Below are 270,493 nucleotides of genomic sequence, written 5' to 3' on the forward strand. Positions count from 1 at the left end.
AAATACACAGTTAACTAACACAATAAGAAAATGATAAAATAATAAAAAACATGATTTTTTTTAAACTGATTTATCTCATTTTGGAACCAAACTCTTCTTATCTTGATTATAGTATTGCACCTCGCATTTTTTAGCAAGATATCACGTTTTTCTTCAATATCATGAAGACCTACTGGTCAACCAACACAAACCATCATAAACTAGCCTGAACCAGGAAAGTAAATGCTGGAATTTTTGGCAGATATGTGTGTATCTGAGCTAGTTCACACGTGACAACTAGGGCGTTGGTATGTGGTTGCTAAGGTGTTTTGCTAAGCCGCTGGAAGAGTGTTGTGAGCGTGTGCTTACTAAGGGCCCCCGGGTCTCTATGATTCCGGTTCCACTTCCCTCCTTTGATGTAACTGTGTTCAAATTAATGTAAGGTCAATCATAAACCACACTGCAACACAATTCAAGGTTTCAGTTAGCACCACAAATGAACAAAGAATAAAATGTAGGAAAACTGTGTGTGTGTGTGTGTGTGTGTGAGGGGTCTGAAGGGGGATAAGGATTCTTGAAGTGTGTGTGTGTGTGTGGTGGGGGTCTTTTCTACAAACACATAGCAGGGGTTTCAAGTTCCACCTCCGGAACCAAGTCCTAAGAAAGCTCTCTCTCTCTCTCTCTCTCTCTCTCTCTCTAACACACACACACACACCTTCAACCTTTTGGCTTTTTAAAAATTTTAAACATCTCTGATTTCAATCATTTACAAATCTCACAAAAAGTATATCAAAGTGTGCACATTATTTTCTTCTTCTGTAAAGTAACATTCGGTAGAAAAATTACTAATCCAAGCGAACCTAAAAAAGTCATTTCATGGTGACTTTAAGAGCTAAACACATGAATGAAAGACAGAGGCATTCCTCTAGTTTTAATGGTGGATAAGGATCCATCAAATGGTTTGACCCCAGTTGACCCCTTGACCCTTTAACAGGCGCACATCCCATTCAGCGCCTCAACAAGCCCCGCCCACAGCTTTATGACCACTTACACTGTAGTGAACACACATTCAATGAATCTAAATGCGTGTGTGTGTGTGTGAAGCCAATTAACTGAGATAAAACACAGCACACACACAAAGGCACGAGGTTCCTCTAGAACAGATGTACAGGCCGTTGCTGAGCAACAGATGCTTCGTATCTATCGACAACTGCTGTCAGTCTCTTCAAGCATCTGTCAATCAAGCAGACATTCTAAAGGCTCTCAGCTCGGGACACCTCCGGTCCGGTCGTGGTCTGAACCAGCAGAGGTTTTTTTATGAAAGACTTCGGTGTGTTTCTGCCTTTTAGGTAATATTTCTTTTTTAAGGACGGAGTGAATGTCTTTGATCCTGACTGAAGCAGGTTATACCTTGTCCCATGAAGGATCAAAAGAAACTACATTGGGCTACAAGAAAACAAAGGGTGTTTTTGATCCATTATGAAGTTGTGAATTATTTTCCACACCTGTTCACCGCAGGCTTCATAACTTTTCTTAAACTCTTTTGAAATGTGATGTTTTGTGAAAAGCTCTATACGTGGATTACTTTAATCTGCTATAAATATATTCATCTACAACTCATGGCTAAAGCAATAAAAGCCTCCTGGTGGTGGTCCAAAGAACAAAAGTCTTTTTTTTCCTCTAAAGAGCATTTGAGTTAATTAGAAGAAACACATGCAGGCACCACAATCCCCCACACAGATGAGATATAACTCAGAATGACAACTATTTCTGATTAAAACACAACATGACAACACTCATGACAAAAAAGTTTCATTTCTGATTTGTAACCTCGTCTTTATCAAACCTCCATCACAACCCTGTTTCTTTTCCACACGAATATAAACAATTTGTGTCCATAAAACCAGTGCTCTCACGCTCTCGTGTATTCTATTTGCTCATATAAATCATTTTGTGAGATGTGTGTGATCAAGATAATACCCAGTGAGCGCGCGCACACATTACTCCTTTGATCGCGTCGGTCACGGAAGTTCCCGCGAAACGATCTGTTACAATGTTTCACATTCACTCAAATCCGCGCAAAAACAAGAGAACAAACAACGCGTGAAATCTATAAGATCTTATAACCCGCGTTTGAAACATCATTAAAGTGAAATGATCACAGTACAAACTGGTCATATGAACTAAGCGTGCAGGAACTTGAGAACATTTAAAAGGCAAAAACATGCGTTTGTATCATTCCATACAGTATAACTATTACATGCATGAATAAAGGTGATGGTGATGCTCAAGTACCTGAGAACTCCTGAGAACTCTTGGTGAACACAGCCAGACACGATATTCCCAATAACAGCAGTGAATATGAAACATCAGGGGAAAACATCATTAAATCTGTCATCCGATCAACAGTCCGATGAGTCCCGAGGTGATCAGACTGAAAGAGTCGCTGCGGGCCATAAATAAATGTCTGATTCCATGACTACAGTCTGGAGAAACTCAGACTGAGCCAAACCAGAGAATACCTGCTAAAAGAAACATCAGAGAGAGAGAGAGAGAGAGAGAGAGAGAGAGAGAGAGAGAGAGCGTGAGGTAGATTTCCCCCTGGTCCCAGAGTCCCTGAATTTGGTTTTCACTGCTGAGAATGTCATTCCATTCAACTTCAGTTTACTTGTAAAGAGGCAATTCACAATGTCGCATTCATGTAACCAATAATAACAGATAAAAACGAAACATTTCAGTCTTAAAATGGATGTGATTTACCCTCATGTCACAGTCCAGTAGAAAGAGAAAAAACAATCATATGGTTAAAAATTAAAAGAGTTAGATAGATCAGTTTTAAACTTTAGTAATGTTGAAGCTGATTTAGGTGTTTGTTGATATCCTAAATAATTTCAATATACAAACAATTTGTTTAATCTTGAGTTTTTATTACTTAGAATATAATTTCCACTGTTTAAACTCATTAAGGCAACTAGATATCATTCATTTATGATTGGCATTTTAATATACAGTATTAAGAAAACACCTATTTGAAAAAACAAAAATCACCACATAGTGTCTATAGGACGAACAGCTGTGGGTGTGTCACAGTATTACTGTCATTTAGAAGATAAACCATTTTACACAATGGAAACATTTAGTTTTGAGTGAAAAATGTAGCAGAATGAATAGGTTGTATGTAAAGAAAAAAGCCTTCCAATTGTTGTGCCGCTTATGACAATTAAGAGAGATTTTCTACCACCAAATTGTCAATAAGTTCATGCAAGTATTTAACAAACACATTAATAGGCCTAATAGTAATTCTCCAAAAAATTCTAACTTTATAAACATTTCGCACTTGAGTTTCTCTGTAATTCTCACTACTGATATTAAAGTAGTTTCTGTAACAGTTGTTTTAAATTGAAATCAACGTACATTAAACGCTGTATAAAATGTACCCCAATGTACAAATCGTGAACAATAAAAAAATATTTCTTTAAGTAATCATTTTGTCTCCATCATAATGTGTCAATCAATGGATGTGGACGTATATAGCTGGTTATTGTGGATCAGTAACCTCATGACATCAGAGCTGCTTATATCTGCTGCTACGTCACAGAAAACTTTAAACAGACTTTTAAAGGGAAGGATGTCAAAGCATCAACTGTGTAAAGAGAGCGCCTCCTTATGGTCACAGGAAGATGACGCAGAAGTGCATTCAAAGAATAAATATTATTAGTATTTATCACATATTTAAAATCTCACACTTAAGATAATAAACACTTTTTGGTGACTAGTGCATAGGGATAAGCCCTTTCGAAGGGAAAGCATGGTAACACAATAAAAAAATAACAGAATAAACATACCAAAGTAATTAAAAAGGGTAAACTATGTTATATCATAATTTAAAAAGTATATTATTAGAAAACATTACATAAAGAGTTAATAGATGATAATTAATGTTCAACTCATTGCTCAGCAAAAAGGAGAACTGTATAGAAGTAAAATAACTTAATCAATCTTAACAAAAAGTTTTTTTCTCAAACGAAATGTGAGCAAAACTGGATAGTTATTAAGCTTCTTATTACCCCTCTAATGCAACACTCCATAAAGACAATACACGAAGAGTTTAAAGAAAAACATTTCCTTTAATATTCTATAAATAAGTGCTTCTGGTTCGCTGTCATTTTTGCAATTTTTATCTGCTTCAAGCGCGTGAGCAGATCGGTTGCAGTACTTACTAAACACATGCAGGTGGCAGTATTTCACTCACGAGTTCCACTTCATCCAATCTCTGATTGATTGGATTTACAAACTCACAGCCTCTGCTAGTTCATGCAACACGTTCTTCAACCATCTTTAAAACAAAGACCAAACTTCAGGGTTTGAATTTTGTTCAAATGACCTCTTATCATGTTTTCTTACAATAGTTTTGCAAGTGAGGCAGTAAAGTGTTTCATCATTTCAAAGTGAGAAAAACTGCTTTCTAAGAGCATGAGAAAATGAAGATGTTTTTGAAAGACACACAGATAAAGAGGGGAGACGTTACGCTGGCACAATCACAACTTCTCACCCGTCTCCGATCATCTTCACGGCGCCAAACCAGCAGGAGGAGAGACAAGCGGCCAACAGCGGGCCTAGGGAGACTGGACAACATGAGAGAAAGAATGGAACATACATGAACACATGTGATTCAAACAGGATTGAGATGTGAAATTGTCAATGTGGTATTTATATAATACTATTTTAATTATAAATGAAGAAAAACAATGTGAAGACGATGAAAGACACACAAGCTTGACATGAAATGAGAAAACAAGTATAGGAGAGGGACTTTCTCGGCTCTGTTTATATTAAGGTTGAGCCAACCAACCATATTCTTCAGTACCATAAGCATTTTACAGCCTGACCATTGAGCTGTCACTCAAAGAAAGAGAGATAGAGAGAGAGATAGAGAGAGAGAGAGAGAGAGAGAATCACATTACAAGCAGCATCTCTTCACCTCCCCTACACTTATACAAATATCCTTCTGTGATGGGGGTGGGGTCATGGTGTGTAGTGGGGGGATCGAGGTGGACCGTCTGGATCGCTTTACAGCCGATGGACCCTCGCCCCCCTCCCTGTCTACCAAACAATGAGGATTAAACTCCTCTTGTTCTCAAACTGTTTGTGTATTTCTCCCATCGAGCTGCTTTAGACATCACAGATGTATGGACGCTATGGGCTGAAATGTTACAGACATTATAAAACATATTGTTAAATAGTGAATCTGATAGAGTTCCTCCACACCAGATTAACTGCATTAGTGTCTTTAAAGTTTCCTTGGGGAAATATTGTTTCAATCACTCGCACAAACACTCACAAAGAGAAGACATCCCACAACAGGAACAAAGCACTGAATCTTCAGCACTTGCACTTCTTGTCATATTTATGATGAGCTCTAACATATTTAATTTCACATGGACGAGATATCACAGAAGCTCGAGGCCCAGATGAAAAGTTTTGCAGTTTAGTCTTTTTGTGTTTGTGTATTGTAGCAAAACAACTACACAGTGCTGAAGTCTCAAGGAGTCATCTGAACACTCAAATAACCCAAAACCAAAATCATTCTGCAATTCAGTAGCACCGTGTGCTTGCAGTTTGTTTGCTTAAAATAACAACAAACACCCAAAAACTGTGGCATTAAGACTCCGCACACACAGACACACACTATTTGGGGATGCAGGTAAACTCCTGTCTCTCCTCCCACCAGCAAACACACACCAGGTGTCTCAGAGAGGGGTTAATCTGGCTTTAGGACCACCTGCTGCTCTGCATTGATATACATACAGAAATGTTGATTTTCATTTACCACACACATGGCAAACTCACTGACACACAACTATTTGTGTATGCAAATGCAAATAAATAATGAGGTAATTCTGCAATAATAGTAATGCTGGTAAACCATTCCTTACGTGTTTCGATTTAGAGAATTAGATATCAAACGAATTAATGCATTGACAGAAAGCAAATACACTATTAATGAATATGACAGATGATGTAAATATGTCAGTCAAAATGCTCCCCTTTTACTGACCTATTTATTATTCAGAAAAATAAATGGTCACACTGAAAAGTATTTTAAAAGATTTACCCTTTAGATAAATCGAATGGCATTTTTATTGTTTTAACAGAGAAACCGTTTCATTTGTAAAACGGATGTTGTGTCATTAAGGACTCATTGTGTTTGTAGTGTACTCTCTTTGTCTTAATCACACACATGTAACACATTTGTCAAGAACAATAAAGAAGAATATAAATAAAACCATTTGAATGCGAATGTGAATTGTGTACATCAACATTCTGAGTCTGGGGATTACCGTGTTTTTTCAATGACAACAAACAATTTTCATTACGCAACTATAAAATTTATATGCGATTCAGTTGAGAAACGAAATTATGATCAATGTCACAATCAAGATTATGAACAGTTGTTTTGTCGTTTGTATAGTTTAATTCCTGAATTATTATTATTATATTATTCATCATAATTACATTATAGGCCTATTATATTATATTAGTTAGCCTATATTATATATTATATTATATATTTTCATTTTTTTATATTATATTATTTATATCATATCATATATCATGTCATGTCATGTCATTTCATTTCTTTTTATTTCTTTTTATTTCATTTCATTTCATTTCATATATTATATTACATACCCTTTTATGTTATATTATTTCATATTACATTATATTATAATATACTGCAAGTAATCAGTATGCACAGATTGCTGAGGGTAAGTCTAGAAAAGTCTGATGAGTCTGTTAAACACGACGCGCGTGACGCAGAAAATTAATCAGCCGGAAGGAGTCGCGCGCTGGAGCGTCACCAGAGCGCGTGCCGTCCGCATCATTCATGGATTAATGAACGTATGTGAGGCGATCAGTAATAACTCTGTTTCGGTGACAGATTGAGACGGTGGCCGTTATTTCAGGCACACGTCACACACACAAAAAAGACGCCGAACTGTCTGAAAGTAATTAATCTCATTAGAGATGTCCTTGTATTTTCCAAACGATTTGGTATTTTAATATAAATTAAATAAAAGTTCGATTAATTTCCATACTGCATTAAACAGTGTAGCCAACGCTTAACATTTATGATGTTTTTTATTCTTTGTGTTTTTCAGTAGTTCCCCATTTAATTGGTTTTATTGTTCTACATTAAGCCTTCGTTTCTTGCTGCAAAATAAATATTTAATGGTTGCGTGATAGGCTAACTGTGTATGTTTAAATAAAACTAAATAAATGAAGAATCTAAAATTTAGATGATGAGAATTACAACTGCTCTATAACCTGTTGATTTAAATAAGTGCAACCTTTTATTATGCATATTAACTTTATTACGCAAGCATCTTAACTTCATGTGCTTTTTTGCACTGCATCGGAAAGAGCAACTTTGTAACAAATTGATACTTGACACATTACTCGCTCTATGTAAACAGCTAATCGACACTTTTTTAGGCTCACCGCGTCAATCTAATTACCGGCTACAATCAATTACGCACAATAGCCGCAGGAGTGTCAATAATGTCAAGCTGAAATTAAAATTTGCCTTAAATTGAATTGTTTCTCGCTAAGCTGCTCTTCGCATTTTAATGGCAAGCTCATTAAAATGGACAAGTCGAGGCCCATTAATACAAAGAACGGAGAAGTTTACAGGTCTGCGTCATTGTTTTTCGCCAAAGGGCCCTTTGTTATCAGCAGTATTTATCTTGTCCACAGTGGCCTTTGTCTTTGCAAATGACCCCCAACGAGGCTGTCTACTTCGGAGACAATTAGCTTGTCTTGAAATGTGTTGGCTGCTATGTGAGCGCTGCGCCTCGTTGCGTCTCTACAAATGACTGGTGGGTTTTGTTTTAGGAGGCGTTCCAATTATGGTGTTGAGAAGACCCCCCCTATCGCCCTAGCCAACGAACTAGTTTAACAACTAGCTCAGCCAGTCATCTGCTGTCATCGCTCGATATATAGAAGAGACTGCAGCGCAGGCGAGTAAACGGGTTTGCGCACTTGGCGACCAGAGTCTGTCTACAACGATTTTCTTAACCAAAACGCGAATATGATGTCTTACCTTCATCAAGCGCCTTATCATGTCAACGGGCTGAGTTTAACTACCACAGGAATAGACCTGCTGCACCAGTCCGCGGGTTATCCAGGTAAAGACAAATGCGTCTTAACATTTGGATACATGCATTGACTTAGATAAACATGTGTTACAAGAACACGGGTCTTGAATATTTTGAATTAAAATGTAAATGCAATAGGAAACATTTTTTTAAAACACTCTGAACACAATATTTATCCCACAGCAACTCCGCGTAAACAGAGACGAGAGCGCACCACATTCACTCGAGCGCAGCTGGATATACTGGAGACCCTGTTTACAAAGACGCGCTATCCAGACATCTTTATGCGGGAAGAAGTGGCCTTAAAAATCAATTTATCTGAATCTAGAGTACAGGTAAGCAAAAAAGTTCACAAGGCATAAAATATGTTAGGCCATTTAAAGTGTATTATATACTAAAACATACAAGGTTCATTTAACTGTCAATTTATATTTGCGATTGTAGTCCATTTTTCATGATTAAACTTTTGGGCACTAAATGTCTTCATGCCAAAAAAATATTCAAACAACTAAAGTCGTTTAATGAACTGTTCCTTCTTAACTGTATCAGAGAGCAATTTCGTTTCAAGTTGATATTTAATAGGCTACGAAAAAATATATAATTGTGCATGTACACTCACATTGACATTTCTATGCAGGTTTGGTTCAAAAACCGAAGAGCAAAGTGTCGCCAACAGCAGCAGCAAAACGATACCAGCGTGCATACTTGTAACAAACCAGCAAAGAACAAAAACCCTCCAGTCACAGAAATGACTTCAAGCCCTTCCAGCACCTCATTACCGGTCACATCCAGTCCGACCGCCGCAGTGTCCATATGGAGCCCTGCATCCACCTCTCCAGTCTCGGAAACACTTTCTTCCTCCTCATCCGCCAACTTACAAAGATCCTACCCCATGACATACACCCAGGCGTCGGGATACAACCAGGGCTCGATGTCTTACTTCAGTGGAATGGACTGTGGCTCTTATCTCGGGTCTGCGCATCATTATCCACTCGCCTGTTCTGCGCAGGGTTACGCGCCCACGGGTCTCGGGTTCAACGCATCCTCGGACTGCTTGGATTACAAGGAGCAAAACGCTTCGTGGAAGTTCGGTTTCAACTCAGACTGTTTGGATTACAAAGATCCCACGTCGTCCTGGAAATTCCAGGTGTTGTAAAATGCACAGAAGGACAAAGAAAGTGAACTATCTTCCGGTGCCGACAATTTTATATTTAAGTCAAAGTTTGTTATAAGAACAATTGCTCACCGTTTTGCAGTCTGTTGAACTCTTTCCATCGCAAATAACCTTTTTCGTAAGAAAAAAGTTAATGTTGTGGACGTTGAATGTTCTTTTAGTAAAATTAATTATGAGAAAAATTGTGCAGAATGTGTTTGCACAAAGAAAACATCACTTAACGTGAGCGCACAGAACTGACCAGAATTCAATGAAAACCCCTTTAATCAATGCAGAGTTGTCAAACGCACTATTCTATTTATTTATATTTTGTAAAAATTGTGTAGTTTTTGTTGCGTATTAGTTTTGTTTTTATTTTTCTTCTGTATAATGTTGTCTGTTGTGGGCTGATTAAATGTTCTCTTGAGTAAACCTATTATATGTTCTGATTACCATAAATTTGTTATTAACAGACTTGTAAAGTGAACTTTTTGAGGTTCAAATAGTTTTAATTAGTTTGAAAACTGCATCCTACTTATTACAAATTAATCTAAATTAATATCTGAATTTGATTCATCTGCAAACAACACACACATACGGGCTGACCATACAATACTTATTTTAGGACGAAATACATGAACGTTTTCAAATCAACATGTATTATGAATCACCAAGACATGTATAATTTGGATCATAAACCATTATAGGAAATTCAAATTTCACAACAAAAGTGAAGCATATAAAGCGATTCGTAAAAAACAGTTACATTTATTCCACAATTAAATGAATTGTTATTACAACTTTCATATTATTTAACTCATGTATTCAGTTTCCAAACATAGCAAACTGAAACTCACAATTATAAAATATTTAATCATATAAAAATACGGTGATTGTATTTTGAGATACTTTGAGATACTAGGCGTGGGTGCAACAAACACAGTTTTAATCCTGAAACAAATAGATTTAATCTGAATCCTCTTACTCTGTTTCCTGAAGGATGTTCAAGTCAAACTTATAGAAACTTGAATAAAAGCAAAACGTTAACATGTACGAATTCAAAACAAAAAAAGAAATCATATGGTAAAAGAATAATACAAGGCTCAAAAAAGACTCGAGTTCCTACATTTAAGGTGGAAATTCGGGCGGACTGGTCCAATGACTCAATAGGAAAAGTGGATGTTTAATGTCTTTGCTGCTGGTTGTGATGCCAGGACTCAACAACTGTCCTACTCTGAGGATCGTGTTATCATTCGTGTGCTAATAAACATTTACAAACATGTATATGGAGTATTTTAATACACTGCAATTCGATGTCACTTAAAAATTTAAACAAATTGCTGGTATGGCATTATTTCTGCATTTGTGTTTCTTTAGATCAATCGGATCTAGGCATGGGTTTGATCACCAAAACAACTTAGATTTAATGCACTGTATACACTTTTGTCTACTAAATGTAATATGAATTCAACTCACTTAAGAATCACAAGAGCAGCTTGACTCGACCTAACATAATGGACTTAGTTAAGATGATGTTAGCCACAACATTCAACTGAAAGAGTTTTAACTGCGGTTAGGGTGCTTTATGTGCTATTAGTCCTCAATAAAAAAACAACAACCTGTTTACAAGTTGCAACAACATGTAAATTAAAAGTATGAAACTGTTATTAGCAGCATGTGGACAGAAAACCTGCGGTACACCGTCCACCTGGACACACAAACACACCTTCTGTTCAGTCTATGTTTAGCCATTCTCTGCATGAGGAAACATGTTGTTCCTTAAAACGTGACTAAATGTGGGTAAGTTATCACAGAAATGAAGAACCTCATCTAGAGCAAACAGATGCAGTGTGAGAACACATGAGCAGACGGAGAACAAAAGGAGCTGGAGATAGTTTTTGGGCATCAACAGATTTGCCCACGTGTCTGTGGTGTGTGTGTTTGGATGTAGGGTTTATAAATGCTGGCACGTGTGTTGAGATGTTTTCTGCTGATGCATGGAGACCTCATTATGTGGGGATAATAAACTTGTGTTTGTATGTGTGTGTTTGTACGAGTGCAACAAGCGTGCTCATGCAGGCAGAATGAATCAAGCACAGACACACGTATGACCACCTGCTCCGGGATTAGTGTGCACGCGGATTACATGCCACACAATGGTAACACACTACTGAAATTATGCCGTAAAGACAACAAAAAGAGTCTGAATGCTGGCCTATATTACAACCTGATTAAAATAAACATTAAAAAAGCAACATGTTGCAACCACACATGCATCCTCAACAACTACCAGGAATTATTGATCAGTTACGACAAAGTGATTAAAGAACACGAGAAACCTTTTTAAATCACACATATTATCTGTGGGCGTGAAATGATAGCAGTCAAGATATTATAAAAACCTAGAAAATATCTTAATCATATTGTACCTAAATTTTCATGACACTTAAACAGTTATTAAAAGGAAATAAGGATTATATATGCAAGCATTCATACTTTCGACTTAATGATAACACAAGGAATTTAGCATCAACAACAAAAAGCAGTAAAAAAGTACAGTAAACATATTTAGAGAATATGAATAAATGTTCAAAATTTGAGGGGGTAAATCTTTATGCTCCTTAAACTTTCACATCTTTATATATACAATGGAATTTCGCCTTTTGATTATGGGATCAAATATGATCCGGGCATGAAATTTACACTTAGAAAAGATCTCCTGTGTCCAATCTAAAATGTGTGTTGGGGATGGGAGGGGCTTTAATGGCCTATTTTCAGACACAAACACTCCTGATGAGAAATGCACGAAGAACAGGGTTGAATGAAGAAATGGTCTGAATGACAGGGTGAGGATTACAGGCATTCATTTTGACCTCAATAACAATATTATAAGTGCAAAACATGACCCACTGTGGCAGATTAACTACAGAAAAAATCTAATAGGTCCTGGTCTCACAGACAAATCTTAAAACTAGTCCCAGATTAAAATGCTAATTTGAGTTGTTTTAACAGAAAATAATTAGTAAAGATCTTAAACTATATGCACAACAGTAATGTCTCCAATTATACTATATTAAAAAAATCACTTAAGTAGAAATGTGTTATTTAATCAAGAAGCTTATTGAGATCGAAGAATTATTTTCATACACTTGTATGTATAATGCATTATAAAGTATTGTAATGCACCTTTTAATGCATTGTAATGTCTTATAAATAAATGTTTTTACAGTTTATATATTATAACACTTAGCAATTAATTATAACACTACACATTTTATATTGGTTATAATTCTTTACAACTACATATAATGCATCACAACACACATTATAAAAAATTATAATGCATTTTAGCCTTTAGTAACTCTTTACAATGCATCATACATACATGGTTCAAGGAAAGTCTTAACAAGTTTAGTTTTGAAATGAAAATGCGATGTTTGCACAATTATATTTTTGTCTACAAGACTAATTTACTAATAAACTTTAACGTTTTTGATATTTTAGAGGCACTGAGAGAATCATTTTCAACTTTTTCACATCTTTTTATGCAGATTTACTCCCATGTAAGATTACTATGACGTAAAATTTTATTGGAGCAACTGCGTCCTCTACTGGTTGGTATTTGTACCAGTTTTAAGGACCTTAAAGTGGCACCCAATTCTTGTGGTATATGAAAAACACTGCTCTGCATGTATTTTGAAAAGAAAACTTTTATTCATGGTATGCGATTGTCAGTGCACCTTGGGTTTGGGCATTAGTTTGGCCGGTCTGCTTTGTGAAGGAGCAGCTGTACAGGTTTATGTGCGGTGTGGCAGTGCTTAAAGTCTCCATTCTTATCTGAGAAAGATGTGATTTATTCAACGGGTCAAACACAAGGTGCAGTATTTTGACATCTCATTCATATAGAAAACAAAATCTGACAACACTCAAACCGTTTAATGACAGCAGACCAATCACATTTCAATCATTAATTCCAACCAAGAGTTTTTCTTTAATTATAAGAGATTCAAAGCATCCAGTGTGGGACTATATCCAGAAGAATATACAGAAGTCCTACAAAGAAACACAGACTCTCAGGATGAAGACAACAGATCCAGTGTGTCATTTCTCAGGTCCGGTAAAGACCAGCGAGACAAATCTTTCCCAACCGGTCGATACTGAACATACAGCTTTACATAAGTTTTGAATTTGCACTGGAAACGCCTCTCCTGCTGGCGATACAGGCACATGCACGACACTCGGCTAACAGACCCTGGAACTTGTGTAAACTTTGACTAGTGTAAACCTGAGCTGACCTGTTCCCAGGTCAAGAATGGGACAAGAACAGCATTCTCTGGAGGTTGTTTGGAAGACTACAAACCGTCCTTCACTAACACAAGAGCTGAATTTGCCGCTACACCCCTTGAAGCATAGATTCTACGTAACGCACACTTTCAATTCTATTACACGTTCACCCAGAAATGAAAATTCTCTCACCTCGTGTTTTTCCAAAACCTGTTTGCCGTTATTTCTCCCTGGAACACAAAAGTCTCGGTTTGAAGATTTTGGAGGTAACAGATGTAGTTTCCATTAACCGGAAAAGACGCACATGAACTGAACGTCTGCCCTTCACTGGGAATTTAAAGCATACAGGTTTGAAACGGGATAAGTGAACGGAATTCTCATTTATATTAAACTTTTCATTTACTGTAGGACTTGAGAAAAGAAACGGGGCCACTGCAGCTAAGTCCTGTTGTATGCCTTGAAAATGTTTTAAGAATGGCACAAACAAGCACCCTCCGAATCAAGTGCACACTAAAAAAAGTGTGTGCATTGAATGAAGCGTGCACACTGAAACAGGTGCCCACTGAATCTCTGAATCGAGCGAGCACTGGATCGAATGTGCACTCTGATTCAAGAACACACTGAATCAGAACACACTAAATCAAACATGCATTGAATCAAGCATGCATCTGATCAAGAGCACACTGAATCGAGAGCTTACTGAATCTTTCAATCAAGCGCATACTGAATCAAACGAGCACTGGATCTAATATGCGCTGTGAATTAAGCACATACTGAATCAGGAATCACTTAATCAAGCATATTGAATCAAGAGCCCACTGAATCTTTGAATCTATTGCAAACTGAATCGAGCGAGCACTGGATCGAATGTGGACTCTGAATCAAGCATGCACTAAATCATTTGCGCATTGAATCAAGTGCCCACTGAATCTTTCAACAAGCTTACACTACGCACAATGAATCGAGTGAGCAGTGGATCGAACTTGCACTCGTAATAAAGCATACAGAATCAAGCATGCGTTAAATCAAGAGGGCAATGAATCTAAGAGTCAAGCGCAAATTGATTAAGAGTTCACTGGATCTACAAATCAAGCCCACACTGATTAAGTGCAATGAATAAAGTATGCATGAATCAAGAGAGCACCGAGTCAAGTATGCATTGAATCAAGAGGGCAATGAATAAAGTATGCACAAATCAAGAGTGCACCAAATCCATGAATCAAAGCGCACACTAAAATGAAGCGAGCACTGAATCAAGATCTCGATGAATCAAGAGCGTTCTGAATCAAGTAAGCACTAAATCTATAGATCAAGCACACACTGAAATTAAGCGAGCACCGAATCAGAGCGTATGGAAACTTTGAATCAAGTAAGCAAAGAATCAAGTGTGCACCGAATCCAGCTCTCAGCGAATCTTTTTAATAAAGAGTGGATTCCGAATCGTGCAAACGCAACGTTAAGGGCACAGCACATACTTTTAAAAAGGTAAAAAATAATCCCAACTGCCCATGGTCGTCGTTCCCGTGGATAAAAAAATAGGGTCTTAAACTGAGGTCTCTGCTAAAGCTTGTGAGGTAAAGTCGAGCGTTTCTATATCTAAACCCTGCGATATAAAGCTTAGTCAAGTGCTTAGTTAATAATGTTCAGAGGTGCACAGTGCAGGCGCGTGTGACAGTGAAGCCAAATATATTAACGTAACACAATCACTTTCATCAATAACACCGTCAGCAACTTGACCGACATCAGAGGTTAAACGTTATGCACTTATTGAAGAAAGCTTTTATCGAGCGTTAGGTTTTTTTTTTAGAGTGAAAGAAGGAGTGCAGTGAAGTTCGCCGGAGAGCCAACTGAACGATAGCACCAGGGAGATCAGAGAAAGTAACCACTGGAATTGTACATTCATCATCTTAGTCAACAGATGGAGTACTGGGTATCTTCTCTGACTGAACACAGAGTCATTGTGTCATCATTATCAGCAAGCTCTCCTGGACTCAAATCATATCATGTACATAAAATAATCGATATATATTTATAGAATCTATATACTGCTATATGTGAAACACCGTATATAAAACAATCTGACCCTGGGTCAAAAGTTAAGTAACACAGTCATGTAGAAAAATAAGACATCTCGACGACTACGATACATACGCCGACTTCATTTAAACGCTAAAACCATCTATAAAGGAAAGAACGATATAAAACAAAACCACGAGGGCTAGACTTCTCGTGAGGTGTGAAACACATCACGCGAAGGCCGGATTCAGCCATGTTCAAGGTATAAGCTATAGGAAGCACATGGCTCGAACCGTTTGCATCTCTCTGTGTAATCTAGTAGCTTCTATACTGTTTATTGCTAAAAAAAGAAATCAAGTGTCATAAAGGAGTTGTGCTGTCTAGCGTGTTGTGTGAGATCGGTCACGTACTGTGAAGGAGGCCGTAGGAGGGAGAAAGAAGTTTAGTTTCACCATAGCATAACTGCGATCTTGCCATTAAAAGCCATTGACGATGTGAAGGCCGTCACACTATAATACTGCGTTTCTTTGGACTCAAGGAGACGACTTAAGATTGTATGAAAAATCAATGCTGCCTTCAAGTCCTTCTGGGAAGTTTGCATTCGTAATCACGTGATTATTTGTCTCTGTTTCCGCTTCGCAAAAACTAACGTCATTTTAACTAGTCAAGCTACTGGTTAGTCAATCGGGGAAACTTATCAACAATACAACATTGTATATTTTCATTGTAGGCTATTTAGTTATGTAGTCATTTAGTGGTGACAGCAGGTGACAGGATACACTTCAAAAGACGTCACACTAAATCTAATTAAAAAGAGAGAATTCAAAATCAAAATTGTAGAAATAAATAAAGCAAAAAGAAGCTATGGATGATTTTTGTCGGGAAATCATCTTTTTAAACTAAACTGTATGCACAAACAAATATAAAATATAAAATAAGTGAGTTTGGCTTAAATCAAATCAGGCTCACCAACAGAGAGAGAGATTGACAAAGAAAGGAGAATAGAGACAGAAAGAGAGGGAGAGAGAGAAAGAGTTAAAGATCAAACACAAGAAAATGGGACATAAAAATATGATCAAATTTGATAACAACTGAAGTAAAAAATGTACTTAAGGTAGTCACTTTTTTTAGTGAGCTGGGCCCAATTCATAAAACTGTCCTTAATGGCTGCAATACACTACAAGACATTTTAAATCTGAACAGATTTTATGTTTAAACTAGACATCATACACACAGATAGAAACACACTAACTGATCAAATCTGCAGTCTGGCACAGACTTTCTGCGACAAGTCCAGACTAAAAATCTGGGCAAAATCTGAGCAAGTCTTGTAGTGTGTTTTAGCCTTAAGACAAAATATAGGATTTTTCTTAAGATAAATTATACGAAGTTCAAAATGAATGTTTGTATGATTCACACACATTTCTCAAGAAGCTAGATCTATAAACATCAGTTTTTTTGTGAGAATATGCCTGCTTGTGAGGTAACTATTCATCTATACAATAAATATAAACAAGCACCTCACATTATTATGTGACGTGTCCTACGACGTTTACGATCTTTCAGCATGTTAGCAAGCGTTACAATATTATATTTTTTATAATAATGTTTGTGTTACGACTCGAAAATATTTGTGACCCTCTCCGTTTCGAGTCACTTCATGTAAAAAGCACTCTGTTTTTAATGATGAAAGACTCATTATTATATCAGTATAAAAACTCCTCATTGGCAAGTAAAAATAAAATAAAATGGGATTCTGGCTTAATGCGATACATGTTGTCACATGTGAAACAACCAAATATAGTATAAAATATACTTGATTTAAGACTTTACTTTAAGTGGACATTTACGTTTAGAAAATTTGGATTCTTCTAAAAACCCAAGTACAAGAATGTTAAGAACAGTCTTAGGAAGTTGGGAATACATAACATTCCGACATGTCTTAGGATATATGGCAGTTACGAAGAATTTTCTTCTTAAGAATGCTTTGCAAATCCGGTCCCGGTTTCCCACATTTTAAAAACATGCGTTGATCAATATATTGGTATGCGAATTTGCGTCTATCGCGGTTTCTCAATTAACACTGAAAACCTTTCTTTCTGGTACATACAATCGTCTCATCCATCATTCTGACTTGAAGGCAGCATAACTCACCAATGCCGAGCGATCTGTGCGCTTAAACAAAAATACATAATGCGAATTCACATTAACAATATAAAACATTGGCACAGGCATCACGGTCAGAATACAGCCTCTAGTGTAACTAACGCCCCCTCCTCCCCTCCTTCGGCCACCTTATCAATCAATGGGACCCTGGAAGATGAGGCGCGTGTAACCGGCGCTGCCCGACAGCGGGGCCGAGCAGAATGGGCACGTGGGTCGAAAGGCGTGGGTCCCGTGTGGCAGCGGCGTCTCCGCCCAATACCTGGCCGTCTTCTCCGAGCACACGTGACCGCAGGGCACAAAGGCGTGTGTGGGGGCACCTGCGTCCACGTAGAAGGCGGGCTCGCAACCCAACCACAGGGGAACGTAAGGCCCGACCGTCCGACAGAGAGGGCACTCCCGACGTCCCCCGGTGCCTCCGCAGGACCCTTCCTCACGTTCCCGGTGGCGTTCGGGTCGCTGCCCCCAGTCGTGTCTGCCGTGAACGTGGCCACAGGCTAGGTAAGCCCATGGCTGACGTTCCTCCAGACTGTGGCTGCGGGGGAGGCTGGGGAAGGCAAGCGTGCTCAGACCCACGGGGCACTGCGGGCGAGCGGCGTTCAGCTCTAGACGCAGGGCGTCCAGGTGTCGCAGGGTGGGCGCTTTTAACAGGCCTTCAGCCGTGCGCCACAGCAGCGTGGCACCACAGAGATCCACCAGAGAACCGTCCTGCAGAGCGCTGCTTTCGCCTTGAGCCTGTGGTGACATGAAAACACTGATGACCAAGACTCATCCGTCAGGAGAGGTGACGTCTAGTGGTTAAAGATCTGGGTTGGTAACGAGCCGCTCATAAATTCCCAGCAAATGTTTGGTTACCCGAAATCTTTAACCACCAGGTTAAAGCAAAACAATGACCTTAAAGGGAGAGTTTACCCCAAAAAAACAACGATATTTGGAACAATGTCAGTAACCAAAAAGATATCCCCTATTGACTTCCTAATATTTATTTGGCAGTAAAAGGGGGGATAGGAACTGACATTCTTCAAAATATATATATTTTTTGTCAAAGACCTTTATACAGGTTTGGAGCAACCCGGCGGTGAGCAAATGATAACTGAATTTTCTTTTTCAGGTGAACTATCCCTTTAAGATTATGTACAAAAAGAAAATATTGGATATAAACATTAATGAAATCAAATTAGCTTTCTGAATAAAGATCGGAGAGACTTTACTAATCAGTTCTTGATCACCATTGACTACCATAGTAGGAAGAAAAATGCTTTATACATTTCTTTGTGCTGTTAAACAAAAAAGAAGATACTTTGAAGAATGTACGACAGCAGATAGTTCTGGGGGAATTTTGACCACCGTTGTCATTTTTCCTAACATGGCGTCCAAGAACTCAAATCTCAACATTCTTCTTGACAGACTGCTATGTAAAGATCATGTTTATCACATTTACCAGCTGTCCGCGCATAGGACCGGATCTGGTCTCTCGGAGGGCGTAGACGTCCCCGCAGACCGATATCTCTCTCCACAGACCCTGAGTAGGATCTTCTGGAAAACCCTGAGGGTGCATCACAAGCACCCCATTGGTCGTCAGTCCATCCATGTGACCATCCGGATTCTTCCATTTTGTAGCTTTTTCCTATATGGTAGAAACAGACCGTAAAAAGTGAACTACATTATGACTCGTTTGACAAAACAAGAGGTCTAGCTCTCAGCGCTAGTGGTTCTCAGATGACAAAATATAAACTGTGAATTATTCCAGATTAAATACCAACCCCGAGGAAGATGTTTTTGGAGGAATCAAAGCCAGCAGCGTAGATTCGGGCGGTGTAAGGTGGGTTCCGGTCACACACCACCCTGCAGGCGAAGCGAGAGATGGTACTGGGTGCAGACGAAGATTCTTCGCTCTCTTTTGAGCCGCCGGGTGTATCGGTCACCACAAAGTCTATAGGACTCTCAGTGGAGCGGCCGATCTGAAGAAGATAAATATTTCACCGTCTCACAGACTGTTTATACCAAGGATGATCATTTTATCAATCGTTGTTAACTTAAGAGGTTATAAAAGATAGTTATCGTCCTTATCTAAACATACTAGAAAAAAACTGTAAGTCACTATGATATAGTTGAGTCATTAATGACAGATGAAAACCATTTCTTCACCGCAAAAAATCAAATACTTACGACGTGTCTTCGTCTTGTTTTGTATAACAAATATCGAAACATTCTTAAATCATGATACAATTCCTTTACTAGAAAAGTGATCTAAGATATTTGCTCTTGTTTTATGAAAAATTATATAAGAATAAGGTAAGTTTAAGGTAAAAACAAGCAAAAAAATCTGTCCATGTGGTGAGAAAAATAAACTTGAATTACATACTTGAGAAAAAGGGCAAACTAAGTTTATTTTTTCTTTGAGTTTTTTTTGCTTGTTTTTACCATAAACTTACTTAATTCTTAAGTTCTTTTTCATAAAACAAGACCAAATATCTCCGGTCACTTAGGTCTTGTCTAGTAATTGTATTGATTTAAGAAGTTTTAGATATTTTCACTAAAAACAAGAAAAAATGCTTACTAAGAATGTCATTTTTTGTAGTGTTCTTATTACACGGCTCGTTGAAATGCTTGATTCCGATTGGCCAGTCGTGACATTTGCAGATCCTTATTCCCACATAGCAACCTCTCAAAGATCATTTTAAAAGTTTTTCGGACAAATTAAATATAAATATGTCTTTTAATAACATAAATGACATTATATTTACAAATGATTAAACCAAATTGCATGTTCATGACATGTGAACAGCTTTTCCTCGCGGAAGGTCTGCAATCGGTAAAAATGAGCTAATAACATATTTAATGTCCAGATTTTTCTCATGTGGCAAGTAGCCGTGTAATAAGTGGGATAGTATACAAGCAGCATCTGTTAACTCAAAATAAGCCCCTTCAGTGTGATACAAGACAAGACCACCCGGTCGGGCCTTATTTCTGCGATTACAATCGGCTTGCCTGAACATGATCCCTTACAAAACGTACGCCCTATAAAGTAGGACGATGCTTTCAAGAAAAGACGGTCAGTTCACATTTCAATCGATATTCAATCTTCCGGCTCACCTGGAACATGTCGGTGTTGTTGTCATGGCAGTATTCCACAACCACTGTCTGATTCCTGGAGAGAGTGAAGGAGATGCTGTGCTGACCCCTGCTGTTAACCGCCTGAAACAAAAGGTCACACAAGTTTTTCAAACGGCACATAGAGAACCTCAAGAGCTTAAACGGTGACGGTTAAGACATCTTCCTTTTAAATACGCACCTTGCTGTCGTGTGGGTTGCTGAGGATGTGCACAGCGCTCGGCTTGACGCCGTTGGCTTTTGCCCTCCTGAAAAGAGCAAAGCGGCTCCTCTTCCGACCGTGATCTCCGCCTGGCAGAGAGCCATTATACCTGAACGAGAGAGAGAAGAACGTTGGTTTGTCTTGTTAAACCTAACAATACATTTTTTGGGGATTTTGGTGTTGGGGACGCCATGAGCCTTAAGACTGTAGTGTACAGCTATGCTTAAATATGTGATAGAAATCAATATTGCTCATAAACTACTGTCGAGTCTCACTTAAAACGAGTAAAGGCTTGAAGAAGAAATTGCGTTCCTTACGTCACAATTTAATAATATCTAAAATTTCAATTGATAATAACCGGTGGTTCTCAATAGCTTCTCCGCAGATTCTAACAAGTTTTCTGACACTCACAAACAAACATCTGCCGCTTCCGCCGAAAAGTCAACATTATTCTCAAGCATCTGTTTCTTCTCAAAGATGAACAGCGATGTGATTCATACATGAACGGTTTCTGTGGAATTCTCTCGTTACACCAAACAGATGGTAAAAATATCCCATTTCCTCACATAGAACAAATGTGCTGCTCATTGACAAATTACATCACCGAAAAAAACAGAGATTTCTATCATCGTTAACTCGTCATTGAATTCTGTCAAAGAACGTTCGTGTTGATCTTTAAAACAAGAAAAAGTGGGAAGTTCACCCCCCCCAAAAAAAATCACTTTACCCGAACTGTTTGACTTACTTTCTTTAGCAGAAAATAAAGACGATATTTTGAAGAACATTGGTAACCAACCAAGTTTATAAACCGTTGAAACCACTGAGACATTTCTCAAAATATCTTCTCTCATGTTACACTGAAGAACGAGTCAGATCCCCTTAACACACAACAGAGATTCACAGTTACTAACATCTTTCGGTTGAGTCTGTTCCTCATACAAACAATAGTCTACAAGTTCTGTCTTTTCGTCACAAGGAAATCCAGTCACACAGGTTTTGGGTTGTTCATCTTCCTACTTGGGAAAACAACACCTAAGAGAAATTCCCTTGCGATTCTCAAGCAAACATTTGCCCCTCAAAAAGCATCTCCCATCCATGACTAAACCTTATTCTTACCAAGGTGCAAAATTAAGCAGAAGCGAGTGCAGACATAAAAATAAACATCATTTGCATACGACGAGACACAAGACCTCAGTATGTGACAGAAAGACTCTTTTGTTTTCGCGGCAGCTATCAGTAATACGACTAGACCTGCAGCTGCATTCATGCCCAAAAACTTTCGGTTTCAAATGCAAGAGGACGCAGCTGCACGAAGAGAACATAAAACTCCTGTGCTACTGATATCACAGCCTTATTATTATGGGATATAATCAGGCCTCCATGTGCAGATTTATTGCAGAGATGGTGCACTGTCCTGAACACTCACAGCCTGTAAAATTCTGGAACTCAGAAACGCATCGACTGTCGACAGCGGTCAAAGTGCCAGTTCAGCATTGAGACAGGCTGCAGCAGAGCGAGGGATCGCATAAGCGCGCACACACAGACAGAATGAAATATTCAAACACATTTACCTTTAAATAGTCTCATGCTGACCTGTCAGTGGCAGATGTGTCGCTAGGACAGAAATGGGCTGTATAATGATCTACTGAACTTGGTTAGCTGAATGGTGCAACACTTGACGCATTGACACCGTGGGTGTTTTGGCTGACAGAGAATGCATTGCTACTTGCGATTTATAGCGTAAATCGTCTTAACTTATTTGCTGGCTTCTTGGCCAGGTCACTATTGTAAGAGATTTCTTGGATCTCAATGAGTTTTTAACCTGGTTAAATAAATGAAATCATAAATGGAAGAGATTTGTATTATCCGCAAGTTCAAAATGGCTTTGAAAAGCAAAAGCACGCCTCTCCTCAACAATCCTTCTTGTTTAATTAACACTTGGAGATTTCTTTAAATGTTACCCGACGCACAAGCAACATTAATGGTGACGCTTGACTCAGCAAACACAAGTAATGATACTCCAGCGAGACCGCCAGAACGACAGGAAAAAAAATGTAATAAAGATGGTCTTGTAGACTGTGGGCTAGATTCGCGTTCTCCAGAGGCGTTATGAATACGAGAGCAAAGAATAACACAATATAAAGTTCCAAAAAAATCCATCACGCAGACAACAGGAAGTAGGCCAAGGCGGCATTACAGAGTCACTGGAGTTTTCCTTCTCCTACGGATCCAAATCTGAAGCCCCAAAATGCAGATTTGGGTGTGATTAACGCCGAATCCGGTCAGATCAGCATGCACGGTCACCGCTAACATTTGGCCGTGCCAGCGAGGGTTGGGGGGCACATGAGGAGAGATGCACCCCGGGAGCAGGTGGGAGATTAACATCATTTAAATTCACTCCGGGACACAAGCATCCCAACAGTCTCTCTCACATCTAATGGAACGTGCGGACATTTAAAGATTAATTCAGAAACATTTCCTCATGTGAAAGCATGTGACTGGAAACATTTTATGACTTCATTTCCTGAACGGGTTTGTCTCACGCTCACAGCTTTCTAAAACGATACTCAAAATAGTTTTGTGCCCAGTTTAACAATTTGACCGCTTGACTTGTCAACACAACGCTGTGTAGGAACACTGTTTAGGGGCAGATTGAGTACTATTAATATTACCATAGTTTTACTACAGATAAAAAAAACAAGTTTTAACTTCGACAATTATGGTGAGACCATCAATTTGTGGTTATTATTTCACTCCAATTAATATGTTTTACCACAGCTTTACTGCAGACATCATGATTAAACTATTGTTATTGGGTGAGACTATAGTGAATTTATGGTGCCTATAAATGTGACCTACTACAAATTAAAAGCACGCCTAGGCTATTATAGATATTTTGTCCATTCACATATTTTTAACTACTGCGTAAAATAGCCACCCCGTACGAAAACTGGCCATTATTGATAACCATTTGTATAACCACACGTTTACCGAAAATATCATCTTTAATTTGAGTTTACTGTGGTTTAACAATGTGTTTTTCATTTGTAGTACAACCATGGTTAGTTTTCCTACGCGATTATTTGCAGCAATTAAATTGTAAACGACATTACATTAAGCAACAAATCTACAGCACATCTGTCAAGCACTAGTTCACAACTTCCTCCTGTCACTTCAAACCAAACCCCGGCCTAAAAACAATACCCTTCAGTGGCGCTGATAACAACAAGGCTAATAATGTCACTTTAACTATGAAAAAAAACGCAGCTGGTGTGAGTAACACATGCGGATCAACGGTACAAGCGCGCACACGCCTTCGCAAACTCGCGCGTAATGTTGCAACATTGTTACAGATGCGCGGAGATGAAAGCTGCACGCGATTATTGTAGCGAGTGTGTGTGTTTCTCACCCGAGGATCACCAGTTCACCGTATTTCACCGGATCTTTTGAGCGGGCATGTTCGTCCTGGTTCGGCTGCAACATGGGACTGGACACACCGTCACTCTGGTCCGCGATCGGCGATACACGACCTGATCAAGTAGCGTTAGAAGTATCTCAAACTATTAAAAGCGACTGAACACGCGTGGAAATCCGCAATGCATGACTCTTCCGCGGGTCCGAAGCGTAAATATTCGAAACGGTTTCGTTCATCGGGTCCAAACGGCGGTGGCGGAGGAACAAGCAGCTCACGGCGGAGTGGAGCGAACCATCCGCGCGGCGGGGGCGGGGCCTCCGATATCGCGCAAATGTGTAACTGCTCTAAACGTCGTTTCGTGTTGGCTATAGTTTATTTGTGTCTTTTAGATTTTTATTGTTCAGTCTCCTGAATTTACGACCGTGCAGGATCTTGGTGACGCGCGCGTGTTTTCATTCATAAAGTCGTCCCCCTCTGATCTGAGCTGGATGACGTGTGCCAGATCGCCTTGAAGCATTACGTCACTGTACAATAGTGTCTGCTGTCTCACATAATTTGATCATCTGAAAATGTAATAAAGAGGAAACTAAATATAGTTTAAAAACTGGGTGGAGCTGATGTATTGATATATTTAAGTGGTCGCGAGCAGGATTTTCCTAGCTTATATTTATTTGTATTTGATTAATTATAAATCTTTAATTAATATTAATACATATATGTTTTATGTGCATTTGCTTTTATGTAAAGCGACTTGCAGAGCATTTGTGTTTCCTGGGGATCGACCCCTGACATTTCAGTTGGACTGCATCATATTAACATTTCACAGCAAGTTGAACATGTTCACAAAGTGTATGTGACAAATAAAAATCTTGAATCGTTGAATCGTTTTTCCTCTTGTAAATGTGACCCTTCTGTATTCTAATGGGTGTTTGAAAGATTTCTCAAAATGAATGTTTTGATCATTTAACTTTATTTCCTTATCCGGTTATACATCAGAGATTCTGCTCACATTATGAGCATATGGACTACATTATGTTTGCCGTCTGTGTGGCTTCGGATTTATTAAATAATGTAAAAGAGTAAACAAAGTGACTTTTTCTCATAGCCCTATAGGCATAAACACATGCAAATATTCATGTTTTACTTCTTTGTTATCACATGCAAATATTCACGTTTTACTTCTTTGTTAACACATGATCACTGTGTAAACAAATATTCAAACACGGATCAGTCACTCTTGAATCATAAACCGAGGCTGCTTTTGATTTTACCTTCTGTTATTCCTAAAAGGAGTTATAGTCATTTCACTGTAAAAATTTCAGAGCCAAACTCACAATCTTCTAGTGATGAATGACGGCCCACCACATGCCCTTTTAATATACCTCAAAATATGATTACAAAAAAGTTTACTTTCCGTCTTAAGGGGATATTTTGCCCAAAAATGAAAATGTTGTCATCATTTAATCACCCTTAGATTGTTTTAAACCTGTACACATTTCTTTGTTCTGGTGAACACACAGGTAAGTATATCTGGAAGATTGTCAAATCTCTCCCCCCTCAAAGGACCTCCATAGTATTTATTTTCCCTATGGCAAATACATGTTGGGTGAGATCTGACATTTTCCCAATTGTATACAGGTTTGGAACAATCTAAGGGTGAGTAGTAGAGGACAGAAATTTCATTTTTGGTTGAAGTGTCCCTTTAAGTGTAATGGTGACTTGATATTCCTATCAAAACATTTAAATATATAAATATTGTTTTACATTCAACATTACTTTGTATTACACATTAAGCAAATCAATTTTTTTTCTCTGGTAATATTGTGAATAAATAAATATTATTTAACAAACAACGTGGTTAATTGAAACGTTTTGTATTTTATTTGTAATAAGATAGGAACATGCTTAAAGTTTTCACTTGCAGGTTTACTCCAGACATTACAGCAAATTTTTATGTTTTTTTTAAAACGCTCAAAGCTGAACACACTACACCGTCATCGGTGACTTTCTTTCTATAGGAAGGAAGGAAATACAGCTGACGCTCATTTGTTCTCTTTCCCTGGATTGTTTTCTGTCTTCGTGAGAACAGAATACTCACCGCACAGACTCCAGTCGGTCACCACGGAAACCAGAGACATTTCCAGCTCAGTAAAGCTATCTGGTCTGCTCACCCGCTTGTGAGGAACCCCTTAGAAACCAGAGACAATGCAGTCATGCTTCTCATTGAAGGTTCGGCGTAAGAACATACAAAATATTAAAATAAAAGTTCATATACTGCAGCTTCTGTGAACGTGTGAAGTCCCACACTAAATATTAAACTGCATCAAACCATTATACTTATTTTGATTTGAGTATTCTTTTGTTTTATTCAGATTTTGAATTAGCTTTCATATTTAGATTTTTTGTTTTTATGTTAATTTTAAGTTTTATCCATTTTGGTTTGTGCTCGTGTCATTTCATAATTTATTTATTTATTATGTTGCTACATGAAACAGACACATTTTTATTTTAGTTTTTTATTTTAGTTTTTGTTCATTATTATAATTTTACTGCTTTATGCTTATTTGTGACCCTGGACGACAAAACAAGTCTTAAGGGTAAATTTTTGGAAAATTTAGATTTTAACATCATCTGAAATCTGAAGAAATAAGCTTTCTATTGATGTATGGTTTGCTAGGATAGGTCATTATCTGGTGGAACAACAACTGTTCACAAAGCTGGAATCTGAGGGTGCAAAAATAACTTAATATTGAGACAATCGCCTTTGAAGTTGTTAATCTGAGGCACTGTAGGCCATCCATTCACAAAAGAAAGTTTTATTACATTAACGGTAGGAAATGTATTAAATATCTTCATGGAACATGATCTTTACTTAATATCCTAATGATTTTTGGCGAAAAGAAAAATCGGTAATTTTCACACAAACAATGTATTTTTGTCTTTTACTAAAAACATTCCTGTGTCTTGTTGTCAAGGGTCACATTTCACTTTTTATTTAAGGCAACATTTCAATTTTTTTAGCTCAGTATTTTAGCTCAATTTCAATGAACATAAACATTTTCAAAGTTTTAATCTTGGTAAAATAAAAAAACCTTGCGACAAACTCTTACTTAGTACTTAGTTCTGTTACGAAAACACAACCAGTGTTGGGCAAATTACTCTGAAAAAGTAATTCAATAGTTACTAATTACAAATTCAATAATTAGATGTATATTAATAATTAGATGTATATGTAATAATTACTGTAATTAGATTAGTGTACAAATGACACTCTCCAAAAAGTATTGAATTTCTTATTTATATTACTTTCTATGTTTTTTATTAAGCTTGATTAGTTTAGTGATTCAAGGATAGACATGAAGGGGCTCTTAATTCATTCAATAAATCGTATAAAACCACATTAAGTAGTATAACTAACTAACCGTAGTATTACAAATGTGAAAATGACTCTAGACTTAGACTTTTGATGTTAATTCCTCTATTGCACATACACATACACAGTATTTAGTTTAATTACATCAGAAGTAACTAATTAAATTACAGGAAAAATAAGAGTAATCTCTTACATTACTTTTCAAGGGGAAAGTAATTAAATTACAGTAAATAATTACTTGGTAACTAGTTACACCCAACACTGAACAAAACACATTATACTGTAGTTCAGAAAATGTACAAATTTAGTTCATGCACACATCATTTATACTCGTTCACAGGAATATTGATTAAAAGCTCAAGAATTACAAGACAGTGAGTGACTCGAGAGTTATAGGATCAACCTCATTGTGTCACAAAGGAACTTGAAACCCGGTCCTTTTCCTCAGCTTGCAACAAGTGTATTCTGTTACTACAACAAGTCATACCTCATAAAAACATCACACAACTCGCAGATCAACACATTAAAAGTGGTTTGTCCAAAATGTAAACCAATGCAAATCTGTTTCACTGAATCTAACGACATCTTCAATCGTGTTGACTACAATAATGAGATCAGACGGTTGCACGAAAGAGAATACAACACGATAATAAAGAGACCCTGTGGATATTTCTGTTGAAAAACAGCACCGATCGTCTTACATCAGGCACTGACATCACTTCCTGTGTCTGCAGAAGTCACGAACGAGTAGACAAAGATACAGTTGATACCGAAGTGATGACTTCATGATAGTTTGCGTGCATGTAAAGTTGTGCTTTGAAATACACTTAACGCATTAGATTTGTAAAACATTTAATTTTCACTTTTGTTTACTCTCATGTCATTCTTTCATCAGTGAAACATAAAAGAAGATATTTTGAGAAATGGTTTTATGTTCGTACAGTGGAAGTCAATGAGGTTTCATGTTGTGGGGTCACCGACGTTCTTCAAAATATCTTCATTTGTCTTTTGAAGAAGAGAGATAGTCATACAGGTTTGGAATGACATGAGGGTGAATAAATGAAAAATAAGAATGTAGATGTAAAGAGCACTGGCTGTAACGGGTGGATCATGTCCTCAGTATCTGTGATGACATCTCAGAGTTTCTGGTCTGACTCAGCAGGTTAACATCTTCCTCTAATGATGATACACAAGAGTAAAGGTTCGCCAAGTACATTCTCCGGTGACAAACCTGTTGTCTTCTACTTCATCACATGACATTTGCAACACGACTTTTCCAGGCCTTTAAAGATTTCCCAATATATAAAGAGAAGAAGTTTGTTTCATAGATCTAGTGCTCTGTCTAAACACTCAGCGTGTGAAGTTTTACTCATGTTAAAAACATGTTGCTTTATTGAGGGAGTTGAGTAAGTTGTCTCATGTTGTTGCTGAATGTATTTGAAATGTTAATCTTCTGTGTGTCAGGTCAAACTCCACTGAAACTCGCTGAACAAACAACAGTGTTTCAATGGTAAACTGAAGGATTACTGTATCGCAAGAGAGATCGAGCTAATGCAAAAAACCTCAGCACCTCCCTCGTGTTGCTCTTGTTGTCTGGATGAAATTTCACACTCTTTGACTGTAAGATGATGACAACACACTCGTGAGAATATTCCTGTTTTTTTTTATACATAATTGGAATTCCCTGAAAAACACTGCAAACAAATCTGAGAACTCACAAAAATGTCTATATCGTTCAGGAAGTTAAAGAATCTTAATGGTCCGACGAAAGGCTTATTTTAATAATCCAAACTACCATTTCTTTTTAACTTTTTGAGGTTAACTGTTCGCAATTTAGCAACTTTATCAATCATTTCATACTTGTTTCTTTGTCCGACAATAGAACATATGTAAATGATAACTTATTTTTTTAGATATTATGCTGTGATGAATACAGTACAGAGTAGGAGAGAAGCATAGATGTAAAGTGCCAAAAATAGACAGAACGCAAATATGGCGTGACGGCATCATGTACATGTTAATAATTAAATAATGTCACCTGACCTTTCATTTAAAATAGTTGGCAATGGTGAAATGTGACCTGGAGATGTTTTCTTGAGATTCACACAGATATGTAAATATTCAAGTACAAGCTTTGAGATCCTCGGCGATGCACGCCAGGAGAGAGAACAACTCGAAATGTCTGTTATTCAAACAAGTTGCAAAACTTCTCCGTAGCATTTTTCTGCCAAGTATCACTTAAAAAGATGTGATATCAAAAACACAAAGATCAACAAAAAATTATTGAAAGATTGTTGAGGTTTTAGGTTCTGCAAGACACTGATGCGCTGCATCAAGAAGATACAATCACATTGTTGGATGTATATAGATTTTATTTTCATGAGCATAACAAATATGTCAAAATAATAAAACAAAGCATTTATCAATAATTACGAGAATTTCACGTGAAAAGGAAGGCTTGGTTTGATTTGTGTGGTTTATGGTTTAGGTTTGAGGAGAATAGGTACCAGTTACATATCACAAATTGGTTAAGATGCTCAAATTAGTTTAGATTCCAAAAGTCGCCCAGTCAAAGGGCCTTTAAACACCAAATGATTTCCAGGATTATACATTTTTTTATTTTTTGGTCCGTCTCGCTCAAGAAAAGGCCAAAACAGAGTAAATACTTGTTGCAATGAAAAGCTACCCAAAACAATAACAACCTTGAAGTAGAGTTGTCGTGGAAAACAATGAATTCTTTGAGCAACTTCTGCTTGGATTTATTTATTTGAATGCTCCATACTGTAAATATTCTCCATACATTCGTTACATAAGATGGCACAGAGGTAAACATACAAGCTGCCATTTTGTGGGCTAACAACTGGATCTTCAGATAAAAAAAAACTCAGCCAAGCGCTACCTGGACTGAAAGGAAGAACTTCGAAAGTAATACTTTACACCGCAAATAAAAATCTTTTTCTTAATCAGTATTGACTTTGACTATTTTTTTAGTTCAAACAAAACAACATAAATCAAGCAAATTTTTGGACAGATATTAAGACTTGTTTTCTGAGCATATATTTTTTATTAATTTGTCTCAACATAGTGACAAATAGCTATTTCCTTTAAGCATTAAATAAGGAACAATTATAATTGGGAACAGTAAGACCACATGTTCTGAGAACATGTCATCTGGTTTTAAGAATAAGTTGATGTTTTGATAATGACAAAGACAAAAATAATTGTGAAGAAATGAAATATTCAGAGACTGTCAAACAAACGCAACAGAGATTATAGTGCTAAAAGGAACGTAAGCGCGTGCCAAAGCGAAAAGGCGTTGAAAAAAAAAAGATGTTCAACGGAATCTAAAATAAAAATCAAACTTTACAGACAGATCTGAAGCCAAAGTTAATGTTAATTGCTTCTGGATTTTCTTTGCCGTTGCTCACTCTTTTCTGCTCAATGGGGTGGATGCATTACGATTTGTAATTCGACGTGAGCCAGGTGAGCCCTTCATAGAGTCCATCGCCCGTCGTAGCGCAGGACGGCTGAACGTACCAATTTCGATCTCTGATCCGGGTCAAGCCGAGCTTCTCTTGGATCTCGTGCGGTTTCATTGCATCCGGCAGGTCTTGTTTATTGGCGAAGATCAGAATGATGGCATCCCTCATTTCACGGTCGTTGATGATGCGATGCAGCTCCTGTCTGGCCTCGTCTATCCGATCTCTATCCGCACAGTCCACAACGAAGATCAGTCCCTGGGTGCCGGTGTAGTAGTGCCGCCAAAGGGGTCGGATCTTGTCCTGACCACCGACGTCCCAAACGTTGAACTTGACGTTTTTATAGGTGACGGTCTCCACGTTGAAGCCGACGGTGGGAATGGTGGTCACAGACTGTCCCAGTTTAAGTTTGTAAAGGATGGTTGTCTTTCCGGCAGCATCAAGTCCAAGCATCAATATTCTCATCTCCTTGTTGCCAAAGATCTTCGAAAGCATCTTCCCCATCTTGTTGGCTGTTCATATATCACAATGGTTGCGAAGAAGGAAAATAACACAGGGGTGTCTGGCTTTGCACCTTTGGCAAGAAATAAGTGACTTCACACAAAATATTGCTGCGAGATGAGCGACTCAAACCGAACTAGACTTGTGTCCAAACCTTGTGAGGCGTTAGTTGCAAAATCCCTATATAGTGCGCATAACCAATGACTCACTTCTGATACAGTGTGCACAAGGGGAAACAGAAACCACTATCCAAGCAACTTGTGAACTAGTGAGGGCGCAGAGACCCTCAAACTCTCAAACTCCAGTAAAATACAGCTCCTCGCCTCCGAAACAAGATCTTTTAGGGTGTGTACTTAAAAAAGTAAAGCTGTATTGATCTACAACGGGCCTTTCTGTTCAGTTCCTACTTCACCCTCGAACTCGATCGGTCTGACTTCTGTTCGAGACTTCCGACGTTCGGGTCCTTCTCTCAGTCAGGTAGAATCAGATGAAGACCTCCAGAGGTCAGCGGTTCATGCCGACTCTCTCTCTTATTTCCCTGAAACGCCGGAGAAAAGGGAGGGATGTCAAACACAACTTTAATCGGCCACTCTTATTCTTACTTTCCCGTCGCGTGCTACTCGTACCAAACCCCAAAATGCGGCTACACGAGCGCTCCAGCGAGCGCCATTTACCTTCATATGACGGCAGCCCTTCTCTCTCACCCCGGGTGGGTTCTCGCCCCTCTTTCCTCTCCGGTCGCTCCTTCGGTCCCGGTCGAGCTGCTGCTGTCGGTGTTACCGGAAAAGGTGCGGACCTGCCTCAGCCGCCACTTCCTCTCTTTTTCGCTCAGGCGCACTGCGCCATTTGCCATTGGGCTCTCGAATCGTACTACGGCGAGGGCTCTTTGTTAATATTCATGCGGGTCGCTACGCTATTGGACAGATGGCGCGTGCGTCATCGCGTCTTCGTTGTTAGTCAAGGAGAGAAGGGGAGGTTCACCGAAAGGGTGGGCGTGACCTTGTTAATATTCACAAGAAAAAAATCAAAACGTTAAATTTATTAACGCATTTACGTACATTTAGCGTCGTTTTTTTTGCAACGGGGCTCACAAATTAAAAACGCACGACATTTGTGCGAAAAGCGACGTCCGCATGAAGAGATTAATATTCAGGAGTTCAGCGTTCGCCATATCATAGTAGGATTTGTAATGCGAGTCGAGCTCGAGCTGAATGAAATGGATGCCATTCAGACTCGGAAGAGTGCGCTCGCGCTGCTTTTGTAGCACGTGATCTGTTTAAACGGTATAAATGTGACATTTGCAATGTGGTGAAAGAAAGGTTCAAACAGATCAATCTAAAGCAGTTTTGCATAAAGTACATTTGTACATTCAAATTCAGACAAACTGCTCAGTGGCATCATTTTACGTCGTAGGGGCGTAACTCATGACGTGTCGCATGTTCAAAAAATGCCCAATTTTTAAATACAAAACAATGCAATCTTTTCGAGCCTTTATCGAGATGTTTTTAACTGATGGGGTTGTTGTTTCATTTTCTTGTTTTAACATAAAGTGAAGTAAAATAACTTTCTACGTATGTTAGAATGTTTATGTAACAGTTATCTATTATATATCGAAGAATAATTTTTAAAGTATTCCATTTAATATTACATTATAATATAAAAACAACAAATACTTCTACAGGGCATGTAAGCAACAAAATAACTCTTGCAGAAATATAAGAATCACATTTAAAAGAGAGGAGTGTCTTCCGTGACACAGCGACGCTCCCCCTATCGGTCACAGAGTGCCATGCCGTCATTAAAGTCTTTTGTGGCGCATGCGCAGGAGATTTTCGTTCATTTCGTTGCAGCGCGGCCGTCTGACCGCATGTTATCAACCGATAATATTTGATATACGTTGTTAAAGTATTCCCCATTTCAACCCAGTTTCATGGAAGATTCTGGTAAGTATTAATTATATTGTTGGTTTCCATCAACCGATACGTGGTTTGTGTGTTTTTGTTTTTAAAAACTGAGGTAAATTAGCGTCGTCGAGTGTTTAGCAGTTTAGCTAGCGCGTGAAGAGGCCAGGCCGAAACCAGATGGACCGAAGCCAACCGAGCCGAAAGAGTTTAAAATGTTTATGTCTGTGTTCAAAGGATAATTTATTTATACACGCTGGATTTGAACCTAACGTTACCGCGTTGTTAACGGCAGGTTTGAGTTACTAGGGAAAGAAACCAGCTAACGTTAGCTCGTGTTAGCAAACTAACTTCGACGCTTGATCGATTTTCTTGAGCAGGAAGCGCGAGGAATTGATGCTCGTAACGAAATACAATAAACTGATTTACAATACGTAACCTTACAGAAAAACGCAAATAACAACAAGTACAAGAAAATGAATGTAAAAGAAAACACACAAAACATTGCAACGTGACAAAATTTGAGAACAACACGTCACTAACGTAAGAAGACAAATTGCCCAGAGATCATATTTGCAAATCTTTATTCATAATTTTTATAGTTTTATGTAATGGCTTGCAGAGTATGACCTCTTTTTACTTGACTTTGACATCGATGTGTGAAGTTCATGTCAGAGAGTTTTGGGCTTTGATCGTGTTTACACATGGGTCACGCAGACCCTGAACAACACAAACTGGGCACTCCGATCAATCAGACAGACAAATATTTCACAATAACCAGTAGAGGAAATTTAAATATGTTTACTGTGATTCTTAACGGTTCTCATAAGTATTTCCAGTGTATTTTAAGATACAATAGGCCTATATACTCTACAGGCCTGTTTAACAAGTATAAAATTCCCCTGCTGCGTCAATGTACATGTGACAGTGTTATATAAGGATAGCCTCATTAAAACTAATGATATTTACATAACTAAATCTAATAGCCGATTAGCAAGAATCTAAAAATCTTTGTGATATTCTCTTCATTTAATAGTTTTTGGCCAACACCAATACATTGAAACGCATACAATCTCACACCATTTTCATGTGAATTCTTTTGCTCTTGCTGTTTCAGGTACACCCATGACGGGGATGTTAGACACAAATGCCCCCGACAATGGGGACGCGCCTGCTATGGAGGTTGCAGGAAACGAAAATGCCACAGACCCAACCGCCACCGACTGGACTGCGGGACAGGTTCCTCTCTCAGACCAGGAAACCGACCAGATGCAACAGGCCCCCGGTGTGGAGCAGTACCAGCTGTACTCGAAGGAGCAATTGAAGTCTGCGGCACAGAACTTTGAGCAGGCGGATCCTATCCAAGCAAACTCCGGGGAGGTTGTTGAACAGGCTCCCGAATCAAACGGCCAGCATACAGACCAATCAACAGAGAAACCGGCAGGAGAGGGCGACTCAGAGAGCCCTTCCAACATGGAGCTTGAGGATGCGCCCAAAGAGGAGGCAGAAGAAGCAACAGATGCTGCTGTGGAACAAGAACCCGTGCTTCCATCTGAATACGAGAGGCTCTCTAAGGTTGTGGAAGATAATCCTGAAGATTTCAACGGCTGGGTTTATCTTCTGCAGTATGTTGAACAAGAGGTAAGTGCTCTGACTTCATAATGCGGAATCATAATCGCTGTATTCATTCTTCAGTGCTTTAAATATTTCCTTCCGTTATAGAACCACCTGGTTTCTTCGAGGAAAGCATTTGATGCGTTTTTCCTGCACTATCCCTACTGTTATGGGTACTGGAAGAAATATGCCGACATTGAGAAGAAACATGGCTGTATACAGATGGCAGATGAGGTAAATAAGTGCTGATGGAGCTGTTTGCTTTGTATGATCACTAACTCAGGGTTGTTTTCCATCCCAAAATAAATATTATAGAAATTATTGTTTTGCACAAAAAAATTAACATTTCTTACACAGATGCTAGAATGTCCCAGTGTCATAAAATGCCACAATATATAAAGTCATTAAAAACAGGCTTAATTTTTTCAAAATAATAATTAATTTGGGGTGACATATTACATGTTTTTGTGTTCTACAGTTGCTTTGTGATGCTGTGTATTGTAAAAACAACATGATACCAATGTATGAATGTTATTTCTTTCGCAGGTTTATCGGCGTGGCCTACAGGCCATCCCACTCAGTGTGGACCTGTGGCTTCATTACATTACGTTCCTGAGAGAGAACCAAGACAACAGTGATGGAGAGGCTGAAAACCGCATAAGAGCGTGAGTACACCCACCCAGTCTCAACTGAACTAATAGAGTTACACAAGTTTTCTAGGAGTGGTTTAAGTCGAAGTGTTCTATTGTTTAGGTCATACGAGCACGCAGTACTCGCCTGTGGGACAGACTTCCGCTCTGACCGTCTGTGGGAAGCTTACATCAACTGGGAGACGGAGCAGAACAAACTGGCCAATGTCACGGCTGTATACGACCGCATCCTCTGCATTCCTACTCAGCTCTACTCCCAGCACTTTCAGAAGTGAGTACTTCTGTTTGAGCTGAACAAATTCCTTTTGAGTTTTGAGATGCCTTTGGTCATTTAATATGAATATCGCACCATCTTCAGGTTCAAAGAACATGTTCAGGACAACAACCCCAAGTACTTTTTGTCTGAGGAAGAGTTTGTGCAGCTTCGAGTGGAACTGGCCAACGCTAACAGACCCGATGGGGACGACGCGCCCGGCGAAGAACTTCCTCCTGGCGTAGAGGACCTCCCAGATCCAGCTAAGGTAAGAGCGTCACTTGTTTGAAGTTTTATAAAACATTGCAGAGGTCGAGGGGCCCTTCCTGATCCTGGACACAAGCAAAACTTGTACAGGTTTGAAGGTGTCTTTCCGTTAGCAGCCCAGCTGAGGGTCCGGGTTGGCATCCAATAAGGGACATGGGCTTAAAGTGGGACGGGATCGTGACGAATGACACCGTCCCCTGACCCCTCCCAGCACCAGGGCTCGGTCCACAGCTGATTCACTGGGTGTGCATTCCGTACTGTTCTACTCACCACAACCTGCTTGTTTCTGTCAAAGTCATGGTGACGTAAACCCTTTGTGTAGCTGGACATCAGACGAGATAAGTTATTTCCTTCTTTATGATGTGATTGATCAGGACGGTGTGTTTCTCCCTTCAGAGAGTGACGGAGATCGAGAACATGAGGCACAAAGTCACCGAGACTCGGCAGGAGATATTCAACCATAACGAGCATGAAGTCAGCAAGCGCTGGGCATTCGAAGAGGGGGTGAGTTAGCATGACCGTTCAAGCAACGCTGTTGCTTATAGTTAATGATTTATAGAAACATCTAAATTTTCAACTTTGTGCTGCAGACATGAATGATCCTCAAACATGCAGCTTGTTGAGGAGAGAGATAAATTTTGTAATCAGACTTTTCACCAACATTTTTCTTCTGCCTTTGGTAATCTTGAGGATAATTACATTTCTTAACCTAAATCAAATTGTTGTTTATTAAGATGAAGTGCCCATCGTTCTCACTCAGTCATTTTGTTCCTCTAGATAAAGCGTCCGTACTTCCATGTCAAAGCCCTGGAGAAGACCCAATTGAACAACTGGAGAGAGTACCTGGACTTTGAGCTGGAGAACGGCACGCCAGAGCGAGTCGTGGTTCTGTTCGAGCGCTGCCTGATCGCCTGTGCGCTGTATGAGGAGTTTTGGATCAAGGTAGTTAGATGGACCTTCCGCTCCCGCGTCATTCCCTCTGTCCACCCCTTTGCTTCCCCATCAACGATTTCATCACTTCCACAGTAAAACTACCTGCCCTCTTTGCGTGTAACGTTGATATTTGACTGTATCTGTTATATTAGGAGATGGCCTGCTTGCCACAAGATTTGACTGCAGCATTTGCCAACTCCGTTGCACCTCTCCGTCTTCTTCTACCTTACAGAAACTTATCTTATTGGTTCCATGAAGGTGCTGATGGGTTTAAAACAGAAATTCTCAAAACGATCTTGTCAATGGAAATTCACCAGTGCGGGAATGTGAAATGAAAGCTCAATTTTTATGTGTTTTTTTCCCTGTTCTTCTGTTATTTCTTCTCTGTCTCTCCTGTCCTGCTTTTCCTCTGAAGTACGCCAAGTATCTCGAGAGCTACAGCGTTGAAGGAGTGAGGCATATCTACAAGAAGGCCTGCACCATTCACATGCCCAAGAAACCCACGGTTCACCTGCTCTGGGCGGCTTTTGAGGAACAACAAGGTAAAGATGAGCATCATGTTCTTGACCTTATGCCTTCGTACGTCTTCAAACATCATTTGTAACTGACAATTAGTTTTGAGGGCTAATAATTATGTCGCTGTTGGGCTGGGTTGGAGGATTGTATGTCTCTAACCCAGCCCACTTTTAATCTCACACCAAATAAAAGACCAACATGTTAAATACAGCCTGATAACAAAACTGCTCCTTATGATTGTCTTTTAGGATTGGTTTTACATTAATCTGATTGTTACACATTTTAAATATTTGAAAAATGGAACTAAGGATTGCAGTTTGTAGCGCAGACTAATCAGATTACGCGTTTATGTGTCATTACGGTAAAAACAGGTATGAGAGTGTGTGGTGCTTGTCACTGTATCAACACCGAGCGAAGCTGTGCTATAAGAGCTTTTTATCAAGTTGCCAAGCATTTCATGTTTTCAGGTTATTTTAAATGGATTACAGGTGATAATTCTATAAAACCCCCTTCAGCAGTCTGTAGATGTCAGGCAAATTGATAAATCTTTCTAAAGATCCTTAATTACAAGTGTCACCTTATGAATTTCTTTTACTGTAGATATATTTCATATATAAATTACTTCAATACATTAATGCTTTTCAGGAAGTTAAACTTTTGCATTTAAAGTAAAACTTAAAAAAATGGAAATTGTATTTCTTTATAGTTACTGTAAGGTAATTTTGAAGCAAAGTCCTAAATATTATAGAAAAATATTTTCAGAACCTCGAGTAAATGATGTATTAGTTTTCGTCGTAATTCAGTATCGTAGAAGAATTTGAAACAAAAGAATTGTGACTCAATTTATCTAGAATTGTGCAGCTCTACTTATCTATAAGCCCTTGATTTTTAACGTGTTTTTGTTTACAGGAAACATTGATGAGGCAAGGAGAATTTTGAAAGAGGTAGAGGAGGGTGTTCCGGGTTTGGCCATGGTGAGGCTACGCAGGGTGAGTCTGGAGCGTCGTCATGGGAACATGGATGAATCTGAGGCCTTGTTGCGGGATGCCATCGCAAACGGGAGGAACAGCGGCGAGTCGTCGTTCTACGCTGTTAAACTGGCACGACAACTGGTGAAAGTGCAGAAGAGCATTGACAAAGCCAAGACCGTGCTGCTGGAGGCTGTGGAGAAAGATGAGGTATGGATGATTTCATACGTGATTCATGTTACTATGTGTATTACACACTTCATCTCTTTTTGTTCTCTGAGAATGCCATCATCCTGCAACTTCATGTTTGCTGCCAACATTGTTGCTAAAATCTGATTCTTTTGAACTTTTAACAATTGCCCATTAAAAAGCGCACTAAAATCAGCTCTACTGGGGAGAGCAGTTTTATGTTTGAAGATGTACAAAAGTTGTCTTCATATTTTTTCAAGACGAATCCAAAGCTGTACCTGAACCTGCTGGAGATGGAGTACAGCAGTGACATTCAGCAGAATGAAGCCAACATCATTGCCTGCTTTGATCGAGCGTTGGGCAGCTCGATGTCTCTGGAATCACGCATCACATTTGCCCAGCGCAAAGTTGAGTTTCTGGAAGACTTCGGCAGTGATATCAATGTGTAAGTACAGTTCTCATTTCACAAGACTAGTAGTACTAGAAGGATTCTCTTTCTTTATAATTGATTTCTTTGAGAGGTAATCCGTGTTTTTTTGTTCACAGACTTGTAGCTGCGTATGAAGAGCATCAGAAGCTTATTAAGGAGAGTGACTCTTTGAAGAGGAAATCGGAGGACGGGTAAGCTAAAGCCACAAAGATGACACACTGAGCTCAGTAATAGCTGCTGAATATATGTAATGTATGGGTTATGACATGTTGTTTTGCTTTGTTTAACATAACAATATTATTAATATATATATTTATCATATAGATACATGGTCTGTTAAATGACATTATTAATAATAAATGCAAGCACATTAATTAATTCTTGTTTATTGCAGCTCGGAGGAACCAGACTCCAAGAGACAACGAACAGATGACCAATCAGCAGCCTCGGGTCAGATGATGCAGGACATGCAAGCTAATAACGCAGGATACAACTACAACAACTGGTATCAGGTGAGCTGCTGCTCTAACATTACATTTTTAATGTATACTTTTAAATCACAGTATAAACCAGATTGTTTGTTATGGTTATATTGCGTGTTTGAATTTAATGTTCTGCTGTTTTTTTTTCTTTCTTTGCCAGCAGTATAATTCCTGGGGACCACAGAATTCCTGGGGTCAATACGGCCAGTATGGGCAATATAACCAGTACTACCCACCCCCCCCCACATAACGAACTACTACTGCGCCCGTGTGACCTCCATCCAGGAGGACTGCAATCTTTTTACCTACAGCTTCATGTTCTCATCAACATTCAAACTGTCACTCAAAACAGACTAGTGTGTTTTTTTTTTTCTGGCACGCGTTGAAAGTTTAAACGAGCATTCTTCCTTCTGTACAAGTACAAGTGAGTTTTTAATGAAAGGTGCTTGGTTTAGTGAGCCGTCTGTTGCTGGATTAGTTATGTTAGGTGAAACATTTACATTTGTATGGAAGTTGAAGAAGTAACACTTTAACCTCATCCATGCTCTCCTAAATGTGATCTTGTTTTCAGAGATAAACATGACATGAATACTTTTTTATTTTGACTTGATTTCATAATAAAGAGATTGACATGCTATACTTAACTGTGGTTCATTTATCTTTGAGTCATATTTAAATATGACTGATGAAAATGAGAAGTAACCTGAAGACTATTCTGTGTGAAATTGTAATTTCAATGTGTAAAAGCTTGGACAAAAGTATTTTAGGGGTGTATCAGCAGTTACACAAACAGGCCTTTTGAAACAAATTTAGTCGCTTCAAATTGGGAATTGAACTGTTCTTGAGAACACCAGGTAATGTAGCCACAAATCAAGTCTGTCATTTGTGAACTGTAAGGAGGTTTGATTAAGTTCTGCTCTAAAAGCAAATCGTCTTACTACAGTTCTATAAGAGGCGTTTGTGTTTAAGGGTTTCTTAATTACTTGATCTTAAAATGTAAAATAAATTATAAATTGACTCCTAATTTTCCATACGACCATTCCAGACCCTTTTAATAATTGTTTTGATAAGGTTAATGAGACTCAAGGTTGAGTAGTAATGCTGAGTTAACCTTTGAAGTAGTTATTGTGTAACAGTCTTCGAAAAAAGGTTTAATGAACAAATAAGCTCTAATCGTAACACACAAGTGCATTAAAACATCTGAGAGTAATTTCATCCTAAAATAAACTTATTTAACTTGAATAGTTAAATAACTTAAACGTTAAACTTTTAAAAGCGTTTATTTTTTACGTTCGTCATCATGCACGGGCGTGGCCTGTACGTGACGCGTCTCTTCCCATAGTTCTTTGCTGCGCGCATGCGCACATTCCTTTTCTCGAGCAGTTGTGGTTCGACGAGCATCACTCGACGTAAGGCCTTATCTTCGAATAACAAAATGATCGTTCTAAGGTCCTTAATAAACGTTTTAAATTTCTGGTTTGAATATATACGCATTATGTGTATTTTCGGTCGACATTCTAGCCACAAATTGTGCCATATTGGTCGTTTATGACCATTTATTTAAACCGCGTGTGCTCGTGCCCGAGCCTTACAGTCGTGTGTTTCGCGCACGCGTGAGAGACTCGCTATTAAAACTCTCAAAAGTAACGATAAACCGGCTTGTTTCGATAACTGGATCAATAAGTATGGGCTGAGTAAATGTCTTTATGTTTGGGTTAGTTAAATCATACTTCGGTTGACTGGTTACAGCAGCAGCTTCCTTATCAACGTTACAGTAGAAACATGAACGGACGTGTTAGAGACCATTTGTAGCACCCTTAAGATATTTGTTGTAATGTTCTCCAATATAGGCCTTAATGATTGTTTTAATGTTGTTGCTATGATAGGATGTGTCATTTAAACAGGTTCCTTTGCGTTTCAGTGATCAACATGCAGCTTTTCCTGCGCGCACAGAGTCTTCACACCGTTGAGGTGTCCGGACATGAGACTGTCCAGGAGATCAAGGTGAGACATACGTCAGCATTGGGCATGTTAAATGTGTTTTTGGAGAGCTGTTTTTTATTGTGATGTGTTTCTGGATGTTTTAGGCCCGTGTCCAGCTTCTGGAGGGAGTGTGTGTAGAAGATCAGGTTCTTCTGCTGTCTGGTACCCCGCTGGAGAGTGATGCCAGTCTGCTGGATTGTGGCATTACTGAACATTGTACCCTTGAAGTAGCTGCCAGGCTTCTGGGAGGTAAATTTATTAAGAATTCTGTTGTTTCAGAATACAAAAATGTGTAAAGGGTAAAATCATGACGTTTTGTTTAGTGTGATGGAGTGTAATCTGTAAATTATAACATCTGTTTGTGATGTTCAGGTAAAGTTCACGGTTCTCTGGCTCGTGCTGGTAAAGTAAGAGGACAGACACCCAAAGTAAGTGAAATATTTCCATTTCAATTCTAGCATGTTAGTTGGTTTTATACGTTTACGTTTGATTTTGACCGTCATTCTCTGCTGTCTATAGGTGGACAAACAGGAGAAGAAGAAAAAGAAGACTGGCCGCGCCAAGCGTCGTATCCAGTACAACCGACGCTTCGTGAATGTGGTGCCCACCTTCGGCAAGAAGAAGGGTCCCAACGCAAACTCCTAAATGTTTCCTTTGATTTGTTTGGAGAAATTACATTAATAATAAAGGAGGTTCTTGAACTCAAACTTTGTCTGATTTTAAGTTCATTCATATTTTGCTTTCAGATTAAGCGGCCTATGCTGTCAGGCAAAATATTCGGGTTTACACACATATAGTGATGTAAGAATTTAAACATGTTTTCAAATTTTTCTTTATCAAGTCTTTATGCAGACTGTTTAATATCAATCTGGTGCCTTGAGGGTACGTTACTTGTGTTTATATGATCGTGATGTTTGTACAACCACAATTTCCAGTGTTGCATTGATGACTATTTAACCCGTTTATGTATAGAGGTCAGAGGTGGATACCTCTAACATGTTTCACCTCAACTTTATTTATATAGCGCTTTATACAATTTTCATTGTTACAAAGCAGCTGTACATGAGACATATTGACTACAAGTAAAACAACTAAAGTCATTTACCTGTAAAATCAAGAAAAAGGTGAAAACACAAAGGACAAACATACAAATGCTCCACACACACAATATGCATACATGCTTACACACACGCACAGTGGAAGCACACATTTAAGATAAAGGAGAAAGTACCACAGGTCAAATATTAAACAGACTATAAATTCCTATATACAATATTATGTAAAACTTCCGAATTCTATAGCAGCCCCCCGGCCAGGCAAATAGTGCAAAACAATATGCAAACGGTGGCGAGGAACCCAAAACTCCAATTGAGAAAAAAAAAAACATACTGTTCTAGTGAACAGTTAAAATCTTGTTCAAAGATCCCTGAGTTATAAAAACAACCTGGTTGAGATAAAATCATTGTCATAAAACTCCTGCATGAAAGTATTGTCTTGTGATGTCGGTGGCAAAGTCTGACCTCAGAATCACTGAACTGCTGTAAGACCACAAATGTTTGAAAACCAAAGAATTTACAGGTTATCTTTCTCAAAACAAATGTAGTATAGCTATGTTAAAATGATCCTAAATATATTACCTGAATAACCTTGAATAAATGGGAACTTCAAAGAGCTTCCCATAATCTGAATGATGAAATGGCAACAGAACGAGTTTGCAAATTCTAGTCAACTTTGAAGACACTAATATATAACATAACTTGATTTATTTTCTGTGGGTTTATTTGCAAAATTCCCAGTTACAGTTGTGTTGATCTATAGGTTTGTGGAGTTTACTTTTGTAAACAGCAAAAAATTGCGAATTAGGTGTTTCCATTTATCAACTCAATACTTGAAGTTCAGTTTTGTAGTTCATACTGTAAAATATTTTCAATTTTAACCATTGTACAGATTAGCAATTTTTTTTATTCTTTCCTATGATCTTATATGTCAAGTATCACGGAAGGTTCTTGCCAGAACTATACAAAGCTTCACTGCAGATAAAACCATGAACTTTCATTAAGGGGTTTACAGTAGTTTTTACAGTTAGAATAGCAAACTATATAGAAGTTAAAGACCTGCTCTAAATTTATTACCAGAACTAACATCGCTCATATGAAGACAATAAAATCTGTTTTATATACCCAAAACATCAATGGCTGACATGAAATACATTAGATAAGAAAACCAGCACACCGTATTGTTCAGTGTTTCATTTTATTGTAACATTACAATCATGCAAAAATAGCTTTTGAAGAACTCAGTGTCATATGACTGAGATGAAACCTGGCATTCCAACATAAAAAGAGAAACAAAATAACATTTGAGTGATACTGAAGTGCTTCTGTGTTTCGGAAGGAATCATTAATCAATAGACACCAGCTCGACCTCAAATATCAGCTTTGCATTGGGTGGAATTCTGGGTTAAAATGGTTAAGGCAGTTGATTTGATACATGTATGTTTAGATTTAAATATCTAGATAAAAATCAGATAAAGAAAGCAAAGGATCAATTATAAAGGATACTTTGAGTCAGGCACTCCCTTTCTCCCATACGCCCATTCAGGCTCGATCTCTAACCGAGCTGTTTCGCCTTTACTCATCGTCATCACACCTTCATCCCACTGCAAGCAAACAGGATTTCAAGACTTACTGACACACACACACTCATGTGAAGTTAATAAGTGATATGTTTTATTTACCCCTCTGATGACTTTTCCCAATCCGACTTTGAAAATCAGAGGTTTTGTCTGCTTCTTTTTCTTTGCAGCTGTGAAAGCAGAAGTAAATCAAATGAACCAAAACACTTAAACTAAATCGCACTGAAAGATTTGAGGTTCTGAAAAACAAAACAGATCAGTGTCGTACTCAACATGAACTGAATGATGCGAATGGGTTGCAAATGTTGACTAAAGGGCTCGGCACAGTCCAGGCGAATTGCACTTTCGTTCTGCGTTTTGGGGAAAACAAAGCTCCAGTAGTGACACAAATTGTCGTTTGAACCAGATTTTGTTCGAAATCAGGTCACAGACGGTCGTTTTTCGATTTCGAATGTAGTATGCTGAGCCCTTTATGGTGCATTAGAGAGAATTACATGCGGGTATGTTGGTATCAAAAACAGTTCCGTCTTCAAGAGATCCCGTGTACCAGCAGCCCACTGACTCTCCTTTCTTGGGGAAAGTCGCCTTATCGCCTTTCTTAAGGATTGACTTGATGTATTTAGGAGGACCCTAAAAACACATGAGAATAAACATGAAATTCAGCAATACATGTGAAGTAAACACCGCTAGGCTGAGGAAAAAATAAATGCTGTTTTAGACCTGCAATCATTACAGATCACTGAAAATTAATGTTTACATCAGTGGTCACCAGCTCCTGGAGATCGAGCATCCTGCAGACTGTATCTCCAACCGTGCTTCAGCACACCTGTCTGTAATCATCAAGCAAACCTGAACACCTTTATTAGATAGTTCAGGTGTGTTTGATTGGGGTAGAGCTGAAATCTTCAGGACTGTCGATCTCAAGGATCAGGGCTGGTGACCACTGGTTTACATACAATGCGCGAAATATCTAAAAGCAAACGCGAAATCAATAAATGCCAGAAGATCTGAAAACATGTACGCCATGCTTGCATTTTTTAATGCTATGGCTAGTTGCTCAAACTTTAATCTAAGATAATAAAACATCAGCACGCAATGCATTGGTGGTACCTCATCTACAGGTTCTGTCTTGACTTCTTTAGGCGTGTCATCCACTTTTACAACCTTGACCTCTTCTGTGACTTCAATTTCTGTGCCTTTAAACCTCTGAAATTACACACAATAATCAACATTTACAAACTGCACAGACTGTGTCACACCTCTCTCTTCATTATTGTGTGATATTCACTCACATTCAAATGTATTTGTTGAATTTATTTTAAACACGTGGTTGTTACCTTGCTCAAAAAGAGTTGGTTGTAGGCTTCAACGAGCTTCTCTTTTGTTGCCGTCTTTGCCACATTCTTGATATTTCCAAGAAGTTTGTGTTCAGCTAGAAACTGGAAACATCGTGTATAATAACACATACGTCACATGTAATTTTTTTGTACTTTGCGCTCCACGCATGTCCAACGTCGATGCTTTTGAATAGTATTTGACCAAACATTTTATGACAAATCTGCATTTATCAGTTCCACCTTTTCCAGAATGCATGAATAATAAATATAACACTGCGTACTGTATCTCACGTCACTCACAGTGTGCCAGTGCGCAGGTATAATGTGTGCAATAACGAGTGAGGATTAAATGAGTTCTTTCAGGACTGTATGTCGTTTCAATCATATGTATTAGTGTGCAGATGTGGTGTGTATACTACCGAGTGCGCTCCGTTATCCCTGAGAAATGTTATGATCTCTCTTTTCGGTACTTCTTCACCTTTTAGCTGCTCATCGCTCCAGTCGCGTGTTGGTTCCGCCGCCATGATGATCAGCAAGACTTACCACGTGTGTGTAAACATCCAATCACGCGTCTCGTTCTTAAAGCGACAGCGTCATTTTAGAGGCGCAACATATATTTGGGCTTTGAAAAGATTAATCGCGAATAATCGCATCCAGAATAAAAGTTTGTTCGAATTTATAAATACAAACACATACACATGGATAGGTATTCAGGAAATATTTACATGTATTTATGTATATTTACCAAGAATTTAAATTAAATATATATTTTTTTTCATTTTTAGCTTTTTCTTAAATATGTGCATGGATGTGTGTGTTAATAAATACAAAATTATTATGCGCAGTACACAGATATATATTTTGCAAACACAAACTTTTATTCTGGATGCGATTAATCGCGATTGAACTTTTGACAGCCCTAATATATATGTATATGTAAATTGATTTATTAAATAATTATTGTTATTAAAAATAACAAATAATGTGAACATTGGAGCAAATGTCAAGTGGAGTTTAGTTCAAATGAAAGTGTATATAAGGAAATAATGTATACAGGCGTGTGTGGTAAATAATGAGGTTTAAAATATATATACATTTCCTATACTTATTTATATATATATTGCACATGTTCAGAAACAAAATGTATAACACAATGCAATGTGAGTCGCTTCGGATAAAAGCGTCTGCCAAATGCATGAAAGTAAATGTAAATAATACATAAGAAGGTTCAAAAACAAAAGATTCAAATTCAAGTGAATTGTACAATAAAAAACAGGGACTAGTATAGGATGAAGATTATGTTTAATGTATCCCAAGATTATATGACTAAATAACATAATAAAATACATTACGAACAAAATCCTTTTTGTCCAATCCAAAAATGTGTTCTATCCTCTTTAAAAACATATTCAAAGACTCAGGTTTTTGTTCATATGAATTTTTTTAGTCATGTAATCCTTAACAACAATCTATAGTATTTAGCTTTACCTCTATGGAATTCATTCATCCCAAACTGACTTTTGTTTTTATGGTTAGCTGGCTAATTTTGCATTGTGTAACACTTTAGGGGGGGCTTATGTAATTCTGTCAGAGTTAACAAGTTTTGGTGTGCGTGACCCATATGCATAAATCACAGCCTCTGCTCTGAGGGGCGAGAGACACACACACACACACACACACACATCATTGGATGCTCTGTCTTTGAAGAACTGAGGCCCACACTCAGCCTGTTTCATTCTGAACGTGGGCGCATCTCAGAGATTCACCTTTTGAAAATTTGATACAACTTTCAATGAGAATTTCGTGGATGATTGAAAACAGAAAATCCTCGGCATGACTGAAAATGCAGACAGAAAATATCTATATAAGCGGATGAGATTTCATGCAACATTTGACACCAGGGTAAATTTAATTCTAGTGATTAATAAAACACACAAGACTGAGAAATCACTGTCACCAAATATTCGACTTATCACAGCAGTAATGACTGTTTTCAAGGGGTGTTGAGAGCAAACACACACATGGGGGCAGTAGATTCACACACACCCACTTTGCCGTCAGACCCATTTCTCACACAGCGTTCATTAGGCTCTAATATTTTCATTTATGATTAAATGAGGAGAAAAGTCTCATCTTCGTCTCAGATATTTCTCCTATAAGTAAAGAGACAGAAATCTCACAAATGTCTCTATCTTAGAGTTTAATAAGGGATCTCAACAATGTCTTAAACTGAGCTCAGATTTGTCAAATCTGATGTCAAAGGTGAATATTATTGAAGATCTTAAATTAAATTTCTCATCAAAATGACCCAAATCTACAATCTACATTATTGCACAGCTCCATACTACATTCATGGATGTCAACCAATCTCTCATTTGTTTTTCTTTTATTTCTTCTAAGCTATTTCTTTCTCTGAGAATCAGAAGTGGAAAAGAAAAATCACATTAAGCTCTCAAATGCTCCTCACAAACAGCAATAAAATGAAAGATAAGAAGGACAACATTCACTAGACGTTTGTCAGAACAGTCTTTTTGTGTGGATCTCTGGAGTGTAATATATATTCTTGTATGTTTTTGATAAAGTGCATAACAGTTTAGTGATTCTCTTTAATAGCTGTTCTTTGAAAGAAGATTCAATGGTTTCTGTCAGAGAGAAGTTCAAAAGTGCGGTCTAACGCTTCAGGCAGCATATTCACAGAATAACAGAGAGTTTGTGTCTGGACTACAGAGGAAGGGTCAGTTTGTCTACACATGGCTACATAACTCTCTACATAGTAATTAGTTTTCTCATGGTCAAACATCCAAAGAAAAGTACATTTAACTGAAGAATTTAAAACACTTAAACCTCCAACGCATTCTGATCTAGAGCACAAGGTCTACAAAACAGTGAGACTTTTGTGTAGACTCAACGTCTATTATTTAGTCAAAGTAATGATACTTTGTTTAGCCAACTTAAATTAGTTTGTTTATGTAATGCTGATTGTCTTATTTTTCTAATAAAGATATTATTGTCACACCAAGTACTGTTCTTCAGGCAATTCATATATTTCTGTGGTGTGGATGAAAAATGTTAAATTAGCGTAATGAAATGGTCCTAGTACTCTTTAAGTACTGTTAAATATAAAAATAAACAAGTATATTTGTGCTTTACTATAATTGTAAATGTTTTCTGATCCGAAGAGACCAAAATTTTGATCAAGTAATTGTTTTAACAGTTTGTGTTGAGTGTTTATGTAACAGATTTGTCATTATGTCACGAACTTACACGTCAACATTGAACACACAAATCACAATCATGGTAACAATCAAAAACCTAACTATAACGATAACTAACAGTAACAACGATATTAAAGCATAAATTAATCCAGCCAGAACTAAAACACTAATCTTTAAAAGAAAAACTAATAAGAAACACAGAATTGAACGTGCTGCAATGCATCTTGGGAACTTTCAAACTCTTTTAATATTGTTTTTTCAGAATACTCTGTTTTGTAAGTTGGGCAAACTTTCTGACACATTTTGGCCAAAAGCTTGAGAAACTAAGTAATCTTTGTTAGAAATAGGTTTATGCTTAATTTGTTCAGTATATGCCAAACAATCATTTGAATCCTTTAACTAAAAATGCTATGTTCAAGTTACTTAATTATCTTTGTAGGGAGAACATTTTGCAAGTTGGATTCAATTCAATTCAATTCAAGTTTATTTATATAGCGCTTTTCACAATGTGTATTGTTTCAAAGCAGCTTTACAGGGGCAAACGGGAAAAACGGAAAAAGAGAAATTTAGACGTCCATCAGACAGACCCTTTATCTCACGACAAACTCATCAGAAGCTTCATTTTGACTTGGATTACTCACACATAGTTAAAACCTCTGAGATTCTTTTATAAGCTTTCAGTAAATCAGACAACTTTACAAAGATACACTTGTTACACAAATTTATGTTTTATAATTGTGTCAGTTGAATGTAACAATAATTTCTATATAAACACACACTTATTTTTTATTCTCCACAGAGATGATAAAGTATTGCAAGACCGTATGTGCTTTTACACCAATTGTTTGTTTTTCTTTTTCTGTATAGTTTCTTAAAGCTTTCCCTCTGTATTAACAATATAATCAATAAACCATCCACGAAAGCTTCTGTCTGCTAAAGTAAAAACTACATCTGTTGTCATGAGAGACGGCTTACCGCATAACCCTCCTAAAGGTTGAAATGTCTCATATGAGACACTGAAATCCTGATGTGTCAAAATAAAAAGTTATATATGAAGGATTCAAATAATAGAAATCGAACACACCTGTGTGTAAAATGTATTTTAATTGTTCAGTAATAAATAGCGATCATGGATGTTTTGAGGTTCTGCAAAGCATCTTTCCTTGCCTTCTGTAATTCTCCACATGATCTGGGTTTTACACTTCTGAAAAGGTTTGTTTTGAATTCCCTGAAACTGAAGCACAGTGACATCTCAGAGGAAAAGTTTAGTGCTCAAAGGTTGATGAGAAATTTGTGAGTTTATACCGTTACGTTAGATATCACCGACTGCTGATTGAAGATTTGACAAATCTGAGCTCAGTTTGAGACATTGTTGATAAACTGAGACGCAGATGAGAGATGTCATTGATGTCTTGGAGAAATAGTTGTGATATAAAAATGCTCACATTTGTTATTTTTCTTTCTTTTATGATGACTATCTCATCCCGAGGCACTGATGGAGAAGAGCAACAGCATCATCATCACTTGACTGATAGCGTTTACTGTAGTTCTATTACATGTGAGGAACTGAGGGGGCCAATGTTGCTAAGAGGAGTTGACCTTTGACCTCACCCAGCAGCAGTATTCAGTCAGACAGGCCTCTAGAGCGCTGTTAATTATTTCTTACTGATGGCATAATCCATCAAGTGAAAGCCAAGGACAGGAAATAAACGGGGAAGCGAGGAGAGGAGAATTTCATTAAGTGTCTGTGTGTTGACTTCCCGTGAACCCCCGAGGCTCCGGAGAGAGACGACGCGACCTCTGCGACTCGCCTTCGGGCTACGTGTCCCACCGCAGAGAGTTTGTCTGGTGAAGTCGGAAAATAAAAATACCACCGTTTTTCTGAATCTTAGAAGAAAATAACAATCGGTTAAACTAAAAGTGAGCATTGTGTCATTTTCTCATCCTCGTGTTGTTCCAAATGTGCGTGACTTTGTCTGTGGAGATGCTGAGAGCCGATGATGAAAGATGAGAGCAAACGGTGTTGCGCTGCACAGGTAAGCCATTAAATAACCACAGAACCGTCATCAAAGTTGTACGTACGAATTATGCGCTTGATTCCAGGACTTGGTTAACGTCATTTTTAGAATCGTAGACGTAGATTAAAAGGTGTTATTTCACTTCACAAGGCAGCTGCTCATTTAGGGAGTATATAACAACTCACCAGGTTTTGAGACCAAGCCAGAGAAAGAGAACAAGAGTCTATAGCCGCGTTATATTCAACACAGTGAGATTAGCAAACAGTGTTAGATAAGAGAGCCGGACGTTCATCTGTATTCGCAACACGCCCGGCACAATGCAGAAATGCATCAGCACGCTGGAACTGCGGCCTGTGATCCCAGCTGAGGTTAAAATGAAGATTACGCTCCATTCCAGCACGCCTCTTTCAATGAACCTTATCTGTTTCACCTTTTCACGCACTCTATAAACTATTTTTCGCCCATTTTTACAGAAGTTACAGAAAGCTATAGTGACTTTTGTTCACGTTTGCAACCCGCAGTCCAGTCAAAACTGAAAACTGAAGTATTTTTGGCTGTTCTTCTCTGCTGCTCTATTTTAACAAGTCAGCTAAACACTGAGCTCTGATTTAGTGTTTAAAGTTCTCAAACTTCGTTTATAATGAAATTCAGAGAAAAGCAAATATAACAGTTTTGGTCTTGCAGATCCACAGACTACACAAAAATAAGTTTATTCAAGTGTATGAGAATAAAGTAAAGTAGGGCCTACACGTTTCATGTACATCTCAGAAAGACATTTGAAAAATTAAATGACACTTAAATACATAACTCAACTCAACTCAACTTTATTTATATAGCGCTTTTTACAATTTTCATTGTTACAGAGCAGCTGCACACGAGACACATTGAATACAAGTAAGAATTCTAAAGCAGCCCCCCCGGCCAGGCAGTTTTTTCATTTCCAGCAAATTTGGACATACAAGGTTTCAGAAGGACAGCAACGATATCTTTTAAAAAATTACACTTAAGTAGGCTGTACTTGAGTTATACTGACAGAAATGTATATTTGTTTTAAAATAATATGTTTTGATCAAAATATACTTAAAGCCCCAGTGAAATCAATATGAATGAATTTTTGTTCCTTTTATTAAAAAAAGATAGCCTTAAGGACGTCAATAATCTGATATGCTCCTAGGCGCTGACAAAATTCCCATTTAGAAGATATAAATTCAAAACTCACAGTCTGGCATGTGCGCTCAAAAAAATCTAGAAACTTGATAACATCAAGCTTCAAAGTTCTCGTTCAATCCAATCCGCTTTAGAATAGAAGGAGTCCCGCCCCCTTTACTATGACAGCTACAGACGCGGCAGCTCAAATCAGCCATTTCTCTGCACATTTGTTAACAAATTAACCAACATATCCTCCAACCCATTCGACATATGTGTTTCATTTGTCCCTTCCTCAAATACCACAAACCTGAGCGTATAAATTAGCACCTCTCCTAGCTGTACGCAAAACTATCGCTACCATCATTATAAATGTATATTTTTGGGTATTATTTAGCAATAATAGCATGTGTTGTGGTTTGATTTTCATGTCAAAATATAGTGATATAACTGTACTTACATACAAATACACACATATTCAGGCGATTTTCAAATCTGGCGCAAACTTACGTCAGCCTTAGTGAAATATCATTGGCTCATCTGTCTTGTGACAGACAGCATCATTGCGTCAGATTTGAGTGTGAAATGCTATTGGCTTGCATTAGCGATCATATCATATCACCGGTTTGTTAAACGTAGTCGATGTCCGTTCCTGGAGTTCTTTGTTTAAAGTTATCGTATGCCTTCAGTTCAGAAGGTTTCCAACGCGCCTTGTTTGCAATACGTTTATACTGTTTTGTTAATTTAATTTGAATAAATACATGTGACTGTTCTTTCACTCGTGTGTTGTGTTTAATGATTTGAGTGGTAAGGTTTAGGATAAGGGGTGGGATTGGGGTTAGGTGCTTAAAATATCCTTGAATCCATAAACAGTTGTTAAACCATTAATACTTTTACAAATGCAAAAATAAATGCGTCTTTTTCAAACATCGCTAGAGGAAGCTAAAAATTTAAACGTGAACTGTTGTCGCAATAAGCTACGTGCACAAATGACCTACTCAGTCATTTATACTTGAAGAACAGGCTGAATGTAATTATTGTTTTATTTAATAAAACAAAATAAAAAAAATATTTACAATAATATATTATAAATATTAATGTTAACAGAAATGAAATCAAATATAAATAGTTATATATTATATATTATTAACACAGAGCGGAAGTTAACTGCTGTCCCGGCGTGCACGTCCGATCAAACGTTCTGTAGTGTGAATGAAAATCGCTGCGACAAAGCGTCTCATGAGCAAACTCGAGGAGGGTCTGGCTGCAGACCAGATGCACTCTCAGACCAGATGCACTGTCAGCGGCGCATGCGCACTCCGACACATGCAGTCTCAGCCGCGCATGCGCACTCAAACAAACGCACTGTCAGACACGTTTGTGAATTAAATGCACCTACAGGCCAATTATAAGTGTATTTATTAAATATTCAATTTATTTATTTATTTATTCTCATACAAGATTAAGTCGAAGTAAAAGTGTTATTATGAATTATTTGACAAATATAATCGAAAACGTTCTTTAACATTATCAGACGAATGTTGTAAGTATATTGATTTCATTCATACAGTATTAGATAGATGTAAAGTATCGTTTCAATATATAAGATAAAGTTTTCGAAACCTAACTTAATCCTTATAATCAATGGTAGATATATCGCATCTATGATACTAGATTAACGATACATGTTATTCATACAGTAATTTATTGAAGAACTAACGTTATCTAAATTAATTTTGTAGCGTTGCTTGAAAACTCACAGGAAAGTTTGTAGGTGACCTGCACTAAATAGTTATTTTTTAATGTGTTTCTCAAAATTATTTAATATGACGTTGAAATCTATCAAATATAGTGATGTAACGATTCACTCAGCTCACGATGCGATTTATTCAAGATTTATTTTTACAAAATGAACAACTTCCCTTGTATTATTTCTAAAATGCTTCACGTTTCTTTGTATAATAAATTATGTTTTATTTCATACAACAAAACTAACCTGCAATTTTAAAACAAATGAATATTAGAACAATTATTTTTATATAAACAAAGGTTTTATTTAGTCATGTATTTTCATTATTAGTGTAGATGCTCATTAATGTATTTCAGCTATAATTATAATAAATACCTGGCCTTGAACCGAACCACCAGTATTCACGGTACTCTTAAAAAGCAGTAACCTTAAAAATAATTAATAGAATCTTACAGTTCACTTCGTGAAATACGTTAGAGCGTGCATGTGACGAGTGCGCATGCGCGGCTGAGAGTGCATGTGACGAGTGCGCATCCGCGTCTGACAGTGCATGTGACGAGTACGCATGCGCGGCTGACAGTGCATGTGTCTGACAGTGCATCTCGTCTGCAGCCAGATGCTATTGGCAAACTCTACACCGCAACACGGCTGCTCGTGATGAATTTTCATTAGCTGCGGATTCCCGACAATTGAGTCCCTTGGGAAACGTGGTAAGGAAAGTTTAGGGAACTATGGTACTTAATTGCGCAGCATTTACATGCAGCATCCAGAGATTCTCCCCAAAGAAATTAAGAGGCTGCGTGGGTGTGAAATATGCTAATGAAGTTTCTCACCGTTAACATTCACTCCGCGCTCACGGGCACGAACCCTCGCTCCCTCCTAGGAACTTCAGTCGCAGAGGTCTTATGGCGGCAACCCATCAGTCGGCAGACCGGCACCAGAGCATCACGGGAAATGATTTATTCAGTAGCGCATGCCACAGTGTCCCTTTATCAACACTTAGTCCACTTCATCTACTCTGCCCATTTATTGATTCATTCATGGCCCTTATTAAAGTTTCACAGACGAGCCAATTGTCCTTCGCCATCCCGAACTCTCCCGTTGATCTTTATCCGGCGAGGCCAGACGGCGCTCTCGTAAAATGTGCTGCATGGGATGGAAAAGTTCTCGAAACATCTCTGTGCGCTATGACGCTGACATGCTCGAGTGGGGATCATCATTAGCTGCTCGGAAGTCTCACAGACACAAGGTTATCACGGTCTCAACTGGAAGAGTTAATGAGGGTCCAGACAGACATAATAACCGTCGTCATGGAGAAAATACTGTTAATGTTCGCCTGTCACGCGCAATATATAATCACCTTGCGACACTGGAGGCGTGAAGCTTCACATGACTCTCGAGATCCTTTTTTTTCTGTTCCGTTACTGTGTTGCTTTATGTAATCGATGTAGCCTACACTAAATGATATATAACCATGAGCATCTTTTGTTTGACTTCCGTTCACAGTTGAGGAATTTTGTTAATGTCCACCAGAACATGTCAACGTATGTATTAGTTCTGAGTTTCTATAAAATAGGCTTATATGCTTAACTTAACTAACTATGCTTAATATTACAGGTTTTGACAACTGTCCTTAGTATACTTTCTGTGTTAAAAACTACTCAACTTTCTTGATTACAGCATGGCGCTAGAAACGGCAAGGTCATGGGTTTGATCACGGAATGCAGTGCACATACTCAACAACAAATGTATAGTGCAATGCACGGCAGGACTGGGAAGAAAAATCTGCCTTGGTTTTTCTACCCACATCGGCCCTCCACCATTTCATACTTGTGTTCTGCATTCACGTTGCGTGCATTCACATTTATATTACATCTGTCTGAGCGGCACAAGCATCTGTTTCAGCCCCATACATTAGCGGCCAACAGGGTAAAACTCTCGGAATGCCAGATTGTCAGTCCGCCCCTGGTACAATGGAATGTAAGTCACTTTGAATAAAACCATCTGTGAAATGAGTAAATCTGTAGTAAACTTGAAATGTAGTTGACTTTCATGAACTACAAAATGTGCTACAACACTATAAAAAAATAGTTTAGTCAACCTAAAATAATAAAGTAACCTATCACAAGCATGTTTTGAGTTAACTTAACAAACAGACTGAAGTCATAACTTGTCACAAAATAGTCAAGTTTACATAATGAAAAACAGAACAAAATATTTTTTGTTGGATGAGCAAAAATAGAGAATATAGATTGGTTACTTATTCTAAAGGTAACAGCACAGATTTTAACATTTGGTGGTTCAAATACCCATGTGAGATCTCTATTCAAATTTGTTTAGCATTTGATTTATTTTTAGTGTATGATTTTTCATAGAGAGGTAAGAGCCATTTTCAGGATTGTCACATCCATAACGCTACATATTCCTCATAAATGGACACATTCAAATATATAAAGTAACTATTTCATGTTCTATAAAGAGTCATCCCTTCTTCATTCATTGGGTATTTTTGATGCAGGATTGTGCATTTTATTTCACAGATATCCTACAAAGTTTATCGTCTCCCAAAAACCGCATCCTTTTTTGTCACATCCATAACGCATGTTTATTTCTCTTTTTAAAATAGATTTTTTTTCATAGACTGACATTTTTGGATGTTTAGACTCTATCAACAAGGGTTCAGTCAAATACAAACAGATGCTTCAATGTAATCGAAACAAATTCATTCTGTGAGCATTTTTATGCCACGTTCATTATGCTGGAATTGCCCAACTGCGGACATACAAACAAGTAACAGCCACAAAAGTCACAATCCATTATTTTACCTTTACATCACCTCACTTACTGTTAAATGTCTAGCTGGAATAAACTGTTTAATATCCTGTTTTTGGTTTCCAAAGATGACACTTGCTTTCATTTGTGCTATATGAGCGACATTTAGGAGTGACATTTAGTAAATGTCCAAATACTTGTATAAACTATCATTTTAATCACAAGAAAACGGCAAAAAGTCACTATGTTTCTGTGTAACGCAATGCAGAAGCGAAAACAAAAACAAAAACTACAAGCTTCTCTGAGTAAGAAATATCACTTTCATTTGCGTGCAATAATAGAAGTAACACGCAACATTAGATGTCAGCGAGCTCTGATGTTTCGTACACAAACGCTGTGTGTTTCCCTGCGGGACCTGCTTCATTTTACTCTCAAAAATCTATTCCAGAAATTAGAACAGTGTGTCTGGGTTTGTCTGAACTTTCAAAGCCGATGCAACCATTAGGAGCTCGATAACACTTCCAACACAACATTTCTCCTGTGAAAAAGAACCAAAAATCTGACAAATGTCTCTGTCATTATAGAGTTTCAGAAGAGATATCAACAATGTCTCAAACTGAGCTCAGATTTGTCTACAATCAAAAGTCAATATGAGTTCAAACGTTTCTCATCAAATTGACCCGAATCCAGATTATTTTACTTCTACAATCCACATTCATTCATCACTCTTCAAGTATTTGAACATTTTTCTCTCTTTCTCTCCAATTTTAGGAGAAATATGAGATTACGTTGAAATCTAAATGAAACACAACAGAGCATCTCCTGAGCTCAAGACGATCATCCTCGAGCAATAACATTTTCCTCTTGGACGTTTTGAAGCTGTGTGAGTTTCTTCTGTTTAACACAAACAGATCGTGCTGCTTTGAGCTCCTGCTGAAGAAAGTAAATCAAAGAGATTTAAAGCGACACGAGGGAGAGGCAATGATGGTTGTGGTTGAACTCTACCTTTAATCTCCATGTTGATAACAGTCTTTACCCGCCGTCTGTCATTTCCACAACATCAGCACTCACATACGCTCACACCGTAAGCATTATCAAATAAACCGTGAATCAAACCAACAGCTTTCCATCATGCATCAATGAGATCTAGATCATCAGATTCTTGGTTCTTGGCACGTCATTGGTCATATGCATCACATGTGAACAATATGCATATATTAGACCTTCTCCATGGGGACATGTCCATCCAGGACAGAGACGAGAGTTTCTGAAGGTCCTGGTGGAAGTGATGTGGGAGTTTCATCACCTGCGGGCGTCACACAGCGTGTAGCGCTCATCACTTATCTGGTTAAATGATTTTTTTCATTCTGATGATTTTTTCCTCCTGCCGGCTGTGTGGAGGACGGAGTCGGCTCTCAGATGTGGGATTAGCTCCAAGTTCATGCTGCCCCGAGGCTGTTAGAGACTCTCGGTGGATGAAAGCGGCATCTTCTCTGCTGAGATTACAAACACGCTAAGAAGTAGACGTTTGACTAGCACATTGCAAGCGTGCGTTCTCATTACACACAATAAACATGTTTTGCACCGTAGAAGCAACACACCTCAGGACTCAAGGGGGCGCTAGAATTACTTCTAGATGTCTGTGACCTTAAACCTGATGTTATGCTATTCAGATAACTAAACATGTGGATGATTTAAACTAGATATGCCCCATCTGTCAATGGTGTTGACATATTGGGATGGGCACTGGGGAGGGAGCTGCTGTTTTTTTCTTTTTCTGGAAAAAAGTTTTTATAACACACGTTTATGGTGCGTTTCCACTGGTGCGGAGCAGAGTGGACGTTTTCACTTCATGTGTATGAGAGCTGCACTTTACGCTCACGTGTGGCAGTATGGGACCTACATAAAGGCGGAAAAGGCGTTTCTGGGATTTTTGAGTGTCAGCTAAGCGTTGCATCTCTTACGGCTCTCGTCCTGCCTTGCTCGTCACAGTCTGTTTAGTCGCAGCTCATGCGTTACTGGTCACTTCCAACCAGTTACTGGTTACTGGTCAATCAAGAAGAAGAGAGTTGGCGAGGACGCTCATGACTGTGAGATGGCAAACATAACAAAGCCAAAGGTTTTACAATAAAAATGATAAATGGTAAGATTTTGGAGATGCAAATGATATATCTATTGTGAATTCTGCTGTTTTAAATGAAAACTTAGGTGCTTTGTCTCATTTAAATAAGCGTTTTGGCAAATGGTTCCTTTAGTAAATAAAAATGTTGTATCAGCAAAGTCCAAATAAAAATATTTATTTAATCTAAAAATTTCAAATGTGGTAATAATTTGAATATGGCAACGTGCACATAGAGTACCAGAACCTTTTTTCCCCGCTTCAAGCACTGAAAAAAGTAATGGAACAAACAAACGGTTTATTTATCTACTTTAATAAGCTTTTACAAAAGTGAAGAATAAAATGAACAAAACCTGTCCAATATTTCCTAAAACACAACATGCTGTAAAAACATGACTTGAGATCAGTCACTAGTGTGAACATTTATAAATCACTATGGCAGGTTTTAATATGCTTACGTAATTGCTACATCAAGCTATGAATATAATTTTAATTGCGTGACCTATTAAGATGCCGGACTGTTTCAATTATGTCCAGTAGAGACATTGGTAAAAGCCTGGGAGGAATATGAGCTACACTGCAGTTAATAGCATTTCATTATTGTAAAACGAATCGTAATTGTTACACTGACTCCTTAAATGAATGAATTCATATTTCATCCTCCACATCCATGCAGGTACATTACAAACATTACTTTATTACAGTTTATTACAGTCTATAAAAGACAATAAGACCAAAAAACTAGACCTGACCTATAGAACAGTAGATGACATTTGACATTTTTTTTAGTTTGAAGATTTTATCAATTTTGTTATGTGCTTTTGTCAAATTTTTCTGTCATGTTTATATTTTATAAATGTATATTTTATTTATTTATAGTATAGCCATATGTATGGACCATTTCGGAAAAAGTTTGCAATGCTGGTCCAGAATAACTTTTTGTTTTAGTTTTTTAACACTGCACAAATGTTTGAACAGATTACAACCAACAGAACATTTATAACCAAATCGAATTTATAATCAGATTTAATTATATATGTAAGATTTGAAAACCCCCCCCCCCCAAAAAACAGGAAGTGCTTTTGAACTAGTGTTTACATCTTCCAAAGTGGTCCATGCGATTAATTTATGATAAATTCTGCTTAGTGTTTTTTTCAGTGCCTTAGCCTTTCCAGTGTATTAATAATAGGCAATATTAAACTTCATATTTTGAATGTAAAATTAATAATAGGTATATTTTCATTATGCTACGTTTATAAAAACAACCAAACATTTCTAAAGGTGCGAAAAGTTTGAGACAAATCTTTCAGACCGCTAATGTGAATCAGTTCCAATGAATCATTTAAATGATCCAACTCAAATTATTCATTTATATTGCATATTGTGATTCCTCTCTGTTTCTCTTCATTCCCATGTCCCACCGTTCACTCGTATTTATGCTTGATGTTAAATTAATATGCAGGAAATAGAAATCCATGAAATGAGTCTGTGAAAAGAAGATCGTCCTTTTAACACGTAAGTCTGAGATCATGATTTTGCAGATCTCCATCAGTCCAGGTCAGACTTCAGTTAGCTGTATTTCTCATCGCACGTGCCAAACACTGCCCCTGTTTTCTCACCCCTCACGCTTGATTTAATCTCATGATGGGTTCAATTGAACATCACCCATCAATGCTGCTTCATGCCTCCCTGAGTCTTCAATCGTCCGGTTGTATTGTGTGAAGATTAACTTTCTCTTTTCTCGCTCAGGAGATGTGATGCCTTCATAATTAGGTTTGCTTTGCATTCAGTCTCATCAATTCCTGCCTTCTCTCTCGAGCCTCATAGAGGTTTTATCGTCTCGTTTTGCACATTGGCGGTCAAATCATCGTTCGAAGCAATTTGAAGCTCATTTCCAAACCGGAGATGGACATCAACTGTTCACACCAAATGGTATTTCAGAGCTTCCCTTCATGTTTCAGTTTCGTGTTTTAATGTTTAGGGGGTTGTCCTGTCTTCTGTGTTTTGGAAAAGTAAAAATGACTTCATCAAAAGGTTTACCTCTCATCCCCCTTCAAACAACATCATTTATTATCATTACAGAAGCTGATCCAACCAGACGCACATCACAATTTAGTAGAAAACACCATCACAAACCACCATTTATGCCGTTTTAAGCAATATCACATTTCTGTTGGCATTTCGAAATAGACTGGAGGTGACGGTAAGGACTTTTAAATATGAGGCATAAAAACTAAAGAAACGCTCAAGGCCAAAGACACAGATTCTATTTCCATACACTTCTGTTCAGCTGGATGCAGGTTTGGCATTAAATGAAGACAAGACCATCTGGACACAAATTTCACATCCCTATCAAAGTCTGTCTCCTTTCTTTTTTAGTAGAAAACCGTCAATTGCGAGACAGAGAAATAACAGAGCTTTGGGGTCAACACTCATTCAAATACTCTATTCAATGTTTAATAAACATAGAAAGCAACATCACGGCAGAAAGTTAAACTTAAGAACATTGAAAAAATCGACCAGCTGAAACAGAAGAGTACATTAAGTCTGAATCTTCTCTACATGAACACACTAATCTCACCGGTCAAATGTCCAGATCTTCCAGATCAACCAAATCTCATTTGTTAAACACATTGCTCGAATGACTGACGCTTCCGCATGTTAAGTTTATAAAGCGTGTCTCATTTGAGTGTGGAATGAAGCAAACTGTGTTTGTGTTGCTTGTACACAGATGCTTCAGCTCAGATGAGCTTGCATTGAAGCGTGGTGGTTTGGCTCACAGAAACGCAGACTGCTGCTCCCCCTTCTAAAGGACATCTAAGCAATGAAATCGAGCAGAAAGCGACAGTGATAAAGCAGTGAAACGACTCACTGGATGAAGACGTTTCAGTTGGACTCGAGAAGAACCTTGGAGTCAAGAAGAGTTTGTTATGAGAAATATACTGTCCAAATGATTGCTTTGCATATACTGAACAAAATGAGCCTAAACATGTTTCTAACAAAGATTATTTTGTTGACTGGACTTAGTTTGCCCGACTTACAAAACAGAGTATTCCGAACAAGCAATATTGCAAGAGTTTGAAAGTTCCCAAGATGCATTGCAGCATGTTCTTCTCCAAATCCACAAAACACATGTGGATTGGTTGGGCAAACTCCCATGAACCCTCCAGCACCCTGGAGAGGGTATAGAGCTGGTCCAGTGTTCCATGACCGGGACGAAAACCACACTGTTCCTCCTGAATCCGAGGTTCTACCATCGGCCGGATTCTCCTCTCCAGTACCCTGGCATAGACTTTCCCGGGGAGGCTGAGAAGTGTGATCCCCGATAGTTGGAGCACACCCTCCGGTCCCCCTTCTTAAAAAGAGGGACCACCACCCCAGTCAGCCAGTCCAAAGGCACTGTCCCCGACCGCCACGCAGTGCTGCAGAGGCGTGTCAGCCAAGACAGCCCCACAACATCCAGAGAGTTGAGGTACTCAGGGCGGATCTCATCCACCCCCGATGCCCTGCCACTGAGGAGTTTCTTGACTACCTCGGTGACTTCAGCCCGGGTGATGGACGAGTTCGCCTCCGAGCCCTCAGCCTCTGCTTCCTCAATGGAAGACGTGACGGCGGGATTGAGGAGATCCTCGAAGTAATCCTTCCACCGCCCCATGATATCCCCGGTCGAAATCAACAGCTGTCCCCCTCCACTGTAAACAGCGTTGGTAGGGCAGTGCTTCCCCCGCCTGAGGCGGTTTGCCAGAATCTTTTCGAGGCCGACCAATGGTCCTTCTCCATGGCCTCACCGATCACCTCCTGAGTTTTTGCCTCCTCAACCACCTGGGCTGAAGTCTGCTTGGCCTGTCAGTATCCATCAGCTGCCTCGGGAGTCCCACAAGCCAGCTAGGCCCGATAGGACTCCTTCTACAGCTTGACGGCATCCCTTACTTGCGGTGTCCACCACTGGGTTCGGGGATTGCAGAATGACGGAGTCCCCAGTCGGAGCACTTTCCAGCACCCCTCCCAGAGTCTCCAAGAAGGCTGGGTACTCTACACTGCTGTTTGGCCCATAGGCGTGATGTTGTAAGCTATTGTGAACTGACCACTGACTCTTCATACTAAACAACAGCCTTTTATCCTGATATTAATTGATAGATGACTGTCCATCCATCCATGTAACTTTCCTATTTTAAAACCATGGAAAATACATTTTTTTTACAGATTACTTTGTATCCTTATGGATACTGTAGTAGGAAGGGTAAAAATAAGACACAGTAAAAAACACATTTAGACTATGGTTACCGTGGTAAAACGATGTTTTTCATAAGGGCAATAAGCAAGCCAAACACATTTGTGGGCAATAAAACATATCTGAAATCAAAGCCTTTTGCAAAATAGGTATTATTATAAGCTAAACTTCACAAATTCTTTATAAATTGAAGAAAAATGGCACCAAGTTCACCGGTTCATTAATTTTTATATTTTTATTACACACTAGAATATAATGGTCTGTTTACATCCTCCAGACAACTATTATCAGTTATTTCTCTCAATGTACATCTCAAAACTACAATAAACAATAAAATCATGCAGCATAGAAATAAATCTGAACTGAATTTGTGAGAATTCATCATTCATTAGGATTCATTCACGCTTCTCTGAATAAGATATTATGTGTCAGACACATCTGTACAATCCATATAAAACCTCTGTGTGATCGTCTTCAAGTAACCTCCAGGAAGGGCAAACAGTGCCTTGTTTTTTGAGCGGCTATTTTGTTTGTCTGTAGGTTGACAGATCTGCCGAGCATCAGTGATGTGTGCTGAAAATGAAATCCTCAGGCGTTGTCAGACCTCATCAGATGTAAACTAGAAGCCGGTGATGTCCACGGGGCTTCGCCTGAAGACTCCTGTATGTCGGATGTGATCTTTTCATGTTCTCACAGTCAAAATTAAACCTTTGGAAACTCCTTCTGAGGAGCAAAATAAACCACCGAGGTACCAAACATTTAAAATAGTGATATTCTCTGTGGAAAATATGATGATCAATTGATCATAAATGCCCATGAAATGAACAAACCTGAGCTCAGTTTGAGACACTGTTGAGATCTCTTCTGAAAAAAACATCTCATCAGTGATTTTTCTTAAAATTTAAGTCCTTTTATAATCTGTAAAAATCAGTCTCAATATTAAAACGTGGTTCATATTTAAGTCATTTTATTGTTCACACACATGAATGAATAATGTAGTATAAAGTTTAACTTTGCAGCCGTGACCTCTGACCTTTGGAGAGTGCATTAATTGTGCCGCTGTGACCTCACATGTGACCCCTGAGCGCCGGCTCTTTTAAACATCGTTCTCATTACCTCCCGGGTCTCTGACACCAGCTCTATTAACAATCCGTCACGCTCTCGCTTTCTATCATCATCATTCCTGCTCGTTCTACGGCTTTGGTTTCCTCAGTCATTTTGTCTAAAGGGGTTTAAAGTCGTTCTTAAAAAAAGTTCTCACCCATGAACTAAAGCAACCCGCTCTGAGATGAAACACAACTATACAAGTTTCATTTAAAGCACAAATTGCACAAAGATTCTGCAAGACAACATAAAATCAACCTGCATGATGCAACGAGGCTGATGTAATCGACTTATAAAAAATGAAACTAATAACTATAAGCTGTTAAGTTTAAAATTTCAATAAATCACAATATTACACAGTATCACGATATGAATACAGTTGCTATCACAAAATATCTTCAAGTAACTTGACACACACAATTCAATTTTATTTATATAGCACTTTTAACTTTTTGACATTGTTGCAAAGCAGTTTTACATATATTTAAAAATGTAAACGTTTGTAATAATATTGCATATTCAATAATATAAAGAATAACAGAATTTTTCTTTTGACTATACATTTTCAAGTACAGTTTATGTATTTTTCTGCCTAGCAATTTTAAACAGTTTTGCTTAAAAAAATGTAATGCAGTTAATTGCAACAATGCAAAATTATGAAAAGTGCAAAAGAAACAAATTAAACCAAACATTTATTTTGCATATTCAGATTAATTTTATTAAAGGCTTGTTGAAGTTTGATTCGCAGAGCTTTATGGGACTAAACAACCGCTGCTGAGTTGGCCAAGATTCTTGTTTCCATAGTAACAATAACTTCTCCGATTGGTGGATCTTTCCTCAGCATTCATGGGAGAATTCAGCAATTAAACACGATTGTATAGAATTAAATGTGAAATCACAGAGATCTCATCATTTAACCTCACATCAGGTCTGGTTTCAAAGCTTAATGAACATTATCGTCAGAATCTATATTTCTCTCGGGAGAATATGAAAGGATTTTTATTATCCGCTTGTTGGCTCTAATCTGTTTGGCTCTCGTGCTTGTTTTTGGACGTGTTTCTCATCCCATCAGGCCCGGAGTTCTGTGTTTTGCCCGGGTTCAAAGGTCGAGGATGTTCTGGCTCAGAAAACAAGCCAATGCTCAGGCTGTCTGGAGAATGACCTCAGTAAACAGGTGCGGAAAACCCCGGAAGACAAGCGCATAAATCAAGCGTTATGACTATCAGAGGAGCTATAAAAAAACCCATGAGAAGATAATGGAATAATACACACAAGCGCTGGAGAAAGTGAGATGAATGCGTTGCTTGTTCAGCGCGTGTGTGTTGTTCTGCGACTACCAGCAAACATAAATCATTTTACATGCATATAAATGACAGCGAGCTGCAGTTCTGCATTAAATGCAACGTCCACATGCAGACGACCCGAAAAAGTATAATTATTAGTGCAACTAATACAAAAACTATTGATTTACTGTAAAAGCATTTTTCAATGACTGATATTGATGTCAATTAAATTAAATTCACACGCCAGCTGAACAAAAGACATTAAGATAAATGTTATCAAGCTTATTGCTTTAAGGGTTTTATTTCTCTCTAGCAACCTTAAAGTCATTCATGATTCGGATGTAAATAATTGTACTCAATTAATCTTATAATTCTATACAAATTATATTACCAAAGCTCCAACTACAGAATATAGCAAGATCCAGATCTACATCATCATATGAAGCTTAGAATAAAAAAACGTAAGGTTCTTTGGGTATATTAAACACTGACCTTGGATAGAAACCATCTACGGTTAACAGATCCATCGACTTTCACCCGGACGAGACTCAGCAGGGCCTGTCCCGTGACACAGATGTGCTGATGGATGACTTCAGGTGTAAATAAAGAATAAAGGACACATCTGGACGGACGTGCCAACGCTGGTCTCGCAGGGGATGGACTCATATCGCCATCTGGATCAGACTCTCGGTTCTGAACACACATGTGACTCGTCTCGACACGCTCAAATAGAAATCCACTTCAGCAGCCCGTCAATGAATAAAATAAAATATAATGTAAACCTAAACGTTCAGTCATTCACAGGTGCACTATTTATTAAAGCTAGAAAAGTGATCACGCAAAACTACCCATACTTTTGTATGAGTGATGTTAAACGAGTCTTTATTCCAGCACAATAGCGGCTCATTGTAATCAGTCAGAGGATAATTCACCGAAATTAAGGCCGTATTTTACAGACAAAGCCTTTTGTTGGTATTTTAAGTGGAATTTCATGGCAGAACACTTAAGGTCGTAGACAATCACTGAGGCTGGGAAAACTTGCCAAATTTAGGAAAAGTCTTACCTTTATCAAGCTGAAAAAGTTTTTACCTTAAACCAACAGTATTAGGGTTTGGAACAAGATGTCAGGGGTTAATACGTTGTTCATTAATAGGTACACTTTTACAGTTCATTTACATTCAGTCATTTAGCTGATGCTTTTATCAAATCCACTTACAAATGAGATGAACAATGGAAGCGATTAGCACAACACAAGGACAACACAACACATGTGCAATAAAACATGGTCTCAAACAGTGTTGGGTAAGTTACTCTTAAAACGTAATGAAGTACTAGTTACTTACTACATATTCAATTGTAATTCAATTACTTAACAAAATACTCTCTCCCAAAAGAATGTAATTACTTATTATTAATGACTTTCTATATCCTACATCAACTGTGTTTAGAATTGATTCAACCATAGACATGAAACGGCTTATTTAATTCATTCAGATAAAGAATAAATTATAATTCATTCAGATATCTACATAAATTATTCTTATTAACTGGCCAGAGTATACAAATGTGAGAAAGATACTTTAAAATATACGTTTTAAAGTTAGACTTATCATTATGATGTCATTTCCACCAGAAAACTGAAACGGACAGAAAACTATTCAAGTACTTATCCTAGCACCTTCGCTAACACAAAAAGAAAACAAAACACTGACTTTTATAATCAAACAGGAACCGTTCAACAAAAAATTAGTTTCCATTTCAAGCTTTGATCTTGTTGTAAGCGAAAATTTGTCTGCAAGATGTTGTACATCATCTATCCGTATTTCTAGCAGCAGTGCAAGGGACTTTGGGAAGTAACGATACACTGCTTCACGGCAGAAAGGATGATGCGTGACGTCATGTGAAAAGGGCCTATTGAGGAAGTTCAACCAACCACAGGTTCTACTCAGTTTACTCACTATCATAACCTGAACTTCAATAATTGTTTGGTATGACTCGGCCACCAAATCAGTACTACGAAGACTACAACGGACAGTTCGTAGTGTTTAGACGATTATTATACCATGTTCTGTTACTGGAATCTGATTGGCTGGAAGGTGTGCATTAAAAGCCTTTAACGCATGGGTAACTCCAGTCAGTTTGATTACATTAAAAATGAACTCAAGAAAATAACCGCCGTTTTCACCCGTTTGATCTAAAATGAGACTGTAAACATCGATAAAAGCTTGAACTTTAGAAAGAACCATGGTATAAGCGGCATAATCCAAGGCTAGCCGTGAATTAAAGGATTTGAATGCACTTCGCGAAGGCTAGCCGTGGATTATCCCTTACTTGGTGCTTCTTTGCCCACACTTCAGGCCCTTTACGATTCCAGAGTGAAAAATAGGGCAAGAGAAATCATCATTGACTCCACACACCCCGCACATAAACTTTTTGAACTGTTGCCCTCTGGCCGGCGCTTCAGAGGACCAAACACCAGGACTTCCAGACACAGAAGCAGAAGCAGCTTCTACCCCCAGGCAATCTCCCTCCTAAACAGATAACTGTGATGTGTAAGGCAGCTGGAAAAGTGCTAAGAACTGAGTTTGTTTGTGATGCTGGGACGCAAAACAATAAAACCCCATTTGTTGCAAGATCCTGAGGAGTGATATCCTGCCCTATCCCCTTTCTTATCACACCTCTCCCCTCCCCTTCATCTCTTCAGGTCATGACCCCCGGAAATGTGCTTACACATTTCATACTGTGTATATAATTTATTGTCATGTAAGAAAGATTTGATCATCGTGTTTTGTATTGTTTTAAAGGTCATGCATTGTAAAAAAAATGAGCCAACGTAAAAAACAGAGGCAGCCTGACTTTTGTGTTGACTCAACGTATGTTATTTAATTCTATAAAGTAATGATACTTAGTTTAGCCAACTTAAATTAGTTTTTTATGTAATGCTGATTGTCTTATTTTTCTAATAAAGATATTATTGTCACGCCAATTACTGTTGTTCAGGCAATTAATATATTTCTGTTATGTGGATGAAAAATGTTAAATTAGCTAAATTACTTTTTGTTGCTAAATATAAAAATAAACAAATGTATTGTCTTTTACTACAATTTAAAATATTTTCTGCCTCAAACAGACCCAAACTTTGATCATAAAAACGTTTAAACAGTTTGTGTTGAGTCTTTATATATTGGCTTGCCGTTGTGTCATGCATTTACACGTCAACATTGAACACACCAATCTTAACTATCAAAAACCATAATTCATTAAAAGAACTCTAAACTCAACAGATAACAAACAGTAACAACCATATTAAAGCGTAAATGAAGCCAGCAAAAACTAAAACACTAATCTTTAAAAGAAAACAAATAAGAAACACAGAATTGAATGAGCTGCAATGCATCTTGGGAACTTTCAAAGTCTAACAATATTGCTTGTTCAGAATACTCTTTTTTTTAAGTTGGGCAGACATTCTGATGCATAGAAGCTTCAAACACCAAAGAAAATTCCCTATGTGTGCAAGCACACTTGACAATAAAGCTCTTCTGAGTAAACGCCCAGAACAAATGATTAACAGTAAGTAATCTGTCGGCTATCTATCATCGACTGGAACTATTTTCTGACTTCACAGTGTTTTATCTCACTTTGGATGACCTGCTCGACAAGATACCCAAACAACAGAAGCAAAATGACGAGAGCAATAGAGACATATAGGAGAATCGACTCGGTCCAAGATCTCCTTTCTTCACCAGTCTCAGATCGGCTAAGCAAAGATATCGTCCTCGAGAGAAAAGCATTTTGAAAAAAGTAATGCATGCATGCTTTAAAATGATGATTTATGGAACAGAATACATGTGTGCATGTACATTTTCAATTTCAACACATCGGGGACCTTCACACAAATACAGTAAGAGTCCATGAGTGAAAGAAATTAAATAATCTAAAGCTGAGCTCAGATTTGTCGAGTCTGCAGTCAATATTATTGAAGATCTCAATATGAACTCAAACATCCGTCCTCTAATTGACCCAAATCCAGATTCTTTTACCACCACAATCTACATTCATTATACACCTCTATGCTTTTCTGTTTGTTTCTGTGAACGTGAGGCCTTGGGCTCCAGCGCTCCGGAGGTTTAGGAAAGATTCATACTTCACATCATTAGATCAATAAACCTGCCACTGAAAACATCACCGCTCGAGCCCGATCCATATGAGATAACATCTGTGTTCAGAATGAAAGCGTGTACCGACGTTGCCTATTAACATTTTACCAGCCAGTCTATGACTTTATCTGTCTCTGATCATTGTCTTATCATCATCTAACACAATATCCCCATCTCGTGTTATTATCAGAAAGATCTATGGCTTTCATAAAGTTTCCATCTGCGTGTGTCCACACGAAAACCTCAATGACTGTAAATCTGTGAAAATTTGTCGTTTAGGTTCCAGAGATCTCCTCCGGGGCAGAAAACTCTGCAGCCGTTGAACGCGTGATCAATGGAGAGATGTGTGTGGCACGGATCCATTCAAGGAGGAACACAAAGCCACGGCCGGCGGGAGTCGCTGAAATATGAACGAGTCGCTGCTGTAATTTCATTCTGGCCCTGATTTCAGCGAGACATTAAATAGAGTTAATGATGATCGATACAAGAGTTTTGCTGCACAAGCTTCACGGCCAGTTATTTTTCACTTAGATTCAATTAAGCTCGAGTGCAGAACAAAATGCGACATTGATGCGATCTTCTTCTGAGAGTGTTGCTGAAGGAATATGCACAGATTTGCTTTTCTCCAAAAAATGTGATGCGCCGCTGAGAAATTCTCATTCTCCTCAACAGTCTCATCGATGGTTCAGCCCACGTAACTCCAAAACCATGATGATCGATAATAAAACATGGTCGTGACATGAGCAAAAATTCCAACATTTGACAGATGCTTCCAAAGCGACTGTATGTGTGTTCCCTGAGAATCTCGCAACATTTGCATCGCTCTATATGAACACATATCTAAAATATACGTCCACATTTAAAAGGAATAAAGGACGAAGAGCAGTTCTCCATGAATGGTGCTGTCTTTGTCATCTTTCTCTTGATCACCACACCTGATCCAGTCCTCCTGTATTTCCCATTAACATCAACACATCATTGTAAATGGAGAAAGTAATCCACAATCCTCTTAGAAAGACTGAAGTGCCCCAGTGTGATAAACAGCACATTAGAAGCTCTGCCAACTCAAAAGCACTTCAGCCGGCATTTATACGCGATCTGGTAAAGCAGATAACAACAGAAGATCTGCTGCTGGAGTCCTGTTGACCCAAAACCACAAACCTGCCAAGAGTCCTTTATTAAATTACAGCCGCATCTTTTTAAGCAGAAAGCACCTGAATCTCAGAATAAAATCTCAAACAGAGCAGCAGTTCACTTTAAAAATGACAATTCTGTCCTTGAGAGCAGTTTTTGGGTCAACTTTGGAGCAAGGCAGCTAATGCTCGGCCAAAGTCTTGTGTGCATAATGTATGTTCAGTTTCTGTGTGCATGTAACACGGATAAAAAACTGAATCTAGCAACACAGAACCACTGCCGGACCTTCAGTTTCCATGTGTTGAATTACGAGAAAGACTTTTATACAGGGTTATTATAAAACTGTAACACAGATTCTTATATTAAATTATATTATATTATACAGTTCTTAAAAAGTCTTAAAATTATACAATCTAAGACTAAAACTATAAACTTTTCATTTAAATAAAATATAGGCCTTGATGTTATTTGAGAAACTTAAACTAAATTAAACATAAAAATGTAAGAAGTACCTCGAAATAAGATGAGACACTAAAACGATTAACTGTAAATAAATTTGAACTATACTAAAACTAAAAGTGAAATAAAAACCTATATATCCAAATAAATTATAGATATACTAAAATTGTAAAAAAAAAAGCAGAAACATGAATTTGAACTATACTAAAACTAAAAGTGAAATAAAACCTATATATCTGAATCAATTATAGATATGCTACAATCGCTGCAAAACATGAATCAAAACTAACATAAAAATATAAAAATAACAGCTATTTCAAAATACAAAAAAACAACAAAATAACTTTTTATCTACAAAAATAAACTGTGCTCATTGTGCATGTAAAGTATACTTTACGACCGATCACTCACACTGTGAAAAAAAGAATCCAAAACTTGCAGAAGTCATAGTGTACTGTAACACCAGAAGTAAAGTTACATTGTAAAAAAAAACACAATTATAAATGTACAGGAATTATTTATCATTGCCAGAATTTATAATAGAAACATTAACGCACCCTACTATTTATGTGTCATGTTTTTTGAACGCATTAAAAAACAATTACTTAAAAAGTGGTGTGCCAAGTTATGTATTTCAGTGCCGTACTGCCAACAGTTTATTGTATAATGTATCAATATTTCTTGTTACCTTGTTGACACTAGAGCAGATGTTATCAAAATAGACAGATGCAATAGCAAGAGGTCAATATAACAAACATGCTCACACGCACACACGCACATCGATATTTATATAAAAGGGAGGCAGCATATAGCAGATAGGTTGCAATATATACTTTCCTGACAGCAAGTCCACAGTCTCTCTCTCTCTCCACTCTGTCCAAGCAACACGAGTACCAGACAAGTGTGAAATGTAATTGGGCGGCTGCACATGGGAAGGGCTCAGAATAACTCTGTGTACGGCTGTCCGACTGCCACGACCTGCTGTATCATGATCCATCTGAACATCTCTCAAGGTTACCGGATGTGAACGTTAACAATCTGTGAAATATCTTTGAAGTATTTCAGAATTAGTGCAAATGTCAGCCCATTGATCTAACGCCTAATGGCATTTTAAAATGAATATTATTATGCATGTAGATAGCAGTAATGTTTTTTCCCCACTTCACTATAATGAGAATTTTAGTTCAAATACAATTGCAATGCAAACATATCTTAATAGTTCATGTATCATTTCTAAGCAAAACATAAACCTCATCTGTGCTGGTTTTTCTGAAGGGCAGTCATGAAGCGCCTCCCTCTCCGTTCTCTTTCTCTCCAGTGTTAGTGGAACAGACGCCTTCAAGTCTTGACACCATAATTATACACTTTTCATATCGATTGTCTACAAGCCTCTCAACCCGATCCATATTTTCAGCGTCACGCGGCGTGAAGCTCCAGGTCATCCACACACGCAATTAAAAATTCGCGCTTCACTGTTCAAGCACGTCGATACGGTAAAGAATGCTTTAAAAGAAACTATTTGCTACAAGCTATGGGGTCAAACGTGAGCTAATCCATTGACCTTGTGCATCACAATTATTTCGCTGCGCAGATGTAAACAAAAAAGTAAACATGTTTTTCAGAACTTTCTCTGGGGTCACTGGAATGAACAGGACGTAGGCTTACGATGAAGTATAGCCGCAAGCAGCATTTCCAGGGTCAAACACAGCACATGAACGGTCTATGAGTCAAGCTGGAAAAATACTTAAATGCTCATTAAACTATTTAATGGCGTTCTCAGTTGTAGTATCAATTTAACATCATTCAAGAACTCATTTAAGAACTTCTAATATTTCATTTTTTCTGTCATCACCGAAGTCAATTTCAGCTACATGCATGTGTTATAGTCACTAGAAGTACATGCAAAGATCATGTCCACACTAGATGAGATCACTCGTGATGTCGTGATGCAGTGAAATGAGACATAAACAGTAACGCGTGACTGGAGAACCTATTATGAGAATCAGTCGCAGGGAACAAGATGCAGGACAGCAGAACCTCACGTCTGTGCCGTCTGACTCATCACACAGTCGATGTTTACACATGACTGAATGTCAACTCGCTGTAAGTGCAATGCAAAAGAAAAAAGATAATGACCATCGCACCGTAGAACTGCATGAACTAATGAGAGTCGGCTGTGTGGATGCCATTAGTTTAAAGAGGAAGTTTCATTTATAATCTATAACATAACATTTCAAGTCCACCATCATTCAACTGGAAACATTTTAACCAGGGAATATGAACAAGGAATGTAACTAAGAACAATGATGAAATTGCACATAAAACATAATATAAATGAAGCTCAAAATAAAGAAGAAGGGAGAGGTGAAAATCACATCACAGACTGACACAATCTCAGTCTGTGTTACACACACAGAGTCTCTCTTTAGGGGCTTTCGGGCCGCAGGAACAATTTTGCAGTTCCGGAACGATTTGCTGGAAGTATCCACTTTTTGTTGTGTTTGCACCACAGGCCGGAGGATAGGAATGACCTGTGACGTAAGCAAGCGCTGATTGTTTGAACTTCTTTTTTACTTTATTTAATTTTATTGAACATATTGGACATAATACACAGTACATCTACAATGTTACAGCTAAATGAACATAACAATTATTAATCAGGCACATATTGATAATTCATTTGCATTTGAGAAGAAATATTTTTTCTAGAATCAAGATTTTATTTTCAAAAAATCATTCATTTTATCATTCAGTACTATGTCGAATATAAAGTACAAAAAAGGAAGAGATTAATCTGATTATGTGTTGTGTGCTGTCCCCTATAGTCCCACTTCCAACAGCTCTTGTTTTTCTGGAAGTAATCCAACAGCTGCATCTCTCTTTTATAAATTAGATCAAACTAAATACTCTTCGAAGAAACGACGTATGCAATACTACTGTACAGGCGCTCAAGATTAACATTAGACTGGCGGAAACTGTCAGTGATACGCGATCTTTAAGTATTTTCATGGGACAGATTTTCAACTACCGATTATAAAAACAGGCCTTTTTATAGATAAACTAGCATGGTGTCATTGTTTTGTTATGGTTTAATTCTGTGTTGCGTTTTGTCTGTTCCCTCATTAGTTTCCTTGGTTGGTTATTGCCCCACATCTGTTTCTGTTTCCCTTGATTATGTTTCCCTTGTATTTAAACCCTGTATCCTCAGTTTATTTTCAGCTAGTCTTGTACTCTCCTATGGATTTATTAAAGATACCCTTTTTGGATTCTACTGTTGTTGTGCGCTTTCTATACGCCATGCGGGACACATAGATGCTACAGATTTGAAGTTTAGAAGTTAGTCTATAAAAACGTAACACGGTGTTCAATACATAATTTCTCATCAGATTAAAAATACAAAAGTCGTGTATTGTTTTGTCTCCAAGTTCATGTCATGGACGATTGTTTTTCTCATGTCGAAGTCAAAACTCTTTAAACACACCGTACTGAGATAACAAAACACAACAGAAAACTTTGGAACATTTCTAATGGATTGAATGCTCATTATGGGAATTTTACTGTTTTTAATGGAAACTATAATGATCTCTACTGGTGAGGTGTTGGGTTCTTGCGGTGGGATGTGAACACTATTAAATCATACTTCAATAAAACCAATACAGACTACATAAAGGGTATTTTGTAATGGTTCCTAATGTTTTTTTCTAATGGAAACTATTACAATTTGTATTGTTTGTTTTACTAGGACGATGACTTGATGTGCTCGTTTTAATTGATGAGCAAAATTCAGATCACAGTGGAAGTGGATGTACCAAATATTCAGGAATCTATGTAAGATCTCATTCACATCTCACTCGCTCCGCAAGACTGCAAGACTGCAATGAAATCACTTGAAGAATTGTCATTGTCCTGTTTGTTTCCCTTGACAGAAAAACACTATTATTCAAGAAGTGAGAGATCTCAATACACTCGTCTGTAAATATGTTGGGTTATTTCAACCCACTGTTGGGTCAAAATGAACAAACCCAACTGCTGGGTTGATTTAAGACAGAGAATGTTTATATTTAACCAAAAATGGTTCCATTTTTCCATTTTTTAACCCAACGATGGGTTGACATAAGTGTGAACTCCACATTTCTGCACAAATTTGTCCATAAATTGATCATAACAATGCCACAAACTGTCATTGTATACGTTGACAAAGAGTTAACTCTAAACCACCTCTCGTTTTTACTTCACCCAAGGATCAGCATGAGAAACCACAGAGACAAATTTGATCATTCTAGCACTAAATACTATATTAATGACAGCGTTTTTGTTATTAACAGATGAAGTTTTTATCAATTATTACAAGTCAGTTGAATCAATTGCTCAAGGATACAGAGATGCAGTAGCGCTCCAGTGAAAGAGTTTAAAATACATCTACAGAAACGCTTCTAAAAACGTAACCATCCATTTCAACTTATTTAATCCCATTTATGAAACAAAACCTATGCAAGAACTTTAAAATAAAAATTAAAACGACGAGAGCCATCAATCCTCATGTTATTATAATGGACTGGAAGTGAGTGTATGAACAAATCTGTGACATTTGCTAAACACAGAGCAGAGAGAGAGAGAGAGAGAGAGAGAGAGAGTGAGAGAGAGAGAGAGAGAGAGAAATGCGATACATAAAGTTCAACGAGACTATAGAGCAGAGGTCAAATTCAGTACAGATAAGAGATATTTACATTGAGTATTAAGGTAAAGTCCTCCAGAGTTAAAGTGAGATTATGTGAGAGAGAGGAGCAAACGAGACCTGCGACAAAACATTTCAAGGTTACAATTTCACAAACATGAGAGACATTAGAGAGTATGATGTTACCCAATATCATTCTGTTTTTGAAATAAATGTATCCCACAAACATAATAAACAGCATATGATTAATATTTCTCATTACCTGTGTCGCATACATGAAATCATATGCAGTCAAAATGTATTATGGTCTTTTGTTGAATATGAATATATATAAATGTCATAAATAGATTTTTTTTTAATATGATCGTCTTTTTAAGTAAACATTGAAAACGGGTCCCACAGATCCAAACACCTTACAAGAGTTCATGAGTTACAGACAGACAGCAAAATAGGATATCATGTTGTGAAACTGTATCTTAATATTTCTTTTGAATCTCTCTCTCTCTCTCACACGGCTGGACCGGCCTGCAGGCAGCAATAGTCAGAAAACAAGGGTGTGCATGTCATAAAACAATGAAATCTCACCGTATCTGCATGCAGGACACAAAAAATCATCACAAACAACATACAGAAGAACATTCTCTGTGTTTAAATCACAATCTTCCTTCTCATCTCTGTGTATCTGTGTTTCACTAAAATATTAAAAACTTCAACAGGATTTAATGTCAAAGCTTTTCTATGACTGGTGTCACAGTACCTTGACATCAGCTGATTGAAACCGACGGCACATGCTTTGTCATTTTTTTTGCCTGACTTAAGCATACGTTGGGCCGCTGTACATAATTCATCCAGTAACACAGAAAGACTTTGAAGCCAGACAAATGTAAAATAGCTTTCTTTATTTTTCATCATTAGTTGCAAGAATGACACAAAATGGAGGATAAATCCAAAGAAATACAGTGATAAGAAACATTATTGGATATGAGCTCAAATCAGAGTAGAATGACTGTACGAACGACACAGAATTGTCTTCTGACACACACATAAGTGCGGTTTTGCTGAATAGATAGAACACACAGCGATTATGTAAAATTAATTTTCACGAGAGTGTTTTGAGAGGTTGACCACTGCTGATGTGACAAAGTTCAGCTTATTGAAAATGTGCTGCGACACAATGTGGCGTTTACAACATCCTCTACTGCATACTGCAAAGCAAAAACACACAATCATTTAATCAATGTCAGGAGGCCAGAACACAAGCGCACAAACATCAGCATTCCCCGTCATGAACTGAAAGAGAAAACTGCAGAAATTTTAACTAATGTTCAGCTGTAAAGTCTCTAATGCAACACTGAGAATATAACACTTGTGTTGCATTATGAAATAAATTCTGCTTGAGTTTGTGTGCACTTGAGTATGTTTGAATCCTTTACTGTGTTTATGTTGTTACATTTGAGCCTCTGAACTTCCTTTAAGTTTCTTAAGTGTGCAGCAGACATATATGTCTCCGAAGATGATAATGTGCTTATAAAATATACAGCCGGGGAAAAAATTAAGAAACCATTACGAATTTCATTAAATCTCAGATTCTAGATGTATTGTGGTCATTCCAGTCCAGTGTCTGTTGAATTTCGTCTAGATCAAACCTCAGGAGAGACATAAAGTCATCAAACAGCAAAGTGAAAGACTGACAGCGTGACAAGACACATGAAAACTGAGAAAAATCAAGGTTATCACATAAAGAAATATTTTGTAAAACTTTTCATGTTGAAATATGACTTTTGTATTGCTTAAGAGTGAATCTGAACTTTTTTTTTTACTATAGAAATATTTGTTGTTTTTTGCTGGTTCAACTTAAAAAAATAAGTAAAAAAAACCTGGTTGCCTTAACATTTTTAATTAATTAAACTTAAAGATATTTGTTATTTCAACAAATTTCTAGTTGACTTGACTAAACTCGTTGAATTGACAAATATTTTTAAGTTGAATTAACTCAAATTTTTAGTCTTTTCTCCTGTTTTCATTTTCTGCAAATAATTGAAGATAGAAACTATATTTGTATTTGAAATTTGGTAGAAAATAATTTCACAGAATGAAAAAAAATGATAATTTTATCTAAACGCATACCTATAAATAGTCAATTCAGAAAAAAATACAGCTGTATTTGTGAAATTCTGGGTTGAGCAGAAGGTTGATTTCTTTACTGATCTGAGTCACAGCATAATTTCGTCGGTGATTGCTGAAGTTCAGAGGTTTGTGTACGCTGTGATGTGACTGATTTCAGAATCACATCAGCATGTGGCTTAAACTAAACGTGAATGTCCACCACCCAAAAAGTGGGCGCCACACAACACTGCATTTAAGATCAGTTCAACAGACTTTCTCAGCATTTTATAAGCACATCAGGGCTGGGCAATATGACAAAAAAATCCTGATATTTGTCAGCCATTGACCATTAAATGTCTGAATCTTTGAAATTAAAATAAATCATATAAAAACACTAGCAATCTACTTAAAAAATAAACCAGCTACAATTTCCACAGTTTGACTAAATAACTGCAAGGAAGACAAATGAAAAAAGGTTTCTTAACAATATACCAAAACCTTTCATAAATAGCAATATTAAGCAGATATATGTTTTTAAAGATCGGGTAAAATGCTATTTCATGCATTCTGACTTCTTTACACTGTTGAACATGCTGGCTTCTCATGCTTAACATGGTCAACTTGTTAAAAAACGAGTTGGACGTATGGCATAGTATTTTTTTGCTTGATACACTCGTCCAGGACTCCAACTTGTTTCGGAAAGTTTGTTATAAGTCTGGATCGCTGTTTCTATGCAAGGTTCCTATTCCTTTAGTTGGGCAAATCTTACGGAAAAGCATGCCCACAGCAATACGAAAGAAAGAGCCCGTCCACGGGCCAACCAACGAGCGATAGAAAGACCTGCTTATCAAGATTGGCTGCGCTGTGGGCCTGCAGCTCCAGCTCAATACTCTTGCGATAGTGAGATGTGTGTGTTTGTTTGTTCAAGGCATTTCAGTGATGGATGTAATAAAAACGGTAGATGTAACTCTAGATTTGGAGATCGTTTGAACTGATAGATGGCGCGTTCCCAGTGCTAAAAGATGGCGGACATGAACCGCACGCGGTAAGTCAAAAACGAAGTCATTTGTCGGCATTCGGCGTGTACGTGCATAATGTAAAAAACACGAAAGGATTAATGCGATGGTATATTGTGTGCTCCTAATGTAGTTCCTGCCTGCCTCCAGTAGCATTACTACTATATGCAATAATACTATGCAATACTACTTTATGGGTACTCAAGATTTGTATAAGATATGTAGAGACTTTGTTTGTTACCCGATATTTAAAGATAAGTTCTCCTCAAAATCAAAATCTTTTACTCACCGACATGACGTTTAGCATGTTTTAAGACTCTCAGCATCTTTTATATTTTAGGGACATCCGAGACATTTCAAGGCCTCCTCTTAGACATTATGGTTCTAGTGGCTGTCAAGGTCCAGAAAAGTACAAAAGACTAAATATGGTCCATCTGCTCATAGTGGCTCAACTGAACAGACCAAAATAAGATCTTTAATCGATTTATTCTCCTCTGTCATGCGCCACGGGGCATATGGTGCACAAACCGAATGCGAAAATATATTGATTAAAGATGTTATTTTGGTTTGTTTTTCTCAACGCTTCAAAACTGTTCAGTTGAGCCACTATGACCGGATGGACCAATTTAACAATGTCTTTAGTACTTTTCTGGACCTTGAAAACAACTAGAACCATGATGTCTATGAGGAGGCCTTGAAATCTCTCGGATGTCCATAAAATATCTTTATTTGTGTTCCGAAGACTCGGAAGGTCTTAAAACATGTTGTGGGTGAGTAAAAAATAACAAAATTATGAGGTGAACTTTGCCTTTGAGTTAAAGACAAGGGACGTTAGAAATGTGAAGTAACTGGAGTTAAATTACAGAAAAAATTGAGTACTCCCTTACTTTACTTGTTCAATGAAAAAGCAATTCAATTACAGTAACCAATTACTTAGTTAAATTACTTGTAATTACACCTATACTGTCATCATCATAATATTAAAAAAGGGATAAAGCCAAAGGTTGGTTTGTTTCAACCCAAAAGGGCAGGTTGTTTTAATCCATACTGAGTTGAAAACAATCCTTCATTTTTAGAAGCTATGGAAACACTGACATTATGATATATTGCCCAGCCCTGAATGACAAAATGAATTGTACATAGGTTCATGGTTAATATAATGAACCACTTATGTAATGAATGTCAACACTCAACAGAACAAGCGCTGAAACATGATGATTTGTGAGGTTTGTCAGGATGCATTGTGGATTATTTTAAGAGAAGCATTTTTATCGTTGTCACATCGTCCAAAGACATAGACATCATGTGCGTCAATCATTCTACTCTGATTTAACATGTTTTTGTCACCGTGTGCTGACCTATAGTACACTGCATATACCTGCACACATATACGTGACCTGTTCCAGTGAAAGCCATACTATAATAATCATCAGTGGGAAATTGCCTGCATGCTGCATCATTCAGCGTCCTGTAGCTTTAACCTCCCGCTGCTTCACTGAGAGTTCACAAATTGAAAGTTATTTTTTTGGCCACCTGGAAGGAAATTGTACATTATGATCAGACACTTCATGACCGGCGGTTCTTAACCTCTCGCGTTCGGTCACCGATGAGAGAATAATACATGTTTATGAAACCACCACTGAGGTACAAACACGTTTAGTTGCAATTCGGTAAAAAGAGGGTCAAATAGAGTCTTCAGACCGTGTCTACATTAGCATAACATAAAACTGGACAACTCTCTATATAATAAACACTTTTGTGCACGCTGAAGACATTTCTGTTGTGTTATGATCTCAGTATACAGACGATCTGTTTCTGCAGATAATCTGCTCACTTTTATTTCCTAGACAGCATGAAATGATTTCATATGCTGCAGAAAGGAATTTCCTCCTTAGTACCCTCGGCCTGTTTTCCAGTACAAATATAAAAAAAGACTTAAATGAAGATAAAAAATCTATAATTAAGTTTTACTGCATTTATACCTTTTTAGTATTTTTGTCTTGTTTGACAGTATATATTTCAAAATATTCTGGAATCAAGATACATTTAGATAATATATACTTTATACTTAAAGAGTAGTTTTCTGAAAAAGTCATGAAAATTAAGTGAGTTTATGCAAAAAAAAACATGCACAAATATTTGCCAACAGGGTAATAAAAATAAACTTGAAGCTAGTCTCAACTCGCATTTAATTCAAGATTATTTTTCCCACTCTGTTTGCAAATATTTGTGCATGTTTTAAGCATAATCTTACATAATATTCATTACTTTTTTAAAACTAATTTTTTCAGAGACCAAGAGTTAGCTCATTTTTCTTCTCAAGTAAACATACAAGAATTTGGTAGAAAACAAGACAAAAATACAAATAATTTGATTTTGTATGTAATGAGTGCTACGTTTTATTCGTTCTATAGATAAACAAACAAATAGTCTCATCGTTATAATAAATGATGTTATTTATACGAAAATGTCAATTTTAAAGCTACAATCTGTAACTTTTGCATCACTAAAACAAAACTGCAGGTTACTCCTACAAATAAAAACTAAATTTATAAAATATCATAAGCCGTTGTGAATCGGTGTAAAGTAAGAGGTTATTTTTGTTTATTGTAAACAATTATTTACACAGTGCAGCCATGATATTAATAAAATTAAAATCCTGTTTGTTTTAAGTGTGACCTCAGCTGATTGGTTCACGTTAGCGGATGCTGAGATGCTACACACCCGTTATAACTCCAGCGTGCACAACCTCATGATGATGTCATGAATTTCATTTACCCGGCTTCACAGAGGAACGGTCACATACATGATTTGTAAAAGAAAATCTGCATTTGAAACGCTTGAATCCTTGTTGTGCTTCCTTAAATCATCCGGAAAACATGTCATATAAATGTCAATGAACAGAGCCGCTTCACATACACAAGTTGTACAATTACAAACCGTATTTCTGCCTGTTTTTGATATTTCAGCAATGCAAGGAACACGACGAGAGATCGGTCGAACATTTCAACGTAAATAAGAAATAACGCGACACAGCTTGTCAAAACATTTTCAGAACACAACGTACGTAAATCTTTCCTTTCCGTTTGTTTTTTCACAACACCGCTAATAAAAACCGTCTGGTCGAGCGCTCCGGTAGACGACACCACAGTTTGTGTGTAAAAGCTGAAACACATTCTGGATAGAGTAATAAAATAGTCTCATAATTATGAATATTTGTTTTCTTCTCTCTCTCTGCATTGTTCAGTATCGTATATAAATGACAGGTGACTTTATGAACTGCAGTTCCGGGTCGATCTCATCTCTTACTTTCAAAGCCTATTTGCTTTCCCTTATGGATTATCACTTGATTTTCTTTACAGAAGCGCCGAGATGGATTGCAGGCTCGGTGACGCTCGGCAGCCATTGACTCCTACGGCAGAAACCAGCCGGCATCACGCAGGTCCCAACATCGTCGTTACGAGCCACTGGTTCGCACGCGACCATCACGGTTGCGTCTTATGTGTCCCAGCACTTGAGGGGCAATACAAACGCATATAAAATAGCCCATAGATGATGTTAGAAACATGGATGTTCGATGGTCAGGTTCACAGATGGGTTTATAACCTGAAGGCACTTTTTATAATGGCAGAAACTCTGGGACGGAAGGTGAACATTGATGCAGTCGCGGTCTGCTGCTGGGGAACGTGCGCACAGTGTGGTGAATACAGGCTGCTACTCGATCGGGGTAAAAAGCAAAGTTTCACCAGCGTTTTATTTGCGATTTGAATCACCCAGCCAAATAACAAGAATAAACGAAAGCAGACGTCGGTGTAAAAGTATAAGAGAAGGAGAAGGGTGTGAAATCCTTTTGTCGCCCGAAAAAGAAAACTGAATCCAAACAAAAGATCCGACAACAGCGAAACTCAGGAAATCTTTACAGTCGCATGTTGAAGTGGTCATTGTGCTTTTCAGACTGTCCTCGGTCCGTGCCGAAACACTAGACACGTTAGAGCGGCGTCGTTTCATTAGAGAGACGTTGGCAAATCTTTTCCGTGTTGGCTTGTTCTCGTGTCGTGAATTTATTCCACGTCGATCCGGCGCTGCAGCTCTCAGCAGTCTGAATGCATGAATCTTTGGTGATCAAATATTTAAGGGACGTGTCTCCAGTCTTTCCCATGTGGAACGTCACCTTTGACGAAAGAACAGGGTAAAAAATAGCGTGACGCACAATGGCCATATAGCAAAGACTCTGTGCGGAGCTCTTCCTCTGATAGCTGTTAAAAAAAGAGAGAGAAGTAAGATTCAACACAGCTAGATGACAGTATTTGTGGTATAGCTTTACAATTTTTAGGATGCACACGTCTCCATATTTGTGAAGTCAGTGAGTCTCTGGGAGACCAAAGGAACGAGATCAATACTCAACATCACTAACACATAAGAATGATGAAAAGCCCTGCAGTGTTACTGCTTAATGATGATAGTAATTAAAAATGACTTCATGTCATGATTCCAATGCTAATTTTGATTTGGAACGAAATAGATTTTACACTGAACACACACACTGAAAAAAATCTTTTAAAATAAAAGTGTGTTTCTCTGTCACCATCACCCCTGTCAATTCCAGACAATTACACGCCTTCATTTCTGTTTTCTGGCTGTTTGTCGGTGTTATTACGGAGCTTTCCTGGACAAAATTGCGCTTGTTGGTGCGCACGCAATTATGGGCCGGTTACCACGGAGACACATGTTTAATACATACGATTGGACGGAGGGTCGGGACACTCCCCCTCCACGAGAGAGACGTCGTCCATGGCAATGTCACCCTCGATTCCTGGACCACGAATCCCCTCGAAAATGATCTGAGTCCAAACAGACAGAATATAAATATAAAAAAAACTGTCAATATCATCATAAAGTCTTTACTTATTTATGCAAAACGATTATTGAATATTTAACAGATGTGATATGAACGGGTTTGCTTTTGTTTAGGAAGCTGTTCCTTTAAGAACAAAAACATAACGTAAATTAATTAAAGGGATAGTTCAGGAAACACTGAAAAGTCAAACTTTCTTTCTTCTTAAGAACACAAAAAAAGATATTTTGAACAATGTTTTTAACCAAACAACACTGAACCCCCTTGACTTGAACTGTATATACACAAAATCTCAGAGACATTTCTCGAAATATCTTCTTTTGTGTGCACTGAAGAAAGAGTCAAATACAGTTTTTAAATGGCATGAACATTAATAAATGAGAGAAAATTCGTTAGATAAGTTAGATAAGTTAGATAAGTTACCAGTTAAAAGTTTGGAGAAAAAAATCATAAGAGACTGCAAATCAACCATAGTATTTGTAGTAAAACTATGATATACAAATGGAAGGCTTTTAATAAGAAATAAATGTTGGGACAGTGTGGAACTCATGGGGGACAAGGTGGGACATATGGCACAGTAAGGTGAACAGGTGTTTCTAAAACATGGACCACAGTTACTTACCAAAGAGCATTTAGAAGCTGTTTTATTCTAAACATAAGAATATCAGTACAACAAATGATTGTGTTGAACTGTGTAAACACAGAAGCGTGAGTGACACACCTGGAAAGTGGAAACTGGATGTATAGTAATTTTGGCTTGTCTCCAGCGCTCTCCCTGATTCCCGCTGAGGGACCACACTGGCCCCGCGTCTGAGGTCGACTGACCTTTCTGCTTCACAAAAGCATTCAGTGTACCTGTGAGACAAAAAAACTCAATCCATTCATTTACCAGTTAACCTCCAGAAAAACTCTCCTCCAAGAGCGACTTTAAAGGGACGGTTCACCCAAAAAGGAAAATGTGGTCATTTACTTGTCTTTGTTCTGATGAACATGGAGAAAGATATTTGGAAGAATTTTTGTAACCAAACAGTTCTTGGCCACCATTGACAAACAAACAAAAAATGGCAATGGTAGTCAAAAGTGCCCCAGAAGTGTTTGCTTTAGTACATTCTTCAAAATATCTTAATTTTGTCTTCAAAGCCATTTTTCCGACTATGGTGGTCAATGGTGGCCAAGAACTGTTTGGTTACAAGCAACGTTCCAAATATCAGAACAAAGAAATGTATACAGATTTTGAACAACTTGAGAGTGAGTAAATGATGACAGCATTAAAACTTTTGGGCTGTGAACCTATTAGCAAACATTAACTCAATCTGCTGTTTCTATCATAATGCTCAAGAAACAGCTTAAAATCCATCTGTTCCACAACATATTTTATGCACACTGTATTAATGTATTTATTTAAAGCGTGCATTGCCCTAAACTACTTTTGCAACTTCGTAAAACTTTTACAAGCTCATAAAAGTCAACATAAACAAGTCTCTGTAACACAAGGACAGTCATTTCGTGGCGAAAGAAAACACTACCACCAGAGATGCTGAAGCGTTCGATGCCGACCGTAGGCTCTCCAAACACCAACACATTACTAAACATGCTCTCATTCTTCTTACATTCCGTCCAGACCACCCATGGGGATAAAGAGTCTCATTAAGAGGTGTTGTCAGACTTGAAGGGGTCTATTGCCTACAGAACAGGATTATTCCTCACGGGTTGAGGAGATGACATGCGCTAGTGTCTGAGATCGAAGCCGGTAAACAAACTCAAAGAGAAAGAACCCCTAAGATGAACTTTGAGGAGGGTCGCATTAATGAACTCTGACCTCATGACAGGTGATGTGATATAAACCAGTGGTTCTCAACTGGTGTGGCCATGGGAAACCCATTTTCCCACGGTCATCAGGCCACGACCCACTTTTTCAGATATATGACATCATATGCAGTTCATACGAGTGACTAATACTAAATTACCAACACAAATAAGTAACACATAAGATTAATACTGATAAATAAACAGCCTATACGTTAAGGTTAAGGCTATTTAATGGCAGTCCCAAACTAATATTTTAATTATTTGAGCCGCCAACGCATATAAACATATAGAAAAATAACACTATTGTATTCTATTGTAACCAATGAAAGTGAATGGGAGGCTGTTAACAACATTCTTCAAAATATCTTCTTTTGTGTTCTGTGGAAGGGGGGTTGGGTTTTGGGATGGCGGAAAGTTGTAAAAGAACAAAAAACCTTGCATTAGAAGTATTCTGATTGTCAAAAACTTAATTTTAGGTGAACTGTCCCTTTAAAATTTGAGCACAGACCAGACAAGAGCTGCATCTCCAGTCCAGGTCACATTTGTCTTCCACATACATCATCGAGGTTGACTCATTTTAGATAAGGTAACATTATAAAATGAACATTTGTCTCTCTTAAGACTTAATCCGTGTCATTTCATTCTTACCGTGAAATGTAACAGTTGTGTTTCTGAAATAAAACCTAAAATAATGATGTACGTGCCCAACAAACAGCCTTTGAATTGAGACGCAGCTATGGATTTATCTTATAAAGTCTGAGGACACTTGTCATGGGAGATCTTGTCAAAGGAATAAAGAAAAATAACAAAATGTCTCGTCATAATTGCAAATTACATTACACAAATCACGTAAATTATATATGTTACATTTAAAACAGCGTTTTGTAGTTTGCATCAGTAGATACTATCGCTCAACATTTCTAATGTTCATTTTTTTTTAAATATTGAATGTTTAGCTACTAAGGTTGTGCGTTGCATCTTGAATCTATCTTTAGCTTTCTTCTTTGATTTGATTGGTCACCACAACGGCTCTGTAAACAGTAAGTCCCGCCTTCTTTCATTTGATTGGCCACTTTGCAAAAGCTTCTGTTGATTAAAATTTAGTAATTATTTTGCCCCAAAAATGATTGGAAAAACTAAAGGGAAAATGTAAATGTCACCTGAATAAGTTTAAGGCACTGAAATTGTAATAATAAACAAAAAAATAATAATATGTGACAGGCATATAACAAAATTGCCAAAACTAATAAAAAAATAAAGCTGTTGTTTGTCATCAATAATTCTAAAACTTCTTTTCATAAACACATGAAATGCTTCACAGTAAATGTTTTTATCTTTTATATTAATATATTTTGCTTTAGTAGGATGGCAAATATAAAAAACATGTATTGTGTATAAGTCTTTTTACTAGGTGGTTTTCTATCATTTTAAAAGCCTGTTTTAGGCATTTGACCAAAAAGAAAAACTGGTATCTGGATGGAAAAGTACTGAAGTGAAGTCTCACCGATGTGTTTGCCATACATGTGATAGTAGAATGTGAAGCAGTACACCGGCGGGTTGGTGATGCCGTGGGGGTTTTTGGGGGCGACATTGAACGTTGGGCTCAAGAGACGTGCCGTGTCGCCCTCTTTACGGGGTCTGGATGTCTCGATGTACATGTAGAAACCTGTGAAGGAGACTAAAATGTAATACACGCCAGGGTAATAAACGGCGAGAGAGCATGTTTAACGTCATTTAAAAGAACAGCAAAGTGATATCCTACATCCGGCGGTGCATCAATAGTGCAAAAAATGGCACATTACTGAATGAAGATAAGTGTTATAAAAATACAAAATGTTATAAAAAAATCAAAGATACGGAGAGTGATGCCATTAGAAAAGGAAAGTTACTACATTTTACTTTTCCTATAACCACCCATCAATCCCAAACATTCTGAAAGATCTTAAGATAAAGGCGTCATTTTTTCCTTTTGATTTGGGCTGCACCACATGAATTCTCTCCTGAAAGAAAGCAAATCTGGGCACATGTATGACTCTTCTGTGGAGCGTGAGCTCATTGAAAGGTTGCATGTGAAAAGCCTCCAGCCGGATTCCTCCTCTTGAATTTGATCACGGATAATTAAACTCTCCGTAGGACTCTTGACGGTAATGAAACGGCCGACAGTCGGACGGCATTAGGATGATTAAAGCCACTGTATTATTTACACCAGCGGCTCTCCCACAGAGGACAAGATAACCGGCCTTCCGTCCCTCCTGAGTTTCTCCTTGCCATCAAAGCTTCTTTGTCCACGTGTCAATGAAACGAAGGCCGTGCAGCACATCCTGGTTCTCCACACGCGCCATCGCCTGCTGGGGGGGTATTGTCTCAATTTGGGAACAGACAAGCTCATTTGCCAAACTTCATCCGAACGAAATTGCTTAGAGCGGTAATTGGAACCCGGGCGGATGTGAATGCAATTTAAGATACGCTTGGAAATCAACATGAGGATTAGGAGTTGCTCGGTGGGAAAATTCCAGAACTTTCCATCCTGGAACGGTGCGGAGATAAACCTCTTATGACAAAATGAGGATTTTATAATGGGGTGGGGTTGACGGGCTGATGGGTACCAGACACCTACCCTGCTTAGATCCGCTGCGGTCTCCGCTGGGCCCCGTGTTCGGAGTGTATTTAGTGTCACGGGTGGCTGCGCTGTGTCTCATCCAATCAAAGTCGTCGTTCTTGTCCTGGGTGAACATGCAGATGGGATCCTCTTCAAAACTACAAAGAAACTCCCCTGAGAGGAACAAGAGAGACCATCATTTCAGGAATTAAAGAAACTAAGCACCCCAAAATTATTTCTGTCGTCATTTGCTCTCACAACACAAAAGATGTTAAAGTCTCCATATGACAAAACTGAAAGCTGACGAAACCTTTCAAGCTGAAAAATGACAAAAATCTACATGTCGGGACGTTTCTAATTATGTAAAACAGTGACATAAGTCAATCAGATTCAAAACAACACGAACAAATAATGGCAGAATATTCATGATTCCATCAACGAAACCAATGACAAACAAAATCTCGTGTCAGATTTTTGAACCCTCTTCTGATGACTGATACGGTGTAAAGCCATTAACATTCAGCAGGTGTTGTTTGTTGATAAATATTCATTGATTTTATTAAAATCTGAAGAAGGCGAGCGCCGTGACCTTCGCATCACGAGCCTCTCAAGTGTTTGGAGTAAGCAGGATTTATGGGCGTCAGAGGGCCGCTGCCTCTCGACTCCTGAACTCGCTGCACGAATGAGAATTTAAATGGAGGTTTTACCCCGGCGGCCAAGCTAATGCCACTTCAACCGCGAGAGCTACGGAGCTCATCGTGAGACGAGATGAGCGAGACAGTGATGATGGGACAGAGAGGAAAGACAGAAAAGGCATCTGCGCTGCCACAACATCTCGCGATACCAAACAACAGGATGTTTTTTAAAAGGCTTATAAATGTCAAATTGATAGCTTTCAATTCTATTTCAATGTTGAATGTTTACACAATGGTTACAAGCTCTCTAATCCAGTGGTTCTCAAACTTTTCGTCATAAGGCCCCCTTTGTGTGGAGTGCATCGCATTGCGGCCCCCCAAATAAAAACATATAATCTTAAACTATAAAATTCAATGAAACCCTAAACATATTCAGTTATACAATGCTAGAACATCAATTATTCGTTTGGTGGTCTTATTTATTTGATGTTTTATTGCTTAAAATTATAAATTTCATTAAATGTCAAAATATCTGTGGCCCCCTCTTGATTCATCTTGGGGGGCACGACCGCCAGTTTGAGAATCAATGCTCTAATCTTTACACTTGTAATTTGCTGGCCAATAAAAGTAGAATACAGTAAATAAACTAAATTAAAGATGACTTTGAAAATAGTTATCGTGATTTAAAACAGTGACAAAAGTCAATCAGATTCGAAACAACATGAGCAAGTAACGACAGAATATTCATGATTCCACAAACCATTTTGAAAACACAAACCAATGAAAAACTAAATCTCGTGTCAGATTTTCTTTAATCGAATCTTTCTTTAAGATTAATTTTAACACTTGTTATTTGTTGACCAATAAAAGTAGAAAACACAAAATAAACTAAATTGACGATGACTTTGAAAATAGATATGTGTGAATTCTTTTGGTCACGATAACCATAAAGTAAAGTGAGCTGAGAGAGAGAGAGAGAGAGAGAGAGAATAGAGTAGAGGTAAATAAATACTTACTCAGATGTGGGTTGATAGGAGCTGTAATGAGAAAAGATAAAAACATTAATTAAACACAGAAACAGGTCAAATTTACATTTTTATTTGTTAGTAAACAATCAAGTTCAAATCCATTTAGAGAAAGTTGAACTGGTTTTGTTACTGTACCTTTAAAACTTCTAGACATAATTTGTGATTGGCTATTTTGAGCAACACTGTGTGTAAAGAAAAAAAACTGCCCGTAGGGGCAGATGTGAATGCTTTATATCTTTATTGTAACTTTTATAGTCTCGTTCTCAATGAAGTCGGGTGTCCGGCTGTGTCACGTTATACATCAAAAGAAGATCCTGATTTCCATCATCAGATCCGTTTAACATCAAAAATCAGATTTATCCAGTCTGACAGACGCATCTTTAACTGTGATCAGAAGAAAACGACAAAACACAAACGACATAAGGAACATGAACAAAAATGCTTTTAGTCTCCGCAAATCCCAGCGCTTCAATCCCCCGAAGCTCAAATTAACCGTCGCGATTATATTCTGAAACAGAACTGACTGCCACCTTTGAGTGGAACACCAACTCATTACAGTCAACACGAGGATGTGATGTAATTTCAAGAAATGTTGCTTTTCACATCAATGTGTCTTAGAAACGGATGTAAAGAGAGATGATCTGGCTGATCGTAAACATTTATTTAAAAAGCCAATTTTGTATCCAAATGTGAAATACCGAAATGTAAACAACTCTTCTCATTCCATCACAGGTTCATATTGCTCAACATACCGTCACAAGCGAGAAAACAAGAACACTCCATCCATAGACAACACGGTGAAGGTCGAGGGAAAGTAACAGCGCTATTCCTCATTTTCTCACGTGGAATAAAAACATTCTCAACTGCCGGGAAGATCCATGAGCATTTCGATCATTGATTTCTGTCACGCTGAATAGATTCTGCACATCCGCTTAACCACCAAACTGAGTTACTGCAGAGTGATTCACGTAACGCTGTGTGTTCTGAAAGAATTGATTTTAACACACTCCATTTACTCCACTAATCTCCAATCAGCTCGAAGCAATGTGTCCAACAACACTGGATCAGAAACTAGCTTTATTTGCCATTTCGACATGCTTGTTTAAGCACATGTGACCATATACTGTATTAGGACACTTGCTGTACTTCATAAAAATGTTTTGAATTTAAATCAAATTTTTGGGAAAATCTGCAAAAATACCATTATCACACGTTTTCATGTTTAAAATATGTTTTCTTTTTTCTAATTTCTATATGGTTCTACAGTTACGCTTTACAAATCAGTTAATGCATTAGCATGAACTAACAATACAATACTAAAACATAATACTTTTACAGCATTTATTCATTTTGGTTCATGTTTATTTACAAATAAACTTAAAATCAAAAGTTATAACGTAACATTAGCTAATCTTAATTATAAAACGCTCATTTCTGGTCCTTGATTCTGATTGGCTGAGCCGAGTTCTAAGCCGTTAAAAAAAAATACTCTGATATATAAAACTGACGCATTGCATAGCCTAAATATAATTTTATTTACGTTATTTTATGAAACCATGCTACGCACATGGATAAACTGTTTTATAAAAGCAATAAGCCCCACAAAATAGTGTGTTACAGTGCATTTTATAACGGCTAAGGGGGTTTTAGACACTCTGCTTCACGAAAAAATAAATAAACTGATGGCTTTACCGTTATCGTTGAAAACAGTTGAAAAAACACGCCGGCCGCAGGCATAAATGCCTCGGTGGACACACGGCTTTAGCCGTTATAAAATGCACTGTAACACACTAAAGCAATAAGCTTTAATGTACAACCAATTGTATTGACATGTATTGAAATGTACAGTATCTATGTATCTTTGTTTTGTCAATGTAAATGTCATTATTAATGAAATCATTTGCATTTTTGGTTGAACTATCCCTTTAAGACACTTTTTAAACACATTTATATTATAGTGTGATAGACGTATAGCTGAAACTCTTTACAACTGACCATTAAAGCTCTGTGTTTAGTTTCATTATTTGCGGATGAATATTGTGGTATCACAATAAGACTGTCTGATGGAAAACCTGATTTCCTTCGTGGCAAAGGGCAGATTTCAATCAGATTACATCACATTGACAGCTAAAAGCTTTCATATAAAGAACAAACAGAGGGCTGGAACTTATCGTGAAGGTGGATTTAGTCGTCATTTAAAAGGCTCATGCTGTGTACATGTGTGAGAAAGCTTTAGTGTTTGGTGACACAAATCCAACCGTTAGACAATCAAGTGCTATCAAACTATATTCATCCAAACATTTCTGACAGCTCAAACAATAAACGGCACGAGTCACTTCACAGAGAGCAAGTATTTGAGCCTTTCAGACAAATGAGAAATGATGTGTTGACTTATACAATCATTTCCCTAATTCTGAAATTCACAAATCAAAGAGAGAAAGTGAGAGAGGTTTGTGTCGTCTCTGTTTTCGAGTTGGGTTTGTGCAGATTGTTTGGTAGCAGATAAGAAGGAAAAATTTAACGGGTGACAGAAAATCTTCATTGTAAAACACGAAAATAAAATCTAGGACAACAGTTTATCAGATAAACATCTTTGGTAAAGCTGGATTTCATCACTGCGACCGGCACAAATGCTGTAAAATAAAGTTACGGGTCGCGTAAGCTTGATTTTCTCTGTGAGATCCGACTCAATTAAACAATATCCTTTCCAATTCAATATATATATTCACTCACATCACTTCAACCGCATAGATCTATCATAATGAAACATACACTGAATCCTGCTTAATATTACACCGTCTGTCATAGACTTTGTTTTTCATTATCTCATGATACTTCAGTGTTGTGATCCATTAGTTCAGGATTTGTGAGTTCTTCTGTTTGTTTGGATTATTAGTTGAATTGTTTATATAATCATTAATAATTCAGCTGTTTTGTTGCTCACAAAGAATAAAGAGATTTTATGATGCAATGCGCAAGTTCATTTCAGCAAACGTTGTGAATGATGATGTAATATTTCCCATGTAAATGGGTTAGACAGTCATTTATACACAGAAGTCTTAAAGTCACAGAACTGACAGACATTTGCAGGAGTCTGCTTTTTCATTTTCTTTAAAGTTTGACAGCGTTGTGAGTGGTTATTCAACAAAGTCAAATACACTTTGACTGTAATGTGACCAAAAATGTGATCGAGATTTGAATGATTTGGAGCAAAATCTTTTTTCATTGACAATGTTTGCAAATATTTATGAAAAGTGATTTTATGGAATTTATTAAAAAGTAAATAAAGAACCTGTCTATAATAGAATGAATTTCATGGGTGTTAATATAAATAACAGTTCTGAAGTAAGATTTAATTTAATTTAATTTAATTTAATTTAATTTAATTTAATTTAATTTAATTTAATTTAATTTAATTTAATTTAATTTAATTTAATTTAATTTAATTTAATTTAATTTAATTTAATTTAATTTAATTTAATTTAATTTAATTTAATTTAATTTAATCATCACACAAATATTACTTGAAATATCTTACAACGTGTGTACACCAGACGCTACCAGCGTGATGAGACACAAGATATGGCTTGTTCAAATGGGATTGTCGCGTCACACCACATCCAGTGTGGACACAATTTTAAATTATAATGGGTTCTATTGCGTTTCTAGTGTCTTTTGTGACGTCGCATCGTAAGATATTTGTTGAGCATTTTTAAATGGTTATAAATATTCTGTTGGTTTTATTTCTTTCAAACGTTTTTGCAGTGTCTTCCAAAATTGTGTCTATTCCTAAGCCTAAATGTATGGAAAGCTTTTTGCAGAAAAAAATTAGAAAATAAAATAAAGAGAGAAATAAATGGAACATAAAAAATGTCATGTTGGGGACAATTGGTTCATTACAAAATGTCTCCACAACTTCGATCATTTTTACATTGTTGGGTCATTTTTTGGTTCACTCTTACCATACACACACACACATACACAAACACAACCCGCACACATTGTGTTTCCATGTCTAATGGGAACTTTATACCCATTAATCTGCTAACTCCCAAACCTTTCAGAAAACTTTCAGCACTTTTAATTATAACAAATATTTTATATAAATTATAAGCGGTTTTCCCAAATGTCTCAAAATCTTTGTCGGTCCCAACAATGTAGGGTTACCACATACCACACACACACACACCCACACACATATTGTGTGCAAAATGACAAAAGTGTTGCACTTACCACTATAGGTAACAACCCTGATGGCAGAGTCTCCCTCTCCGAACCGTGTGATGGGCGTCAGTCGAACCAAGTACGTCTCAGGTCTGATGAGCTCGGTCAGATTGTGAGTGATCAGTTCTCCCTTCTGCATGTTTCCATCCACAGGAATCTCCTGTTCCCACCACCTCTGCTGTCCTGTCTGAAGGAGAGAAATGATGGTCACAGCAGCTGTCAGGACCCCTGCCACCTGTCGCTGTGGATTCAAAGGTGTCTGTCGGCCAATTTAATGAGACAAAGTGGCCAAATCAGTGCCAGGAGAGCGACCTTGCGCCCTGACATTTTTACCGCAGTCGGGGTTGACGGCACAGACAAGAAAGTCGATGGCACGGACCTTCTGGTCTTCGGAAAAACTAAACGGCTTTGGTTTCCTGTCAGAACGCAAAGGCGGTGTGATGTTAAGCATGCAGATGGGCGGAGATTCTCTGTCAACGGAGGGATGCCTTACGCAAACAACAAAGTGTGGAAGAAAAACACAAGAGCTGATTTGATCACGTTCTCATTCATTCCTGTCCGTCAACACCCTCGACTCCGCTAAATGGGAAAGTGCTGTTTTGTTATTGGTAACGGTTGGCATTACTCAGTGAACGCTGTCTGTTTTACCAACAAGATGCCAAATCCTGCTGACCTGATCAGAATAAAGTCGTTCAGATTCTGCTGAAGAGTCACGGGCATCATAATTTGTTGTGGGCAGGTGTTTCTATTAATTGACAAACTTTCTTTTAAAAAATACCAATTTTATAGTTTTGTCATTCAAGGCTGCTGTTTTAACACCACTTAAGGTGGAATTTTACTTCTGCGTCGGACCTAACCTCTACGTCACAGGCAACGTGCCGTTTTTTGTGTATACTTGTGAGTTGTTGTCTGCGTCGACCTGCAATGGCCACTAGGGGTCTGTGTCCACAGGTGTGTTGTGTAACCGAGACAAAAGCCGAAGAAGAAGCGGTACTTTTTGTAAGCTGTCTGAAACATTTAGCAGTGACAGCGGCAAGTAAACAGTCACTTTTGCAGCTTGAGTTGTTAGATACGGAAGAACACGTAATTTATTTTGATATTTTGTTTGAAAATGCGTTTGAGTAAACCCGACGGTATCACAGAGTTTTTAACCCAAAGCAAACCAATCATTGTGCTTAGGTCCGAGTAGCCTTGAGGCGCTGATATATTTTTGGAGAGTACGTTGCACATCATGCTACGGTGTAGGGTATGAGGCTCTACATAGGCTATGTAGTAGGTCCGACGCAGAAGTAAAAATCCATCTTTAGTCTGTTCCCTTAAAAGCGTATAACTTTCATCACATCTGCACTTTATCTTTCTTAAAATGAAAGACTCTACTTGTCATCTCCACAGCAGATATCTCAAGATCTGATCAAAAGAGAACAGAAAACTACTGGTTCTTTAGTAGCAGATGTGTGGTATCAGTCTGTTGGGTATAGTATTGATCGTGGACCCTATAACGTGATCTACAGCGGACTCACAGATCAATCGAGCAAGCAGGAGACGGCGCCTTGGAGAAGAGAACGAGGAAGAAACAAGAATACAGATAACTAATGTGTTCCTGAGTTAGCATCATATAACTCACGGGTTTGATTCCCAGGGAACATACATCAACATATTGAGATAAAATGGGAATGCAAATGAACAATTGTGACCCCGCGGCACGAAACCAGTCATCATGAGTAGCACAGGTATATTTGTAGCAATAGCCATACATAGTATGGGTCAAAATTATAAATTTTTCTTGTATGCCAAAGTCATTTGGATATTAAGTAAAGATAATGTTCTATGAAGATATTTTGTAGATTTCCAACCCGCCATTAATATATCAAAACTTTATTTTTGTGTGTGGTTGCAGCAAAATCGCAAACAAAATGACCGTAAACCCGTCTGCAAAGTTCACTCGCTGCTGCTCTTCTCTCTGAGAATTACCCACTCAAGTTTGGTATCTATATTAATTTAGAATTTCTGTTTTTGAGGTCATCTACTCTCCACAACGCCATTACAGCTGAAAGCCAAAAGAGAGTGTAAATGTTGATAACTGGCCCCCATTCGCTTCTATTGTATGGACACAAAACCAAGTGAATGCGGTCCAGTAAACAACATTTTTCAAAATATCTTTTTTTGTGTTCTGCGAAAGTAAGAAAGTCATACAGGTTTGAAGTGTTTGGGTGAACTATCACTTTAAAACAAACCTGTTTCTTTCTTAGCAACGGCCTGCTACAGCGCCTCTGATTAACAACTTCAAAGGCCATTTTCTCAATATTTAGATTTTTTGCACCCTCAGATTCCAGATTTCAAAGTTGTTTTATCTCGGCCAAATATTGTCCTGTCCTAACAAATCATACATTTATTCAGCTTTCAGATTATGTATAAATCTCAATTTCAGAAAGTTGACCGTCATGTCTGGTCTTGTGGTCCAGGGTCACAAATGTAATGAAGACAAATGCATAAATGATGTCCCAGCGACAACAACTTCCAATTCAAGTTGAATTGAAAAGTCTAAACTATCTGTATTTAATGCACTGGATTATGCCATACAGACATGAGTTATTGAATTCACAAGCATATTGGATACATTGCCACAGTTCTTTTGGATTGAAGTCTGAGTTTTTTTAATCTTTTTTTGTGTAATAATAAAAAGATTCAATGGTTAGACCAGATCTCCGTGTGGATCATACAGGCTATTGTCAGACTCACTGTTCATAAAAAATCCTCACCGGATTATTACAAAGAACAGCATAAGAAATGTCTGGAAATGTGAACTGGTTTCTCATTGATACTACAGCAAAATAAATAAAAAATGGCTTGATGTGTCGAAGACTTGCACAGTACTGTATGTATATACTGTATATATATATATATATATATATATATATATATGAAGAGTTTGGTTCAAAAATGAAATAACTGTATAATATGTTTTTTATTGTGCATTCCAATTAATCAAACCACAGTTGTTTTGTTTGGATTTAGACCTAAAAAATACACCATAATAAAAAAATATATGAAACAATAAAAAACATGAATTTATTATCTCATTTTGGAATGAACTCTTCGTGTGTATATATATACATACAGTATCCAAATTTATATATGATATAATTTTTTACTAAACTACTATAAATGTGTCCTATGGTGTGGCATGAATTTTCACCTTTTGTGATGACAACCTGACAGATTCTGATCTGTCTAATATCATCTTTTTCTGTTGATCATAAACACCTTAGTATGAAGTATAGAGAGCAAATCACACATCACACAGAAGAACCTACATGCAGTATTATAATATATGAAACAGCGATCTAAATCTTATTAATCTCTCTTGGATCTTTGTGAAAATGTATTCAGTAGATGCGAGTGAATCGTCTACGAGGACTGTAACCTGTTTGATGGTGATTCTTACGTTTCACTCGAGGTTTTAGAGAATTTCTTTTCCAGCTGCCTCTCAAAAGAGCCAGAGAAAATCGTCCCTCAAGCTGCCGCGAAACGCAGAGACTTCAGTATTAATTCAAAGGCAGAGCTGTGGGGAAATGATAATGATTCTGGGGAACGGCGAGGAGTCCACGGTACTGGGCTAAAAATAACCTCACATCTCTGACTTCTGCTCGTAGATGTGTTGCGGCAAAATCCCCGGCATCCGGGTGTCCGCTTATTTATTTATTCTCTTTCCTGACCTTGTTCAAACACGTTCTGCCAAACCAGTTCACCGGGGGGCGCGAAACACTTCGCACATCTTTTACCTGCAGCTTGCCACAACGCTGACACTCCAAATCAATGCTTAAATGAATAAAACATGCTTTAAGCACATTACAAAAAACACACATTAAACATGTTGTTATAATCTTAAAGTCCTAGTGAAATAAAAAATTACGATGCCTTTTTTTTCATGGAAAATCGCAGCGTTCGATGTAAATAGTTTATCAATGTGGGTCATGTTCTTTTTAAAATTAATCTTCAGGTAAAATCTGAAAATGCACTTCCTTACTTCAGAGACTATCCATCTTAAATGACGTATGTTAGAGGGCACGGGCGGAGCATCCGTTAACTCCTCCCCTTCAACTGTCAGTCTGCTGCCAGTCCCATTTACAAAATGCAACGGCTGTTTTATACATCCAATCAAATCACAGAGAAAACCGAGAGCCACGCCCACTATTTTTATCATTCGAAATTACATTTTACTCAGAAATGCGTCAAAATACGGAAATAAAAATGATTGCAACTTCCGGTTCACGGGACTTTATAAAGTGATTACATGTTACGCTGGGTTTGGATGTTTACTACATTTTAAATAAATAAACGCATATCTGATCATTATTTCGTGATTGTAATTTCTACACAAATAGCCAGCACACAAATCTCTGTAACTCTGAGATAAATTGATAAACTGCATTAACGTCTCATTACAACAGCATCAGAATGCCTGAGATCCATCATTCATCAAGTGTGTCAAGATTGTCTTAATCCTGTGTATTTCCATCAGAATTGCTGGATTAAGAGAGAAACGCACATCTTTTACAATAATTCAACAGCACTTTCGAATCATATATGAAATAAATGTTTTACCTGTCGTATTCCCAGGCGATATGCCATGATCCGGTCCACAGCGTTAGGATTCATCTGTGTCCACTGCAGCTTGAAGCCGTAAACGCGCGGTCTGTTCTGCCACAGCGGACTGTACGTGTCATAGTAAAACTCAGGAGCGTATGCTTTTCCTGCAAAAAGATTGAAAACATCAGATGATCATCTCTACAACATTCATTCAGTATTCACAAACTCACAAAATAAAAACAATATTTCTAACAGCATAAAGTAAAAAACTCACTTTATACATTCTGACTAGTTTCATTTATTAGTGTTTGAACAATGTGTTAGCTCTGGAGTATATGTGCAGAAGTTTATCGCTCTTCAAGTGGATTTTAAACTTAAAATGCTTTTTTTTTAAATGCTGCAAGAAATCAGATTATTTTGATTGTTTAACACCAAATGCGAACAATCGCGTTCCACACTTTTTATTACTCTCAGGAAAAGTTCATTATTTTCACTTGAGTGACGTGATCTGACAAATATTTTAAGCCTGAAGACGAGACTGACAGGCGTTTGCGGTAATCACGCCACCTGATTCGCGTCATTCCCACCGCCAGCTTGCGTCTATACACGTCTTTGAATTGACTTTCTATATTTTACTTGCGCAAAACGCTTAATTCGCGTTTGGTGTGAACCCAGTGTTAGATAGTCTATTACATCCATCCATTTTCATTTATATTAATGCATTTGGCAGATGCTTGTTCACAAACTTACAAAACAACATTAATATTCGTAAATATAAAAAGGAAAATGATATTACAGTCTGAATTCGCACACTCGTTCACTCATTCACTATTCTGTGAATGCTAAATAGTCCACTATATGGTGAAGAAGTGAATGAAAATGAGTGCATGATTTTGGACACTGTTGTAATATATCCTGCGTCTGATAATACTGTCGTGGACATTCTTTGTATGAACGAATCTTACTTTCCTCCAGTTGATTCTAATCAAGCGGTTGATTCGCACTGTATGAAGGGAAATAGTGAGTCATACTGCATCCTGATTCGCCTACTTATACTTTTAACTAAAAGTTTGTACTGTTTTTCATGAAAAGTATATACATTCTAGTGTGTAGCAAAACAATATGCACGCACTGGGACATAATAACAGGAAATGCAATTTGTGCATCCCAAATCGCCTACTCCCATACTTTATAGTAGGCGAAAATGAGTATGAGTCATGAGTAGTATGTCCGAAAACCTCAGTGTGCAGAAAAAGTAGGTGAGAAACACCCGGATGATCTATTGCTTGCGCCGAGATTTGTGAGTATGCATCAGATGGACACTTCTCAATCCCATGATGCAACTTGAGCTGAGCAAATATTACAATGTAATCAATTTAAAATGCGGAAAACTTCAAAGAGGCTGTTCATTTTTAAATGTAAGTACAGATTAATGAATATCTAGGGAATAATTTAAGTTTGTACAGACGCCTAGGTCACAGGTTGATGTTAGTACGTCATAGGTCAACGAGCATGTGAGTCACATGACAATAAAACATGGCGGCTTCAGTACGTCCGACACATACTATATAGAACGTGCTGTTTTAACGGTTGTTAGGTGGATACTTTATTTAAATCAGTACGAACGGTATGCGGTTTCGGACGCAGCGTATGCTTTTCTGGGTGTATTGATTGGAGTTGTCAATACCATGATTTTACAAAACATGGTACAACCGTGGTAACTGTATCAAAACAATGGTATATTTGTGGTTTCCATGATTTAACAAGAAACTAGTGTTCGGTTTTATTTAAAGTAAAACATTGTTCCTTTTCATAAGAAGTGTAAGAGTGATTCTCAACAGCTTCACAGTTAACAAACACTTTCAAAACAGTTTCATTCTGGGAGTAGAAACAACAGAAAACATTTCTCTCTCAGCTGGTGGTTGAGTGTCTCTCTCTCTCACTCTCTTTCTCTCTCTCTCTCTCTCTCTCTCTCTCTCTCTCTCTCTCTCTCTCTCTCTCTCTCACTCTCTTTCTCTCTCTCTCTCTCTTTCTCTCTCTCTCTCTCTCTCTCTCTCTCGCTCGCTCACACTCTCTCTCTCTGAATCTCTCTCAGCTGGCAGTAAAGTGTGTGTGTGTCGGCTGTGATGAGACAGAGATGTAGCCGTATTGACGCTGGGGAATGAGAAGTTAGTGATCTCAGTCAGACACCTCATAAACCTGCCGCTGCTGTGTGCGCGTCGCTCGTGACTTATTACCCCACTGCGGTGGGCCGGCCACGTTAATGATGTACAGATTTAACCTCGCGGGCTGAGAACCGGGCCATCTTTATCCCACCGGGGGTCTGTTTGTGCGCTTCATGAGCCAATTCGCCGGCAGATATATGAGGGACAACAAAAACACTGAAGATAAAGCCAGCGGTGCTGGAAAAGCCCTCAGTGATACGGATGGATCATGGGTAAAATTAAGAGTGTCCCTGCTGCGTCTGGCTGTTTTATTGAGACCTGCTGGACGTTAAATACACGATTAAGGACGTAACCTTTAATAATGTTTTTTAAAGATGTTTTCTTAGTTATCTAGCATCAATTATTCACCAACAAGTTGATCAAAAGAAGATATTTTGAGAAATTTAGAGTGGTTTTGTATTCATATAATGGAAGTCAAATGGGGTTCATTGTTGTTCAGCTATCGACATTCTTCAAAATATCTTCCTTTGTGTTCTGCAGAACAAAGAAAGCCATACCGGTTTGGAATGAATAAATATAGAGAAGAGTTTTCATTTTCGCAAGAACTGTCTATCTAATTTTGAATAATTCAAATGTGATATTACTCATGGGAGATGAAGGGAGATGGAAAGTCTGTGAAAGTCTGTGTTTTTGAATCAAATCTCGAGCGAAAGATTTCGTCTTCGTGAGCACGGCACAAGCTTTCTAAACTGCTCGACCTCCTCGAGCCTGCCGCAGAAAATAACATGTTATTGTAGCAGCAGATTTACTGGCTCAATGCTCAATTCTTAGCAAAGCTTAGAGAGAAAATTGCAACTGTAAACCTTGTTGAACAGCGTGATGTCAACGTAGAAATGAACGAATGAGAACTTGTTCAGCTCTGGAGTACGTGTTCAGTACATCATCGCTTTTCAAAGGCGATTTAAACCTCAAATGCTGCAAGAAATCAAATTTTTAGACAATCTATTCCATCCATCTGGATATATTTTAATGCATTTCTCAGATACTTTTATTACTTAAAGATTTACATCTAAGAAACAGAAAAACCTGCATTCAAATCTACATTCACCCTCTGAGCTGAATTCTGTCTGAACGTGAATCTTGATAAAACACGCACAGAAAGAGTAAAGACAAAACAAGGACATTCGTATGTAGGCGACGAAGCGTGTTTTGGACAGAAGGATGCTTTTTTCCAGGACAGAGCTTGTCAGCATCACGTCGTTCTGAGAGCTCTATTGACTCATTGTTGTATAATCTAGCTATGAACATTCAGCCGCGCATGTCTCTCATTATCAGCAATTCACCTTAAAATGGAAACTACTCTAGCGTTAAATTAAACTCACTCCAATAAAACAAAAGCTAACAAAGCGAAGCAGACGAAAGCATTTCTGGCTTTCTGTTCACACGCTCTTTTAGACTTTGCAAAAGAATTCTTCATTAACAAAGCAGCGTATGGATTTTTTCGAGGTCAAATTCTGACATGTTTGACTGGTGTAACTGGAATCTGTGGGTGATGTTGGACAGGCTTCTCATGAGGGCAGAACCAGCAGATGTCCACCCAGTCTGGTGTCGAGATCTGATCTCTTCTGTGATGGTTCGGTGCCCAAATGACCTGAAGGTGCGCTGTTTGAGAAAACCTTTTTTAAGTAAATCCGGCTAAATCACATCTGTCAATTTATTTAAATGGATAGTTCAACCAATACTGTAAGTCAAGATCGCTGGTCGGTGATTTTTAAACATCAACATTTCTCTCATTCAGTAATTTACTCACCACCATGCAGTCCCAAACATATGACGTCATCTAAACACAATAATTTAAATAAACGTTTTATTTAAAATGGATCAATTAAAAATTATTCACTTTATTAAAGTTTTATTTTATTTTACAAAGTTATAATACTAATCCAAATGACCAGTACGAGTGAAACTTTGTTTGTGAAGAAAGTATGTTTATAACATCTGGGATAGCACGAGATTAAAATATAAAATAATTTGTGTGAACATTCTCTTAAATTCAGTTAATTATGAAAAATAGCCAATAGCCATGATTACATAATACTGTGTATTCAAGTTAGAGTAAAGCATTCTTTTTGACTTTTGTTTTCTAAAAAGTACCAAAATGGAACGAAAAAAAATCACATTATATAAATAAATTATTACAGGAACTGTAAATAAATACATTTTGACAAAAATGTCAGATTATAATTCAAAGGCGACGATATTGCACAATAACGTTTAGGGAGCATGGTTCATTCCTGTCAAATAAAAAGCTGAATGGTAAAAATAAAAGAATATTGGTCAAACCGTTCACCCCTACATCAAACAACTTCTTTTAACTTCACCAAGTGTTGTTTGAAACTGAAGATCAAATCTTATAGGATCTGCATGTAAATTGAAAAGAGAAATGAGCTCTTTACTTCGTTCCCTGCGAGTACAATCCCAGACCTATTATCCCTACAAAGACCAGCAGATTTTGGGAGAAACGCGAGCCAGATTTCAAGGGTTATCAGACAATGAACATCTGATTCTCTCTGGAGAACAGAGACCTGGTGACTCTGGCAGGATTCTACACGACCAGATGGCAGAAATGGTAGCACTTTGGGAAAGAGATGAGTTCTGAACGACTGGCACATTAACCATTAGACTGACCGCCACAAAGCACATAGCTGGAGGCCAAAGAGCTCAGTTCCACCCGACCCGCTTTATAACAATCCACCAAAACCACCAAAGCCAAATCCACTAGAAAAAAGGATCAAAAAGGCCAAACGGCCCAAAGTCTCACCACCGTCCCATTCAGACGACCACAAACCCTGAGGACGGAGCCAAGATTTTCATCCCATCATATGATTCTGTCATGATATTCACACATCGGACGACCTGCCAAGAGTATACAGGAACAATTCACCCCAAATCAAAAATTCAATTCATTATTCACTCGCCCTCACGTCACAAATTTGGAAACCATTCCAAATGTTCATGTTATCATCATTTCTAGATGTATTGTGGTCATTCCAGTCCGGTGTCTGTTGAATTTCAACAAAATCAAACCTCTGGTCTTTCAACCGCAATGATAAAGACACATGAAAACTGTGATGTAAATAAATAAATGTAAGAACATTACTGTTGTTTTGCTTAAAAGCGAATCTGAACTTGTTTTCTTTGCACTATTTGAGGTCTGAAAAAGTACAGAGCATCTTTTCTTATATTCTGACATTTCTCCAGTTTTCCTTTTCTGCAAATGAATGCAAATAGAAACAATATTTTTATTTGACATTTGGGAGAACTATTGTTAGTTGTTTACAGAATAAAACAAAAATGACTATTTGATCCAAAGCCATAAATAGTAGGCCTACATTTTGAAATCAAGAAACTGATCTCTTTCGTTGGCTGTAAATATTCACTGTGTCTCATGATCTGATAAAACTGTGATTATGTATAATTCAAACCTGTATAATATAATTCTCTTGATTCTGCACTGATTGACAGCGCTGTTATTTTCTCAGTTTCTTTGCAGAATTTGCAGAAATAACCGAGTGTGTGTATTGATCTTGAAGTTTCACCCTCACAAATATTTGAGTGACGTTCAGTCGTTCCTCAGAAATATTCATGTGATAAAAGTTAAAACAGAAGTGAAATTACAAATATTGATTCTTGAAGAGAGATTATCCACCCAGTACGGCAAGGAGAAATATCACAGCCATGCAAGATTAACAAACCACAGTACAAAGATTTCTTAAAGGGACAGTTCATTCAAAAAAACAATGAATTTAACATTTATTCACCCTCATGTCATTACAAACCTGTATGAGTTTCTTTTCTCTGAAGAACGTAGATGATATTTTTAAGAACATGGATAACCAAACAACACTGAACCCCATTGACTTCCATTGTATGAACACAAAACCACAGACACATTTCTCAAAATATGTCTTTCAATGACTTGATCGGGATAACAACAGATGTACTCAATAACTGAAACAAGATAAAAATAATTACTATTTTAAGCAAAAGTGTGAAATATTCAGCAAAGCATCTGTTCTGTTACCAAACTTATCCCAAAAAGAGACACATTAAAATTAGGGATGCTCCGATACACCTTTTTTGCTTCCGATACCGATTCCGATACCTGAGATTCGGTATTGGCCGATACCGAGTACCGATCCGATACTAAGGTAACATTTTTAAAGTGCACAATTACTTAATAAACTGTGTGCATTGCTGTGCAAGACATCAAGCTCAACTTAACATTCATTTCCTGACCCCGTAAAACAAAATAACAAACAAATGATTCACAAATTTTGTGAATTATTTATTAAACCAGCAAAATAAAACAAAATGTTCACTATCTTAAACTTGAAATTCAAAATTAAAGTGCAAATTAAGCAGCTGAATAAAACAACAGCTTCACTAGCTTGATAGACAAGTATTAATAAATGGAAACAAAATCTCTTCATAACTGTTATGTGCAAATATAATTAAAAAAAATCAATGCACAATAAACAATAAAGCAGCTGAAATTGAGCAAAAAAGCAATAGCTTCACTGCTTTAGATATTCAAACAGGAATCAGTTCTTTTTAATGCTTTAGTCATTAAAGCAAAGTCCACTAAACTAAGCTAAAGTTTAGTGGAAATCAAATTTAACATCCAACACCGAAAGATAAACAAAACACTAGCTTCCCTAGCTTGTGCTGCACATGTAAAAATAAACGGAAAAAGATATAATAGTTTAGTCGGTGCAAATAGAAATTCAAAGTCAAATTATCCACAAAACTCAGCGCATTGACATCTTTATTTTTTTCGTATACATGTTTGCAGACTTTTTGGTACAGTTCAGGTCTCACAAGTTCAGTTACGCTTCACAATGTCGTACCGCGGCTCCAGGTGGTTTATAAGGAGTCTGAAGCCATTGTTCGCAACGACGGACAGCGGTTGCAAATCCATTACCATGAAATTCAAAATGCTTTCAATGATTTTCGCTGCTTTCACACTACTAGATGGAAATTTCTGAATTATTTTCGTTGTCTCCTCCAAAGTTAGCTGCTTCGTACCGTCTCGTTTTAGTTTCTTCAGCTTATTGAACTCGGTGTGCTTAAATTAGTAGTATTATAATGAACAGCTTTATCACAACCCCTCGGAACATTTACTTCTCATGTATTGCAAACAGCGGTGTAACTTGTTGGCGTAGCTGTTCTAAAGTAAATCTAAATGGCAGATATTTTTTGTCGCTCCATGCTGTTCGCTGCTCAATGTAAGCTATGTTCGCTTGTTCACGCACACTACGTAAAGAGCACGTTGCTAGCGTATGATGTCACACGCTTCGCAAAGCACAGCCACGAGAGAGTTTAAGCGCCGGTGTCTCCAGGAACTTTTACATCGCCTAGCAGAAATTTTATGTAAGCTAGATCGGGAATCGGTGCAATTTTTTCACCGATACCCGATCTAGAATTTTATTCAGTATCGACGCCGATTTCCGATACGAATATCGGATCGGAGCATCCCTAATTAAAATGCACTCTTTTTTTCAAGTAGAGCAAAATAAAGTTTTTATTTGAAATCAACAGATTGTCAACAGACTGTTTTGAGTAATGAATCAAGAATCTTCATCATAACTCACTCGGTTCTGTTATGTCCCTACAATATTATTGTGGCGATATAGACAGCATCTTAAGTACGCACTTGAAGCAAAAGCTGTTCCATAGAAAACAACAAAAGACAGTTAATTTGACCCAGACACCTCAAGCGGCAGCATCACGTGTGCCCTTCACCCAAAACACTCAGAATACATTGAACGAGGTCAGAGAAAAAAAACGATTCAATCAATCTATTCGGTTTGAACGGAAGTCTTGCAAGTAGTGTTGCTGTCGTCAACGAAAATTTTGACGAAAAATGGTCGACAATGAACCTTTATCACCTGACGAAAACGAGACGAGACGCAAAGTAAATGCTGGTCATGTGACGATGACTATAATTAAATGTAGAATGCAATATTGTTAAGGAATAAAAACGACACTAAATGTGGTTTACAAAATAAAAACTATGCTAAAATGTCTCTTCATTTTCGTTGACCAAATCGAGACGAGATGTTATAACGTTATTTCGTCTGATGCTTCAACCTAGATGTGATTAAATGTGATCTGGCTGTTCTACGTGTCTGAGTGAATTATGTGCACAGTTTAACATACTACACGAGTGATGGTCGAGGATTTATCAGGGTCTGAACTGTATGAGGAGAACAAATGAACTTCATCTCCAAACTTGCTCTGAGAGTTTATTTTAACAGCATTTACTGTTTGAGTGAATCTATCGGCAAACACAAAAACTAAACCCATAACTAAAAAAACTAAAAACTTCCCATAGACCCGTCAAAATAAAAGTCCCGAAAAGTTTCTGAACACTAGAAATACTTAAGTGAACTATAGTATTTGCTATTGAAAATTGTAGTGCCCTTGTAGTAATTTGATAAACACTGTGTACTATAGTAAAGTTAAAAAAACAATATACTATCTAAGAATTTTACTTCAGTTTACTATAGTTAATGCAATTTAATTATATGGCCCTAATGTAACTGTATGTAACATTAATGTCTTTTGTTATGACATTACCTTCCTTTTCATGATGAACTGCACCTGCATCATTTTTTTTTAATGATGACCACCGACTTACAATTTATACTTGTGCTCCTACTGTTTGGCCTGTGCTAACAAACTTTAAACCTCTCTAGCTCCAGCTATGTGTAAAAAAAGTCTGCATTCATGGGTTTGGCTAAAAGAACATATTGGTTTCGTCTATACTACTAGGTACTACAGTATACTGACTAGGTTAATAGAATTGCATTACTAAAAAGAGACAAAAATAAAATTTTCATCAGTTTTCGTCGACTAAGACTAGACGAAAACAGTCATGGATAATTCTTTCAAAAATAAGAAAAAAATGCTTTTCGTCGACTGAAACTTGACTGGACTAAGCGTATGAACGTGACACGTAAAACTAATAAAAACTAAAATGACAGCTTGACACAAAGAATAGACTAAAACTAAAATTAAAACAGTCCGCCGAAAAACAACACTAACGTTACTTACCAGTTACCAGGAAGGTACAGCGACCTGGCCCCGCCTCGTTGAAAACATCACAGGTGTACTCGCCGTAGCCATCTCGAGCGAGGCTGTGTATGGTGTATTCGGTCTCGTCTCGCGAGTCAAAATGTCCGGCGTGCAGCAGTCGAGAGCTCAGCCTCCACTCGTAACGCAACACGCGTGACGGATGCGCCCGCAACACGCGACAGGTCATTGCTACCGGACGTCCCAAACCCTGCCGGACCTCCTGCCAAACCGGCTCCACAGCGGGCGAATCTGTGTGAGAGAGAAATTCAAACAAACCAAAAATGTAGATATTTTGAACCCTCCAGCTCGACTCAGAGAGACAAGAATGAGATCGAATTCCAGGGCTAACTAAACTTTTTAGGGCATCTACAAATAGGGACGTACACAAAACAAGACGTGCCAAACAGCAAATTTCAAAAACACAAATAAAATAAACAAACCACAAATTTTATTTTTGATGCAATAAGAAAACAGAGACATCAGAAGTGCAGCAAGATCTCAGTTTCTTCGTCTAGTCTCTAATGGCGCTTTGAGTCGCTGTTAAAAAGTGAAAACCGTCTGCTGCCCGCAGGGCTTTGGCACCGCATATGCAGAATGACGCCCAAGAAGACCGGAGGATGATCATCCATATGCCAACAATAAAACACACAACACATGTCCAGAAGAGTCGATATAACAGGAAAAATGTGATCCAGACAGAGACTGAAGGTGTGTTCACGTCAAAGATCCATTCTGATGAACATCTTCACACTTACGGGAGAAATCAGGGCGTATGAATGACAGCGAGTGATGTGATGGTGAAGCTGTAGAACATGTTAAACTCTTCATATTTACAAATGTAAATAGTACATCAAACTATTATTATTAAATAGGAAAATGTGATTTTTTCTGTGACGCAACACAAGAATTAGTCTCGTTGAAATAAGTATCCTTAAATTCCCAGGACTGTCTAGTGCACACAGACAGATGTTACCAACCTGATCTCACAGGGAATTCCTAACTATTTTATGAGGTGGCTTATTCGTATGAATTGGCACGTTGTGAATCTGTGTTGTGTAAAAAGCAATACTGAAGCATTATTCTAACCCTAACGCCACTGGCGTGAAAGAAAATCGTACAAATGTACAAATGAGATTGTATAAATTCGTACGAATTTAGCCAAATTAGCCACAACGTAAAATAGTTACGTTTTTGCAATCAAATAAGTGTTGATTGACTAAAACAAAGTAAATAAGCTATAAAGTCCATTATACAAACTGTAAAGAATTGCGTGTTCATTATAACAAAATTCATTTCATAACTTCGCTGAACGGGTCGCAAAAGGATAACAAAAATCTTAGACCCTCTTTATAAAAAAGAAATAATTACTCTCCCTACATGAATTATTACAAAACAAACAAAGAAAGAAATCTGTATTTTAGAGTCTTACACCTTTCCAATGATATATAGTTTGTCATTATTTGATTAGAAATTACATGCACAATATTGGCGCAAACTTAGGTGTCCTGTATACGGAACAGGCGACAGTTACCAAGCCGGCAACGTTTGGTTACAAACAGCGGCCGGACGCCATTACTTCATCGTCAGCGTCTGTGCATGAAGGTAGTCCAGAGAAACTGATAGGCAGCATAACGGAAGTCTATTTGAATTACAAACAGAGAGCGTCTTTGCAATAACTAATCACATATTTAAAAACTACAAAACAAATTTCTCAATAGAAATTTCACTAGAGGTTGTTGAAAGAGAAAATTAAACTTACATTTACACAAAACTATGCTCCAACGGGCGTTTCGGCAGCCATTTTATTTTTTCTAACTGGAGACTTCTCGACCAATTGTGTTCATCGCAATGTTGTTGTGGAAATGACAGGATCCTGTCATTGGTTAGCTGGGGAAAAGAAGCTTGTTTTTTCTGAAAAGTTTAACTTTTTTCAACCTCAGAAGATGCTCTGACCTGCAGAAAAAGACACCGGAGATGGCCTTCAAAACAGCGCTCTGCTAAGGCCCTGATCACACTTGACTTCTTTTTCGAAGCTGCTAGCGTCTGTTTTTCATTAGAATCCTATGGAATAAACCGTATTTTCAAAAAACGTATTTTTTAAACGCCAGCGCCGGAATCTTTTTCTGCAGCTTAGGGCGATTTTTTAAGTACTTTTCTGAAAAAAACGCCCTACGTCAAGCTCCTTTTCACAGCTAACCAATGTAAAGCGAGCAGTGTGTCGTTTTTATAACAATATGCGAGTGAGGTGATTGGTCAAACAAGATCAAGCTCGAAAAAATAAAATGGCGGCCGTAACGCCGGTTTGGCTGCCTTTGTGCACAACCGCTGATTGTGAGGTCATGGCGTTCGGCTGCTGCTTGTAACCAAACTCTGCCAGCATTTTGTTTTTTCTTGTCAAAAAAGATGTCAAGTGTGTTCATGGCCTTACTCCATTAGATTATAAAGTAAAACAGCGACTAGCAGCTTCGAAAAAGAAGTCAAATGTGAACAAGGGCTAGGTATGTTTTGATGCTGGTTTGACCATCTTAAACCAGAAAAGGACCAGCAAATGACAAGCTTAAACCAGCACAAACCAGCAAACCAGCATCAAAACATACCAAACTAGCATATGCGTTTTTTTTTTCAACAGGGCAATATCATTTCAATTCAAGTGACTTGAAAAGCCACTTTGATTTTATTTATACCTAATTTAATGTAGAATTTAGTGTTTTTTATTTAATGTGCGTCCGATAAAAGCGTGCATATGAAATCCCTGAAAACAAAGTGCACAAAAAATACACAAAACACCATAGCACCATCGTCATTGGCAGCTTATGAAAATAACACAGGTGCATTTGGGTGCAAGAGCTGCAGAAAATCCTCAATTCCTGCGAGGCTGATAGAACCGGAAAAAGAATAATATACAGCTTGAAAACATTAGCACATTTCATACGGCTGAAAAAAAAGCCTTCTGTTTGTGTTCACACCGTCACTGGCTCTCAGGAGACTCTTGAGCTCAGTGTGATATTTCGCTCCTTAAACATAACACTCACACGTGTTACGCTTCTATCCTGAACATTTCGCTGGTTTTTAAACCTTCACGCCTCTGTTAATGAGGTGATACATGTTTATGTTTTTACATGACACCTGCGCAAATGTAGATTCAGCATCTCTCTGATAAGCACACGTGACCGGAGCCGGCCTGCTGTTTCAACAACGGGAGCGATTCTTATTCAAGATGTAATAATGACGTCTGAAGTGGAGCTCGGTTCGCCGCTCTTGAGTTACAGAGGCTTTCAGAAACTACACTACTTTAGAAGATTCTCGAAACATGCTCGCTCGTCTGCTTCACCAAACACTTATTGATATTCAGAGAAAATAGACGGAACCACAACGGGAGCGATGACATGCGGCATCTTGAGATTTGTGCCAGACAATTTAAAATGGAACGCAGTTAAAAACACGCTGAAGTGTTTACATGAACACAGAAGAGTCGCCAGAGACGCTTCTTTAAATCCTGCTGAGCCAGAGCATTAAAACTAAAATAATTTATCGAGAATATTTGACTTACACAAAGAACAAAGCACCTGCAATTTTATATTTCAAACAGAGGTGGCGATCACACAGCACATGCAAACAAAACTTACACTGCACTGTCAGCTCAACGACGGCCTCCCGCGGCTTCACATTGAAGCCGTTGTATTGGCTGGTCTGACAGCGGTACGATCCGGTCATCTCCCGCGACACGTTCACGATCCGTAGCACCCCGTCGTAGCTCTCCATCTGCATACTGCCGTCCGGCATGGGCGCATCCTTATCGGCCCGGGACCACAGGATGATGGGTTTGGGTTTCCCTGAAACAAGGCACTCCAATTCCACAGTGGTGCTCTCCCGCGCCACCAGCGGGGACTTCCCCTGTGGCACGCTCAGGTTCGGAGGAACTAAGAAAGAGAAAAACAGAGGAGGGACTGATACGGGGCTCTAGAAAGGAAGCAGACGGGGTCGCTGACCGTGGTCAACGGGGTCGCGTGTGAATCGGCGTGAGGTGGTGTCCATTACGAAGGGACCTGGACATCACGGTTGTTAGGAAAAATTGGCCTATATGATGATTCTAACGTAAACACTGAAGTGAGTCAATCATCTAAATCTAATTTCCACTTGATTCAACATTAACGAAACATTCATTTCACTTAAAATCTCATTAAACCTTATTTGTTATGCAGTTGATTCTGCGGAATAAACATGATACAATATCGAAAGCTGCAATCCATAATTTTTTAATAAACAAACAAAAAAATAGTTACTGAGCAAGAACATAAAATTCTGTTTTCAAAACTATCTCCTAATATTACACCAATTCACAACAACAAGCTTAAAACAAACCTGTAAAAATGATTTCCTGAATGTAATTTTGCAGGAAATGTTACTTTGACGTCATTAAATGTTCCAAACAGAGATGGCAAAGGTTACGGATTGCATCTCTAAATATAACGCAAAAAATGCTCTCTCAATGAATGCTATAAAAAAATCGTAAAGCCACATTACAGAATGCAAAACAGCAGCTCTTCGGTTAAACTCATATCGATAACACATCAATGAGAATACAGCAAATCAACCAAAATAGAAACAATTCAAGCCAAGCTACAGTACCACATCAAACACTCGATTCTATTAAATATAAAAAAATATGTTTCCAATCAACGATAACCCAGAACCAGCAGTCAGACACAACACGCATTATAATAACTTTACTGTGGACTTTTATGACTCGGGTTGACTTCCTAAATATCAGGGTGTGTAATAATAATAGATGTTATCTCATGGAACGATCAGAAAGAGGAACAAGCTTTAATGAATAGCTGTTTTGATAATGGGGAAACCTGCAGCAAGCAGCGGCGTATTAGACACCAGCTGTCTGTGTCATAAACAGCGTGCAAATGCATCTCAGGGCGACACTTCACCAAAGGTGCCGCTATTACTGGAATGAAATTCAGCTCTATAACCTCAACGGTCGAACATGAACCTGTCAATGATAGTCGACGGTAACTCTTGAGTACATCTCTGAACCCAAGTCCTAGTTCTGCCAGGAAGACTCTAATGCTACGTCACTCATTACCTGTAGTTCTAGTCGATCATCATCCAACACTTGGAGTCCATAAGATCCATACTTACTCAACGCATGCCTTCGCAGATACTTCATCTTCAGGCAGGAAATTCAAGAATCTACGGCCCTCTGGATTCGAGCTAATTTTGCTTTCTTAGCTGGTCAGCTGTTACATAAATGTCTTTCTGGCAGAAATATCGATTGCAACGGTAATACGTGTCTGAAGGAAATGATTTCACTTCATGCCACTATCTTTTTGGCTAATCCACGGACTGGCTAGTGTCCACAATATCAACAAGAAAACTTAAAAGGTTTAGTTCAAAATGATCATCATTTGGTCATCGTCATGTCATTCAAAACCTGTACATGGCTTTTTCACAAGAACATATTTTGGTGGTTTGAGGTCCAACGTTTTCGTTTACCAACATTCTTCAAAATATCTTCTTTTGTGCAGAAGAAAGTTCATGAATTGATTAAATGATGAAACAATAGTCGTGTTTGGTTAAGCTATCCTTTTAAAGGGATAGTTCAGCCAAAAACTCCAATTTGCCGTTTATTTACTCAGCCTCAGGCCATCCATTTTTCTTGAGTAGAACCATAAAGTAGATTGTTTGGTAAATCTGCAGCCCTCTTTGCTTCATATTGTGGGAGTCAATGGGGTCCGCCTAATGCACATAATTCCAAAAAGAGCTTCCTGGCGACATGTTGACGTTTCGTGAAGTGGCTCGCTTGATATTTTCATAAATTTGAACGTAATTTTTTATAATATTAGCCATACTGTACAGCCTCAACACTCCCTTTCTGCAGGTGGCGCTAAACGTAGCAGACGCTGGTATGCCATCCACCACCAAATACTACAAGAAGAAGATTGCAATTCTGTGAAGAGGCTGCACATTATGGCTAAATGATTGAAAATGAAGTTCAGTTTTATGAAAATATCAAAACGTTGACATGTCGCCAGGAGTCGCTTTTTGGAATTTTGTGCTTTAGGAACTTTTAGACAGGTGGACCCCATAGACTCCCATTATATGAAGCACAGAGGGCAGAGGATTTACCAAACATCTTCTTAATGATTCTACTCAAGAAAAAATGTCACCTACATCTCGGATGGCCTGAGGGTGAGATAATAAACGGCAAATTGGAGTTTTTGGCTGAACTTTCCCTTTAAGGCCCGAAATAAAACTCGATCAGAATGAGGCCTCCAAACATTCCATCTGGAGCTCAAACTGGCTTTTTTCTAACTTGAAGGTCTCTGCTGCAAACAAATAATGTTGTACAAGCAAACTGTTTGAAGGTTTCACATTAAATAATCTACCTACATCCTGTCATGCTTTCATTTCTATGCATTCAGAACACTTGATCGTAAATGAATTCAGCTGTCGGCTTGTGGAGATAAAAGAGATTTGCACTAGATTCACCCTGAACTCAAGAGAAGAGTGTGTGAAAGGACAAACACACAGACGTGCTACAGTCCTGTGAGACGAGAGCAATGACATCACATCAGCATCGCCATGGAAACAACAGGCCATCAATGTCACTCTACGACTGTTCGTGTTGTTCTTCACATTCTGTGTTTCCGATATTTGTGACCCTGGATCACAAAAGTCTAAAGTAGCACAGGAGCTTTCTTTGTAAAAGACAAAAATACATTGTATGGGTCATATTTAGCGACTTGTCTTTTATGCCAAAAATCATTAGGATATTAAGTAAAGATCATGTTCCATGAAAATATTTTGTACATTTCCTACCTTTAATATATAAAAACTTGATTTTTTGTGAGTGAATGGCCTGCCAAAGTGCCTCAGATTAACAACTTCAAAGGCAGTTTTCTCTATATTTAACTTTTTTTCACTCTCAGATTCCTGAGTTTTAAACGGTTTTATCTCAGCCAGATATTGTCCTATTCTAACAACTCATAATAGAAATCTTATCTATTCAGCTTTAAATTATGTAAAAATCTCAATTTCGAAAAATTTACAGTGAAAACATTTCAGCTCAAAATCAAAGAAATTAGATAAAAAGGTCTTTAAATACATATTTACATAAGGTAGTACTATAGTCACTGTAGCTGTAGGGTGTTTAAAATTGCCACTACACATGCTGTCCCTGTAGCCGATTATAATAACCCTGACAACAAAACAACTAACCAAAGACTTTTATTTTATTTTTTATTTACAAATGAATTTCTTAGTATTTTTTTCTTGTTTCCCAGTACAGATGTCTTACATTCTTAATTCCAGATACAATTACTTGACAAGTAAAGTGTGACAAGTTTTATATTTTCTTTCAGTAAACAAGTTTTTAAAACTTAAGTTAATTTCTGATTAAAACACGCAAAAATATCTGTAGGGGTAAGAAAAAAACCTGCTTTACCTCTTCACTGAGTATTTAAATCTTGCTAATTTCTTACCTTTGTTGTTTTAAACTTAACTCTAAAGATTAAAGTGATAGTTCACCCAAAAATGAAAACACAGTCATCGTTACCCTCATGTTGTTTCGTACCTGTATAAATTACGTCGTTCCGATGAACACAGAGAAAGATATTTGGAAGAATGTTAGGCATTTTCAGTTCCAGGACATCATTGACTACCATAGTAGGAAGAATTAAATGGCAGTCAAAGGTGCCTTCTTAATTTCTTAAAAATATCTCATAAATATAACAATATTTTTTCCTACTATGGTAGTGGATGATGTCACAGAACTGAAAATTGCTTAAATTCTTCTCAATATCTTTCTCTGTGTTCATTGGAACAAAGAAATGTATACAAGTTTGACAGATTTTTCATTTTGGATGAACTATCCCTTTAATTTTCATGCTTTCTTTCAGTAAACAATATTTAATTTATTAGGACACTTTCCTTGTCAAGTAAATGTATCGTGATTTAACATTTTTTATATGTTTGTACAGCAAAAGAGGACAAAAATACAAAGTTAAAAATGTAGGAATTAAGTTAGTGTATGTGTAAAACAAGCAAAACATCTGCAAATATAGCGTGAGAAAAATAAACTTGAATAAGGTTGCAGATGGTTTTGCTTGTTTCAAACATAAACTTTCCTCAAACAAGACTGAATATCTTACAGTAGGCCAGTTTTCCTGTCAAATAAATGAATCACGATTTTTAGATAATTGTACTGGAAAACAAGAAAAGGGAAGGAAGGAAGAAACTCAGATTTCTGCAGTAAAAACACCAGAACCCGAACCTTAACCTTATTTCTTTTTATGCCAGATTTTTCAGAGATAAATGAAGTTCAGTTCAGCATACAGAAGTAGTTTGGATGAACTCAGATAAGTGCAGGAGTCACTGTGAAGGACGAAGCGACCGTAAGGGTGATGAAAAGCGCACCGGCGCGCTATCTCAAGCGCTCTCATTATCACGGTGCATTTAAATGTAACGACTAATTCAAAGATTAATTGCTTTTCAGCAGACAGAAGTGTCCAGCTCACATACAGCTTCATTAAATCCAGCCAGCACAATGAAGATTGATTTTGTTTTACTCTTGGAATGAGATCTGAGGATCCGCGGCATCCATGCGCTCTCTGATCCGCTCGCTATCGTTGGAAAAAATCTCAGCGTTCGCCGGCACGTTTCATGAATAAATCATCAACTGCGCATTTTCAAACTAAGAACGCAATCTAGCGTCTAATGAGCGAGCGATGACGGAGACATTAGATCTGTTTGTATGAAGATCTCTGTGCGCTTTAGTTTGCGCAGAGCTCATAATCGCAGGCGGTCCAAACGGTCGGCGCTGGACTCAAGTTTGAGTACGACTAGACTCTGCTGTGTTCAAACAGTGTATTCTGGACTCAATCTCAGTCCAAACATTTCCACAGCGTGAATTCTTGGCAAACGTGCCGCATATAATCTCTTCTAAATGCTTTTATTAAGAGCTTTAATTGGTCCTTTAGAAGCGCCGCAGCCGGTCCAAAACAACTAATCCTGAGAGCGGCTCGCAGGTGCATTATGAGCTCGAGGCGCGCTGCCGGCAGGACACCTGCTCTCCAACTCCAGAGAGAAAGAAAGAGATGTGTGAATCTCACCAAAACATGTGCAGGACATAATACAGCCGGAAGAAAAACAGACTTAGCATTAAGAAACAACCTCATTTTATGACTATTAAGGGGATAGTTCATCCTAAAAAATGTATTATTTTAACATTTATTCGTCCTCATGTCATCTCAAACCTTTTTGACTTTCCTTCCGCTGCAGAACACAAAAGAAAATATTTTGAAGGACGTTGGAAACCAAACAACACTGAATCCATTGACTGAGTGAAACCTTTCTCAAAAAATCTTCTTTTGTGCTCCACAGACCTTTTAAATGGCACGAGAGTGAACACTGTGCACAATTTTGTATTTCTTATTTATTAACCGAAACCGAATCTTCTGCAGAACGTTCTGTAATACACGCATGCTTCAAAACACATAAAACCATCAAAAACCGTACAAGTCGAACAGACCCTCGTCTGAATCCAGTGGAAAACTATTTTCCATTACGTCTGCTTTTCATACAACCCTCAACATCCATTCCACATCATCCCTTTCATTTTTAAAAGCACATACTTTACAGTCCTGTGCACTCTTAATCTTATTCAGACCGATCTGAGATGTGAAACTTAAGGAGATAATGAGACAGCAAGCGCTGCGCGATGCTCGCAGGATTATCTGACCTCACCGCCGAATCTTTTATTATGTAGGGAAGCAGATAAAACGGCTGTGTGGTTAATGCGGGGAGCCGCAGTCCAGAACGAAACTGCAGTGAAGAAACATCTCATAACAATCAAGATGATCTTCAGTTTCCTTGAGCTAAAACACCGGTAAACACCGTTTCAAATCGAGCTGAATGTTCCTGTCAAATCTGATCCTGACCTCACTGTTTCGGATCACACGTTCAAGAAAAACGAAGCATTCAAATGTTTACAGAAACAAAAGTCAAAGGAAATGCTGGGAAACAGCAATATTCAACAACAACCTAATATTCATCCTGACACGCTGCACCACGGTGTACAGACATTGACCTCTTCAGCTCATCACACCTGCTTAAGACAGTTCACAACCTTGAGCCAAACACTCAACAGCCAACATAAAACTCCCAAAACATTCAAACCAAATGTTTAAAACACATCTGACTCTTGCGTTCTGGAGATACCGCAGTCAAATCACCGGTCGTCAGAGGGTGGACGTCCCGGCGTGCGAAGACAGGCTGATGCGCTGGTGCTCCCTCGACCCGTGTATCGATCCGGCTCATTCGATGGTGGAATGGTAATAAAAAATGACACAAGACAGCAGGACGGAGTGTATCGATGAGTCCTGTGACTCAGAACTGATCTGTCAGCGTTAAACTACACACGTCTTAGTGTACCCTTCAAAGTGTACTACTCCTGTCGCCTGACATTATCTGGAACTCAGTAGTGCACTAAGCCAATATAATGTGTCTGAATCTTCATTTGACTCAAATTTAAACACTGCTTTAAAGATATAGGTTGAAATATCATTAACACTGTTTAGTTTACTGAAAAATGTAAGCTCTCTCATAATTTTATTTACACACATATATGTCTCATTATATTTATCCACATGACTGCAGTGGGTTTTAAAAACATCTGAAGCAAAACGATAGCAGTGTGTGAGAAAACCTTTTATATTTTGATGCACATTACAAAAAAATTAAATCATGATATGTCAATAAATTCAATTCTCATTGGGTCATTTGTGAATTGTGTAAAATATTATATAACTTGTCACAAAACATGTGAGGACCAATGAGATTTGTAGTCGTCGACGCATCACCATATTTGATTTGAGCAGTCTTGTGTTTATCATTCATATGCCAAGTAAGCTCAAAATAGTGATCGTTTATTTGATAAATGCCTAATTTTGTTTCAGAAGACTTTTATTTTGTTATCGATCAATGTATGTGCTTGTTAGAGCTTCAAAATATTCGGCTTAAGGCATGTGTAAAAAATAAAACTTTACATTTTTCATGTTTTCATATGTTTAAAAAAACTGTATGAAAGCGCTTTACTTAAAGCATATATGTATAATGCATTATAAAAGTAGTTTGAATGTGTTATCTGTGCCTTGTAATGCATCTTATAATGCAATGTTATGCCTATAACTACACTTAATGCATTATAACACTTATCAATTCATTGTTACACTTTGCATTTAAATCGCTTATAATTCTTTACAAACACATTAAAAGTATTACAACACACATTATGAACAATTATAATGGATCATACACTATAAAAACCCTCTATAATGCATTATAAATAGAAGCGTGAATAATGAAATATTCCTTTCAGATAACAGCAAATGCAGCAAATAACAACCGATCAAAGTCTAATTTTCAAAAATAAACGATTGAAATACAAAGAAGAACCTTCTGGAGGGTGAGACTGACATTCAGCCTCCATGTTCTGGTTGAGAAGTCTTAAAATCCCAAAGTCTTAATCTCACACTATCTTGTCTTCTCAAACAGATCTGTGAAAACGTCTACACATATAAACCTGCTAACCTCTGCTCAATGTCATTCGGATGATGTCATGTGTTGTAAACACACTACACTAGCACACGCTTGTCCTGAATAAAACGTCATCCGTGTGATATGTGTGTGAGACTCACCAGTAGTGGACGAGATGTTGACGTCTATGCTGATCTCGGGAATCCCGCCGCCCCTCAGCGACGCGACACAGGTGTAGGTGCCAAAGTCGGTGAACTTGAGGTCGATGATGTCCAGGTTGGTGGTTCCGGGGGAGATGTCGGGGTCGGTCTGGGTGATGACCATGCGTTCTGAACTTCGCAGGGCCCGACCATTCTTCAACCAGCTGAACACCAGCTCCTCAGGGGGCGTGGCCTCCACCTGGCAGGAGATCTTCACCTCGCGGCCGATCTGGATGTTGTCGTCGTTGTGATAGGGGTCCGGAGTGATCCAGAAACGGCCCTTCTTCAACGCTGAAATGACACAAGACGAAGGCCAAACAAATGTAAATTAACTTCAGAGCCTTCACAAGACATTGAAGGAATAGTTCACTTAAAAAATTAAATTTAATGATCTTGCACTCACACACATGCCATACAAATGATTTCTTCTGTCGAAAACAAATCGAGACTTTCCAGGGTTCTTATCCATCTAATGGACTTAAATGGGGGACTATTGGTTAAGGTCCAAATTTATTTATGTGTAGGGATGTAACGGGGGATGTAACGATTCTCTTAGCTCACGATGCGATTCACGTTACTGATCTCACGATACGATTTATTCAAGGTTTATTTTTACAAAATGAGTAGAAATGAACAACTGCCCTTTTATTATTTCTAATATGTTGCACATTTCTTTGTAAAATAAATATATATTTTATGTCAAATAACAAAACTAAACTGCAGTTTTAAAACAAATTCCACATCAAATAAAAAAATAATAATACAAACGTCTCTTTGAAATAAGCAAATTTTGTTGTATTTTAAAAAAACAGAAGAAAATCCATGTTTTCCAAGTTTGCAGTGAACATTGCGGACTCTGCTGTTCAAAACCATATACAATATATATATATATATATATATATATATATACAGTATATAAAATATCTCAAATGGCTTGAATAATCGCATATTATAATCGATTTTCAACCTTTAAATCTCTAGTATTTATGTTAAAAAAGTATGTAACTTTTTAGTTTTTTTGGAAAATGACTTCCATTGGTTCCCTATACACCGGCTGGTGTCATGTAGAGGCTTTTGAAGCTGTGATGAAACTGAAATTTGGACCTTAACCAACTTTCCACAAAAGCAACAAATTGTTTTCAACAGAAGAAATAAACGCACGGATGGCTCGCATGACCTTTAAATCATATTCAGAATAGTTTAACTTCTTCAAGATATACAGTCTGATTGCAATGCTAAAATGCTATATCTTTTAATCGAATGGAAAAAATGTACTAAAACCATGATCTTAGTCCACATAAATAATAATTATAATGTTCTTACATCATTAAATTTCCTTATTTCTAAATTTTTTTTCTTATATTGCTACTAAAAAAAGTACACAACAATGCAAAATGTTAGAAATAAAAAAATGAAACACTATGACGTCATGCTTTCCTGTAGCTCAGTGGTTAGAGCATGGCACAAGCAGGTCGTGGGCTCGATCCCAGGGATTGCACATACTTATAAACAAATGTAAAGCATATTGCTAAATCGCTTTGGATAAAAGCGTCGGCCAAATGCATAAATGTAATTGTGAGACTTTAGAAAATAATCACACAACGCTACAAGATACGACTCGTTTCACATGCTACTAACCGTAAATAAATAATGAATTGTTAATTCACAACATTGCGGCAGAAATTACAACTATAGTGTTGGTTTCAGATATCATCTCCATTCATCTGACATGCAAAACTGTTTCTGTATCAGATGAATTTCATCTCCGTACGAGCCGTGGAAACTCTTTATCTTTCCCTGCGACATTATAAGGAACAAGATGGGAAATAAACAATCAACAAAAGCCCCCGTCTGACTGAAACACAGGAAATTGAACGAGCGGGGAAATGGATTTACAGATGATCGGTTTTATAAGATCACCTGGCGATGCATCGTAACGCATGATGCATGTCTTCATCATGTCAATACAGTCACCCTGCAGTCTTCTACTGTACAACATGATAAACCGCTGATGTAAGTCTGCATTTATATTTACATGCTCATCAGTGGACTGCCCTCCTTTATACAAGATACATGTGCAGCATGTTTATCCATTATTCTTCAACAAGAAAATAAGCATCACGTGATGAAAGAGACTAAACCATAAAGACTTTCCTGCTGAATTTAATAGAGAATACCATTATGATTCATCCGCGATTTACCATTAACACCAGTTCAATTCATTTATGTTGTGTGTTTTGGATCTTTTCCCAGTAGGATTAATAGTGTTTTATTGGCCAGAGAACATCCAACCACTAGAAACCGATAAATGTCCGGTTGAGACCCACAGAGAGCATTATATTTCCCATTATAACCATTAAATCCAGTCGAATTTCTCTGGTGGTTTCTACGGATTCTTTCAGCAGGAATTTTGTGCTGATGGTGGTCATATTGTATATCAAAAATAACCGTTTAGTCAATTCTGTTTGATTTGCTGGCTCTGAATTATTCCAGGAACTTGCTGTCTTTACAGTTTTTCAATAAAAAAACACCATAATGCTAAAGCTAATGAACTATAATGAAATATCCGAAAGGGGGAAAAAAAGCGTGTTTCTCTCGGGAGGTAAAACAAATGTAATTTGGAGTAAAACCGCTGACTTAATGTTTTGTGCCTTAAGTCTCTCTATGCGTCATATTTATACTGTCACAAATAATCCAGCTCAAACACACTGAAGCATGAAATATTAAAAATAATATCTGCAACCGCATCGAACCTCCAGACCAGATACTGTGACTCAGTCCAGTACACCTGCTCACCCCCTTATAACAAAACCAGAAAACTACTTTCACCACAATCTTGGCGCTGTGAAAGTGCTCACATGTGGATATTTAAAGTTTGTGGTTTGTAAAGCTCACGGTTACAGAAGTCTAGAGGGCAAACAGACAAGAATCTTCACTTCTGCATCGTCTTGCACATGAACGGCGACGTCTGCTGCTGTACAGCTGAACGACACAGAGTCGCCGAATGCGACATCCATCATCCAAACCTTGTTAAACTTCCATGAGAACACAGAGCCGAAACAGAACTTTTCCATTTACCTGCTCTGCCTGCATGTTCCCCCATCGCCCCGTACAGACCTTATATATATCCCATGAGCTCGTGTCGTGTTGGAGGAGGATTCTGACACGGACAAATGAAAATACAGTTCAGAGCAAATCGACACGAGCAGCTTAAGCAAAGAGATAGAAAATCCCCTGCAAAGCAAGACCTGCAGAATCTGCAGTTAAAGTCCACTGCAAACAGCGTCTGTCTTTAAAAGAGCCGGCACACAGCTCCAGAGTCAACAACAAACACACGCAATATTGATGCTGCCGACGCTTCTTCAAAATCCTCTGATCCCTTCGCGTGACTGAATCGACTAAAAGTCACACTTTCACACAGAACAAATGATTATCAAAGCAATAAGACCTGCAGTGGGTTACAATGCATTTTATAACAGCTAAGGGGCTTTTTTAGACACAAAGTGAAGCGGTTATAAATGCACTTGTAACCCACTCCTTTGCAGGAGTTATTGCTTTTATAACATGATTATACCATATGCGTAGCAAGGCCAAGAAACAAAGATGCAACAATAGTTGCACACTGATACCTAGTAGTGGTCAGCAGTTACAAATCAGGTATTTTGTAACGGTTTGTTACACGACTCGTTGTAAGTCTTGACTCTGATTGGTCAGTCGTGACATTTGCAGGTTTGTTATTCACAGATTACAATTTATTTAAGATTACAACCAGGGTTGGACTTTTTCTTACCAGTCCCGGCCTGATAACAACCTTTCAAAAAATAACACACGATAACTCGGATGCAGCAATTCATTTTGACAGGGATTTTTTTTTGACAAATTATATATAAATATGTGTTTTAATAACATATATGAGATTATATTTACAAATTATTGAACCAAATTGCCTGTTCGTGACATTTGAAGGTCGTTTCTTAGCTTAGACCCAAAGTAAACAGTCTGCTTTCTGTAAAAATGAGCAAACAAAATATATCAAATTCACAATTCATGTCCAGTTTTTTTCTCATGTGGCAAGTAGCCGCTTCGCTTCGGGTCCTGATCACACAGTCGGGGCTTATTACTGCAATAACAAACGGCTACTCGTACATTATCTCTTAATTAGAATGCGGCTTGACCAATCAGAATCAAGGAGCAAAACGTTTTATAATAAATAAATAATACACTTACAATGCAAAAAACTCGAGCTTTGATAACGATGCTTGTCAAAGCCAATGACAAGAACTGATCTCTTACTCAACGTTCAGTTTTCAACACAATAACAAAGTTATCATAAACCCAGCTCCACTGCCCAATTATTTTTCAAATAGACACACACACACTCACAAACAAACAAACACATAGATGCAAAATTCTAGATGCATAATACATAAGACAAACTTTCCATGAAATAGATTCGTGAGTCTACATTATTCCACCATGTGTTAGGACAAATAACTGATATCAAATACTCAGGGTTAAATTTCTTTCTACAGCATTAGAGCAGGATGTGCATTAACACAGAGGAACTTTACAGTCGTCGCCTGAGGCCCGGTCAGTCTAATAAACATCTCTCAGCGGAAAAATACAAACAACACACAACAGATATACAATCTATTAAATATTCACTCACAATTTTTTGTACTCTGGTCTTCAAAAGTCATTTCTTAAATGGCGGTGTGTATACGACGAGGGTGTTTCTAACGTGACCTCACGCGTCACATGATTCACAAACAGATGGTGAAGCTCCACCTAACCGCATTCTCGACCAGTCAAGGAGAAGAGAAACGACTAAGAAGGACAGACACGCTGTTTACATATGTGATCGCATTCATACACACACCGTACACAACAGTCAGTGCACCCAAAAATAAAAGGTCATATTTACTCGTCTTGAATTGCCGGTTAAACACATGTGATTAGTTATAAAACATGACAAATCAGACATATACATGTTGACTTACAAGCAGAACACAAATCATAGTAAGCAGAAGACGTGTTTGAGACACAACCTCACCTATAAATAACATCAGCGCTCTCTTCTGAAGGGTGACTGATCTGATCTCGGTGACTGATGGCGTCGTCTACAGCGTTTCTACACCGCCAGCATCACAAAAGGCTGATTCTGTCATTTATTTACCCAAACCGAAATCTGAACATTTCATCACCCTATTAAACTCATGACAACACAAACTCGATCGGTCAAGGGTCTGATTGTGAAGGACGCCGAAGGTCACATCAGCAGGGCTCTACAGCATCATCAAAACACTGATTCATACCGTCAATCCACGACTGACAGATGTTCTTGTCCATTAGTTAATCATTGATTACCGCTGCCGAGATGAATAGCAAATGTTCACAAACGCCTCTTTGAAATAAAATTCAATGTATCTCCTTCGGTCTGCGGATAGAAACAGAATAACTTTAAATAACGTTAAGGCATATCAGCTTGTCTTCCGTGCTTTACGTTCAATAGAAAGAAGCCTTGTTTGAGTAGAAATATACAGGTTTAGTTTTTAAAAAAGCATTCCACTAAACTTTACCACAACAAATAGCAAGTTTTTGATGTTTTCTGTTAAAACACAAAATCACTGTTTGATACAAGCAGGATTTCCTCACAACAGACAAAACAAGTTCAGCAACAGAAAAAAATTATGAAAAAATAAAGCAATTAAATTTAACAACTGATACATTGTACAAGCCATCAATAAGAAAAAAACATTTAATATTATATAAATAAATGAGCCAACGACTCACAACAAAATATTATGTTTAGCTATTCAGTAAAAATATCTAAACATGTTTGAAACCAAGGCAATTATCTGTTAAGCAAAATCGTGATGGGAATAGAAAACAATGCCGTCCGGATGAAAAATATCCCATTCCAGCTTTTCGTGTCACTGCCGTGCTGTGAAAAAAAAAAAACTTAATTTAAAGGAGCATTCCACTTTTTGGGAAATATGCTAATTTTCCAACTCCCCAAGAGTTAATAAGTTGAGTTTTACCGTTTTGAAATGTATTCTGTCGATCTCCGGGTCTGGCAATGGCACTTTTAGCAGTGCTTAGCAAAGATCATTCAATCCAATAAGACCAGTAGCATCGCGTTCAAAAATGACCAAAGAGTTTCGATCTTTTTACTATTTAAAACTTGACTCTTCTGTAGTTATATCGTGTGGTAAGACAGGCAGAAAAAAAAAAGTTGCGAATTTCTAGGTCGATTTGATTAGGAACTACACTCCTATTCCGGCGTGATAATCAAGGTCATTTTTCAACGCGATGCTATTGGTCTAATTGGATTCAATGATCTATGCTAAGCTATGCTACAAGTGCTATCGCCAGATCTGGAGATCGGCAGAATACAGTCCAAAACGGTGAAACTCAATTTATTATGTTGGAAAGCATATTTCCAAAAAAAGTGGAATGTTCCTTTAATTAGGTGAAATGGACACCTGAAGCTCAGGATGAAGTGTCTGTCGAGGCACTGAGTGGAAAATAGAAGCTCTCCAAAAAAACCTCCAGGAGCCGTAAACAAACTCTCTGGACGCCGTGGTAAAAACAAGAGCGTTGAAAATTGAACTGTATTTGGAGAAGAGACAAGATCCTTTAATCCACGGGAAGGATCATGATGGAGGGCTTTTGGTGTGCCAAGAGCATGCTGGGATACTGGAGGAGCAGGCCAAACTGAAAGTCATCCCAGGCTACTGGGAAGCGTGCGGAGAAAAGCCGCCATCTGCTGAGGCGAGATCTAACTGAACGCTGGAGCGCAGTCTGGCAGAGCGGAGCTACGAGGGCTTTTCAAGGACTAGTGCGACAAACACACATAAACACACACATGCGTACACTCATTAGGGGACAATGACACTGAATGCTTGGCATTCTTAGCTTACTTAGCGGGAGACTGGACATAAATCTACAGTTTACCAAACTGACAGATGTTAACAGGTTTAAACACACATTACTGACTTGAGCTATTAGATGAATCTTATGAAAAACGGTGTCCAGTTCGTTTTATATCATAATATCATCAAAGAAAAGAGAAAAGAATATATTATACACAGGAATGATGATAAAGATGATGATTAAGATACAGACAATTACGATTTTCACATTGTGACATTACGTATATTAAAATGAAGCATAATCAGATTGGGTTTTGTTTAATATAATAGCCCTAATAAATCTCTTTAAAGATGTCATAATAGTAATAACATTTCTAATATTAATGAAAAAAAAATAATAATATATATATTTTATACCAATTTTCTAAAAAAGTTAATCATATTAAAGGATAAATTAAAGAGATTAGGGTTATAAATGGAAATTCTGTCATCATTTACTCATAATCCTCGTGTCATTTCAAACCTGTATGATTTTCCTTTTCCGCAGAACATGGTTACGAAACCAATGCAAGTTAATGAGTGCCAGTTAACAACATTCTTAAAAATATATTATTTTGTTTTCTGCGAAGGAAAGGAAAGTCACGAAGGCAAGCAAATGATGACAAAATTTTCATTTTGGGGTTAATCACTTTGAGCCTTATTGTGCTAAATATATGTATCTATATGTTAGTAATTATAGAAGTGCGGAAAACATAAACTGCCACAAAATGTAAAAAATATATATTTATATCTATATGTACCTATGCGTAACATTGAAAACTTAATAAATAGTGCCCCAATAATGTAAAAAAATATAATAAACATATCTATACGTAGCTGAATTATAGAAGTGTATGAACGTATTAAAGAACGTATGAATATATTGAAAAAATAATGTTTTAAAATATAAAAATCTTTTCATGTAGCTAAATTAAATAAGTGATGAAAATATTTTAATATCTATATTGTCACAATAATGTTTTGTCAAAGTGCTGAAAATGTATTTTTTTTTAAATGAATATAATATAAAATAAAAATCCAACAAATTTTCAGGAGATTCCATACAAAGACATGAGATTCACACAATTTACATCAACGTAATGGGTCTATTAATAAAACGCCAAAGGTCTCACTCCTTTAAAAACAAAAACATCTATCATCTGTACACAAAATAGTGTCTCAACATGCATCATTTTCCATTTTTATGACAATATTTTAAACTCAACAATGCACAATTGTAGAAAGCGCTAAAGATGGTTTCATCTTAACAACATAAACAAACGTTACTGAGCACTTTTGTGACCCCAAACACAAACCGGAAGTTAACTGGGGTCAGGCGCACACGCATCCGATGAAACAGTCCATGAAAATAATCAATCAACTAACCAATAATTCAAACAATGTGAGGATCATTGCCTCTTAACACGCCGAGAAACAACACCACAGGTCATTCTAATAGAAGATTCAGTGCAGTCCCTGACATGTTAACTACGACAGAATGCTGTTCTGCATTTCAAATAATGATCTGCGACCTATAGAGCACCGGCACCTCCAGCGACCCGAGATCAGTACTCAGCTCAAGGTCCTTTTCCTATCTTCAACCCTTCTCTTCGGTCTGTACTTTCCTATTCAATCCATACAGTATATACCATCCTATCTTATACAAGCAGAAAAAGCCTGTTGGCATCTACCTGGATGTTAAAATGATCCTGCCTAAGTTGGGAAAAAATTCACAATACAAAAATGCAGAAGCTGCACTAAACAGTATTCACGTATTTACCTCGCACGATGATGGTTGTGGATTTTTTGGCCGGGTTGCCCACATTATTGGTGGCCAAACAGCTATAGATTCCAGCGTCCTCTGAGGAGATGGCCGGCAGGGTGAGAGTGCCGTCCTTCACCAGACTCTCTCAGGTAGAGCACCCGAGCTGCTGGTCCACATCAGGACTGGTGTGGGTTCTCCTCCCGTGGTGATACACACCAGAGATACCGTCTGTCCAGGGTTCACCACGATAGGATCCTCCACCAGCAGCTTGATGGAAGGAGACGCTGTAGAACGGAAAACAAGAGGTTGTGTTATTGTCTCTAGTCGTTGTTGCTGGGATTCCTGTTCCCAACAAAGAATCAAACCTGTTTTATTGGTCAGTTTGAAGACGACTCGGCGGTCAGCGATGCCGCACACGTTCCTGACGGAGGCGATACAGCTGTAGTTGGCGTAGTCCTTGGGTCTCAGGTTCTTCAACTTCAGGATTTTCGTTTCCCCCTGCTGCTCAGAGCAAAAGACAGAAAGCGACATGAGATGTGTGCTAACATTCAGATTCAGATTCACTACTGTTAAAAGATGCATTGGGCAGTGGAGCTGGGTTTATGAACACAAGATGCTTTACTTTTAAACATGTCTTTGTGCGTCAGAGTTGTAAAGTTCAACACGAATGCAAGTCGACCCGCTTGAATGCGCCGGCGATTGAGAGCGACCCAATTTCTCAAGAGGAAAACTGTGATTTCATCTCTTCAGATATCAAGTACCATTTCCAGCGTCGGAGTTTCACAGCTGCGTTGTGATCAAATGACCCATTTCCCATCGGACCCAAACTCAAGGAGAATGTGACCGGGTTATAAACACATGATCACGAGCGACACAAAGAGATGATTCGGATGTTTCAACAAAACATTTGTTCTCGTTCAGTTACAGGCTTTTTGAAATTAAAACGGACACTTATGTCTTTAATAAAGTTAAAAATTCTATGAACACATTTTCTTCGTAGAGTCTGTAGGGTTTTCCATAGACTGATTTTTTGAAAGATGTAAATAAGCTTTCAAAACATTTCTACTCCTCGCTGACAAAAAGTATGAACATTAGAAATTCTATTGGATTTACTGGTTATAATGGGAATTGTATTGATTTTAAAGGAAACTATAATAAGGTGATTACTGGAAATGTGGTTCTATTAATTAAATCACCATTTCATTCTGGAATAAGACAAAACAATGGTTTTAATTTGAGACACACCGATATATCGGAATCAGCCAGTATTGTGAAAAATTGCCTTTATCGGCTGATATGTCGGTGCACCTCTAATTAAAACCACCACACTGCAAAAATGACTTTCTTCCTTAATGTGTGTTCCCACCAAACACAAATAAATCATGAAGCGCAAGTGATTTACATATTAATTCAATGAAAAGACGCGATAGGACATCCTGCCGCATGATTCGCCCAAATGAGGTGGCGAAATGAGGGTTTCAGCCGTTTGACGTGGTTAACGTGCAAATTGCGACCCAAACTCAAAATTGCGTGTAAAATTGGAACTTTGTCGAAAATTTGTGCCACGTTAACCAATCAGGAGCTTGCTCTAGTGGTGATTATTATGACGTAGCGAGTGGAGGCAGAAATCAGAAACAACATGGAGGATAAAATCATCGTTGCTGTATGGACTTGTACAATACATCTTACTTTTATCGAAACAGGAATAAAAAGAATCTTGCTTGGAAGAAAGTGAGTGAGGAGGTTGGTAAATCTGCAAAATAATGCTCTTTACTCAATTTGAGCTATATATATATATATATATACATAAGACTGGAGCCGTCTGGCAGAAGCCCCTCTTATGAGGCGGATTCGAGTCTGTTGTGAGGCGAATTTAACACGCGAAAATAAAAAATGCACGCGCCAATGATGGGAGTAAACTCAAAATGTTGAAGCGTCCAACTACGCCCGAATAGTGCGATTTATTCGCGCAAGTCGCGTTTGGTGGGAATGCTCTATTAATAATTTTTTCTTGTTTCCAGTACAAATGTCTAAAGGAATTCTTGAATCAAGATGTATTTGCTCGATGAGAAAATGAGTCTTGCTGTAAGAGAAGTGCCTTAAAATAAGCAAACAAAATCTTCCAATTGGGTAAGAAAAACAATCATGAATTTAGTGACTAAGAAAAAGGAAAACCTTAATTCTTTTAACATTTTTTTACCCCATTTGGCAGATTTTTGCTTGTTTTAAGCAAATATTCGCTGACATTTCATACGTATTGTCTAAAAACAAGACTTATTTTCTTATGGTCCTTATGCTCATCAAGAAAATGCATCTTGATTCAAGACTTTTTTTGGACAATTGTGGAAAACAAGACAAAAATACCAAGCAAGAAAGTCCATTTTTGCAGTGTAGAAAGATAAGTAGTGTGTTTTGTGTTATTCCAGTAGGATGTAGTGATGCTTTTATAAAAAAAAAACACATTACCAGTACAGACTGTTCAAAAACTGGCGATGATCAGGAATTTATATCCTGTCAATCAAAAGAGAACAGAAAAATGCAATATATATGAAAAGTTATGAAATATGAATTAAATCTTCAGCATCAATTGCGGCAGATATCACTCTGAATAATCGGGATATGGATAATTAGTTTTTCTTTCACGATCAAGTCATGTTAATGTTACAAATCTGAGCTTGTAATAAAAAAGATCGATTAAATTTGAATGTTTTCACCGTATGAGTCAGGCAACAGATACAAACTCAACAACAGGTGGATTTGTGGGCATGTGCATCTGGGGTCCGTGAGTTCATCATTGATCTCTATTTTAGTATTCAAATCCATTTCCTACGAACCGACTGAGCTGCGTTCCTCATTCAAAGCCGACCTTTAGAATTTTAATTTGTGGGACTGATAACTGCTCTCAGGACGCCGTCGCCTGTGTCTTATCATATTCTGACGCCACATTAGGGCCAAACGAGGCAGGGGTCTTTAGACTGTTGTGTTTGAAAGCTGGCACAGAATCTTCAAGCCCTGAGCCGACCTCACGGTGATGTAACGTCTCATCACAACACATTACAAATCAGACAGATCACACCACGTCAGAACCAAGAGCTTCCCTCGCTTTCATATTCGGATGATCATTCAAATTTAATTTTATTAGCCGTCCGTCTCCATCTGCGTGATATCGGTTTGTTCATGCAGCTCCTGGCGTTCGACTGTCAAGCCTCTGATGGGAAACCAATTTCAACAGAAATGCACTTATTACGAGATCGGCAAATGAAAAGACACGTGCGCTGAAAACGGTAAATTTGATGATTAGTGGGGATGTGACCATTCAACGTGAGCCGGTCGAAAATGGATTATGATATGTGACGATTCAAGCCGTTATTTGAATCGCAATACATGTTTTGAACAGCAGGGGTTGGAGTGTTTACTGCAAACTTGAAAATCAAAGACAAATTCTTAGTATGTTTATTTAAAAGAGACTTTTGTATTATTTATTAATGATTTGATTTGTGTGCTCTAGTGACACTAATAAACTACTTCAGCTACCGTCTACACCCTTAACCTTTAGCTACTATGACAAATTTAACTCACTTCAGCTACTTATGCCTGAATGAATTGACATTATAAAACAGTTTACGATTTTTATTTATTTAGATATTATTATAATTAGAAATATAAATTAAGTGTTTGGCTAATCAAGCGAAGAGAAACAAGAGTCAATACAATGATTTATTTTAAAGAGACTTTTGTATTATTTATTATTTATTTGATTTGGAATTTGTACTTTTTGTATTTGAAGATACTTTTATTTTACAAAGAAATGTGCAGAATTTAAGAAATAATGAAAGTGCAGTTGTTCATTTCTAATTTGTCTCATTTTATAAAAATAAATCGTAAATGAATCGTATCGTGAGATCGGCACACACAAACATGTGAAAAACTGAGATCAGGCTGAGAAACTGTGAGATTTACAGACGACGGCGTGAGAAGGAGATTAAGAGTGGTCTAGCTCTTCTCACGATGACTAAAGCAGAGCAGACAGACGACACGTGAGGCGGACGTTAGCATGTCTCCTCTCGCTGGCCTGAAGCGTGTGAAATGGTAAGTTGACATTTAGTGGCACGACGGATGTGAAAAGTCTCAGAACCGTGGCGATGTGCATGTGTGCTCTCTGTGGGGAGTACAGGAGGAATATTCATCACATGTGTGCTAATTACAAGCGTCACCCTCATGCTGAGTTTCAAAGACGCCTACGAGTTGTTAGTGAGAGCGATGTCAAAAACACTGAGATTTGTCTGCTCTAGTTACACTTCTCGCTTAAAATAAACTACTTCAGCCACTGTCTACACCGTTAACCTTTACGACAAATTCAACTCACTAAAGCTACTTAAAAACTGCACTATTGTACCCAAATGTATCGATATTATAAAACAGTTTACGATTTTTATTTATTTAAATATTATCAGAGCCGGCCCTCCCTATAAGCGAACGAAGCAGCTTAGGGCCTCGCCAACGTTAGGGGGCCCCCAAGAGCACATGAAATAACAGCTTTTTTGTGATATGTTCACGACACACATCCATTTTGTCACGCAACACATTCAAAATGACACTAAATACACTAAATAAAATATATTAAATCATCGGCAAGGGCTGTGTGGCTTTAAAAGGGGTTTTATAGGTTGTTGTTAAAATAAAATGTCTGGAGCTAGCGCGGTTTGATTCTTACCTGGGTGAAAAAGGGTTCATAGATCTCCACACCCTTATCGGAGCCTTGAGAGAGAACATCTCGTCCTCTGTGCCAGCTGTAGCGGACGGGTGGGTTGGAGTTGGCCACGCAGCGCAGGAATACTGTTCTCTCGTAGTAGAACTGTTCTTTAGCTTCGCCGATGCTCTGATGAACCGTCACGATCGGATCGTCCAGATCTGAGATCAGACACAAGAAACAGCAATTCACTTTGTGACTGTTCAAGGGGTCATATGGCGCGATTACGTGTTTTTCTGTGTCTTTGGTGTGTTATAAGTTGCCTGTGCATGTATCAAACAAGTAAAATAACAATAGTGTGGGAACAAAAGATGCATTCTATCTAAAAGCGAATGTTCACTCAGACCTGCCTGAAACGCCTCGTGTAACAACACCCCCACAAATCTACGTCGATTCATGGTACGATTTGACCAAGACCGCCCAACCGTAAACGCAACTAAGGTGGTGTACCTGTCAGTAAAAATGAAGAGGAACCTGATGTTCCAAATATGGTAAGAGGCGTTACATTTCCGTCACACGCTTGCAGTATTCCACCAATCATCACGCACTGGTTAACTGGCCAATCATAGCACACCTTGCTTTTCAGAGCGTTTCAGAGAGGCGGGGCAAAGAGGAGATACAAACATGCACGGTATGTGGAAAATACAGCGTTTTTGAACCTTAAATCGTGTATACGCACATTGCATTACATCTAAAACAAACAATAATATTTGACCACTTTAACATTAAACTAAAGGTGTTTCCAAACTGTCTGGATAAATGATAAGACCTCATAACAAACCTATACAAAAGAGAATATTGCTTTCAGAAGAAATACATATTAGGGAAAGGATGACAAAAAAACGTTTAAAAAGAGAACAGCTTGTGTGACATAGAGTTACTCTGCTGTCAGACAGACGACCGTATTTAACATGTGAAACTGAAACATTGAGACGGATTTAATCACTCAACACCTTCATCTGAGAAAAAAAATCATTTCAAGTCATGCCAGATTCATTCAACACAAACTTTCCTCTATACGACATATTGACGTTCTTGATCAATGACCCGGTAGGACGATCTCTCACGCAAGAAGCAGTAAAACCACACCTGCGGACCCTCACAATGGACCACCAAAGTCCTCTACCAACACTCATATTGTTCCCATCAGCCTTTGGAAAAATATTGAGCCGACCTTTATTCCCCTTGGAGAGATCGACTGTGTTTGTGAATACCCATGGAAGGTTGTTTTTCATTTCTATGGAAAGTTATGTTATATCGTATCAACATTGACCCTGATGAGGGAGAGTTTAGAGACGCTCTCAATCTCATTGCTGTCTGAAAGAAAACACGAAGACATCCCATTTTGTGAATTTTCTTTCTCAGGGTTGTGTCATGTGGATTGAACAGATTTACCCGGATTACCAGGGTGTCCTTCTCTTAAGCCTTTCCAAACGGATCTGGTCATAAATTCGATGTCGTCCCGCGTGCTAATATTTACTTCACACTAATCATACTTTAAAGATTGATCCGTTGGCCCGCAGAGTGACATGTGAGGCGTGAAATGCGATGAATTCATCATGAACTCTAACACTCTTTAAAGCCCATAATGACGGCAATAACATCCTCTACATACACCATTAAGATTTCAAGAGGAAAAGTAAAACACGTTGAAAATGTTTATCGGCAAAGCTGCTTTAATTTAGCGTCTCCTCCACCGCCCCGGAACCGACCGAGATCCAAAGTTAATCAGAGAGTGCGAGGGGCCACGTTGAATACTGATTCCTCACTTTCATTAAGACGTGTTCTGCCCCGCAGGTCCTTAATCAAAATCTAGAGGCGGTCAATACTTCATCCAGGATCCATTATAGCCACGCAGGTAGGAGCAATTACCTTTACTGAGACGTTGGACGCGCAAAACGCTGCGATTGAGTCGGGCTGTTTTGGCAGAGCACGCTACTTTAAATAAATACACTGATGCACGGTGACGTGGTGAGCTTTCAAACTTCATCTGCGATCTTTGCTTGCTTCATCTCTGTCACGGTCAGTTTGGGTATCGAGAAGTGTGTCATTTAGACCTTATCGCTTTGGGTTTTGAGTTTTTTTGTGCTGTTGCATTTCGAAGCCATTCAAATTAACATTGTTTGCCAGGACACAAAACCGAGACGCGTCGGCATTAAATTTATATATCGTGACAATTGCTTGGACATTTGTTGTGGAATACTGTATTATCACATCATTAAAATTATAAAGTAACCGATCATTAAAACTTCAGTGATGTCCTATTAAAGGGATAGTTCACCCATTTACTCATCCTCATGTCATTTCAAACCTGTATGACTTTCTTTTGCAGAACACAGAAGAAGATATTTTGAAGAACGTTGGTAACCAAAGAACACCGAATGCCGTTGATTTCCACTGTGTTCACATTTCACGAAATACCTTCTTTTGTTCCACTGAAGAAAGAGTCTTTACAGTTTTAACAGTTTATTTTCCTTTTTTTTGGTGAACTGTGCCTTAAACAACATGTTTTACTCCATTAAATGTAAATATATTTTTAAATTTAATGTATTAATAAAGAACACAACATTTTTAAACCAAAATAAAAAAATCTGAACTTTTTCAACCAATGTCTAAAAATAATACATTTTCAACGCAGACACGACAGCTCTAAATGCAAAATATTTGATATCTGTTTCATAATACATTTCTTGCCCAAAACTTCTTAATTTGCTTTCGGATTTTGCATAACGACTGACACAATCTAAACAATTGTTTTGAAGTGTTCACAACAATAACAATACAGTGCATGTTTATTACCACAAAATATTATATAGTTGAATAAGGACACATGCAAAACAAGCTCAGCACCATTCAAACACCCTAGCAAAAAGTAAGAATAGTCCTAGTGACGTGCTTAAACTAAACATTTACTTTTGAAGTATACTTTTAATTTAAAGCATTTTTTTCTTATAAATTGCCATAGAGTCTCATTTGCTTCACATCTGCTTGATGGTAATTCGTCTCTATTCATCATGTTTCCCTAATGCAAGCACACGACAGATCTTTTCCAAACAACGTGACTATTTAAAAGCAGAAAACGACCATGCAAATGTCACCCGGGTCACGTGTAATCCAGTCAGGATGCTGATTAGTGGCGCCCAGTCGGGGTGCGTTTAATTCTGGCCCTGGAACACCCACAACTGACAGACTGAAGTGTCTGACGGCTGTTTTTCCATTACGACCGGTATAGATTACAGCGGGAGATCACGGCGTGTTTCATTAAACTCTCAGTCTGAGCCTTCACTGTTCTGATGAGATCTAATGGAGACACACACAGGACAGAAAACCCACCCGGCTCACATCGCTATTTAATTTTTTATTGGATTATTTATTCAATGCTCAGGGAGAGACTTTTCTCAACCTGCACTGACACACTGGTCGCACAGTTTTATGAGTTAAATCTCCACGATAGTTTTGAGAACAAAGACAGATCTCTATAAAGTTTGAAAGGAAGCGCTGCGGATCATAATCAACAGTCTAAAGGCCATTGCACAACTTTCGACCGAAATATCTGCACATCATTTTATTTACACGACCTCACGTTGTGTCAATCACATTAACATACTGCCTCCGATATTTCCGTAGGTCTTAAAAAATATTCAGAATGGGTTAAATTTTCTGCGTTTTTCACATCTGTAGCGAACAGAGGTGTTTTTACAATTCAGAGACACTGTACAAACAAGCGCCAAATACAAAAACATTTCGGACTTTTCAAAGACCTTAACAGTTCAGCAACTCTGACAGAGGTTGTGCGACATGCTACAAAAACAACTTTCTCACTTGCAGCCTTTGATAACCAGCACAAAAATCTGTCATTGGCAATTCCTTAAATACCTTTTGCCTCCCTATTGCCATCTCTCTCTGAAACAAATTTACATTAATATGTATGATTTTTTATCATGGATTAAAGCCAACGAACGTCAAACCGACAGTTCCTGTGACTGTCACACCCAATAGCTCAAATAAAATATGAGCATATCACTTCATGGGAATTGGGGTAATATAATATCATGTTTTTAATATTTTGAAAAAAAGGATCCATGATTCAGAAAACAGAACTGATAAAAAGTAGCTTTTTGATGAAATAAAAGACCAGACCATCTCCACCTACGTGCCACTAAACCCCGCTGATCAACATCTTTGTCATTAGCCTGTCGAATGGTTACATCTAAAAGCAGCCGGTGGCCACAGCTGAACGCCGCACGGGAAAAGAAATTGAGAGGAGAACCTTTGGCCCGCTGTGCCGCAAACATCATTTCTCCTCACGCTAGATGGATGATCTCGCACATTACGACTGGCTGCTGAAAATGTGACCCTGGCAAGAGCCACATGAAGTGTCGCCAGACTCGATGCAGGTACCAGATTTCAATTTCAACCCGCTGTTGAAAACAGACATCAACACAGAAAGTGTACATTATTAAATTATGCTGCTGACTTTTAAGACTTTCCATCCATTTCATGAGAGACTTTATTATCTGGCAAATGAATAAATGTAGGTTTTTCAAATGATGCTTAATGGGCTACTATCCCTACATCCCAATTCGCATACATTCTGTACTATTCTAAATTACAGCTAAGGTGCACCCCAAATCATGTTGTCCAATTTGATTTTCATTGACCACCATTGTGTAATACATTTGATGTCACTTGCCCATATAAGGAAAATACTTCTGGCTAGTTAAATGTGATATTTCCTTTTGAAAATATACTCACAAGATGGTAAAGTACACAGTGCATAGTGTAGTATGTCACTTGTGATGCAACTGTAGCATATTCTAAATTGTAATACTTTAAAATAAGCATTCTTAAAATAAACAAGTCAAAGTGCAGATTCATGAACTCACTATCCACTGCACACGGGACTATTTAGTAGGGATGTAACAATATTATCGATATGGTGTTAACCCAACAGCAAAAGTGTCGTAATATTTTCGGCCTTACATAGAGAATGTTAGAAATAATTATAGATGTAACCTTTGTCAAGGTCTATCTTGTGCAATTATTTTATTTTGTAAAAGGGACTTTTGGTCATTTGACCCATCTCATACTATAACTCATATCTCAAAGCAACAGATATGATTGGAGGATATAGAAAAGAGGATGATTATGATTTTTCCAAGTCATTATTTGTCACTTTAAATACAGCAATGAATACCGTAAAGTGGACGTTAAACCAAGATATTTTCGTACAATGAGACATTGATATCATAACATCCCTACTTTTTAGTGATTAATAGATCAAATTCAGATAGGTCAGATTAAATAAGTCAGATACCTAGGTGAGGAATAATAAATAAATAAATTCAACTATATCATAAACAACACAAAAGCTCACGATATCTCTTTAATCACAGTAGCGCGCAACGACGTACCAGTACCTGCATATTTTGCTTGCTCGAAACACAAAAGAATTTACTTTTTCATTAAAAAACGTATATGTTAAGTGCATAGTGTCATGATTCTGCCTTTTCTGGTCATAGTTTCTGAGTCTTGTGGCAGAATCATGACAGACCCACACGTTTAGTGTGAGAGAGACGTGGTATTGCTTTCTATGGCGTACCACGCGCTCTCTCTGGTCTCGTCTATGTCCCCACTCTCTCGTTTCCTTATTAGTGATTCTTAATTAGTTTATGCCCGCACCTGTTCCCCTCTCGATTAGTTTCCCTTTATTATGCCCTTGTGTTTTCTGTCCTGCGGATTCGTTTTGTTCCGTCTCTGTTAAAGACCTCACGTCCTGAACCTGCGACGTGTTATGTGAGGTATTGTCTAGTTTAGTCAGTGTAAGTTTTGTCAGGTGTTGTATTAGTCTAGTCTAGTTTAGCTAGTCTTCGTTCCTGTTTTGTCTCTAATATTATTCCCTCTGTCCTCGTTGTTTTACCCCCTCATGGGTTTTTGTTTTGTGTAATTTCAAATAAATCAGTGTTTTGTGTCAAGCCTGACTGCACTTAGGTTCTCTCCTTGTCCAATTCCTGACAGCACAGTATGAGTACTGTATGTGAAAGAGGTATTCAGACCTCACTGATGTTTTAAAATCTCCCACAATGCCACACCAAACCCTTGAAAGGGATTCTTACAATACGCCTGTCAAAAAAGTTTTTGCCTTTTTAAAAAAGAAACTCTATGCAGTGAAACCAAAGAAGTCTAGAAGCTAAAGGACTGTGTGTGTGTGTGTGTGTGTGTGTGCATTTATGTGTGTGTTGGCTCCAGAAGGGCACTGTGATACGCTATCTTTCCGGATCCTGAGCTTTCCTGTAGCTCAGTGGTTAGAGCAAGGCGCTAGCAATGCCAGGGTCATGAGTTCGATCCCAGGGATTGCACATTCTCACATACAAATGTATAGTATAATGAAGTAAGTCGCTTTGGATAAAAGCGTCTGCCAAATGCACAAATGTAAATGATCCTGTTTGACATGCTGTTCTGCCGTGCCACACAACAAGCAGTGAATAATTCAGCAGAACTCTTCACCTGAAAGGATTCATTCTGCCCTGGACTCAAGACGCACCGCCTCTTACATTCAATTTTACATCAAGACTGCAAAAATGTCTCTATGCCTTGAACTCTCGGAGTTAAGCACTAAACTTACTTATAAAAGTTAAACAAATCGTTGCACTGCTGCAAAACACTTTCCTGTTTCATGATGCGGGTTTGGATATTTTAATATCAGCGAGGGGTGCAAGGTGCATTATAAATCCTCGTAAACTAAACTCGCGTTCTGAAAAAATATTGAATCAAACTGAAAACATGTCTAATGGTGCGAACTTTGATATTATTGTGGATGCTGCGTGGTCTGGTTGTGGAGCGGTCCATTGGCTCACATCTTCAATGTCACATGAATGGAAACACGCATATGGAAATGATGCATTATGCATAGTTAACCTAGTTATAAGCTGCATGTATAGTTATATCGGGGAGGGAATAGGGTCGAGATACTTGTACGCACAGTCTACTGTCAGGGATTTATTTTGCGCGGGTTCTGGCATACGATGGTTTACAAATCCGAATCCTTTTGTGCGTGCACACTCTCTAATCTTCGCAAACCATTAATAATGAGACCCCTGAAACGTGACTTTTGGGATCTGTTGTGCCACTACTGGCGACCACTTAGAACAGCAGGAGGGCAAAGAGACTCCACCTCTCCGCTCGCATCACTCCCACACCTTCATCTTCATTGGTGACAGGTGCTGCTCTCTTTGGATTGGCCGGCCAGTCGGGTCACCGCTCGAGGGCTGATGGACGCTTCTCAGAGACAGATCTTACTCTCTCTCCCAGAGATGAAGATCGAAGATCAAACAGTGACCTGCGGTTCTCTACTGTAGACGAAATCCCAGACGTACAAAACAGTGGCATGGCAGAAAATTAAAGAGAAAATAAAGCTGAAAGGCAAGTTTAGGGAGTCGGAAACAAATTCCTAAAATCGTATTTACAACGCAGTCCAGCTCGAAAAACAACCACTGCACAACGGATATTTTACAATCACAGACAGAATGAACAGCAGGGTTCGACTACATCTCTCTGTCTGAATCAACCGTGGACGTCTGATGTCTGGCAAGACGAATGACTCAGTCTGATCTCTGACTAACACAACAGACACATTTACAGTCTGCACAGATGCTGGCGACCGGCACGGCCTCCTCAGATGTTCACAGAGAGAGATTTCACACAATTTATACAGCAGGTCAGAGCGCCTCGGTTGCGCTCACAACACGCATGCATTTCAAATCTGATTTTGAGATCAAACTCTTTATTCCAGTGTTCTGTAGACCTGTCCTATTCTCTCTAAAAGGCACAGTTCACCCAAAAATGAAATATTCTGTCATCGTTTTTTTTATCCTTATGCCTGTATGTGACTCCTTCTTCAGTGGAACACAAAAGAAGATATTTTGATAAATGGATTTGTGTTCAAACAATGGAAGTCAATGGGGTTCGATGTTAAAATACCTTCTTCTACCTTCAGGAGAAAAAAACGTCATTGAGGTTTGAAATGACATGAAGGCAAGCAAATGATGCAAGATTTTTTTTCTTGAACTCAATGACCATGGCTCGAGTCAAGCCGAGAACATGAAGTAATAGAGATCGATGATTAAAATTCCTTGCAGAGTCGACCACAGAGTGAGTTATTTCATTCTCATTAACTGCAGCGAGCATAAAACAACTAGTACAAAGCAGCACGGATGGAGATTAAAGGCCAACTGGCCGAAGCGTCATGGGAAATCCTCTCCTAAAGCTCTCAATCTGTACCCCACCCGCAGGTCTGAAGGGGGACGCGGGCATCCGTTGTTCAGAAACTAAAACAGATTCGCTTTCATCTCATTCTGTTTTAAGATAATGAGAAGGGCAATAGGGCTGAAGTACAAACCTTCAAAGTGCGTCTTCTGAGATCACATGAAATTAAATTTAATCATATGCACATAAATCTCAAGTGCTTGTGATTTGCTCTGATACAGTGACATATGAAAGTCCTGAAGTCAGCTCTCTTAAGGTCGACTGGAACTGTCCATCCAAGACAACGAAGGCGAAAACGCGGAACGCAATTTTTCACGTTGCCATGCTGAAGGTGTTTAGAGCGGGGCAGCAATTTCAATGCTAAGTAACAATCAAGGCTACGGCGCGCTGAAAATACCCACGCTGGCATCAGCCCATCAATCGTGCTCGGCCCGCGGGGACAGCTTTAACATTTCTCGAGAGAAACGCCGCAGCGCACGGCTAATGAAAAACACATCGCAGGTACAGCAAGGCCGGGGCGATGTTTAAAACAACAGACGCCAACAAACTCCTCATACAGCGTTTATGCATTTATCATGTACATCATTCCGATAGACTAGTTTCTGTCTATAAACGTATGAAGTCAAACCCTCAGACGTTAAAAGGTTCTCAGACGTTTTTTCAAAAATCTCACAACCGCTAGAAGAGATCTAAATGTGCTCACGTCTGCCACAAAATAAAGAGTTGATAAGATATGAAATCAAAACTCCTCATCAAGTTCATTCAAGACTAAATAACTCGAAAACCTCACGAGCAATAAAAGAGCAATCTCCTCAATGACCTTTTTCTCGGACCAATGAAAGCATTCATTTATCTGATGTGAAGATCTATCAAGTGTTAATGTGAAGAACTTCTAATTGGAATTGAATTCGACCCAAAAACGTATCGGGAGTGACTTACAGTAGACATCCACTCTAATGGACTTAATGGCCGGTGAACCCAGTCCGTTCTCTGCCTTGCAGTAATATCGTCCACCCTGATGTCTCTGGATTTTAGCAATGTGAAGAGTTTCGTTGAATACGCTGGAGTCCTGGAAGCGATCAGAAACGCTGCCTGCTGTCTTGGTCCATCGGATCTGCGTAAAAAAAGCAAGACGAGAAATATCACGTTAAAGTCTCATGAAGTTCTCAGATCAAATAAGCAAAAAAAGTTAGCATGGATCTATTAATGGCCTGAGTTATGAGGTAACGTTAAACACATGGTAACTTTTTGTAGTGTGTTTTGGATCCTACTCTATAAGAACCTAACACATTACCAGTAGAGAGCCACAGATACCATCAAAGTTTCTAATGATCCTAAAAACCATTCATCATATTGTTTCGATGTTTGAAATGACTTTTGTAGAGCAAAATATATTTGTGTCGACTTATTAATTTCTTTTATTAGCAAACAACATTTTTATTTAAAATCAACGGACTACGCAGACCAAATAATGAGTAAAGAGCAGTGAAGATGGAAATTCATTCATAATGTTTAAAAAGCTTTTCAGGCTAAGACTTAAAAAGCTGGATGATAAATGTCAAGTGTACAATTTAGCAAATTCAAGACAAAGTGTGAAAATGAAGAGACCATTTCAAAACCCATTTTCATCGTTTCTGAATTTACTATTTATAGTTATGTAATTAGGGTAAAATAGTTCTTATTGTTTTCTGTGAACTACAAACAATATTTACAGGAAATGAAAACTGGAGAAACAAGTGAAAATAACAGAAAAGATGCTATTTTTTCAAGACCTCAAATACTGCAAGTTTATATTCATATAGAAGGTTCATATGCCTCGTAAACAATCCAACAGCAATATTTCTACATGTATTTAGGAATAGCATTTGGATGCATTTCCGCAGTCTGCAGTGTTTTTCTATGGTTTAAATGGGTTTACTATTATTGTAAATGTGGAAATATATGATTAAGAATGAGTAAATGATCCTTAACTTTAAATGAGCAGTGAGCAAAAAAGAGTTAACAAAACAATTGAATTATGTTGTGATGAAATCATTCCAAAAACATATCAACCTTTTGATTTTCTTCAGAATATGTCTTAAATTCACAGAAATGTTCACTTTTCATTTATCAAGTAGCTTGAGGTGATGAATCAACCGTACTGAAGACGTTTGTACATCTATTCTGAGCTCTTATCTGCCTTTTTTTCATCAATATTGACTCAATCACATCCATTTCCATAACATGTTATTAAATGACTTTAGTTTTGTAATGAAAGAAACAATTTATATTTCTGTCTGGTCATACATTTAAGCATCTTCGGATCAGATCTGAAAGGTCAAGAGAAAGATTTTACAAAAGGGTAATGTGCATATGTAGTACATGATTTACATTCAGTGGCGGCGTGACATTTTGATCCCGGTCGCATGTTTCTGCTGCATGCAGCATGCAGAAGATGCAGTTTGGCACTCTGTCACAAACACTCCAGTGGTGAAGACGGCAGCGCTGCTCATTTGTCAAACAAATGCCACGGCACGTCCTCTGGGAACCCGCTGCCATTCTGTCGCAGCTACGCCAATGTCAATTTAGCCAGCATGCTAAAACACGCTGCAACTGTTCTGCGTTCAACAGAGCGGAGGGTTTAAACTGCCACGCTCTGTGTTACCTCATGCTGCCTAAATACTGTTCTCTTTATTTTACTGCATATCCACTCGAGAGGATTAACTGTCGTGTTCCACTAGAACCGAGGGGAGGATCTGAGGAGGATGAGGGTCCCAGTCAGGGGGCACTGGGAAATCCAAAACACGGGGAGGGAGGATCGGCTTTGTCAGGCCGCCCAAGTAGTCACAAATTTGTCTATGAGTGTTTGTCTATAGGGGATTTTGAATTGGAACGGATTAAGGGGCGTCACAAATATACCATTCATAAAAGTCAACAGTTTTAGGAGATAAATAAATGTTGGGTCTACCTGATTCTAGACTTCTCTACTTTCTACACAAAATATTTACTATTTGAATCCATTCAAAAGTATCAGACCGTAATTTGCAATACATGAGGTTTTCTCATTTTACACTTCACTACTTGCTTCAAGAGGATCTTCAATGCCATAGTAGAACCTTTAACATCCGAAGAATCTTTCTGTTTCAGAAATTGTTATTCGTGGTGATAACGGTTCTTCAAATCATGAAAAAGTAAGAAAGAAATGTTTGTTCAAAGAACCTTTGGCTTAATTGTTCTTTGTGGAACCAAAACTGGTTCTTATATGGAACCGCTGTGAAAAACCTTTTAAGCACCTTTATATTTAAGAGTTCACGTTTAGAATAAAGGTGCTTGTCAAACCAAATAAATAAATTGAAATTCTTTTTTTTTACTTAATTTATTTAGTAGCTTAAACTTTTCAAACCTGTTTTAAATAATGATAAATTAGAATACAACAATGGTGAATAAACTTTTTCACTAGTGAACCTTGCAGAAAAGCAGTATCCTTAAAAAATAAACATAAAGAACATATTAAAATATAAAAAATATCAATACAATTTCTGCCATATTTGTGATCCGTATATAAAATAATGTATAAAATCATAACACATGTAACCACAGTCCGAAATATTAAAATGCAAACCATATACAGAAGACTCTTGAGGACAGCATCGACTGCACAAGTTTAATAAGATCTCGAAATAAATCAGGCTGAAAATCAAGCTTTGGAGACTTCCAGAAAGCGGTCCATCCTCATTAAAACACACCGTTCCTGTACGCACGCTCAGCAGAATTCACACTTCCTTCATTTCTCATTGAAACCCTTGCAGCTTTACTGCATCAACAACGTGCATTTTCGATCTTAATGTTTACTGCACGCAGAAGCAGCAGTTTTAACCTGGATAAATACCTTCACACTGGCCCAGTTTCTTCCTCTCTGGGGTGAAGAACAAGGATTCAAATCATTCATAAATCAGAAACTTCCTACAGTTACCTGAACTCATCACCATGGCAATGCGGAGGAAAATGACTCGCTGTAATTTACACCAACTCGAATCTCATGTTAATTTGAGCCCGTGGGCTCTTTTGCTCTTCAAAACGGTAGGGAAGCGTAACACACTTAACTGAATTATTATGCAATTATTCCCCAGACATGAAGAAGATCCGTTCTCTGGTTTATTAGTAAACACACCGCCCTGTCACACCGGAGAAAATCATTTCCAAAGAAATCCCCAGAATGCACTGCACCCTACTACCCATCATCCTGAAGAGAGATTCACGAAGCGGAGAAGTCGTTACCATGGAAACGTAAATCATGCCAAAAGAGCATAACGGGGATGGCCCACTCTCACGAAGCGTTGAGAACGACATTTTTGGGTCGCTCTATACTTTACATATTAGTGAAGTCAAAATACTATAGTATACTAAAGTAAATTGTAGCATACTAAAGTAAAATTTCTTATAGTATTGTGAGGTATTAAATAGAAAAAAACTTAGTAATACAGTAGTTTATATTTATAAGTGATACATCTGTATACATAGTGAACAGCAGGCGAAGGTGTAGACATGCCATCAGCCCTGGAACCATATTTATCAAGCTTCTCAAAGTGCCATTTTAGTCTTAAGTGCGGATACATTTACTTTAACTTCCAAACTTAAGTATAAAAGCAAGTTATCACATTTCTTAAAGGTAATAATCACTCTTGCTCTCCCAATGATTTAAGACAGCTGGAGAGGACTCTCAAGTGCTTAGGAGATGCCACTAGGGGCTTGTGATGGCGCTGTGGAGACATAGACATTTGTTTGGACAGAGGGATTGAACAATTGAACCATAGATTCCGCATTACCCTAGTAAAAAATAAATATACTAAAATGTATTTGAAATACATTTATTTCACGCCAAGTACACTGCAAATCCGTTTACATCTTATGTACTTAATGAAAATGCACTGCAATGTATTTGTGGTATACTAAATTTGTATACTTAGTCTGCTAAATTAGAACAACTAATTGATTCTTAATATTGTAGAAATAGTGCTGAAGTTCAACTAAAGATACATTTAAGTGCATGTGATTGTGCTTAAGTGGAACTATTGTAAGTTTGCTTCAGATACACTTTAAATATCTCGCATTGAAAGTTTGATATAAAAATCAAAAATCCTTATCAAAAGTGAATTATGTTTTAAACACAGGCTTAATATGAAGAAACGTGCATTGTGTATAAATAGTACTCTAAATAAAGTTTAATAATCATTTTATATCAGTAAGTCATGTCAGTAAATCTGTTAGTTAGTTTTTTACTTCACGCATGAATTCGGTACTCCTTTGCATAGGCGTAATTGCTGGAGGGACAGGAAGTTGATCGTGTCCCCATCCCCACCACTTTTTATTAAAGTAGGACTTTGTGAAAGGCATTATTAATGAAATAACGTCAATGCATCATTTTTCATAATCTAACTGACATTTAATAAACTTATTTTTCTGCTATAAAAGGGACTCAGTCCGTACATGTCATCAATGCTGCGCGCATTTGAGTTGTTTGAGATCTTAGGATCTTCAGTAGTGTTGTGCGTTCTCGTTACGCTGTTTTTTATGGATCGTCGTCTTGTTATTCTCTCTTGCTATGGATTTGCTATATTTTTGCGCATTCTTGTTATGCTGTATTGTATCTCAATGGTACGTGTGAGTTTACATGCAAGAAAAGATTTAGAGAGTTCTTGTGAGTAATTCTCAGAAGCTTGATAAATACGGTCCCTGGCCTCTAATTCACACGGCGAGCACAGCTGTCGTGATTCTGACAATACATGCTAACACACGCATGGTGAGCGACTCGCTCTCTCGACCTGCTGAAATTACTCCTCTCCGAACTTTACCTCCTAATTGCTAGTCTGAATTGTGGCCAAAGCCCTGCGTTCTCTGACAGAGCCTCCAGCTAACACCTGAGGAATATAAAACATATCAATTACTGACATCTTAAGTGATGACACAGGAGTGTGTATATAAATAAAGGTCGGAGATGTGAAATCACATCATAGAAATATGCGATGAGACGCAACAAGACTTTGGCCAGATATACTAAACAGGGCAAAATAGCACAATTAAAAAAAAGAATTGTGTAGGTGTTTTACTAACATTAAACATAAGAAAACAGGCGCAATATCTCATTCCCATATTAACCATCGCAACCTACCAAGAGCAGGACAAATGAACGCAGAGTTTAAGACATGCTTTTATTGGACATTCAATAAAGTTGCAAATATCGGTACAATGACGAGCGCAAACATTAGTAAATCGCGTTGCATGATTCATTGAAATGCTCTCCTCCCCATAAAGTTTGCTACTGAAGAGGAAAATCCAACAAATGCATATAGTCGGTTGCAAAATCAGCGCAAAATTTTTAAGTAAATACCGTTTTTACGTATAAAGAGGCATTTGTGCTGCCACAAGCGTCTCCAAGTGGTACACTACATGCTTTAACACATTTCAGTAAATGCACACATTAAAAATGTATTTCTATGTACTTATTTTTATTGTTTTTGGTTACAATAATTTCAATATTTTTTTAATGTAATTTTTGATCAATTTAATTAAATGTGCTGGCTCAAATTTGGGTACATAAATGTACATAAAAACTATTCAGTAGAGATGCACAGATACTAATTTTCTCCACAAATACCTATGGCCGACTAGTTTCTGCCGATACCAAATCTGAAGATTAAATGATTGTTTCTTAACTTTCTGAATGTTATCAATTCAAATACTGACTATTAATGTTGAACATCAAACTGGTGATGTCTATTACCTTTTTTATATACAGAGCAGAAATCCATTGCATTTTTCCTTGACGGGATAAATCGGCCCTCATCGCTTGACTGATTTTTAACTATCAGCTAGTAAAAATTGCTTTTATCAACCGATTCCGATTATTTGGTTTATGTCGGTGCATCTCTACTATTTAGTTGTATAAGTTTGCTTTTTAAATGACAAAAAAAGTTTAGGTTTTAAACAACTTGTCTTACTTATTCTAAAATATGTGCTTTTACGCTTCATTATGACAGGTCATCTAACAAACATCTTATGTCTTTGTCTCTATTTCTATAATGTTTTTTCTTATGTCTCCACTGTGTTGTTATCTGCTTTGCAATGTAACAATATCAAAATCTCACTGTAAGAGAATTTTGCTCTTGCGATCACATGAAATTTTGTAATTGTGAAAAGCACCATGAATATCTTGATTTAAAAAAAGCTTTTGTTTTCAAGGGTCAACAATACACTCCTCTATGACATCTATGAAAGTCTAATGACTGAGAACGATCCCAGAGGAAATCTCCATCACTGAGAAGTCAGCCTTCAGGGTTCAGTGTCAGCAGTTCGGCTCACACTAATTCTCACCCGCTGACCCCCAGCACTTGAACTCAACCCGGCCCGATAATTGAAACAAAGGAGGAGCATGTTATCCCAGAATACCAGAGTGGGCCCTTCCAGTCGGAAAGAGCTAAACTTCGGTCACAGGCCTGAGCTGATCGGACAAGGTCCATAAGCTCCATTTGAAGGCAGTGCCCTGTGGGATTCTGGGTAAAATAAACCACGTGCATACCGGAAGACACTGAAGGAATTAAACATTGTTGAAACTGGCAACCGTGTCCCCATTGAGGACACAAATGGCCTCGGAGCCAGAAGTGCCTCTGATATCATTAAACAGAGAGAGATCTGTGTAAATCTTCTGACCGCGGGGATGATCGCTCGGGATGAAGCCATAATCACACAACGATGAGGGTGAAATGAACGATTATAAACTCTAATACCAACAAGGAATGGAGGTTATTAATACCAGATTTCCTTAAAGCAATTTGAGATTTGTGATGTTGTGAAATGAAGCCGTAAATCAAACCTTCTTCTCAGACGGACCGCCCACCGTTTATTTACTTCACTCAAGATATATTCGCCCTCGCATCTTAAGTAAATTTATCTCGCTGTAAAGATGTAAGAAAACAACACACTGTGACAGCCCTAATGCATAATATGTTACCATATTGTGGAATTAAATTGATGAAACATCGAAAGCTTAATTTTCCACCACACTGCCAGGAAAAACTTTACATCAAACTAGATGAAGTGCTCCAACTCTCGACACAACTCGCTGTTCATACACACTGCATGTCTTAACATCTCATTAATGTCTTGACTTAAGGCTAAAACACACTACAAGACCTTTGCTCAGATTTTGCCCAGATTTTCAGTCTGGACTGGTTGCAGAAAGTCTGTGCCAGTCTGCAGACTGGTTCAGTTAGTTTGTTTCTATCTGAAACTTTCTAAAAGTCGGCAAGTGTATGATGTCTAGTTTCAAATAAATCTCTTCAGATTTTAAAAGTCTTGTAGTGTTTTCCAGCCTTTAATAAAAACTTTGCACTTAGGTCTCGGAGAATCTTCTTTTCCAGATCAGGAGTGACAGGCCAGAAGCTTCCCAGTGGCTGAACCTGAGCCGGTATCTTAATGACTGGATTTCAATGGAGTTACGAGGAAACTTTGATCTCTTGTTTTAAAATTTTAATTAAGCGGCGTGTCGCGCATGCAAGATAAATCGCAGCCGGAGCGTCTCGATAATTCAGGGGGCTTCACCTTTTCAATTGAAATATAGGAATCAATAGCTGCTGTGCGTGAACATAGCGGGCAGGAGTCTACAAATGAATGGGATGTATATTGATCAAAGGGGAATTAAATATTAATAAGACTAAATTGGTAGAGTCAATCACCAAGACACCATCAAATCTCATTTCATTTAGCCCATCCTGCAAGATTACGGACAAGGCTGGATCTGATTTCTTTGGCTTTTACAGCTTTAAAAAAGTGTCATGTAAATAAACGGGCCAGAATTTCTCACAGATTCATCCCTGCCTGTTTTCATATATTGGAAGTACTGTACGTATACAGTCCTGCTCACCATTATTGGCACCCTTGGTAAATATGAGCAAAGAAGGCTGTAAGAATAAATCTGCATTGTTTCTCTTATGATCTTTTATTTAAAAAATAAACAAAAATTAAAAAATATGAGTTAATTGAAAAATAGTACATAGTAGACCTAAAGAAATATGTACTTGTAAGATACTGGTTTATTATTCCCTATTTTAACAGATTTTCTTCTTGTATGGTTCGAGGTATTTAATGTAGGTTTTTTATCATAATTTCAAAGTGAATATATTGTATACTTAAGCATTTTTTCATTTGGGCAAATAAAGTATATTACTGTTGTTTAGTAAAAGACGGAAACACAGAATCCAGAGAAAATAAAACGGAAACAATTTAATTTGATTTCATTTAAAACAGATTTCATAGGGCCCTATATAAAAAGGTTAAAAACATAAATGGTTCTTTTATAACCATTGAATGCAAGATTATTTGGGAAACCAAAAGTGGTTCTTCTGTGAGTGAAGAAGTTTTTCTAGCACCTTAACATTTAAAAGAATACTTATTTCTTTATGGGAATAAAGTGTCTGTCCTCACTGATGTCACAAGCCATTCAAATTAAAGACATCAAAAGGGTCTATTAAAAAACAATGCCGGTCTCTCAGAACGTTCACTTTGCTAGAAGCTTTACCATCTGAAACGTACATGAAAGAAACTCACAGGAAGGCGAACAAGTTTTTGTGAGATTTTGGTGTTACTCAAAAAACGACATTAAAAGAAACACTAATCTTGCATTTTGAATGCCTGAAAACAAAAGCATCAGGTCTCCTGTGTCTGAGGAGCATATTTGTCAACCGAGCCCCTAAAAAAGTCTTCCGCTTGATTTAGGCCCCTGCGAATGGATTTATTCTGGGTAAGTGCTGTTTATCCGGTCGTCTGTGCGGCCATATCCAGCTGGGAAATATGTGAGGAGCAAACCCACCGCACAAAAATGGATTACGGCACGGAATCATTTCTCTTCGGTGGCTCTGCGGGCGTCTCCTGGGGAAAGTGGGACAGACTGAACGCTATAAGCGCGGCAGACTAAATTAAGACATTAATAAATAAGTTTGACACCATCATTTTCCCTAATGTCTTAACTGAAGAGATTTAGTAGAGGAGGTGGGTTACGAACTGAGCTATTGTGATAGGATTTTATCCACGTTTAAAGTTTGGCTGCGGTGATCCATGATGGTCAGCCAACAATCTGAAGCCCTGAACACATCATGTGGTGCCTTCCACCAACAGGGTGCAAAATGTGTGTTTTCTATTTCATCACATGCTCAGCGAAATGAAGTCCTTAACTTAAAGAGTACCTAGCATATGTTTTTTAAGGCCCTACTTTGGTTTATGGAGTGTCCAGCAACAAGTTTATGTGCATACAATGTGTTTAAACACTATACTGTCGTAATTATAGGCAGTTATTCGTACCTTACTTCTTGACTGACTCTCAAATGATTCGTTCCGCGATTCATCCGTCTAGGCCCCGCCTACCCACAAACCTTGTGTCATGTGATTGGTCAGATGGTGTAGTCTTTTGTTATTGGTCAAACGCGTTCATCATTTGTCGCAAATGGAACGCCTACCATCATTACAGGATTACGGTTTACATGTGGTTTGATGTCATGGATATTATATGTGTAGCTAGAGATGGCGGCGATTTTACCGAACCAATTTGAGCCACGTCTGGAGCAGGATGTTTGTCAGTGGCAAGTGACAACTCTTGTCATAAAAACTCCCAGTGTGAAAACATGCCTGTTGTGCTTTTGCTCATCAATGAAATAAAATATATATTTTTTCTTAAAATACTGTTAATACGTTAGTAAAACTATTATTTCGTCTTAACTGTGCGTTGTCATGGTACATAGAGCATCTCAGAAAGTCGACGTTATGAAAAATGATTGTAGTATCACCCAAATATATCTATATAGGTGCACGTGTGTCAAATGTGTCAAAATGCAAAGCTAATAGCCAGATAAACAAACTGTAACACCCCAGAAATAACGCTACATGCTAATGTTAGCGTTATATAAATTAGCTAAACACAGACATAAGGTACCAAAATATTTCTTGAAGTTAAGACAAAAATGAATAGTCACACTTACAGGTTGTCATTCGGTGGAGCTAACAGGTCCAAATAGAGTTGGTATTTCCCCTCTTTCAAGGATAGTCGTTTCACATACCCTGCAGTGAACGCGCAAAGATTATTAAACCAATCTTTGGTGAAATGACGCGCGCACAGTACAACCCTGGGGTTATACTCCTTTGGTATCGCTTGAAAAATGAATTGTAACCATTTTTCCCTCAGACGTTCTTCCTTTGGTAGTTGAAATAAGACCGACTTAGTGTCACACCATAGAACACAGGTTCTAGACATGATACACACGCATCACGAACGAGCGACAGTGTTTTGGGGAGGTTAAATAAGTTTTCGCGTCAGTCTCAGCAAAACGTAGGCGGGGACTATGTATAGTGACGTAGATACGCAGGTGAACTATTCCACGTCTCGTTTGTGTGATTCAGAGTCGACTCCCATTTCTACAAGCAAACAACTGTGTTATTTATTCACCTTCTGACTTACAACTTGGCAGACAGCTTACTTTCAAACACGCCAACATAACAGACGGGATGAAATGTCATTTTCATGATCTCATGCTACCTACTCTTTAAAACTATTGTTCATATCTAACCTCAAGAGGTCACAATAAATTTGCAATGAATTTCACACAAGACTTGCAAATGTTGCCATTCAGTTATTAAAAACATATATTTATAAAGAACAATATAGAATTTAATTGCGTAGGAAAATGGAAGAGCGATGACATCATCACAGTTGCACAAAAGCTGTTGAAATGAGGCGTTATGTCATACACAAGGGCTGTGATTGGTCAGTTTAGGACCGCACCTGTGGCCGTGGATGTCCGGTTACCAGGCAGGTGAGTTCAAGGGTCTCGCCCTCACGGATGGTGTAGACTCTCTCTGAGAAGCGTTCTTCTTCCACGTTACAGGCGTGACCTGAGTGCACAATACGCACAGAAGGGGGCGCTGTGAGGAAAGAGCAAAGGACAAAAGTAAGGTCATGTCTCCAAAGCAACCTCCAGATTCATTCCATGTAAACGTGATCCTATGAGAGACATGGCATTTCTTCTCAGATGAAATCAGTGTTGGGTAAGTTACTTTGAAAAAGTAATTCATTACTAGTTACTAATTACATATTCAGTAGAGTAATTAGATTACTGTACACATGACACTCTCCAAAAAGTATTTAATTACTCATTAATAATTACTTTTAATGTCTTATATCAACCTTGATTAGTTAAGTGATTCAAGGATACACACAAAACGACTCTAAATTCAATCAAATAAATCATATAAAACCACACAAAGTACTCTTAGTAACTGACTTGTCACAAATGTAAAAAAGATACATTAATGCAAACAATTTAAAGTTAGACTTTCCACTATTTTATACATTACACAGTATTTAGTTCAATTACATCTGAAGTAACTGTAATGAAATTACAGAAAAAAAGAGTAATCCTTTCTAAGGGAAAAGCAATTAAATTTATATTTAAAACTATACTTATTTTTTTATGGGAATATAGCATCTGTCCTCACTGATGTCACAAACGAGTCAAATTAAAGACATAAAAACTGTTGATTAAAAAACAATACAGGTCTCTCAGAACTACAGAAAAAATAAGTGTAATCCATTTTCAGGTAAAAGTAATTAAATTACAGTAACTAATTACTAAGTAACTAGTTTCACCCAATATTTTGTTAGGTTTTTAAAATGAAGAGAGTAAACGTTAAATTGTTAGGTTTCCTCTTTCTTCACCATTGACAAACATTTAATATGTAATTTTGACGAATGACATCAAATTTGAACATTTTACGTGACCTTTGCACCCAGTTTTTATAGTTTTAAAGCTCTGTTTGTTAAGGAATGAAGTGTAATTGTATATTCAGAACACAGATACCTTCTCGGTTGTGCACTGCAAAGAGTAAATCAGATCCTTCTGCTAACCACCTTCAATTTAAAACGCTACCCATGTTTGTCTACTTCACACACATTCGTCTGCTTTGTTCTCATATGAACAGGTTTGTATTTGAGACACATTTAACATGAGCCATTCCAGAAGATGATGTGTTTGAGATTTTAATTGTTTTCTTTAATATTGTTTTCCTCAATTAGTAAAAAACGTTGAATAAACGTGTCTGCTAAACACTTATGTAAATGCGAACTCTGTCATTTAACATAAGAGGAACGTCTCATCTGTATGCAAAACATAGCAAAGTGCCTTTCATAATGATCACACGATCATTTACGGGCTTGACAAACATATTTCCAGTTTCTGTAAACGGAAAGAGAACGGAACGATACATCTTTGACTCACGGCTTTGCTTCATTTCTGCTTAACTCAATGGCCCAATTTTCTGAAAAACCCACACACACCTATGATAATTTGTTCTGAAGAAAACTATGTTGCTTCCCAAAATGTCAAATCCTCATGGGCAAAACAGTCTCTTGAATGTCGTGCTGCGAACCACATGGGGACCAGAGAGATGTATTCTCCACCATCAGACTCACAGTGTGATATTAAAAATAAAATATTGAAATGACCCGAGATCGTACGGAACTTAACAGCACGCATCCGCCGCACAATTCCAATTTTTTTAATGATTACATCAAATTTTCCAATATGTTTCTGTAGTTCAACGGGTATGGAATTGCATTAGCAGAGATCATGAGTTCAATTCCTAACGCGCGTAATGATGTACATCTTGTATGCACTCTCCATCGCGTAAGATAAAAAACATCTGGCAAAGGCGTGAATGTTTTTTTTATTTAGTCCCAACATAAACAACGCAGAGAAATCCAGACCTTCATTTGCATTTTTGCATTTGGCAGACACTTTTTCCCACAGCAACTGTCGGCTCTGAACACTACACGTGACCCCAGCTGCAGAAGAAGAACACGGGTCGTGATCACGGAGCAGGTGCCGTATGCGCTCATCAGAATTTGAAGTTGAGACAGATGGAGACAGACGTCACCTCCACACAGGAGTTGAGGAGCACCGCTGTAAGGTCATCCGTCTCATCTCACTGCTCCACAGTCCATTAACTCCACAAAACTCCTGCACCAAAATAAAGACCTTGCAGCAGAGGAGCTGCCTTAAAATATAGTTTGTCAATCTACAAGATACTCCTGTTTTAAAGAAGTTAATATACAGTAACGCTACTATATGGTGGAATACTGGATAAATGGTTTTATATCACAATATGAGCACTAATGTAAAAAATGCTTTAGCGTACTATAATGAACTGTAGTAAAGGCCTATTAGTTATCTTTAAATATATTTACTATAGCTGATTCTGTATGAATCTAGTATAATGAATACAGTTTATTATAATATGTTTTATGTGGAAGTGTATGTATTTCTTTCTATTTAATGTTTCCACTTCATAGGTAAAGGGCACGAAATATTTCTAGCCCCCTTTTTTAATTTAATCAAATAACATGAAAAACAAAGTTAACGTTACACATTCACTGCCTTAAAATTATGGAAATAAAATGACCAATCAATTGATCAATTTAATAATTATAAATTGGTTATGTAAAATAATTAATCACTTTTTAAATTGAGAAATTAACAGACTTATTTAAAATGGTTTATTTAATTTGTGTTTTAAAATATAGTTTAATTGAACAATAAAACCTTAAATTAAAAAACATATTTTTAAATGTATAAATAAATAGATTACTTTAAAATTGTTTAATTAAGTCATGCTGTAAGTTAAATATATAAATTAATTAATTTAAATGCACATTTTAAATCGCTTTTTAAAAAAGCATTTGCCAAATGCTTTTTTTCTCTATTTGCCAATTGCTTTTCTTTGTCGTTTTGCCAAATGCTTTTCTGAATCCATTTGTCTATCGAGTGAAAAACTGCAATTGGACAGTACACACATTGGGAAAAACAATCAGCTTTCGGTTCAGTTTTAGGATACACCCCTCTCCCACCTGTATTACGAATATAAACAAACGTTTTCAATAAGTCTATTAATTTCTAAATTTAAAAAGTGATTTATGTGTTTAATTTTTTTCATGTTTCTTAAATTGATCAATCGATTTGTCATTTTATTTCTAATTGGCACTCCCGGTCCTCCATATGAAATAACCATGTAAACAAATAAGCATAATTCATGTAAATTGAACTTGTTAGTACTAAACATTGTTTACAGTCACCTTTCAGACAGTAATCTGGTTTCTGTAATCTAATCCTTCGTAAACATTGCAGCCAAACATTCTTACAGCGCAAATGTCTTAAGCATGTAAATGGTTAATGATTTAAAGTCGGGAATTTTCCCATCTTATTAGATATAGAGTGAGTTACGTTCATCAACACATGATAAATGTGCTTATTCTGAAATCTCAATACAGGTAAATACAGGCTGTATATGTTCTTTAAGTAATGAAGCTTTATTTCTAAACATTAACACATGTGCCATTACAACAGTATGTAATACACACTCACCTTCTATACATCGATTTCTATATGTCGCTATTCTGGCCAAAATAAACTAAACTAAATCTACTTTCTGAAACTAGTTCACGCCATTAATATAGCCTTCGATGCTGGAATGGCGTTAAGAATTTAACAAAAAGTAAATGTAAACATTTGCCAGTACATAAAAGATGCTCTTTCTTATTTCAGATTCTGGTATTTTCGAAGCTTTCAAGCGCTTTGGCACAGTTCTGCGATGGTAAACGATTCCCCCATATTATTTGGATTAAAGCGTCTGCCAAACGAATAAATGTAGATGTATTAAACCGGGCATTGCTATTATATAAATACATAGGGTGCGTGGACAGGGAGATGTGTTTTTTAAATGAATAAACAACCTCAATAAAGTTTACATTTCTCAAATAAATTTCAATGGTTTGAAATGTTCACAGAGTAGAAAATGTTTAATCTCGAGTTACAATCTTAATTGTAAAAATGTACATTGTCTTAAGCATCGATTTGGCTTATTTGTCCGGTTTTATCATCGTGGAGACGATTACATTCTAATGTGAAACAGACTTCATGATCACAACCTTACAGAACATGTCATATACAGGTATTACATATATATGTGTTGTCTATCTTTGATATGTATAATGACTTTACACATAAGCATGATAAACCTGAAGACACTCATGTTGTTGAGTGTGTACTGTGGCATTTGATCCATCTCATTTAAGTGTAAAGTCATTGGAGCAGAAAGGTGCTGGATGTTTTCATGCCATTCACAGACTAATTGGTGTTTGATGTTTGCTCCTGCTTCACTTCGCTCATTTACATTTCAAGCCCAAAAGGGAGGATTATTTATCCATATATTCATTTGCAGGCAAAACTGTGGTGGCAATCAGGTGCCCGAGAGCTTAGTGTTATTCTTAGTGTTTATACAGTCAAGAGAAACTCATTATTTGATGCTGAACTCAAGAGGAAACGGTATCATAGCAACCGACTGGACGCCAGTCATGTTCCCGAATGATGGGCCACAATTACAGCCATTAGAAGAAAACGATGACATGTTGGTCGCCAAAAGTATTCTGTGTTCGCCAACGATGCGATAATTAGCATTCATTCTAGCATCATCAAAACAAAATGCGCACAAACAGAATCCCATTGGAAAGATCTGCGATTGCACCATTTTAGAACCATATCAGAGTACATTATCTCACGTTAAACTCTTTGCGAAATCATAATACTTAGAAAACCCCAATATACGTCTCTATAAAATAATAAAGGGTGTTTCAAGAATGTATGAAAACCCTTAGATTTAACAGTGATTCAAATTTCATTTGAATAATATCTCAGTTGAAATGGTTTTCAAATGGCGAGAAGATGGTTTGATCTTAAATATTTTACCAAACACGAGGTTTTAAAATGTATGGTGATAAAAGTCCCTGAGCTGAAATCGCTCAAAGACACATTAGTGCAAGTCTGTACTGATCGTATGGGCTTGGATCACCCTATTGACCTTATTGATACACATTCCTGCTTTTATCGCACATTGCATGTGTTTTTCATAGACAAAAATGTCAAAATGTACTAACCTTAATGCGATAACACAGTTTGATCCTACTTTTTTCTTGTTAAATATTGTCACATTATAGATGTGGAATATGAACGTATGAGTGTTCTTCTTGATGGAGGCATGTGTTTGAATACAGTAGGTGTGATAATGAGTAATTTGACATGCAGGTTATAAAGTAGATTACAGGAAAATAATGGATTTTTCCGTAAATCATTCAGGTCGAAGCAGGTCTCAGTATTCCACTTTTTGTCTCTCTGGAGAAATAAGCAATGTATATTTTCAAGGCTAGATAAAATACTGTATGTACTCCTGACCGAAACGTTTTTTCATACTTGTTAGAAATGCATGTAATTATTATTCAGCTCAAAAATGTAATGTTTAATAATGCAGCATGTTTATATAACCAGATCTTGAAATTTCCCTCTATAATAGTTCTGTCGAGAACATTTCTTTAGAAGGTGAGAGGAATTTAAGAGGAAGTGTTGTAGGTCTTTCTGTTTGCGTAAGAGAAAATTGCACTCGAATAGATGAGTATTCTGGTTCATCTGTATTTCTTCAACTAAAATGAATTCCTTAAATTTACATTTTTAATGATCTGATCCTGCTTTTCGTGAAATTCAATTTGCACCCTCCGTGCTCTCTGTCTTTTGCTAAAGTACACGTTCGATCTGGACCAACTTTTTTTCCACCCATTATGTTTAAATTTCTTTTATTTGAGTGACAGTGAAAAGTTCATTAAATCTTGGTTTGCTCTTCGTGTTTAATGACAGTTTGAAAACTCATATTGAACAAAGCTCAACTCTAATGTGATTCATTTGATATGAAATCAGAGACCTATAAGTACTCCTCAAATATTGTTAAGGACACGAATGACATCTGAGTTGGATTGAAATAACCTACAATTGTCAAGGTTAATTTAACCCAATAGTTGGGTTCGTCCATATTTGACCCATCTTGGGAAGCACAATAATGGGAAAAATTATAATCAAGATTATTTTGCTAAAAAATTTAATCACGATTAATAAACACGATTCCTGTTTTCAATTATATTATCACTCCACCCAAAAAATTTACATTTTGTGACCTTCAGAATGAAAATGGAAGCTCATTTGTTATGTCTGTTTTTTTTTCATGAATCATTGCTATTGGTCATCCTTCAAGTTTTTCTGTGGGTTTTGGACAAAACGTTGTGTTTTTATATTCTAGTTTAAAAGATGCAAGCTTTGCGATGATTTCATGACCTTATCGGGAGTTTTGTGCTCGCTTAAAAAAAAATTGGGATGTACCGATACCGATTGGGCTCGAAACTCAGCTCATGTACTCGTACTTGTAAAAAATGCACCGATACCAAAGACCGATACCTCATGTGACATAACTGACAGAAATCTGTTGTGAAATTGGCTTTGAATGTTTGTGACAATCACATACAATTTGTTTTTTTTCATAATGTGCTTAAGTTGTTGTTGTTTGTAATTATGAATCTATTCTTTTTTCAATTAGTCTCCCTTGGTTGAGAAAAGGGAAAGGCATCGGTATCGGCGAGTACCAGAAAAAATATTGGTACTACTCTTTCAAAAATTGTATTGGTGCATCCCTAATTAATATTACAACGATAATGCGATTACTAAAATACAATAATCTTGCAGGCCTATACCCATGCATTTTCAACCCAGACAATGAATGTGACACGTGAACACGCAAGGACAATGCAATTCATCTGACTTTTCTGTAAGGGATTTGACCAAGTCGTGATGAAGTTGCATCAGAAAAAAGATTTGTTAGCAAATGTGAAACTTTGGAGATGCACTGTGTACTCAGTATGAGGATTATATTTCTCAAAAGATGACAGAGTCATCAGAAAAGCAGTAGGTACTGTTATTTACTCCCGAGCCAGAAGAACACAAATGTGTTCAATTTGGACGGATATTAAAATGACAAACATTCTCATCCTAACGGGGTTAAAATGTTACTTGTATTATGGACTTTAATATTTAAAAAGCCTTTCATTTGTTTGTGTGTGCTTGGCATTTAAGCAGGAAAACAGATGGAATAATACATAGAGCACATCTTCAGCCACTCGCAAAAGGTCAACGGTAATTGAATTCTTTGTATTTTCAAATTAATTTATTTCTTAAAACCGGATTACAGTGTAATCCATTTGCATCTGTTACTGTTATATGTTAATGCAGAACACATCGACATCAATCACTATCTGACTTCAATGCGAATGACTTCAAACTTTCCATTAAAACTATCCATTTGTTCATGTATGTATACGTTTTTTTTAATCAACCCATTGCACACAAGTCAACCGTAATCAATTGCGATTAAACTATGGATTTCTGGCCTTTGTGTTTTTCTTCAGTCAGAGCTATACATCACACAGACAGTGGATGATATCGAAGAAATATGTTGCAAATGTATGTCCAGCTAATCCACCTGAAACACATTTTACATTCTACGTGCAGATGGAGTTGCTCTACGTGATGGATGTCCTTTCAAGGCCCGAGGCCTTCAGTTGGAATATTACCATCCCTGAACACAGATATCATTCAGTTATGGCCTTTAGGCTCTTTAAATATTCAGCCTCGCTGGTATGGATCAGTGATGCTCCGTAATACTTACATTCTCTGATTTGTAATTCTGATGCAGCTTTTATCTATTAGGTAGGGATGGGTTTTTGAAGTCAGATCTGAATGTATGCGGTGGATTGTGAGAAATTTACTTCTGATGTGAAGTCCACATATCCAGAGAATTCTATCTACTTTTTCAAACTATTTTTAAAGCAATAGCTAACGCAAAAAGTAAATGTGCCGTTATAATTTCTTTAGTCTCATTGTCGTTCAAACCTGTCTGTCACTCTTTCTTCTCTGGAACACAAAAGAAGATATTTAGAGAAACGTTTCAGCAGTTTTGTGTCCATACAAAGGAAGTCAATTCACTGTTGTTTGGTCATCAACATTCTTTAAAATATCTTCAAAAGAAAGAAACTCGTATAGCTTTGAAATGACGTGAGGATGTAAAATACGTTTTATTTTGCGTGAACAGTCCCTTTAAGATCTCTTCAGATGGAATGGACGAAGTTATTTTATTTTGATGAAAGATTGTGTATAAAGAAATAGGATTTCTACATTGACTTTAAAGAGCTATATCACACCTGTTGCTGATCTCTTGTCGCTTCGCTTGTTTCGATCCGCAGCTTATTAAAGGTGCAGTTTGTGGAAACCGCCGCTAGATGGCGTGCAATCAAAACAACAACAATGTCATATCTTGATGACGCTATGAGGAGCGTGGAAGGATGGGATCTGTTGTCTCCGACTCCACCGCTGATGGCCATCAATCAGTCAGGAACGAAAAGTCATGTTAGCAAATACGTATAATTGTTGCGAATAAATGTGGTCCATAAATAAGTGACCTATTCGAAACAAGTTAGTGGCCTGCTAGACGCTAGTCACTACTTCCGTATTTGTAAAAAAAACAGTTGTCATGCGGTTTCTTCGTTAGTAAAAGCGGTAACAAAAGGGAGCGCGGAAAACATGCCATTGACAGGCGATGGCACAGCCCCGTGTCAATGTCTAGAATGGCGATTTTCTCACGATTTACAAGTAGTTGGAAACATACGAGATATTGTAAGTATTCAGATGAACTAAATATAAATCTTAGTTTTGGGATATTTGCTGCAAAATTGTTACAAACTGCACCTTTAAAATCCTAAGAAATCAAACATGGTGATCAGAACCAGAGACAATGTTTGAATTTTTTGCCTCAAACCAAAGAAATCACAGGCAGGTCCAAACAAATTCACAAGGGTTTGCAGTGTGATTGAAGCGTTGCCATCTATCGACACTTTCACAGCAGGTGAAAATGAAGCATCTTTGTCTTTTGGCAGGATGGTGCCCACTGTGGCCTGTTTGGAGGATATGTGGTGAGCACTGAGCAAACCCATTAGTTCTTCAGGGCTCAGAACTCTACACAACAGCTGCCGTTTGTCATGAGAGAGATGTCTGGACCTCTACATTATAACCGGCTCTCAGATGAGAGACCGACGCCACCGTTCCAGTCTTCATTCAGCTCGGGTTGGCTTTCTACAAAACAACCATCAAAGCTCTTAAAGTTATCACCTCCACTTTGCCAACGCGTCTCTTATCTGTCACGTCAGACGTGCCATCGGTGTTGTTAAGGTAAACAACCCCTGTTGTTTTGCTGAATCCACACACACTCACACACAGAGAACGCTCTCACTACGAACTCAATCATGTCTCATCAAATTCTGAGCTGTGCCATCCACATTCATTTCCAAGCTCTATATTATCACCGCGCCACAGTAGAATCCGTCTTGGAATAATCTGTTTAGTCTCTGCTGTGCGTGTTGATAAATGCGTTCGGGAAGAAGAACTGTGCCGTGTCAAACGTGCCCGCGCCAATGAAATGAATCTTAAATGGCCGTAAATCAAACGGCAGGCTCTGTGAATGTGTCACCTGCGAGAAATCACTTCAGTGCTGAGCGATAGAAGCCATCAGTCAAACATCAGCAAAACCACAGAAACAAACAGGAACGACGCGAGAGGTGCAGGGAAACCGATAACTAGGTGCTCATTTGAAGAGCAGGAACGCTTCTTTCCCTCCGTGGGCGTCTGATGAGAGCCAGAGAGCGCGGAGGAGAGACAGACGAGGTCGGATTGAAAAACGAGACGAACAAAAGAGAAACAGAGACAAACGCAATCTGGTGGATATGATGATGTCAATGAAGAATAATCAGGTGCAAAACACAGAAAATGCCGAGATGGGAAGCAAACCTCTTCATTAGCCTGTGTGCTCCAAATGTTACACATCTTGTGAAAGACTATTACATTTTTTTTTATATTTTTGGAGATTTGGTGTGCCGACTTTATATTTATTTTGGAACATTTTACATGTGATATTCGTGTGGCTTTTATGTAGTGATGTATAAAGTACCTCAAAAGAAATACTATCAAAATACAAGTGCAGAAACGATATCTATACAACTTATAACTTTATAAAAGGATAGTTCCCTCCCACCCCAATATTATCCCTCTAAGAGAACAACATGAAACAAAATCAAAACAAACTGCATTTGTAAGGCTCTTACTTCTTTCATTCCTTGCATTTCCATCACAGTGACAACACAGTCATTTCATCATTCATTGAAACTGAAAAATGGGTGTTTATCTTTAATAGAAGCAGCACATTAAAACCTTGAAATGAATCATGGAGAACATCTTTTTGCATTTGCACATTGAGCTTTAACCATTGATATGTTCAGAATTGACTAGATCGCTGACTTGTCTATTTCGATTTGTTTCTATGCTTTTATTTTGTAGTAACAAACATGCTTAGGGGAAATGCTTCAGAGTAAAACTTTACATTTTGTTCAGGAAATGTTGTGGATTAAATATAAATATAAAGACTCAAGTAAAGTACAGATACTACCTAAAACTACTGAAGTATTTATACTTCGTTACATTATAACACTTCTTTTCTCTAAGGCAATGACTTCTTTCTGTATGTTTAAAACAATATTTTCCTTCAGTGTTAAAAAACAAACCAAATGTACATTGAATTGACTTAAAAAGTATAGAGACACTCTACGAGTTGTTGTTTTTTCGGTGTGTTTCCAGTAACGCTCGCTGGCAGCCGGAGCACAGCAAATAAATAACCCTCTCTCCCTCTCCATCCTTCCTCAATTAAACTACTAAAAGTCACGATTACTCAAGGGCGGGGTTGGGGGGGGGGGTCTGCCACAGACAAGAGTTCAATTACAACAAATTGTGATGTTGATGAAAAGAAACAGTCCACAGGAAGCAGCGATTAAAAGCTACTGTAGCGTGCTGACACTCCACTTTGGAGAAAGATTAATGCTGGAATTTACACGCGGCAAAAACGGCACGTGACTATTCTATTTAGTAAACAACACCAACCGCTACCAAGATGAAATCCAAGAGAAACACTCTGTGAGCGCGGCAAAGGTGGGATGATATAATTACATCTATTGAGAAATAATTACATGCTCACAAACTCGGCGTAATTGCTCTGGGACAATCGTAGAAGATGTCGGCAAGCACATTAGAGCGCTATAATGACTATTACACAGCTGTGGAGGTCACAGGCGGCAAATGAAACATCTCAGAAACATCTCCTGGAAGAGTTTGGGCACCGCCGTCATTTACAGTTTGGTTTTTAACGGCCATGCCAAACCCGGAAGAAAAAAGAATAGTTTACTTTAGTATTGACTCTATAGTCAACTGTATTCTATGGTAATACAAAAATGTAAACTATAGTCAAATAGACAGATGGGCAATTCTAGCGTTATGCACGTGACATTTCGCGTTATGAACGTGACATAAAAATGCTAAGAGAATGAATTTGTTATGATTATATTGAAGCATCTGTTTATATTTTACTAAACCCTTGTTGATAGAGTCTAAACATCAAAAAATGTCAGTCTATGAAAATAAAATGAATACTTAAAAAAATGGAAATAAACATGCGTTATGGATGTGACAAAAATAGGACGTGGTTTTTAGGAGACGATAAACTTTGTAGGATTTCTGTAAAATAAATTGCACAATCCTGAAGCAATAATACCCAATGAATGGAGAAGAGATGTCTCTTTATAGAACATAAAATAGTTACTTTATATATTTTAATGTGTCCATTTATGAGGAATGTGTAGCGTTATGGCAACCTGATAATGGCTCTCACCTGATTATGAAAAATCATGCACTGAAAATAAATCAAATGCTTTGCAAATTTGAAGAGAGATCTCACATGGGTATTTCAACCACCAAATGCTAAAATCTGTGCTGTTACAATAGTAAAAACCGCTGGTAAAATCTTAATTTTTTCTGCGTAAGGTTGACATTTTCACGGAATTAACCAGATCAAGTAGTTGTTATTGAACCATAGTAATATTCAACGAATTATGGTAAAGTGTCAATTGGAAAAACAAGAAAAAGCCGTTTTTTCCAAGCACAAAAATAAATGCCAGAAATAGTGATGCTTTATTATACTAATAAAATGTTGTAATTCCTCTCGTATTCAAGGTGGCTGCTGTGTAAACGCTTAAGGACATTATCAGTGAGGATAAACGATGCTATTTTTATCTAAACGTCCCTCATTTCTTTATTTGTTTATAACAGGACACATTATCCCCGCAGAAATATCGATCACATTAGAGACGTTTTATATAATGAAAACAGCTACCCGTCGCCCAGTTAAGTGTATAATTCATACAGAACAGTTTTATATGTAAATAATTAATTCTGAGAATAAGTGCAAAAACAAAAATGTATAAACCATATAGAGAAAAATACATGTTCCAGAAATGATTTATTTATGACTCTCCTTCTCCAGAAAAGACATGAATTTCACATGTGCAAAAACACGTGTGGTTTTGAAGTATTTTCATGTGAATCTCTTAGGATCACATGTAAAATTCATGTGCTGAAATTCTACCAAGTAAAGTTATTTTAGAAGTGAAACATTTCTGTTTTCTGTCGATAAATAAAGCTGTTTTCCCGGCTAAATGATCACGAAAACAATTTCTCTCCGCCAAACACTTGTATGTGTGGAAGATCTCGGATAAGAAAATATCGAATGAGTATTTTCATGAAACACTTTAGAATGTAGAAATCAACTCAGCTGACACACATGTGATTGAAATGGACCTTTCTTCATAAGTGACCCGACGTGAAGTGTGTTGATTTCAAACAATCAGAAGCTTACGAGAGCGTGAAATTGAGAGGATGACAACAGGAGGAGAGAGGGACCGAGACGAACATGACACGACGAAAAGGACAGAACGGCAGAAATTGATGTGGTTTGTACTGTGAATGTTCTGTTTGTAAAGTAATATACTGCATGCTTGTGATTCATGCTGAGACCCTCGTGACCTACAACACACAGTCATTTCAATATAAATGGGGCGACTTGACCTTCACTGCAAAGAAAACCCAAAGTCAGACGTGGTGCGACTTTTTAAAGATTTTTCTACTGGACCTGAGTCATGTCAACCTGACCTGCACCCTCATTACGTGCGTTTCATCAGAACACTTAATAAACTTTAATAAACACTGAAAACCCAAATGCTCAAAATATTCAAACAGATTGAGTAATGTAAACTTAATTTTAATTTTTAAAAAGTTCTACTTACACCATGTCTGCACCGGACGTGGCGCGAACTAATTACATATTCAATAGTGAAATTAGATTACTGTACAAATGACTCTCTCCAAAAAGTATTGAATTACTTATCAATTATTATTTTCTTTATCCTACATCAACCTTGATTAGAATTGATTCAAGGATAGACATGAAACTGCTTATTTCATTCAAGCAAATGAATAATAAAATAACTACATAAATTATTCTTATTAACTGACCAAAGCATACAAATGTGAGAAGGATACATTAAAGAACACATTTTAAAGTTAGACTTTGAATTTTGATGTCACTTCCACAATTGAATATATAACACAGTATTTAGTTCAATTACACCAGAAGTAGCAATTAAATTACAAATAAATAAGAGTAATCCGTTACTTTACTTTTTTAATGGGAAATTTATAAGATTAAAGTAACTAATTACTTAGTAACTAGTTACACCCAACACTGGTTATACAACAGGACTGCACCTATAGAGGGGGTCAACTGAAAACCATCCGGAGCGTCTGAGGATATTATGATCGACTATCTCCTGATCCCACTGAACGTTTTTCTCATCTCGGGTTTAATTCAGCTTTGACTGCTTTGGTTGAGCTGGAGGAGCAGGTCAATGCATCACAGCCTCGCTCTCTGGTCCGGCCTACACACGTATGATTGATTGCAAAGCATTTCTCTTTAATTTAAAGTCAACAGCATCTATAGATACCTGTCAGCGTGATAAAACCGCTAACGTCCTTCTGCTATAGCTTATCTGACCCTGGAGAAGTTCCTCCGTAGCTTGGGAACAAGAATGAAAGAAAGTAGCCGGTAATCTTTCAAAAGGCCTTTTCATCCTCTTCAATATGACAGAACGGATATGGATTCACGGGTCATTTATTTTTTAGATAGAACAGAAGTGTAAAAAACGAACGCATCGGAGCGATCCGAGAGAGTCCACCATTCGCTTTTTAAACGATTTTCTAAAACTTTAGACGGAAGCCGATTTGCAGGGGATATACTGTATCAACTATATATATGTATGTACTATATATATATATGCAACTATATATGCCTTACTATATTTTAGGTGTAATTGGGAGTTTTACACAGTTTTGCGTTCGACTGTAGACCATAACATACTTTTAGATCGCTTAAACAATTATACCGGTATTCAGGGACAGGTACTGGAATGTTTCAGATCTTACTTATCAGACAGATATCAATTCATCCATTTAAATGGAGAATCGTCAAATCTAACGCAAGTTAATTATGGATTACCTCAGGGATCGGTTTTAGGACCCTTGCTATTCTCAATTTCCATGTTGCCCCTTGGCAACATTATAAGAGAACATAAAATTAGTTAGTCCGAAGTGCATCCAGGAAATAAAACATTAGATGACTAGTAATTTCCTTCTTTTAAATTCCAATAAAACAGAAATATTACTTATTGGACCAAATACACATAAACAGAATATTTCGGATTATAACCTGCAAATTGAAGGCTGGACTGTAACATCAACACATACAGTATAAAATCTATACGTTATATTAGACATCAACCTGTCATTTAGAAATCACTTCTCAAATGTCACAAAAACAGCCTTCTTCCACCTTAGAAATGTTGCCACATTACAAAATATTTTATGTGTTGCTGATCCAGATATGCCTTTTCATGCATTTGTGACCTCAAGACTTGACTACTGTAATGCTCTACTTAGTGTTTGTCCTGCATCATCAACAAACTAACTACAGTTAGATCAGAATGCAGCTGCTAGAGTTCTAAGCAGGTCCAGAAAATACGATCACATGACCCAGATTTTTTATCCCTTCACTGTCTACCCAATAAGTATCGTTTTGACTTTAAAGTTCTCTTAATTAAAGCCTTAAACCGTTGAGCCCCTACCTACATAACAGAGCTACTATCACATGACAACCCATCACGCTCTCGAAGATCTCAAAACTCCAGATTTTTTAAACTACACCTCGAATAACTAAATCAACCAAAGGGGGTCGAGCTTTCTCATACGTAGCCTTCCCGATACTATTCGAGGGAAAGACAAACTCTCCAGATTTAAATCTAGATTAAAGACACATATTTTTACCCTTGCAATTACTTCATGCATATTATGCAAAATAAATAAAACAATTAATGAACAGTAGCTATACTAATTAGTCTTTCTCTGCCTCCTCCCCCACCTCGGTACGCCCGGGCCAGGCCCAGATGAACGTCATATGCCCATCCCTAACTAGAGATTACGACAGCTCTACATCCGTGCTATCCTCCTGCGAAAGCTTGCGGACTGACCCTCTCAGCTCCAGCTCAGGCAATCCCATCCCCAACCAAGAGCAAAGACCGTCTACTTGTTACATTAATGCTAAATTTACAATACTTAGTATTTAAGGCTAAACTTAGTGTTAAACAGCAGTTTGAAGTTCTAGCTGGACTCAGTTACATTATGCCATTACTATTTTCCCTGCTTATAACATTCCTCTGTTGTCTGATATTGATCACAAAATACGAAAAAATTTGACCTAAACAGTATCAACAAATGAAATTTCCTAAATCACATCTAATAAGCTCTCTCTATTTTTTGATAAACATTTACTCATTCAATTTATAAAAAGTCACTGAGTGCAGTTGTGACGTGTCAGAGGAGACCTGGCCCTCCCGGCTGAGACTGGTTTCTGGTTATCTCCATTTAATGTATCAATGGAGTTTGGGTTCCTCGCCACAGCGCCGTGTTGGCTTGCTCACCTGGAGTCTGCTTTTATTAGATATAATTTATTATTTATTAGAATGATCTTGCTTGTACTATAAACACCATGCGCTGTGTTTATACCTTTTCTGTTTTTCATATTTTCTTGTGTAAAGCTGTGGAACAATGCACATTGTGAAAAGCGCTATATAAATAAAATTGAATTGAATCTGCTCATAAGAGCAGGATGCTGAAGAACAAACCGCTGTACCTTCAGGACATTCAATCTGCCTAATAGAGGCTTTAATTGTGAGGTTCATAGGCACTGACACCAGCGAAACACCTGCTTACAAATCCCAACACTCTCCCAGGAACAATTAACAATGTGCTTGTTGTCTGGGGGGACAGTCGCGCCGTCTATAGACTTGACATGTTCAGCAACAATTATACAGGTGAGCCAGGAATTACCGTAACGCTTTGTGATGGCGAACGCAGGGAATGTTGCATGCGGGATAAGGTTAAATGAGGGCCAAAAACTTGGCGGGCGCTGTAATTACAGGCTCCTTACACGCTTTCTGTGAGCGTCTTAACAATGCAGGAGGCAAAAATGAGGCGATGCTAAATTGGCACATAAATCTTCCACCCAACAGCTCAGAACAAGCACCTGACTGCTGTCTCGCTATTTAACTTGCGTTGCAAAAACCTTACGCAGCGTTGGAAAAATTCATAACCGAAGAAGGAAAGACTTAGTGTAGTAGAGGGAAAATGTAAAATATAAAGCAATTGTGAGCTGCAGGTTTCAATTGTGCTGTTGTTTATTAACATGAATTATGTGGAAACGTGTAACTCACATTAAAATACAAACAATACAATCGAAAATCCTCCAAAACAACTGTATCGATGTGTGATGTACGGGTGTTGTTCTGTGTCAACATCACAGCAGAATATAGAGTAAAATAACCATAATACACTCTTAAAAATAAAGGTAATGCCATACAAGAACTATTTTTGACTAAATGGTTCAATTAAGAATCTTTCTGCTTCACAATAGGTACTTTGTAGTAAAAAAGATTCTTTATATAATAAAAAAGCATGAAAGAAATTGTTATTTTTGGAACCTCAGAGTATATGGTTCTTTAGAGAACCTAAAATTGTTCTTATATGGCGGCATCAATGTGAAGAACTTTGTGGCACCTTTTTCAGCTTTGCTTTCATTCAAGCATCTTTATATTTGTTTTTAGAACACATTTAAGTGTATTCTAATACACTACTGGTCGACGGTTTAGGGTAAGGTTGTCAAGGTACCATTAACATATCTTGGGTTACAATACCAGCTGACGTATCACGATACAAGTAGTATCACAATGTATCAGAGAAAAACACAGCAAAAATCGAAGTGTTCAAATGTTAGCAAATATGCAACATTACTTACGGTAATATACCGTTTAAAAATAGAGCGGCATCGCAAGTATTTTGAAGCTTAAGCTTTGCAATGCTACCGTAGCAACGGTACACTTGACTGACATAATCTTAAAAACCAGTGCACAAATAACAAAACTAAGATATTATACTTGTGTAATATATATATATAAAACTTAGCTGTATTTTTTTGCAGCAGGTTTGTCAATAATTTACTGTAGATTTAACAACTGCTTAATATACTTTCCAATTAGTTATGTTTTCAATTACTTTAATCAAACACTTTAACTTTAGTTTCAAAATGAGCAAGAAGAGACTATGGCATTAGCACAGCACCACTGCAAAAAATGATTCTAAGCGCTTTTTTCTTGTTTTCTGTAAAATATTTAAAATTTCTTAAATTACAATACATTTACATAACAAGAAAAGTAACCCTAGATATTTAGTCTTGTTTTACGAAAGAAAAATATTTAAACTAGGTAAGTTTATGCTTGAAACAAAATTATACATTAAATCTACAGGAAGTTACTGGCAAGCCTGCTGCGAAATTACAGCAAAGTTTTACAGTGTATGCAGTTGCTGGCACTTTTAAATCCCAGCATAAATTTTTTAGATTTATGTCAAAATCTGTCATACAGTATGACACTTTATAAATATGTAGCTACTGATAAATTTAATATAAAATTATATAGCATTTATAGGTCCCAGAACTCTGGTCACGATATTAAGATATGTAAAATAAGTTGATTGAATTACAATTTGACATTATTTCAAATGGACTTGTTTAATATACATATTAATTTAAAGCATAGTAAATGTTTTTGTATATTTTACTGATTATTTTTATAATTTTACGAAACGAATGTGCCTGTCTTGCAATTTTGAGTCCGTACCGCAACAGTGAAAAAAGTCTTTCATAATGACGTTTTATCAAAGACCAGCAAGTCTAGTTTCTATGGAACAGAAATTACGATTAAGATCCCCAAAATTTAAGGTAAATATCATATTTTCTGTGTTAGTATTTATTGTGTGTCCTTACCATACACCTCATTAATTCTGTACGTTGAACTACATTTTAAACATAAATGTATATACTGTCTAATTTATGAATATATGTGTATAATTTATATATTAAGATGCTAAGAGTCTAATCTAGTTGACCTTACTAGCCGTAATTAGCTGCAAAATTAGCAAAAATGTCATTTCTGTCTTTCCCGCAGCACATTTTCAAGGTTTCCTGTATATTCAATTACAAATATAAAAATAAACACATTCCATGTTCAAATCTAAATGACTCTTATACTATGTATTTCAGAATTCTGATGTTTAAAATTATAATTCACAGGGGTTTCTTTTTTCATTTTTGACAGTCCAAAGTGCCCCTAGTTATAGAAAAACACATATACTGATAATATACTGTACCTTTTTGCTCTCTTTATAGGGAAAGATCACTAAAAAAAATTATTCAAACACTCTCATGTCATTCTAAACCTGTGTTACTTTCATTCCCCTGCAGAACACAAAAGAAGATATTTTGAAGAATGTCGATAACCAAACAAACCCATTGACTTCCATTGTATGGACACAAAACCCCTGAGACATTTCTCAAATTATCTTCTCTTGTGTTTAACTTAAGAAAGACTAATATACAGTTTTTAAACATCAAAAGGATTAACAAATGATGACAGATTTTTTTTAAAATTGTGAACTATCTCTTTAAAGCACCAATAGTTTGACATAAAAAGGCACGTCCACGCAACATTTAGCAACCAAAAGGCAGCAGAACCAAAGCACACGCGCGGAATAGATGGACAGATCGGGAGGGATTCAGAGAGGCTCTTTGTTTACAGATGCCACACGAGCGATGCCATGTTTATCAATGAGCTCTTTCTCACACAAGGATGGCTGGGAGGAGCTACAGTACAGCCGCCGGTCCTCCGAAGCTCTCCGAACGACACCAGCGATTCCCAGATCAAAGATGACAGACGTAATTTAATCATATAAACCCATTGCACCACAGAGAAATGAACTCGCTTGCAAACGGCCAAATAAAAATCGTCTAATGACATCACAGGGGGTTTGCTGTCAAGGTTATTTGGTCCTGGGATGTCGGAAGTATAAAATTAAACCGCATCTGGGATTTCACGAGCGCCGGCCGCGTGTGTCAATCCATTATGGAGATTTGAGGTTTAAGTCCCAGTTAAAGCAACTGTGTTTAACCACAATCGGCAGCTCAGGTGACGCTTGATCTTCTGTGATTGTACGTGATGCACGACGTCTGTGATGCTGACCTGCTGAAGGTGTAGAACCCCAGCGTTTACACCTCAACCATCTGCATCATTGCTGGAACTGTGTCATCCTGAAAGATGGAGCAGCACCGATGGGAATCATAAGGATTTTAACCGGTTCATCTCTAGCACCATGATGTACTTTTCGAGTTCATCCACCCTTGAACCACGGTTAAACTATAGTGACCACAGCGACGGCAGATTTACTATGGTCTCAGAAGAATACTTATAGTTCAATCCCAGTGTTTGTATTTAAAATACGCCCCAAAACTTGGTTCCCACACTTTACTATAATGAAACCATGGTTAATTTTCCTAATGATATGTTTATAAAGAATAAAGCCCAATGTCTAGTCTCAGAGCATCAGGTGCTCATTACACCAATAAATGAGGTAAACAGAGTCAGCCTGACCTCAAACATAAACGTTCAACCTCGCACGGGATCTCATCCGCACTGCATTAAACGCCTCGGCCCTGAGAACACAAACAACTCTTCGTGATAAAACACGTAGCCTTGAAAATGTGAAAATCAATCCGGGATGACGACGCATTTCGATGAATAAACAGCCATGGCCGTGCAGGGACACGCTTAACCTCCGTTGTCACTCATTCAGGATTTTAATGAGATCTGCATGTGTGTGTCAGTGAGGCTGACGTCAGTCAGTGATCCACGTCACAACAAAATATTCTCCTGCATATTCTGAACAGGGACTTTAAACACATTCCTCAATGAAGTCAGAAACCAAATCAAGCAGCTTTGTGATCAATCACAGATTTAAAGAAAGATTTAAAGTTGAAAACTTGATAAGAAAAGTTAAAGAGCGTAGATTCTGCACCCCCAGCATCATCAACAGACCTGAGGCAACATATATATATATTTTAAAAAGGAGGTTTTAATATTTATACTCTCCAGGGAAATGGATGCCAGTGGATTAGAGCTCTTGCCGGATATTAATATTAGAAAATGTTTAACATTTGAAAAAAGACAACATTACATCTGTACTCCAAAGTCTTATGCATGAAGCACTGCAAAAATAACAAGAAATTGACAAAATACTTATTATAATAAGTATAATAATATAATATATAATCATGTACATTTTATTTAAAATGGTTTTGCCTGAATGGCTGAAATGAGTTTCAGAGGTAAAAACAAAATTGGGCAAACGTATTTGTTTCCTCCATTGAAAAATTAAAATTTGTTTTTAAAATGAATAACTTGGGCTGAAAAATGCAGAAAACAAACTGTGGCAGAATAACAGAATAGCAGAAAAGATAGAAAAGTCTTAATTTAATTATTTTATTTGTCACAAATTCCTTTAGATAGTTTACTATCATTTTAAAATGTTAAAATTATTAATAATTAATGAGTGACCCTTATAAACTTTTGTAACACAAGCACACACACACAGAGTCAAAAATAGGGCTTTTACAATAATTTAATAATTGTCTCATCGTAGTTATTTGACGTCAACGCAATTAGTGTGAATCCTTAGAAAAGCGTGATCTGCAGTATCTGCTGCCTTTAACATCACCGTCCTCGATCTGCACGCAATGCAAGAGAAAGCATAAAGACTCAAGAGTTTCATGAGAATGGCCTGTCACACTTGCATTAGTTATGATCAGAGTTCATCTTCCAGAAAACAAACCAATAACCATAAGTTTTCACAACACCACAGCATCAAAGTTAAATGAACTCAATCCAATAGTTATAATGAGACTATACGAGTTCTGTACATGACACTGTAAGTCTATTAGTACTCTGTCCACCAAGGGATAACACCTCACATATCTATTTACAGAAATCAGGCCATGTTCTTTTATCTAACCTTAAAACGGAACACGCACGCACGCACAGAGAGACCGCGCCGGAAACTTTCCACAATTCAATATACAAATGCAATAAAGACTTTGCCCTAATGGAAACGCTATGATTTAAAATGCAGGTACAGGAGGTTCTCAATGTGAGACGGGCTAAAGGCACCTTGGGGAACTTTATGGTCCATGACGAGACATCCCGGATCATTGCGGTCGCATGCAAGTGTGTATAATAATGGCCTCAGTCCAATGAAGACGACAGAACACCTTCACAGAGACGTCTTCTTATCTTTCTTCTTCGCTCTGACTGCAAACACTAAATACAGACTCAGACACAGCAAACGCTTCGGGATACAGAGAACGAAGAACACGCTTCAAACATCGTTATTGTTTATTGATTACTTGCTTGGGAATTTCACCTTACAGCTATAGTGGAGATGTATAAGAGAGATGGGAGATGTCTGGATCATTTCATTATAGATTTTCGCACCAGTGACAGCACAGTTTGGGGTTGGAACTTCCTTCATGCATACAAACTCATGAATGAGTCACCTCTAAAAATAGTCATGAATTCCTATGAGAATATATTTTTTGAATGTTTTTTCAGCACATTATTATTTTTTGTATTACAGTACGAACAACACTGTATATGTCAATGTGCTTGACACAGAAGCGTCTTATAAGCATGACTAGAATGAACTGCGGCACGTCTGACGATCGCAAATAAATGCATTGCACCGCACGGAGGAACTTTACAGCTCTTGGCTCTCAGAACAGAAACGGGTCTTTAGAGAGCAGAAAATACTCTAAAAGCTCCAACTATAAAACAGCTTTACGGCCGTCTCTGCCATACTGGAAGGTCCAGCCGTAGATCTGCCAGAACTTCAGACAATTGTTACCACCAACGCATGTTCCACCTCGAGAGATTATTCGCCGTCATAACACACAGTGATAACTGGCTTTCATGTAGCTGTGATTCACAGCTTGGCGCAATAAAACACACGCTTCTATCAGCTGAGCCGGCCGTTCTATCGTGCTTGTCGGCCGTGTGGCATGTCGGCGTAAACCAGAGCTCTTCACTTGTTCATGCAAATAAAAGAACCTGACCTTGCTGCCGTTTCTACAGCTTTCTTTAACACCTTTATTCACTTCGACTGCACGCAGGGCTAATGCAAGTGCTAATGCAAGATGGTAACTTATTGGGGATAATAAAGCTATGCACCGACTCTAACCTTACCCTTCAATTAAAGTTTCAAGAAAAGTGATTTCATCATGTGCAAAGTACTAACAAGTTTTCTTTCCATAACTTTTATAACAGAACTGATTCTAAATAATCTTCCCATTTCAAACAATCATTCATTATGAAATGCTTTCAAAGCCGTTCTTCACCGCTGAATCAAAATTCACCCTCAAGGCATCCTAACTGAATATGGTTTTCTTCTTGACGAATAATGCAGTCGGATCACTTTACTTCTAAGCAATAGAATGGGAATGGATGGGATTTTTGTAGCTCCAAAAAAAGGCATCCATCAATCAAAGAACTGCTTGACACTTCTCCGTGGTCTTAACAAAGGTCTTCTGAAGTGAATCGATGCGTTTGTTTAAGAGAAATATCCACGTTGATGTCTATCTTCCGTCATCTCTCGAATGCGCTTTTCGGCAAATGACGGTGACGAAAGCTCCCGGCAGAGTAGACGCTATCCTATTGGAAGAAAACAATGCAACGTTCGTCACCGGAACTTTGCTGCATCATATACCAGAAAAACAAGTCTCTGGTTCACCTGCATTCGAGAGATGACGGAAGCTAGACGTCAACGTTATTTGGAAGCAAAATTATATATGGAATTTAAAACTTATTCTTCAAGAAGAAAACCACATTCATGCCTTGAGGGTTCGTAAAACATGGGGAAATTTTGATTCAAGGTGGAAGTACCGCTTTAACATGCTGATTATTAATGCTATTAATATTATCAATATCATTCATGCTAAATGTAGATAGATACAAAACATTATGGTTTATAATCTGTCACAAACCTGGTATTGCCTATAGAAAACAATGAAGTTACTGACCGATAAAAGTATTTTTTACTGGTGAATATTACTGAACAGTGACAGTTACCTTTAATCACCTGTTCTTGGTGTCTGAAGGTTTTTATGAGACGCGCCTTTGGTGGCAGAAGCAGAGCGATTGGTGTTAGATAAAGAGGATATAGCGCAAACGATCATCAAATCCAGTGTTGGGCAAGTTACTCTGAAAAAGTAATTAATTACTAGTTACTAATTACATATTCAGTAGTGTAATTAGATTACTGTACAAATGACTCTCTCCAAAAAGTATTGAATAACTCAATAATAATTACTATCTATATCCTACATCAACCTGGATTAGTTAAATGATTCATGGATAGACGTGAAACGGCTCTTTTAAGTCATTCAAATATATCATGTAAAACGACAAAGTGGTATTATTAACTGACCAAAGTATTACAAATGTGATAATTATACACTGAAGCACGGATTTTAGAGTAAGACTTTGAATTTTGATGTCAGTTCCACTATTGCACACACATATATTACACACCGTATTTAGTTTAATTGCATCTGAAGTAATTGGAGTTAAATTACCAAAAAATTTAGTAATCCCTTAGTTTACTTTTTCATTGGAAATGTGGGCTTTTTGCACCCAGACAAATAGACTCTTTATAAATTGAATAGGAACGTTTCGAAGGTGAAGGGGTCATGTCCCCTCTGCCCCCCCCCCTGGAATTTTGCCCCTATGTTTGTTTAATATTATGTTTAAATGATGGCATCTCAAAGTAAATAAATTAATAATTGTCAGGTTTTTAAATTTTCAATATTATTTTGATATTACTAAATGTGTCTTGGAAGGAAAATGCAATGATGATGTTTCTTAAATATCAACCTTTTAATGATCCGTGTTTACAAATATAAAACATAACATCAAATGATGAAGAAATTCACCTTGTCCTCTGAGATTTTATGAGGATTTGATTTATGGAATAGCTCAAAACTTTAAAAAAAGGAACTTCTGATGCTAGCAGGGTTGATGCATTATTGAAGGGACACGCAGGATGTTTTTAATAATAAATTATGTCAACTAACATCTTGAAAATAGGAGCAAAATACTGCCTTTTAGCATATCTACATATGTTGATTCTCACAAAATGTGACTATTTGCAACTTCTGTAACAAAGCAAGTTTGTATGAGGACAGTATTTATGAAATGATTCAAATGCTGGACACAAACACCAGTGCAAGTCATTTACATGATACCGCAGTGTATGATGGGAACTGTAGTACAGTTATATGGAAAATCACAGAGAACTAAAATGACAATGTAATTAAACCGAGCTAGACACACTCCCAGGCATCACGACTTCAGATGAACACAAACAGCCTCTACAGTTGTTTGTGTGCACCAGCTGTAACACACACACACACAGCCTGTGGCTGCTTCTATCTTTCTTTACTTCACAGAAAAAAGTGACGTGAGTGGCCACAGCCTGTGAGAAGAGCGAACACGTGGTGGGGGGGATGTTGTGGAGTCTCTCCTGAGGCTCATCGAGCTATTTCAGGGAAAGAGTAATCACTCCATGTTCTGATCACAGCAACCCTCCTCAAAATAACACACACACATTAAATGCGTCATATGCACAGAATGAAACGTTTCTCGTCGTTTTCCATTCATAATTAATATCAGTCATTTTAAAGAATCAGCGCTTCAGAGGATTACAAACCGTAATGCAGTGCGGTCACATTTGCACACGCAAATCTAGCTGCATAAGTGCCTGCTTATTAGGTTTAGAATCAGAAGTACAATTAACTACATCAACAACATACTGCAGTGCATGCAGTTACAATACAGCAGTGTATTGAATTACAAAACAGCAGCGCAAACAGAGCAGACTGTGCATGAAGTCAGAAAAAGCAGTCCATGCAGCAGATCCATACAATATAGCAGCCCGTGCATTTAAAACAGGGCAAGGAATGAGGTTAAAACAGAGCAGTGCATGCGGTGCTTGCAGTTACAATAGAGCAATTCATGCGGTACATGAAGTTAAAACAGAGCAGTGCATGAAGTTAAAACAGGGCAGTGTGTGGTACGTGGAGTTGATAGAGCAGTGCATGCGTAACTTCAAGAAAAAGCAGTAACTACAGAGCAGTGCATGACATTAAAACAGAGCATTGCATAAAGTTCAAACAGAGCAGTGCAGCTTGTACATGCAGTTACAATAGAGCAATGAGTGATGTTCAAACCAAGCAGCGCATGCGGTACATGCATTAGTTACAACAGAGCATTACCATGAAGCTTAAACAGAGCAGTGTATGCGGTATGTGCAGCTACAGTTCAATAGAGCACTGCATGCATTTGTGGGACAGTTGTGTGATAATTAAAAATAGTTTCCTTCATCTGATGAATTTGACGCATCAGCAATACAAAGGTAGCTCTGCAGCTTAACACCACTGAGTGAAGAAGTTGCTTATTATGGAAAAAAAATGATGTCCTGTAGACCAGCTATTCCCAAACTTTATCATTCCAGGACCCACCTGGACAGGTAAATTCTATCTTGAAACCCACCAAAATATTTTAAATGGAAATATGGGGAGAAAATACACACTCATCCTCTATAAGTAGTTTATATTTTCCCTAAATAGAATAAATGAAATTGAAGCTTCAATACCAAACTATCTAATGGTATACTATCAAAGCTATTGTTATTGCCAGTCATTAACTGGACTAAACTGTTTTTTTGTGTTTCATTCCAAGTGACTTTCCACGAACCACCTCATGCCACTGTGCAACCCACAGTTTGAAAACCCCTTCTGTAGACTATCAATATTTGCATTAAATTTGTGAGTTCTTTCAGGCAGAATGAAAAGTATATCTCAGATGTGACATTTGTAAACACACCGGGACTAGCCGTATTCAATACAGTTTAACAGAGACATTAAAAGCGGCCCACTGCAGCCTGGAAGAGATTCTATTCTGTGCCACAAAACCAATTAACTTGACGACCCTGCTTAACAAACCAAAGGAATTTGCATGAGAAAGAGAGCGACAAGTATAAATAGAGAGAAAAATACAGAATGCCCACTGTGCTGAAGTGATGATTCAAAACACACCAGCAAACACAATAATTTAATTCTCAATACAACTTTTTCAGTTGACCACACCGTTACAATGTGAAAAAATGCATTGTTATTGTTTATGTTTTTACACCAGATCTATTCTGTGTTGTAGTATATTTTTATTCAAAAATACGTACGACTAAACATGTACCAATGTACCAAAAAGAACGTGTGTACCTCACGTCAACAACACAAGTTCCTGGCAGAAGATCTTGAAATGTGAGATCAAATCTGTCGATCAGGTGTTGATGTGCAACACGAACAAACTGACTGCAATGTTCAAGTGTGTGAGAAGCCAAAAATCAGCTGGATAGCAACAAAAGTACATCTCCCCGGCGTTTCCCCGTGAGTTGTCAGGTCCGGTGTGTGTGATGGTGGAGTACAGCGGAGCTTCTGACAACTGCTGACGTGCAGCTCTTTACAGGCACGCTGTGAGGAGAGAGAGAGCTGGTTCGTCAGACATCGGCCGCCCGTAAATGGAGAAGGTTTTGGCTGTGGGCAAACTGCTGGCGCTATGATCTTCTCGCTGACAGGCACAACTTTACTGCTGCCACCACTTTATTCACAGACAAACTCAAGCTCCGGAAGGGAAATCTAGTCTAGCTTTTGCTCTGTATTCACTGTTTCGACTGCACAAGCGCAGTGAATGTCACCGTGTCTCTGAACATCCCTCACACCATCACATAAAACAATAACACAGCTCACACACAATGTTTAACCATTTACTGCTGAGACAACACTGAGTCACTAAAAAGCAGAAGTCTCAAGTGATGACACACACATGCGCGCGCATGCATGCACAACTGCATATGTCAGCCCACGCACTGGCGCGTTACGACTACTGATGTCTTCCACGTCAACATGTTTAAAGTCAACCTCTTCCCAACCCGTCAAACCTCACACACAACACAGATAAATAGCCACAATGAATGGCTGCGAGATAAAATGACCAAAGTGATTTTTCTCTTATTTGCGAGAGATGTTATGTCGCACACGGCGGCGGCACGCGTTTGCAGGTCGCAATCACTTCACATTTGTTTCAGAGATTGACTCTCTGGCGCACGAGAGCAGTCGGGATGCAAGAAGTGTTCGCCGGATGCGGTCACCATGACAACAGACATCACTTCACACAGGAGCGACACTTGAAACGGATGTGCGTGGCTAAAGATACACACGGAAAGATTATCATGAGACTGCCAATGAGTCTGATAGCAAACGTTCAGTCGCTCGCTCGCAGGGGCACGCTGGAGGGTGAGCAATGACAGACTATGTACTTGGATATGTAAAGAACGAGCACAGATGGCTGATTGTTAATATAATGCTTGACACTGTGATGATACTCTCTACTGTGACCAACAAAAAACAACTGATAACATACAACAAATTGCTAATATACAGTCACTTTAACTAACTAACATACCAAAACAAAACAAAACAATATGTAATTTTGTTATGTTAATATGTAATTAAATGATGCATCATTGTGACTCAGAAGTCAGGTTAATAAATCAATTTCCACTAAACTCAAATAATGCTATTATCAATATTACACCTAATGTGCAAACATAATGTGACCCTGGACAACAAAACCAGTCATAAGGGAACATTTTTTTAATCAAGATTTATAAATCATATGAAAGCTGAATAAATAAACTATTGATGGTTTGTTGGTATAGGAGAATATTGGCTGAGTTACAACTCAGGGAGAAATCTGAGGGAGCAAAATATTGAGAAAATCGCCCTTAAAGTGTCCATCAGAGGCGCCAAGCAGGCCGCTGCTAAGAAGAGACAAGAAGAAAATAATAAAATGGGCTTACTGCTGTAATGGTGTTGTGGAGAGTAGATGAACCCAAGAGCTGAAATTCTTAGTTTACATAGATACCAAACTTAAGTGGATAATTCTCAAGGAGCGGCAGCAACGAGTGAAGATTGTAGCCTTTTTTGGCCATTTTTCTTCGTGATTTTCCGGCATCCACTCACAAAAATAAAGTTTTGATATATTTACGGCAGGAAATTTAGAAAATATCTTCATGGAACATGATCATTACTTAATATCATAATTAAGACTAATTTACAAATTTTGACCCATGACCCATGTTTTGTGGTCCAGGGTCACATATGGATATTAATAGTATTTATTATTTATTTAGTATGAAACAACAAACTTTACATAATGTACAATGAAAAATTTCATCGTCAGAAACACTGAACAAAAGTACGCCAGATGATAGAAAACACAACGACACTTAAATACAGACTCGGAGGACAAAACAATATAGTGTATTAATGGCTGCTGAGAGGCAAATTTTAAAATGCTCATATTTTTAATACCGTTGGGTTTATGCCGCTCGTTGTTATTTTAAAACCTTTCAATGTTTGAATGAAACTAACGTCTGTTTACTTTTAATAAACTTTATGGCGCTGTGTTTGATCGCAAAGTTGTTCGAGGACCTGAAACAAAACCTATGGAAAAGCACCATGTTAGCTTACACGTGTGTATCAGTTTTGTCAATTCTTTTTATTTAGCAAACAAAATGATCCCAGCTTTGCCACAATGAGAGCAGATAAATCCAGCAAGTGTCAAAATGGTTTGAGCCAGCGGCCCAGAGTCACAGTTTCACCGTTTTCATTACAGTTGGAAATGTGCGGGTCCTGATCCAAGGGAATTGATAAAGACCTCTGGAGGAGCTCAGAGAAGCAACACAGAGCACTTTAGTTGCACTGGTGGAATGCATTTGCATAGCTTAAAAGGGCTACGACTGAAGACTGATATGAAAGGAGAAGCGAGCTGCCCCGACTCCACCAGCGGCCAGAGGAAGAGATGAAATGAAAAACCAGCGTCTTGTTTTCATCTCGCCACTTATTAAGAGTTGAAGTGGCACATGCAACAATGTTATGCAAGAAGCGAGTCACGTGTCGCAAACCTTCATCCCCTCACCTCAATGAGATACATAAATAAACACCAAGAAGATTTAACATTCTTTACTCACAATGACTGTTATTGATTTAGTTGCTATTCTTGGATGACGGCTGAATGTGGAAACGACGAATACACGTGACCGCCACCCATCCATTGAGAAACTCTCAAAGCCGAGGGAGCGACAAATAAAGAATCATTGCAGAAGGTAATTGGTATCGGTCATAATTAAGTCTTAATTGGCACCGTGTACATTTTAATTTGAACACACGGAGTGATTTGTTGATGGAGAAGAACTAATGCTATTCAAGATCTTTGATTTGATTTTTGGTGCAGATGGCGTCACGTGACCGAACTCTTTCCCAGCATTCTCTGTAGAGGCACAAGAACGATAAAACTCACTGATAAAACTCCAATTACACACCTCACGTACATGTGTTACTCATCACTTTCTTTCATTAGCGCTTCAAAAGATCCCTGTCTTTGTCAGTATGGGAAGAAGAAAGAATTAAACAAAAAGACATCAGTTTCATTCTGATCACATGAACACACATCAAAATTTAAAAGTTCCCGTAGATCAGAAGGCAATGGGCTTGATCTCATTGGAACACACTGAAAAAATAAAAGTACCGCTAATATTGCAAATCAATATTATTGGTCACCTTTTCTGTTCATCACTGGGAATAGCAAGTATCCAGCCAATATAAAGTATTAAAAAGTCCTAGTCAACTTTGACCACACAATCTCTAATCATTTAACAAGTACTGTTTTTCCATTTCCTGAAAAACAGCGATATTTGGACATACAGTATGAGGTTTCAGAAGGACAGCAGCGATATTTGAGTCAATAGTGCTAAAGGAAGAACTGTAAATGAAAGAAAGGTTACTGCAGCAGAAACTGAATGCATCCTGACGTCAGTTCTTCATCAGAATGGGATTCGTGACTTAAATGACTGGTGATCGAGCACTTTGCATTACCTACATTTGGTGTATTTCACTTGAGCGTCAACATCACAGCACCCGACCCCCTGCAGAGCACTTAAAATGCACCCTACACGTAAAACCACCCTACACGAACACATCCCAGAATTACAGATGTAACGGTGTAAAAATTTCAAATCATTATTATAGTGTTCAAAACTACCTGTCAATGCGCTTTTGTTTGATTTGCATCAAATAAATAACATTAATATTAGTCAAATCACGTTGGGGGCATGAGGTAAAAGTTTCCTAGTTCAGGTTAAACACAACCTTAAGTGAGTAAATGAGATTTTCCCCTAAAACACAATTCAGCAAATCGTCTACATGTGTTGCGTGAAATGGGTGTACTTTAGGACCCAGGAGAAAACGGCATGAGCTATAGCAGAAGATACAAGCTGAACGGAGTGTAAAACTCATATCAAATAATTTAATGGAAAATTAATCGTGTTTTTATTGTGTAATCTTGTTTTTATTGAGTTTGATTTTAATTGAAATGCACAATAAAAGAAAGAGTTATCTCTCTTTGGAAATAAACTCTTAATACGGTCTTGTTTTATTTGTTGTATTTGAGGTCTGAAAAAATACAGAGTATCATTTCTGTTATTGTCACGTGTTGGAAATATATACAAACAGAAACCATATTTCTATCTGAAACTTGCGAGAAATATTGTTAGTAGTTCAGGGAATGACACGAACAATTATCATTTTGCCAAAACACATTCCACATGGTAATAATTTTGAAGAAAAAAAATTGTGACCCTATATCAAGTACTATAATAGTGAAATCCATGTGTATACATAAAAACACAAATACAGTCATTTATATGATCTTTATCTACATGTGATCATCATCCTCTGCGTGTTGTCTGCTCAATGTCTGTCTGCCTTACAGTCTGTTCTAAATGAAGTATTTCTGTCAAGTAAACTTATCGGATACATCCCTGATGAGTAGGAAGCTATCATCTGTATAATGATTACTTATGAGAAACCAGACTGTAGATTAATAGCATCTCAAAAATTCATCTCATTCCACCGACGGGACTGAACTCATTGATTCTGACATGGATCGAGCTCAGCTGAGGTTCAATTATCTCATTAGACACATGCACGTCCTCCCGCGTCTCCTCTCTTGTGAACCGACTCCAAAAACGCAAGGCTGATATTACGCCCACCCTCTGAAAGCGTGACCCACCAGTCAGATATATCGCCCCTGAGCAACAGCAGCCCGCCGTAAACAAAGCTCAGATGTTTTCTCTAATGACATTTGCACATTATGAGTCACGGTATGCAGAGCTCTGGATAACACACGCTGCATTACTGAATGCCACTAGTTGAATATATTATAGAAAATAAGGGTGGGTGGAGGGTGAGTTGAGCAAGTGCCACTATCTACAAACAAAGATTTCAGAGGATGTGCTATTAACATTCGCAAACGAGAAAATTGAGAAAGCTGATGGCTTCATCTGTATGCTGATAGCAATGTGAAATGAAAATGTCATTGAAGCGTTTAGAGTGATATTTATAATCATTCTGACATCTTTTGCTTTAAACCTTGAAGCAGTCTTGGTCTGAACTGTGTCATGCTGTTAAGAATGGTTGGTTTGAGATGGCTTCATACTAACCTTAACCCAAACTGTAAGTGCAAAACAAGCATTTCTCGAATTAAAAATGATTCCCAGTTTCTATTTATTCAATCCATTTATAATCAAAAAATGAGAATTGCAAAACCCAACAGGTGTGTTCTGTGATCAAATGAATAGGTTTGCAATGATAATGTTACTGTTACTGAACACAAACCCTTGTCGAATTTGGGTCTTGGGGAGAATGAGGCACATCATGCAGTTGAGATGGTTTGTGAAATGGCACCTGTTCACATCCACACATGGAATGTCGCCTGGCATATAAATGCAAGCGAGTTATCAAACACTCACTTACCATACACTCCCTGGCACGAGATGCCCTCGAAAACGAGCGTCAGGACCCCAAGAATATTAATAATCCCATCCATCTTTATGTGCCTTTCAACATATCCAGATTAAAGAGTCCGAGTTCTTTCCAGGGTGGGTGAGATGTGGGAAAAAAGATGTGCATCACCACATTTTAGACTTATAGATAACACAATTTAAAGAAAAAGAGACATCAGTTTAAGTATCAAAACTGCATCCTTACAAAGATCGGCGATGACGGAGCGGAAAATGAAGAGATCCGGATGGACAGCTGAGTCCATTCACTGCTTGCTCGGACTCGGACACATTACCGATGTCAAATCACGCGTGAGCTTCACTGCATGTTAATCGCGGTTCCCACGAAAACGGTCTTTTAACAGATGTCATCGCCTAATCTGGGATCAGATGCTCCGTGAAGCTGGCAGTTCATTCGATGTGTGTTCTAGAGGTTCGGAGCCGCTTCTCCTCGAGAAGTCCGTAGCGCCTTCAGTGATACTGATGATGCGCGTCCGCCCGCAGCATCAGCACCAGCAGCATCCCGAACTGCCCGGGAACGAGGAATGCGCATGCACCTGTCCGTCCGTGATCTCTCCCGAGTGTGGGAGGAAGAAGCGAAGACTTTGGGTGCTTTTGTCGGAGCCGATTTGAACCGAACCGAGTGCGTTCGCGTCAAGGCCGAACGGAGCGAATCATACGACGTGTTGCGCAATAACGCGCGCTATGGAAACCGAGCCGGTGTTAGACTACGTCAAAGAGAGCGTGACTCCCACCCCTCATCTGTATTAAGAGTTATACACACATAAACACGCGCCTCTCTCTCTCTCTCTCCCCCCCCCACACACACACACACACAGACAAGGCAATGCTATGGATAACCAATAGAAGCCGTAAGATTAATTCTAATGGATTCAACAGTTCTAATGAGAATTGCACTGGTTTAAATTGAAACTATAATGGTCTCGTTGGGTCTTTACTGGTATTGGTGCTCTGTTCTTTGGTGGATGGGACCCCATAGAACACTACTACTGGAATAGGGTCCTTATTGAGTACTTCCTTTAATGGCACGTAATTCATTTCAAATAGATTTCTATAAATATATATAAATATTTATAGGAAATTCAAAGCAGTGACGATAAATAAACACATAATTAATAATATATAAACATATCAAAATTAATAATAAAAAAATATTTTGCATTTAACATTTAATTTAAACAGAAAAAGTAATCAAATACATGGTATCAAAACAGGCTCTTAAGCCTTTGAACCAAACACAAACCTGTTGACATAATTTAAAGCGGATGATTTAGACTCATCTTTAGTGAGATGCAATGTCATCATCTGTCAGTTTATGAGTAAACTTGATCACTTTGTCATTTTGACCCATTCACACACATATTAGACTGAGTCAATAGGCTTAACTATACATTTTTGAACAATGAATGCTTGTTTTCTAGATCTGGTTTTGAATAATGGTTTTAATTCAAAACCGTTTAAATAATTTTAACCAATGAAGTCATTATGCATCCATGCTGTCCTACAGTGTTAATGCTTGGATAGCACAATAAAAACAAATGATTTTTAATAAAAAGTTTACAATTTGAGACACACTGTACAACAAGCACTGAACTCACATTTTGCGTTTTTGATTTACGACTTATGACGAAAGGTTTGCGAGGTTTTAAAGGCAGATGAATGTGCACGAGAGAGGACAGACGGCTCTGTGTTGCTCTCTGCTGTCAACATCACCATACAAATGAACGAAGCCTTTGAACTTCAACGTGTTCAACAACACAGTGTTTGTTTGTCTCTCCTCGCTCTCACACTGAAACACACACACGCAAGCACTTTCATTTCATCGCTTCTACATTTGAAGCTCTCTCTGTCTATAGAAATGATTTAATGTCTCCAAATGGATTCACAATTACAGCTTCATAAATGTTTATTGGGTCTGCAGTATCTTTTAAAGAGTGAATGTGCTTGTTGTAATTTAAGGACATATATCTGTAGAAGTACAGAAGACCTTCGGCAGATCACCGGAGGACGTGCACAGCAGAAATCTATAAACTGAAGAACACAAAATAAAACAGCATTTCCATAAAAGAATGGCGTGGTTAATTACAAGCACCTGTAATATGACTTTGCTTTATCTTCGTTTGAAAGGAAATCGTACTTTAATGGTGCTTTATGTAAGAACGATTATAGCAATAATAGTAAATAATGATCTGGAGGATGAACCTGCTGCTGTTTCTCCACAATCCATTCAGATCTGATTTGGTTCTTCTATACGCAGCCATCTTTCACCATTGATCAATGCATGACAATTAAATCAAACATGTATCATTTCCCAATGATTACGAATCATGTGGCATGACACAAAATCTGTAAAATACCCACCAGCCAAATGCAACTAATGCTCAGCGCGGGAAAGTGATGGGAAGCTGTTCAGATAAGTGACCTACTTCACAGCGGGAAGACGTCTTGCTCTTTGATGTCTACATAGCCAGCTACCTTAGATGAAACTACAATTGAACAATTATAAGTATTAAAGAACAATACAATGCAGAAAGAAACAGAGTTTGATGTTAAGCGAGCTGCCAATGAAAAGCTTTCATAAATATATTTGATATTAAATGAACAACATGTTCACTTACAATCAATGTTTCCTTTCCAACACAGATATAAATGAACATCAAATCATGTGGTTTTTATTAAGAAGTGTGATTTAACCTTTCTAAAAATACTTTGAAAGAGAGACATGAGACATCCCTTAAAATCCAGTCTAAGTAGACATATCCGTCTTCACGATTCATTTTCTATTCTCAACCTGAGCTTTAACCCATTAGAAATGCATGGCCCCGGCTTCACTAGGAATAGTCTAATGTTATACAGGTGAAAACGCATCGCACTGAAGAGATTTGGCTTTCGGCTGATAATATGACAGCTAAAGAAAAGCCATCGTTTGGGGAACTACGTCCCGCCAAAGTTCCATGAAGAACCCGTAAATGAAGCCGCTGAACCGGGGAATGAGGTGATAGATTTTAATCAAGCTAACGGCACCCGGGAGAACCGGAGGAAAGGTGAGAAACAGACAGCGGCCACAGAGCTGTTGTGTGATGCCTTGAAGAGCTGGAACAAATAAGAAGACAAGAATTATTCTGAAACATAAAACATTTACCATGTGAAGATTGATCATCATAGAAAATAAGACATATGAAGACTAGTGATATTTGCTGAGTTATATTATTAACTTTCATAATGTAACTTGTACTACAGCGTTTGTGCAACAAATAAAACCACATGAGTCGAAACTGAAGACCCAAATAACCCTATAGGAGCGATTAGAACCTTAGCAACTGCATAGCAACGACCTGACAACCACCCACAGGATTATAGCATCATGCTTTCGTCCAGTTTGTGGCTCAGTCTGTTACTATAAATGTCAATAAATATAATGAAATATATATTTCCTGTAGCTCAGTGGTAAGAGCATTACGTTAACGACGCAAGGTTGTGGGTTCTATCCCAGGGGATTGCATAAGCCTAAATATACTCTTAAAGTATAGGATAATACAATTTAAGTCGCTTTGGATAAAAGCCTCAGCCAAATGTAAATGTCATGTAATAGTATTAAACCTTATGCTTTTACTTTAACATCTGGCAACCACACCTGTGACGGACACACAAAATTGTTCTTAAGAGAAAATACAAGATTGTTCTTGAGATAATCATAGGAAGTTTGTAAGTGTGATTCTCAAAGGTTTCTTAAAACGTTCTCAAATATTTTCTTAAGAACATCTTAATTTTTGTCGTAAGAATAAAATAACATGATTACACTCAATTGCTTGTGTGGTAACTGTATATGTTTATCTATACAATAAACTTTATGTGCGTATAAGCACATCGCATTCTTGTATAGCCTATACAGTATGTTAGCATACTGTGCTATACAACATTTACGATGGCATGTTAGCTAATATGTTAGCAAGCGTTAAAAAATATACTTATTATAATCGGCCACTTTTTGTGTGATACTTAGGCTACTACGGTATAATACTTGTGACATCTCTCCCTTTCGAGTCACTTTGTCCCAGAATGTAAAATTAAAGCTAAAGTAAGGGAGCTAGACTTTATCACTATTATATCAATATAAATATGGCTAAATGGAAATAAACGTCAAAATTATGATTCTGGTTCAATACAAACACGTCAACGCATGTGAAACAACCAAATACATGCGTTTAACATCTTTCCTTTTGAGATTTAAGAGTTCATTTTAAGATGATATTTTCGACAGCTTTTGCTTTCGAGAATTTGGATTCTTCTTTATTTTTTCCTAAAATTGTTTTTTTCCTGGAATAAATAACATTCCTAACTTTAATTTTAAACATAGCATTTAAGAAGAATTTTCTGCTTCATAATGTTTTTTGAATCCGCCCCAAGGACACCTTAGCCTTCACACAGCAATGACCTTGCAAACACCCAGAGCATCTTGCTTTTACAGAAACATTTACAGTTGGGTCTTGTGACTCAGTATGATACTATTAAAAATAACCCCAGTAGGACACCTTAGCAACCGCTTAGCAACGACCTAGCAATCCCCCACAGCATTCTAGCCCCATGAAACATTCAATTTGAAGCCCATTCTGTATATATTAAGTGAATTTATGAATAGATTAACTGAAATTTAGATGTCCAAAAAATGTGGCACATTTGCTTGCCTAGCAACATCATCACGACACCTTAGCAACAGGACAGCATCACTCTAACAACCACCCAGCACAACTTTAACCCTCTATTTCTCTGATGTTCTCTTGTTTTGGTCTCTTTGTGCAATATGTTGTAATCTGCAATATATTGTTGTGGATATAATACAAGATGATTCTGACGCTTAGTTCATATAAACACAGTGAATCAATGTCTCTTTCAGAGAAATCTTTAAACCGTGCACTATTCATTTGCATTGTAATCACTTTTCTTGTCACATACACAGTTTGATAAACACCAATGAATGATAATGAAGCCATTGTCCATGAGAAATGAAACTTTGATTCAATCAAATTTGGCACAGGGAATGCTCTTGTTTTTACTACACGTTGTGTAAACATTCATTTTTCATGAACAGTGAGTGTTTTGAGAATAAAACTATCGTTTTCATATGCACCACATTAGTTTAGATTTATATCAGCACATATTTCAATAATGCATTTCATTACTGTCTGTTTATCACAAATGAAAAATGTGTCTGCACAGCATTTTCATAACAGACGTTCTACCCGTTTACATCAGATGTTTAGCAGTTTGGACCGCAAACTTAAAATGGATTTTCCAGCAGGGTTTGAATCACAAAATTAAATTCTCCAACTTCAATTTTCTATATGGAAGACCTCTGTCGTGTTGCATTATCCGCAAGGGACAAGTGTAATGTATTTCTGACACATGACTGACATTTCATCATAGGAGTAAAGAAGAAATGAGAATCAGCCATATTTACAAGAGCCCAAGAAGCACGAAAGCCTTTCCTCCCCACGACTATTTCAAGTGACAGCTCATCTCTGTTTCTGTATTGCTGTTAAAAGCATCTGAGATGCGCATTCAGACATCAGAATAAATCTGACCAGACAGAGTTTTATCTAGCAGGACTGCAACTATATGAGAAGTTTCTTACCTGAGGCCGAATGTTCATCACGACAGCGTTTTTATTTTCTCCTCTGGCTTGAAATCATCGTCAAACCCTCCTGAAAACAAACCATTTATTAGCCATGTTTATAGGGCATGGAAAATTGCTTCTTCTGTTTTGCACGCCACAGGATCGTGCTGAACAAGTCTGATCCGGCCTCTTTTTATCTCCGCTCGAGTGCTTTCGCTCTTTTTGATGTTTCACTAAAACTCGCTGCCGTTCGCAATAGAAACGCACAAGAAAGGCACTCAGGAAACCATTTTGTGCAAATGAGAGACGTTGAAACAGACTTTCCCCATGATCCTCATTTGTCTCCAATAGAGTCTTTGTTGGATTGGAAACGCTGCTTTGACAAATGCACTCTCCTTTTCACATCAAATGTTTTCTTGTATACTCACATCAATGCAATAAAACAACCTCAGAGTTGGAGGTCAGAGAAACTTAAACTGTGAACAGAATCAGACATGATGTTAATTATTATAAACATCACCAGCCAAAATTCATGTCGATTATATGATAAGATGTGTGCAGTGGAGTAGGCGGGGCGAGGCCGTGGTTTGAGACCGGTGAGTAATTGTTAATGAGCGCCAACTGTGCGGGCACCGGTCTGGAATCACGTAGGAGATCTGGAGCATATAAGAGAACGAGAGACCGGACCATCGAAGAGAGAGGACCAGGCCCGACCATGTTTGTATTTATGTTTTGTTTGCTGGCGGTCGGCCGTGAGGGGCCGCCGGCTGTTATTACTTTATTAAATGTTTAAATGTCTTCCAGTTCCCGTCTCCTTCCTTCCTTTTATAAAACGACAAGATTTAAGCATCTAAACATGTATACACTCTCGGTTCCTCTTTACTACACACGCTTGGGTTCTTTATCTGGTGTGTGTGGATGTCAGACCACTTAACTGGTATGGAAGGTTAATCCTGACAGTTCGTCCATCTATTGAGTGAGTGTGTAGGTCGGCCTGGTTCCTTCCGTTAAAGTTCACATTTTCAACAACAGTCACAGTCAGGCAGTTACTGGCCTTATACATTCAAATTAAATGAAAACATGCTCGCTAACGTTAGTAAAGTTATCCTGCACCTATGCTCCGCCCACAAAAAGCATCACAATGTCTACTAAGGGGCCTTTTTAACAGAATATATTTTGGCCTAACGCATCAGCAAAAATGGTTAATGAAAGCCGAATATTATACATGCAACCCGTTCTTGCTCCGACTCTACTGTAGGTGGGCATAATCTTATGAGCGTCATAAAAATTTAGTTTGCAGTGTGGAGTCAGCGTCCGTTTTGCATTTACGTGGCGACTCCTCTTTGGTTTCATAAACTGGTTGGAAGTAAACATGCCAAGCGTCTCGTTATGGCGAGAGATTAATGATGCTGTGTTGCAGTCTGCTAATATCTTCTGAGATGTAATCGCTGCTACTTTAAAGAGGGAGACCTTATAAAATGAGCCCACGGCAGCGGGGCAGAGGTCCGCTCTTATATACACATTTCAGATTCTCTAGAGATTACAGACTATTTCAGCCTCAAGAAATTATCACATTTATTCAAACTGTAAGGGTTCTACTAGCTTTGGCCTCTCGTTCAGATCTCTGGGATGCAAAGTGTACTGGGAATCAGATAAAGATGAATTCATCTGGTTTAGAAACACACAAGAGAATCTGAAGGCGAGAAGGTTGAGGGGACACATCTCATGGCAATTCGAAACTATTTCATGAAGTGAATTTGTATGATCGCATTTGTACCTTTTGGTACAATTTGCTTTCACACCAGACAACACTACTCTTCTTTAGCTGCAGCCGATTGGGCAAGAGGAGCTCCACTCTCGAACAGGAAATTCGTCACCTTCACTCAATAATACAGAAGGGGTAAAATGGCGTCGCTCAGCTCTCCAAAGTTCGAAATTTAACTCTGGTAAGTTTATCTTTTTTTAAGTCTACTTGCAGACTGACGCTGCAATTGAAGCACAATGCATTCGGCTTCCGTGAAATTAAACAAAAAGGATAAATAAACGCGATGGAGAAAAGAAGAAGAAGGAGAAGAACGTTCGTAGATCGTTATTTACTGTTACTCGCAGTGGATGTGTTCTGTAAATATAGTTTGTGTTTTTTACTGAGAACAATTCAAACTTAATTTGTGGAAATTATTCAACATTTTACTGTGGTTGTTTTGCATGTTATTTTGCTTTAAAAATAAAATACCTAAATCATTTGGGTTCACATTTTTATAAAAAAATCTTTATTTGATGTTGCATTTATTGTTCACTGCTAACTAGTATAATGTTTACGTTCTAAATACAAACCTGGAAGCAATGCCTGGATTTAGTAGTATTAAAGGTATTTAATAACATTTAAACAATAATTTTGTAGCATTAAAACATTACAAGTATTTATTGACATTACAACAGCGCCGTTTCATACATTTTTTGAGGTTGAGGTCAGAATTAGGTGACGTGTATCGGCTCGGGCTTTGAGTGAAGGTGATGTATCGGCTGCAGCCAGCCTCTGTTGTATTTTTGTCTTTAAACTTCATACAAATTAGACACTTGGAAAACAGGTCTAATCTCAAAACAAACAAACAAATAAACACAATATGAAAACAAACACAAGTAAGCTACGGAGACGCTCAACCTAAAGTTGAGTTCACACAGCACACAAATCCAATTTCTTCCAAATCTGATCTCTTGTTGCAACTGCATTTCGGAATATGTTTTATTCAGACTATACAATCATCAAAACATGCACACATCCTCCGCAGCTCAACCAGTTCACCTGCATTTGTGACCATAAAACACCCCGAATGCCACGCATAAAGAGTACATGAATGCCATTTCAAAGCTTTCAGATTTGCATAAATGATTTAAAGCTATCAAAGGATTGCATCTTGAAATTTTATTTTGAGATCTATAAAGCGCTGGTGACTATAGAGTCATACATTAAGAGTTTTTGGGTCCACTTGCAAACTCTGGCATTTTGTCCTCAGAGGAATAGCGTATCTCATCCCAATACGTCCCGCACGGCGGTAAACTAAGTAACAGCGACTCCCTTCTTGATCCAACATAACAGAACGCATCTGACAAGCGAGTCCCTCGAGAGAGCAGGCGAGCAAAAGCATTCGGCCGAGCGGCTCCTAATTACAGCCCACACTGCTTTACTCAGCACTGCTCGAGTGTGTGTGTGAGTGTGTACATGTGTGATAAATAGATAATCAGATCCACAGCTTCACAGTTGTTGAGGTTTTACTTCCTAAACTCATTGTGGAACGTTTTGCCACTAGTAAGCATCCTGAGATTTTTTGAGTAAATTTGGCAGTTATTTGACTTTTTTGTAACAAATACCATATCTGCAAGGCTGCCGTTTCATATCAGTCTAAAGAAGTTCTCCCACAGCACTTACTAGCAATAGCTTTAAAGTCCTGGTGAAATTAAAAATAACAATTCCTATTTATCCGTGGAATTTTGCAGTGTTTGTTATACATTGCTTATCAGGGTCATTCACTTTTTAAATTCCATGTGCCCTCATAACCTTTAATCAAAATTTAAAATGCACTTCCGCCCTCTAGTGGCCATCCGTCTCACATGATGTCATTTAGACGGCTCAAGAAAAGTCGTTAACTCCTCCCCTTCAACTGTCAGTCTGCTGCTTGTTGTATTTCGAAATAAACGCCTGTTTATGCGTTAGATTACGGATGTAAAAACGATCATAACTTCCGGTTCACAGGAACTTAAAGAAACAGTCCTTACTCAAAACTCCCCTCACAAACTTTGCTTTAAAAAAAATATTGTAAAAATTTTTACTTGAATTATAAATAAACTTACGATTTAAAATGAAAAGCTAAATTAAACAAAAATACTAAAACAAGTCTTAAAAAATCTATATGTTCGAGTAATTGTGAAATGTGTAGCTAATAAATCACAGTCTGCATTCCAAAGTAAGTTTAAAGTAGATCTCAATAAAACTGGTCAAGAACAGACTCGAAGCAAAGTGAATTAAAATTATTTGCTAGCCGTGGATTATACCGCATATACCATGGTCATATGCAAAGTTAAAGCTGTTATCAATGTTTACGGTCTCATTTTTGATCAGACAGGGGAAATTACTTAATTAGTTAATTTCAAACATTGACCAAACTGACCGGAACTACTTGTGTATTCAACTGTTTTAATCGCACCTTCCGGCCAATCAAAATCGAGTATTCAAAAAGACCAAGGTGTAAAATAAACATATATCTGTTATACAATAAAATCTGTGGAAAATGTGTCTTTAATTGTAATAAACTCATTTTAGGAGAAATAGAGACAAAGATGAAACTTAACTGAGAACTCAATTCTGTCCTCTGAACCGCTTCTGAGCAAAAGCATTTTCCTTCAACCCGGTGCAGACTTCTTATTTTCTTGTTATAAAGGTGATGTAATCTGTACTGGCAAACTATCACAACATCCTTGAAAAGATAAATAAATAAACATATTCACAATATGCTCATTGCAATCCAGTGCAACTGCTGTGAATTCTTTAATTAACTTCAACTGAGACCAAACCAACCTTTCTCAAGGTCTAAGAGTGTCCATGAACATCCAAAAATAAGTCATACTAAAACAAATTTGGCAAAAATGTAATTATGCCCATTTCCAAATATCAACCTCGGTGAAGGTCAAACATAGAAACAAGCGTTGAATCATCTTTACCAGTGCAAACTCATAGACAGCAGAACAACAGCCTTTACAGCCATTCTGATAGTTTTCATAGTTTCATTTGTAGTAAAACCCCAGTTACCATCATTTTATGAATGATGATTTTTCATTATTATGAAATCATTCTACAAAAAAATCATAAATGTGTTAAAAGCACAAACATTCTGCTCAAAATAATCTTTATGCAACATTTAATTTCTCACTTTTTTTTGACCTGGACTCCTGAATGTTTTGGTTTGAACACTTTGGTTTCGGCATGTTTTGTTCACTTTCTATTTTCATTTGGTCAGGACAGAAACAAGTGCTAGTGGAGGATCTTCAATTGACCTCAGACAAATACACAAACATCATTATTTCAATAAATACATAAATGAGTTCAACATGTTAAAGTGATCATGAAAAAAAGTGATGAATATAGTGATAAATCAACACAAAAAAGTTTCAGGGGCTTTTTCTTTCAACACAAAGCGCAAGAGTCCATTGTGATTTTATGATTACTTTGAGCATATGAAAGAACTCAAAGAAAATGGATCATAAAAAGATATCATAGGCTTTTCCATGTACACTGAAAAAAATTTGGAGTAGGATTTACTTAAAAAAAGTTAGGAAAGTTTTTTCACTTAGAAAATGTGAGTAATTTCAATAGAATTCCCAAGTAAAAACGAAAGACAAGGAACTGTAGCTTTAATTAGAAAATCTCAAGTAAAATTTTACTTGGAATTTCCCAGTAAATTGTATAGACTGTTTGTTTATATATTTTACTCAAGTAATGCTAATAAATGTTTTTTTACACAATAATCCTAGTAATCTTTACTTTAAATATTAATTTAAAATTACTTGATGTTGTTTATGTATTTAAATGGTGTTCAATAAAATAACACTGACATACATTTTACTTGAATACGTTTATTTCTATGATATTCCTTACAGATGGGAATATGAAATAAAACAAAGAGTAAAACTCCATCAGTTTGATGGGTCTTGTAAATGGTGCACTATAGTGCATTTTACTCCAGTAAACATTGTTAGAACAACCACACAGTGCATTAAAATGTATAAACATTTAAACATATAAAACCTTTCTATAAACATAAAACATAAACATTTTACAAAAACCTCAGTTGCAGATATCAAATACAAAAGTGTAAAAGTGCAAATAATGTCAAATAGTAGCTGCCTTTCATTAGCTAACTTTAATTTCACTAAGATTAAACCTAAGGGAACAAAAACATAAAATAAAATAATAATAAAACTCTGCATCGATGGTCTCAGCAGAATAGCATTACTTAAAATGCATAAGAATTGTTATATTAACTAGTACTGTAGTTGAAGTTGTTTTCTGAACAACCTTTCTTGCAAAAAAATAAATAAAATAAAACAGTACAATAAGTGCAAGTAGTGCCCAACTAGCAGATTACATTAGAATCTTTCTGTGCAAAGAGTTAACCTTTGGCGAAAATTTTAACGCATCTAGTCCCAGAAAGATTTTCTGAAACACTTCGAAGGTGTTTCTCAGCTTTGGGGGATAGCTTAAGTTTAGGGAGTAAATGCAGCCCATGAGTGAAAGACATGCATTTGCGAGATTTTTACATCCCAGCAGCACCTCAGTCCCCTCGATGACAATGATGACATCAGACATACTGGCATCTTCCTCTTCTACAGATCTGCTTAGTACGATGATTTTCATGACATGACTGGAGAAGGTATCCTTAATCATCTCCCTGCTGATATCCTGTGAAATACACAAATCAGTGCAAAGTGGTTAAAATACTGTACATTATCAATTTTTCAATTTTCCTCAATGGGTTCCTGTTCTGAGACAAACTGTCCACTCTTAAAGGACAACTCCGGTGAAAAATGAACCTAGGGGTAATTAACACATGCTTACCTAGTAGATCGTTCTCTGGGATGCGTTTTCATGATAGTCGAATGTAAAGAGTTATATCTCTAAAAACAGATTAGCTTATAACGCTAGAATATGGGGCAGAGAGTAAGATAAAGTAAATCGCTAGTGTAATACCACTAACAAGGCTCAAAATAGCCTCACACTACCACGGTAGCATAATGAGGGTCCTTACATGCAAACCAAAGCATTGAGAACTTTTCAAGTGTACAAACAGTTTAATAAGAAGATACTTTATAAAGACAGTACATTACGCGTATACAGACAGCAACTATATTGAAAAACAGTCTCGACAAGTCGAGCCACGAACTTGAACACAGTGATATGAACTAAGTGAACTGTGACTTGGAATCTCATATGGTCCGTTATTTTTGGAAGAAAGCACTGAATGCAACAGAGAAAATAAATAAATAAAAATATATATTTTTAAACTGAACAAGTCACAGTTCATATCACTGTGTTCAAGTTTGTGGCTCGATGTAACTAATTATTGTATATCCATGTCGGGACCCTGCCTCCCAGTAAGACGTTAGATGACCCAAGACTTGTGCAATGATGACGCCAGGCAGCACTAGACTATTAATTGATTATTGCATTTTCTTTGATTTGTTTCAATTTATTGATCATTCACCATTGTTTTTTTTTGTAAAGCTGCCTTGAAACATTGTACACTGTAAAAAGCACTATACAAATAAATTTTAATTGAATTGAACTGTACTACCTGGTGGTCTTCAATGAGCTCCTCAGCTGATTCTCCCAGGAAAGACAGGAGGCAGCGAATCACAACGTCTCGCCTATCTTCAAGCCTATCTTCTTCCTGTTAAAAACAGAAGTAAATGCAGTGAACATTAAATGTGTATACATCGACATATAACAACAAATTTACAGAGTCAGGAAGCAGCATATCATCACATGAGTAATTCACAATTGTATTTTTTTTACATTTTACCTGGCTGAGTGAATCCAGCAAATGTCTAATTCTTATGCCAGCAACCCCACCCTTCATCTCAAACAAAGCCAGGAGTTTTGGAGTATAGAAGTCCAGCTTTTCCAAGAATGTACGCTCCAAGGAAATTGTGGTGATTCTTCTGAATTCATTTTTGATCTAAGACAAAGAAAATAAAATGTAACACAATCAAGTGATGAGTTGAGTGCACTGGTAACAATTTTTTATTGCATTTGAAATCACTGCATATTAGGCCAACAAAGAACATAACTAAAGTTTACCTCAGATTCACAGAAAAGGGCTGGCCATCTCTCCATGAAATCTTTAACAGCAGGGCAGTTCTTAACTACTTCTGTTCTTCGATAGGAGAAAGTCTTCTCCATTTTCTCACCAATTATGTTTTTGTTGTTTTTTTTCCTAATTTCATTAAGGAGATCTAGTCTCTCCTTCTCTAAACTTTCTCCTGTTTCCCCAAATGGAAATGGTGGCAAGTAATTTACTTCAGCCTTCCTAGGTCTTTTGAGGCCTTTTGGAGTGGGGTTTTCAATTGTCTTCCTTTTTTGGTTCACCTCAAGCTCTGGGCAGGAAAGCTGGCTACCTCTTAATTTGGCTCGATAATTTCCCATTTTATATTTTATCCTTTGTTGCCATCCATATTGTGCATTATAGGACCCTGGCTCTTTGAGGCATGGATACTTCTCAATCAACATCTCCACTACATTCATAATTTGGACACCCGTCGGATATGCAGTGTATTGAAATATTGTCTCTGCTAGTGTCTCAAGGACACTACTTGTCACTCTATGATTGTTCAAGAGAGTGCCGTCCTTTTGGTAGGCTTTGTTTCCATCTGAAAGCAAGAGCTCAGTATCAAAGGAGAAAGTAGGTACTATAAACTTTGTTGGCCATCCTTGAGAACGGCATGATGCGTGAGTCTCAGTGGACAATAGAAGAACAGTGTCCTGAGAGCCGGTGGATTTGGAGTCAGAAGAAAGGTAAGTGTCACTTACAGGAGTCAGCACAACAGTGTCCTGAGAACTGCAGGATCTGGCATCGGACTCTGTTGGTAGAGTTGATCTATTCATAACAACTAGATTTAGGGTGACGGGTTCAGTTTGTACTACTTTCAGAGTACATTTATCCTGCACATCATCTACTGAGTCCAAATTGAAAAACTGGCCCCCAAATTCCATGTCTTCGTACATCAAACTATAGCATTCTGGAATATTGAATGTTTCTTGTATTATCCTTTTAAGGTCCTGGAGAGTGCTGGGGATGCCTGAGGGCAGAACCAATTTGCGAACATCATTCTCTCCAAAAACTAATCGCAGCTTTGCTGGGGTGCACATCTGCAACAGATACAAAAAAATTAATTAACACAATTCATTACAATATGAATTCACTACAATATTAACTTTGATAAACATGCACCTAAACAGAAGGGGAAATGTAGTGCTTTAAGGTAGTCAGTCGTCTTCCTGCAACAGTGTATGCAGCCAGAGGATAGTAGTCAACCATTTCGTTTTGCTCCAGTATCTGAATGTTGATTGTGTGTTCCAACTCATAGCTCCTAAAGTGCTCATTATACAATGTGCTTAGTAGTCTGACAACAAAGGCCAGTTTGTTACAAACCAAGATAATCTGTAGCACCTCAGAAAAGTCTGGCAAGTCTGCAGTGAAACCATAACATAGCAACATCCCCGGTTTGTAGTTGGTGCCTGAGAAGTGCACATTATTTGCAACATGCACCACTGTGACATGTGGATACCTGTGTTGCACCAAATCTTTTATGCCATCCTTTAGCACATCCACAGAGACTTGTGAAGTTGTTGTGACTGAAAGTGATGACTTTGTCACATTTGAATCATGGAGATGCAATGCAATCATGAGCTGGTGTTTTTTCGCATGGGACAGCAGTATGTTCCTGAAACAGCCTGTTTGTCTGACAATTTTTTTGAAAAAGCCATGTTTAGCTTCAAATCGCATGGTCCAAAGGGCTACCAAAGGACCAAATTCCTGAATAAGCTCAGGGTAGTGCTCGAGAAAGTGGTGTTTGGGGAGGAGCCTTTCTTGAGGAAAAACTTGCAGAAATCTGTTTCGGTGCTCAGATATTAAAGTGCCAAGGTAGCAGATGCTCTGCTCAGTATGAACTGGGGCCACTGCAAGTTCCACGATGTCTTTTAAGGTCATTAACATCTGCCATATTTCATCATCCTCAGGTACTTTCAAACCTATTATGAGAGGCAACAGACGCAACAGACACCAGTTTTCATGTGCATTGCCTCCTACAGATCTTTTGGTAGCAAAATGAGCAGGAATCAAATGTGGACGACTTGTTTGGTCACTCCACTTATAAGGGAACTGTTGAATGCAAGTATTGAGCTCCACAAGAGAAAAATATTTCTTCTTGATGAAGGCTTGAAATGACAACGCCAGTTCCAATGGAACGACACCTTCAAGAAGGTCATGTAACACATCTGGTGGGTAACCAGATGTTACATGAAAATGTCGAAGTTTTTCAGACAGTGCACACTGTTTTTTCACACCATAGCAAGGAGTGGAAATAGGACTTGACAAAATCGTCTCAACATGCAGACTGTGCTGCTCTTTATCTCTCCTCTGAAAAAGTCCAGATCTTACTTCTGTGGTCTGAAACTGGGACCTTTCTCCGAGACAAAATCTGCAGACATTAGATCCTGTGAAGTTTTCAACGAATCCTCCCAAAGAATGGGCCCCCAAATTATCAGCCACCACGCTCACCACAGTGCCTTTCATGATTTTTCCTAAACTTGGAATAAAAACACCATCTTTTTCCAAGCTTTGAAGATCTGTCAGGAGTGGCTCTAAAACTTTCTGAAATCCAAATCGCTTTGTGTCATCTGCTTTGCACAGAATAGCTAAATAAATAGAAGCTAATGTTGATCGTGCATATGCTGGAAAGTTTCCTAACACCCAATAGACGGCCGTGACTTTGTGGATCTTGCGGGAAGTTCCCAAAGGGTTGCACACTTCAAAGTCATCGATATACAGAATAAGACTTAATCTGTTCTCATCTCCAGCAAAAAAATCGTTTTTACAGAAGTGAGATCCATCTTGGAAGGACTGGTATTGTGATGCACATCCAGATTTTCTTTGAGTGAAAAAGTCTTTTTCCTCTACATTCTTCAAGATTTGCAATAACGACTGCAGTATTGGAACATACTGAAATGTTCTGTTGTCTTTATTGTGTAGTATGTATTCTACTGGTTCAATGACTGAAAAATGTGCTTTCATGAATTGTGACCTCTTAAATGATGTTGAAAAAGGCCCATCTTTCCCTAAAGCTGAACTTAAAGGGTGTGATTCACAAAGATTTTTCACCAAATCTGAGATAACCGCTGAATGTACTTCACAGTTATGTTTCTTCAAAGTGGACTCAACAACATCTTTCAAAACTGGAGCAGATGCAGAGGAAGAGAGGAACTGAAGGTCATCTACAATATGATCAATACACTTGCCTGACACATTGAAATTACTTTGCAACTTTAGAAGAAGTTGTCCAAACTTCGTTTTTACAACTTCGGGCAAGTTCTCTTCTGCATCAACCAAAGTTTCATCAAGTTCTGTGTCATCATCAGACACCTCTAGATCATTTTGAAAAGCAGCAGTGTTTGGGTATTTTTTCAAGACTTCAGTTTTAAAATCTTCAATGGAGGATGTATTGTGTTTCCTGTGTTTATGAGTCGCAAAGGTTGAATAAATGTTTGTACTGAAGCTGCAGTTTTTGAACACACATGTCACTACCTCGTACCTCCTCATATGGCTTCTAAGGTGCTCAAAATATTGCTTCTCCGAAGAGAATGGAATTGAACTGCATATTAGACAACTAAATGACAGCACCTCACTTGGTTTGTCTGATTCTGTGTGGTTTCGGGATAAGTGTATCTGAAGGGCATTAAATGTTTTAAATGAACAAGGACAATCAGCATAAAGACATGGTATTGATGATTGACGGCCTGCATTTCCATGTTTGAGCCTTAAGTGTTTTAATAGCTGTAGTCTTCGGTTTGACTGAAAGCTGCATTTTTTACATAACCACCTCATGGTCTGGCACCTACAGTAAACAAATGATGTACATGTGAATGCATACTTATTGCTATCTATCTGTGAAGTGTGCTGTTATAAAGTATTGCCAACTTACCTTGCATTAGCTTGAATAAGGAATGGAATATCTGTAAAAGAATGTAAGAAATGTTCATGTCAGAATACATTTTTTAACAATTTTAAATAAATGTACTGATCTTACTGATATGAAGTACGCTTACAACTTACAATTTACCTTTATAATTCATTGACTGTGGTTATGCAGTCATGTAAATAAAAAATAATAATTTGCCGGTCTCATTCATGGCATGTATTTTGAATCATTTATCATAATTTTTTAAACTACACTAACTTTTTTTACTCAAGAGTAACATGGAAAACATGGAAACAAATTAGAATCTCCAACTGCTTGTAGATATCAACCACCTGTAAAGTGGATGTTAGTCAGTAAAAGGACATCATGAAAAATACAGGCTTTAACTTAAATAAGGTTGATTGTTAAGAAATTAAGATTTACTTTTGCAATTACACAAGTCTAAGCATTTAGACTTGTGTAATTGCAAAAGTGCAGTACCTTATCGATTTCTATGTATAGCTATCATAATCGATAGTATAGGTAAACAACATAAATAAAATTAACGTTCAAGGTACTATTTGCCTTGTAGGCCTACACGTGCATTTTAAAAACTAACATTAATCCTGTGTGATTAATACGCGAAAAACAGGGTGATTATTACATTTCGGCAGCTCGAACTTTTCTGGGACAGAATGCTCGAACACAACGGCAAAGCCTCGAGCAAAGTTTGCACGGATGTTAAAACTCATTTTTACAATAATCGTCTGACAAGATTAACGTTATTGAAAAGTTAAGACAATTGTTTTCCACAGAGATGCCATTTGCGAATAACGGATGGTGGTGCAAGTCTGTCAACTAAATTAATGGCTTCATTTATTAATGATTTAACTCTGTTATTCATGTGTTTAACAAAACAAAACTAAGATTATGTTTTAACGTTATCCAAAAATCTGTTAACATTGTTAGCATGAACATTGCTAGCATCCGTAACTCGATAAAAAAGAAAAGGTAACTTAGGCACAAACGACTGGGACTGCAGATAGCTTAATAACTCTACACTTTTCTGCAAACATAGCTCAATTATTTAATGACCATATTAATAACTTACCGTGGTAAAATTCACTTTATCCGTCGTGAAGTCTCGATTCCTTTCCTCTGTGCGCGCCAGTTCTGACTCTGAGGCAAAGACTCATGCGCATCAATTATATTACTGTATTGAGTAAATTTTACTTGAGTTGTTAATTTTTTGGTGTGATTTGATTAGATGGCGAACACTAAGTAAATATTACTTAGGAGATTTAATTTAAATTTACATATGTATTTTGGAACAATAAATGACAAAGAAACTGCAAGTAATGTTCTGAATTAAACATGCCATTTTCAAGTAAAAAGACAAAATAGTATTCGTGTGTAAAACATACTTGAATAATGTTTCCATTATTTACAAGATCAAAAAATCACTTTTTACAGTGTATGTTGAAGCACAAGTTAAAATACAAACAACCATGTTTGTGTTGCTCTCATGTATTGGTCTAAATATTTTTGTTGTTGTTGATGATTTTATGATTAAATTATGTTTGCATTCTTATGTTTAATATTTCATTGAATTTAATCTGCAGATTGTCTTAAATATGAAATCTGCGAGCAGAGGCTGTTTATGTATTACATGCTCTAGATCTCCAGATGTGTGATACGTAACTGTGAGAGTGTCTTCATTCAGTCGCAGACGAGTGACACACATTTGTTTCTCACATCCTGTTAAATTCACCACCAAACTGTTCAAATTATCTTTAAACTGAAAACACAGCTGGACTCACAATGTTTGTTTGTTATTTACATTCTCTGCGTGCTGTTACCATTGAAATCTTAACAAATTATTTATCCTCAGACAGGTACGTGTGTTAAACTTGAAACACAGCATATTTTACAGCAGGACCAAAGGCAAAAAAATCACATACCTGTCCATTCAAACCAACTCAGTTTTTAACGATAAAAAGAACATTTCGTAAAAAAACGTTAAAAAGTCTAGAGATGTCAAACTTAAATTAAACATCAGAAGACTGTACATGATTCTATATAATATTGGTTTCAAAGTGAAAACAAACAAATGTCAAGGCGCATGGGCGCCTTCGTAGACTGCCTTTAATTTCCGGTACACATTCACAAACAATGCACTCAGGCTACGTCCAAGTACCCCCTACTTGCGGTCTTTGCACTTGACCACTTGACTATGACGTATTTCCTGTTTATGGACCCAGTGTTCTAGTGGCCGTGAAGATCCCAAGTGAGCATTTAATAGTAGCAAGTGTAAACATACAACGTTAATGAACCTGGTGTTTCTAATTATGAGATAAAAACAAATTTACAAAATACATAACTCTAAAGTTTTCAACAATAAAATATGTAACACTACATTTTACTATGAAATTATATGTAATATCTTATTATAAAGTCAGATTTATTTTTATAGCGCCTTATTTGTATTGTATCAAAGCAGCTGTACCCAAAAACTAAAAACAAAAAAACATGTAGCCAAACATAGAATAAATAAAGATACAACCCTAAAAAGTAGTAGTAGAACATACACTGCAAAGCTTTCCCCAACATCTCGCGAGATCCGAGCAAAAAGTCTCATGATTCATATCCAGAACATGATGCATGATGGGATACGCTTAGCCTTAATACCGCTCCGAAGCGGTAAACTAGTGTGGGTTTATAGTGCGTTAAGCACACTGCCCTTTGGCATTTTTAAGAAATTGGAAAACACTTGCGCTCTTCCTTACTGTCGCGTGCACGCGCTCTCAAGTGGCCAAGACCGCAAGTGGGGGTATTTGGACGAGTCTCGATACACGGCCACTTCCGCGTTTACGCTCAGGGTGCGAAAACACATCCGCTGACCAACCGGAAGCCATGTATACCTAGAACTGTGATCATGAAAGTGTCTGTAGATCATTTCTGATAAAAAGCTAAAGAAACCGAGAAGACCCTTTTCATGGTTAAACCTGTCTCTCCAATATAATGAATTTAGACTGTGAAACCAAGCTCAACCGCTAGATGTCAATGTTCCACACGGTTTCTTTAAATACGTCAAAACTACAGGACCAATTATTTGATCAAATGAACATATAACAAAATTCAACAAATCTTAAAGTTTAAGTAAGTAATACAGTAAAATAATAATATAAATTAAAATGAACATAAAGTAAATAAAATCTAAATAGTTGCAAAGTTTTTGGGCCGTTCGCAGTGTTATCTGATTTTGCACAACCCAGCAGCAAATAAATGATGTTATACAATTTATAATAAATTAACTTATTTAATAATGTCTCAACTGTTCAGTTAACGTTCATTCTACATTTATTACATCAAATTTATGTTCTGTAGTAATGAACTTATGTCACATTAACCAGATTTCTGTAATGCACATCTCCGTGTGGAAAACCAAGCCACAGTTAATTTCAAACTATACAACGGCTAGAATCCTCAGAGCGTCTTTCTCTTCATGCCTTTATGAGTTTTACAGCCAGCTCTCATCTATAGTGAATGTTAGCGAGGAACCAGAGGAAACACATCAATATACTATAATATAAAGTGTCTAAAGCTCAACAGCCAGCGGTGTGTAATATCACCCTCTCGCCTTAAAGACAGTAATCGAGTTTCCACCACACGTCAATCAATTGTTCTCACGAATTTATGGCTTTTTTATTATTATTGTATATAAGATCCAACAGTGTGCCATTCAAATCTCACCCGCTCGTGTAATGTGACAACAGTGGAAAGATGGAGAAAGAGAAGAATGAGTTCTGCATGAACTCGAAAGAAGATATTTTAAAGAACGTTGGTAACCAAACAACATTGAACCCCATTTTCTTCTATTGCATAGACACAAAACCACCGAGACATTTCTTAAAATATCAAGAGTCATGAAAGATGTTGAATCACATGAAGGTAAAGAAACGATGACAGAATATGATTTTTGGGTGAACTTTCCTTTCAGCCAACATGGAAGTTGCAAAGCATTCTGGGATTGTATTCTCCATAGGCTTCAGAACTTGATTTAAGTTTATGCTGTTTACCTTTTTGAAGAGTCTTCATGCTGGTAACGGGACTATGGTCCCCTCGGTAGGCAGCTCACTAGACTAGAGACTGTGGAGAAGACAGATGAAAGGTTAAGAGAGATATGATTCATATTGATCTGTGTTGTCCTGTGGAGGTGAACACACACTGATATCCTCTTTACAATCAATGTTTACTGGATGAGAAACGCCAGCGTGCTGTTCTGTGAGGGGTCATGAGTCATGACTTTCACAAACACTTTCATCTTCTTTCATCCTCTTCTCCATCCAGCTTTGAAAAATATTCATTTAGAACATATATGTATTTCTAAACTACTGCTCAAAAGTTGATTAAACTTGATTAAAACATTTCACATTGTCCAAAAACCTTTTTATCTTGTAGGTTTAATTAATGTTATTATTTTAAATTACTTAAACAATACATTTAATGTTATTTATTTCAATTACAAAAAAAAAATTGATCTGAAACGTTTTGAATTTGATGTGTTTTATATTAAAAACTATAGTTAATATTTCATTTTATAAAATTATCTAAATGCATGACTTATTTAATTTACTTTCTTTTGAATTTTATTTTCGTTTTATTTTAAAGTTCATGTAAAATTTTAATTTAATTTATTAGAGACCAATTAGATGAAAAGTAATTATTGTAGCTCAAAATCTCCAACAATGACAGACGAGACCACAACAGACCACCTGCTGCAGTGCAGAGTAAACTGTGATGTCACATATAAACATGATGACATCATCAGCACAAACTCTTCAAAGGGATTTTTACTTTAAGATCCATGCATAATAATGCATGTTTTTACACTCAACCAAAAGGTATAATAGTCATTTGTTGACCGACCATAAGAATATAGTGCTATAAAACTAGATTGTGTTTAAACCAGATCATCTCTTTTTTAAGAAAATGTAAGATTCCTTGTCCAAATCTGACCACCATGAGTTGGTATAGAGCCCGTCTTCACGTCTCTGTCTGTACAGATATGGCTCACGTCCCTCTTTCACATTTAATATCTGGTTCTTGAAGATGTTGAGGAGAGTTGAATTCATATTGAGATAAGTTGTCAAAAGAATTTGATTATAAGCGCAGTAAATATATACAGTACATTGGAAGTGAGGGGACTTTTCCAAAAAAAATCTTGCCATTTTATATGTACATTAAATATTTCTTTGCATTGGAAAGATCCATGGTCTGTGCTGACAGCTTGCGTTTTAAATATGAATTTGACTTGTGCGGATCACATGCATGCGGTATATTGAGTGTGAGCTTCTCACATCCAGCAGGATTTCACCTTAAGAGAACAGAAAGCATTCAGGAAACTCAGTCACATAACAACACAAGTGTGGTTCTGCATTATCTAGATGTTCTCTAGACTCACAACATCTGACATGATGGCATACATGTGGAAATCCTCCGAAATAATCAAAGAAAATGTAGGTAAGATGCTGCCTGACCCATCCGTCTCTGCCTGCTGAAAAAAGAGACACATCTAAAAATGGAAGTCATGACATGTATTCACTTTCATCCTCGTCCTTCACTGCATTCACAAATCTGGAAAAGGACAACGCCACAGAAAAAAGTTTTGATGTGACAAACACTTCATGTAGAGCAATTACAATCCAACGAGTAGATGGATGCAGAACATTAACATCATCTCCATTCATACTGTACCAACATGAGATGCATCATCAATGCGGGAAACAATGCTCAAATCATCTCAGGAGAGACACTGATGAGTCGCTCAAAGCTCATCCGATTCATCAGATGCAGCTCAATTAAAGAATCATTACAGCCCAACTTTTCCTGCTGCCTGTCGTCATTTGCATTGACGTGTACACAAACATCAATTACCTCCTTTGTTGCACAAGGTTGCTTAAAATTCATGTTCGTCCTTTTGAGAAAGTTTATAAGTCGTTCTGCGGGAGAAAGAAGATGTGAAACTCAGTTCAATGAGAAGGTAGGGTGTGATGATGGTCCTCAATAGTAAATAAATAAATATGAGTGCTCTCAAACAATTAATCACATCCGGAATATATGTTTGTGTTTACATAATACATGTCTGTGTGCTGTGCAATGTTAATTTTGTACTTCTAAAACATACACATACATGCATAAGAAAAAATAAAAATAAATAAACTTTAAAAAATTTGGTAAAAATAAAAACATTAATATGAATATTTCCTAAATGTTTCATCGCTACCTATAAATTAAATTAAAGTACTATCGACTGAGATTTCTTTCACATAAAATTTACCATGGTGAATTTATAGTAAAAGTGTACTAAGCATGACTTTTTGTCAGATTGATTACCACTTTACCATAGTTTTTCTACAAATACCATATTTCCTTCGTTTTACTACAAATACAGATAAAAGTGACTACGCTGAAAACATTTTTTGTAACTTTTTGAGAGTGAACCATGGTTCATTTTAGGGACTCCTAGCTGTGTTCAAGATTATTATACTGTAGTTACCTAAAAATATTTAAATCTATAGGTATCAATGAAAATATGACACCAAATTTATGTAAATTACGTAAACTAAACAAAAATGAGAAATATTGCTTTAGCGTGGAAAGAAATTAAATTTAATATAGGCACTGAAAATATTATAAAAAATTTAAGCATCAAGTGGATGCAATGCGTATGATGCAGTTTGAATGCTGTCTATGTTTTGGAAGAGAAATGGGCAGGGCAGTGCTGTGCTTACTGTAATCACACTACTGCATTTCAATGATTTATTCATTACTGTATTTCTCTCTTTCAGCCTTATGAGCAGAGAGCATCAATAATGCACGTATGCCAGCGAGTGTTTGCGCATATGTGAGCATGCGAACGTTGCATACGTGTATTTCTACTTATTACATGCAACACAGCGTCTCTGCACACTGTCCATGAAGACCACCGCTCGCTTCCAACTTTGAACCTTCTTCTGTGTATGAAATACGTGATTTATGTTCTCTGTAAATATGTGCGGTATGATTTTTGCTCCTGCAAACACAGCAACGCTCAAAACATTCTCAATTATAAATATGTGTTCCCCTATCAGAATTGAACACATTTTCACATCTCTAAATCCATCCGGCAGATTTTCCTCTCAAAATCAAGTCTCTACGTTCTGTCGGGTGTGATATGACTCGGTCATCAGACGATCGGTCACACTTTATGATGGCTAATTTAGCAGGCGGTTTCCAAAACCCCGGAGTGAATTTCTTTAAAAACAGAGCAGCTGGACTTACTGTCAGTTCTCCGCTCAAATATGAATTGTATCTCATTTGGGAAAAGTAGAAGTTCTGAATGTCTCCATTTAAATTGGCCCCTCTTGCATTTACTTTCTTGCAACTTACTTGCGTTTTCATTATTTTAACTTATTATTCCATGAGACAGTTGCTATATTGACTTCAGGTTACTTTCATACTTATCTATAAGTGACATTTCCCACAATATCAGTCTTGCAGCTCAACTCATAAATCACCATTATATGGTTAATGTTTTTTACATGTTTTCTTGTAAATTTGCAATATTTTTTTGTAATTTGAAGGTTTCAAAAATATGTGACATTTTTGTATAATGTTGGCAAATTACAGCTTTTTTGGCATTATATGCGACATATTTGTAAAATAAATAAATCTATAAAATAAAAGTAACCTTCTGTAAAAATACTTTCTTGTTTTTCTTGTAAATTTGCAATTTCCTGTTTGACGGTTTCGAAAATAGGTGAAATCTGTAAATAAAACAGTAAAACAGTGTCAAAATACAGTTTTTATGCATTTTACGAGAACAATTTGTAAAAAAACAATAACATTTAAGTTTTGTTAACGTCTTCTTTTACTGTTTCTCTTGTAAATGTGCAGTCTATTTCTGAAATTTGACGGTTAAAATATTTTTAAATCTGTAAATAAAACAGTAAAATGTTGTAAAATTACAGCTTTTTGGCCATGATACGTGTAAAAAAATAACTTAAATTCTGTAAATTTAAATGATTTTTCACAGTGATGCTTCTTCAATAACTAATTTTTTTAATTTCATGCTCCCAAAAAAGTTATGAATTGAATTGTTAAACGACCAGTAGCTTGGAAAGGTGCATTTCCAAACCATCTTCACCAAATCCACATCCACACAACGAGATTGCATGTGTGCTTTCAGAAAGCCCTGGTCTTGATGTTGAAAATCAATACGTCCACAGAGAGTGCTGTTCCTGAGTCAGCCGGGAGGTCTATTGATGAGAGAGGTGTTCCCCACAAGATTGAAGTTAACAAGACTTCCCTGTTTTTCTCTTCATCAAATCAACCACATTTTAGATCCATCCTGACTAACAAGCCCCTCCGGATCAACAAAACACTCAAGGAACATTCCTAAAGCTCTGCACTTTCACTTCACACCATCAACAATGAATGAATTACAGAATGTACACACATTTAGACAGATTTCAAATGTCAAATCTACAAGACGTTTCAAACCAAAAAAGTCAAATTCAGCTAGATTACAACTACAGCCATAATGTTACAAGAGCCGCAATGTTTACTTAGTTCAGAAAGTTGCCTCTGAACATTAAACTGGGAAAGAAGACAAACATTTTAACATCTTAAACATTACAAACATTGCGCAACCTTTGAGATCTACACCGTTTTTAGACTTTAAAGGATGGAGACACAGTTTACCCGCTTCCACAGACATTTTTCTAGTGTCAAAAAGACATGAAGCAATATCCTGACAGCGTGGTTTTCCTTTAGTCTCGTGGATTGATTTCATTCGCCCGCACAATAACCAAACAAGCTTTCAAGCTGCATTTCAAGGAGAATCAAGCAAAGCCGCACACTGACATTTGCCTTCAAAATCCTGTTACCCATATTGACAGAAGCAACACAATTTTCTCTCATGCCTTCTCGAGGCTTTCTCTCTGCATTTAGATTGCATGTTTACTCGCACAACAACATCTATATCAGTAATGCATGACTAATACGAAGCGTTATTGTAAACATATGCATCATAATAAAAAGTTGAAGTAAAAGTATTTAATTTATGTTGTTACCACACAAAAGTTGCATCTTTCTGCTTCAGGGAACAAATTCATGCCAACTTTGCATCGGGTCCCTAGTGAGCGCTCCATCACGGCCGTCACCAACATGCCCCAACAAATAACCGATGCCGGACCAATTAAAGCAGGAAGAATCTGATTGGCCGCTGGATGGATGGGGCATTATGACTTCACAATGTAGTGACAGCAGGCCAGGCAGCCAATCGGTTGTCAGTCTCAGGTGTGCTCCAGGGAGTCACTAATTGCATCTCTTGCAGTCTTGCATTTCCCTCGCGTGTGATGAAATGCCAATGCAGAGCAAAGCGCACTTAACCGATCAATAATGAAAAGTGATAATCAGAGAGACACACTATCACAACAACATTACACAACTCTATACACTTTACTTGTACTACACTTTCAACAAACACACACAAATGCATAGATAAAATAAAAACACATCCATACCTATACCTGAAAAGAAACACATGCACTCACACATACAGCCATGACGAACACACACACAGACACACGCGTAAACACAAAATCACGCACACTACACAACGTACACGCAAACGAACACACACACAGACACACGCGTAAACACACACTATACACAGACTCACGCACACTATACATGCAAACGGACACAGACACACGCGTAAACACACACTATACACAGACTCACGCACGCTACACAACGTACATTCAAACGAACACACACACAGACACACGCGTAAACACACACTATACACAGACTCACGCACACTATACACGCAAACGAACACACACACAGACACACGCGTAAACACACACTATACACAGACTCACGCACACTACACAACGTACATTCAAACGAACACACACACACAGACACACGCGTAAACACACACTATACACAGACTCACGCACACTATACACGCAAACGAACACACACACAGACACACGCGTAAACACACACTATACACAGACTCACGCACACTACACAACGTACACGCAAACGAACACACAGACAGACACGCACGCAAACACACACCCACGTGAACACACACGCAACCACACACGCACGCACGGAAACACACAAACACACCCACGCATGCAAACACACACCCACGCAAACACCCACACATGCACGCAAACACACTGGAGTCTGTAACTGAAGAACATTGGAAACAAAGTTGTGCCGTTTTTATTCTACAAACTCTACAAGCGCTGCTTGTGCCTCACACTCGGTAAGGTTTAGTCACAGTAAAGGGTTCAAAATAAAAGAAATTTAGACGTGATGTAAAAACTCCTTCATCTTCACAAAAGGACGTAGTGCTGTGATATTTTATGATAATGAACAGTTGTGTGTAAATGTGCAGCAGCCGCCGCCTCTCATGTTAATGAGATAATGCTTCACTTCAGCTGCTGTCACGTACTTGATGAACGCCGGCCGGGGAGATTGATTCTCCAGTGTGCCTGACAGCCCGGATTACCTTGACAAATTAATGGCTCTATAATTTGATTTTCCAAGGATAGCGATGTCTAAGTGACTCCTGTGGTGTGATGGGAGACGCTTGAAGTCCATTTTCCACAGCCGGTGAATAATCACATCTGTATGCTAACCTTTCATCCCAAACAAAGAAAGAAAACAATGAAGGTGCCCAGAGGAAAATGTTATTGCTCAGATGTTGATCTTCAAAGCTCATGAGATTTGACAAAGTTCTCAGTTGTGTTTCTGTGCGTCAGGTTTCTCCTAAAATGTATTAAATGATAAGTAATAATAGTGTAGTAGTTGAAATCCACAAAGAGTGTGGAGGTGTAAAATGAATGTTTGTAGAAGTAAAAATAATAATCTGGATTTGATGAAAAGTGTTTGAGCTCATATTGAGATCTTCAATAATATTGACTTTTGATGTCAGACTTGACAAGTCGGAGCTCAGTTTGAGGCATTCGTGAGATTTCTCAGGTGAAATATCTGAGACGCAGATTTGTAGACAAATTTGCTCTCCGTTTTATAACATTGATGTCTAGGAGAAATAACAGAGATGAAAAAGAGATCAAGAAAAGGAATCTGAAGTCGATCGGATTTGTCACGGCTGATTTTCTAATAGTGAGATTTAAGTACCATTTTATTTGCTTTTATTGAGCAACAAGCAGATTTTCAGTTCAACAATGAGCGTGGGATAATATCAGCAATCTCGCACAATTTACTGATCTTATTTCTATCGTTTCGTATGAGATTATATTGCAAACGACAGCCAACACACATACACGTGAAACAGGATTAAAGTGAAATTGAAGCGTTTAGGATAAAACCTGGAGGATCTCATTGACAGGAACACACAGATCCATGATATTTCTGTTTGAGTACACAGAGTCACATTAACCCGATCATTTCTAAGATAATAGCAACTTCTGTGATGATTTGATGGATAAATATTTTACACATGTGCCAAGGTCTTGTAATATTTGTGTTATGTTGGTTTAATAAAAATAAACCTAAAATATATGAATTTAAACATTGAAAATGAAAGTAAAAAAAAAAAATGCATAAGAAATAAGAAATAAGCATAACGTACCAAAGGCAATTTTGGTTCAGTGGTCAAAGCATGGCACTAGCAATGGTAAGGTCATGGGTTCGATCCCAGGGGATTGCACATAGTCAGAAGAAATGTAGTATAATGCAATGTAAGTCGCTTTGGATAAAAGCGTCTACAAATGCGTAAATGTAAATGTGTGTTGTTGGCCGCTCACAGCTTCAGTCCATGGGATCAGACATTAACATCAGCAGCGGTCAGGTCAAACTCTTACACACAAACATTGTCAGCGGATAAACTGTGTGTGACTGATAACAAACATGGCAACTCATCACTAGCGCTCACATGCCCTTTAACCTCTACATCTCACTTTGGATTAAGCTGACATGATAACAACTGAAACACAGAGGGGGGGGGGGGAGAGAGAGAGGATATTTTGAACCATACAAATAATGAAATTTAAATAACAGATTTATTTCACTACCATAGAAGACATTTTTTATAGGCTTTAATTTTTGGTTCTGTTGAACACTAATGAGATCTTTTGAAGACATTAAGAAAGCAAAAATCTGCATAGCAATACAAAAATGGTAAATAGTTTGAATTGCAATATCATTAAAGAGCCACGAAACTAAACAACATTTATATAGATGTAAACAAAGTTAGTTGTGTTGCGCATCATAGAAAACAAAGTTAGCAACTGTAAGTTATTACAGTAGAGAAAACTAGTTCATTTCTAGCTTTCTTGCACTATTTTTCCTTTCCGGGTTTAAAATCCTCATCTGGCCAACGTCACAGGATGTGAAGTGGCGATGTACTATATCGTCATTACATCAATGACGCGTCAGTGTCTCATTATTATTCATGAAATCGTGTTTTCTTGACCAATGAGTGGGCATTTTCCTTAATTATTCATTAAAGCGCCTTGTGATTGAAGAGCCCGTCTCCCATGTCGGAACCTTCGCCGGATTTTAACAGTTCTTCTTCTCACAGCGCTCACGCCCGTTTTAATTTAATGTTAAAAACATTAGTGAGGTAATGTAGCTGAAAGTGGAGGTTTCGTGACACTTCAAACATCTTGAATTTAGGGTGATTGAGTCAAATCATGTAAAGGCACATCACAAATCATTCTGTCTGTCATTTGAAAACTATACAATATGTGGCTGGTGTACATATGTTTTTGATAATATTCGCCCTCTTCTTTAAAGTTTCTATAAAAATACAGAAATACATTGTATGGGTGAAAATTATTGATTTTTCTTTTATTCCAAAAATCATTAGGTCAAATCAATTGAAGATATCTTGTAAATTTCCTCCCTTAAATATATAAAACTTTATTTTTGTGAGTGGATCGACTGCCACAGTGCCCCTTCGAAGGTATCATTTTCTCATTATTTCGATTTTTTGCACTCGCAGATTCCTGAGCTTTAACGGTTGAGATATTTACCTATTCTAACAACTCATACATCAATAGAACGCTTATTTATTCAGCTGCAGATTATGTCAAGCTCTCAATTGAGAAAAATTGACCCAGACTGGTTTGGTTGTCCAGGGTCACATATTACATATATGTGCTTTATTTACTTTACATGTAAATTTACTTACAATCATAATTCAACATACAGAGAGTAGTGACTTTGACATTCTGTCCTTCAAGCTCAGTCTCCACCCATAAAAACAGCTGCGTACATAGAATAAAAGTCAAAGTCCTGTCCTTGAATGGGATCCAAGTCTCCTGAGGCACATTCAGCACATTGAGTAGCGTTTGTTGTACTGTACCTATGTGCTGATGTATTGTGGGTACAATCTAAACAATGTGGCCATAATATTCTGAATGACAAACTAAGCTGCAGAAGGATTCTTTACAGTATTCTGCAGTTTACTGTAAAATCTGACGTCTAATGGAAGTGAAAGAGTAGCTGGTGTTCTTAATGAGTGCGACTCGACTCTGAAGATTAAACGATCCGCACTTCTTATTTCTCGGGCTCATTTGATTTCTTATTCTCTTTGTGGTGGGTTTAAAGAGGGTATGGCTGCAGAATTTCTCCGACCTTCTCGAGGTCTCATTAGCTACGGTATTGGGACTTCATGTTCAACACGTCGGCTTTATGAGCTTTGTCATTAGAGAATCTCTTGAGGAACAACATGAAAATCAATGCAAAGCCTCTTGTGTTCGGATCTCAGCTGCTTGGAGCGCTGGGAACGCTCGGCACGCTCCAATAACAATAAAGTAGCGGAACGGATCGTGGACACTTGGGATTAAATGCGGCTGGGATGATCGCCAGAAACACCTCATCACAACGCATGGGCGGATAACACATGCTTTAATTCGCTGACTGCACAAATCTATATTTAAACTGAAATTTGTAACTTTGTTAAATAGCGATTGAGTAACATCGTACACAGCGTTCAATATTGTTTCAAATTGGGTTGCTGGCCATCCCGTTTTGTAGGAAATTTAAGTTTGAAGTCATTTAACGGAAGTTTGTAAAGTAACCAGCAATTTTAAGTTTCAAACAAGGTTGGCGCCATGGATGAAAGTTTTAAGCTTTACGAAAAACACTCATGAACGACTTTGAATAACGACGTTGAAAAAGGGATGAACCCAACCATTGGGTTAAAAATTGCTGTTTAAATCATTGTTGCGTCAAAAATTAACCATTTTCTATGTTAATTCGTGGCTGAGTTTGTCCCTAATTGAATTTGCTGTGAAAAGCAAAGCATTTTTTTGTATTAAAAACATAAAATCTGCCTAAAATTTTTAAGTTAAATAAAATTTTTAAGTTAAATAAAATCTTCTCAAGCAGAATCAAGTAGAGTTTGCTCATGCACAAACGATTCTCAAACCATTGTCCTAGAAACAGTGTGAAAACCACCTTCATTTTTTTCTCAAGAAGATTTGTGGCATTTCACAGCAGTTCAACCAAAGTCCTTCATCACCCACCAACAACATCTGTCTCAGCTTCCAGAATCCTGGAGGAAATCCATCATCACGTACTGTAGAAATTAAACCACAATAGGGCGAGTGCAGGTTACAGCCAGACAGATTTAATGAAAAACATGCAGTGAAAGTCTTAAGCAGTCGAGATGCTGTGATCTACAGATTCACAGAATGTATTCTGCTGAGGATGATTCTGACTTACTGGAGGTGCAACTGAACGCATTTCTACTGTTTGATGTGTAGTGTGAACAGAATAGCAATAAGATCATCCCAACCGCCCAAACCCTAATAAATGTATCTCATGCTTTCAGCCAGTATTCGCTATACATCCATACAATATCATTTCTTGCCATTGAAGATAAACGTTTATCTTGAAAGGGTCATATGAATCGATTTGGTGAGGGTCTTCTTTCATTCTCAACCCACTGCAATATCAACCCAAGCCGAAGCGACAGAAGGACAGACTGAAGCTCTTCTTTTATATGTGGAAATCATTTGCATAATGAAAAAGTGGTTTGTGTTGGAGATCACCTCTCATCCGAGTGCAAGAACTGTCTGAGCTGAGCTGAAAACAGATACTTCATCTGCTATTCTGTAGAAAAATAAAATTAGTCAAGCGAGCAGCATGCAAGATCGGTTCTTCTCATATGCTTTCACTTCAGGACATTTTACTATGAATGTGGGTGGTTGAGACTTGTCTGACTACAGGTCTTTTTGATTCTGAATTCACAGACGACTATGAGTATTCAATATTTTTGCAGTAACCTGTAGGTTGTACAGTATGAATATCACTGGAAAAACAGCCATTCAGGTGGATTAACAGTAAAATACAGTAAAATAATATTTTTTCCTGTAAAATTAAGGGATATAAGGATACACATATACTAAATTGTTTGCCCCGTTTTTCTTGAAAATTTGCTGTATTTTTGTAAAAAAATCTGTAAAATCTTTTATTTTACATTTTATTTGGAAAATCTGTCAAAATATCAGTTTTATTTTATAATCAGTGGCTGTCACAATTCTTATCGTGAACTGGAGTAAAACTGTTTACTTTACATTTACAATTCAAGTCTCACAGGTTAAATGTAAACATTGAAATAGCGAATAATAAATCAGATGCATTAAATCGATCTACAGTGCCATTTATGTCATATTGCCATTATTAAATCCAACTTGTTGGTCATAACATAGTTTATAAATATAGACAGTGACAGATTTATTTTCAGAGGTCCATTTTCAGGCCAGATACAAACTTTATGCTTATGCACAAACGCAGAGAAAATAACAAGATGTGAAACACACATGCCAAGATCTGTATTCATTTAACTGACTTAAAATATATAGTGTGACCATTTAAATGTGATTTTATAATACTTATATGAAATTCAATTCAAGTTTATTTGAATTGAATTGAAATGCAACTGGATTTAAATTCAAGTGACTTGAACTAATAGAGTTAAAGCAGCTTTTGAACTTGAGTCTTTAAGCTGAAGGTGAAATTTTACAGTGCAAAGTTATTAAGTATCGCGTCCAACACCAAATCTCCATTTGGTCTGGTACAGATGTGCAAAACCCATGCAGATTCTAAGAGCAGGTCTTTACCAACTGCTTAAAATCCAGCTAGTTATAATAAATTAATTTCATCATTTAGTAATACTACACAAGCACAACAATGTTCCTCCATATTAACGGCGCGATACCACACAACACAGTGAAATGAGCCCAAACAAGTGATCAACAACAACCAAACATCAGCCAAAACAACCCTCTGGAAGACTAACCATGGTTTTATTATAAAACTAGTGAAATAACCCTGTTTTGTTTGTTCGTTTTCGAAGGATTAAATAGCATTTGTATAAGCGTTAGATATTCTAGTATATCATGAATAAAGTATGGTTACACCATGATGAACCATGGTTAATTTTCTTATGCAAAATCAAACGAACAGAAACAGCAGCTTGAGTAGCAAGCAAACAATGAAAAACACAACATCAGAAAAACAGAAGATAACAAATTCACAATGAGCAACAATAGAAATGCACAAATACAAATGATACTTCAGAATGATATTTATAAGACAAAAAACAAATCACCCCATCTACTGACACATACAACAGAACACATACAACTAACTTATTCCTCGTCTACTTACACTTTATATTGCTTCTCTCGGCGGCCATCTTGCCCACATCCCATAAGACTTTCATGATCACTTCTTCTTCTTCTTTAAGGTTTTTTTTTGGGTTGACAAACAACTAAATGGTGTATTACCGCCACCAACTGGTATGGATTGTGGATCAAAATTAATTAAATTTTTTATTATTATAATTTTTTTTATATCCTTTCCCACAAATTAGTTTCTCTAAGATGTTGAAATATAAATTTATAACATTCATTTCCAGAATTGTTTTGTAAAATATCTCCTAATATAAATTGCATTTTTATTTTTTCTAGATTTTGCCATAGAATCCTTCTTTCAGACTCAAATTTCTGACAGTACTTTCATGATCATGGAATCTACAAGAGAATGATCTAGTTTACTCCTGCTGGTAGAAATTGTAACTACACTATTAAAGGTGTAATTCATTTACACACATTCAAACAAACAAAACAAAATAAAACAGCAGTATGTTTGATCAAGTATTTGCTTTTTTTCTTTCTATTTGCTGCAAGAAAATTTTATTTACGATTTCTTTCTTGCAAATTTGACCATTTTGGCAGTGGCATGATGGAAATATAGTTTTGCACACACAAGTGGCAACTATAGATGTGTTTTTGTCAACCTTTGTTATTTATCAGCAAGATACAAAATCCATCCAAAAAGAATGTTTACAAATCACATTTAAAATTTACAAACAATGTATATGACTGTAAAACCACTGTTAGTTTTTTGGCATTATAACCATTAAATGCTCAAGATGCTTTTTATCACTGAATAAAAATAAACTGTGTTCATATTATCTTTAAATGAAAGACGATTGTTGAGGATAACTGCAATAATGATAAAACAACCTGCTGAAATAAATTCTATACAGTGAGAAACCGACCTTATGAAACCATCATCATTTAAATAAAGAATGTATATATATATATATAGAATTTGTAAATAAACTCATTTGTGATTCGGCACACGAGGAGCTTCGGGCTAAAGCGCGGGAGCTTCTGTTAATTCGTTCTGTGGAAGAATCAGCTGTACAATAACAGGATCTTTTCCTTTGAAGTCACAGTCTGATCGGCAGGCTAAAGAGTTTCGCTTATGATGTGCCTCAGGTACAAATGACAGACATTAGCATGCAGAAATCTCACAGGATTATCTAAACCTCATGAACTCCAGGGTTAACGTTCACTTTATGTGAGGAGGAGAAGCCGTCAGTTTTTATTACGTTGATAAAGTAAAAGACAAAAGGTATGTTGGGGATGCTCACTGCATGCTGTACATCATAATGAATATTGTGTATTATTTTACAGGACTGAAATCTTCCCTTTGCATATCATGCAGTGTACTGTACGTTATAGAGAGTATTGTATTCTGCACACTGCATATATTGTGTGGTACAATATGTTCTGTCTTGTACATACTGGATAATGTAAAGTGTTTTCTGCCCATTGCATACTATGCAGTGCCTTCAACATTACGCATCTTGAGTAGTGTTTACCGTTTTCTCCAAATGCATACAGTGCATTATATTCTGTACTCTGCATAACACATACTGTGCAGTGAATATGATGTTCTGCCCTTTGCATACTATGCAGTGCATTCTGTATATTACATTATGCATACTGTGCAGTGATTACTGTTTTCTACACACTACATACTTTACAGTATAGTATTGTATTTTAGTATAGTATACAGTAGTGCAGTATACAGTATTGTACATTACTGTTTTCTGCACTCACCATATAGTGGGGGGTTTGTTCTGTATTGTATTGTTTTGTATTGTATTGCATTTTAGTAAAGTATACAGTAGGATAGTATAGTAGTACAGTAGTATAGTATATAGTACTGTTTTCTGCACACTCTATATTAGGTTCTGAATTCTGCATACTACATACTATGGAGCATATTGTGTATTCAGCACACTGCATACTTTGCCTTATATTCTATATACCACATGTATATATACAGCTTACTTTATAATTTGCAGTACTGTATTCTGCACACTACTGCACATGAGATTTGAACTGTAAAACGTTCACATGTGCTAAATCACACTGAAATGAGAAGACCTCAAACAGATAATGGTTTAGCGAAGAGTGCTTGGTTTGCACACCAGGGGGTTTTCAGTCAGTATTCATTATTTGGTCGTCTCTGTGTCACCCTTCTGATCTGTTGCCTTTCATTCCCACATTTTTATTGTTTCTCAGAGATTTAATGTTTATCACTGAGCTCACATCAGAAAAAGGTCTAAAGTGTCTGGTTCTGTACAATCCACTGAAAATCTCCTGAAGTTCGGCAGAAAGAGCCGAAGTTCCGAACCGCCCTCGTAATCCACGTTTTTTTCCCTAAAGGATTTAAATATTTTACTGACTGATGAAATTTAGCCTCCATGCAAATTGATTTGGTTTTCAAATTCACCATGGGATCTTGTCTCTAAGCTTCTAACATGGCTGCCGTCCACGAGGATTTCCGGCTTTAGCGCCGTGTGCGTCGTCTGCTCTAGTGCATATCATCACAGTGAGCCTTCGGGCAAAATACAGCGCCCACGTACGCACACAAAACCATCTTACAATGAGAGAAGGTTATCGTTCAACCATTTCTATTATACATTTTACCATGAAAACGTCGCCATATTGCACAGATCCATTTTCGTAGATGTGTCTGGTTTTCTAGAAAAGACTTCTTCTTTATTCAAGACAAATTCCTGTGAGATCAGGATGGGAAAGAGATGCTTTCTACATTTACTTAAAGCACTTTACAATTTGAGGTAAATGCTCATTCATCGTGTATCTCGACAGATGGGCGTGCAGTTGGCGCCTGTAAACACCTTAATCTACATACAAGCAAATCAATACATAAACTGTGTGCGAACGCTTCTCTGAACGGTGCTAAAGTTCTGCAAACACACGCACCCGGTTTGCTTAATATCCATCTGTTGTGAGAAAGCAGGAACACAGAGACGGGCTCTTTTATATGGAAAACAGCCACCTGAGTCAACACATTACACACTGACTGCTGCGCGACCATTACAGTGAATGATTCTGACATTCTGTGAATAGAGAAGCTGTCACACCGCAGCCACAAGGTTTTTATTTTCAATAACGGAATCTGAATACAGGGGAGAGCAATGACACAGGTAAAATTAAGACACGTCTGGGACCAATCTACTAACAGACCAGCTCTTCTCAGCAAAGGCCAAAACATTTCTCTTGTTCCCTCTGGCCTATAGAAGATTTTCACTTTGTTTCATAGCTAGAACACATACTGTAATACGTCTGCTAAAGATCTTGGCCTGTGTTCATAAAAAAACGCAAAAAGTTGCTCCGTAGTGACAAAACTCTACGAAAATTTGTTGAAATGTGGGCGTTTCCACTTTGAATTACAGAAAAGATCCTAGTTAAGAAAAAAGTAATTCATAAAGCATTTAAGTAACCTTAAAAGAGCTCTTAAGGTCCAAAATTGTAGGAGTAGCGAGGAGGACTAAAGAGACTCTTTAGCAGAAAAGAAAATGGACGAAACACGAAAAGTGAGAAGAAATGAGTTGCAATGTATGACAATTTATTTTAGACAAGTTAGACAATTAATTTTTTTTATTGCTTTTGTGTGTGTTCAACTTTGGTTTATCTTGGTTTTCTTGTATAGCTGCGCTGCACTCAATGACAATGAGTGAATAAAACACAACACATATGAGATCGTGCAGGGTTCATGTTTGTGACCGGTCCTATTAGAGACACGTTAACATCTCCAAGACAGCGCTGTCATAGCGCCAGAAATAGAAGAAATTACTACATTAACATATTTATCAACTGTAGAAATGCAGATATGCAGCAGAGATGATTCGGTTTTGTCACAACCTTCTATAGGGATCACACAAACAATTCCAGCACTTACAGAAACTTATTGTGTCAATCTTCATTTTCTATCAAATACGATGACATTAACAGCATGGTAAAAAAAATGAAGAATATATCTGTGTGTGCGTGAGTATTGCAAGCCAGAAATAAATGACATGTGCAATTTCAAACTAATGACCCTATACTTAAAAGCAATCTTTTTTCCTAATTTGCCAACCAACCAATCACAGTCTTCAAAAGACATAGCAACGGGGTCAGCCCCTCCTCCTCACTAAGATAAAAGTTTTTGTCTATTGTTTGCTCATAGTAGCTCTCAGATTGATCCTGAATCACTTTTAAGCTAAGACCTAGAAGTTTTTAAGCTAATAAGAACTTTCTTAGAGGATTCTGAGAGGCTTTAAGAATACGGGCCCTAGAGATCTGGAAAACATCTGCTGCTGAAAACATCTGCTAAACATCTTAGAAAGAGCATCCATCCAATTACTTCCATTCTAACAGTGTTGAGTTACTAAGTAATTAGTAACAGTAATTTAATTACCTTTCCTTTGAAAAATTTAAGTAAGGGATTACTCTTATTTTCTCTGTAATTGAATTACAGTTTCTTCTGATGTAATTGAACTAAATACTGAGTTATATATTCAAAAGTGGAAATGACATTAAAATTATTAGTATAACTTCAAAATATGCTTTAATGTTTACTTCCTACATTTGTGAACTTTGGTCAGTTAGTAAGAATAAATGTTGTTATTTATTATTTATTTGAATAAATTAAATTAGCCGTTTCTATCCTTGAATCACTTAACTAATCAAGGTTGATAGAGGATATAGAAAGTAATTAGTAATAAGTAATTATATACTTTTGGAGAGAGTCATTGGTACAGTAATCTAATTATACTGTTGACAATGTATTTAGTAACTAGTAATTCATTACTTCATAACGTGACTTGCCCGACATCAATTCTTAATCATAAAAATCTTCCAGACGTCTCCTGGATGTCTATATGACATCTGACGGCAGACGTCTTTGAGACGTATTGCAGACGAGCAAACGTTTGCAAAATGAGCAAAATGTTTGCAGATGCCTGAAATGCGTCAAATAAATACGTAAAATAGACGTCTGCCAGACATAGAGTGCTATCAGGGTAATAGCTCAGACGAATGCTGATCTTTAGAGTCACACTGCGAATTGACAGATTTTGTCGAGTCAAACGATTAATTGCATCCAGAATGAAAGTTTGTGTTTACATAATATATGTCTGTGTGCTGTGCATATTAATTTTTTATTTAGAAATATATAAACGTACACATAGATATACACATACAATACATGCAGTATATATATACATAAATATAGAGAGAAAATATTTAGTTGTATTTATTTATATTTACCAAAAATTGAAATTTCAAACTTTTCTTCTGCATGGTTGGTTTGACAGCTCAAGAAATGATTTCTCATATTAAAGTAGACTACAGGAATGCATTACCAGTTACAGATGAAATGCTTCGATGTTTATAACTGAGACAGACCAAATTTATATGCAACATAAATATTAGAGTAGCCTACAGTACATGAGCACGACTTTTGACAGTGATGACTCAATCAATCTAGATTTAATGTGTTTGTTATATAAAATAAGGACAGTGAAACGTCCTGTTTGAATATTGTATGAATATTATGATGATGCCTGAAACCGCTGTTGGACTAAAACACATGCACGACAGCTTTACGCTCGACCGGATCATTACACAGCGGGAAGGTTGCCTTCCTGCTCCTGAATCTTTATAAATACTGCATTTTTATGAATATTCTATTATGGCTTTTAACACATGATGCAGGCAATGTGAATGGACAGAATGCTAATGCCTCACGATGCTTATATAATGCTTTTTATTCAACATACAACGTACTTCTCTTAACGTAAACGACAACTGCGATAGACAGATGTTTTTCATTGACACTGTTTGTTTTCATGTTAAACAAGTACAGAATGATCGGGTAAGGTAGAAATGAAGCCTTTGTCTGGATGCACAAAATCTAAACATAAATAATTGAAAATCTGAGAAGATCTGATATTTTAAAAAAAAGATTATTATCGTACAAGATCGTAACAAAAAATATGTTCGAAGAACGTATGTTATTCCTTTTAAGTTAAAAATCATATATAAAAACATATTTTTTATACATTGAACAGTTTATGACCAGATTTAGCAATAACATATAATATTGATACAATGCTCTTTAAACATCACTCCTAGAATTTTTAATGACTTTGGGAGAACTTTTAAAGAACATTAGCCAAAGTACATGGCTGGATTACAAATGAATGTCAACTGTTGTCAGTAATTCTAATGGTGTTGTCTTGGCAAATGAAGCATCTCTGTGTGATTTTTCGATTCATAAAAGACTACATTTTCCAGTCACATTGAGATTTATATAATATTAACAGGCCGAATGATTCTCTCATCCTGACATGACCTGTGAGGACTGTAGAAACGCATCAGACGGTGAAAACTGTCGTATCATCTCATGTGTGTCTCTGAAGAACATGTGCATTAGTCCAGAGAGAAACCAGGTGCTGAGAGCATGAAGTCTGCGTGTCAGTGTGTCACAGGTGCACTTTAACTCGCATCCAGCGGGACGTTTCTCTCACATGTCCTCCAACAAACAACATGATTTGCTTACGCTAATTTACTTCACAACCAATATATTCACAGCGCAATCCACACGGACAACTTCATCTTTTTTGGGAACTAGTAACTCGATAAAGGCTGTAAAGCTGCTTGAATGCATATTTGTAAAAATACACAAGTGAAACACTGAAAACTAGCAAAACAAGTGTGACGTATAGATGGCATTTAGGAAAATAGTAAATTGCAAATCACTGCAAAAAATCAAACTTACGAAATGTTCTCCCTACAAAGATAAATAAGTAGCTTGAACATATAATTGTTTGTTAAAGGAGTCAAATGATTGTTTTGCATATACTGAACAAAATGAGCCTAAATATGTTTCTAATAAAGATTATATTGTTGACTGGACTTCGATTCTCAAGTTTTTGGACGAAATGCGTCTGAAAGTCTGCCCAACTTACAAAACCGAGTATTCTGAACAAACGCTATTGCAAAAGATTGAAAGTTCCCTAAATGAATTCCAGCATGTTCAATTCTGTGTTTCTTATTTTTTTTCTTTTTAAGCTTATTGTTTTAGTTCTTGCTGGCTTAATTTATGCTTTAATATCATTGTTACTGTTAGTTTACTGTTGAGTTCAGAGATTTTTACTGAATGATGTTTTTTTGATTGTTATCTCGGTTGAGATTTGTGTGATAAATGTTGAGGTTTAAGTGCATGACACAATGGCATAAGTTGTATAAATGCACACAACACAAACTGTTACACGGTTATTTGATCAAAGTTTTGGTCTTTTTAAGGGCAGAAAAAATGTTCAAATGCAGAATCCTAACATGTTCAGCGATAGTGCAAAATAAATAAAAATCGTGGGTAAGGCAGTAATAGATCATATTTTTGGCATCTGTGCATAACTGCTTCACATTATATAACACTGAAAACTGTAATATTATAAAAAAGTGAAGAAAATCAAAGAAACAATCAATACACAGACAGCAGAAGATATCGAGATCTGTCTAACAGTTTAAACAACGGCTTGTGGGATTAAGCTTTCTATACCTACGAGAAAACACTAAGTTAGTTCATGATATTGCTCAATGGTTAAATCAACTGGGTAATGTCCCTAAAGCAATTTCACTTGTTCCAGGGTTCATTGGCTTACAAAAAAACAGTCTGCAAAACATGACTTGTTAACTAAGAGCTGCCCTGCAGACTGAAGGCCGTTCTGTATGACGTGAAGGCCGCTGGTTTAACTATTAGATAAATATTATAATGTTCATGTGCCATCCAATCCGTTTCCAAACAAGAGACGGAGTTCATGGGTGCCGTGCTGAAACACTGACATCATATGGGAAACATTTTTATTTGGTCAATATGAGGCGTGGATGAATGATGCTCTGCGATGCGAGTGTGTTTATCCGGGACACAGCTGTCGGAGGATACAGAGGGTCCCAGGACTGCAGATCCAGGTCAGTTTGTACAGTCCAACAGAAAGAACGTCAACTGTTCGTTTTTTTCTCAGATTCTTATAAAACAGACCGATGATGTTTAATTACTATAAGAACAAAGAATTTGGGTTGATATAGTTTAAGTCTAGTCTAGTCTAGTCATAAACTGGTGCTTTATTGCTTTAGTTTAGTTAAGTTTTGAATGTCAGTGTTTATTTCTTATAAAAGCGCAAAAATTAAAGATTGATGCCTGGGTCGCATAAGACTTTTGCATGCAAAGAATGTGTAAAGAAACTCCTGCGGGTTTGTGCGATATTACTGTAAACATTGTTTTCTTAATCAAACTGGGAAGCAAAAAATATCAAATACAATTTCATCTATCTCTAAACTACACATGCAAATTTATTAATAAATTGTGTTACGAATCTGTTGCGTTTTCATGCATATAAATGGAACAAATATCTAAAAATAATATGACATACAGTATATGACATTTCTATCATAAGATATATAAATGATGAAACAAATTACAATTAAAAAACCCTCAATCACTCATTATGACACTCAAAGTGAAACAAAAGAACAAGTATTTCATTTATGTCAAATGTACAAGGACAACTGAAATGCATCCCAGGGAAAACACACATTGGTAAGATTATAAATGATTAACTGTAAATATAAATTATTATTTGTAAAAACACAATGGATGAATCAGAGCTGTTCTGAAATAGTTTGAGTGTCACAGCACATCTCATGATCTACAGAGTTTAAATTGTGATTCATTTATTAATATAATAACCAAACTCCCTGTCCTTCACATTGAGTTAATGTCATATATTATTCTTTTACTGGAAGTAGTCATTAACAGTACATCGTCAATCCAGTTGAATATTTTCCACAGGAGAATGCAGCTCACACATTAGCGTGTGAATGAAGGGGTTAACATGATTTCACGTCAGATGATGATTTGTTAATTGCTCGTGAGCTTCAGAGGAGCCGTGTGGAAACTCTTTATAATAATGAAATCCATTTGCACATTCATCTTTATTCGGTTCAGGACGTCTGCTTAGCGTCACCATTAGCCGAAAGTTAATGGCAAAACCTTTGAGACAGAGCAAATACAATATGCTAATGACTCTGATTTGCCATTTTTATTATGGGATGCAAAATACTCCAGTCTGTGGAGACGTTTCGTACGCTGCAGAAATATATGTTTTTTTGTTGAGATGTTTTTTTGTATTCTAGTGTTGTCTTCTATAAAATGCAACAGTTTATTTTGCTCTTATATCACCATCTGCCGCAGTGACGTACAATGAGACGCTCAAATGAAGCATTAAAGCCTCATGATTTTGCCTTTAAAACAGAGGAGAGCACACATCCTTCAGAGCGATTCATTGACACTCACACTTCAAACCAAACGCACTTCTAAACTGCCAGTAAGATTTATTTACCACTTATTCCAGTTAAAGATGCACAAAGACATCATGATTTTGGGTCAAAAATGGACCAACCCAATTTTTGGGTAAAGTTACCCCAAAAATTATTATATTTGACCCAACATAAACATAAAAGAAACAACCCAGCATATAGGTTTATTTATCACCCAACTGTTGGGTTTGTCAACTTTTCGACCCAATGCTGGTTTGAAATGAAACCCAAAATGTTTAGTGTGTTCAATGACACAAACGCTACAAAGCCCACCAGCCTGATCCGACGGGAATTCATAACTATTTTAAAGGAAGACTAATTCGTATGAATTCATGCAATTGCCATTTACAAAAAACGTATAATTCCCACCCCTAAACCGAACATCACTGGTGCAGACGCAATGAAAAAATGAGATCTATGAATAAACCGCCTTGAAAAAATGTTATGAATTGCCATGAGATTATGTTGAACGGAAAGATCAATAATAGAAACTGAATAAAGTGCTTATGGATGATTCATCAAAATAGACATTTCCAACATCAAAATTCATGTTAGTCCTCCAACAACAATCCAAACAAACTAAACAAATGATGATTTGGGGGGTCAGACTATACATTGGTTACAGAAGTGTTACCTGAGATCATTGCGATGATGCTCTGCAGGGTGAACCTTCAGACTCCTCCCGTCACCTTAGCAACAGCATAGCAACAACCTCCTTACATCCTCTTACAATAAAAGACCACTCAGATTTACATGAATGGATATAAATCTCATTTGTTTTATCATAAATTGTTTAACTTCATGCTAAAAAGAAAAAAAACGTCCTTTGAGGTTTGACTAAAATAAATCTTTCTGTGCGCAGTGTTAGTTTTATGTCGCCTCAGGTTAATGATGGAGTACAGTACAGATGAGTCTATGCGATACATATGTTATGAGAAGGTCATTGTGATTTAGCGATGTGCAGTGAAATGTCACATTAACATATTGATTGAGGGTGACACTGTAGACATCATTATCGTCTCCATCTTTATCAGGTGACGCTTTTCTCTGACGTAGAGTGCCTCTCATCAGTATGTGTGTTCCTTGCGTATTAACCATGATCTACCATCTGAGAATTATGTGTCATACAAAAGTAAAAGCGACGTCTTTAAACATGACAACGTTTGTTTCTATATGTCTGAAGTATGTAGAAAATACGATGCAAAAAAAACACGCCCAGCAATAGTTAAGTCAATAAATGATCATCGTTTTTTTCAAAGCGCCACCGTCTGACCATTATCGGAATCTGAACACAATTCCACCTCAACAACAGCATCAATTTCAGAAATCTATTCCCAAAGCCTTCACTGTATGATGGTCACACAAAAGATAATCAATAGTGTTATTCAATCACAAATTCAAATTGACCTTTAAACATTTGATCTATTTATACAGATCTATTGACAGACACCAGACGCTCTTTAGGTCTCTTTAAAGGCTCTGTTTCTTTTGATTTTGACCCATAGACTGCATAGTTTAAACCAAGTGATTAGTATTGTTGCATCTGGCTTCACGTCACTTTAAAACATTTAAAGGAATAAAATATGTTTCACTATCTGAAAAGTTAGATTAGTGTTTTTTTTACTGTATTCAAATGTCACACACGTACCATTCATGAATTGTGGACTTTTACTTAATGTTGAGCTCTGAGACCTTGTCTTCAGCTCTATGAATTACACAGTAAAACACACTAGCGATGAAGAAGCAATTAGATTACAAATCCTCAACTTAATTACCTTATGCACGGATCAAAGAAGAAAAGTAGAGCTGCTGAGAGCACACTTACACACTGACAAACTCATGCACACACAATGACATACAGACACACACTCTTTTACACACACCCACAAGGACACAAACATACTACATACAAACACAAAGTGACACACACACAAACATCACAAACATATACAGTATACACACACACACGCGCACACACACAAACTGACAGACAGACACACTCCCACACAAACTGACAGACAGACAGTAGGACAGACTTACACAAACATAAGTGTGCAAACACACAATAACTGGCAGACACACACACACACACTCAATTACAAACATATGCAAACACACAAAGTGACAGACAGATAGAGATACTAACACAAACATATGCTCACACACACACACACACAAACTGACAGACAAACACACAAACACACTCACACACTCAGACACAAACATATGCAAACAGACACATTGACAGACACACACAAACATATGCACATAAAGTCAGACATAAACACACAAATTAACAGACAGACAGACACACTTACACAAACATATGCACACACACACAAACTGAGCCAAACAGACACACACAGTCAGACACAAACATATGCACACACACAAACTGACAGACAAACATTCTCACTGACACATGAACACACACACACACACACACACAGGCAAACATATATACATGCAAACACTGACACACACACACACACTCACACGTCGTTTCATTTATAAATCTCTGTATCGGCAAGTGTGAGAAACAGTGAAGATCAAGGTCAAATCAATTACGGAACACAATAGTTTTAGATTTACAATTTATTTTTAAAGCAAACAAAATGAAGTGAAAATGCCTCAGACTTATTTTATACCTCAAACCTAATTTGAAGTGATATGATGGTTTGTTGATCAAAACACATGATGTCATTGTCCACTTGGAGTTAACAGGTGAATCCCGAAAATCTGCGTCAGGATTTCAGCCTAGAAACAAGTTGGGAAAAAGCAAATGCATAAATGTAAAAACGTAATCTGCAATTCAGTGGTTTGTATAAGTAATAAAACTGTCAAAGTGTCTGAATGAAACATGAAGACAGAATATTTCGGCTGTAAAACCAACAGCGTGAAGCTGAGCCCCGGCAGTCAGAGCGTTGAATAATTCCAGCACTTTCATGGTGAAAACACACGACAGCTCGCCTCAGAGGCTCATATTGGAATCATGACAGGCTTTAAGAAGCTCATGAATAAACATTAGCTGCGTTTAATTATTGCTCTGATCTGAAAATGTGGGCAGTCACAAAAAGTTAATCTGCAGAGGAGAGAATTATAATACTGCACCTGAGAGACGACAGATCCCAGACTACAGTTATAATCCCACTAACACATCACACCGCTCGCTACTAATGAACATTCATACCGCTTTTCCATCAGAGCCGGTGTCCTGATCCTGGTTTAAAATCCAACCCGAACTCTTAGAGTTCTCAAACAAGCCGTAAGTTTGAAGGTTTCTCAAACTGTTTTACCCCTTAATAAAAAAAAGGTCTCTACCACAATAAAAAGTACCATTCAAAAGTTTGTGTTTAAATACTATATGTCTGGGTTCTGTGCATATTAATTTTGCTTTAACAAACACACATATATATATATGTATTTATCTATATTTATCAATAATTGAAACTATAAATAAATGTTTATCAATTTTCATATTTTTCTTAAATATTTGTGTATGTTTTTATTAAGAAAAAATGGTGGCTTAGTGGTTAGCACGTTCGCCTCACACCTCCAGGGTTGGGGGTTCGACTCCCGCTTCCAACTTGTGTGTGTGGAGTTTGCATGTTCTCCCCGTGCCTCGGGGGTTTCCTCCGGGTACTCCGGTTTCCTCCCCTGGTCCAAAGACATGCATGGTAGGTTGATTGGCATCTCTAGAAAAAATTGTCCGTAGGGTGTGAGTGTGTGAGTGAATGAGTGAGTGTGTGTGCCCTGCGATGGGTTGGCACTCCATCCAGGGTGTATCCTGCCTTGATGCCCGATGACTCCTGAGATAGGCGCAGGCTCCCCGTGACCCGAGGTAGTTCGGATAAGCGGTAGAAAATGGAATGGAATGGACCCGATCATGTCTTTTAGCGCATATTAAGTGGCGAAGTATACTGTATATAATATCACAGAAAATAATAAATGACATGGTGGTTCCATCCCTGGTGGAAAGGAGGCATTATTAAACTTCTGGCACAACTGAATTTGTGCTCACATGGAGCAACTACACTTTAGTTTTCTTTTTTGGGCACATTTTCAGAATTTCGACGGTGTGAAGCGACAGCTAGATGTAAATTAAGTTTTACTAATGAACAACACTGTGTCATTACATACAGCGATCTGTCAATATGTCATCTTACATTACAGCTCTCACCACTTCATCCTGAAGAACCACAGAAACGGAGGAGAAAATGATGAAAGTATGAGATACGCTGTTATTGTGAAGGGTTTCAAAAACCTTTAGCTCTGAGAATTCAGCAAGCGTTCCATATGCTTCTTCAGATTAAAAACACAGCAGCTACATAAAACCACAGCAACGCGCTTGACAGACGTAACCAGGTGACACAAGGAAGGTCTGTCAGTGATATTTCACTCTTAATTGACTGTAATTCTGTGTGTATTCTACACGTGATCGTATTAACAGAGCCGTTCTGTTTAACCTGTCAAACCGCACAACACAATCACCGTCTCATTTAAGGACCTTGTACAGCTTACACGTGTGGAAATGTCAACCCGTGTCACATGTCGGAAACCAGACAGCCTCCAATTAAAGAGATAACACTACACAATCCTTCATATGATGACATGTTTTGCATTGCCAGAGCGCTTCTTTATTCATCACCGCATGTTTTCACTTGTTTTATGCTTGTCAATTAATCAAATCGCTTTCCATAAAGTGTCTTCTGGTGTTATAGTGCAGTTACATTTCACAATTTGTGCCATTTCTTGAATTCAAGCAGCTTGCGTTTCAAACCAAGAATGAAATGATAAAGGTTAAAAAATAAATAAAGAGAGAATGGCAGAGTGCACAACCCAACTGTACCAGAGGATCAATTTCGTTATTTTCATTTTTTCCAGTTGATGAAAGATAATACAATGACAGCCAAAACAATGACAGCCAACCAAAATCTATTTCAATCTAAAGGGCTCGTGCAATCAAAATGTGAAACTGCAACGTGTGAGCTTAGAAGAAACATAACATTATTGTCTGTTGGTGTGAATGCAACTATACTTATCGTTCTTGGTGTGAACGGGCCTTAAAGGTGGGGTTGTTGATTTGGTAAGGTGCTAACTTTTTTCCTCTTTATCATCCAGACGTCGTTTTTTCGAATGGACGTTTTTTCAAAAACTGACTTTGGTTTTGTAGATTTACTTGTTGTCGGTTTCGCAAGAAAAAGTTTGATTGTTGCTGTTTGTGCACTATTCTCCCTACATTGACACAGTAGACATGAGTGCGCTAATGACGTATGATGTCTGCGTGAACAGGGTGCGCAATGGTATGCATGGCTAAACATGTACACAGGACAAGTCACAGCGTTCGGCCAGAACATTTTGATTGGTCGAACATTTTTTGGTCCTACGCCTTTCACAGACGATATATAATTATCAAAATCTTATTTGACCACTATACTTCTTGATTGCTATCAGATGTTAAGAGATTTCAAACCAACATAACAAAAACATTTTCTGGACTGGATCACCTATTCTGCCTTTAAATCTCAAAATGTTTTATGAAAATATAACTCCAAAATACAAACGGTTTATGTACATGATATGTTTATAGTATAGTATGAAATATTCATTGTTTTTGTGTGTGAATTGCACAATAGGAAACTTTTTATTACAACTTTTGACTGTTTTTAAACTAAATTATTGGATATAGTGTAAATGATTGTGATCTCTGAAAGGGACTGTCTAATACCAACATGTTAATGTAAAATGTGCCATGTTACTTCAATAAAGTTACATTTTTAGATTTAGTGTTAACTCAAGATGGAGTAAAATTGGCAGACATTTTTCACTGCAAAAAAATGTTTTTAATAAGAATGTTTTTCTACAGCATAATTATTTAAAAAAATCAAAGATACATTTACTTATCAAGGAAAGTGATCTAAGATATTTCAGTTATTTTCTTAAGAACCTAATTCAACTTAATTTTTTGTACCCCATTGACAGATTTGTTTTGCTAGTTTAAAACAAAAACCTAAATCGTATATTTTCTTTTATACAACAAGACTAAAGATCTTAGGTCTTTTTCTTTTGTCAAGTTTTATATATTGTTAGATAAAATGCTACGAACTTAAACCTTTGTGTTGTTCTTGTTATATTTACTATCTTGAGATTCTTAATTGAAGATACATCAAATATTAGAAAAATTTGAAAAGGACAAAATGACTGAATAAAAAAATTCCCTTTTGCAGTGTGACTGCAGTATTCAAGTTCTCTTAAATTGTTCAAATCACAGAATTTAATCTAAAAAAAATGTGAAAATGATGGCCCGACAGACAATATCAGAGAGCTGTTACTGTAGCTTTACATTCACCTGCTCACTGGAACATCAGACGTTTTTTGAAGAACTCCAGCAGTGACCCGTTTCGCTGTTATCTGAAGTGTTCCTACAGTACTGTCCTCTGTCACGAGCATTATGAACAGACTTTATGGACCGCCTGCGGAGACCGTGGAAGAATCATCGAGAATCAAACGGACTCCTCACAGCACCATCGATGGAGCTCTCAGAACACAAGATGAGTTAACATCAAAAATCTTAAACTCTCAGGAGACGTGAACATGTGATGTTCATCCATGTGCTATTAGCCTTCCAAGAAACTCGTGTCAAACTTTGGACTAGTTCGTAAAACTTCATGCTGAGGACCATTCAATCTTTTAACATTCACAAGGCATTTTACTTCGGTACTGAGACACATTTTAGAAGTGAAGTTGTTTTAGAAGTGAAGCAAAGACAAACGTGAACCGATGAAGGTACAAAGCGGTCAGTTCTGTTGACTTTGACAGCTGAAGCTAATGGAGAAAAATGACCGAATGGACAAAACTGCCAAGTTTGGTTTCTCAGCACTTATTTGCCTCCTCAGACGTTTCATTACAGCCAGACTTCAGATAATTGTTGTTTTCATCTTTGCTTTATTAGCTGGTGGCTGTTAATTAAATGTAAGAGAATATCGAAACACAATATGCAACAGCTTGTCATAAATCACAAAGCAATAAACCCACGCTTGCGTTCTGCATGCCAAAACGATCTAATCAAAGAACAATGCTCGTTTTTTATTACTGTCGTTATAACATCCCTCCATTCCATTATGACAAGACGCCAACCTGCCTATCGGCACCGGCACAAACCTTTCGGTAATGAAACACACGGGACGCCGCCCTGGGGGACAACAGAAACACGTGCATCCGCGTTTCCCAGACAGAAGCTGACCGACGCGTCGCGATCAGAGAGAAGCGCGCCATCTGCTCCTCGCGGCCCGGATGCTGAAATTCGCCGACAATATGTGCAGACTGTCGCACAACACAAACACAAGCTGTCTGTCTGTGGGTGCATATAAAGTGTTAGATGTGGGGAGAAATTTCTGCTTTAACTGTCAGGAGGGCAACCGCTATATTCACATCACAGGCCAGAAATACACTAATAAGGTATAAATGGGGTCCGATGAACACGACTGCAATCAAAGTTTTTGTCAGATATCTGGGACACTAAAGTACAACAGAAATTTTTTTATTTCAAATGAAGCCAATATTTTTGCTGTGTAAAAGCTTCAAGTGAAATCCTCCCAAATCGCCACATGGATTATGTGGGAAAGGTCCTGTAAGAGATTCCTTAAAAACAATCTAATTTAAAAAAATGATATATTATATTATACTCTAAAAATTATATTTTAATACTGTATTATTAAATAAAGAATTGTTAAATATTAAATAATAATGATTAAAATTAATTTCTCTTTTCACCCCCTCTTTAAATGGCACATACAATTTTACATTATATTTATAATATAAAATAACTAGGAATAAACCTAGCTGTGACTGTAACAGAAACATCTGAATAGTGATGCTGAATAAAAAATAAGAAAACGTCAATATTTTAAAGGAATTCATAGGAAAACATAAACCAGCAAAAGCTGACAGTCTACAGCAGTGACTCTTGAGGAGTTTTGCAGAAATGTAAGATTAAGATTAAGGTTAAAAATGAAAGGACCAATAAAAACTCTACAGAACGTCCAAACAATTTCTCCTAAACAGACGACATGAATTAATTTCATAAGAGCTTCTGCTCCTCGTCGAACTGTTGGGTGTGTCTGCAGACGAGGGCAGTCGTGGTGAAGTTGGGATTTCACAGATATTCTCTGTAAGGCTTTTTCGTCAAACCATTTCAAAGGCATCAGAGAAAAGCGCTCAGAGCAGATAGTGGCTTTCAAATGCCTGCGAGCTGTTTCCATCCAAACACCATTTACTAACCGTGAAAGTCTTTCGGATATTTTTGTTGCTGTGCTCGAGCCAGAAACGTTGTTTTTGTGTAAACTGGATGGAGTGCTGTGGGTTTTTATATGTAACTGTGATCCTTGCAAACATATCCAGTGAAACCCAAATACTGCGTATTAGTGCTAATAACTACAAATAAACACACAATAAATGTTTGCTCCAGAGATTAATATATTTAGGAAGTATTTACATGTGTTAATACAGTTTTATATATAATGTATATAATATATAAATATTTCATGTATTTCTTCTTAAAATGATACACGCATGTGAGTGTATTTATATATACATAATTATAATACACAATACACCAACGTATATTATGTAAACCAAAACCTTTATTCTGCAATTGATAAGTATTTTTTGCAGCACTAAAGCTGATGAAATATTCCCAAAAGTGAAGGAGGGACCAGAGATATATTTAAAGATTTGATTAACAGATCAAAGCAACCTTCTAGCATCCACCCACAACACCATAGCAACCACCGGAACACCTTAGCAACCACATAGCAACCGTTGAGCATCAGATACATGCTTGTTGCATGCCTTACGGTGAGCATTTTCCATGAATTACACTCAAACATGTAATTAGTCAACTTTGTACATTCTAGAAGTAACTTTAAAACTAGCTCGCATCAGAGTGCTAATAGTCTGTCATGAAGTTCTATCATGTAGTCAAGATAAAGGGTTACCTTACTTAACCTTAGTTTCAGAGACTGCACATTCCCTGTAGCAGATGGTGAAGTTTTGCTCCACAGAGCTGAAAAACAGCTTTAGAAAATGAATGTTTTTGCTCTTTATCAGGATGTTAAGAAAATCTTACCAGGCCGTGCAGGATTCACAACACACCGGTGACGTTGTTGCTTTCCCAAATGTCACTGTGACCTCAAATACACCATCATCATTATCTAGAAGAAAAAATAAAACTTCTTAAACAGACCAAAGTTAAAACCTTGATTTTTTTGTTCTCGCTCCGATCTCCCTGCTGATAAAAAAACTGTAGAAACCCAATAGAAACTATCACAGACATTCTAATGGTTTCCATTAAAATACCATCATGAACCATAAGCTTTTTCCATTACATACAAGTAGAACCATAACAGTTTCCATTAAAACCAATATAAATGCCTTTAAGACCATTAAAACTATTATAACTTCTTTAATGGGTTTCTGTTATATTGGTTTTAGTGGAAACTATAATGGTTCTACTGGTATGTGATGGAATCTATTGGTGGGATGATTACTTCTACTGGAATAATGGCCAAGATATACCATTAAAATTTCTGTAATGTTTTCTATTGGGTTTCTACAGTTTTTTTCATTTATATATTCCAATAGGATTTGGTATAACCATTACAGTTTCCATAAAAACCAATACAAATCCCTTTAAAATCATTAAAACCAATTTAACTTATACAGTATAATGGTTTCTGTTTTTTTCAGCAGTGTTGAAAGGCAGGCCGTTTTGGCCGTTATTTCCCCTGTTGAAAAAAAATAATAGAAAACATTATACTGTAGAGGATTAAATGGTTTTAAAGGGATTTGTATTGGTTTTGATGGAAACTGTTATGGTTTTACTGGTATGTGATGGATTCTACTGTTGGAATAATGCCCAAAACAAAAAGGATTTTTGTGATGGTTTTAATGGAAAAAGCTAATAGTTAATAATGGTAATTTAATGGAAACCGTTGGAATTTCTGTAATGGCATCTGTTGGGTTTCTATTGTTTTTTCAGCAGGGCCATCATCCCACCTATCACACCAGTATAGACACCATTGGTTTCATCCAAGACAATTCCCATTATAACCATTAAACCCGTTTGATTTTCTTTGATTCGATTTTGGGCATGTTTCAATTGTTTTTACAGCAAACTTTTCTTAATTTTAAACTAAAAAGTTACGGATTCAAGCTTTAAACCTGCAACATTAGATACGGCTTTCTGTCTCCCAATTGGTATTGAGCACTGCGCTAGCAGCGCAAAAGGTCATGGCTTCGATTTCCAGAGAACACAGATACTGATAAAACATTTCCAACTTGAACGCAGATTTGGATCTTTGAATCTGCCAAATGCATAAATATTAATATAAACCAGATAAATACTTATACTGCTGAATACTGTTTTGCATAACATAAAAAAACAGCAGTTAAGAACATTTAATATAAATTAACATGCAACTAGAGGGGGGAAATAATAACACTTTTATTAAGAATCTTCTTATGCTAATAGTGATGGCAGTCAGTAGGCGATGCTCGCAGCAACATCTGCTTTCAATCAAACTGATTTATATTTTGTGTCAATCACGAACGGCAATAACAAAAGTAATGCCAACCGTTTGTCACTTGAAGGGAAACTGCCGTCACCCGAATACGTTCATTAACAAACTGATTTTAGATGAGCACATTAGATTTCCATTGCTAGCAGATCAATTATGCATTTGTTTATTCCTTTAGCCTTTTATTAAAAGGGGTTTGTTGCCAATGCTATGATAACTTTAATTCCTCCTGGGAAGTCTATGTTTAGCGGTTTGAAAGTCGTGATCTGCATTCAAGTGATTCTGGACGGAATGAAGAGGACACATCTTTATATTTCTGATTTGATTCACATCAAAATAGAGCAAAGCAGGTCTTTATTCTAATGATATTTATTTGGGTAGTTCATCATTCTCGAGATGCAGCGCATGATGGGAAACAGTTTAACACAATTCTTGACCAAGTCTAAATTCCCGATTATGACTTATGGTCAATAAAAGAACTTCAACCATGATATGATCGAGAAATATTTCAATCACATCCTGGAAGCGAAGCGCATGCTAATGGATATTTTAAGCGTTTCATTTTCAGATCAATGGCTCTGTCTAGTTAGCTCTGAAAAGAAAAGGTTAATAAAAACCTAGTTATCCAGACACGGGTCTGGAAACGAGAAGTTTATTGATATCTCACTATAGCGAGCCGTCTCATCAGTACTGTTACGTGCATTTTATTGGGAGCTTCTTTAAAGCATCTCTTAGTTTTATTATAAGTAAGTATTGGAAGAAAATACATTTGATCTCTGGGGGAAAGAAAACACGTTTACTATAATACGATTGAATAAAAGCAAGCATGCACAGTAGTTTCATTGATTCACATCAGGTGTTTGATATGATGTGTGTTTTGTAGTCAGGGGTAAAAATTACCTTGAAATGTAATATCAGGGGTAAATATTGGCTCTTAATAAAACAGCACAGCTCATGTACGTGTGAACAGTGTGCTTCGGGCCGAAGGGCCGTCATGTGGATAATTGAAGTGCTGGGTTAGCATTACACGGCAAGCAGATGTGTATGTATGTACAGCATGGCCCCAGAGAATCAAGCTTACGGATGTTAATGATGTTTCTCTCACCAGTGATGTGAGAATGAGTCTGACTGAGTCATGCAGGATTTTATCAGATGGGTCAAATGGAGATTTTCCCCAGGGAATGCTTTTTCCTCTTCTCTGATTTAGTTTTGATAAAACAATTCGGATCTGGATCACAGATGGGGACGAGTCTGTCTGGCAATACTACTCTCGCTAAGACTTTAGGTAACTTGAAAAACAACTCTGACGCTTAAGTTTTAAACTTCAACGCAAAACTGTTTAAAAAGCAGAAGAGATAAAGGATTATTAAAGAGAGTTGTGCTTCAAGTGAGCAAAATTATCAGAAAAAATCAGATGTTAGACTTGTAATTGATGGAGAAAACCAAGTCATATCTAAAGACCAGAAATATTCACTTATGACTCGCTAACACACAAGCAATCTTCAACAACACTCTAGCATACACACAGAACATCCTAAAAACAACTTAGCAACCACCCAGAACATCCTAACAACCACCTAGCAACCACCCAGAACATCCTAACAACCACTTAGCAATCACCCAGAACATCCTAACAACCACCTAGCAACCACCGAGAACATCCTAACAACCACCTAGCAACCACCCAGAACATCCTAACAACCACCTAGCAACCACCCAGAACATCCTAACAACCACCTAGCAACCACCCAGAACATCCTAACAACCACCTAGCAACCACCCAGAACATCCTAACAACCACCTAGCAACCACCCAGAACATCCTAACAACCCCCTTGCAACCACTAATAACCCCAACACATTAGCAACCTTCGACAACACTCTAGCATCCAACCATGAAAATCCTAACAACACTCTAGCGCCCACCAAGAACATCCTAGTAACCACCCAGAACATCCTAACACCCACTTAGCAACCACCCAGAACATCCTAACAACCACCCAGAACATCCTAACAACCACTTAGCAACCACCCAGAACATCCTAACACCCACCTAGCAACCACACAGAACATCCTAACAACCACCTAGAAACCATTAATAACCCCAACACACTAGCAACCTCCGTCAACAGTCTAGCATCTAACCATGAAAATCCAAACAACACTCTAGCACCCACCCAGAACATCCTAGCAACAACCTAGCAACCACCCAGAACATGCTAACAACACTCTAGCACCCACTCCGAACATCATAACAACCACCTAGAAACCACTCAGAACATCCTAAAGACGACATAAAAAACACCAATAACCCCAACACACTAGCAACCTCCAACATCACTCTAGCAACCATCCAGAAAATCCTAACAGCAACCTAGCAACCACCCAGAACATCTTAACAACCACATAGAAACACTTATAAACCCCAACACACAAGCAACTTCCAACATCCCTCTAGCACCCACCCAAAACATCCTTAGCAACCACGAAGAACACTTTTACGCAAACATAATCTCATTTATTTAATGTATTATGTCGATTTAAACTTTTTTTAGGGGCTAATATGTTGTTTTGTTTATAAAGCATCAACAGAATTTTTCACTTGATTCTCATCAGACTCAGCTGAACCACCTACAGCCACCTAACCGCCTGCACAGCACATCAAACTTTAAACTTATACAGTCTAATGTTCGTACTGGCACGTTAATGAATGGACACGGTCATAAGCTCAGTCCCTGCCGCGCTCATTACGCCAGTGTGTTTGTCTTTCTCTGCACTCATTTACTATTATTGATTTCTTCCTACTTGCACAACCTCTTTTCCAATATCAGCAAGCAAGCACTGCCTATTAGCCGAGCGTGTTTTATAATGCAGAACTCCACTGCATGTGGGAATAACATGAATCCCAGCGCGGCACGAGCACTTGTGTGCAATTACAAAGAAGAACACAAACTTCATTTCCCCCGATTTCCAAAGTACATATGTTTACAAGAGAGACAGAACAGTGAAAAGCTTTTTCCCTCGCTAACAGCTTATTTTGCCATCGAGTCGCACGTCCAAAGCAATATTATTTCTTTCTAATATGTTTTTCTGCCATTCAAATGGATTTTGAATGAAAGGTGAATACTCCTTTTAATGTAAGTGCATCTGTGAGACCTCTGATTCCCCAAACACTTTATTCTGATTATTTATGTTCAGCAGTTAATAAATGAAGCTGAACAACATGATGCTGGTGATCTGAATCCTGAGACAAGCGACTGTTTTATTATTAAGACTGAGACTTTCTGAGGCTCACAGGTCGAAGACTGTATGCATGTGTTTTTATATACAGACACTGTTAGTTGACGTTTAGCCAGAAAAACTTTACATCATTATTTATTCACCTTCATGTTGTTTAAAATCTATATGTGACTCTTCTGTGGAACACAAAATAAGACACTTTAAGGAAAGGTTTCGTGTTCACACAATGGATGTCAATAAAGTTCAGAGTTGTTTGGTCAACATTCTTCATTATATCTTCTTTTGTGATCTGCAAAAGAAAGAAAGACATGTGGGTTTGGAATGACTTGCGGGTGAATAAATGATGGAAGGCTTTTCATTTTTGTTTAACTCTTTTACATTTCTTCAAATTTAACATTTACCCGAGTCATATGTGTTGAACTGGATTTGATGGTTAAAGCAACACTCTTAAATTCTCCAACAAATCATCATCATCAGAATTTCTTACTTAGATGTTTGTTTAGGAAAACAAGACACAATACTAAACATTGAGCAAATTGAAAAAAAAAGTATTTTTTACAATTTTAGATGTGAAATAAGAAAAGAAAACATCTAAAATAATTTTCCCTTTCAATTACCATTTATTTTGATATAGGCAGATTTACTCATTTACTTCATTATTTTTCTCTTGTTTTCAGCAAAGTTTATATTTTTATATAATAAGACTAAACGTTTTTAAAATAAATACCTGTCTGTACTAATACCTATTTGCTGTTAAGCTGCTATACAATTATGAAAAATTGAGAAAGCCAAATTGAAATTCCACTTAAAACAAAAATACCCTTTTGGGGGAGAGAGACAGCATATCAAATTGCATGATACTATTATAATCTTCAAACTATTAAAATGTCAAGCAGATCTGGATTCAGTGTAAAGGACTTCTGACTGATGACCAACACAAAATCTTGCTTTATGAACTCATTTTACTCCTTTTAATGACATTGTGGGTAATAAACTCTATCTATTCAAAGACCGGCCTCAAAGAAACTCTGTGGGGTTTGTTGAAAAAAGTCACTACGTTGAAGGTTATAAACGTTTATCCTTGCATAGACTCATCTAAAAATCGCATTGCGAGATTCTCGCAGGCTTGCCAGGAGATTATTAGATTTCTAGGAAAGTCAATAAAAGCCTTCATCATTACAGCAAATAAATATTCTCTCCCCTCCAAGCAAATCTCAAATCCAGCATTTCTCAAACGCTTTTCCATGTCTTTTTCTATTTATTATCGACAATTTAACGCTGACGCCCACAGTTTTACCTCGTGGCCTTTTCTATGAAGATGTGTGTTGGGAACAAGAAAACTTTCCAATAACTCATGCATTACTTTGTTAGAATAGATTCACCTCATCTGTCTTCAGTTGGAAGATGTCCATGTATCCGACACATATCTTGTGCTACGTTCATCTTTTATTTGATAGATTTGTAAATTTTAGAACTATGACCAACCATTAAAGGAGCCATTAGAGCTTTCAGTCCTGCAAAAGTTTGATATTTTAAGAGTCATCATGTTTCGGTTTTAAAATCTTGAGCAAATTTGAGTATTTTGAGACTTTAAAAAATTAATACTAATGGACGTAATCTCAATTAAATCTCTATTTTACTTCTTTGCCCTCAAGTAAAACCAACCGAGAAACTGAAATCCAAATTAAAAGAAGAAAGGTCTACAAATGTGTAAATGTTGAATACTTTGAGAAGCTTTATGCTACAAAAGTGGGTTTTTCCATCACTGGTTTTACTAAAGAATCCCAATCAAGGTTTTTCCTGCAAAGAGAAAAACTTTGTGCCGCCTTCAAATCTCTACAAAATTTTGTCGAGTGTCTTCACCAAAACCACTGCGGGCATTAAACAAACTTTAATTTTTAACTGCACTTGTGGCATTACGCCACAATAGAGGCGCTGTTTCCTTCTTAACACAATGAGGCGCTGAAGAGTTTAGTAGAAGAGCTATAAGTGCTGTGTTATAGAGGCTGTTCGGGAGATTTAGGATCAGTTTCTTAAATTAGCATGTTGTACATGATTGTAATGTTTTTAGCTGGCTCGTTGTATCGGCGTTATACTGTACACATCGAGTTTGCCATTATGAACGCAAATGACAAATGACTCCTTTGAACCGATTCGTTTAAACAGAATGTAAGAAAACAACGAATCACACAAAGCTCAGTGAACCACGAGAGACGTGTGAATAGTAAGACTGGTTAATTATGGGCTGAAGTTAGTAAAAAAAGCTTATATGAAAATTCAACTTCTCTGTTCGTGAATAAATTTAATGTTTTATAGACCTTTAAATAATAAATAATACATTTTTAGCCATAATGTGCAGCCTCTCACCCATTGCAATCTTCTTGTAATATTTTGTGGCGGATGGCATACCAGCGTCTTGTACGTTTAGCGCCACCTGCAGAAAAGGAGTGTTGAGGCTGTACAGTATGGCTAATATTATTAAAATCGACTAGCAAATTTATGAAAATATAGAGCGAGTCACTTCACGAAACATCAGCAGGAGTCGCTTTTTGGAATAATGTGCTTTAGGCGGACCCCATAGACTCCCATTAAATGAAGCAGAGAGGGCTGTGGATTTACCAAAAAATCGACTTTATGATTCTACTCAAGAAAAAATGTCTCTGATGGCTCGAGGGTGAGTAAATAAACAGCAAATTTGAGTTTTTGGCTGAACTTTCCCTTTAATGTAATTGTTTTGAAAAGTCACTTAAAGGGACTGTGGGCCTACACGCGCGTCGCAACACTTCCGTCTCATTTTGAGCCAGGAAAAACCCTGCACAATGAACATCTGATTGGTAGATTTCTTTTTTTTAGCACCAGTGGAGACAATTTACGTCTCGACATCCTCATGTTGCCCTGGAGCGCTCAAGTTAATTCATTTATTCACGTGTGGAGAATAAAGATTTAGCATTGTTAGTTACACACAAAGAGCAACATTTCAGGGAGATTAAAGCATCCTGCCCACTGCGGCACATGCTATGTAATTCATTAACCATTGAAGACAAGCCAAACGAGATTTCTTTAGAAAAGGAAATTGCCGGCCTCATGTGCACATCTATTCTGACCTGATGCGAAACACTTCATTGTTGTAAGACAGTTCTGAACGAAACAACAGCTTCAGCTTTTTAACTAAAACTATGGGTCACACAATGCACGCAACGATTCTTCTATTGATCATCTAGACTTCTGTCCTCAGAAACAGATTATAGAAAAATCACAGCAGCACTGAAGAAGACTGACTTGAAAAAGATTGAAGCCCCATTGTCCACAACAATTTATTCGAAGGACCCACTCACAATCAGAAAGAGCTTTATTGCCAAGAATGTTTGCGCAAGGAGTTCTTTTGATGAAATATCCAGTGCACAGTAGTACAGAGACCATAACACAAAACACTATACACAGATGAGCCATATATAATGATTCTGTATATGAAACGTATATTCAGTATAGAAATAACCAAACACTAGTTTAAGTCATTTGAAGTCATCTTGCGGGCTTGTTGGAAGTTTGTTGGTTAAGAAACACCGCTCTCTAGTTTCACACGAGATCTCACCAATGCCTCACACTATTCTCAGTATTCTTATCAAGTCAAATATCTCAAATCAATTCAAAAGGAAAGAGAATCAAAGTGAAACTGATTGGAAAGTTTATCTCATTTTATACTTTTCCAAGTGTACACCCCGAATCGACTTTCTCATGGAACGCTGAATCAGCGTCTACGGTAACTCGATTTCAATGAGTTATGATGTATGTAGTTAAGAGCAGTGTTATATCTTATCGAGCATATGGTGTAAATCATGGCTTATCAGCTCCTGAGGGCAACTGTTTCGCTGCAATCCTAATTAAACGCATAATTAACGTTTTGAAGAGTCGATCTGAGCATCATAAAAATAAAAACAAGCGTCTGCCTATTAATATGACTACATATAAGGAAATTAGATTTTAAATAACTAACCATCACATTTTAAATAACAAGCCAAACATTTCTGCTGAAATGGTATGTTTTATTTAAACATACTTTACAAAAAACATTACTGGTGTGCATCCTCAGACAAAACAATCACACATATATTTTATAAGATATGTCAGTGAAAGTTGTTTTCGTTTAAGACACCTCTAACATTTAAGTTCGTCTTGGACTAGATCACAAAATCATATCACAAATCATTTCATTTTTTTCAGCAATTCTTGTCGCCGGCAAACATTCTGATTGATGCAGGCGGAGGGTTTACAGAGCAATGATACTCAGCTGTACAAATGAGCAGAAAACAGGAGGTGCTATGGGCTCATTTTTCACTTTATAATGACCCGTGACATCCTGGAGGAAACGTGTTCAGGTTCAGCGTGAATAATGATGGCGGTCTGCGTGCACGTGTCTGCTTATCATGATGGTGTAAGCGAGCGGATACTTCCCGTTGTGCAGGAACTGTAAACTCGCACACTTCCCTGAGACACCTCCAGGTTCATTTCTTGTGAATAATTTGTGCTTCATTAATGGGAAATTAAATTCCAATGTTTCCATACATGAATAATGTGAACAAAATCATCTACCAGCGGCCCTTAAGCAAACAGACGTTCCCTACTGCTATAGATGCTGAAAACTAAACACTATCTTAAATGGGCATTGTTTTTAATGGGCATTGATGGGCACCTTACATCTCAAAGCTGACCATCACATACAAGCTTGCATCCCAGATTTGACTATCACAGATGTGACAATCATATGTGTCAAATGAATGTAAACTTGAATTTACTTACAGATGAAGATTTTGTGGTTATTGACTCGCCCTGGATGGATCCAAATGTGCATGTTGATGTTTTAACTGTCGATGAAAAAATATTACCTGCAGGATATTGACCAGGGCTGTTATGCCCTAGCAACCACACAGCAATGTGTTATCACCTTAGCAACGGTACAAGTTGAATGTGTGTACACCATCTTCAACCTTCAACGTTCTGCTTAGATCCACACGATGCTTCACAAGTTCTAACGTTTCCGAGTGACATTTGCAGACAACGGGTCGTTTCTTTTGATCTTGAGCCACCTGAAGCTTCGTCCGCAGCCCCTGTGTCTGATCTGAAGGCTTTCCTCGCTCGTGGACCTTTGATGCTCGGCAGGTTTTCTGTAAACCTTATTTGAAACAATATTTGCTGTGAAAAGCGGCGTACAAATGAAACTAAATCTGCAAAACTGGTCTGTGAACGCTGTTGGAGTATCACAAGCATAAAGCATGGAGATGGTGTTCTAGTGGGTTAAACCACTAAACTGGTAAATCAAAGGTTGCTGGTTCGATCCCAGCAGCCACCACCAGTGTGTCCTTGAGCAAGACACTTTACTCCATGTTGCTCCAGGGGGATTGTCCCTGCAATAAGGATAAAATCCCGCTTTGGATAAAAGCGTCTGCCAAATGACTAAATGTAAATGTAAGTCTCGAGTGCACATACTTTAGTATACAAGTTGTGCAACAGCACTCGGTACTTTAGGGCCGGTTAGGTAAACAACTGTTCACGTACACATGTTTACACAAAATAACACTTGTTGACCTGAAATAATGAATAATATAAAATACTGCATACAGAGCTAAATACTAAAATCATATTTAATAATTTTTTTTACTTGAACTTTTCGATATTTTATGACACTATGATGCACAGTCATTAAAACAACAATAGCACGCACATCATCTTGAAATGGGTGCTGGACCAAAACAAATCATATCAGAAAAATGTACGAAAGGTTCAAAGCTACGAAAAAACAGACTTTCAAAAGAATGTGTAATCGAGCACAAAGGCTCTTCATTAGGTCATTTTGTGAAAGTCTTTTTTAAAATAGTACTTTTTTGGAGCTTTGGTGTGCCAACCTTTCAAACATTTTTCTGATACAGTAATTAAAGTAATCGATACTGATGTAGAGTTACATAAAAATAATAAGCAATAATAATTAATTTATTAAGCTGCGAAACAAAAACCCGTTATTGAGCAAGTATTGAAAAAGGCATTGATGACAACTCCGCCCTTATCATTGTACAGATTCATCATGTCAGGAACGATTTGAAAAAGTAGATTTTAAATCCCACGTAATCAACCTGCAATTTATTGTTTTAACCAGAGATGGCGATAGAGAGGCAAAAGCAACGGATTGCAGCATAAAGTGTAGAATTAACAAAATGAACCTTGTGTTGTACATTCACCACATTTTACACAGCAAATAGTTGAACAATACTTGTCAGAACACTTTAAAATCCTCTCAAAGAAACCCGTTTACGACCTGGTTCCAATGGGACCTGAATCTACAACCTTCACCAAGAAGGCCTTTACATGTAATTTCACACAGTAATCACCAAGGTAAGCATTCATTAGCAAAACAAACTTCAATTCTTACTTCCTATGATCCTTGGAGGCTGAAACGCACAGGGATTGAGAATATTTAATGGCATCCCATTTGTAATTTAAATGCGTTAGACAGACAGACATTTATTAAGTGGAGGTTATGAAATCATGACTCACTGACAGGTTAACACTTATCAAACACAAGACACGGACGAAAAAACTGAACTCGCACAAAAGAAAACCTACATTGGCTTATCCACACACATACAGCTCACTACAGAGTGTTGTGCGTTCTACTCATGTTCCCTATTAAGGGGCCACAGAACCCCTGCTCTTCAGTACTTAAGTCTTATTATTACTTTAAAAAATGTAGAGACACAGGACGATGATGAGTCTCAATGATAGCAGCACATGCCCATCACGGGTACAAGGCAGATTAGCTCTCGGTGTCGAAGATTCAAGAGATCCTTGATGGGCTAATCACCTTAAAAAAAGTATATCTGACTTTGTTTGATAAAATAACGCAAAACATAGTATTACGAAGAATTTATATGATCAGTTTATCTGAAATAAGAATATCTTGTTTACATGTGAACATCAAGTTCTCAGTCGACCGGTTTGTGTCCTAGAAACATTGTCGTTTCCACGCTTCCAGCGCAGATAAGATTTGATCCGCTGATGCACATCTCAGCGTGTCAGAACTGAACCTGTGGAACAGAATTGAAAGTGAACTTTAGATTCACACATGAATGAAGACCTTTTCAATTTGCCTGCCTCGGTTTGTCCGTCAGAAACGAGAAGCGACAGTTTGAGTAAGAGAAGGCGGTTGAAATTAAACAACTCCCGCCGAACCGATGCCGTCTGACAGAAAGAAAAGGGCAGCGACTTTGATCTGATCTCATCTCATTTCAACCGGCTGAAAAACAGTCCGTGAATTAGACGGCCGTCTCATACCTGTTGAAAAATAAACTTGAATTCATACAGAAGCTCTGCGTGAGTGACCTACCGTAACCGAGGGCAAGATTTCAGACGTATCATCTCAGATCAAAGTTCACAAAGCAGAGTTTCTTTTAATGACTAACCTTGAATGTCTTTGTCATCAGAGGGGTGGTGGGAAAAAATTTCATCAATTACTCATCCTCGTGTCCTTTCAAACCTGTATGAGTTACTTCAGCAGAACACAAGATATTTTACTGAACCAAACAACATTGAACCCTATGGTATGTACACAAAACCAACGTAACATTTCAAACAAAGAATTTATAATGACATGAGAGTAAACAAAAGCATTTCTATTTGAACTATCCCTTTAGGTCAAATTTATATCTGTGTAATAAATCTTTGAAACCTTGATGTGACACTTCAAGTGAAATCAAGGCGACAGTTTAAACATTCCGTGACACTAGAAGACATCTGGAGGTCATTTCTGAACATCCCGTGTCCTTCCACGGATGTTTAATGGTGGAGGAGAGATGACTCCAGTCGGCTTTGCTCATTTAAAGAGGAGCGGGCAGCAGTTCGCTCCTCTGAATGTTGTTAAATGTCACTCGCTGATCTTTCTGCACTCCAGAGTAATTCAGCTTCACCTCAGTGTTTAGCAAAAGGCTCAAGTGGACACATAAGAAACTCTCAGAGATTTTCTGCTGCCATAATCCAGAGTCAATTTGAGTTGGTTCACACCTTCAAGTGTCAGTCAACTTTAAACTAAAGGTAATATTGAACCATTTCACACTGCAATATTAATGAAGAAACTGACTTTAGAAGAAAACTTCACTTTTTTCCGAAAAGTATAATCTACTCATTGTAAACTGTGCGCAAAACTGTGAAAAAGTTAATTCATCTTACAACTTTTAAGTGTGTTTAACTATTTTGATATTTTGAGTTCCAGGGACACAAAAGTAAGAAGTCATATAACTCAAAACTTTTAATAATATCTTCCAATGACGTCAGATCTATCCCCAGCATGCTTTGTGTGGACTGAAAAATGGAAGTAAATCTCGACATAAAGTGTTTATGTATTTATATCAAAATTACAATGGGAGGAGGCTTACACATGTTTAGTATTTTGTTCTTTTCTGTTATTTTAAGAGTTTTGTGAAATTAGGTTACCATGGTGAAGACGAGGAAAGCATTTGCTTAGGACGAACACAGAATTATCACAGAAAGAGAATATGTTTGATCTAAAAGCATTATATTGGCAATATTACAGCTAGGACTGTCTGTTGTTCCATCATGAAAACATTGATAAGAGAAACTCAAGTAGATGTAAAATTAAATAATGAAAAATTAAGATGATTCAAAATTAATTTTAATTAATTGTACTTACTTTTTTAGTGTTCTTTGCTCACAAGAATTGAGTTATCAACATTGAAGTTGTGAGGTAATATGTTTCCAAAAATCTTTTGAGCTATTTTAACTTATCAGGGTTTACAGTGAATCGCAATTTTTTAAATGATAGTGTATTGAATCAAATCTCTACTATCAATGCATTCTTTAAATCATGTTTTAACATTACAATAAAAACGGCCAAGCATGAGCGAGCATGCTGCTCCAACTTCCAGAGCTGTAGGTTACAATGAAAATTGTATTGATTTTAATTGAAACTTTAATCTTGCCTGCTGATATGTGACGGATTCTATTGGTGGGATGTTAAAAATTACCCCAGGTGGTCCACAGCAATTTGTATTTTTAGCTTTATTTACTTACATTTTTGGCAATACATTTTTTTGTATCTAAATTTATTGGTGTAATTTAAAATTGTGTAAATGAGCACATTTTTGCAAATTCTGGACAAATGACAACTGAAGATGCTAAAATACTTGAGTCATTTATTTCGATTTTCTTTAGTTACAACAAAATTAAACGAATGGTTGGGTCAAAAGAGGACAAACCCAACCGTTGGGTTAAGTTAAGGGACAGTTCACCCAAAAATACAAATTCTGTCATCATTTACTCACCCTGCAAATCTTTGTAAATGTCTCTATTCTGATTGACAGAAAGAAAGATATTTGGTAGAACGCTTGTAACCAAACAGTTCTGGGCCACCACTACCATAGTAGGATAATTGACAATGGTAGTCTAAACTTTGTTTTCCAACATCATCAAAGAATCTTTCTGTGTTTATCAGAACAAAAAAAAAATGGGTTAAAACAACCCAACATATATTCATTTATAAACCACCCGTTGATGTTGAGTTCATCTCTTTGGGAAAGTAACCCAGCATTTTCAAAAGTGTACTGTTCTAAAAGTAGAATAAAGTTTAAAGAGCGAGTGACCCTAAACTTTGAACAGCAGTGTGTGTTTAATACTGATGATCTGAGACACTTATAATGCTAATAACTCCCAGAATGGAAAAGGCACGGAATACTTTGCATAATACTTGATCTCACGGGCCACACAACTTCCACAAGAATGCGGGTACATCTGAACTTTACAGCTTTAAGCTGTTAACCCTTTCTGACATATACAGTATATGAACACACAAAAACACACATCGGAGTCGCCTTGACTTCTCCACTTCATTCCCTGTGAGCGCATGAAATGGTGTGGAATATTCGATTAGCTCTGCCTCGGCTGATCGTCTTATCGTGACTGACTCTTAACTTCTATCCTATTTGCATGTTCTTTCACAGCGGAGTTCAGAAACGCCCTTCGGGTTTTAATTCAGCCTGGCACCTTTAACTCTCACTGTCCACATCTGCAGCTATTAGCATTTCTCTGAATATTCAAGTCAAATGTGTTTGGCAGTCTGGCGCCTCCTCAAGGTCCTGTTGGTACTGCATTAGAAAACAAATCACGTGTTTCTGTTTGGAAATAAAACATTGTACATTGCATGCATTCACAAATAAATGCTATGAAGCTTTTGAATTAAATACATTACTGTTGCTTGAGTCCGAACATCATAGCCTCGGGTAAGTCAACTAGCACCTAGCAACACCTTAGCAACCATACAGCACACATCAAGGCAACACAAAAAATTGTTTATTAAAATATTCAACTAGACAAAATAAAACATAATGGATTTAAAATGCCATTAAATATTCATGTTAAACAAAACATTTTCGCCCCTTAAAAACTAAAGAAAACAAACATTGAGAATTTAGCTATAGGAGGAAAATGACTAAATAGGCATGAAAATATATCTAAGCTTCCATTTCTAAACGAAAATAAGTTCACATTTTTTGTCTTTGATTTTGTAATAAAACACGACCTCCTGTTTCACAAGATTCACTCTGAAATTCCTAAGAAAACAATATGACAAATAAACCACAAGGTTTAGGCAGAACATTATTGGGGTGAAATTAAACGCTCATTTCAATTTCCCGTCAAATCTTTACGAAAATACACAAAGGAAAGTGTTTTTCTCAACAAGACCTTTTGTTTTCCTTCAAGATGAAACCATGCGTGTGTTTGACGCTGGTGTGGAAAAATGATAAGTGCAAAGGTCAAACCCCAATCCAAAGACTGTGAAGAACAACAGTACCTTCATGTGCACTCAGAGGCAGCCGCTGTGCGCAGGTACAAACCATGTGGAACGTTTCCATGCCAACCGACCTGTGAAGCAATGTTTGAAATGTCCTGTTATCTTGAAAATAGATTGCAAGCGCATCGGCTTGTGGCCACTGTGTAAATCATGAACCAAAAAGGGCCTGGCCTCCATTCGACTAATAGAATGGGTTTTTTCGGCTGAAAAATGTCTTACTTTCTTTCACTATCATTAAACGTCAAAGGCTTAGAATTCAACAATAGCGGACATCACTTTATTTCACTTCCTTAATGGCAAAATTAGGTATTTAGTCCATGCAAATAGGTTTTTTTTGATTTACACTCACACTGATTTTAATATAAACCCATGAAAAACATTTTTTCGCACTACAAATAGAAATTTAAAATACAAACTTAAACAACTTTGGTTTCGTCAAAGTACATTATTGAGAATATTCCATATTAGCATTTGTCCAACAATTTATTCCCTGTTTTCTACATTTTCAACATATTTTCTTCTACATCGATATATACTGATGTAAATATTTTTGCAACAATTAAAAACTGTGAAAAGTACTTTAGAAATAAAATTGAAGTGAATTGCACAAACCTGTATGTTTGTGACTTAACGGGTCATTCTCACAGGTCTAGCTCAGCTCTCATCCAAAACTGTAAAGCAATAAAAACGACAACATGTCATTATAAATACATCTGTATAACCTGTGCAATAGGTCCCCGTTAGATATTCTGCAGATCAAAAAAAGTGTTTCTATCAACATGAGAGTGAATAAATACAGCAGTGTTGTTATCTATCAGGAAAATGATTCCCGTTTCTCTATTAGGTGACCGTTTAGATTGCTTTGGTAAAAAAAAAACACTGTTTATGGAGAAGCTAAATGTCTAAACGATATGGCTGTGGTTTACTGTGTGTGAATATTATTATATTTCTGCCGTATGGTAAATCAGCACACAGGACTTAAAAAGTTGGTCATTTACTCCACCTAGTGTCCGAGAGCAGAACTACACTGCATATCGTTCCCGTTCATTAACCTGCATTTATTTAAAATCTAGTCAGTTGTAAATACAGACAAAACATTCGCTCGGATTTATAGCTCAAATTCAAATAAGTCACTGTACGTGATTTTTTTCAGCAGGGATAATATTCACCAACATAAGCGGACGCAATGTAAAGAAACGTATTGATCAATGAGGTGAAAAGCATTTTAGTAAAATGAACAAACTTCTTTTCTATCCAACTCGAGTTTAAAATAGCGGGAAAAAAAATGGCACTAAATATCAGAACCCGGGACAACATTCCCTTTGTTATTATTTGCGCAACACTATGCTACACAACAAATACAACACTTTGAAAATTTAGCAGAATTTAAGTATGAAATATTATTGTGTTCAGTTCTTTACATTAATCATGTTAAAGTTTTTCTTTGGGTGTTGAGACAACACACATATCTATTAAGTCTAAGAACACTATAGGATTTATAATATTAATGTAATGTCTCTTTAATTGGGAGTAAATCAGATATTTGCATGTCATTCGGATTTCTCATTTTAACACGTAAGGAGCCCCACTTATAGTAGGGCATCGAAAAATTAGTTTATACTCATTGTGTTCCTCCCCACGGAAATTCACGTAAAGGAGCCCCACTTAATAGTAGGGCATCGAAAAATTAGTTTATACTCATTGTGTTCCTCCCCACGGAAATCTTTAGTAAAAGGCGAAAGATTTATACGATTTGAAGCGAAACATGAGTGTACTGACGTGATGACGACACGAGCAGTTACGCGTCTGACAGAAACACGCTTCACGACACCGGTAACCATAGATATGCCGGAAACAACAACATGGCGTCCCTAAATAATGCACTTCTTCCCATTCTTGGTATTGTGTTAAAATATAACAGTTATTTAGGTGATCCTGCTTTGCAAAAATGCAAATTGTGAACGGCGCTTTTGAACACCTGGTTAAATCTATTATTACAGTTAACGAACCAACAGTAATAATGACATATATCAAGGCCCATTATTTTACGTTTATACTGGTTTCCTCGCAGCAGTTCAAGCACAAATTTGTATTTTTTTTTGTTTATATGAAGTCTACTTTATGCAACGAATGAGCAGAACTATCTAATGTGGTCTTGTCTATATCAAGAGCCATTTAAAGTGTTCACCATTATACTCTCTGAACACATGACAAACTATTTTCACTCGAAATTATTCACGTAAAATGGTCAAATCTAAACGCACTTTGATGACGTCACTAGCAGTTGCCACTTTAACAGAAACACGCTACATCACGACTCCGATAACAACACGAGAAATGTCACAACGAGAGTTTATTAAGGTTGATGGTATATTTAGGAAAAGCATTACAGTTACTGAATCCACGCAAATAATATAATGTGGTAGGATCATGTACATGTTAAAAACGCGTGTGACGTCATACACTTGATGCCCATTGCGCATCTCGTGAGATTAGGCTTGTTCGACTTGATGCGGTGCCGCGGGTCACATCACAGTACCGCGAGAGCAATTCGAAAAATCATAAAATTTAGCTCTCGCGGTACTTTGATGTCACAGGCCTGTCGGATTTTGCAGCGCCGCATCAATCGAACAAGCCTATTGTGTGCAGTTTATGCAATCTAATGATCAGAACCCCGGAGCCACATATTCACTGGTACTTTACAATATCTTACTTTGACGTATAGAGAAGCCCCACCGATTGGTAGGACATCGAAAAATTAGTTTATACTCATTGTGTTCCTCCCCACGGAAATCTTTAGTTTTACATCAGACCATAACATTCCCGATTACAAATAAAAGTTAAAAAAAATGATATCATCTTAAATTCAGCGATCTGCTCTCATAAAATACTTTTCCAACCACTCAATTTTCTTTTTAACAATGTAAACAAGCCCCAGGATAAGCAGGGCATCGAAAATTTTTTGAATTTAAATAATTTTCCATGTTTTATACAATATACTGTTTTTTCTTTCCATGTCTTTAGTTTTTTTTGTAAAAATATAATTTATGTTGGTCAAGCTGCTTTGCAACAATGCGAATTGTGAAAGACACGATTAAAAGAATGCTGAATATGTTAAAGCGCTAAAACGTAAAATCGAAAAAAATTCACTTAATGAAACCAACAGAGATAAAATATATAATGGCCATTATTTGACCTTTATACTGGTTTCCTTACAGCAATTAAACAAAACTGCAAATTAGCAACATATAAATGTGGATCTCAGTTGGTGAGTTAGTTTTTCATATTTCAGTATATGACGTCTATATGTACCGAGCAACACTAACTTATATGGTCTTGTGTATATCTACGGCCATTAAAAAGTTTATTGTTACATTCTCTAAATAAATGACACTATGTACTCTCTACAAAACAATACACACACATCTGTCAAATATAAGCACACTATAGGAACAGTAATATAAATATAATATAATACTTATTAGAGACTATATCTGATATAGTAAAGTAGATGGAATATCTTTTTTTAACACGGAGAGAAGCCCCACCTATTGGTAGGGCATCGAAAAATTAGTTTATACTCATTGTGTTCCTCCCCACGAAAATCTTTAGTAAAAGGCGAAAGATTTATACGATTTGAAGCGAAACATGAGTGTACTGACGTAATGACGACACGAGCAGTTACCAGAGTGACAGATACACGCTCCACGACACCGGTAACCATAGACATGACGTCTACATTATGTAACGGGCAACACTATATAAATGTGGTTTTGTCTATACCTATGGCCATATTAAACGTTTTATAATTATACTCTCTTAATACATGACATACAACCAAAAAGACAACATACTCATATCTATTGAGTCTAAGCACACTATAGGATCAATAATATCATTATAATGACTCATTCACTAGAGAGTACATTAGATGTTTACAAGTATCCGATTTTCTTATTTTAACACGTAAAGAGGCCCCACTTGATAGCAGGGCATCGAAAAATTAGTTTATACTCATTGTGTTCCTCCCCACGGAAATCTTTAGTAAAAGGCGAAAGATTTATACGATTTGAAGCGAAACATGAGTGTACTGACGTGATGACGACACGAGCAGTTACGCGTCTGACAGAAACACGCTTCACGACACCGGTAACCATAGATATGCCGGAAACAACAACATGGCGTCCCTAAATAATGCACTTCTTCCCATTCTTGGTATTGTGTTAAAATATAACAGTTATTTAGGTGATCCTGCTTTGCAAAAATGAAAATTGTGAACGGCGCTTTTGAACACCTGGTTAAATCTATTATTACAGTTAACGAACCAACAGTAATAATGACATATATCAAGGCCCATTATTTTACGTTTATACTGGTTTCCTCGCAGCATTTCAAGCACAAATTGGTTTTTTATTTTGTTTATATGAAGTCTACTTTATGCAACGAATGAGCAGAACTATCTAATGTGGTCTTGTCTATATCAAGAGCCATTTAAAGTGTTCACCATTATACTCTCTGAACACATGACAAACTATTTTCACTCGAAATTATTCACGTAAAATGGTCACATCTAAACGCACTTTGATGACGTCACTAGCAGTTGCCACTTTAACAGAAACACGCTACATCACGACTCCGATAACAACACGAGAAATGTCACAACGAGAGTTTATTAAGGTTGATGGTATATTTAGGAAAAGCATTACAGTTACTGAATCCACGCAAATAATATAATGTGGTAGGATCATGTACATGTTAAAAACGCGTGTGACGTCATACACTTGATGCCCATTGCGCATCTCGTGAGATTAGGCTTGTTCGACTTGATGCGGTGCCGCGGGTCACATCACAGTACCGCGAGAGCGATTTGAAAAATCATGAAATTTAGCTCTCGCGGTACTTTGACAAGTCACAGGCCTGTCGGATTTTGCAGCGCCGCATCAATCGAACAAGCCTATTGTGTGCAGTTTATGCAATCTAATGATCAGAACCCCGGAGCCACATATTCACTGGTACTTTTTTTACATCAGACCATAACATTCCCGATTACAAATAAAAGTTAAAAAAAATGATATCATCTTAAATTCAGCGATCTGCTCTCATAAAATACTTTTCCAACCACTCAATTTTCTTTTTAACAATGTAAACAAGCCCCAGGATAAGCAGGGCATCGAAAAATTAGTTTGAATTTAAATCATTTTCCATGTTTTATACAATATACTGTTTTTACTTTCCATGTCTTTAGTTTTTTTTGTAAAAATATAACTTATGTTGGTCAAGCTGCTTTGCAACAATGCGAATTGTGAAAGACACGATTAAAAGAATGCTGAATATGTTAAAGCGCTAAAACGTAAAATCGAAAAAAAATCACTTAATGAAACCAACAGAGATAAAATATACAATGGCCATTATTTGACCTTTATACTGGTTTCCTTACAGCAATTAAACAAAACTGCAAATTAGCAACATATAAATGTGGATCTCAGTTGGTGAGTTAGTTTTTCATATTTCAGTATATGACGTCTATATGTACCGAGCAACACTAACTTATATGGTCTTGTGTATATCTACGGCCATTAAAAAGTTTATTGTTACATTCTCTAAATAAATGACAGTATTAACACTCTACAAAACAATACACACACATCTGTCAAAGATAAGCACACTATAGGAACAATAATATAAATATAATATAATACTTATTAGAGTCTACATCTGATACATTAAAGTAGATAGAATATCTTTTTTTAACAAGGAGAGAAGCCCCACCTATTGGTAGGGCATTGAAAAATTATTTTATACTCATTGTGTTCCTCCCCACGGAAATCTTTAGTAAAAGGCGAAAGATTTATACGATTTGAAGCGAAACATGAGTGTACTGATGTAATGACGACACGAGCAGTTAACCGAGTGACAGATACACGCTCCACGACACCGGTAACCATAGATATGCCGGAAACAACCACCAGACGGCGCTGAATAAGGGACTTCCGCATCTTACTGCACTTCTTTTAGATTTAAAACGTAAAATCAACAAATTACAATTAGTTTCTAATTTGAATCATTTTCCATGTTTTATACAATTTTACTGTTTTTTCTTTCCATGTCTTTATTTTTTTTTGTAAAAATATAATTTATGTTGGTCAAGCTGCTTTGCAACAATGCAAATTGTGAAAGACACGATTAAAAGAATGCTGAATATGTTAAAGCGCTAAAACGTAAAATCGAAAAAATTTCACTTAATGAAACCAACAGAGATAAAATATATAATGGCCATTATTTGACCTTTATACTGGTTTCCTTACAGCAATTAAACAAAACTGCAAATTAGCAACATATAAATGTGGATCTCAGTTGGTGAGTTAGTTTTTCATATTTCAGTAATGACGTCTATATGTACCGAGCAACACTAACTTATGTGGTCTTGTGTATATCTACGGCCATTAAAACAGTTTATTGTTACACTCTCTAAATAAATGACACTATTTACTCTCTACAAAACAATACACACACATCTGTCAAATATAAGCACACTATAGGAACAGTAATATAAATATAATATAATACTTATTAGAGACTATATCTGATATAGTAAAGTAGATGGAATATCTTTTTTTAACACGGAGAGAAGCCCCACCTATTGGTAGGGCATCGAAAAATTAGTTTATACTCATTGTGTTCCTCCCCACGGAAATCTTTAGTAAAAGGCGAAAGATTTATACGATTTGAAGCGAAACATGAGTGTACTGACGTGATGACGACACGAGCAGTTATCAGAGTGACAGATACACGCTCCACGACACCGGTAACCATAGATATGCCGGAAACAACCACCAGACGGCGCTGAATAATGCACTTCCGCATCATACTGCACTTCTTTTAGATTTAAAACGTAAAATCAACAAATTACAATTAGTTTCTAATTTGAATCATTTCCATGTTTTATACAATTTACTGTTTTTCCTTTCCATGTCTTTAGTTTTTTTGTAAAAATATAACTTATGTTGGCCAAGCTGCTTTGTAACAATGCAAATTGTGAAAGACACGATTAAAAGAATGCTGAATAGGTTAAAGAGCTAAAACGCAAAATTGAATATAAAACTTAATGAAATCAACAGAGATAATAAAAATATACAATGGCCATTATTTGACCTTTATACTGGTTTCCTTACAGCAGTTAAACAAAACTGCAAATTCCTAACATATAAATGTGGATCTCAGTTGGTGAGTTAGTTTTTCATAGTTCAGTATATGACGTCTACTTTATGGAGCAACACTAACTTATGTGGTCTTGTGTATATCTACGGCCATTAAAAAAGTTTATTGTGATACTCTCTTAATACATGACATACAACCAAAAAGACAACATACTCATATCTAGTGAGTCTAAGCACACTATAGGATAAATAATATCAATATAATGACTCATTCACTAGAAAGTACATTAGATGTTTACAAGTATCCGATTTTATTATTTTAACACGTAAAGAAGCCCCACTTGATAGCAGGGCATCGAAAAATTAGTTTATACTCATTGTGTTCCTCCCCACGGAAATCTTTAGTAAAAGGCGAAAGATTTATACGATTTGAAGCGAAACATGAGTGTACTGACGTGATGACGACACGAGCAGTTAACCGAGTGACAGATACACGCTTCACGACACCGGTAACCCCACGGCGGCCCCGAATACTGACCTTCTTTAGTTTTTATTGTAAAACCAACATCCTATGATTTACTTAAGTTTAAATAATTTTCACGGTTTGATATAATATCTTGTTTTGTCATCTACTGATTTTTACGATAATACGTTAACATATATTACGATAAGATATATTTTCGGTTTAGCTGCTTTTCAACAATGCAGACTGTGCTATAAAGAAAGTGTTCAATACTACAATATACGTATGTTTGAGGCAAGTTAAAGGAAGTTAATGAACAAACAGAGATAAGGTATGTCAGGGCCATTATTGTGCGTTTTACAGGTTTCCTCAAAGCAATTGCGGATTCGCCACCAACAAATATGTATCTAGATTAACTATTTATTTAAGTCTTTACATGACTGATAAAGTTTTCTCCGATTTTGAACAATAACCTCGTGACTTACGACACTCATTAAGAATGATTCATATTTAAACCATAAAATACAAACTCTCCATCAATGAGTTTCACAATAATTGTATGATTTCATTAAATATATAATCTCATCTTAACACTTTTGAGAAGCCCCACATGAATGCGGGGCGTCGAAAAATTAGTTTATACTCATAGTGTTCCTCCCCACGGAAATCTTTAGTAAAAGGCGAAAGATTTATGCGATCTGAGGAGAAACATGAGTGATCTGAAGAAAACGTAGCACGAGCAGGAACCAGCTTGACAGAAACACGCTTCACGATACCGGTAAGAACTACACGTAGTAATAGCGAACATCATTAATCAATGAATATTGCTAAAACCCTCAATATAACATGGAAAATGTTCTAAAGCGCAAATAAAAAACAACAAAAAGTATAAAAACAGTGCGAAATGAATCTTCCCATTGCATTGTGGGTACAAGCTTTACTACCGTATTCGTCATCAACGCCCACGCCCCCCCCCCCCAACGTGCTGACGCTCTTCTGGACGTCTGCAGCTTCACAACGCAAAAATAAAAACAATTTAAAAGATTCTACGAGCATGTTTTAAAAGTATTAACATTCACACTTACATTACGTTATACAGAGATACAATCTTTAAAGCCACAAAAACACAACCCGCATGGAACAGCTTTAACCCCCTACAATTGCAGTTATTGTTATTAATAATTGTTTTTTGTCAGCAATTACATATTAAACGATTCGTCAAACCGCAGAATATTCTCATCGAAATAAAGAATAGGAATATAAATATAAACAATGCATATTGATTTGAGATCACGTAACACGGTTTGGGTGCTGTAGAGACGCACAGTGGCCATATGTGGTATTGCACTCATCAAGAATAACTCTTCAAAAACATCACTTTTTACTGTTGTTATTGTTAACAGCGACTCACATACTGAAATATAATCAAACGGCATCTCTATTTCACCAAGCCACGTTTATTCGGCCATATTCACGAATGTTCACCGTCAATTGATGGATGCACAGCACAACCACACGTGTTTAAAGAAACACATTTTTCTTCGATTAACAAACCATCCAACCTAACTTCACAGTTAAATCGTTATAAACTCAGACCTATCTTCGCCTTCAGATTTTGGCACCTGTTTCTTGTTTGGCAGGAACAGAAGCTGATTTTCTCTCACCTGCAGCAGTTACAACGGCAGACCTGACGCACTTCAAAGGGCCCAATGTTTGTGCTACAATGATGCCTGTAGCGGTTAGTGTGCACACTGCCTGGTGCTACTTTATAATTATTTTTACAAATCATACATAAAATAAACAAGAGGATGCAGGTTGAAACACAATAAAATAATAACAGGCATTTAACATAGCCAAACCCTGGAGGGTCCAAGCTCAGATTTTTAAAACATGTCAAGGACACAATCAGAAAATATTTGATGTCATACTTTTATCAGCCATTCTATTAATTGAACATGTTATACATTATATTTGACCAATTTTGCGTATTACAAATGTTATACATTTGTATACAGGAGTATAAATACATTTTGAAATATAAGCCCTTTTTGGGGAACCATGTGTATTCTGACCATCAGAATCAGGTTTAGAAAAGCACACCAACTTAAATCAAATTATTGTATGAATCATTCTCCAAGCTATGCGTGAAACGTTTCAATTCACTGACTGTAACTTTGGTCTAAAAATAAGAAGAACATTTGTTCCAAAAGCTTGTTTCCGAAAATAATTGCTTTATAGCATAATGCATATAATAGTGGGAATTTAAGGTTGTAAATGCTAAAATTTAAAACCGTACAATATTTCACAGTCACAATAAAACTGTTGATGGAAATGGCCTGTTTGTATTATTAAAATAGCAAATAACAGTAATGAGATGACTATTGGCAGGTTTTGACAGTGGATGGTGTATTGAGATTTCGGGACTCTTCTTTTTCTTCTTTTATGAAGGATCGGTTTTAAGAAACCGATCCCCCCCCCCGATGAGCCTGCAAAGATGAGCTGTGCTTCGCTGTCCGTCCGGATCAAGTGAGGAAAACTCATCTCGCAGGATCAGGGCCAAAGGGTGTGTGAGGTAAGACATGGGTGGCCCGTCCACACTCTTGACTCCACTGCTAAAATCTTTTTCCATGCCGTCGTGCACTGGACAGTGTGGGAAGACACGTGGAATGAAAAAGAGCTTGGTAAATGCCCCAACCACATGATGTTTAAAGTCTATGCAAAGATGTTTAGATACGTTTGGCGATCAAGTGAGAAGGATGGAAAGTCTGCTTTGAGAATTCAGACCCCTCAGATAACACATTAGCTAAACTGTGTTTCTGGCGCAGAAAAGAGATCCATCTGACTCATTCCCTTACTGAAACCTTTGAGAAATAGGTGCTCTGGGAATACCGTGTGTCAGATTTTCTTTCTACCCTTCAATAGCCGCGAATGGCCTTGAAGTCTTGAAGTTAAAGCAATTCATTAAGCATAACACATTTAACCCCAAAATCAACACCCCAAAAAACTTTACGCACAGAAAATGAAGATTTCATTTCACAAAATTTTAATTTAATGGGAAAAATACAATAATGTCAAAAAATGTTGTTTTATAGTTCAAAATCTGTTAGCTTATGACCCAAACACTATTTAGTTTTGTTGGCTTTCCGCTCGGCTCCCGGCCTGTCTGACATCACACTTCAGTCCTCCAGAATGCCAACCGTTGGTTCATATGGTGTCCGCTGTCCCTCCGGTTAGACGCCCCTCCAGTGTTAAAATTACACATTATATTTAACATTTTTAAATGTATAATCAATTCATTTGTCCGTTTACTGGATGTTAAAATAAGAATATTGACATTTTTGATAGAGCTGAGCAACATACATGTAGCTGGAGAGATGTTGTGCCATTGAGGAGATGAACAGAGATGTCACCGGTGGCTCTCGGCCCAGCATGTGGACTCCATTTGTCAAGCACATGAGAGCGTTTGGCACAGAAGCTCTATCTCTCTATCCATCTGCTAAAGCCAAATTATTATATTCTCCAGACTCCAATGAACATAAATCTGCGCCGGGAACATGGACGTGTTTTCCCCGGCCGTCATAAAACCGTGATTTAAAGCAGCGGGCTGTCAAAACACAGCCACGCAGAAGTTTGGAGAGGAACGCAAGAACTTCATCTCATCTGAGCAATTTACGGCCTCTGGGGGACACTGGACGCACGAAGATCAGACCACCAGCAGACAAACGCAGAAGAAACTCAAATTTGTCCTGTAATCCAAGGCCTTGATATACCCATCAGCAGGCCAAGTGAAGATACATCACTGCTGGCGGACGGGTTTGTATTTGGCGTTTGTGGGTTTATCGCATAAAATTGTTGAGACACAAACCAAGACCAAGAAAAGTAAATGCATTTCTGCAGTTGGGCGAGATGAAAACATGAGTGGATAGGAGAATATCTTTATATCTGAATAAACGTGAAACTCACAATAAGGAAAAATCAAGGATGTTTTCAATCATTTCTCTTTGGGTTGTTCACATTTTTAGTCAAACCACTGAGCTATTGTGTAAACATTCTTCTTAAAATGAATAAACTTTGAATGCTTTGAATTATTTTTTGTGTCAATATAAAATATGGATTTGATGGTAAATAGAGGGCAGATAAAACCAAACGAGAGGGCTTGACTCTTTCAACTGAATGTGCAACATGAAACCGCTTCACTGAGTAGAATGTCAAATGTGGAAAGGACGCTGTCTTACGAGCCCCTGAATGAATGATAGATGTGATATTTTCCCTACAAACACAAACATCTTCAGTGATTTCAGCTGTAGAGGATCCACACGGGACAAAAAAACAGACCACCGTCACAGCCAAGTGAGGATGAATACTTTTTCTGGACTTTTTCATCTATTTTTACAACTTCCAGTCAATTCCCCGGCTGGTCGTTGAGCTGCATGTGAGGACAGGCTGTTCAGGCCCCACAGGCTGTAGATGACCATACCTGCAGGTGCATTACAATCACACTGACAAATGTGTTAAGAGAACACTACAAACAATATTTCAAAATGTTTGCATTCTCTCATTTTAACTTTTACCGGGCAGTCAGTTTCGGACAAAATCCAAATGCTAATCTTCAGACTATCCATCATAAAGAGTTTCAGCAGTTGTGTATTGCTGAGGATTAATGGCAGTGATGATATGGAGAAAGATCTGCTTTTAAGGTAAAAAAAAAGCATTCCGGTCAAGTTAATGAAACGATTTTCCAGGGGTTTCTTCCAGACATGTAAATTGTGCATTTAGTTTAATGATGCCGTTGCTCTGAAAGACAATTTATGCTTTGAACATCTGTTTGTTTGAGATTTTTAGCATAGTAATGATGTTTTTTTGGGAGGGTTGTGTTTAAATGAGAAATGTTTCTTTATGTGACAAAGTGTTATTAATTTCTTTATACATTTTAAATAAATCATAACAAGCTTATTTTGCCCATAAAATATGAGTTCGTGGTGAAGTCGCAGTAATGCTCTCAGTCAGCAGGAGGCGCTGTTGTAAAAACCATTTAATTCTTTATGATGGTAGGTGTGATGGTTTCCATGAGGTGAAGCTTACTGAGCCTTAACCTCATGATGTGTTTGACTAAAGAGATTTTGAGAAATCAATGTTGGCTGAGGATGACTTTGTTTGCTGGACATTAAGGTTTCAAAAAGGTTCTTGTGTGGTTTCAGAAAGCACAAACATCATTAGAAAATCATTAGTGGAAAAATATTCTACACATCATAAAAAGGTGAAAAAGAAATGTTTTAAGACTGTTTGATTGAAAGGTTGTTTCTCTGGCATCTCTAAGAACCCTTAAAGCAATTTTATTTTTAGAGGTGATTTTTTTAAATTAAAGTCACATGCATTTGAAAAACTTTCCTTTTGTTTTTGTCTTTCTGAAAGTACTAAAGAGCCGCATTGTAACATTTCAAAGTTCATTTAGAATGTTTTTGTTGATCATTTAGAATTTTCAATGCAAAACAAAATAAAGATTATATTATCATCTTTGAATATCCGTGCTCCAGACAAATGAACTAAATCAGATGAAATGGTTCATTTAAAACATCAGACATTATAAACCTTCTCTCTCTTCTTTCTTTCTTTCTTTCTTTCTTTCTTTCTTTCTTTCTTTCTTTCTCTTTCTCTTTGTCTTTGTCTTTCTTCTCTCTCTCTCTCTCTCTCTCTCAAATCATGCCTAAAATAAAATACTTTTATTTTTGTCAGACTCAAATTATTTTTATATAATTTTATGATTTTTGTCAATCAGCAGTTAAAAGACAGACAAAATATATCAGAACAAACATGATTTTGGCTTCTGCATTTGAAGATCTTTTGACTGCCACCCACGACTAGAACAGTTGCGGCTCTTGCCATGTTTTCAGATGACTGCTGTCAGATTAAATCTAACACCAATTATATCAAAGCGTAATTACTCTCAAATCCTTTGATAAGACTGAGTGAAAACAAACAAGTGCTTTAAAACAGTTGACCTTAATTGCCTTCATTACCAATGTGTTTTGGCCGACCAGATGAATGAGAAACAAACAGCCTAAATGATTCGAAGGGTTACATAAACATTAAAGAGTCACTGGGAAGCCCCCATGTGTAGTTAATCATGTGAGAGATTACAACTATAACCTCAAATCCTCCTTTATTATAATCTAAGGGTAAATTCAAATCAAAATTGGCAACATATCAGCATATAAATTTCTCTTAAATTTGTCAATCCTGATGAAATGTTAGTAACGTCAATAGGCGGCCTGTTAGTAATCTAAACATAGATGTCAGTACACACAACAACACGTCTTCCAACACAAATACTCCTGCATCTGGGTATGGTGAAAGGTAATATGGGTGTACTCTCAAGTAAAAAAGACAAGACAAGTATGACAAAAAAGATTCTAAAGATTCACAACATCATTAAACAGCGATTTGTTTCTATGCATCATAGACTCCCTGTCACAGGTGTGGTCTCTCTTTTGTGGTTGGAAACTGAGATTTGGAGTGACTGTGTTGAAATTAAATCTATTTAATCCAGCAACAGATTTATTAATTTGTGTGTTTGTGTGATTCGATTAAGCTTTCGCTTTAAAATAACAAAGTTTAGAAAATGTGAGTAATGTGATCCTTTTTGGTGAGCAAGCATATAGCAGGTCTAATGGGTTCATTTTCCAGAGAAAACATACTGATCTTTAACACACCTTATGTTGCTTTTGATAAAAGCGCTGTTTTTTTAATATAGAAAGTAAGTCTAGAGTAAATTACACTGTGAGTTCTGCTTACCACTTTGAATGAGGAAGATTATCAGTGTTTCTGTGTTCTCTGTTGACACTTCCCGTCCAGCGGTCATTCCTGCGCTATCATCATCACAGATCAGAAATAGTCAAGGAAACTCATTCTTCCCCTTGGTTTGACTCACACAGTCATTTTCTCATCTGTCCGTGTGAGGCGTTGCTCAAATGATGTGTTTTGATCAGTCTGCATCAGCGCTTCTTCAACCGTCTGTGGCTACAGGAAGATCACGTCAGCTCGGCCAAACTCAATTTCCAGATTTGGAGATGAAATCGTGGATGTCCTGAGCCACATTTATCCTATAATGAGAACACAAGCATGCCACAAACTTTGCTTACATTTTACTGTTCTAAGGTAAGTAGGATACACTAACACAATTATTTAAACATCATTTATTCACTTATGAAGCAAAATGATACAAGATTGTGTCTTGCTTTGAGATTCTTTAGGTCTGTGGGAGACATTTTCAGTGTTTGTAAACAAAAATGACGTAATTTTTTGTTCATTGTTCTAACCTCAGACATTTATATTTATTTCAGATCAATATAATGTAAATAAATTGCTTTGGATAAAAGCATCCGCTAAATGCCTGAAGTATTAATTTTAAGATAAACTTGATTTTTTTCACCCATGTATTATTTCTTCTATATTTAATTTTTACACAAAGAAACAACAATAACAAATATCACTTTTTTATAAATGTGATTTAAAAAAAGGTAAATGAAAAATATGAACCATGTGTTGTCTGTGTTGCTGTAATTGCAATAAAGAAACATCTGCTGAAAATTTGAAAACTTTTCATTGATTTAAAAACTAAATGCTGTGATGCTACATCTAAAAAGATAATCATAAGATAAAAACCATGCAATGGTTAAGAATAAACCTGATATAAACATTCTGAAAACTTAAATTTGACTTATGCATCTCACAAGGTAAGACCAGCTTAACTGGTGACCAGCATGTCTCGTGTTCATGATGCTGGTGACCCTCTTAACCGGCACCATAATCTTCACTTATCAGTCAGCATTGCTGGTCAAACCAGTAGGTTGGGTTGTCTATCTATAAAAGCAATCAATAACCACATGTAAACTTAGAAACAGCAGTTACATGTAGCTGTAGTTTAGCAACCCCCCCCCCCCCCCACCATCACTGTTTTGACCATTTAAGCCGTGCGGCGCCTTCCCGGTCCGCCTGCCACCCTAATTTCACCCATAATCGTGTGCCGCCATTTCTCCAAACCAACAACATCAAAGTGAAACTCCAGCAGTCCTGATAACTGCATAATTTAATGGTTGAGACTCGTTCTTTAATGGGTGGAGGGCTGGGAGATGCTATCACATCTTTCCAACAATTTCATCAGAGCAATTACAACAGATTTTCAATCTGTAATTTGCTTTTATCTGTAACCGAATCGATTGTCTGAGGTTTGTAAAATGTCCGAGTTAAAAAGGGAATTTCTGTTTTGAGTCACACTATTTATTTTAGTTTGCTTCGGGTGTTGTGTTTGCTTGTCGACATTTATGCTGCAGTAAAAAATCAGAAGAGATTCAAGGCTGCTCGCTCGTAACATTAAAACTGATCATTTACGCTGAAGCTTCTTCAATTAGGCGTTGTTGTTTTTCACACTTCTGTAAATCGCTTTGGATAAAACCATCTGCTATGGTATAATAGCAGATTATGTTTTAATATGTATTCAAAATTGTTTAAATATGCATAGTGAAATATAAAGTAAGAGTTGGATTTTCGATTTAAAAGGAGAAAAAAATACCCGGTACATCACACACACGCGCACGCACGCACACACACACACAGCAGGTCTTTTCTGGAATGTCTGTGTATGAAATGAGAAATATTCATTTGAGTTAAATAAACTCATCAGTTCTACCCTGAAGTCAACCACATCCAGATGTTAATCT

General features: G+C 37.3%; 9 protein-coding genes, 1 long non-coding RNA gene and 7 other non-coding genes across 21 annotated transcripts in view; 3 read left to right on the top strand and 14 right to left on the bottom strand.

The window, feature by feature from the left end:
* LOC130434260 (protein eva-1 homolog A) overlaps positions 1-2,493 on the bottom strand; it is a 26,836-nt gene extending 24,343 nt beyond the window's left edge. The window contains exon 1 of the mRNA XM_056764289.1: positions 2,275-2,493. Within this exon, the coding sequence (XP_056620267.1) occupies positions 2,275-2,377 (103 nt within the window). The 5' untranslated portion in view covers positions 2,378-2,493. The remainder of the gene's footprint in view (positions 1-2,274) is intronic.
* Positions 2,494-8,059: 5,566 nt separating this feature from the next.
* Positions 8,060-9,294, top strand: LOC130434538 (homeobox protein OTX2-A-like). Its single transcript, XM_056764748.1, has 3 exons — positions 8,060-8,168; positions 8,322-8,473; positions 8,776-9,294. Exons 1-3 carry the CDS (start codon positions 8,072-8,074, stop codon positions 9,292-9,294), a joined length of 768 nt encoding a protein of 255 aa, XP_056620726.1. The 5' UTR covers positions 8,060-8,071.
* A 3,689-nt stretch (positions 9,295-12,983) lies between these two features.
* LOC130434389 (E3 ubiquitin-protein ligase pellino homolog 2) lies at positions 12,984-24,825 on the bottom strand. The gene is made up of 6 exons (XM_056764532.1): positions 24,480-24,825; positions 21,050-21,179; positions 20,851-20,952; positions 19,518-19,715; positions 19,196-19,381; positions 12,984-18,489 (listed from the first exon to the last, which is right to left on the bottom strand). The coding sequence occupies exons 1-6, from the start codon at positions 24,551-24,553 to the stop codon at positions 17,890-17,892; spliced, it is 1,290 nt and encodes a 429-aa protein (XP_056620510.1). The 5' UTR covers positions 24,554-24,825; the 3' UTR covers positions 12,984-17,889.
* A 5,780-nt stretch (positions 24,826-30,605) lies between these two features.
* arf6a (ADP-ribosylation factor 6a) lies at positions 30,606-32,682 on the bottom strand. Its single transcript, XM_056763985.1, has 2 exons — positions 32,513-32,682; positions 30,606-32,376 (listed from the first exon to the last, which is right to left on the bottom strand). The coding sequence occupies exon 2, from the start codon at positions 31,839-31,841 to the stop codon at positions 31,314-31,316; it is 528 nt and encodes a 175-aa protein (XP_056619963.1). The 5' UTR covers positions 31,842-32,376; positions 32,513-32,682; the 3' UTR covers positions 30,606-31,313.
* Positions 32,683-33,642: 960 nt separating this feature from the next.
* prpf39 (PRP39 pre-mRNA processing factor 39 homolog (yeast)) lies at positions 33,643-40,680 on the top strand. 2 transcript variants are annotated; one of them, XM_056763982.1, is made up of 14 exons: positions 33,643-33,781; positions 34,857-35,380; positions 35,462-35,587; positions 35,900-36,018; positions 36,107-36,274; positions 36,362-36,524; positions 36,920-37,027; positions 37,301-37,465; positions 37,872-37,998; positions 38,882-39,150; positions 39,390-39,574; positions 39,676-39,750; positions 39,954-40,071; positions 40,202-40,680. In XM_056763982.1, the coding sequence occupies exons 1-14, from the start codon at positions 33,769-33,771 to the stop codon at positions 40,289-40,291; spliced, it is 2,250 nt and encodes a 749-aa protein (XP_056619960.1). In that variant the 5' UTR covers positions 33,643-33,768; the 3' UTR covers positions 40,292-40,680. The 2 variants fall into 2 exon arrangements, with proteins under 2 accessions (XP_056619960.1, XP_056619962.1); XM_056763984.1 differs by having other exon boundaries at positions 40,205-40,680.
* A 671-nt stretch (positions 40,681-41,351) lies between these two features.
* Positions 41,352-42,731, top strand: faua (FAU ubiquitin like and ribosomal protein S30 fusion a). The gene is made up of 5 exons (XM_056764676.1): positions 41,352-41,450; positions 41,963-42,045; positions 42,129-42,273; positions 42,397-42,452; positions 42,544-42,731. Exons 1-5 carry the CDS (start codon positions 41,399-41,401, stop codon positions 42,667-42,669), a joined length of 462 nt encoding a protein of 153 aa, XP_056620654.1. The 5' UTR covers positions 41,352-41,398; the 3' UTR covers positions 42,670-42,731.
* Positions 42,732-44,258: 1,527 nt separating this feature from the next.
* On the bottom strand, positions 44,259-46,554 carry fkbp3 (FKBP prolyl isomerase 3). The gene is made up of 7 exons (XM_056764580.1): positions 46,416-46,554; positions 45,997-46,098; positions 45,770-45,865; positions 45,154-45,289; positions 44,762-44,829; positions 44,586-44,683; positions 44,259-44,479 (listed from the first exon to the last, which is right to left on the bottom strand). Exons 1-7 carry the CDS (start codon positions 46,518-46,520, stop codon positions 44,425-44,427), a joined length of 660 nt encoding a protein of 219 aa, XP_056620558.1. The 5' UTR covers positions 46,521-46,554; the 3' UTR covers positions 44,259-44,424.
* Positions 46,555-81,848: 35,294 nt separating this feature from the next.
* Positions 81,849-186,068, bottom strand: LOC130433984 (MAM domain-containing glycosylphosphatidylinositol anchor protein 2-like; the record flags this gene model as incomplete). Its single annotated transcript, XM_056763794.1, is given in 18 exon segments — positions 81,849-83,437; positions 83,923-84,022; positions 84,758-84,891; positions 87,350-87,511; positions 88,463-88,618; positions 90,096-90,116; positions 94,341-94,518; positions 98,937-99,085; positions 108,206-108,475; positions 111,853-112,146; positions 119,935-120,264; positions 128,668-128,796; positions 128,799-128,936; positions 129,018-129,153; positions 133,367-133,563; positions 142,607-142,781; positions 153,474-153,613; positions 186,023-186,068. Coding segments are annotated over 18 exon segments (2,844 nt in total), but the record flags the coding sequence as incomplete, so codon positions are not given.
* Positions 186,069-197,291: 11,223 nt separating this feature from the next.
* Positions 197,292-204,847, bottom strand: LOC130433896 (uncharacterized). Of its 4 annotated transcripts, XM_056763682.1 has the most exons (7): positions 204,522-204,845; positions 203,435-203,465; positions 200,265-200,603; positions 199,536-200,104; positions 199,258-199,413; positions 199,030-199,125; positions 197,292-198,137 (listed from the first exon to the last, which is right to left on the bottom strand). In XM_056763682.1, the coding sequence occupies exons 4-7, from the start codon at positions 199,977-199,979 to the stop codon at positions 197,820-197,822; spliced, it is 1,014 nt and encodes a 337-aa protein (XP_056619660.1). In that variant the 5' UTR covers positions 199,980-200,104; positions 200,265-200,603; positions 203,435-203,465; positions 204,522-204,845; the 3' UTR covers positions 197,292-197,819. The 4 variants fall into 4 exon arrangements, with proteins under 4 accessions (XP_056619660.1, XP_056619657.1, XP_056619658.1 ...); XM_056763679.1 differs by having other exon boundaries at positions 199,536-200,603; positions 204,522-204,847; XM_056763680.1 differs by lacking the exon at positions 204,522-204,845 and having other exon boundaries at positions 199,536-200,603; positions 203,435-204,485.
* Positions 204,848-252,867: 48,020 nt separating this feature from the next.
* Positions 252,868-263,478, bottom strand: LOC130434678 (uncharacterized). The gene is made up of 5 exons (XR_008908702.1): positions 263,441-263,478; positions 254,769-254,827; positions 254,157-254,227; positions 253,554-253,610; positions 252,868-253,449 (listed from the first exon to the last, which is right to left on the bottom strand). It is a non-coding gene; the product is annotated as an uncharacterized LOC130434678 (long non-coding RNA).
* On the bottom strand, positions 255,814-255,929 carry LOC130434994 (U5 spliceosomal RNA). The gene has a single exon (XR_008908763.1). It is a non-coding gene; the product is annotated as a U5 spliceosomal RNA (small nuclear RNA).
* LOC130434985 (U5 spliceosomal RNA) lies at positions 257,697-257,812 on the bottom strand. Its single transcript, XR_008908755.1, has one exon. It is a non-coding gene; the product is annotated as a U5 spliceosomal RNA (small nuclear RNA).
* Positions 258,130-258,245, bottom strand: LOC130434984 (U5 spliceosomal RNA). The gene has a single exon (XR_008908754.1). It is a non-coding gene; the product is annotated as a U5 spliceosomal RNA (small nuclear RNA).
* Positions 259,918-260,033, bottom strand: LOC130434983 (U5 spliceosomal RNA). The gene has a single exon (XR_008908753.1). It is a non-coding gene; the product is annotated as a U5 spliceosomal RNA (small nuclear RNA).
* LOC130435001 (U5 spliceosomal RNA) lies at positions 260,786-260,901 on the bottom strand. The gene has a single exon (XR_008908770.1). It is a non-coding gene; the product is annotated as a U5 spliceosomal RNA (small nuclear RNA).
* On the bottom strand, positions 261,647-261,762 carry LOC130435000 (U5 spliceosomal RNA). Its single transcript, XR_008908769.1, has one exon. It is a non-coding gene; the product is annotated as a U5 spliceosomal RNA (small nuclear RNA).
* On the bottom strand, positions 262,379-262,494 carry LOC130434982 (U5 spliceosomal RNA). Its single transcript, XR_008908752.1, has one exon. It is a non-coding gene; the product is annotated as a U5 spliceosomal RNA (small nuclear RNA).
* Positions 263,479-270,493: the final 7,015 nt, after the last annotated feature.

Source organism: Triplophysa dalaica, chromosome 13, assembly GCF_015846415.1.
Source record: "Triplophysa dalaica isolate WHDGS20190420 chromosome 13, ASM1584641v1, whole genome shotgun sequence".
In the NCBI taxonomy this organism is placed as follows: Eukaryota; Metazoa; Chordata; class Actinopteri; order Cypriniformes; family Nemacheilidae; genus Triplophysa; species Triplophysa dalaica.

What these genes read in the sequence shown, in the direction of transcription:
- LOC130434538 (XM_056764748.1), top strand. Translation starts at nt 8,072, where the DNA reads ATGATGTCTTACCTTCATCAAGCGCCTTATCATGTCAACGGGCTGAGT. An exon ending in CCAGTCCGCGGGTTATCCAG is followed by an intron (nt 8,169 to 8,321) that starts GTAAAGACAAAT and finishes TTTATCCCACAG; the next exon opens with CAACTCCGCGTAAACAGAGA. An exon ending in TATCTGAATCTAGAGTACAG is followed by an intron (nt 8,474 to 8,775) that starts GTAAGCAAAAAA and finishes ATTTCTATGCAG; the next exon opens with GTTTGGTTCAAAAACCGAAG.
- LOC130434389 (XM_056764532.1), bottom strand. Translation starts at nt 24,553, where the DNA reads ATGTTGCAGCCGAACCAGGACGAACATGCCCGCTCAAAAGATCCGGTG. An exon ending in GCAACCCACACGACAGCAAG is followed by an intron (nt 20,953 to 21,049) that starts GTGCGTATTTAA and finishes CTTTTGTTTCAG; the next exon opens with GCGGTTAACAGCAGGGGTCA. An exon ending in ACAACACCGACATGTTCCAG is followed by an intron (nt 19,716 to 20,850) that starts GTGAGCCGGAAG and finishes TATCTTCTTCAG; the next exon opens with ATCGGCCGCTCCACTGAGAG.
- arf6a (XM_056763985.1), bottom strand. Translation starts at nt 31,841, where the DNA reads ATGGGGAAGATGCTTTCGAAGATCTTTGGCAACAAGGAGATGAGAATA.
- prpf39 (XM_056763982.1), top strand. An exon ending in GCTGAAAACCGCATAAGAGC is followed by an intron (nt 36,019 to 36,106) that starts GTGAGTACACCC and finishes TCTATTGTTTAG; the next exon opens with GTCATACGAGCACGCAGTAC. An exon ending in TTCGGCAGTGATATCAATGT is followed by an intron (nt 39,575 to 39,675) that starts GTAAGTACAGTT and finishes TTTTGTTCACAG; the next exon opens with ACTTGTAGCTGCGTATGAAG.
- faua (XM_056764676.1), top strand. Translation starts at nt 41,399, where the DNA reads ATGCGCACATTCCTTTTCTCGAGCAGTTGTGGTTCGACGAGCATCACT. An exon ending in TTCGACGAGCATCACTCGAC is followed by an intron (nt 41,451 to 41,962) that starts GTAAGGCCTTAT and finishes TTTGCGTTTCAG; the next exon opens with TGATCAACATGCAGCTTTTC. An exon ending in AGACTGTCCAGGAGATCAAG is followed by an intron (nt 42,046 to 42,128) that starts GTGAGACATACG and finishes TGGATGTTTTAG; the next exon opens with GCCCGTGTCCAGCTTCTGGA.
- fkbp3 (XM_056764580.1), bottom strand. Translation starts at nt 46,520, where the DNA reads ATGGCGGCGGAACCAACACGCGACTGGAGCGATGAGCAGCTAAAAGGT. An exon ending in AGACAGAACCTGTAGATGAG is followed by an intron (nt 45,290 to 45,769) that starts GTACCACCAATG and finishes ATGTGTTTTTAG; the next exon opens with GGTCCTCCTAAATACATCAA. An exon ending in TGGGAAAAGTCATCAGAGGG is followed by an intron (nt 44,684 to 44,761) that starts GTAAATAAAACA and finishes GTTTGCTTGCAG; the next exon opens with TGGGATGAAGGTGTGATGAC.
- LOC130433896 (XM_056763679.1), bottom strand. Translation starts at nt 200,603, where the DNA reads ATGTGCACCCCAGCAAAGCTGCGATTAGTTTTTGGAGAGAATGATGTT. An exon ending in TGCTGGATTCACTCAGCCAG is followed by an intron (nt 199,126 to 199,257) that starts GTAAAATGTAAA and finishes TGTTTTTAACAG; the next exon opens with GAAGAAGATAGGCTTGAAGA. An exon ending in AGCTCATTGAAGACCACCAG is followed by an intron (nt 198,138 to 199,029) that starts GTAGTACAGTTC and finishes TGTATTTCACAG; the next exon opens with GATATCAGCAGGGAGATGAT.